Genomic DNA, 288358 nt, shown 5'->3' with positions numbered 1-288358 from the left:
TAAACCTGAGGTACCACTTTAGCTAATGGGGCCTCCCGCTGCCACCGCACGATTTCTGTTCTCATCCTGTAGCAAAGTTCTTAACTTGAGGTACTATTTCTGGGTTAGTGAAGTCTGTAACCTGAAGCGTATGTAACCTGAGGTACAACTGTATAGTGCAACGAAAGAAGGACAAAAACAAACCAGAACATTTGTGGTATAAGAGGCTAATGAGATTTCACCACAGAGCTATGGAAAATGCACGGATTAGAAATGAACCGGCGTGATCGCCCCAAAACTTTTGCAGGCACAAATGGTATTGAAAACAGGATCATGTTGTTGGGATACTGCCAGGGAGATAAAGTCCATCTGAGCCCCAAGCTCGGTGCCGGACGATCCATCGACCTCCCGTAGTCAGGCAATATCAGCAATCAGCGGCACGAAGCCTCAAGAAAAGATAGCCACGTTCTTGGACTTGTGCACACTCTATCAGCAGAATTCACACAGCAAAAGATGCACAGCAGGACAGCATATTTACAGTTTATTCAGCGTTGGTCAGAACAAAAGGAAGACATGACCGTCTGCTTCGGCTGCTCAGGCAACAAGAAGAAAAACGAAAGCTACTGAAAACATAAACATCCTGTGAACAGGAAATACGCAGGCTGTGACACAAACATCCTGCTCCCTTTTTAAGGTGGAACGGAAATATCCTAACACATGTGTTCCTGCCCCAATAGCATAATGAGCACAAGCCATCATGAACTCACGATAAAAAGGATCTCTGGAGGGACCAATGAGGCTGCTGCCCATCAACTACAGCAAATGAAGCTGTTTATCTTAAGAGATCTAAGGCCAATTCACACATTACATTATTTAGGTTTATCCTTAAGATCTTTTTTCTTTTAGTTGAACATCGAAATTTATAATGTATGAGACGATCATGCATTTGAAAAGTGTATTATACAGACACACTGATCAGGGAGTCAGGGTGAGGTGCAACTCCCTGTGTGGACTCGGTTACAAATCCCAGTTTGCTGCCATGTCATGTGCTGGATGTGAAAATGCGGTGGGTGGCCCTTGGTCCGAAAAGTGTGGTAAAAATTAAGGGTCCAGACCAAATTTCATAAAATGATACACAGACTTTACTAAAACGAAACTCAACAAGGAAGGAAAACTCCAGATAATTACACAGATTAAAATAGCTCAGATGGTAAGAAAACAACAAACACTAACTTCTCCAGCTAATTAACATAAACGCTTACATAAACACTGAACTGCTTTTAATTTTAATTTTCTCTTTTTAAATTTATCCAAGGTAAATATTTGCTAGCAGTCTGAGGATACAAGACACTCTTCCTTATGAGAGATGGGGGGGGGTGTTTCTCATCAGTTTCCCCTGATCAGGAATCAAGCTAAGTGGCCTGCAATTTCCTAAATCCCTTTTTTTTAAATGCAGCATTGGCCAGTTCTCAGGCACAGAAGGCAATTATGACAAGTTACATATTTCGGTTAGAAGATAAGCCATCTAATATTTTACTCTTGGCTGGATACCATCTGGCTCCAATGATTTGTTGATTTTTAATTTGTCAACAAGGCCAAGAACTTTTTTTTTGGGTCACCCCCTATTTGCCTCAGTTCCTCAGGCTACTTTCCTGTGAAAGTTAGTTCAGGAGCAGAAATCTGCCCTAGGTCTTCTACTGTGAAGACGGATGCAAATAACTCTTTCAGCTTCTCTGCAATCTCCTGGTCCTCCTTTAGCACATCTTTGAATCCCTTGTCATCCAAAGGTCCAAGTGCCTCCCTCTCTGATCTTTGGCTACTAATGTACAGGTGACAACCATATTGCACAGGGGTTCAATACCTGGGCCCCGCGCATATTGGCAGAGCCCTGTTACGTCCCATTCTGGCCTGCCTTGCCCCTGTCCCATCCCCCATTCCACCCATTCTGACCTTTTCTGGGTCCAAAAGGATTTGCGCGTCAGTGATCATGCATGAATTGGACATGCCTAAAATGGTTGTCACCTGTACTTAAAACTTTTTTTACTGCTGATTTAAATGTTTCCAGCAGTCTCCTCCTCAAATTCTTCTTCTTTGCATCCATTATCGTCTACTTGCATATATTTTTTGCCAGTGGTTGCATTCCACTTCTTTTTGTTCTCATTTGGTTTAAAACTTATACTTCTTGAAAACAGGCTTTTCGTCTCTAATAGCTTTCTTGACTCTACTCATTAACCATGCTGGCATCTTCTGGGACTTGGTACTCTGTGACATACATTCTATCTGTTATGATGGTTTTGAATAACCCCTTCCAACCAGTATTCTGGAGAGATATTTGTTTAACAGCACAGTCATTTAGGGTTTCTAGAAATTTTTACCTTGTGACCAAGACATGCATTTACTCACGCTACATGAATATAACTGCAGTCACCCAGTGCTACAACACTTTTGCTTGGGAAGCCTCCCTGATTTCATTCTCCATCTCAAGATCACATCCCAGCTGGTAGGCCAAAGGTAGACTAAAGAAAGCAGTTTGGCAGTTCAAATCTGTCCAGCGAAAGCAGCACAAATTCTAAAGGGGGATGACAAGAATAAATCATAGGGTCCTGCAAGAGGATACTGCTGCATTTGAGGACCTCAAGCTGTTTATTACAAAAGGCACCATAAGCCTCAAACATTCTGTCCACACAAGGAAATCAACCTACAAATTGCAAAAATGAGGAGCATGGCAGACTATTTCTCCAGAAGAGAACCGAGGGTGACCGTGGTAGCATCTGTAATATCAATATATAATGCTTTAGCAACAAACCCAGATGTATTATGCATTAAGACATCTATGTTGTGCACCTGTTACTTGTTGTGCACCTATGCTTTTAACAGCACCCTGGCCCAGAAGTAAATTGATGGAAAACAGCTTCACCTAAGAATGGCCAGCAAAAAGATAGCAAAACCCTCCCCCTCCCCACTAATGCTTAGCTTTGAGGTTGGGACAGAAGTGGGCAAAAGTTGTGGGTGAACACAAGCACTTAATACTTCCACAAGCTGGTTCCCTCCAGATGTTTTGGACAATAGTTCCCATCATCCCTGATCGTTGGCCATGCTCAGGGCTAACACCCCACCATTGGACACACAGAGGAGGTCGGCTCAGGGATGGGCAGGGGGCAACAGCAAGTTGTGGGGATGCCAGAGCTGCCCTGCAGCCCCTAAGCCTACCTGCTGCGTGTGGGGTTTGCTGTCCCATTGGCAGTGTGGTTTTGACTGCCAGTCTGGAATGTGGTGCCATCTTGTATTTTGCCTTAGGAAGCAAAATGTCTTGGGCCTTCCCTAAGCCATACTGGGGAAGTGAGAGCTGGACCATAAAGAAGGCTGATCGCCGATACAAAAAAGGGAGGTGTGAGGAGGTCAGGGAAACAAGCAAATGAAAGATAAGACATGAAAAGATTGATTTGTTTTTAATTGTTCTTATTTTTACTCTATTTTGTATTTTCTCTTTTCTTTTCTTTTTTCTCTTTTTCTTATTTTTGTAACCTTTTTTGAAACGTTAATAAATATCATTAAAAAAAAGAAAAAAAGGGGAAAAAGAAAAGGGGGAAAAAAGAAGGCTGATCGCCGAAGAATTGATGCTTTTGAATTATGGTGCTGGAGGAGACTCTTGAGAGTCCCATGGACTGCAAGAAGATCAAACCTATTAATTCTGAAGGAAATCAGCCCTGAGTGCTCACTGGAAAGACAGATCCTGAAGGTGAGGCTCCAATACTTTGGCCACCTCATGAGAAGAGAAGACCCCCTGGAAAAGACCCTGATGTTGGGAAAGGTGGAGGGCACAAGGAGAAGGGGACGACAGAGGACAAGATGGTTGGACAGTGTTCTCGAAGCTACCAGCATGAGTGGAAGACAGGAGTGCCTGGCGTGCTCTGGTCCATGGGGTCACAAAGAGTCAGACACCACTAAACTACTAAACATACTGGCTTAAGACTGTAGTCCAAAACACCTGAAGAGTACAAGGCTGGGGGAGGCTGTTCTAGACCAATCTACCCAGATCCAGGATAGTTTAAGATTGTACCATACCCTCAGTAATGATGCTTTTCTTGTTGCTTAGCTGGAAATGCGGTTATCTTCCTATAAATTCCACAGCTGCCCTTACTGCTCTTGCAAAGAAACTCTTCACAATTCCTTAGTTTCTGTTTTAATGACAATTGTGCTGTGCAGCTTTAAAGGACCAGAAAACACTTCATTTTCTGCATATCTAAATTGCCCATTATTAGCATGATCCAAAACCTTTTAAGCAGCTAATTATAGAGGAAAGAAGTAGGGCAGAACCAAAGAAATGTGGTGGGAGGATTTACTGTGTGGGAGGCTGAGATAAAATTAGATTTCTTTAAGCTGTGTCATACAATTTATTAGGAAGTTGGAATCTAATGCTTCATGTCGCTGTCACGTAAAAGCTCGCTCGTCTTATTATTCAGCCTGTGGGTATTTGATGCTAAAATACTTCTCCCTCTTGGCCATCCTTGCTCCTGGTGATAAAAGCAGCCGGCTCATCTGTTGTTTGTATTCTCAAATACTGGAGTGTTTCATTGTGACAAAGTGGTTAGTGAAAGGTAATAAAAGGCAATATTTAAGAAAATCAGTGATGGCTTGGAGATTGTTTTGCTTGATCTCATTTAACGCCTTTCCTTTGGTTTTGATTGTTTCCCTTTGTCTGTTTGCCTTTCCCCTTCATCTGTGAAATAATTCTCTCCCCTTAGATGTTTTCTTATTCTACGCGGAGTGGCATGATAACTTTTCCATTTGCAAGGATGGGTATTGGCTGCACATTTTGGAAAACCTCAGAGTCAAAGCTGTTTCTACCAAGTGATGCTCCAGAGAAATGAGGGCCCTTTAAGCTAGCAAAGAAGCGAGCGATCAGAAAGCACCACCTCCCCGGTTCCTCCCATATAGACCCCAGGGTCTCTTCTAGTGTGTGCTGAATTAAAGAAATGCATTTTCTTCCTTCTGGCCTCTGCTACTATTCATTCCCTGCAGAAGAGAAGCGTTGGTTTAAAATGAGGAATATTTCTCAGGAAACAACAAGCAAATAGCAGCCTAGTTTAGCCACTGGCAAGATAGCTTTTCATTCTGGTATCTGTGTAGGGACTGAGAATCAGGCATTGTTACACGTAAGATTATCAGAACAAGAATTGTAAGTCTGGAAGGTAGCACTCTTTCTCTTGAACACACACACACACACACACACACACACACACACTTCTCAGGTAACACCAGACAAGTCATGTTTATTATTTATTCAGTATTTGAATTACTTGCAGATCATCCCAAGTGTCTATTTTCCAAGAACAGTCCTGGATTTACAGAAGTCGTCCCGGTTTCTGAATTGATCCCAGAATATCCTGCTTTCCCTTAGGACGTCCCTATTTTCATCGGAGAAATGTTGGAGGTATGGAGTTATGTGACCCCCAAGCCAAGGAGATACAACCTTTAGAAGACATCTGAAAGCAGCCCTGTAAAGTTTTTTATGTAAAAAATGCTTAATGTTTTATTAAGTTTTTATATATGTTGGAAGCCGCCCAGAGTGGCTGGGGCAAACCAGTCAGATGGATGGGGTATAAATAATAAAGTTGTTGTTGTTGTTGAATAGGACATCCCTATTTTCACCACAGAAATTTTGGAGGGTATGCACTTGCTCCCAGAGTCTAATATGCAAATGAAAGCATAGTATTAAATCAGTGAGTTGGGGTCCCTCACTTGTGCTGTCAAAATGCAACAAACTGGGAATATTTCAATAAATACTGGTCCCTCAGGTGGCAGCTTTGACCATTTCTCCCCAAACTGGATGTGTTGTAATACCTGATCCAGCCTAGTGATTGCAAAAACCCACTCCCAATGGTTCCAAGCCATATTTTATTTTTAAAAAGTGGATTAAACTGGGCAACTGGAAAGAAAATAAATGCATTTTTGTTTCCCAGCAGGAGTCCAGAATCCTAGAAACTCTAAATGGTATATGAGTTCTGCATTTATAATCCTCCTCTGAACTTTCTTAAAAAAACAACACTGCACCCAGAACGTCAAAATTCCATGTCCAGAAAGGGAGAATTCTGTGAACCGTATTATGAACTGAACTGATTGGCATAACTTCTCTTCTTATTATTTTTATAATACCATTGGCAGTTGCTATTATTTTTTCATAAAGTACATCTTGCAGTAATCTTGAATCCATTTCTCTGGTTTCTGCAGCAATTTGCAATAAAAAATAAAACCCTCATGAAAATTATTCATCATTTTAGTATGAGTTTCTCCCAATAAGCACATTTTTGTCTATTGTTTTGACTAATGTACCTATTTTTGCAGCTTCTAATATAATGCATTTTTGTATGCTATTTTCCCATGGACTGCAAGAAGATCAAATGTATCCATTCTTAAGGAAATCAGCCCTGAGTGCTCACTGGAAGGACAGATCGTGAAGCTGAGGCTCCAATACTTTGGCCACCTCATGAGAAGAGAAGACTCCCTGGAAAAGACCCTGATGTTGGGGAAGATGGAGGGCACAAGGAGAAGGGGACGACAGAGGATGAGATGGTTGGATGGTGTTCTTGAAGCTACCAGCATGAGTTTGATCAAACTGCGGGAGACAGTGGAGGACAGAAGTGCCTGGCGTGCTCTGGTCCATGGGGTCACGAAGAGTCGGACACGACTAAACGACTAAACAACAACAACAACAAATTTTCACTAATATATACATTTTTACACATTTCCCCCTAATATGTGCATTTCTCTAAACTTGGTTGGTTGGAGAACTGTATTGCAAAAGTTGGGTCTGCAAATTTCAAAGGATGGATGTGTTTCAGTTCTCATGTTGTTTCAAAAACTGTGAATTTTGGGGGGGGGGAATGCTTTAAATGCAAACTGAATCACATTCCTCTCCCATCCCTAATGTTAATTGGATGGGGGGGTTTCCCCAATGTGCATTGCTTTATACTTGCTTGCGTTGAATTGCTTTTGCCATTTTACTGCTCATTCACTCAGTTTGGGAAGAAGAAGAAGAGTTTGGATTTGATATCCCGCTTTATCACTACCCTAAGGAGTCTCAAAGCGGCTAACAATCTCCTTTCCCTTCCTCCCCCACAACAAACACTCTGTGAGGTGAGTGGGGCTCAGAGACTTCAAAGAAGTGTGACTGGCCCAAGGTCACCCAGCAGCTGCATGTGGAGGAGCGGAGATGCGAACCTGGTTCACCAGATTACGAGTCCACCACTCTTAACCACTACACCACACTTTTTGGGAGAACTTTTTGGACTTCTTCATGATGCCTTTTCGTTTTAACCACCCTGAACTATTTCATGTCATCAGCAAATGGTGTTGCCTCGCTGCTCATTCTAGATCATTTATGAACAAATTCAAAACACACACACCATCTGTCATGGATGCTTTTTGTTGAGATTCCTGCATTGCAAGGAATCTTTGAACTAGATGACTGTTCCAACTCTATGATTTTATGATTCTAGCTCACCCAGTTCTGATCCTTGAGGGGTCCTTGACTTCCTGCATCCCTCCATTCCATTATGAAATATGTCCATTTATTTCTGCTGCTTTCTGTTTCTGAAAGGGCTACTGATCCACAAGCAGCACTCTCCCATGACTGCTGAGATTACTCAGTAGCTTTTAGTGAGGCACATTATTTCCTTGCCCCTTCCTATCAGATCAGATGTATAACATGCTTAATGTTCCTTATTTGAGTCCCAAAGAACAGGCAACAACTGGTGTGCAGCAGTGAAACAGAAAAACAAAAACTAGCAAGTGAGAACAGTGTGAAATTGATAGTGTTCTGGGATTCTGCCTCTCCAGCGGCCTGGAGGATCTACGGGGTAGATAAACGTTAATGTTTTTGTGACTTAAAAATGATGAACCTGAAGGAAAACAATAGGCTGCTGCTTTGGTAGTGGGAAATGCAGTTGACGCATGATAAAAGAGAGAAAAGTGGATCCATTTGTCTTCCTTTATTATTTAAAATGTGTGCTTTCTTTTTTTCAGGCTGGTACTTGGGCTCAATGCTGGAGCAAAGGGACAGAAATACGGTAGCTTTTCTCCTTTAAGCTCAAATATTTTGCTCACATTTCCTCATCTATGTTACTAATTTTTAGCATCGTCTTTCTTAGCATGCTGTTTCATTGCCGTGATGTGCACATTCTACCTTAACTAAACATCATATTTATTTGTTAGCATGGTTTGTATTCTCCACTTGGAAGCTCAGGGCGATGTGCCTGAGGTTATTCTTTTTTTCTTTTTCTTTTTTTGGGGGGGAAAATTTAAATAATCTTTATTAATTTAAATTACACACTTATGCAAAGAATTTACAATCTCATACTACAAAAAGAAAATTAAAGAAAAAAAATTAAGAAGAAAGAAAAGAAAAAAATACAGAAAAAAGCAAAAGCAAATTTATGTTCATAGGTTATTCTAATATACATTCATAGCATTGCAGCAATCCTGAGAAGCAGGCTGGCCTAAGATAGGCTTGCCATACGTCAGGAAAATTCCTGAAATGTCCTGGTTTTCAGGTGTAAAAGGGGGCAATTTTGCCAAATCGGCAAAATGTCAGGGAAAACCCAGATGTATGGCAACGTGCTGGAAAGAGCAGCAGAAACCCTAAAAGCCTGAATAAATTTCATTCTAGACTGCAAAATTTTTGTGCCAACGCTGCAGCGCTGTAAGGCTTTCTCGGGGGATCTTCCTGTTTAACCATCTCTAATGGTAAAAAAAGGTAAAGGCAAAGGACCCCTGACAGTTAAGTCCAGGCGCAGACAACTCTGGGGTTGCGGTGCTCATTTCGCTTTACAGGCCGAGGGAGCCGACGTTTGTCCACAGACAGTTTTTCCGGGTCATGTGGCCGGCATGACTAAGCCGCTTCTAGCAAAACCAGAGCAGCACACGGAAATGCCGTTTACCTTCCAGCCGGAGTGGTACCTATTTATCTACTCACACTGGCGTGCTTTCAAACTGCTAGGTTGGCAGGAGCTGGCACCGAGCAACAGGAGCTCAACCCATCACACGGATTCGAACCGCCAACCTTCTGATTGGCAAGCCCAAGAGGCTCAGTGGTTTAGACCACAGCACCACCCGCGTCCCTTATCTCTAATGGTAGCAAACGGTAAACAAGCCAAGTCTCTTTGATGAGAAAATTTGGTTTGAGTGAATAGCACAAACCAACATCCCATCCGTTTTTTCTTAAACTAATGTTAGCACAGTGCTCTCTTTTTCTGAAAAAGAAAAAAGCTAGATTGATACTGCTTTGTGACAATAGAAATAGATTCCACTTCAGGCGCTAAATGAAAGCATAATCCTGATGCATATCATTTAAAAAATATTCTTACAGGAATAGTTTCTTCCTGGATTCACATTCCATGTGGCAAAGTATTCTCTGGATTTACACCATTGTTACACTGCTGCTTCTTGTAGCAAGTATGTGAAACAGGGGTGGGAATCTCTGTCCTTATAGATGTTGTTGGACTCCGTCAAAGCCAGCTGGCATGGACAATGATCAGGAACAATGGAAGCTGGAACCCAGCAACTTCTTATATCCGGTCCATAATGGTTTTTGCTCGAGTTACTTAGCGAGATCTGGTAGGTGCTGCCACATTCTCAATTGTTCTTGCTACCGCATGCTAAAGCATACCTTCCGCCACAGATGCTGGAATGGCCTTTAATCACTGCAGCACCTTTTCCAGAATAATAGTTTTTCAATTTTGTTTGCTGCTTTCCCTACCAAGTCTTCCCGTTCAAACTGGTGCAAGCTACTTGTGCTTCAGGCATTTTAAAAGTACAGTGGTACCTCGGGTTACAGACGCTTCAGGTTACATACGCCTCAGGTTACAGACTCCGCTAACCCAGAAATAGTACCTCGGGTTAAGAACTTTGCTTCAGGATGAGAACAGAAATTGCATGGCAGCAGCGGGAGGCCCCATTAGCTAAAGTGGTGCTTCAGGTTAAGAACAGTTTCAGGTTAAGAACGGACCTCCAGAACGAATTAAGTTCTTAACCCAAGGTACCACTGTATTCCCAAGTGGCGGGTGGAGAGCTGGGCAGGCCTAAGGGGTGTGACACAGACCTCCCTTCTGCATTGCACTGTTTGTTTGCATTCTGGGGAGGGGCACAATGTTATAGGAATCCTAACAGATGCTGCAGTTGTGGCAGTGATGTGCCAAACTACGTTTTGGCTAAAAGTTAAATATGAATGCTCTGGGGAATATGTAGGCTGGTGAAATTATCCAAAGAGGGGTGACACATATTTCTAGGCAAATCTGGAATTTGGAAGTTCCTGCAAGAGCGAAAGATGTTTTGAAAGGAGAGGAAATAAAGTTTCAATAACTCTAGCCACATTTATGTTACATTTCACACCCCTAATCTCAGCATATACAAAAACATAATAAAACATCAAACATTAAAAACTTCTCCATACTTGAGGTGTCTTCTAATACAGTGGTACCTCTGGTTGCAAACAGGATCCGTTCTCGAGCCCCATTCGCAAGATGAGCAGAACGCAACCCGCGTCTGCACGTGCTTGGGTCACGATTTGCCGCTTCTGCACATGCGCATGATGTCATTTTGAGCGTCTGCGCATGCGCGAGCGGCGAAACCCGGAAGCAACCCATTCCGTTACTTCCAGGTCGCCACAGGACGTATCCTGAAAGAACGTAACCTGACCTGAACGTAAGAAGAGGTATGACTGTACTTGTATAGTTACTTCTCTTCTTGAGAAGTGGAAGGATGGGAGAGTGTTCCACAGGGCAGGCGCCACCCCTGAGAAGGCCCTCTGCGTGGTTCCCTGTAACCTCACCTCTTGCAGTGAGGTAACCGCCAGAAGGCCTTCGGAGCTGGACCTCAGTGTCCGGGCTGAACGATGGGGGTGGAGATGCTCTTTCAGGTATACAGGGTTGAGTTTCAAGGGGGAATCAGCAGGTTTGCTGCTGCCTTGACTTCAACTACATTAAATCCTCTACATAACATGTAGTAACTCTTGTGGCATTTGAAGTATTTTAAATTTTATATTCAGAGGTCCACCCTTTCAGACTTCCTTTTGCTCCCTTGATAAATCACAGTTCTCCTCCTCTTTTTGTTTTAAAAAAATAACTAATTAACTAGAGACCTGGAGGGTAATCTTCTGCCTGGAGTCCTGCCACTTCAGGGCTCCCTCCCCCTCCCCCAATCCAACTGGAAAGAGAAAAAATCTAGTAAGGGCCTGTTCATCATGAACATCGCACTGGCAAACTCAGATTGTCCCAGCTGGAGATATTTGTCAGAGAGAACAATGTTTTTATGTGATGTTTGGTATTGCCTTTTTGAAGCTACCATCTGCAAGAAGTTATATTTACCTCTTAGGAGTACATAAAATGGAGAGATGGAGTGTTTGATCTCCCCTTTTGCTTGCCAACTTCTCCACGGGCACATTGGCACTTTCACCCCCAGCTTCATGATTCCTCTTATCTACACAACAAACAGTGGGGGTGTGAGAATCAATCCAAGATCAACGCCGAGAAGAAATCAGTAGAAAGTTCATTTCAGAACATTCTGGGTGATGGCCTGAGCTAGCATTGGCTATAACAGGGGAATGACAGGTTGGGAACGCTACCTTTTCTTTCCAAGATTTCTTCCATCCCAGATGCTGCTCAATAAACATATTGCTATATGTGGCATTTCTTTGTGAGTGTCTGGAGGCGGTTGGAGGATGGATGGCAGCTAACAGATTGAGGTTGAATCCTGACAAGACAGAAGTACTGTTTTGGGGAGACAGGAGGTGGTTGGGTCTGGGGGACTCCCTGGTCCTGAATGGGGCAACTCTGCCCCTGAAGGACCAGGTGCACAGCCTGGGAGTCATTTTGGACTCACAGCTGTCCATGGTGGCACAGGTAAATTCTGTGTCCAGGGCAGCTGTCTACCAGCTCCACCTGGTATGCAGACTGAGACCCTACCTGCCTGCAGAATGTCTCTCCAGAGTGGTGCATGCTCTAGTTATCTCCCGCTTGGACTACTGCAATGCGCTCTACGTGAGGCTACCTTTGAAGGTGACCCGGAAACTACAACTAATCCAGAATGTGGCAGCTAGACTGGTGACTGGGAGCGGCCGCCAAAACCACATAACACCAGTCTTGAAAGACCTACATTGGCTCCCAGTACATTTCCAAGCACAATTCAAAGTGCCGGTGCTGACCTTTAAAGCCCTAAATGGCCTTGGCCCAGTATACCTGAAGGAGCATCTCCACCCCCATCATCCATCGTCCAGCTGGACTGAGGTCCACGTCTGAGGATCTTCTGGCGGTTAACCTCACTGCAAGAAGTGAGGTTACAGGGAACCAGGCAGAGGACCTTCTCAGTAGTGGCACCCACCTTGTGGAATGCCCTCCCATCAGATGTCAAGGAAATAAGCAACTATCTGACCTTTAGAAGACATCTGAAGGCAGCCCTGTTTAGGGAAGTTTTTTATGACTGATGTTTTAAGGTACCGTATTTTTTGCTCTATAAGACTCACTTTTTCCCTCCTAAAAAGTAAGGGGAAATGTGTGTGCATCTTATGGAGTGAATGCAGGCTGCACAGTTATCCCAGAAGCCAGAACAGCAAGAGGGATTGCTGTGCAGTGATCCCTCTTGTTGTTCTGGCTTCTGAGATTCAGAATATTTTTTTTCTTGTTTTCCTCCTCCAAAAACTAGGTGCGTCTTATGGTCTGGTGCGTCTTATAGAGCGAAAAATACAGTATTTTTAATCTTTTGCTGGAAGTCGCCCAGAGTGGCTGGGGAAACCCAGCCAGATGGGCAGGGTATAAATAAATTATTATTATTATTATTATTATTATTATTATTATTATTATTATCATCATCATTATCATCATCATCATCATCATCATTGATAGATAAGTGTTCTTTCCCCTCGCCCTTGTCAGTCTTGCTTCCTGAGAGGAGTGAGCTCAGGGGCAGTGGCCTCTTTTTTTGTCGCTCAGTCACTTTCCCTGGGCAGTGAGGGCATGGAGCCTCTGAGGTTCCTCAGGTGAGGTGGGCAATCCTGCTGGGTTTATGAAGGAGGGGGGTGGATGAGAGGGGAGGGGTGGTAAGGAATGAAGGAGGAGCCATGAATCCTGACAGGATGGTACTTGTCAGTCTTGTCAAGACTGACCTATCAGGTAACAGAGAGAATGGTGTCTTGGTTCCATTGGTTGCCATGGGGAAGGAGCATGCAAGATGGTCTGCTTGCCCTTTGAGTGGGCCAGGGACTGGTTCATGCAGTGTTCCTGCTGGCTGGCTCAGTTGTGGTTGAGGGCAGGCTCTGCTCTTTCCTAGCATGGTGTTTTGCCTTGGATTCAAACCCAGAACCGCCAGCATGTAAAATTAAAAGTTGTCCCTCCAAACTAGGGCTCCTTTTACACCCCCAGTGTTCCTGGAAGTCAGGTGCCCCCAGATTTCTTTCCTGTTTGCTGCTATGGCCAAGCTCAAGACAAAATGTGAATACTGAGTGTCTCACAAAATTGCAGAATTGTAGCAAAGACAAATAAAATTGGAGATAGCCCTCCATGATTATCTAAACATCCTGATATTCTGAATTTCTTGTGCATGTCCCTGCAGGCCTCATGTCTAGCCTAGATAAATAACAATCCCAATTTATGAGTGTCTGATTATGCAGACATTATGGATTATCCTTGGTCAATTCACATGCATACTGCACACACAGAAGTTGTTAAAAACATCAATATCATCATATAAAGTTTTCTGAGTTATAGGCTTGCAATTAAAATGACAGTTTTAAGCATCACAAAAGTTTGGTTTTTTTGGGGGGGAAAGAATGAAGAGGCAAGTTAGCAGAATTATTTATGCTGACTACAGTTATGGATCCTGGGGTACACTATTAAACGAGTTCTTTAAATTAGGAACTGTGTGTGCTGTAGCCATTTAATGGCACACAGTAGTTGCATTCCCCTTCTCTGTGTGAAATGGGAGGTGTAATCCTAAGAGTCATCATTGTGGAAGCACATTTTAAAAATAATTGTCTACTTGAACAGCACTAGGGACTCACCTACAGCCAGATCAATGGCTAAACGCCACTTGAAAAATCAGTCACACTCTGGAGGGTCTCCTGAGAAGGACAAAACCTATGTGCTGAACTTGTGCCTGACAAAATCTCCATAAGAGCCCAGGGTGTGCCTTTGCTCATTATAGGGAAACCCTGGGAAACAGGGGTTGTGGTGCTAGATGGCAAACAAAGGGCCTCTGAGTTCAGCTTCTTAGCTGCATTACTTCCATGTGCAGGGTCACTCTCTGTTACACGCCACCCCAATCGCCACAGCAGTGTGAGATTCCTGGGGTCCCGGCGCTTTCCCAAGGTTCGTGTTTCCTTTGGAAACGAGGCACAGCAGAGACGGTGGTGTCTTTATGATATACGGCTTATTTTCATACATACAACCTGGAAGGGACGTGGGTGGCGCTGTGGTCTAAACCACTGAGCCTCTTGGGCTTGCCAATCAGAAGGCTGGCAGTTCGAATCCCCGTGATGGTGTGAGCTCTCGTTGTTCGGTCCCTGCTCCTGCCAACCTAGCAGTTTGAAAGCACGTCAAAGTGCAAGTAGATAAATAGGTACCACTCCGGCGGGAAGGTAAATGGTGTTTCTGTGCACTCCTCTGGTTCACCAGAAACGGCTTAGTCATGATGGCCACAAGACCCAGAAGCTCTCTGTGGACAAACGCCGGCTGCCTCGGCCTATAGAGCGAGATGAGGGCGCAACCCCAGAGTCGTCCGCGACTGGACTTACCGGTAACTGTCGGGGGTCCCTTTACCTTTTTCTACAACCTGGATCTAGGATGGAGGGGGTTTCCAGCATTTACACTCCAAGAGGGTCCCATGTCTTCCATGGCTAGCTCCTTGGATTCAAAACTGCCAATTCACATTGTGCTGTGATCCTCTTTTCTCCAGCTTGCAAAACTTCTTGCCTCTTGTTGGACCACTAAACATGGTTGGTGGACTGTGTTAACCTTGGTGGGTCATGCTAGAGAGGCCGGCTCTATCAGGACCAGTGACTGGCAGAGATCTATAGCTGGGCAAAGACAGGCTGAAGCAATGTGTACCAGTTCCATCCTTTGCAGAAGAAGACCGTTGCTAGTTGTTCTTCTTCTACCCCGCTTTCAGAAAGATCCCTACCAGCGGTTAGTCTAAAAACTGTTAGTGGTAAAATAAAGCTTCCCCTGCTTCTTTGGAATAGGCATTTCAAGGATCCATATTTATAGCAGAAATAATGCAAACTAAAATACTTCCAGGTTTCTGTCTTCCCTATGTCCTGAATGAATTGCAACCACTCAGTTAGTGGGGAGAGTGTAAACAAGTATGCACTGGGGTGAAGGGTACATTTGCTTCCAGTGGCGGAGGAACCCTCTCCGGCACCCAGGGTGGGACGTCAAGGGGTGGGGCGAACTGCCTGGCGACGTGCGTGTGACATCCATACAGAGTGTGCATGTGCTGCATCCCATACGGCCTCCCCCCAGCTGTCAAGGGCGCACACAGTCAGTATGGGCGCCACTTGTGCAGCATCTGTACAGGCTGTCGCTCTCACACAGCAACCGTACGGGATGCTGCGCGCGTGTGGCATCTGTACGGGCTGCTGCTTGCAAGGAGAGCAGCATCCTGTACAGACTGCTCATGTGCAGCATCCTGTATGGACTGCGCATGTGTGGCTTCCTGTACAGACTGCGCATGCGTGGCAGCCCGTACGGTTGCTGTGTGAGAGCAGCAGCCCGTATGGATGACGTGCGGGAGTGGCAGCCCATACGGACGCCGCACGAGCGATGCCCATACTGACTGCGCATGCCCTTGGCCACTCTACAGCTGGGGGGAGGCAGGGGCCATCTTGCCACCACCCCAGAGTGGCACCCAGGACGGCCCGCCCCCTCTGCCTCCCACTTCATACACCCCTGTTTGCTTCCTGCCCATGGTCACCCTCACCCAGGAGCCTAAAACCGGCTCCTCCTCTTTACATCCCATAGTTCCTTCCACTCATCTGCATAGCCCAATCTGAGTTCTCTCTGTTGGTCACATTAAAGCAAGCCAGATGTTTGTGACCTAGCATGTGTGGCCACAGGGGAATAGTTGGTGGTTAAAAAGCGCAGCATGGATTTTAGATCCTGTCAAACCCTAAGAAATATAAAGCTGATAAAAGTAAACATGTCGCAAAGGGGAACGTTATTTAATTCCCGAAGATGAAAAAGATTGACTGACCAATGAAAACCCTGCACTGTTTAGTCATGCATAATAGTTCTCTTAAGTGTTTGGGGCTTTTTTCTGGCTAACTGAAGCAACTGCTTTAACTTTCGCGGCCCAAATTAAATTTGATTTAATCGAAATTCTGCTCGTGTGATAAAGGACTTGAGTGCAGTGAAACTGCAGGGAGAGAGCCCATTATCTGGCACTAAACAAATGCCGCTAATGCTGCAAAGAGTGCAGGATAATTTGTTTTTCATGTGAAATTTCTCCTCAATAAAGCTTTAATCAAACTGAAGTATTATATGGAGAAAAGAAATCACGCAGTGCTTTATCTCAAAAGAACTCCATAAAACTGAAAGCAATTACATTTTAACACACACACCCCTTTGTCATTTTTCAGCAACGAGGGCAATTAAAAGAGAGAGAGAAAGTTTTGGTCAAGTTTGTACTACAAACCTTATCAAATAAAACCTGAGCACAAAATATGAATGACCAAGAGTGTAGTAAATGTTTTGTCCAACCCACCCACATAAAATAAGAGATTTTCTTCCTGCTGTGCTTGTCCCAATGGCCAGCAGCACAGTAGGACATGCAGGAAGAGCCCTCACCCCAAGACTTGGATTGGGGAGATCTGAGTACATAAGTTAAATCTTCCTTCAGCCATGAATCTCCCTGGATGTCCTCAGGCACTAGGCCTAAGGTTGTTTGGGAGATACCTGCCAGGTACACTAATGCAGGAGACCCAAAAGCCAAGTCACTGAGAGCAAGGTGGTCTCATCACCGCCCATTCAAATCTTCGTCCAGCCTTGCAAGGCCATCTCTGCATGAGAAAGCAAAGCACGCTCCAGCCCAGCTCACTCTCCAGCCCATCTCTCCAAGAGTATCCTAGCATTTGGAACATGTCTGCCGTGGGGCAGCTTGGCTGTTGCTGTGAGCTGCACCGTAATAGCTGACACACGGTCAAGGGGCTGCCCCATGGTGGACATGATTCAGGGCAGAAATGTGCAGCCCCAGTCTTCTGCCTCGTGTAATTCCAATCCTTACCACCAAAATAGGGCTCGTGCCAGCAGCAGAAAACGTCACTGGCAGGGTTCTAGAGGCACTTTCAGGAGGGTGGGAACAGATGCAAGAAGAGGCATTAGATCATGGGTAGGCAACTAAGGCCCGGGGCCGGATGCGGCCCAATCGCCTTCTAAATCTGGCCCACAGATGGTCTGGGAATCAGCGTGTTTTTACATGAGTCAAATGCGTGCTTTTATTTAAAATGCACCTCTGGATTATTTGTGGGGCATAGGAATTCGTTCATTTCCCCCCAAAAAATATAGTCCGGCCCCCTACAAGGTCTGAGGGACAGCAGACCAGCCCCCTGCTGAAAAAGTTTGCTGACCCCTGTATTAGATCATTAATCAGGGCCGGCCCACCTATGAGACAGGCTAATGCAGCTGCCTTGTGCAGTGGGACACCAGGAGTCAGCACCTTCACAGGTTCCCCTCTGGCCCCGCTCTCTCTGCTACTGGTGGAATCTCTGGCACGCCACAAGATATCCATCAGATCTTGCCAGAACCCACCACCAGGACCCAAGTAAGGAAGACTTCAGCAAGGTGGCAGCTTCTTACTTTGTCTCAGCCAGTAAAATGGGACACTCTGCCCCTGTCATTAATATACAAATTTGCAGGACGGGTGCCAGCCTGCAGGCCTGTTTTATTCCCTGAGAAAGTCTAACTGGGGGACTGTGCCGTCAGTGGTGGACTTTGGTAATCTTTTGTAATATGGTGCCCTGGGGGGGTAGTGCCCACATCATGCTAAATCTGGCACTGGTGCCATTTTGGAGCCATTGTTGTTTCATTAAAAGGAAACTTTTGCCCATGGCAATAACTGCTGATTTCTTCCACAGTCTGGCAGATTTTGAGCCAATCCATGCTTTAAGCACTTGGCCTCTAAGTCTTCCAGTACATTTCTTAACTGAGATGATAAAAAAGAATGATCTAAGATTGGTTGGTCTTGCCTAAACCGAGGCTCATTCTTTTCTACTCAGGCTATTGATTTATCATGTAGAAGTTTAGCATATAATTTACTGATTATGCTGAAGAGACTTATTGGCCTATAGCTAGCCAGATCATTCGTAACTTCTGGCACTACAACTGCCCTGCCGCACTTGGTTGGAACGCAGCCTGTTTTAGCCTGCAGTCATTCTTTGTCCCAAGAAACTTTTCCATTCCCTCTTGACCAGCCCTCAGGAGAGAAGAGTCACATGCCAGCCATGGGTGTTGCCCAGACAAAAGTTGGCATGACTACGCATCCACAGGCCTCTTTTTATGTTTACACATCCAATAGCTATTTCCCTGAGCTAGTGAAGTATTAGCTCCTGGAATTAGCACCTTGACTTGGGAGTGGAGTCAATTGCAATATTGGAGCGAAGTTGGTGTGCCCCATTATGCTCACATAAATGTTTTGAGTGATGGATTGGAGTGTGACAGAAACTTTTGGGATGGTTTAGACCATGGGTAGGCAAACTAAGGCCAGGGGTCCGTATCCGCCCAATCGCCTTCTAAATCCAGCCTGCGGACAGTCCAGGAATCAGTGTGTTTTTACATGAGTAGAATGTGTCCTTTTATTTAAAATGCATATCTGGGTTATTTGTGGGGCATAGGAATTCGTTCATTCCCCCCAAAAAATATAGTCCAGCCCCCCACAAGGTCTGAGGGACAGTGGACTGGCCCCCTGCTTGAAAGGTTTGCTGACCCCTGGTTTATACTCTTCTATAATATAATTATGTACCATCAGTACTTTTCTTCTAGGAAAAAAAGGTGCCGGGACTCCATACCCTTGAGTACCCCCAGAAAAAAAGCACTTACTGGTCTCCAAAGTTGTGTGATCATTTGGGGTCTATAGTGAGTTCAAATTCATGGCCAAATTGAATTTTAATAATCTGTCTGTCTGTCTTTCTAGGGTGGGTAGGTCCCCACTGATAAGGAAAAAATCCTGGGTTTCTCTGGTCAGCAAAAGAAGGAGTCTCCAGCCAAGTTGCTGAAGCAAAACAGCGGTCAGTAGACCTGACCTTTATTTGTTGCAACTAGGGTCAAGCACAGAAAGAGTGGCAACCCTGAGCATGGGGTTGCGTGAACTTTCAAGACCTCATTTCCCACAATACATTGTTCAACAGCATCATCGATACATCACAACTATGTCACAAAGCAGGAGTGTTTGGCATGTAGAAACATGAGAAACTGTGAGGGGAAGTTTGTCTTAAGAGTTTTATGTGCTAGGTTTTCGCTTTACTCCAGAACAGAATGCTGTGAACAGTTTGTGCCTTGGCTTGATGGTGGTTGTGCTGCCATCTTCTTCACACTTAAACATAGGAACATAAGAGCAGGGTGCTGGATCAGGCCAATGACCCATCTTGTCCAGTATCCTGTTCTCACAGTGGCCAACCAGAAGCCTGGAGGAGCACAAGATCACATCTCTCACATCTCGAGGTCTCCAGCAAGTGGTTTTCGGAAGCAGTGCTGGCTTCAGCTGTGTGTGTGTGTGCAGCCATCACGGCTAGAAGGCCTTGGAAGCCCCTCTGCCATGAAAGTGTATGTGGCGATCACACACAGGGCCCCCAGACATTTGACGGTCTATTGACCCTGTGCCGCCACTGCAATTGCTTTTTCTGCTGCCACCACCCCGTATCTCACGGGGACACATGGAGTCCAGTCAGTTGTTAACATAAACAAATACAGTGGTACCTCGCAAGACGAAATTAATTCGTTCCGCGAGTTTTTTCTTCTTGCGAGTTTTTTGTCTTGCGAAGCACGGTTTCCCATAGGAATGCATTGAAAATCAATTAATGCGTTCCTATGGAAACCGCTTGCCGGGCTGGCGGCGCGGAGAAGGGCTTTTCTCCCCACCGCAAGTCTTCAGGACAGGTCCGGGAACAGAGGGGAAGGCGTGCAGCGCTTCTCCTCTGTTCCCGGAGCTTGCGAGGCTTGCGGTGAGTAGAAGGGCTTTCCTCCCCACCGCCAACATTCAGAACAGCATTCTGAATGTTGGCGGTGGGAAGGAAAACCCTCCTCCCACCGCAAGTCTTCAGGACAGGTCCGGGAACAGAGGGGAAGGCGTGCAGCGCTTCTCCTCTGTTCCCGGGGCTTGCGGTGGGAGGAGGGTTTTTCCTCCCCACCGCCAACATTCAGAACAGCATTCTGAATGTTGGCGGTGGGAAGGAAAACCCTCCTCCCACCGCAAGTCTTCAGGACAGGTCCGGGAACAGAGGGGAAGGCGCGTTGTGCTTCTCCTCTGTTCCCGGACCTGTTCTGAAGGCTGGTGGTCCACCGCCAGCCTTCAGAACAGCCATCCGAAGGCTGGCGGCGGGAGGAGGTCTCTCCGCCCCACCGCCAGCCTTCGGAGGAGCCTTCTGAAGCCTGGCGGCGGGAGGAGGTCTCTCCGCCCCACCGCCAGCCTTCGGAGCAGCCTTCCGAAGGCTGGCGGGGGGGAGAAGGTCTCTCTGCCCCACCGCCAGCCTTCGGAGGAGGTCCGAGGACAGTGGGGAAGACGCGCTGCGCTTCCCCGCTGTCCCCGGAGATTTCCCTATGGGCTTTCGTCTTGCGAAGGAAGCCCATAGGGAAATTTGTTTTGCGAAGCGCCTCCAAAACGGAAAACCCTTTCTTCTTGCGAGTTTTCTGTCTTGCGAGGCATTCGTCTTGCGAGGTACCACTGTAATCAAGTTTATTTTTAAATGCAGGAACAAGCTTATGGTTACAGTTAATTTTACTTGGCAGTTTCTTATTCTTAGTTCCTAACAACTCGAAACTGATTATTCCAACTATCTATCTGACGCCACCTCACAATTCCTCTCACTCTCTCACAATACAACTCTACCAACCCACACCTAATCCTCCCTCTTCCTTCTTCAGCTCCCAAACCTCAACTCTCCTCAACTGACTTTCAAAACCTCCCACTCTACCTTTTATTCCCCCCTTGCATTCTCACTGGCCAATCACATCACACCTATTTTAACCCTTTCCTTATGACCCATCCTAGGAGGCAAACGCCACAGTGTACAATCCTTTTTAAAAGCCACTCATGTTGGTGGCCTCCTGGGGGTGTGAGTTTCAAAGTTTGACTTATGTGCTGCATGAAGAAGCACTTTCTTTCATCTCTTCTAAACTTCTAACAAAAGTAGATTGAACTCAATGGGGTTGGCTGTTGGTCCAGGTTGCCATTTCTGAGACACTCTGTGTAATACTCAAATTTTATTCCTTCCACTATCAACAATGAACATAATATATGGAATTGCAGGACTGATAGACTTCAAAGTTGATATGCTTTCACAGGGGCAAAAGTAATTCCTTTATTTTATTTTATTTTTATTTTATCCTATATTGTGTTTTTAATTAATCCTGTATTGTGTTTCTAATATTTGATTGGGAGCCGCCCAAAGTGGCTGGGGAAACCCAGTCAGATGGGCGGGGTATAAATAATAAATTCTTCTTCTTCTTCTTCTTCTTCTTCTTCTTCTTCTTCTTCTTCTTCTTCTTCTTCTTCTTCATGAGGTTTGCCCTGGGCTGTGCCCATCTGAGACCTTCAGAAATTTCCCCCAGAATTTTGAGGTAAGCTATTTTCTCCTCATTCTGCTAAAGGCAGCAAAACTGTGGGTATCTCCAATCTGTATTTTTACACATACCACAGAGCTTTTGAAAAAAAGATCAATGAAATATAAGAAGGACAAGTGCAATCTGCTTATCATCCTGTTTGAATTGTACCAAACAGGCAGCAACAACAGTTCTAATAGTTCTAATGAGCAGGAAATTGTTCCTGGCAAAAAGGAGATTTTAGTGCTGAAATGCATGATATTGAATGGAGGACACTCAGTTCATAATCAAACTTTTATGACCGTGGATTTATTTTTTGATATTGAATTTATATCCTTGCCCTTCCTCCCTAGGGAACCCGGGGTGGCAAGCAGATCCATAATTAAAAAACAAAGCGAATTGTTCTAACACAGTGAAAACTTTCCAAAAACAGAAACAGTTAAAACCTTCTAAAAGCATTTACAGTTAAGAGCAGGCGTAGGCAACCTAAGGCCCGTGGGCCAGATCCGGCCCAATCGCCTTCTCAATCCAGCCCATGGATGCTCTGGGAATCAGCATGTTTTTACATGAGTAGAATGTATCCTTTTATTTAAAATGCATCTCTAGGTTATTTGTGGGGCATAGGAATTCGTTCATTTTCCCCAAAAAAATATAGTCCGGCCCCCCACAAGGTCTGAGGGACAGTGGACCAGCCCACGGCTGAAAAAGGTTGCTGACCCCTGGTTAAGAGCATAATTCCATCCAGTGATGGAGGAACATTATTCTTCAGCTACCAAATACCTGGGTCAACAGGAATGGTTTCAGGTTCACCCTGAAAGTTCATAATGATGGAGACAGACATGGCTCACTAAGGAGAGCATTCCACAACTGGGGAACCAGTACTGAAAAGGCAGCTCACAGTGGTGTTGCCACTGCCCATTGTGCGGTCCAAAATGCTTGGTGATGGGAAAGGAGATTTTAGGTCAAACAGCTCTTAGCATCAGAAAGTTATTCCTGGTGTTTAGTCAGAATCTCCTTTCTTGTAACTTGAATCACTTGGTTCAGATCCTAGCAGGAGAAAACCTTCCTCCACCTTCCATGTGAAAACCCTTTATATATTTGAAGATGGCGATCATACCTCTTCTCAGTCTCCTCTGTTCCAAGCTAAGCATGCCCACCTCCTTCAACCATTCCTCATAAGGCTTGGTTTCCAGACCCTTTATCACTTTGGTCATCTTCCTCTGCACATCTTCCAGCTTGACAATATCCATCTTAAATTGTGGTGCCCAGAACTGGACTTGGGACTCCAGGTGTGGTCTGGCCAAGGCTAAATAGAGTGGGACTGTTACTTCCCTTGATCAGTACACTAGACTTCTGTTGATGCAGGACTAATAATAATAATAATATTAATAATTTATACCCTGCCCATCTGGGCGCTCCCAACAGAATATTAAAAACACAATAAAACATTGAAAATTAAAAAACTTCCCTATACAGGGATGCCTCCAGACGTCTTCTAAAAGTCTGATAGTTGTTTATTTCCTTGACATCTGATGGGAGGGCATTCCACAGGGTGGCGCCACCACCAAGAAGGCCCTCTGCCTGGTTCCCTGTAACCTCATCTCTTGCAGTGAGGGAACCACCAGAAGGCCCCCTCGGAGCTGGACCTCAGTGTCCAGGCTGAACGATGGGGGTGGAGACGCTCCTTCAGGTAGGACAGGTTAATCTGGGCATAAACAGAAGACACATGAGACATCAGTGACAAGGTGGAATCCAGGAGTACTCCCAAACTATGAACCTGATCCTTCACGTAACAGCACATATAACATACATCTAATTCCCAGACAAGGGAATCACACACTCTCAGAACTTCCATCATATCAGGATTCAGTCTCAGTTTATTGGCCCCCATCCAGTTCACCACTGTCTCCAGATACCTGTGAAATTGAAATTGAAATACTTTATTGTCACTTGTACAACTTGTATACAGTGAGATTACACAAGTACCCCCCACTCAGCTCTCTTAGTCTTAATTCCCCTCGTTTACTGACGCACACCCGCCAAACCCAAAAGTCAGTTGCCCTGTTGTTATCTTTTCATTCAGCAGCCTAACAGCCCACAGATAGAAGCTGTTCTTTACCCTGTTGGTGCGACTAATCATGCTTCTATGTCTTCTGCCTGAGGGCAGGAGATCAAGAAAGTGCTGGCCAGGGTGTGAATCATCCCTGAGAATTTTCCTCACTCTCCTGAGGCAACGTTCTTCCGCTATTTCATCCAGCAGCTTCATGGGACAGCCCATAATATCTTGTGCTGTATTCACCACCCTCTGTAGGCACTTCCTATCAGTTGATGTCAAACCAGCATACCACACCTTGACGCAGTGTGAAAGGACACTTACTATTGATGACCGGTAGAAGGAGATCATCAAATGTTGATTGACATCGTTCTTTCGCAATACTCTGAGGAGATGGAGTCTCTGTTGGGCTTTCTTAACCACCTGGGTTGTATTGATTTTCCAAGTAAGGTCTTGTTACGGCTAAAATCTGGGTGCGGGGCTACTCTGCCACCCAGCTCGTCGGACTAAGTCCGCGGGTCCCTGCGGAAGAAAATGAGCTCAGCCGGGCACAGGAGCAAACTGCAGAAGATCCAAGTTTATTGCGCAACAGGTTCAAGACGAGATTGAACAGCGAGAAAGGGGTGACATGAACTTTTGAAACTCCCTCCATGTCCCAGAATACAGTGCAAAATACATCCCAGTTACATCATGAATACATTAAGGAGAGGTTGGGTTACACCGGATTAACATATGGAGGAGGGAGGGGGGAATATGCAGAGCTGGAGATATGCACAGATAAGCGCTTCCTGAGTGCCGGTGATGGGAAGACAATGGTCCATGTATGCATAGTCTGCCACCTGGCATTGCCCAGAGGGAAGGCTTGGCAGAGCACCTTACTTGAGGGATTATGGAGGACAGGGGAGGTGTCATAGAGTCCTAGAGAAATTGAGCAAATTGGCACGTTGATTTTCTATGGATTTTATAGATTTTAGTCCCTTTTGACATTGACAATTGGGAATAAATGGATATATTGTAGCGAAGAAGAAGGTGAAGAAGACATGCCCCCCCCTTCCGTAACAGTCTTCACTGAGGTAAACTCCTAGGAATTTAAAGGAAGAGACTCTCTCCACATCCTTCCCTGATGTACAGCAGGGCTAGTTCTCTCTTCCTCCAAAAGTCCAACACCATCTCCTTTGTCTTGCTGATATTAGTTGTTCCCTAGGCACCATGTAGATAGCGACACCTTCATCGCCTCTCCTGATTCCAGTGAAGCTGTGTGCCATCAACATACTGATAAATTGCAGTCACTCCATTAACGCTGGCGGCTCTGTGTTTAGTAGTCAGATGCCACATTTAAATTTGGGTTGGGTTTTTTTGTTTGTTTTTTGTTTCTTTGCACTCCTCACATCTATAATTTAAATGTAAAACGGAGGGCGGCTAGAATGTGCTTTTGATTCCTCAATGGCGCTCTTCCACTTTCCAAACTAAATTACATTCTTTTTAAACATATTCCAAGTCATAAGTGGAGGGGGGGATGACAAGGAGTTTCCAACGTGAAACGTGTCATCAGGAACAGAAAATGGGAGAGAGCCATTGAGAAATCAAATGTACATTCAAGCCAACATCAGTTTTGCATTTAAATTATAGATGTAAGAAGTGCAGAAACAAGACAGGATTGAATTTAAGTGTGGCATCTGACTATTGCCTTCAAGTGTAATAAATAATTTTTCAGAGCTGTCAAACAAATTGCATTTACAACAATCTGAACAAACCACTGAACGAATGAAAAGCACAATCAAGATGTATTGAACCAGTAAATGGGGAGCAGCCGCTTCCATCACCTTAAAACAACAGTCTGCTACATTTAAACATGGCAAATGTTAAAAATTTGGCTGGAATTTTTTTAAAAAACTGTCAACATTTTAAATGGAGGTTGTTGATGGTATTTTTCATGGGAATCTGGGTAGCCACTGTGGGCATGGGAAGCTGGGCTTTTAGTCAGATCCAACAAGTAGGGGGGGACGCCGGAATGCGGGTAGCGCTGTGGGTTAAACCACAGAGCCTAGGACTTGCTGATCAGAAGGTCGGCGGTTCGAATCCCCGCGATGGAGTGAGCTCCTGTTGCTCGGTCCCTGCTCCTGCCAACCTAGCAGTTCAAAAGCATGTCAAAGTGCAAGTAGATAAATAGGTACTGCTCCGGTGGGAAGGTAAATGGCGTTTCCGTGCGCTGCTCTGGTTTGCCAGAAGCGGCTTAGTCATGCTAGCCACATGACCCAGAAGCTGTACGCCGGCTCCCTCGGCCAATAAAGCGAGATGAGCGCTGCAACCCCAGAGTCGGCCATGACTGGACCTAATGGTCAGGGGTCCCTTTACCTTTACTTTAACAAGTAGGGATACCAAGAAAAGTCTCCAGTATTGTGCATGTGGTTTGCACCCTCCAACCCATTTGCAAATGGAGATACCAATTTGCATAAATTTGCATATGATTTGTATCATATGCAAAATTTATCATTATTTTTTAAGTGGTATGGGGGGGGCTCAAAATAAATCAGTGGCCACACATGTAATAAAATGTCTAACAGACAGAATGAGAACCAATGAAGTTTCCCCCCTCAGTGCTTTTCTATACAATCCTGCATTTTCCATAGCAGAGGTCAGGTGGGGCGGGGCTCTTTAATGTGCACCTGCACTTGTTGTGTAGAAAATAACTGCAGAAAATAATTTACCAGAGTACCTGATCTCAGGGAAATCCACCACAGGAAAGATGTATCATGAATGCCAGGAAAAAAAGGAAGGGCAAATTTTGGAGATTCCAAGGACTAGAAAATGAGACAGAAGCAGGGGGAAACAGCAGCTCTTTAGGATTCATGTCACCTGCTGTCTAAATGGCACACTTGTCAACTTTGACTTCACTCATGAGATAAAAAAAACCCACAAATGGGAGCAGCCAGACTGGCTCATCTCACAGAAATTGCTTAGGAAGGGTTCCTGCACATTTTGCTTCATAACTTTTTTTCTAGCAGGCCAACCTACCTTTTCTAAATAAATTAATAATAATAATAATAATAATAATAATAATAATAATAATAATAATAATAAAGTTAAAAGCCCAGCATCTGGGGACTCCCAATGGCTGTGCACCCAGTACATCTTGCACCAACCTCTCGGCAGCCCTGCCAGCGGAGGTTTTCTTATGCATTTTTCTCTCACCCCAACTGTTCAGTTATATTTTGGCATGCTTCTTATTAATTCCATAAAAAAACCTTTACTTTTATCGTAATACCACACAGCATCTGTTGACCAGCAAGATGTTTTTATATGATACCAGAATTAAGGTTGCCATAAGTCTGGGAAATCCCGGACATGTCCTCTTTTGGGGGGGAAGGAACCTGGCCATCCAGGGTATATGTAATGGTTCTAGGGGTTGCTCGTGCGTAAGCAGGTGTCTATCTCCCCGGCTGGGTGCAAACACCTGGGTGGGTTGCCAAAGTGAACCTTTTCTGTCCGGACAGCCACTCACCCATGGCTGACTCAATCGCTGGCAGAATCCGTCAGTGGGCGTTTCTTAAACTTCTTCCAGCAAAGGAGCTCTTTGACGCCTAGTCTCCTCCTACTCTCTCTGCGCAAAAGCCTTCTGCGCAAGGAGGGCGTGGGCCACGGAGGACCCCTATTCTCCCCACTGGTCCCAGGCAAGGAGTCATGAGACCGCCTCGCCGCTTCCCCCATCTGCCCCCCTTCTCCACTGGTGCTACGCTGATTCTCTTCCCCAGAAGATGGGCTGCTTCTCCCAATCCCTGGACGCTCTCTGGAATCCCTCTGGCTTTTGCTCTCTCCCTCTGGCACTGATGGCAGTTCCCTGACAGTATATATATATATATATATATATATATATATATATACCGTATTTTTCGCTCTATAACACGCACCCGACCATAACACGCACATAGTTTTTAGAGGAGGAAAACAAGAAAAAAAATATTCTAAACGAAACAGTGGATGTATGATTTTTGTGGTTCATGCTGTGGCCACAGACATGTGATCTGATGGTGAGTTTGGGGTAGCCCAATGCAAAAATCCTGAGGATCCATGTGGATCCATGCTTTGTAACCACGTTTTTGCACCACTGCGGCCCCAAGCAACAGTGGGTGCGTGATTTTTTTGGTGCAAGCTGTAGCCATGGACATGCTATGTGATCTGATGGTGAATTTGGGGTGACCCAGTGCAAAAATCCTGAGGATCCATGTGGATCCGTGCTTTGTAACCACGTTTTAAGTGGGGAGGGAAGGAAAAGCACTCAAGGGACAAGGAGCACGTGTGGGGTGTGTGGAGAAGGATGCTGCTAATAATGCAGGAGAGGGGTTTAAGGGGAGAAGGAGCACGCATGGGGTGCGTGGAGAAGGATGCTGCTAATAATGCAGGAGAGGGGTTTAAGGGGAGAAGCACGCGTGGGGTGGGTGGAGAAGGATGCTGTTAATAATGCAGAAGAGGGGTATAAGAGGAGAAGGCTCCTCTCCTCTCCCGCTTTGCTCCTTTAAAGCAAGCAGGCTCTCTGTCCCTCTCTCCTCCCCACTCAGCGGCTCTTCTCCCGCTTTGCTGTTTCAAAGCGAGCCACGGAGGAGGGAAGGAAGGGGAACCATGGATCCTCTGCTCACGACTGCAGCAGATCCCCCCGCCATCCGTAGGCATTCCCTCCATAACATGCACAGACATTTCCCCTTACTTTCTAGGAGGAAAAAAGTGAGTGTTATGGTGCAAAAAATACGGTATATATGTGTGTGTGTATATATATATATATATATATATATATATATATATATATATATATGGGCATGGGTAGCTCAGATTCAGGCTCTGGCTCTCTATCACGCTCAGGTGCAGGTGGCTCTGTTTTTTTGTGCCAGCAACTCATGTTCAGGCAAAAAAAAGCTCAGCAAGTTTGTGGGTCAACAACAATCTGGATTTTTACTTCTTGAAATATGACAGCCCTAAATAGCCTTACTGTCATGCTTCTTTGAATCTAAATTGCTGCTCAGCAGCTAGATGGTTCCAAAACATTCTCTCTCTCTCTCTCTCTCTCTCTCTCTCTCTCTCTCTCTCTTAAGCATTCTGCCTTTTTTCAATACATGCCAGGCCAATACATGCCATTCCTTTTTCCTTTTATGTGTGTCCATCACTTGCAGCGTCATTCCCTGCTCCTTTAATATGATGTGAAGCACACCAGGCTTTATTGAATCCCTGCTGAAGGTTTGATTTGCACATACCTAAGCTGTGAGGAAAAATGAGCCAAAATGACTGGCAGCACATCCTGGCAAAGGCTGGGCATTTTGCCCGGCCATTGATACTGGCCAAGGGTCCCATCATGTAAATGCTGTCACTTGTACTTTGTGGTCGACGGTGAGAAAGATCAAGAGGAGACAGTGTGAGTCCTCCCATGCTGTGTCTGACAGTCCCAGCAGCCTTGGTCAAAAAAGGTAAACGACCCTGTTTCACATACTCCATATATGCCAATGGAAGATGCCTCACAGTTTGCCAAGGCCTCTCCTCCTTCTGGAGGGGAGGGGTTGTGAGTGGGAGACGATTCCCGCGTCACGCAGGGGGCGTCCTGCCCCCTGCTCCATTTACATGGCTGGCGCGCCACGCCCCCAGTTGAGCACCCAACCGGGGGGCTTGGTGGAGGCGTGGTTTCGCTGCTCAAATGCAGCCGCGCCAGCCATTCAGCCCATTCGCTCACCTTTCGCCTCGAGTGGCGGTTAGGCATTGGAATGTGTTGTTGGTGTGTGGAAGGGCAAGGTGTGGTCATCGCCCACCCCTTCAATTTTGGATATTCCGTTAAAGGAATCAGCGGTCGTGGATCCTGTCCGATGCCTGTGTGGCGGGAGGCCATGGCACGACCCTCGGTGACATCAGGGGAGAGCTTATAGTTGGATTAGCATCAACAGGCTCCCCCGACTGGTGGTTAACCGCTCTTCAGACTCACCCCTCTCCGAGTGGATGGAGTCAAATTTTCCGTGGTCCAATGCCTAAGCCAATACCTTCTCACATGGTGTAATCAATAAAGTTGTGGCCTTTTCTTGCCCATTAACCTTATACACTGTGTCCACGTGTTTTTATTCCTCCAAGCGGGGATCGGGTCCTCAAATCATAAATGAATTGTCAGTTCTCTGTGCAGTCAGAGGGTGTGTTCACATCACCAGCAAAGTTGTTGTTTTTCTGGTGTGTTTTGCAGCTCTTACCCACGTCCCATGGCTTCAATTCAATTCATCCCACATACACCAGTCAGGAAGATATTGGGCATCACATGGCTAGACAGAATCTCAAACAAAGATGTGCTCTCTCCCAAGCCAACATTCCCACTCCTGTCTCAGTGACTTCTACGCTGGCTTGGTCATGTCCACAGGATGAAAGATGTCAGCATCCCCAAGGGTATGCGCTACAGGCTTCAGGCTCTGCATTACAAAGATATCTGTAAACATGATGGCTGCCAACATCAACCCCTCTGTTTGGAAATCCCTTGCAAGATGACCGCAGTGGCTGGAGAAAGTCAGGTCATGTATCCATCACAAGGACCAGAGGAAGAATGACAGCAGCACAATAGAATGCCTTCATCCGACCCAGGGGCAACACAACACATCTCTCCTGTATCAACACAACATGTCTCTCCCGTATCAGTCTTAACAGCCACAGCAGGCGCTGCAACTCTCCGACGGTTTGACTTCACCTCTAAAGCCACACTCTTCCATTGTCTCCCAAGAGAGATGAGTGCCCGTCATCACACACCAGGAGGCATTGACAGGCAGGGGTGTCTTTCCCCAATGCAAAGGTGTTCACACCTTGGCTAGAGACAAATTAGGAATGGTTTTTGACTCCAGTGGATGCGAAGCTTGTTTGAGGAGCAACACATCAAACAGTGGTAACAAAGCACAGGGTACATATGCATTTTGGATAACATCATGTGAAACAGTGTGAATGCACATTAAATGGGAATGTGAACACAGCTTGAGTCTCTCGCATTGCTCCCTATCTTCCCAATGTCTGCTACCAAGTGACAGTTAAAAACATCCCCCTCAAAATCTGCACTCGCATTGTCTCTAGGAGAATCTACCCCAGAAATTCTCTCTCTCTCTCTCTCTCTCTCTCTCTGTGTGTGTGTGTGTGTGTGTGTAATTAATTGGGGCTGCGAACTTATGCTTTGGAGTATGTCTAGCTAAACTCAGTGGGACGTAGTTCTGAACAAACACACATAAGGCTTGCAGTGTCCATTTCACAGCACAATATTTAGAAAGTTCATGTTGTGCTTGCAACACGCTATTTGCTCTGCCTTTTATAGCAGAACAGCCGCACCATGGATTATGGAATACAATGTCCTATGTTATTAAAGTTATGAACAGACTCAAATCCATGATACTGGTTGATCTTTTTCTACATGGTCTCATAACCCCAGAGCTATCTCACTTGGCTCCTTGCAATATATTCTATATTAACTGTGTGCAACAGCTAATACTCAGATTCTTAGAAATCTCAGCGAGTACAACAGTGTGAGCATGTGGAAGGGAGGGAGGAAGCGAGAAGAAAGCCAAGGGCCCGGGAGTAAGTCTCAATATAGGCAGCTGGTGATGATTTAATTTAGACTGTCTATACATACTGTACATTTATGTGACTGAATTAAGTCCTTTGCTATATAAACAACGTGCATGGGAATTCATCTGTGTATACGGCAGATCAATGGTAGAGGAATATCCTCCGCAAGAAAATATCTCCTCTCAATGCAGCTCTGCCATGCTGTAACATATAGCTTAGATATAAATGGGAGCTGGTGATACAAAAGATGGAGCACAGTGACCTACCTCAAAAGAGGTGTATATCACTTTAAAAAATAATTGTGTCAGGAAACTAAAATCTAGCTGCTTCAGCCATTTGCTATCTGAAGCTTTTCTGCTCATTCCATGGCAGTCACCCAGTGAGCCTTGAGTGCTGAGCCAATTTTAAATGGACCTAGCTGAGACGTTTTAGTCATCACCGGATAAAATATTGAATGCAGAAAAGGAACAGAGCCGCTTGCACTACTATCGCCCAACTCCAAAAAAAACCCACAACACAGCAAAATAAAGACAGTTGCTGTGATAGGTTGTTTCTGTAAAATGCAGGGGAGAAATGTGAGGGGCGGGGGCGGGATTAAAACAATACTGACAGAAGAGCAACCCTATAGTAAGTTCTGGGGGTGTGGCAGGGGCAGGATCAGACAGTGGAGAGTTGGGGACTTAGCTTGGATTCTAAACTGGTTCACCTCAATCACCTGCCATGTGAAGCCAGCATAAGTTAAACACAACTGACACTAAAAACTGCTAGAGGCAGCTTGCACAGTAAGAAACTGAGAACCAGTGTGGTGTAGTGGTTAAGAGTGGTAGACTCGTAATCTGGTGAACTGGGTTCGCGTCTCCGCTCCTCCACATGCAGCTGCTGGGTGACCTTGGGCCAGTCACACTTCTCTGAAGTCTCTCAGCCCCACTCACCTCACAAGTGTTAGTTGTGGGGGAGGAAGGGAAAGGAGAATGTTAGCCACTTTGAGACTCCTGAAGGGGAGTGATAAAGCGGGATATCAAATCCAAACCAGTTGAAACAACTCTCTCTCTCTCTTTCTATATATATATATTGCAAGCTGCTGTGAGAACCTCTTGCATATATTATTATTATTATTATTATTATTATTATTATTATTATTAAAATTTGCATCTGCCCTTCATCTCATCACAATTAAACAGAGAGACTATCAGATAAATACACAAATAATAAGCCAGGGAGATTAAAATAAACAGCTCAGCAAGTCAATGGTCTACTAAATGGTCTACTAAAGAAAGAAAAAAGAGGTATTGTTTAATGGCAGTCAGAGGCCCTCAGAGATTGGTCAAGCTGGGCTTGTCTGGGCAGGAAGTTCCAGAGTCTCAGCACAGCTACAGTAAAGTCCAATACAATTCAGATTCATGCAAGTTCATGCAGGAGAAGTCCCAAGCTGGATATGGCTTTAAAGGTCAAAGAGGAAACTGCCTTAGAAGCCCTGTTTAGGGAGAGAGACAATGGGAATGTGATTGATTCTCTTTGATTTCCCAGCACCTTTTGATACCGTCAATTGTGGTATCTTTCTAGATAAGCCATCTGAGGTGGGGGGGGACACCACTTTGTAGTGGTTCCAGTCAGGGGTGTAGCGTGGGGGGGGTCTGCCGGGGCGACTGCTCCGGGTGCATTTTTCTGGGGGGCACACTGCTCACGCTACCCTCCCTGAGCCAGCCCTGTGCCACTTTGCGAGGTGGGGATCTGATTATTCCAGCCTCACAAAGCGTCTCAGGGCTGGTGTTGCTGTGGCAGCAATGGCAGGTAGGGCTGGGCCGGCATGTGGGAGTCTTTGTTCACCCTCCACCCCCTGCCCACCCCAGCGTACACCCGTGCCCCGGGCACCATGAGCACACATTGGTTCCAGTCCTACTTGGATGACTGTGTCAAGGGCGGTCAGAGCAGGGGACCTGCTTAGCCCCCTGGAGTCTCCAATATGGGGTTCTGCAGGGGTCAGTTTTATCTCCCATGCTGTTTAACATGTACATGAGGCCACTGAGTGGGCTCATCTGACGAATTTGGGGTCTGCTGCCTTCAATATGCTGGTGATAACACAGCTCTCTTTCATAATGATTGTAAGATAGTCTCAAAAATGTATAAAATTTTACTGGAATGGCACACGATGGATGAGGAAGTTAAAGCGGTAATGATTCACTGGGCCAGAGATTTAGGGTATAGTATAGATATGGAAGATTGGCAAAAAATATGGAATGAAAATCTGAAGTTTACAGCATGTACTACGTTAAAAGAAAATGTTATGAAAATGGTATACAGATGGTATATGACACCAGTTAAATTGGCAAAAATGTACAAAACCTGTAACAAATGTTGGAAATGTAAAGAGAAAGAGGGTACATTTATTCATATGTGTTGGGAGTGTAAGAAGGTGAAGGGGTTCTGGGAAATGATATATAATGAGTTAATGAAAATGCTGAAATATAGCTTTGTAAAGAAACCAGAAACCTTCTTACTGGGAATAACTAAAAATGAAATAAATAAGAGGGACTGTAAACTCTTTCAGTACGCAATAACAGCAGCGAGAATATTGATGGCCCAAAAATGGAAACAAGAAGAACTACCGACTTTGGAAGAATGGAGAACAAAACTAACAGACTATGCAGAACTGGACAAATTAACTGGAAAAATCAGACTTCAAAGAGACCATAAGTTCCTAGAGGACTGGGGAAAATTCAGAGAATATTTGAAAACTGTATGTGAGGAACAAACAACGCTAGTGTGTTTTAAAGAAGCTTTGTGAAAAAAATAAGGAATATTGCAAGAATGTAAATGAGGACAGAAAAATTTTACTTAAAGGCGATATTATAATTAAGGAATGTGAAGATAGAAATTTAACTACGGATGATTGTCAGAGGAGTTGAGGGAGGTTCAATAAGTCAAAATATGTGATTTGGAAAATTGTATGATTGGAGACATTATGGAAAAATTTAATAAAAAATCTATTTTAAAAAAACACAGCTCTCTTTCACTTTTGCATCTCAAGTAGGTGCAGTGATTGATGTGCTGAACTGATGTCTGGTAGACAGCCAATAAACTGGAGCTTAATCCAGAGAAGACTGTGGCACTGTTACAGCCTTGTGCGATTTAATTGAAACAAACAATGAATTTAGTAGTTTGTTGTACAAAATTCACATGTACATGTACAAAACTCACATACACGTACATTAGTAACAGATAAAGGTAAAGGTAAAGGTACCCCTGCCCGTACGGGCCAGTCTTGACAGACTCTGGGGTTGTGCGCCCATCTCACTCAAGAGGCCGGGGGCCAGCGCTGTCCGGAGACACTTCCGGGTCACGTGGCCAGCGTGACAAAGCTGCATCTGGCGAGCCAGCGCAGCACACGTAAACGCCGTTTACCTTCCCGCCAGTAAGCGGTCCCTATTTATCTACTTGCACCTGGGGGTGCTTTCGAACTGCTAGGTTGGCAGGCGCTGGGACAGAGCAACGGGAGCGCACCCCGCCGCGGGGATTCGAACCGCCGACCTTTTGATCGGCAAGCCCTAGGCGCTGAGGCTTTTACCCACAGCGCCACCCGCGTCCCAAGTAACAGATATGACCTCCGCTATTTTTAAGCAGCACTTGAACACGGTTTGGCATGGAGTCTACTAGTTTTGAAGAGTTACTGTTGATTTTTCGATCCCTGTACCACACATGAATTAGCGCCTGAATGAGCTTTTCCATAGTCGCACAGTCTATAGCACGTAGGCAACTTTTGCATATAGCCCACAAATTCTTTTCTCCACTGGTCTTTGTACTTTTTTGCCCATTTATACCACTTTTCTTTCATTGTTTTCGTTAAAAGCTGTCCTCTGTCGTCCCCTTCTTCTTGTGCCCTCCATCTTTCCCAACATCAGGGTCTTTTCCAGGGAGTCTTCTCTTCTCATGAGGTGGCCAAAGTATTGGAGCCTCAGCTTCAGGATCTGTCCTTCCAGTGAGCACTCAGGGCTGATTTCCTTCAGAATGGATAGGTTTGATCTTCTTGTAGTCCATGGGACTCTCAAGAGTCTCCTCCAGCACCATAATTCAAAAGCATCAATTCTTCGGCGATCAGCCTTCTTTATGGTCCAGCTCTCACTTCCATACATCACTACTGGGAAAACCATTGCCTTTAACTATACGGACCTTTGTTGGTAAGGTGATGTCTCTGCTTTTTAAGATGCTGTCTAGGTTTGCCATTGCCTTTCTCCCAAGGAGCAGGCGTCTTTTAATTTCATGACTGCTGTCACCATCTGCAGTGATCATGGAGCCGAAGAAAGTAAAATGTCTCACTGCCTCCATTTCTTCCCCTTCTATTTGCCAGGAGGTGATGGGACCAGTGGCCATGATCTTCGTTTTTTTGATGTTGAGCTTCAGACCATATTTTGCGCTCTCCTCTTTCACCCTCATTAAAAGGTTCTTTAATTCCTCCTCACTTTCTGCCATCAAGGTTGTGTCATCTGCATATCTGAGGTTGTTGATATTTCTTCCGGCAATCTTAATTCCGTCTTGGGATTCATCCAGCCCAGCCTTTCGCATGATGAATTCTGCATATAAGTTAAATAAGCAGGGAGACAATATACAGCCTTGCCGTACTCCTTTCTTTTTATATATATATGACCTTAAAATTCTTATATCGCTTTGGAGCCTTCATTGTCATTTTATTTCTATGTCAATTAAGCATGCACCTCTGCATTACTGCTTAGTTGATAAGAGATCTCCTTACATTTAGTAGTTAACATCAGCAGATTGAAATAAATAGAACAAGAAACCACAGGATCTAGCTATCAAGTGGGGCGCTGCAGGAAACCTATTAATTGAGGCAACCAGCAGGGTGAAGGCTTGGGTCTCACTGATTTCTCATATTGGTCTTAATGACACAACAGACAGCCTAGAGCTCTTTACCTGCTGAACAATGTGTTTAAGCCTTTGTTCCCTGGGGTGCATAATCTAAACTCCCAGAGAAAACACTTAACTGAGGAGAAACCAGCTGGTGCTTAAGAGCTATAATTGTAAAATACAGCACCCATGCAAAGCTTCAGGACGACTTTTTAAATTACAAAGGCTCATAAATGTAGCAATCAGGGTAGGGGGGTGGAATGGGGTGAGAGTGCAAGAGGAAGTGGTGTGGGGGGGTACATAATGTTTATAATTATAACTTCTTCTTTTTTAAGTGACACTTTCAGCCTGCTAGTTTCTCTTTCAAATAACTGCTTTCCGCAGGGATCCTGGCAATTCGTTTACCATTTTATAACCAACTGATAAAAGGTTGTGCCCATGACGGCTTCTGCAGTAGACAAGACCAGGCGACAATCTGAGCCATGATAGAAGGTGAGGAGCAACTGGATGCCGGCTAATTTCTTTCTTTCTTTTTTAATTTTTTTTATTCAAAATTAAAACAAAACATATTATCCAGAAACATATCAGCCTTATTCCCCCCCCCCATTTTTCCTTCCTCCCCCCACCCTCCCACACAAAACCTGTTTACCTTCCCGCTGGAGCGGTACCTATTTATCTACTTGCACTTTGACGTGCTTTCGAACTGCTAGGTTGGCAGGAGCTGGGACAGAGCAACGGGAGCTCACCCCTTTGCGGGGATTCGAACCGCTGACTTTCCGATCGGCAAGCCCTAGGCTCAGTGGTTTAACCCACAGCGCCACCTGTGTCCCTTAGAATAGAGGGTTTTAAATTTAAATGAAACAGTTTGTTCAGATTCCTAGGAATGTGAACCCTTAAATATCACAAGGAGCTGGAACAGGTCTTAATGCCCTCAGACTATCTAATAGCTCGTTGAGTCTGGGGGTTCACATTCCAAAATAAGGACTCTGATTTGTCACAGTTTAAGTGGAAACCCGATATTGCCACAAAAGAATTTATAGTTTTAATTACATCTGGAAGAACAGCTTTTATTATCTCTATTCTTGTTTGTTATCTCTATTCTTGAATAATTACAGCTTTATCAAGGCTTCATAGATGAATAAGAGAGTCTCTCAGGGAAGATATTCTGTCAGTTATTGTATCTTGTGGCTGATCAGGTAAAGCCAAGAAAGAATTTAGAAATCTCGTATCCTCCACAGCAAGAGAGTTTCTAGAATCATTTTCTATATAGGGTGGGTGTTGCTTTCTGCAATGCTGATTTGAATTTCTGTGATAATCATAAATTTATGATTACCCCATACTAATAAGATCACAATTTTCATTGGTTTTTTTTTGCTTAGGTCTCAAATCATTGTAGAATAGGGATATACAAATGATGCTTTCAAAATAATCTTATCACTCCCAGACCCACATTCAGGAATTCAGTCTTTTTACCATATACTGTACTTATTTTGTGATCTGCCAATTCTGAAAAGTCATCTGCTTATTATGCCATCAATATTAAGAATCCCTAGAATCTACTAAATGTAGAAAGGGAGTTTTATGTTGCAACCAGGGGAGCGTGCCTTTTGGTTTGGGGAAATTTACAAAAACTATTCCCCAATTTTGAGGTGCTAATTTAATTTAATCCTCCTTGTTCTAAATTTTGCTTCCTAACCAATAGGCCAAATCCCTCACCATTAAGAACATGATGCCATGGATATTGTATTGCAATAGCCATCAATTCATTCTGCTCTTTTAAAGGCGCAAATTGTTCTGAGCAGGGGCATAGCGGGGGGGGGGGGGAGCTGCCGGGGCAATTGTTCTGGGCGTATTTTCCAGGCTGTGGGGGGCACACTTTTCACACCATTCTCCCTGAGCCAACCCGTGCCACTTTGCGAGGTTAGGATCTGATCAGATCCCAGCCTTGCAAAGCAGGGTGGCGTGAGAAGGATGCAACAGCCTTGCACTAAGTCACTTTGTGAAGGCTGGGATCATTCCAGCGTTGCCGAGTGGGTCAGGGCTGTTAGGATTCCTTCCCCGTGTTGCAGTCACGGGATTGTTTATATCACATGACTGTGTGTTTTCATTCCACATTGTGGGAAGTGACGGAGACAGGGTGTTTATATTACGGTGTTTCCGTGATGTAGGACATTTGTCCTCTTTGCTGTCTGATGCTGAATAGGAAGGAGCTGAGTTACGATGCTCCAAGTGTGAATATGTAAATAAACGTCGTTTAGCCAAATTGCTGCGCTACTGAGTCTGTACGCTGACTGCCTTTACTCTGCTGATCCTGAAGTGTGCTGATGCCTCTGAGGTATCAATCGCTGTGATGTTCGGGCTGGAGAAAGATTTTGAATCTCCCAAACGAACGACCAGGAGGGAGAGAACGTGCCAGTCGGACATGTGTCTCTGCTGGACTCCTACTCATGTGTAGGACCTCCTGACAAGGGCTAGTGTCACTCTGGTGGAGACGGAAAGGCTGCTTTCGTTCCCCAGGCATGGTTAAAGCACATTCCGCCACTGGTTCTGAGTCATTTTGAACAACAGGCTTCACTTCACTAAACTCCAGCTCCTCACATTTCTTACATTTCTGCTGAGTTGATTTGATGGTCACCCAACACTTTAATAGGTTTGTGAAAATTCATTTTCTTATAGAATTGGATCGTCGTCTTCTTCTTTAGTTTTCCTGGTGTTTTTGATGTTCTTACTCTTTTTCTGCAAAGCTTTTTTAAAAAATTACTTTCCTTTTCCATATGAGACGTTTTACAAGTCAATTCCTTTCTGTGATCAGTGTTTGCATATTTCTCACCTCTCGTATCTTCAATTGCACTAGCGCACACTGCCCCCCTCAAAAAATCTTACATATTTCTGCCATGCTGGTTAACAACTCATAACATTCTGACAAAAACTGCCTAATTACCTCCAGTTCCTTGAATATGAGGTCAGTATTCTACACTAACATTGCTTCATTAGATCCCAAATATCCCTGGACAGGAGTTCTATCGTGTCTTTTTACAATGTGGGAAAATAGGAAGGAGTTGTACGCTCAAGAATTTTGTCGTCCTCTTGAGCCTTTGAGTCATTCCATGTACTCTGATTCTTCTCAGAGGCTATTTCTTCCAGAATTTCAGCATTTTCTTTTCTTTTGCCTTTTAATCCCAGCCTTCTTCAAATAAGCTTTCAGCTTACCCCCACTCCCATTTTCTCAACTCTTTCCCTCCTGTTCCATGCATGCAGCATATTTCTGATCAAAGGAGTTCAGCTTTCTGTAAATAACTGGACTACACTGCAAGTTTTCTCTGGGTAGCCAAAGGCTTTTGTGTTTAGATATTGTTTAGTCGTTTAGTTGTGTCCGACTCTTCGTGACCCCATGGACCAGAGCACGCCAGGCACTCCTGTCTTCCACTGCCTCCCGCAGTTTGGTCAGACTCATGTTTGTAGCTTCGAGAACACTGTCCAACCATCTCGTCCTCTGTCATCCCCTTCTCCTTATGCCCTCCATCTTTCCCAACATCAGGGTCTTTTCCAGGGAGTCTTCTCTTCTCATGAGGTGGCCAAAGTATTGGAGCCTCAGCTTCAGGATCTGTCCTTCCAGTGAGCACTCAGAGCTAATTTCCTTAAGAATGGATGCGTTTGATCTTCTTGCAGTCCATGGGACTCTCAAGAGTCTCCTCCAGCACCATAATTCAGGAGCATCCATTCTTCGGCGATCAGCCTTCTTTATGGTCCAGCTCTCACTTCCATACATCACTACTGGGAAAACCATGGCTTTAACTATACGGACCTTTGTTGGCAAGGTGATGTGTTTAGATATACTATTATTTAACAACTTTAGCTGTCTCCCTCCACCACACACAAACACCAGTGGCATGCAGTCAGTAGACTAGGGGAACCAGGCTAAACCCTACATGTGCCTGGTAAATTAGAGTATTAAAGTATATACTTCTACGGACTTTCTAAGATTGACAGACATGTGTTCATTTGATTTCAAATATATTAGAGAATTTACAAGTGTACACATTTTGTTTTTGTTTTTGTTGTACTAAATTATGTATATTATGCAATATGAATTGCAGTGCTATCTAATATACTGTCTTCGTGTTGCTTGTGTTGTTTGTTGTGTTAAGTTTGCAACACAGGGGTTTGTTGTTCTGTATTAAAGTATTAAAGCCTGACACCTCCTTCCCAAAGCCCAAGAAGCTTCTGCCCGGCTTAGGGAGGGAGACCTGATGCTCACATGCATGACATCTGGACGTCACTCTCCTCAAATCGCACACTCTTTTTATTTATTTATTTATTTATTTATTTATTTATTTATTTATTTATGTGCAGACAAACAAACATAACACACAGACGTACATTATATAACAAATAAAAATGAAAAAAGAGATAGAAAAAAAGGAAAAACAGAAAAGAAATAACAATATTAACAAAAAGAACCATACCCAAAATAAAAGTGTACCTAAAAAATACTCTAATGGACAGTATATTTTAACCAAATTACGGATCCATTTTCTTTTATTACTTCCTTCATCCTCTACGTGAGTCTGTTACCAACCATAATAATCTGCTTCCTTTTATCTTCTTATTAACTCTCTTTATATTTCTATTTAAATATTTTATTCTAACCATAAATCCATTTCCAAAAGTTAATAAAAGCAAGTCCAAGTAGTAATTTGTGGGCATTGCTTTTTCTAGTAATTACTATATTTCTTCCAATCTTTTTGAAATTTTTGTTTGGTATAACCTCTGATTGCATCTGTCGATCTTACCAATTCAACATAACTAAAAAATTTATCTTGCCATTCTTGTTTGGTTGGAATTATTTCTTTTTTCCAATTTTTCACCAAATCACCCTCTCAAGCTGGTGTCTCTGGCCCTAACTGTTCCCCTCCGAAAAATTTCACTGCACATCACTGATACACAAACACACACACACGGCTACAAACAGTGACCTTCAGGAAATACAGTAGCTAGTCTGAAACAGAAGTGTACTATTGGAATGGCATTTGAAAGATGAGGAAGTTAAATGGGTTATGATTCATTGGGCCAAAGATATTGGTCATAATTTAGAAATAGAGGATTGGGAAAAATTATGGAAAGAGGGAATAGAATTTACTGTTTGCTGTGCATTGAAAGAAAACATTATGAAAATGATGTACAGGTGGTATAACACCAGTGAAGTTAGTTAAAATGTACAAAACAGGTAACAAATGCTGGAAATGTAAAGAAAAGGAGGGTACTTTTTACCACATGTGGTGGAAATGTAAGAAAGTGAAGGACTTCTGCAAAATGGTTTATAATGAATTGGAAAAAATGTTGAAATATACATTTGTTAAAAAACCTGAAGCCCTTCTACTGGGTATTATGGGTACAGAAATTCATATGAATGATAAAAAATTGTTTTTATATGCGATAACTGCAGCAAGGATATTGTTAGCCCAAAGATGGAATCAAGAAGAAATGCCAACGAAAGAAGAGTGGCAAGAGAAATTGATGAACTATGCTGAGATGGCGAGATTAACCAGGAAAATTCAGAACTAGCAGGTGAGATTAACCGGGAAAATTCGGAATTAGCAGGATAAAACTTTCCTAAAGGAAAAGAAAAGGCTTTTGATGTATTTGGAAAGCAACTTTAACCAATTGACATCGCTTGTAGGGTTAAAATATGTTTTGTAAGGAGTAATATATAAATTATTGTGAAAAGAATTAAGAATAGGTATTAAGATTTGAATTTATAGCAATAAGTGTAGTAACAAAATGCATAATTAGAAAGGATTTTAGAAAATCATCAGTTGAGGTTGAAGGAAGTCTTAGGCTGTGATAGCCAAAGATTTTGAAAGGATGTTTAAAAGGATGAGATGCTGGAAAATATGTGTAAAAACCAATAAAAAATTATTTATAAAAAAAGAAACAGAAGTACAGTGTAGGCTGCAATCTATTTATCTCATGGTTGTTTCATTTTGACTTGGACTTCTGGGGGAGGAATGGAGAGAGGAACTCTCTTGGAAGGACAACTTGCTCTGGCAAGTGGTGAGAAGTCCTACCAACAGGGGAAATATTGATAAGCTTGGGATTCTTCTCCTTGCAGGAGATTAGCCACTTGCAGCAAACTATGTTGTTGTTTAGTCATTTAGTTGTGTCTGACTCTTCATGACCCCATGGACCAGAGCACGCCAGGCACTCCTGTCTTCCACTGCCTCCCGCAGTTTGGCCAAACTCATGCTGGTAGCTTCGAGAACACTATCCAAACATCTCGTCCTCTGTCGTCCCCTTCTCCTTGTGCCCTCCATCTTTCCCAACATCAGGGTCTTTTCCAGGGCTCTTCTCATGAGGTGGCCAAAGTACTGGAGCCTCAGCTTCACGATCTGTCCTTCCAGTGAGCACTCAGAGCTAATTTCCTTAAGAATGGATGTGTTTGATCTTCTTGCAGTCCATGGAACTCTCAAGAGTCTCCTCCAGCACCATAATTCAAAGGCATAAATTCTTCGGCGATCAGCCTTCTTTATGGTCCAGCTCTCACTTCCATACATCACTACTGGGAAAACCATGGCTTTAACTATACGGACCTTTGTTGGCAAGGTGATGTCTCTGCTTTTTAAGATGCAGCGAACTACTTCACTTAAAAATGCGGAGAAGATTTTTTATAAGCTTCTGTTTATTTATAGGACCATTTTATTGTACAGCACTGTGTTGACCCTGCAAATTGGTAACGGAATACGACAAAGTAAATTGCACTACTGACAATTATAGTGGCACTCTTTTGCTGTGTATTGACAATGGAAAAGGCACTAAACAGCAAGCCAATATTGTGACACAGTATTTGACAGGTGTTGCATTTGAATAAGCAGAGAAGAGACGAATAAAAATAAGATTTTGATCAACAACACACAATTGTTTGTTAATAGTCCGTGATGTGGTTCATGAAGTAGTGTGTGTGTGTCTGAAAGTGGGAGAAGTCTTTGGCACTACCTTAAGAGACAAAGGCCCCAAACAGATGACCAACTCATTCCAGCCGTCATCACAAAACCTTGAGCAGCTTCACTCTGATAACACTTGGCATGCCAGTTTGCCCAGAGCCTAGGGCTTGCTGATCAGAAGGTCGGCGGTTCGAATCCCCACGACAGGGTGAGCTCCCGTTGCTCAGTCCCTGCTCCTGCCAACCTAGCAGTTCGAAAGCACGTCAAAGTGCAAGTAGATAAATAGGTACCGCTGTGGCGGGAAGGTAAACGGCATTTCCGTGCGCTGCTCTGGCTCACCAGAAGCGGCTTAGTCATGCTGGCCACATGACCCGGAAAAACTGTCTGCGGACAAACACTGGCTCCCTCAGCCAGTAAAGCAAGATGAGTGCCACAACCCCAGAGTCATCTGCGACTGGACTTAACGGTCAGGGGGCCCTTTACCTGCATCTACGCATTCTGTTCAATTATGCAGAACCATAGCTGTCAACTTTTCCCTTTTCTTGCGAGGAATCCTATTCGGAATAAGGGAATTTCCCTTTAAAAAAGGGAAACATTGACAGCTATGTGCAGAACGGCAAAGTCTTCAGGTGTACAGTTTTAAACCCAAAGGACTCCACATAATCAGACAGCAACTTGTGCAATTTTGGGACCCCATGACCCCTGCCATGAGCCTGGATCATGCTTGCTGGGGCGGATGGGAGTTGGAGTATCTGGAGGGCGCCACGTTGGCTACCTCTGCAATGGATGAACCTCCTCCCTCCCAGAACAATAGCCAGGAAGTGCCATATTGGGGGTGGGGAGCAGAGAATAGGTCCTGACTCCATAGCAACAGAATAAATGAGTGACTAGGAGTGGAGCAACAGCAAGTTGCACGTACATGGCGCACACACAAACCTTCAGATCCAGTTTGAGTAAGGAGGACAACACAGGAAAGGCTAGAAAGCCACAGTGTGGAAATGGCATCGTACAGATTCTCCATAGAAACTGAGAAAACAAATTGTGTCCTTTACAGAGAAGACAACTAACGTGGATATGACTACAGAAGCTCTCCTGGCTGAAGCAAATATTAGTATCCCATGGCCACATGGCTTGATCACAAAACAGCCATTCTGCCTGATGTTGTTTCGCAGTTCTCGCCACAGATTCTGGCACCTGCTTCTACCACGTTATTTAATTCTCACACTGACTGTTTGCTAAGCTAGGCAGCCTAGCATGTGACAAACAAATATAGCAATGTAATCTTAGGTTATATACGAGTCACAGACAAACACACCCTCACATTGCACATTTTGGAAAGCTCCTCTATGCTTGCAAAACACTGATACCCTCCAACATTTCTCTGATGAAAATAGGGACGTCCCATTCCATAATGATAATTTTACTGTTGACATCCCACACATCTTACTGCATTGCCCCAGCCACTCTGGGCAGCTTCCAACACATATAAAACATAATAAAAAAATAAACATTAAATAAACTTCCCAATACAGGATTGCCTTCAGACGGCTCAGGGGTCGGATAGCTCCATACCCTCCAACATTTCTCCAAATAGGGACATCTCTGGGGAAAGTGGGATATTCTGGGATCAAATCAGAAACAGGAACAGCTTCTCTAAATCAGGGATGTCCCTGGAAAATAGGGACACTTGGATGCTGTACGCTGTATTCTATCTTGTACTGGCATTTGAAGCAAGCCTATTAGGCCTCTTCCTTTTTTTAAAAAAAGTGTAATTTCACAGCAGATCTGATAGCATTAGAATATCTGCAACTCAAAAACCAGTCATTTGTATTCAAGGATCTAGGTTGTATCTAGGTAATATCTTGTTGCTTAGAAGATTATAGTTTAAGTTTCCCTTGAAGATTGATTCATACTCCTTGTTACTTCACATCTTCCTTGTTGTATTACTGTACTAATTTTGTTCACCTAGAGATTCATCTTCTTTTTTTTTTAAATGATATTTATTAAGAATTTTCAAGATTACAAAAAAGAGAAGAAAAAGAAAAAAAGAAAAGAAAAGAGAAAAGAAAAGAGAGGAAAAAAGATACATAAAAACCAATACAACAACACAACATCAAAAAAGAAAAATACAAATCCCATATTACATATCTTATCTTTCATTTGCTTATTTCCTTGACCTCCTCACACCTCCCTTTTTGTATTCTAGCTTAATTAATTATTTCAGCAAATTCTTTCCCTCTTTTTCAATTATTATTGAATAATTTATCTTGACAGTCTAACCTATTAATTAACTCAGCAAATCCTTTCCATCTTTCACCATATTCTGTTATTCAATTTGCCTTACTTTATTTAACCTTATCTTACCGTAAAATACCTTAAAACTTAAAACTTAATGCTTATTTATACATAACTCCTTATATCATTTCTACTAAAGCCAGACAGTTTCATCCCAACATTTTCCCTAATATTCATTAATTTTACACTAATTCCCAAAATAAAAATTTTTCTTTATAGACTTTCTTCCAATTTTCATCCAACGTCCCTTCTTCCTGGTCTCGGGTTATGTCAGTCCTTACTGTCCATTCCATCTAGTCCATCAACCTGGTAGTCTTATGTCCGAGGCTCTTAAATCTCTTCCATGCCCCTTCTGCAGATCTTCTTCTTCTTGTTTATACTTGCACTTTTCCTTGTCTTTTGTTGGTCTCTTTCTTGATTTCTTTCCTTTCTCAAAGAGGAGTAGGTCTCTGGGGGATTCCAGCCCATAATTGTCTCCATCTCCCCTAGTCAGACCAGCCCATTTCCCACAGTCCCACTCCCCACAGTCATCAATATAATCCAAAAAATATTTAACAGCATATTTCAAAGTCCCTCCAAAGTTAAGAGCCTCCTCAGCTCCAGGCTCCCCCTGGCCCACTCCAAATTCAATCTTCCAAAACAGCGGCTTATGCTCCTGCAGGGCTTCAGATCTCTCCATTTGTACTGCTTGAGGTGCAACCGCAACCTCCTCCATTATCATCTGCCCTTGCACTTGCCCAGTCAAACCAGTTTCCTGAGTTAGTCCCTGTATGATTTCTGTGTCAGTATTCCCTATTTGTCCACATTCACTAACTGCAGCAGTCATCAAATCCAGCTTCTCATTCATCAAATCCATCTTCTCATGCAACTGCTCCAGCAAAGCATTTGTCTTGCAAAAAGCAAGCACCAAAACTTCCTCCCAACACGTTTTTATTCAAGGTCAAAAGACTAGTCCCACGATCTTAATCTCGCAGCTGTAAAGTCGCCAAGTAAACTGCAGCAACAATTTGACAAACTCCCTCTAGAGGAGACAATTTCTGTTTGTATCCATCTTTTTAAAGCATGTCCAACAAAAGAAAGTTACTTTCAGTTTTCAAATATTTTGTTTCCTTAGAATGCAGAAGGCAACATTGGAATCAGTTTGTTTCTCTTTTTTAGCTATCTGTCAAAATGTTCCATTCACAGTCAATGGACGTCTCCAACAATTTCTGTCTCTGACACCCCGTTCCCAGGTTTGAGACGGTGGAAACTTATTTTTCTTTACTCCCTCTCCTGCAGGCTTAAACAGTCAAATCCCCCCCCCTTTTCTCCTGCTTCCAAGGGGGTTTTAGTGGTTAGAAATGAAGGAAATTTCGACCTTTACAAACAACTTTCCAGGCTATTAGCTTACAAGGTTTTTGCTTCAGTCTATTTACAAAAAGCGGAAGGCATACTTCCTGTTTTGAACCTTCCCGTTTCAGTGCTAAATTAGGATGTTTCTTGATCCAATTTTCCGTTTTTACTCACGGGTACTTGTTTAGAGTCCAATTGTCGACAGGAAAAAGTCAGCGCTCTCGGGCAATGGCTATGCGGCTTCCCTCCGTGAAAGTAGCAATCAGTTCGCAGCACCGCGCCGCTCACCCCACTTCGCTCCGGAGCCCCAAAATGGGGTTCCCCGCGAGTAGGGGAGGCGCTCCTGGTGCCCTGCCGAACCCCACGTTCTCAGGCTTCCTCCGCCTGGGATTTCTAGCGGGTCCCCACCTTCGCCGCGGCGGGAAGACCCAGTTTCCATGGAGCCCGTTCCTCCAGTCGGAGGAACTCTGCCATTCGCCGATGGCGCTAACCCGGAAGTCTAGAGATTCATCTTCTAGTTATTTTGACTTAAGTACCTGAAGCTAAGTAAACAAAATTAAAGATGTCCACCCATATTTCTATCTCCCTAGTAGATTTGAGAAAATGATGTTTTCATAAGGACAGAATCTATGGAAGAGCCAGTTACTGACAATTTTCAGGAACGAGAAAGTACGGTAATATTTTGCAGTTCAGAGAAATTAATTATTAATTTTGGCAGAGACCACCAAGGATCAAAAGGAAGCAAATTTAAACATGGTCTAAGGTCAAAAGTTTTGCTTTGAAACCATAAGCCATTGTTGGGAACTGCTATTTGGGATTTCTTTCAAGTGAATGTTTCTCGCTGACTCATGAGATATTAGGATGTAATTTGAGACTGTGTTTCCATAGAAGTTAGTAAGCTAAGATCTGCTCCTCATCCTGACATGCAGTAATCCTAACATGCAGTAGTTAACACCAACTGTGTTAAGATCCTGGATTAAAAGCATGCTCCTTTAAAGTGGTTTGTAACACTTAGCTGACAGCCCTGCTGGATTCCTTGTACAAATAAGTGCTCACACAACCACTATTTCCCCTGGAGCTGCGTAGCATCGATTCAGAGTACTCATGGAAGGCACAGACAATCCTATGAGCTTCAGGGCACGATACCAGCTCTGCAGAAGACTTTTATTGCCAGCTTCAGCAAAGCCCTAAAATACATTGCTTAAATATATGGTTGTGCAGTTGCAGCCCAGACATCATCTTTGTTTTTTCAGGAATGCAGCTGTGGTTCCTCCTCTCCTTGTCCTGTTGTCCTGTTGGCTACCCGATTCTCCTATCTGCTGGAGCAAAGAGAACTCTCACTTTGGCAAAAAGAGGCTGAGAGGAGCTCGGGTGAAACAGCGGTGTGCAAAGCCACAGCTGTCTCTTCTCTTGCAGCTTTGCAGTCTGTGACAGAAGAAATACAGTAGCACCAGGCTTACGCTACCCTGGGGTAACATAAACTTAGGGTTGCGAAAGCCCCACCCCCGGAAGTGTTTCACCACACTCTCCTGCTGCAGAAACCTTGGGATCCGACCGGAGCTCCAGAACAGATCCCGTCTGCAACTGGAGGTACCACTGTAATGGGTTATAAAACCAGGCAGCTATACTTTTTTAGCAAGGTATTTGGAAGGCTTTGTTTCAAGTTTTACAATTCTGTTTTATATATATATAAAGCGTGTTCTCCTGCATGGAGAGCACGTGTTACGGTGGGGTCTGACAGGCCACCCCTCTGTTGCTGGGCAATATCATATAGATGGCCACGACAGTGATTGGGCTATTTTGGGTCGCTGGGGAAATTTTGATATTGCCAATTTGTGGGCTGGACCAAGGTTTTTTATACTGAGCATGCAGCATTGAGCGTTCTCTTTCACTGCGGGCATTGGATCGCCCGCCCACCCTCCCTAATTTAGGGCTGTTGCGTTTGACCTTGCTATGCCTGTCATGGGGTCACCTACTTTTGGGGCAGGGGCCTGGTAGGAATTTTGTCCATTTGGCTGATTGGCTGGTGCCATTTGGTTTTTGCCTACTGTGTAGCAAATCGTCACAACTTGTAAGGTTGCAGTTAGGCATTGGTTAAAAAACTGGTTGGTGGAGGGATGTGGTTGGCTGTGCCTGCCCCTTCAATGCTGCTGCGGAAAGGGAATTCTGTTAAAGGAATCCATGGGTTTGCCATACATTTGTTCGTATCCCCGGCAAGGGGCTAGGGCCGTGCAAGCCCCTGGGAGCATGCAGGGATAGGTGAGGGTCTGGTGCCCAGCTCCATTTTCTCCCCAAAATGTTTTCCCTTACTGACTTCGCAGGCTTGCAGAAGTCAGTTTTGTCCCTGGGCAAGGACAGATAGTCGTAACCAATGCCTAAGCAACCACTCACATTTATGTATTTTAATAAAGTTGTGGCCAAAATTATGCCAAAAATCTTAAACAAAAACTCTGTGTGAATTGTGATTTATTTGGGGGGGGTGGCTTGGGGGACCTCAACACACAACTCTGTTCAACTCAAGCACAGTCACAAGTGATTTCTTGATTGTAATCAAGTCAACATTTTTGTTCCGTGTCTCAAAACTGGAATAATATATTGACCTTGCACTATTCCACACTGACCTGATTACGCATTGGCACTGGCGGAGGAAGGGGGGTACGGTGAGTGCAGCCCGGGTGTCATCCGGAGGGGTGACATTGCCGCACCGCACCCCACCCCTGGGACGCTCGCTGTGGGCAGCACCCCAGCCCAGGACGCTTGCGCTCGCCGTGGGCGGCACACCCCCGGGACGCTCACCACGGGCAGCTAGCCCCACCTCTGGGTGCACAACATGTGTGCCACTCCGGGTGCCAGAGCAGCTAGCTCTGTGGGTTGGAATGCGCCCTTCTTCTTCTTCTTCTTCTTCTTCTTCTTCTTCTTCTTCTTCTTCTTCTTCTAGGGCAATAGATCTTACTATGGGACTACATTTCCCTTAGGCACAGTCAGAGCAGTTATCCTGCTGTACTTAGTTGTCAGAGCCTTGTTTGTGTAAACATGGTTGTGGCGATCACACAGGGTCCCGGGACGTTTAACAGTCTATTGATCCTTGTGCCGCGCTGTGCTCGCTTCCCCTGTGCCACCAACCCGTTACTCTCGGGTAAAACACTGAGTCCAGACAGTTGTTAAAATTAAATCAAATAAGCAAGTTTATTTTGTAAGCATTAACAAGTTTGTGGTTTCTCAGATAATATTACTGTCAATATCTTAACTTTAGTTACTTTACTGGCCTATGCCTTCCTAATACCTTCTGACTGATTATCTCAACTGTTTGACTGACTCCTCTTAACAGATTCTCTCACTCTCTCACCTCAAACTAGCCCAACCCACAGACTTATCCTCTCTGTCTCTTCTAATTCCAGACTGACTTCTTAACAACTCTAACTCTAACTCCTCCCCTTGGGTTCCCATTGGTTAGTCATTTTACAATTAGTTAACCCTTTCCTTATGAACCCAGTATGATGTCACACACCTAGGAGGGCAAACGCCACAAGGGTATACCGAGTTAAATGTGGACAGTTGATGAGGTTGCCATTTGAGTAAGAGAGGCTATATATTGCACTTCATCGCCCCATTAATACCCTCATTATTCAAAGTGAAATGCCTCATAAGTCTGGGATATGTACCACGCTGCTTCAGGAGTGGTCTCTCGTTCAATAGAGCACAAGGACGTTATCAGCTCCTTGCAAACATCAGGCAGGCTATTCCCGTTCAGAAACATCCACAGCTGTCCTACCAGGTGTAGCTGGTAAAAGCCACTCCTAGCCACTGAGCCTCTAGTGACTGATGGGGTGGATCTACATACAGGGGGGGAAACGCTATAAATAAGTCAGAAATTAAATTGTTATAAGTAAAGAAGAAAAAACCCTATGTAAAACTCACATAGAAAATTTCTTTGCTCTCTGGCACCATCTGGTGTTGCATGTTTATAATACATTCAAAGCGGCGTTGTTTTTTACTAATGTAGCTGAGTATGGACATAGGAGCACCCGCAGACTATGAACCTACACATTCAGTGGGAGTATGACCTGCACAAATAAGTTAATTGACCAATTATCCAGACTTGTAACTGCTCACCCACAACACCTCTGACTTGCCAGGATTCAGACTCAGTTAATGCACTGTAACAATTACATATAGTATATTGTAGTGTGTGCAGTTCAATCATCTGCTGCAGCTCTTATTGACCTCTATCTCTTCAGACTGCTGCCGGGGAACTGCACGTTTAAATGTTTCCCCATAAAAAAGAGCTGTATACACTATAGATTAGCACTACAGATTATTAGCGTGTCAAAGAGAAGGCTGGGCTAGAATCCATCTCCTTGACATGCTCATTTTAGTGTAAAGGATTTCTTCTTTTAAAAATACAGCACATTCAATAATGCAATTTCTCCCCTTTGTTAGAAGTGGTACAATCTAGCAAGAACTGTAGCACATGGATTCTACTGATTGTGGACTCAAGAAAGGCAGCAATTTAAAGGTATGCTCCAAGTAATTAATTTTTGTAGTATACCTTCCTAATTTGGAGTAAGTTTTCATTTTCTGTTGCTTCTTCAAATTATATTTTCACAGTTTGATCACCATTTGTTGAATAGATGAAGCAATTGTATACTTTACACTCAGACCTTGAAGATATAAATTGAATACTGCTGTTTTCCCACTAACATAATAAATAAGCAGGATAATGAATCTCAAATGCAGAATTGTCTGGCAAGCTCAGCGACATTTACCAAAATTTAGTATTGACAGAAGCATCAAGGGAGAAGTAATAACAATCAACATAGATCAACAAATGGGAAAATTGCAATTTTAAAAATGTTGATGCAGAAAAGGGCCTGTGGTTATAACAGAAAATAAAATGTGCATATAAGGTCACTTGGCAAAATAGAGAATGATACCAAAATTATATTATAGACACTACACATACCAGAGAGAGAATGAGATTTTGTATGATTCTGAGTTTAGAACACCACATGCATTTATAAGTACCTAATTCAAAGCAAAAAGACAACCCCATGACCAAGCGGTGTCTAATACATGCATGTTTGTCACGTGATGACTCATCAAGTGTTGATTTGTTCAGGGAATTAATGGGTGACAACAAAAGTGACACCACAGAGATAAATTGATAGCTGAGTCCGTGGAGCATGAGATGCTTAATCTCAGGGCTGTGAGTTTGAAACCCATATTGGACAAAATATTTCTGCATTGCAGGGGTTTGGACTAAATTACCCCATGCAGCTCTATGATTCTATGAAACTTTTGCATCATCTCAAACACCACTGCAAATGAGCAGCTGCTATTCACGTTTATGTATGTTTGCTAAATGCTTCTTCTAGGTAGCTGTCTGCTCCCAGACTTTGGAACTCCTTCCCTAGCTTTAGACATACCCAAAGGCTTTGGCCTGCCCTAATTGGAATTTGGTTTTTATGGTTTTCCCAGTAATGATGTATGGAGGTGAGAGCTGGACCATAAAGACGGCTGATCGCCGAAGAATTGATGCTTTTGAATTCTGGTGCTGGAGGAGACTCTTGAGAGTCCCATGGACTGCAAGAAGATCAAACCTATCCATTCTTAAGGAAATCAGCCCTGAGTGCTCACTGGAAGGACAGATCCTGAAGCTGAGGCTCCAATACTTTGGCCACCTCATGAGAAGAGAAGACTCCCTGGAAAAGACCCTGATGTTGGGAAAGATGGAGGGCACAAGGAGAAGGGGACGACAGAGGATGAGATGGTGGGACAGTGTTCTTGAAGCTACCAGCATGAGTTTGACCAAACTGTGTGAGGCAGTGGAAGACAGGAGTGCTGGTGTGCTCTGGTCCATGGGGTCTCAAAGAGTCGGACACGACTAAACGACTAAACAACAACAACAACAATTGGAATTTTTAGTTTTGGGACTGTGCTGGCAGAAATCAGCACAATGATGCCTCTTAGAGCAACAGGACTCCCTCTCCTCTAGACATGCACCCCCAGCTGCTCCAGGGGGTTGGGAGAACCCCCATAACAGTGCGGGGGAAAGAAGAAAGCAGTGCCTTCTGTCAGGCAAGCAGAAAGCCTTGCACTGCAGAACTATCTCTTCAGCAGGGAAACCAAAATGCTTGTTTACAAAGCTATTGTACTACCAACCTTACTATATGCTTGTGAAACATGGACCACTTATAAACGCCATCTCCAACTCCTCGAAAGATTCCATCAATGGTGTCTCCGAAAATTTTTACACTTCACTTGGGAAGACAGGTGAACTATTATCAGTGTACTGGAAGAAGCAAAGATCACCAGTGTCGAAGCAATGATTCTTCAACATCAACTTTGTTGGACTGGCCATGTTGTGTGGATGCCTGATGATCGTCTTCCAAAGCAACTACTCTATTCTGAACTTAAAAATGGAAAGTGTAATGCTGGTGGTCAACAAAAGAGGTCTAAAGACTGTCTCAAGGCACATTTTAAAAAATGTAGTATAAACACCAACAATTGGGAAACACTTGCCTGTGTGTGCTCCAATTGGAGAATAGCCTTTACCAAAGGTGTCATGGGCTTTGAAGAGACTCGAACTCAGGACGCAAGGGAGAAATGTGCTAAGAGGAAGGCATGCTTGGCAAACCCACACCGTGATCAACTCCTGCCCGGAAACCAATGTCCCCACTGCGGAAGGACGTATGGATCCAGAATTAGCCTCCACAGTCACTTACGGACTCATTGTTAAAACCGTGTTTGTGGAAGACAATTTTACTCGGCTACGAGTGGTCGCCAAAGAAAAGAAGAATAAAATAGCAGTAGCTCATCCCCACACCACATCCCAAACTGCTTTTGGCAATAATCTTGATTTCAAAAGAGGTGTGTCACATGGGATGGAGGGTTGTGATTCAGGACACACAAGCTCAGAAACCCCTTTGCAAAGGAGTCCGTTGACACTTTCAGCTGTGAGCAATCAAACCCTTTCTAGGCGTCTCAGAATGGGGAAATGAGATGGCAACTGGGATGAGGCAGCCAGCACCTCCAATCTATGTGCATTAGGACATCTGGAGAAAGCCTGCTGTCCTCCTCTCATTATGCTCAGTTTTTGAACACCTGAAAAACTGAAAAACCAGCTGATGACAAACACAGGTGCCTGCGTAAACCAAATACAAGAAGTCAAGCGAAAGTGCACCACAGGTTTCTCATCACGACACATATTGAAACCATTACAGGAATGGTGGCAGGCAAAATTGCAGTGAAAATATGCTATGGATTATGCTAATACAGACCGATGGTATCCCAAATATGCCCTGAAGTGTAAAGGACTATTGAGAGGTAAGTGCACCTGGGAAAAAACTTCAAGGTTACCTCAAGTCTGCTGGTACTTCCTTCCTGTCCATGGGTGGCACAGTTTGGGCTACATTTGCACGAGTATGAGAAGATGAATTGTAAACAGAGGGTGAAGTATAGGTGGGTTCCTACGAGGCACAACTCAGTGATAGCAGCAGGAACCTTTACTGAACAAGTAACTGGGTAACAGGGGCAAAGCAACTGCTTATATACATTTCTGAAAACCTGGGCCACACCCACTCCCAATGTGATTGGCTGTCTAAACTTCCAAGCTGTGAATCACGACACAGAGTTCAAGGGCCAATGGCAGAGGCCCAAATCCTGAAATGTTCTGTGATTGGACATCAGAACATAGGAACTCAGATTCCTTAGTCCGGACTCAAGCTCAGGCAAACACCGAACACTGAATACATAACAGAGGGAATGGCAGTAGCATTGAATGGTGACTTAACTACTCTAAGAGTTTCTGAAGGTGTGCCACTTTCACAAAAGGATGCAGTTTCCTCATTACTCTTCAACAAGTTAGATGTTTAAAAACCCCAAGATTGATGGGGAGAGAAAAGACTGTTGGTGTTAGTCACACTATCCATGTCTGAGTCTGATAAGTTTTAAGATGTGGGAGGAGCTAGCAGGCATTCCGTAACTTGCAGGTTTTACATTGCACTGTAGCCTCTTGAGTAGGAAAAAAACCCCTCTTATTCATGGGTAGGCAAACTAAGGCCCGGAGGCTGAATCCGACCCAATCGTCTTCTCAATCCGGCCTGTGGACGGTCCAGGAATCAGCGTGTTTTTACATGAGTAGAATGTGTGCTTTTATTTAAAATGCATCTCTGGATTATTTGTGGGGCATAGAATTCGTTCATTTCCGCCCCGCCCCACCCCATATAGACCCCACAAGGTCTGAGGGACAGTGGACCACCCCCTGCTGAAAAAGTTTGCTGACCCCTGCTCTTATTGGTTGAGCTTCCATCTCTGCAAAAACAATAACCAGCTGTTATGCAGTTCTGCCTGTATCCTTGAAAAAGCCAGTCTTGAAATTTATAGTGTACTTAACAATTAAATGTTTAAACTGTTGAATACATTATTTTTTGCACTTTTGCAGTCAAGGAAATGCAAATTTGGCGTAGCTCCTAGATTTCAAAGAAGTGTATAGCTATAGAAAAGTTAAGGAAGGGGACTTAGCACCACACACACAAAATCCAGGCAGGAGTATTGATCATGTCAGCAGCGGGAGGAAAAAGATAGTGATCAACAAAATGGCATTCTCATTCTTTTTGAAATAATGGATTTCAGCAGATAAACCGGATGAAGCCAAGGACAAAGGGTACTTTCAGATGGGTACACATTGTAGGATCAGTGATGTTCTTGCACACACATTTTTCACAGTATTCACAGAACATCATTGACATCAAAAGGCAAGATAGTATTCGCCATCCCATTTAATACAGATTCACTTGGGGGGCTGGGCGGGAATGTGATGTTAAAGAACCCGGTTGCCAGTGACCTGTTTGCAATATCTAAATGATCCATTTGCAATATTAAGCAATATTAATTAACCATCTGAAAAGGTATATAATCTATGACATCACGCTCAAACATGATCCAGCACCATCACACTGTCCCATAGCTTTGGTTTGATACCATTAAGTTTTCACAATTTCTAGGACTATTAGTTATTTAAGTTATCTCATTAATTCAAATTGGTATGAAAAGGTTACACATCAAATTTGGAACCTATTGTTAAAGAGGACTATCCATCAATTACAGCAAAGCAAAGGTGTTGTTTGCCAGAAAGCGTAATCAGCGCAACTAGACTATGGATGGACATAATATAGAACAATGCCAATCATACAAATTTTTAGGTTTTATTTTTTCTGAAAATGCCCCATGGCACACCCACTTAGAAGCAATAACACTTTCAGCTACACACTTTTGGGGGCCCATAAAGAAATTGTATCACACCCTTACCAGGTTCAGCTGGCCAATCGAAATTGTTTCTTGGGGTGTGGCCACTGTCCCATGCAGACAGCTTTTAGAAGCCACAGGTAAGAGCTGAGTGCAGGGAGGGGACCAAAGGCCAAAGGGGACCAGAAGGAGCACAACGTTTCCCCCTCCAGAGGTACTAATCCTGCCCTAACACCCCATACACCCTGTGTTTTGGTAACGCAAGGTATATTCAGTGGTTTAGAAATACTTCTGTAAAAGGCCTGATGATTGCTCCCTTTCCTCCAAGATCCGCTTCTCTTCAGTCACTTCATCGTGCCATTCAGGATCAATTTTGGTTCCAATTTTTTTCAAGTGGGATTTTAGTTATTAGGAGAGTGTCACTGGGCCCTGCTTTGAAAATAGACATCTCTGTTCTCTTGCTGTGTTTGCTGACTTCTATTTCTGGGTGATAGTAAGACATTATCCTGTGAAAATCTTCTGCTCAACTGACATTACCTCTTAATTATATCTCCATTAAAACTAAATTAGAAAGCAGTCAGGAATGTTAAGCCAATTGAATTGCTCATTTGTCTGAATATTCCAATACCTCTTTTTTTTGGGGGGGGGGAATGTTGGCTGATGTAATATAATGGTTAAAGACTTACTTCATTGCTGGGAAGTGTCAGTCATAATTTTTAACTCATATAAACTGCTCTTACATGGTTAAACCCTGTTATGAGTCTGTAGTTGACCTTTCTGTTTTCATTTTTAATTCAACAAGGAGATTTTAATATTAAGTAATGCTTGTGGTGGTTGTTTCTTCCCTCATTAAAAGGAGCAGCAGCAAATCATTCTATAGATAAGCCCTAGTATGACCAAGGAAGGCAAAGTAGGCCATAGAATTTTTAAGGCCCTTTGGCAACAAGTCCTGTTCCTCAATTCATGCTGAGCAGAGTCACAGCCAATGAGGGGAAGAGAAGAGTAGGAATTGCATAAAACCCCCTATGATCCCATGCCACTGAAGGGGACTCCTGGGCAGCCCTCACTTCTTGCAGGTCCTCCCCATCAGAAGTAAATGACAGTATCACTGGCTTGGGCAGATTTACACCAAGAGGAGAGCAAAATGATCTCACCGCTCTTCAATAAATGCTCCCCTGAGCAAATCTAGATCCTGGTGTCAGGATGCTGTCAACGGCTCCCAGCTGGTTGCCCAGGAAAGTATAAAGACAAGGGAAAGTTTCTTACAGTCCTTTTTTATTTCAGTCTTTACAGAAGGAGACTATAGATCCCAGCCTCTTGGATAATGGTGTTGTCCCAAGTGAATCTCCACCCCCGTCTCTCCGACTTCCTCATTCATCATTCTCATCACCTCCTCTGTGGGTGCCGCTAATTGCCCTATGTCTTTGAGCTCTTTGCTCTTCTACTTTTAAGTCCCGCCGGGTTCTGGTAGGTGGAGAGTCTGGGATGCTTTCTAATGACAACATGTCAGCCAGTTGTTGCTCTGGCTGTCCCATTATTCCCCAACTTTCCCCCTCATCTGCCTCTGAGCCGTGACCTCCCTCATTTTTAAAAAAATAATATTTATTACTTTTAAAGCTTACAAAAAAGGAAAAGAAGAGAAAAAGACAGAAGAAAAAAAACAAAAAAGAGAGAACAATACAATACAATATATAAACAATACAAACCACAGCACATTAAACTAAACACATTAAACTAAACAAAACCCTAACCCTAACCCTAAACAAAACAAAACAATTTAAAAACACACATCACACCTTTCCCATACTCTATCTTTCATTCCCTTGTTTCATCGACCTCCTCTCACCTCCCTTTTTGTATTCCACTTCTATTAATTGTTTCAGCAAATCCTTTCCATCTTTCTCTATTTTCTGTCATATTATAAATCTTAACATATTTTTAACCTTATTTTCCATTAAAACTAAAATACTTATATATGCTAAACTCCTTATAACATTTCTACTAAGGCCATAAAATTTCATTCCAACATTTTTCTATCACTCATTAATTTTACAGTATTTCTATATATAAACTTTAAATTTTCCAATCTTCTTCCACCATCTCTTCTCCCTGGTCTCGGATTCTGCCAGTCCTTTCCGTCAATTCCATATAAGATCAACCTGGAGATCTTATGTCCGAGGCTCTTAACTCTCTTCCAAGTCCCTTCTGCAGGTCTTCTTCATATTCTTTAATGCTAAAGAGCAGATCTCGGGAAGACTCCAACCTAACAATGCTTTTATTCCTTCTCGACAGGTCAGCCAAATTTCCATAGTTAAAGCTAAGATCCATAAAGTGTTTCAGGACATGTTTCAAGATTCCTCCAAATCCAAAGGCCCCCAGAACTTCAATCTCCTCCTGACCCAAGTCCATGTCCCAAAAGTCAGTTAATCCTTCATAGGGGGATCTTTCCAACTTTCCTTCTCCAGTCCAAGACGGGCTCCGATCCTCAAAATCTGACTTTTTCTAGATTCGATCATAAAAGGCCCCAACTTATAGTTCTCAATTTGCTTCTGTAAGGCTAAGGATCCCGCTTGTATTACTTTTGGTTCAACAACCTCCCTCAAGCCCCTGTTGTAAATCTATACTGTCTTCCTCTTTCTCCTCCCTGGGTCAGGATGGGGAGGCAATCTCCTCTGCCCAGTCCCTGACACCTCATAATCAACCAACCCTGACAACCTCTAGGGACAGCAATAGAGAAAAAGTGTCCTCTTGTGATATGAGTGCTGACACACCATCATGCACAACAACAGCAACCCCATCGTCTAAATTTGTTTCTTTTCCCTTCTTTTGTCAATAAATGTGGGGAATAGCCAGTTAATGGGAAAAGGTCAAGGACAAATTAAAAGGTAAAGGGACCCCTGACAGTTAAGTCCAGTCGCAAACGACTCTGGGGTTGTGGCTCTCATCTCGCTTTACAGGCCGAGGGAGCTGGCATTTGTCCACTCCGCAGACAGTTTTTCCGGGTCATGTGGCCAGCATGACTAAGCCGCTTCTGGTGCAACAGAACACCAAAACCAGAGCAGCGCATGGAAACACCATTTACCTTATCTCCAGAGCAGTACCTATTTATCTACTTGCACTTTTGGGGGTACTTTTGAACTGCTAGGTTGGCAGGATCTGGGACAGAGCAACGGGAGCTCACTCCATCACAGGGATTCGAACCGCTGACCTTCTGATTGGCAAGCCCAAGAGGCTCAGTGGTTTAGACCACAGCACCACCCACGTCCCTATACAGTATAAGGGCAAATTAGCTGGGCTCAGTACATTGTAACCTGGCCTTTCAAGTCAAATTTATGGAAACTTGTCCTATCAGTGGCTTTAAGTTATGAAAGCTAAATGGACTCTGCAGAGTGGGCAACCCAGTCATTAGAAACAGACAGATGAGTTAGTGACAGTGTGTAGAACGACAAGGTGAACTGTCAGCCTGGTGCCTAGATGCAGATGTGACATTTTGGACAATGCTGAGGATGAGTTGATGGCCATGGGACACATGGCTACCAGTTACACTGGAAATTGTGGTTGTGTGGTGCTGGGGGGAAATTGTGGTTGCTAGGTAGGAAGTTGAAATCCAGGAGAGCTTAGAAATGTTACCTGTACCAAGTGTTGTACCTGTGAGACAGGTGGAGCAAGGAAGTTTCAATGTGTGGATGAGATGGTGGTATCAAGAGCAAAGATTTGGCATTAGGGAATATTTTGGGATAAGCCCTGCCTATACAAGAGAATCAGCTCTACAATGTAGGTAGTGTTGCTGATGATATAAAAAGTGGCACTGCAGCTTTTAAACTGGCGTCTGAGAAAACAGAGACAGGAACTGTTGGGTATCCACTTCAGTAGGAATCATAAAAAAAGGTTTCTGATCATCCAAACTGGGGTGAGGTAGAATGGGAGCGCAGAGTAGGACGTGAGACTCAAAGGACCATAGAGGAAAATACACAACAGAGATACTTGTTTATAAACTAATGCTTATAAACTCCAAGCCAAGATGGAGGGGACTGGAGTGCTTGGGATACATGGATATAATGGGAATAATAGAAAACTGGTGAAATGGAGAGAACCATGTTACTCTGTACAGCAAAGAGAAGAGGAAATGAAACAAGCAAGAGATCTCAAAAGGGGCTAATTTAGTCCTGGGTCATACTATCACCCCCTAACCAAAATGCTCAGGGAGATCTGGAATGGAAGATGAAATAAAGCAATCACCTAGTGTTATAAGGATGAGTAACTTCAATTACCCTAATATAAAATAAATAGATTTTCTGGCCACAACAAAGAATTAAAATGCTTAGGTATTCAAAAAAGTGTGCGCTAGAGCAGCTGGCCATGGAAACTGACCAGAGGGAAGCTGAATACATCCCTGAAAACCTAGAGAGCATAAAAGATTTTTTGTGGAATGGGGTTGCAATAAATGTGAGTTGCGAGAGCTTGAGACTCTTAATCTCAGGATTGTGGGTTCAAACCCCATGTTGGGCAAAATATTCCTGTGTTGCAAGGGGTTGGACTAGATGACTGCTGTTGCCCCTTCCAACTCTACAATTCTATGATTCTGTGACGCACAGCTCTACTTCTCCTTTAGATCTGCCAGTGTGGTAGTGGATCTTTAGGCACCAGGCAAAAACATTCCTCTTCTCCCAGCCTTTGGCTAATCAAACCATCTCTGACCTTTTGTTTGTTACTATATTATGTATTTTTGTGTTTTTATATTGCAAACCACCCTGTGGTCCTCGGATGAAGGGTGGTATAGAAATTTTATAAATAACAATAAAAAATAATATGTGAACAATTGCCAAGAGAGCCCAACACAATCGGATCTGATTTCAAAAAACCCCAATCTTATTTTTTTTAAAACAAATTGAGGGGTTTGATGAAAAGGAATTTGAAAGGGAAATTCAAAAGAGTCAAATCTCCCCCAGAATACTCAAAAGTTACTCAATAATAGAAACTACACTCACAAAATGAAGGCCTCCCAGCATGAAATGTGGTCACACCTCACAAGGACTGGGGAACTGTGTTTAGCAAGAGCCTCACAAACCTGATCAAGAGGCCTTTAAACTAAACCCTGCGGGGTGAGGTGGCCGAAGGCCGGAGCAAAGTACTGAGCGAAGTCAAGGAGGAGGCAGCTAAAGAAGCTTCTTCTTCTCAATAGTCCCCATTTTCTCTATGCAGATTCACAGTACAAACCAGGTGAACTTGAAATTCTGATAAAGCGTGTTCTCCTTCATGGGGAGCACGTGTTGCGGTGGGGTCTAACAGAACACCCCCTCTTGGTTACTGGGCGGGACCGTTTGGATGGCCATGACTGTGATGGGGCCACTTTGGGTTGTTTGGGAGATTTTGATGTTACCATTTAGAGGGTTGGCCCGAAGGTTATATATTCTTGGCACACAGCTTTTTTCAGTCTCTTTTGCTGCGTGCATCGGATCACCCACCCTCCCTAATTTAGGGCTGTTGCGTTTGACCTTGCTATGCCTGTCATGGGGTCGCCTGCTTTTGGGGCAGGGGCCTGGTAGGAATTTTGTCCATTTGGCTGATTGGCTGGGGCCATTTGGTTTTTGCCTACTGCGTAGCAAATCGTCACAACTTGTAAGGTTGCGGTTAGGCATTGGTTATAAAAAATGGTGGTGGAGGGGTATGGCTTGGCTGTGCCTGCCCCTCCAATGCTGCTGCTGCAAGGGAATTCCGTTAAAGGAATCCAGGGGTTTGCCTTACATTTGTCCATATCCCCGGCAAGGGGCTAGGGCCGCACGAGCCCCTGGGAGCATGCGGGGAGGGGTGATGGTATGGTGCCCAGCTCCATTCTCTCCCCGATATTGTTTTCCCTTACTGGCTTTCGCTGGAATCCGGAAGTCAGTTCTGTCCCTGGGCGGGGACAGATAGTCGTAACCAATGCCTAAGCAACCACTCACATTATGTATTTTAATAAAGTTGTGGCCAAAATTATGCCAAAAACCTTAAACAAAAATTCTGTGTGAATTGTGATTTATTTAGGGGGTGGCTTGGGGACCTCGACACGCAAGGGAGATGAACTGCACTGATTGGTATCTAGGGCTGGATTGAAAGAGCGAGCCCCACTAACAGAAGCCACAGCAAGGACTTCTGCAAGCAAAATGGGTGACTTCCTCCCTTCTCCTGCCCCCTCCTCCCCCCTGTGTGCCTTCTGCTCCCCCAATTTGGTTCAAATGGGAGTGGGGGGTGGGAGAACTCCCAGAACAGCCTGTTGGGGGAGGAGGGGATGATCACCTTTGTCTGGCAATCTTGCGTTGCCTGTGCCGACAGAAGCGTTCCATCTCATGTTCTTCATTTCTTCCACTCCAGCTATTATGATTCTTTGAACTGTATCCTTCCTTTCTTCTTTTAAGCACAACCTGTAAGCTTTTCCTGCTCATTTTCTCATGTGCGATACCTGATGTTACAGCCAACCAAGCCGCTCTTTCGGTTAGGTTGGTGGATAATCATTCTTGGTGCTCAGCCAGTGTCTTTCTACAGAGGCTAATTGGTGGGAGGGGATTGCTTAAGGCAGGGTGCTCACACTAGGAAGGCCAGCAGGACATGGAAAAGGTGAGGCGTCCCAGCCCCTGTGGCTGGAGGAAGAGAGCGGGTGTCTGCGTGTAATTAGAGAGAGCTGGTAAGCTGGCTGAAGGCACATTTTAGATCTGCTGCCTTGCAAGACTGCACTGCTGTTTTCCTTCAACTGCATTCTACTTGTAGATGCGTGAATCAAGGGAATGTCACCAAAAGTGCTATACGTCTCACAGTGTTCTCTCTGCCACAGGAAACGTGGGCCTGGATAACGCTGCCCCCGGGGCCTTTCTTGTGCAAGAACAGCCAGAGGTGGCCTAGGCTCCTTTGCATCCATGGCAAGGAGCTGTATCAGTGCCCCCAAACCCTTGTGTGGGAATGTTCAGGGATGCAGGAGAGGATATATTGTTTGATTATATCCTTTCCAACTTGTGTTAACAAGTTCTACAATGTAGCAGAGTAACATCCCCCTTTTTAAACTTGCACAGCGGATGCATTTGCATTTGCGGATGCATTTGCTCAGGCTCGCTAAAGCCTCTAAAATACGTTTTGTTGGTAATTCCCCATTTAAGGTAAAGGGACCCCTGACCATTAGGTCCACTTGTGACCGGCTCTGGGGTTGCGGCGCTCATCTCGCTTTATTGGCTGAGGGAGCTGGCGTACGGCTTCCAGGTCAGGTGGCCAGCATGACTAAGCCGCTTCTGGCAAACCAAGCAGCACACAGAAACGCCATTTACCTTCCCACTGGAGTGGTACCTATTTATCTACTTGCACTTTGACATGCTTTCGAACTGCTAGGTTGGCAGGAGCTGGGACAGAGCAACGGGAGCTCACCCCGTCGCAGGGATTTGAACCGCCGACCTTCTGATCGGCAAGTCCTAGGCTCTGTGGTTTAACCCACAGTGCCACCCGTGTCCTTAATTCCCCATTTAGTCCCTCATAAAAAGATAGAAACGACGCAGTCTTCTATAAAAGTATAAAAAGAGTTTACTCACACATTCTGTTCACAATTGGATCCCAGTAGGCTTAAGTTACAAAAGTAATATACACCTGGATACTATCCCATAAGGAGACAGCTCCTTTGTCCTCTCTTGGCTGGAAGCCAAGAGAGCATCTTAGGCTAAGCAGATGTTACTCCTTTGACAAATGTGGTCAGAGAGAGAGAGATGGCTGACCAGTCCTGCTCTTTTGTTACCTGGGCAGGTGAGGTCACGCCCACCTCTAGTCACATGCAGAGGAAGTCTGTCCCAGCCTAGGAGAAACAGGAAGTTCTGCCTGGCTAGTCCAGACATCCCCTTTTATGTCCACTCTAGGGATGTTGTACTTGACTGCTCTTGTGCTTCACATGCCACACCTTACACCCTTGGCAACAAGATGTTTTGTCCCCCATCCCTTGTGTCCTCGCCAGAGGAGCCTGTGCTCCTTTTCCAGCCACCCAGAGCAATGGGGAGTATGTGGACCGGTGGGCGAGTTCCAAGCCAGAGTGGAGAGGCGGGGGCCAACCTGACCAAACCCTAGGTACACCCCTGACTACAGCATCCCTGACAGAGGCCAGCCAATCTCTGCTTCAAGCCACCCAGTGACAACAGAGCCCGACACCTCCCAAGGCAGTCTGCTCCACCGTCAAACAGCTCTTACTGTTATGATGTTTCTCCTAATGTTTTAGCTGAAATCTTCTTTCTGGGATTAAAGGACATCGAGGCCATTAAGTTTACAGATAAAACAGTTTGATTTTAAGGTGGAGACTGATGGTGAAGACAGTATAAATGTAAGAAACTGCAGAAAGGGGGGGGAGTAGATGTATGATATGGAATAATTCAAATTTATGTTTTGTGTTTGCTGTAAAATGAAAAGCATAAATAATTTTTTGAAAAGAGAGACTGAAGGCGAAGAAGCATAAATGGAACAATACCCAAAGTGTTTAATTGCAAAGGAGATATGCCTTGGGACAAAATAAACCCTAACCACTTTTGCTTTGGTAGTGTCCACAATGACCACCATCTTGCTCTTCAGGCGGAGGGAGCCAACGTTTGTCCACAGACAGCTTTCCAGGTCATGTGGCCAGCATGACTAAACTGCATCTGGTGCAATGGGACACCATGACGGAAGCCAGAGCGCACGGAAATGCCTATATTATATATTATATATTATATATTTCTCACTCCCCCATCTGACTGGGTTGCCCCAGCTACTCTGGGCAGCTTCCAACATATATAACAACATAATAAAACATTAAACATTAAAAACTTCCCTATACAGGGCTGCCTTCAGATGTCTTCTAAAGATTGTATAGTTACTTATCTACTTGGCTTGGTGGTCACATAACCCCATACCCTCCAACATTTCTCTGCTGAAAATAGGGACATCCTAAGGGAAAGTGGGACATTCCGGGATCAAATCAGAAATCAGGACAGCATCTGTAAGTCTGGCACTGTCCCTGGAAAATAGGGACACTTGGAGGGTCTGTCATCAGTTGGCAACACAGTGGAAGCACGAGCGCTAAGGCCCAAGCAAAGGGTAAAGGTAAAGGGACCCCTGACCATTAGGTCCAGTAGTGGCCGACTCTGGGGTTGTGGCGCTCATCTCGCTTTACTGGCCGAGGGAGCTGGCGTACAGCTTCCGGGTCATGTGGCCAGCATGACTAAGCTGCTTCTGGAGAACCAGAGCAGCACACGGAAACGCCGTTTACCTTCCCACCGGAGTGGTACCTATTTATCTACTTGCACTTTGACATGCTTTCGAACTACTAGGTGGGCAGGAGCTGGGACAGAGCAACAGGAGCTCACCCCGTTGCAGGGATTCGAACAGCCGACCTTCTGATCGGCAAGTCCTAGGCTCTGTGGTTTAACCCACAGCGCCACCCGTGTCCCTAGGCCCAAGCAAAATGTGATGCTAAAAATCAGGCTGCTTCAAAGTTCTGTGATTCTTTTTATCGGCTTCAAGTAGAATCCGACTTTATTCTGCAATCTTGACTTCATACGAAACATTCTGGCAATTGTCCCAGATAACAAAACAAGCCCCCAGCAAGGCCACCCCACCCCACAACCTGTGCAAGCCTAACTAAAAATGCACCCTAATGTTTCCAGCAATTCTTACTCACTCTCTCAAATGCTGTTTTGAAGCACTACTAATCTGCAAAGAGGGGGCATAAATCTGGCCAGCCAGTTGCACTTCAGGGACTCAGTTGTATATTAAAAGATTAAAGCCCCGGACCAGATTTCTTCTTCTTTTAGATTTAACTTCATATGGTGTGATTGATATATATCAGCAAAAAAAAAAAAAAAAAGCCTTTTCTGTCTAATGGCTCCCCTCACCCACCCCCCGAATGGTAGATTTGGTTCTGTTCTCTCTGTGAGAATTCCTTGAGATTCTAGAGATTGAGATAAAAACTATTAGTACATTAGAGCTGCGGTTTTGATAAATGTCTACATTATCAGCTCTCATGAGGCAGCAGCTGAAACCATGAATTTTTCATAGCACAGCCAGTACAGTCACCCATAGATTACATTACTCTGTTCACAAGGAAAAAAATAAATTGGGCACGAGCTATTTATAGATTTCAAACATATATGTTCTTTTCCAAAGTTGAAGTTTTTGAAATGGACTGTCATATACAATTCTTGGTATACTGGATTACGCTTGTCCCACCGCCAAGTCTTCATTTATTTGGTTTATATCAGCCGTTTCATCTCCAAGAGAACTGCATTCAAGATGGCCATTCTCTGAATGGGGATTAGCAAGACTTTGTGGATGTAGTCCAGGGAATGAATGGATGTCTTTGCTTTTCTGGAATCCTCCAGAAGGTTTGCCAGGTTTGACCTCTGCAGTTTTGAAAGGGCAGGAGGGGAATGAAACCACAAGCCTTTGTTTTCCAAGGGATCATTTGAAGCAGACATTATGGGGACTATGCCGTTGTCTAGGGCAGTGGAGGAACACTTTTGTTATAAATGCAAAGTATGTTCTCCACATGTAAAAGGTGCCAGTCAACAAACAGGCTGGGATGCCATGAAGATTGAGCCCTCCACGCCAACCAAAATTTTAATAAGTCCCCATGGGCGCTCTCTCTCTCTCTCTCTCTCTCTCTCTCTCTCTCTCTCTCTCTCTGTTGCTCCATTCATTCCGCCATCTGCCCACTCTTTCCTTCTTATTTTATATTTTTTTATTTAATTTTCAAAAATATAAACAAACAACAAAACCAATTCCAAATCCAAATGTCGAGATTGCCCTGAATATCCTGGCTTCCCTCCCATCCCTCCATGGGCCCTATTAATCCTATTTTCAACTGCATATCTCTATTGCTCCAATTTGTTTAAATCTTTCTAAGTTATCCATGCACAGTGTTACATTACAAGTATGTTTAAAATCCTGCCAATGTTTTAACATGCTTAAAATAGTCTTGTATGGTACATTATAAACCTTTCCCATTCATTTTAAAAAATCTTGTCTTCTTGATTCTTGAGCTTCTCAGTTAATTTTGCCAACTCCTTCCTTCTTAAGGCTGCATAAAAGGTAAAGGGACCCCTGACCATTAAGTCCAGTCGCAGACAACTCTGGGGTTGCGGCGCTCATCTCGCTTTAGTGGCCGAGGGAGCCGGCGTTTGTCCACACACAACTTCCAGGTCATGTGGCCAGCACGACTAAGGTGCTTCTGGTGAACCAGAGCAGTGCACGGAAATGCCGTTTACCTTCCCGCCGGAGCGGTACCTATTTATCAACTTGCAATTTGACGTGCTTTTGAACTGCTAGGTTGGCAGGAGCAGGGACCGAGCAACAGGAGCTCACCCCGTCGTGGGGATTCGAACCACCGACCTTCTGATCGGCAAGCCCAAGAGGCTCAGTGGTTTAGAAGAGCTTGGATTTGATATCCCGCTTTATCACTACCTGAAGGAGTCTCAAAGCAGCTAACAATCTCCTTTCCCTTCCTCCCCCACAACAAGCCTTCAGGGATCTAACGGTGAACTGAATGAATGTAATTACTTTTATATTCACTTTAATAAGATTGTTGTGTATATTCTTTTTAAGAGGGACAAGAAGGGATCTTACCAGGAATCTTATATAGAGAGGTTCAGACAAACCTGCAACAAGCAAACCGCTGTGCATTTAAAGGGGAATGTTTAAACTCTGCTAAGACATAGAACTTGCTAACGTAAGTTAGGAAGGATATCATTAAACAATATATCCTCTCCTGCCTCCCATAACATTCCCACAGCTTTAACCCACAGGGCTTCCCTTAATTTCTGATCAGTTGACTGGCACTTACAGTAAACTGCAATATGGACAGAGATTGGCAGCACTAGGGAGGTGGTAGATATGCTGTATTACAAAGTCTTCAGCAGACACTGACGGAAGCAGATACATTTCTTTCCGGAACAGGTGAATCCTTTCAAATAAGGGTTTCTAGCACTACAGATGCAGAAGATGAAAATGCCCAAGTGCTGGCACTGGGAATTTCATATCAACTGTATATGCCAGTGCATTTCATAATCAGACATCTAAATGCTGGCATCCACACTCAAAGTGTACTCCAGTTTAAACCTCCCAACATTTTAGGCTATTAAGAGGCCCTAGAGCAGAAAATTGATTCCTGTGCAACAAAGGTGCTGAATAATTAGAACGAAGAAAATGTTGCAGCGTGACACGGTTCCGTTTGGGGTGCCAGCCAGCCATGCCCCTTTCCAAAATACTCCATTGCACGTGTCTCCATTTTTCCACCCTGCCCTTCCCATTCAGCGTTCTGTCACCTGCTAGTGCTTAGCGGCTGAGTTCACCAAGAAGGAAATATATGGCACTGAAATGCATTTGTGAACAAATGGTAAAGTCAAATGGGATGTTATCTGCAGAAGCCCCAGGGAAATTAGAGGAAGCTGGGCCAGGTTGCAAGTCTCATTAAAATAAAGCAATGGAAAATAGCCATGACTGGCTTTGCCAGACTGGTCTAAGTTTGCAATTCCTACATGGGGGTAAATCCTATTCAAGATGCATGAGCATACTTCTGTGTTGTATATTGCAGAAAACGGCAACTCAAGCCCACTTGTTCTTGCTATTCTTTTTCGGTGACAGGCTGTGTACTGACTACAGTTTAGTCTGCATTTGGTGTGCTCCATGTGCTGTTCTTTTTCTAGTGTTGTACACACAACACCAGCCCCAATCCAGACACCCATTTATTCCATTGAGTTAATGTGTTTTTTCACAAACCAGTTTTGATGCAGAAAGAGATTTTAATTTTTTTAAAAAATAATATTTATTAAAGTTTTAAGGGGTACAAAAAGAAAAGGTAAAAAACATCATTTTAAATAAAAAAACAATACAACACATCACAATAGGTAAAGAAAAGAGATTTTAAAGCTGGATAAATTTGCATCACAGCCCGCTTGTATACATGTGAATTGTGTCTTTCTAGCTGGGGTGGTTCCCTACCATGGTGAGATCTCAGTGGGTATACCACAGTGGAGAATCCCATTTCCGTTCTGCCCTTTGGGACCATCGCTTAGCTTCTGATTGTTCATTCACCTGTTTTACTGATGACCTGCAGGTGACACATTTTTAAAATCCACATTTTGAGACTGCCTGATAAATAAAAAACCTTGTATCACAGAAAAAAATGGTGTACGCACAAAGGTAAACCTAAACAAATACCTGCCCACAATATTGGGCTAGATGGACCAATGTTCAGGACTCAGCAGATGGCCATTTCCTACGTTCCAGACAGAGGGTATTCTCAGTAGTGGCTTCTGCCCTGTGGAAGGAAACAAACAACTATCAGACTTGTAGAAGACATCTGAAGGCAGCCCTGTATAGGGAAGTTTTTAATGTATGAGGTCTTACTGTGTTTTCATTTTGTTGGAAGCCACCCAGAGTGGCTGGGGAAACCCATCCTATAAATGGGTGGCAAACAAACAGAATGGACAATGTGACATTTTGTGCCACCTCTCTGTAAAAGGGCTTGAAAACCATGGGAGCACTTCCACGAGAGTCCTTCACCTCTTTGGTCTTGAGAGGAAAATTCTGTTTCCTTTGTAACTTTGAAATAGCCACGAGGTTTGAGATTCAGTTCCGGATCCCAGGGGACAACATGTTTGTGCGGCGTAGTAATATTATGAGTCCTGTGTCTGTAGCAGGGGTCAGCAAACTTTTTCAGCAGGGGCCACTGTCCCTCAGACCTTGTGGGGGGGGCAGACTATATTTGGGGGGGAATGAACGAATTCCTATGCCCCACAAATAACCCAGAGATGCATTTTAAATAAAAGGACAAATTCCACTCATGTAAAAACACGCTGATTCCCGGACTGTCCGAGGGCCAGATTTAGAAGGCGCGTGGGCCAGATCTGGCCCCCGGGCCTTAGTTTGCCTACCCATGGTCTATAGAAATCCATCTATTAGAAAAGCATAGACGTAGTCAAGGGGGAGCAGGAAAGGGCAGCTGCCCCACTAAATCAATAAAAATACATAAAAATATATAGCTAACTGAGGTTCTGCCGAATGATTGACCGCTCCCCACATAAAATGGGGGGGTGCCTTTTGCGTGGTCACGCACAGCCCCCCCCCGATCCCAGTGTGGCTCCCAGTAGGTCGAGCTGGCTTCATCCCCCCCAGGCTGGATACCTGGAGGTCTCCACCCACCTCCGCCAATCGCCCAATCCCACCTGGGGAGGCATTGCCAGGGGATTGGCCAGGTAGGGGGCGGGACCGCCCTGCCCACACAACAGAAGGTGAATCTTACCTGCGAAGCGTCAGTTGGCTCCAGAGCTTCTCCCACCCTCCCCTCCCTCAGTTAAGTCTTCTTTTGCAGGTTAACCTCTTCTCCACAGGTACGCAGGCACTGCTATGTCAGGTTTGCTGTTGAAGGGCTGGAAAGGAATTTTCCTGCATTGGCAGGTTTTGCCTTTGCCATAGCAAAATGTCACAACTTGGGTGGTTTCAGGCCTTGGGCGGAATCCTATGTTCCTAAAAGGGGGGCGTGAAGCGGTGACCCACGCACCCCATTGCTCTCCCCTCTGATGGCGGTGAAATGGGGGGCAGGCTCTCTGCTTGAACATATGTTCTCCAGAGCCAGACCAGTCCCCACACATTCTGGATAACCCTGATGTCTCCCAGATCCCCGGCTGGGGACAGGGAAGGATAAACACCCAACGCCTGAGCCAAGGTCTCCCTACACCTGAAACGTAATAAAGTTGTGGCCAATTTTAATCCCATAGCACGTTGTCTTGAGTCATTATTCTGCTCAGGGGTCACCTGGGGTTGGGAGGACTCCACCTGTCCACACAAATGTCAATGAGCAGCATCTTAGGCAATGTATTTGGATTATAGGGTGTGTTGCGTTGGGCTGGGGCCTTATTCCATTTCTAACTCCTCTAATCAAATCGCCCAACAGAAGTAATTGTTGACCAGAGTTGTATGTTAAAAAACAACAACAAGCACCATTTATTGCATTTTTAAATAAGTGTGAGACAGTTCAGACCTCTGAGTTTTGCAGGCAGATTTTTCACCTTGTTACTTATTTATACAACACATGTTGCTTTAAAAAAAGTGGGGGGGTTGTATTTAGCTTTGCATTTTTCAACTCCTCAGCCTACATATTTAGTCCTTCGTCAGCTTGTGGGGGTGGGGTGGGGATACATTATGGGACCGTAAATCACTGCAAAAACCATCTCTTGTAACTGTCAAACTATATAATGGGAAAAGTCATAACTCTAAGATGTTTCCCAACATCCCTCTGCTGCCTTAAATGAAGATATAATTAACCAGTGATGTATTTTGAGTCAATTTGCTGTTTAGGAACTTCTCTGTCAAGAGCCCAGTGATTCTTATGCATGTCTTGAAGTTGCCCGTTAAATCATCCCAAAATGAAATGCAAATGCTTCTCTAGTGTATGTTGTAAGCTAATTGCTATATTAACAAAGCCATTAGTAGGGAATCCAACCAAATTTCTGAGCGATTTCAGTCATAGGCCTTATTAAAGAATAGTGCTTACTCCCTTGATTGGAAATAAATGATCAGTCACTTTCACTGAATAACTGTTTCCTTATACTAATGAAAAGTCAGTAGAATTAGGATCATTTTCCCTGAGTAGAGTCCTACTTCAGAGGGACTTGAGATGCTGTCTTAATTAGAGGAAACTATGGCTAAGGGGACACGGGTGGCGCTGTGGGTAAAAGCCTCAGCGCCTAGGGCTTGCCGATCGAAAGGTCGGTGGTTCGAATCCCCGCGGCGGGGTGCGCTCCCGCTGCTCGGTCCCAGCGCCTGCCAACCTAGCAGTTCGAAAGCACCTCCGGGTGCAAGTAGATAAATAGGGACCGCTTACTGGCGGGAAGGTAAACAGCGTTTCTGTGTGCTGCGCTGGCTCGCCAGATGCAGCTTGTCACGCTGGCCACGTGACCCGGAAGTGTCTCCGGACAGCGCTGGCCCCTGGCCTCTTGAGTGAGATGGGCGCACAACCCGAGAGTCTGTCAAGACTGGCCCGTACGGGCAGGGGTACCTTTACCTTTACCTTATGGCCAAGTCTGAGTCCTGCCCACAAGAAGAAGGGGTAGTGGGGAAGAGGCACAAGGAATGGCAGCCAGGAACTACAGAGATGTCCTCTAATCCTTCATCCCAGGAACTGGAGCTGGAGCCTGATCCCGGATCTGAGACCAGGGTTTGATGCAAATGCAGCATGTCGCATTTTGGGACGTTTTTGGAGCACCACCACCTGGCAGGCACATTAGGATTTTGAAACAGCCCGCCTTGCTGTTACATATCTTAAATAAAAAAGACAAATTTCTAGTCCCCACGAGAAAATATGGTATATTTGGAGCTGCAGCTGATCATAGAATCATAGAATCATAGAGTTGGAAGAGACCACAAGGGCCATCGAGTCCAACCCCCTGCCAAGCAGGAAACACCATCAGAGCACTCCTGACATATGGTTGTCAAGCCTCTGCTTAAAGACCTCCAAAGAAGGAGACTCCACCACACTCCTTGGCAGCAAATTCCACTGTCAAACAGCTCTTACTGTCAGGAAGTTCTGCCTAATGTTTAGGTGGAATCTTCTTTCTTGTAGTTTGGAACCATTGCTCCGTGTCCGCTTCTCTGGAGCAGCAGAAATCATGGGTCAAGGCAAAGTGGACTGTGTTTCCTGCACTGCAAGATTGCAGAGTTCCCTCCCCACAAGAGACAGTCTCTGCCCCTCTCTCTGTGTGTCATCTCTGAGATGCATGGAATCAGATTGTGGGCCTTGGGTTCCTCATCCCAGCTATCAACTTCCTGGCCATGGTTCTCCAAAGGGTAGCAGGTAGCAGTTGCTCACAGCCTGGCCTAGATATACCAAGGATGGACCCACCCAGGGGCCTTTTTAGGCCATAGCTCAGCACCTGGGGAAGGCCACAGGGTCAGTCCTCAGCATCTCCAGGTGAGGCTTGGGAAACTCTGATCCGAACCCCTGGTGAGCTGCTGCCAGCCAGGCCGGAGGAAGACAGTCTGGCGCTCCCAGGACCCCGGATCTGGCTCCTGAGGCAGCTGTCTATGCAGCCCAGTGGGTGAGGTCTTCTGCCAGGCAAAGGGCCAGGTGCTTTCCTGCATATTCACCTCTGGTGACTGAACATTTCGTGGCCGAGCTTCAATCTGTCTCTCTGTGTTGGGTTAGCACAGCGGGAGTGCAAGTGCTTCTTGCATCCTTAGGATCAAAGAATTGTGGAGTTGGAAGGGACCTTGAGGATCATCTAGTCCAACCCCCTGCAATGCAGGAAGATGCAGCTGTGCCAGATGGGGATCGAACCTGCAAGCTGGGCCTTCTCATCCCCACAGCTGAAGCCAAGCAGGGAGTTGAATTAAGGCCCTTCTGGGTGCCCAGAAGATGCTCTGCCACTGAGCTATAGCCCCTCCCAAACAGAAACACAGGAAGGGGATTTAGACCCTGGATTGCTCCATCTACCTCAAAGTAGAAGACAGCCTCCAGATTAGGAGACCACCCTTTTCCCCCAGATGTTGCCCAATTGATTTTTTTTGTTTCTATTATATTATATTATTATATTATATTATATTATATTATATTATATTATATTATATTATTATATTGTATTGTATTGTATTGTATTACACATTGAATTCCCTAAAACGATGCTCATCTTAAGTCTGCATTATACCTCCTGCAGTCCTGCATCAATTTTGAGCTTTTCCATCATGCCCACTTTCCCTCCCCACTGCATCCCACCCTGTTACTGTGCTTCTCCAGGTTACTCAGAGTAATATTCCTGGGTATTCCCAAATCTTATTCACCACGTTGTGACATTGTATGTGGTGCTGATAAAGATATCCCCGAATGGCAGCTTTATTTCTTTCCCAAAAATGGACCAGGGCTCCTGCCCACCCATTCCTGCATCCACACAGCCGCAAGACGTCCAGAAATCAGCATCCCAGAAGCTGACCGCTTCTTCTTGCACTGCTTCCCAATCAGCATCCCTCTCTTTACACACGAGGTGTCCACTGCAGTGGGCAAGGGTGGCCCTTCCCTGGGCACACAGCAGCAAGACATCTTAGCTGCTTTGACCGGGGGGGGGGGCACTTTTCCCAGCCAGAAGGGGAAAAGCATGGGGAAGTTGGGCAAAAAACAAACAAACAAAAAAACAACAACAAAAAACTTAAATTTTTAAAGGTGCTGGAACGGAACTCCAGAAGAAGAAAAGCACTGCTGCTCCCTGCAATCATCCTGTTTGAAGAAGCACTTCAGCTTCCCATTCTGGGTTCCAAGGAAATGGGTGTGAGGAAGCTGCAGGTTCCTCATCCCTGTTCTAAAAAGCAGATGTCTTCCCCCCCATGATCCTGGGAACTGTAGTTTGTTAGGCGCTCTGGGAACAGCTCCCATTAGCAGGGATCCGTGGAGTCCTAGGAACTCAGTCATGAGGAGGAACCAGGAAGATGGAGGAGCTCAGATGCCAGGTTCTTGAGTTGGGGAGGGACCCTGTGAACTGGAAATGGAAAACCATTGGGTGTTGAGTGTCCCAGGACTGTGCCTTGCCTTCAAGGGGGACGCCTGGGAGATGGGGTTTGGTCCTGCTCAAGCTCTAACAGATGACCATTTACTGGAGGACAGGAAGGGATTCCCCTCAGATCAGATTGGCTCAGGCATATCTGAGAAGAGCCAGCAGATGTAGCAACAGTTAGACTGGGAGCAGCTGGCAGGACCACAGAACACCGGTCCTAAAGGATCTACAGTGGCTCCCAGTACGTTTGCTAGAACAATTCAAAGTGTGGATTCTGTATACCTGAAGAAGGGTTGCCAGCTGCTCCTTAAAAAACAGAATTTTAAAATCCCATCCTTGACAGAAACTTAAAAGGATAGGGATCAGGCTGCAAAACCTTGTTTTGAGCAAGTCCAGCCATGAAGCTAGCTGCCTTCCCTCCCTTTTCCCCACTTAAGAAAGAATCAGGCATCAACATGGGAACTTTAAAAATAAGCTTTATTTACTTTATAAATCATGCACCAGTTCACATCAATAGTGGCATTAAAAACTGTGCAGGCAAAATAGTGTTATACATTTGCAGGAGACCCCCCCAAACACCAGAAATACACAAAAGGTAGATTTTTGATTAATTGGGATATCAATGAAAGTACAGGCTGCACAAGTGTGCCAGACAAGGAATTCCTGGGCTGACTTTTGCAAACTTGGCTGGCCCGTCTAGCAAAGGGCAAATTTGTTAACACACCTGAGCTTGCTGGGCACACGACCCAAGGGGAAGTGGGAATGAGCCCCAAAGGTATGGTGGGTACACAGCCTATGGTTTTAAGATTGCTAGAGGGCTTTAGCTCACACAGGGCAGAATCGTAGTGAGATTTATTTTGTATTATTTCTTTCCACCATCACTGCGTGTGACCCTTTGAAAAGAGGTTCCTTAAACTCTTTAATTTGAGACAAGGAGGCAACAGCGAAAGGCTGAGGGTCAAGGGTGGTCCCTGAGTCCTGCTGAAAGACAGAAGCCAGGATCTGTCAGTTTAGACCTCTGGCTTCCCTGGCATTTCCCATATGTATCCTCTGGGACAACACTGGGCCTCCAACACCACTGGATATTCCTGGTCTCAGCTCTCGTGTGACGCTACAGTTCCCAGATGGACGCAGAGTACAACTGCGAGCATTAAAACCTCAGGAGCCACCAGCAATTTCATGCTCTGCGAGTTTGCCCAGCAGCATGGTGTGGCGATGCAATAATTGGGGAATCTGCAGACAGTGAGAGCCCATTCACATGAGAGCCCATACTGTATCCTGCTTCCTCCACAAGGCCAGGCCTCCAGGGATGAGGCTCCAGATCCGGCACCCGGGATGAAGAACCGAACAACATCCCGGCGGTTCCCGGCTGACGTCCCTCGCACCTCTTCCCCACTGCCCCTTCTCCATGTGGGCATGGCTCCTTCCCGGCCCTGTTTGGTGCAGAAGCAGCAGCCAAGGTTTCCACCCATCAAAAACACTTATTCGGGAGCCGGGGGAGAATTTGGCTGCTGCTTCTGTGCCAGGCCAGTCGGGACGGAGCCCAGACACCCGAACGGAGGAGTTCAGGGTGGGGCAGCTTATAAGATCAGGTAGGAGGAAATGCCCCTTCCCAGGTCCCCCACCCTCCTGCCCCAGACTGGGCTAGCGTGGCTGGGAGCCAGGCGCCTGCTGATGTCTCCGTTTTCTTTGCAGGGGGGAGCCTTTCCCCAACATATACTTTGTTCTGGTCAAATCCCTGGAGAGATGTGACGACCCTCAGGAACTGGGGCAGAGGGAAGAAAGGGGTCCTTCCATAGTTTTTGGCCCACCAGAGGCCCATTCACATGTGATGTCCTGCCCCAGGGGATGAGGCTCCAGTGCCTGCTCCCGGGATGAAGAACGAGAGACCATCGTGGCGGTTCCCGGCCCCTGATCCTCGCCTGCCTCCCCCTCCGTCCGTTCTCCGTGGGGGCATGGCTCCTTCCCGGTCCTACTTGGCGCAGAAGCAGCAGCCAAGGTTTCCGCCCATCAAGAACACCTCAAGAGTTATTCTGGAGCCGGGGGAGACTTTTGCTGCTGCCTCTGTGCCAGGCCGGCCGGGACGGAGCCCAGACGCCCGTACGGAGGCCAAGTGGGGAGAGCTGCAAAGATCAGGTAAGTGGAAATGCCCCCTTCCCAGGTCCCCCACCCTCCTGCCCCAGACTGGGCTTGCGTGGCTGGGAGCTAGGAGCCTACTGATGTCTCCGTTCTCTTTGCAGGGGGGAGCCTTTCCCCAACATATACTTTGTTCTGGTCCAATCCCTGGAGAGATGTGATGACCCTCAGGTACTGGGGCAGAGGGAACAAAGGGGCCCTTCCGTAGTTTTTGGCCCACCAGAGGCCCATTCTCATGTGATGTCCTGCTTCCTCCACAGGGCCACACCTCCAGGGATGAGGCTCCAGCGACAGGATTATTAACAAGAGACCATCGTGGCGGTTCCCGGCCCCTGATCCTCGCCTGCCTCACCCTCCATCCGTTCCCCGTGCGGGCATGGCTCCTTCCCGGTCCTACTTGGCGCAGAAGCAGCAGCCAAGGTTTCCACCCATCTAAAGCACCTCCAGAGTTATTCCGGAGCCGGGGGAGACTTTCGCTGCTGCCTCTGTGCCAAGCCGGCCGGGACGGAGCCCAGACGCCCGTACGGAGCAGGTCAGGTGGGGGCAGCTGATAAGATCAGGTAGGAGGAAATGCCCCTTTCCCAGGTCCCCCCCCCCGCCCCAGACTGGGCTATCATGCCTGGGAGCCAGGCGCCTGCTGATGTCTCCGTTTGTTTTGCAGGGAGGAGAAGGTTCAGCCTGGGAGCCACTGCATCACGGGAGGGACTGGAGCCCAGACAAAGGCCTCTCACCCCAGAGGTACTGGGACAGGGGGAAGGACAAAGACCCCCATAGGGAGGGAAGGTGTAGACAGGCTCAGAGTTCAGGTAGGGGGAAATGCCAATTGAGTGCTGGAGTGGGGGGGGGGAGCAGGCCTGTCTCTCCCCAGCCCCTCGCCCCCCTCCTTCCAAGCCAGGGGTCTGGCCATTATGTGCCCAGGCAGGAGCAGCGATCGTTGGCAGCCAGTGGTGACGTGGGCATGGGCAGCCTGGCAGGGGTGCTTGTTCTGTCCCCCTCCTTCCCTGGGTCAGCTGGCCAGACACCCTCGCCAGTGCTCAGGCTGTCCCTACAGAAGTTTGGGGGCTGCTCCCCCCGGGGGCCCTATGTCTCCACCGCAGGAGGGCCCTGCCTCCGCTGGCTTGCCTGCCCATGGGCTGCTGCTGGGCTGCTCTGTGCCAAACAGGAGAAGGAGGGATGTGGAAGAGTGAGGGAGAGAGCGAGCTGGGAAGGCAGACAGGAGGAGGAGGGATAGAAAATATTGAGGGGGCTGTGGCCCAGAAGAACATTATTGGGGACGGCCCATGGGACCCCTGTCCCCTGGTGTGCCGGCTATCCTAAAGAGTATAACATCCTTCTTCCTTCCCACATCTCAGCCATCTTTGACGCAGAAGCACCAGCCAAAGTTTCCTCCCATTAAAACAGCATCTCAACTGATTTCAGAGAGCGAGGAGACTTTGGCTGCTGCGTCTGAGCTAGGCTTGCTGGCATGGAACTGAGACGCCCATACGGAGGCCAAGTGGGGAGAGCTTATAAGATCAGATAGGAGGAAATGCCCCTTCCCAGGTTCCCCCCCCTCCTGCCCCAGACTGGTGCTAGTGTGACTGGGAGCCAGGCACCTGCTGGTGTCTCAGTTTTCTTTGCAGGGAGGGAGCCTTTTCCCAACATTTACCTTGTCCTGGCCAAATCCCTGAAGAGAAGTGACCACCCTCAGGTACTGGGAGGGAGGGAAGGAAGGAAGGGGCCCTTCTGAAACAGGTTTGGGGACTTGTAGGAACACTGTCCCCTGTGGCTGTTGCCAAAGCCACCCTTATAAAAAGAACTGGTAAGAGGAAGGAAAGATTTACATGGGGCTGGGAGAACACCCTACAAGTTGAACGTGCGTGTTCATGCTGTGGCTGCGTTTCTGAAAAAGGCTTACGCTAATAAGACGGGTTTGGGAACTAGAAGCCCTCTTACAGGTATTTCTCGACTACAGCTCCCTTTGTCCTTAACCGCTGTCCTTTTTCTCCTGCTTTTCAGAGAAACACCCAGGTGGCCACACTGCAAGTTCCACACCTTCCAAACCAAGGCTTAGTCCCAGAACCATTTTCATTTGTTGGTTTGAAATATTTTTCATTAAAGATTTTCTTGGTTTACGAAAGTACGTGAATTATCTCTTTTTTCAAGTTGAGTTTGGTCTGTGATAGCCCATTCACAAGTTCAGGGATTCTTCCCTCGAAGCAGCCCTTAGCCTAGAGTTCTGCCTTGCTTCAAGGATATATTCTTTCTTCCAGGATCTCCTTTCTCCTGCAGAAGCACTCTGTGTAAAAAGAACAGATAAGAGGAAGGAAAAATTTGCATGGAGTTGGGAGAACACCCTACAAGTTGAGTGTCAACAGAGAATGGGAGAAGAACCTTCTTGCATGAGAGCAGAAAGGAGATGCTCTCGTCCGGAAGTAGGTGGGCCAAGCTTTCTTTGGGAATAATGTCAGGGCAGGGGCATTGGGCATCCATTCCCCACGTCTGCCAGGAGGATACCAAGTCCTTCTGCCTCCACAGGGCCACGCTTCCAGAGAATGGTCTCCGTAGCCAGCACACAAGCTGATGGACACAGAGCGAAACTCCGTCTTCCGTGGCGTTCCAGTTTTGACTTTCTGGATTGTATTGTCCTTCCAAGTTGCTGGAGGAATCCATGCTATTCAGTGCCTTGCATGTCTTCTGGGATGCCACGCATGCTGTCTGAATGTGCCAGTCCCTGACGAGAGGAGAAGGGCATCACTGGCATAGGTTAAAGCTCAATAAAGAAATTGGAGGAACTGGTCGCCTTTGATATGCCAATGATTAAATAATATAATGTAATAAAGATTGTTAAAGAGTAAAACTAACAAGCTGTTTTCTTTCCTTCTCTGCCTTTTCTGACTGCTACTGGGAGCTCTGCTTAAGAAGGCTGGAACCAGCTGGTTTTCATCAGCACTTTCTTCTTGGAGTCCTTGAAGCTGCAGGTGAAGTCACTCCCCCTTCTCCCCCTTCAGGCTGCTGTTCAGCAGGTGAAGCTGATTCCTGCCCCATGACAATATCCCACTCCCCAAGGTGCACCTCCACCTGCTGGGTGGGTGCCGGCTTTTGGGGAGCACAATGGTGGAAGTGATGGTCCAACGGGGGGGAGGGGGAGCATCTTCCCAGAAGGATTTTCCATGAAGTCCTTGAAATTGGCCATAGACCCCAAATCTATCATCATCTTCTCTGGCGATCACTCGTAGCCGAGTAAGATTGTCTTCCATGAACACGGTCTTAACAGTAAGTCCATAATGGACTGTGGAGGCCAATTCTGGATCCACACATCCTTCCCAGTGGGGACATAGGTTTCTGGTGTGAGTTGATCACAGTGAGGGTTTGCCAAGCATGCCTTCCTCTTAGCTTGTTTCTCCCTTTTGTCCTGAGTTCGAGTGTCTTCAAAGTCCATGACACCGTTGGTAAAGGCTGTTCTCTAATTGGAGCGTTCACAGGCCAGTGTTTCCCGATTGTTTACACAACATTTCTTTTAGATCTGCCTTGAGAGAGTCTTTAAACTACTTTCGCTGACCACCAGCATTACATTTCTAAGTTGCTTGGGAAGATGATATCAGGCAAACCCCAGACCTGTAAAGCTGCTTTCCAAGTAACTGGAGAGGGTGGTGTGAGGCATCTGGGCATTAGGAAAACAAGCCAAGCCTGGCTCCGTGGCCCTCCTAAATTGAGGTTATTCTGTTCCTGGGCAGCTGGCAGAGCCCCTCTTCACTGGGCATGGGACTGCCACATTTCCCGGCCTCCATGGGAGACTCACAGTCCCTCTCTGTGCCTCTGTTCCTTTTTGGCCACCATCAAAGGACTCTCATACTGATCCTAAGCTGAAGAGCAGCCCAGCCCAGCTGACCTCCCCCTCCAGAACCCACCGCTCTCAACTGACTCTCAACTGCCTCCCCTCCAACATTCAAACTCCCTTTCCAAGCCTCCTCCAATCGTCACTCTCCCCCAGAATTCTTCTCTCTCTCTTCCCCCCTCCCTCCCTGCTTGACATTCCCTTGGGAATCCCAGTAGAATGACCTTAGTTACAATATTACGCACAATATTGTTATAGATTGAGGGGGGACATCCCAAACCCTAGAAATTGATAAGTGGTACGAATTGGGGATTATTTGGGATGTGAAGGGAGAAATGCAAGCTGCGGGGGAAATCCTGGGCTAGCCTGTGCAAAAGGACCTGACCCAGAGGTGTGGACAAAGACAGTGGATTTGGAAGGGGGCCAGTATACAGTGGTACCTCAGGTTAAGAACTTAATTCGTTCTGGAGGTCTGTTCTTAACATGAAACTGTTCTTAACCTGAGGTACCACTTTAGCTAATGGGGCCTCCCACTGCTGCTGCGCCACCAGAGCATGATTTCTGTTCTCATCCTGAAGCAAAGTTCTTAACCAGAGGTACTATTTCTGGGTTAGCGGAGTCTGTAACCTGAAGCGTCTGTAACCCGAGGTACCACTGTACCTGGGTGTGAGGTGACAGGAAAACTGAGGCTTGTCTGGAATCCAACTATGGAAGACTGGCTGCCCTGCTGTGGGGGACAAGTCCCTCTTGAAAGGACTTTGCTGTAAGATCTGGTCTCCCTCCATGCAAACTGAAGGTGTAAACAGGTGAATAAACTCTATTTCTTAAAGGTATGACAGTCTCCGCCATGTCTCAGTTCTCCACAGGTGAGAGCCGGAAACCCCATGGACTCTTGCCATCGCTCAGTATAGAGAGGGGCGGCACCTTTTGGAACAAAATTTATAAGCCTGCTTTGACAAGTCATCCTGTTAGAAGCACTTGAGCTTCCCATTCCTGGTTCCTAGGAAATTGGGGAAAGTGTGCAGCAGGTTCTCCCTGTTCTAAAAAGCAGGTTTCTTCCCCCAAACGATTCTGGGAATTGTAGTTTGCAGGGGTTCTGGGAATTGTAGTTCTGCGAGAGGAAAGCTGCAATGCCCAGGATCATTGGGGGGACGTCATGTGCTTTAAATGCTCATTGGATGCACTTTTAATCATAGGATCATAGAACTGTAGAGTTGGGAGGGACCCCGAGGGTCATCTAGACCAACCCCCTGCAATGCAGGAATCTCAGCTAAAGCATCCATGGCAGATGGCCATCCCGCCTCTGCTCAAAAACCTCCAAGGAAGGAGAGTCTACCACCTTCTGAAGGATTTCTTCCCACTGTCAAACAGCTCTTCCTGTCAGAAAGTTCCTCCTGAAGTTGAGTCGGAATCTCCTTTCTTGTAACTTGAACCCATGGCTTCAGGTCTTGAGGGCCTCTGGAGCAGGAGAATACAAGCTTCCTCCCTGTGACGGCCCTTGAGATATTGAGAGGGCTGCATGGCGTGGCTCTCATATCCATGTCCTGAGGGACAGAGGGAAAAACATTTCTCTCTCCCCTTTCTCCAGCCCAGGCAGAATTGCAAGGGGTCAGTGCATCTGGCTGGTAAGAAGATGGTCAGAGTTTGGAGCTCAGCCAGGGCTGGCTGTGGGCAGGATCCTGGCATTGTCTGGGGTTGGACTAGATGACCCCTGGGGTCCCTTCCAAATCTACCACACTATGATTCCATCAAGCAGCTAAAGGAACGGGCAGAGGAGCAAGATGCAGAACAAGGGGAGGCACAACCACACACCCCAGCAGCACCCTCTGGCCTGACCCACGGGGGCCTCATCCCAGCACACTTTGAAACCCCCCTCCCATTTTATTTTTATTAATTCAGCTGCCTGGCCCCTGTTTGCCAGATGATGTCACAAAGTGCTGATTTGCATGCAAGCCTTACAGTGACCTGCAGGATGGATGCCTGTCAGATGATGGTGAGAGACTTGCTGAGACAAGTGATAATGAGAAGGAACTCTGAAAGTAGGAGGAGCTCCGCGGCCCAGAGGAGATGAGTGGCATATAAATATTATTGTTATTGTTATTAGTGTCACCTGTCACTGGTGCATGGCGACTTGGCTCCCTGGCTTGACTTGTCCACAGCTGTTGAAAGCTCCGCAGGACTTCTTCAGCTGTGGTCCGTTCTCCCAGGGAACACGGACTCTGGGTGAGTGCCTGAACCCCCCTGGCATCTTGCAGAGTATGGGGGTGGCACCCGACTTTTGTAACAATTCTGATATTTACTTGATAACCAATGCCAGGCACATGTGGAAGAGACATGTCTGCATCCAACACAGGTCAAAGGAAGAGAGAGGGGAGCAATTTGCTCCTTTTTTCTCCAGGAGAGCAGGGAAAGGGCCTCTCTGCCAATTGTATTTCTAAGGTCTGAGTCCCTGCCTCAGCAATGCAGCTCTGCAGACTTAGCTCCTTTTCATGCTGCAGGAGCCCCAAATGGATGGTTTGTGCACAGCCTTTGGTTTTAAGGGAAAGGTGTCTAGCAGGCTTCATAGAATCATAGAATCATAGAATCATAGAGTTGGAAGAGACCACAAGGGCCATTGAGTCCAACCCCCTGCCAAGCAGGAAACACCATCAGAGCACTCCTGACATATGGTTGTCAAGCCTCTGCTTAAAGACCTCCAAAGAAGGAGACTCCACCACACTCCTTGGCAGCAAATTCCACTGTCGAACAGCTCTTACTGTCAGGAAGTTCTTCCTAATGTTTAGGTGGAATCTTCTTTCCTGCAGTTTGGATCCATTGCTCCGTGTCCGCTTCTCTGGAGCAGCAGAAAACAACCTTTCTCCCTCCTCTATGTGACATCCTTTTATATATTTGAACATGGCTATCATATCACCCCTTAACCTCCTCTTCTCCAGGCTAAACATGCCCAGCTCCCTTAGCCGTTCCTCATAAGGCATCGTTTCCAGGCCTTTGACCATTTTGGTTGCCCTCCTCTGGACACGTTCCAGTTTGTCAGTGTCCTTCTTGAACTGTGGCGCCCAGAACTGGCCACAGTACTCCAGGTGAGGTCTGACCAGAGCAGAATACAGTGGCACTATTACTTCCCTTGATCTAGATGCTATACTCCTATTGATGCAGCCCAGAATTGCATTGGCTTTTTTAGCTGCCGCGTCACACTGTTGGCTCATGTCAAGTTTGTGGTCAACCAAGACTCCTAGATCCTTTTCACATGTACTGCTCTCAAGCCAGGTGTCACCCATCTTGTATTTGTGCCTCTCATTTTCAGCTCAGGGCAGGAGCGTAGTGAGATTTATTTTATATTATATCTTTGAATCATCACTGCGTGTGACCCTTGAGAAAGAGGTTCCTGCCCCAAGGAGCTTACAATTTTTAATTTGACATAGGGAGGGAACAGGGAAGGGCTGAGGTCTAAGGTGGATCCTGAGTCCTCCTGCGAGACATAAGGCAGGGTCTGTAACCTCTGGATTCCATCTGAACCCTCTTCCTCTTTTTTTTTGCAATATGGTAATTGAGGTGATGCTATGAGAATTCCAAAGGGAATGTCAAGCAGGGAGGGAGGGGGGAGAGAGAGGGGGGAATTCTGGTGGAGAGAGAAGATTGGAGGAGGATTTGAAAGGGAGTTTGAATGTTGGAGGGAGGCAGTTGAGAGTCGGTTGAGAGCGGTGGGTTCCAGAAGGGGGCACTTGGCGGGGGACCTGAAGCTGGGCTGGGCTTAGGATAAGTAGGACAGTCGACATTACTGGGGGCATATGGTGAAGAGGGGCTCTGCCAGCTGCCCGGGAACAGAATTCCCTTAATTCAGGTGAGCCACGGAGGCCAGGCTTGGCTTGTACTGCGAATGCCCAGATTCCTCCCACCACCCCCTCCAAACACCTGGAAAATGGCTTGACAGACCCAAGCTATGCCTGATTATCGTCTCCCAAAGCAACTACTCTGTTCCGAACTTATATACTTTATCATGCATTGGCAAAATACTGTTATGGATTTGTAGGGGACACCTCTAAACCCTAGAAATAAATAAATGGTAGGACTGTGGTGATTTGGAAATTTAAGGAAAGGGTGTCTAGTGGGCTTCAATTTGGATGGGGCAGGAGCCTAGAGAGATTCATTTTGTATTCTTTCTTTGCACCATTGTTGCGTGTGACTCTTGAAAAAGAGGTTCCTGCCCTGAGGGTCTTGCAATCTTTAATTTGACACAGGGAGGGAACTGTTTAAGTCTGAGTTCCTGGGTGGATCCTAAGTCCTGCTGAGAAACATAAGCCAGGGTCTCTGAATTTATGTACCTGACATTTCCCATCGATAACCTCTTTCTCTGTTTTTATTTTCCTTTCTGTCTCCTAGGTCCTAAGAGGCTTCTGTGGCTCCGGGAACAGATGGAGGAAGGGGAGGTGGCCACACTTAAAAATGGCATTTTGGAAGTCGTGGTATGTTTATTCCATGAGGAATCCATTCTCCACATGTGCCAGGAGGTTGTGGTGCCAACCTGAGCAAACATTCTGGTGAAATCCCTGGACAGACGTGACGACGCTCAGGTAGTGGGGCAGAGGGAAGGAAGGGGTCCTTCTGAAACATGTTTGGGGAGTTGTGGGAACACTCTCCCCACCTGTGGCTTCCAGCAGGTGCTTTTCAGAAGCATTGCTACCTCCAACTAGGTTGCCTTGCATAACCATGTAACTGTCTCACCCTCTTTGAAGGCCACCTCATCCAAGATGCTCTTGTGGGGCATCTGATTCTCCTGGGCTTCCTTGTTCCTGCAAGATTGGCAGTGTGATCTTGTTCACTCATCTAAAGAATGGAAAAGGGAGCAGAAAGCAGGCGGGTATCCGGGAAAAGGATACCCCATGTGTTTTGACCCTGTGAGATTCTGGTTTGAGCTGCAATCCCCAGAACATAACCCCCATGTCAGTGGCAGGCTTCCTGTTGAGAGCATCCACCACACCGGACATTCAAAGGCCTCTTCTACCACTTTCACGGTCTTGGCTTCCACCAAGGAATCCTGGGAACTGTCCTTTGTCAAGGACCTACCATTCCCGACAGTTCCCATTCCCAGCACCCGGAACACACTACAGGATTTCCAGGATTCTCCATGATAGTGAAAGTGGAGAGAGAAGCCTTTCAATATTTGGTGTGGCTGAGACAGCTGAATGTGCGTCTGAGCTGCCGTTCTGTCTGTAGTTTTGGGCCAGTCACAGCCCTTTCCCATACTGTATCCTGCTTCCTCCACAGGGCCAGGCCTCCAGCTCCAGCTCCCAGGATGAAGGACTAGAGGACATCCCTGCAATTCCTGGCTGCCATCCCTCGCGCCTCTTCCCCACTGCCCCTACTCTGTGTGGGCATGGGTCAGCCTTGGCCTTCTTTGGCGCAGAAGTAGCAGCCATAGTTTCCTCTAATTAAGGCAGCATCTCAAGTTATTTCAGAGAAAGAGGAGACTTTGGCTGCTGCTTCTGAGCTAGGCCAGCTGGGACAGAGCCGAGATGCCCGTATGGAGGAGTTCAGGGTGGGGCAGCTGATAAGATCAGGTAGGAGGAAATGCCCCTTCTCAGGCCCCCCCTCCTGCCCCAGACTGGGCTAGCGTGGCTGGGAGCTAGGAGCCTGCTGATGTCTCCGTTTTCTTTGCAGGGAGGGAGCCTTTCCCCAACATATACTTTGTTCTGGTCCAATCCCTGGAGAGATGTGACGACCCTCAGGTACTGGGGCAGAGGGAAGAAAGGGGTCCTTCCATAGTTTTTGGCCTATCAGAGGCCCATTCTCATGTGATGTCCTGCTTCCTCCACAGGGCCACACCTCCAGGGATGAGGCTCCAGCGCCTGCTCCAGGGATGAAGAATGAGAGAACATCATGGCGCTTCCCAGCCCCTGACCCTCGCCTGCCTCCCCCTCCTTCCATTCTCCGTGGGGGCATGGCTCCTTCCCAGCCCTACTTGGCGCAGAAGCAGCAGCCAAGGTTTCCACCCATCTAAAGCACCTCCAGAGTTATTCCGGAGCCGGGGGAGACTTTCGCTGCTGCCTCTGTGCCAGGCCGGCCGGGACGAATCCCAGACGCCCGTACGGAGGAGTTCAGGGTGGGGCAGCTTATAAGATCAGGTAGGAGGAAATGCCCCCTTCCCAGGTCTCCCACCCTCCTGCCCCAGACTGGGCTTGCGTGGCTGGGAGCCAGGCACCTGCTGATGTCTCCGTTTTCTTTGCAGGGGGGAGCCTTTCCCCAACATATACTTTGTTCTGGTCAAATCCCTGGAGAGACGTGACGATCCTCAGGTACTGGGGCAGGGGGAACAAAGGGGTTCTTCCATACTTTTTGGCCCACCAGAGGCCCATTCTCATGTGATGTCCTGCTTCCTCCACAGGGCCACACCTCCAGGGATGAGGCTCCAGCGCTTGCTCCCAGGATGAAGAATGAGAGACCATCATGACGGTTCCCAGCCCCTGACCCTCGCCTGCCTCCCCCTCCATCCATTCTCCGTGGGGGCATGGCTCCTTCCCGGCCCTACTTGGCGCAGAAGGACGAGCCAAGGTTTCCACCCATCAAGAACACCTCCAGAGTTATTCCGGAGCCGGGGGAGACTTTGGCTGCTCCTTCTGTGCCAGGCCAGCCAGGCCAGAGCCCAGACGCCCGTATGGAGGAGTTCAGGGTGGGGCAGCTTATAAGATCAGGTAGGAGGAAATGCCCCCTTCCCAGGTCCCCCCTCCTGCCCCAGACTAGTGTGGCTGGGAGCCAGGCGCCTGCTGATGTCTCTGTTTCCTTTGCAGGGAGGGAAAGACTCAGCCTGGGAGCCTCCGCATCCCGGGAGGGACTGGAGCCCAGACGAAGTCTTCTTGTCTCAGAGGTAATGGGACAGGGGGAAGGAGGGGGGGCTTAGGAAATGCACAAGAAGGGCCTGCAGGATCAGGCCAAGGGCCCCTCTGGTCCAGCCTCTTCTTCTCCCAGGGGCCACCCAGATACCACAAGCAGGATTCGAGCGCAAAAGCCCTCTGCCCACCTGGGAATTCCTGCAACGGCTTTTCTGAAGCATTGTTGTCTCCATCAGGACTAGCAGCCTTTGACTGCCCTCTCTTCCGTTAAGTCGTCTAACCCTCATTTCAAGCCCTGCAGTCAGAGATGCTCTTCTGCTGCATCTCCTGGTCACCTGACTGTTTCTGCAAAAAGGCTGCTCTTGTGAGCTCCGCAGTAGGATCTGCTTTAAGTCCCTGGGGTGGGTGTGACAGCTGAATGGGCATCTGAGGGGACATTCTGTCCCTGGCATTCAGCCTGTGGTAGCCCATTCACATCTTTAGGGATTCTTCCCTCGAAGCAGCCCTTAGCATCAAGTTCTCTCCTGCTTCAAAGATTCCTTATTTCTTGCAGGAACTCCTGTCTTCACTGCTGTGGCTGCTGCCAAAGCCTCCCTTCTGAAAACAACAGGCAAGAGGAAAGAAAGATTTACATGGGGTGGGGAGAACACACTACAACACCGGTTCTGAGAGATCTGCATTGGTTCCCAGTACGTTTCCAAGCACAATTCAAAGTGTTGGTGCTGACCTTGAAAGCCCTAAACGGCCCCAAAGGCCCAGTATACCTGAAGGAGCGTCTCCACCCCCATCATTCAGCCCAGACGCTGAGGTCCAGCTCTGAGGGCCTTCTGGCGGTTCCCTCCCTGCGAGAAGTGAGGTTACAGGGAACCAGGCAGAGGGCCTTCTCGGTAGTGGCGCCCACCCTGTGGAACGCCCTCCCTTCAGATGTGAAGGAAATAAGCAGCTATCCTATCTTTAAAAGACATCTGAAGGCAGCCCTGTTCAGGGAAGTTTTTAATATTTAATGCTGTACTGTTTTTAACACTTGATTGGGAGCCATCCAAAGTGGCTGGGAAAACTCAGCCAGATGGGCGGGGTATAAATACATTATTATTATTATTATTATTATTATTATTATTATTATTATTATTATTGGCATTTCTTAAAAAAGGCTTACACTAGTAAGATGGGTTTGGAAACTGGAGGCCTTCCTACAGGGGTTGCTTGACTACAACTCCCATTGTCCTTGACCAATGTCCTCCCCCCCCCTGCTTTTCAGCCAAACACCCAGGTGGCCACGCTGCAGGCGGAAGTTCTGCACCTTCTGAGGTCCATCTTTCAGCCTGCAGGGGAGATGTGAAGGGCCTTGCCTGGATGAGGACATGGTGCAACTCTTTCATCTCAGAACCTCTTTCGTCAGTTTGTTTGTTTTACCTAACTTTTCTTAAAGATATTCTTGATTTCCAAAGTATGTGTATTTCTCTTTTTTCAAGTTGTGTTTTCTACAGTTCAGTTTCATTTGTTGTGAAACATTCGTGTTGTGTATAGTATAAGACTGGGGAAGAAAAGTGGGGTGAGAGGAGATGGGGTGGGAAAACATATATTCTTTTACTTGGTTATGTGTGGGGTTTTGTGTCAGCATCAACTGGGTAGCTTCTCTTTTTATTTGCTTATTATATTTCCTTGGTAGTGGGGGGGTTAGGGCATGGTTGGTTGTCTTTTAGTTAACTGCAGTGAGATTTCCTTGCCTATGGGGGGATTGTTGGGTCAAGATATTGGTTCGTATGCTGTCGATAGATTCTTCTTGTTTTCTTGCCCCAGAACCTCTCTTGAAATTCTGTCATCAGAATTTTAGAAATGCTTAGGTGGGGCATGGCCAAAAAAGGTTGGGGACCACTGCTAGAGAGCTTTCTGACTAAGCTCAGAGACTCTGTAGCTGTAGCTGTTTTCCTCAGAGTGGATGCTAAACACAGATCAGAACCAACTCTCTACACCTCTCTCTCTTCAACCATCTCCCTATTTATCTGCTCACTCCCTCAGAAACAGCTCCTTTTATTCTCCTTCCCAAAGTGCTGGCTCCACCCTCCTCTGGTCGGCTGCCTTGGTAGCCAATCAAAAAGAGGTTCCAGCCCTCTGAAGCACTGCATCCCCATCACACCTGGCAAGTGACTCAGTGAATCAGTCAACCATTCTGGGCTATTAACCAGCAAGCTGCCTAACAAAGGTTGGATAAGTGACAATATAACCTCATTTAAATAAATAAAACAAGTTTAAAGCACATACTTATGGAAGAGTTACACATATATGTAACACTGTGCTGCTTTTACGTCTTCAAAGGCTATGTGGTCCTCGTTCATAAACCGGCGGTGTTTTTAAATGTCAGCTCAGAGGGTCAGAGCCGTCTTGTGTGAATGTGTTGATACCTACCAGGCTCTGTTGCACATTGTGATATCAGTGACATCTTGCCTCACCCTTGGGGTTATATATCTTTGGTCATATATCAAAGCTGTCATTATATAGCCTGTGCCTCTCCCAGAGACTCTTGAACCATATCTGTTAAATGCATTAAGAGTCTAAACAAATTCTCAAGCTTTTGGATAAGCACACAGTAAGTAGGTGAGGCAAATAGACTTATGTCACTCCAGCCACGATTCGCGTTTCAAAAACGGCACCAGAAAATCATTTGGACGTTTCTGTTTGAAGTGATTCCTGGACCACGTGCCTTGTCTGCATCCCTCTCTTGGATCGCTGGAGAGGAATAAAGCAAGCATGGCAGTCCTGGTCTGTGGTGCTTCTAAGTTATGCAGTTTGTAGACAAGAGAATTGTGCGGGGGGGGGGCGGAGGGGCAGATAATAGCTTGGGACACGACTAGCACTGGATGGAAGATGAATGACCTTCAAGGAAGACAACAGCACAGAAGCACAATAAATAAATAGAGGGCAGGCATAGCAAGTGAACCTCTGGAGATTGCAACCCACCAGGCTGGTGGCTCAACAAAACTGCCCACCCCAAGGGTGTTATCAAGCAGTGCGCAGACCACAGTACATGGTTGGTGGGCCACACTCAGCTTGGTGGGTCACAAGTTGTGCTTTTTGTAAACCTTTTTTTAAAAAAAAAACAATCATTTTATAATGTATATAAACTAGATAGAGCAATTATAACAACAGCTGGAAATTAAAGGATGAAAAGGTGTTATATACTGAGTTGAACAGGATCCAAAATGCAGCAGTCTGATTGGTCCTAGAACAATAGGATTCAGAATGCAGCAGTCTGATTGGTCCCAGAACAATAGGATTCAGAATGCAGCAGTCTGATTGGTCCCAGAACAATGCAGCAGTATGATTGGTCTGCAGGAGCCACCCAATCCAGCTCCAGATGGAAGTGAATCCACAACCTGATTGGCCTACAGGAGAATTCCGGAATTAGCCAATCACGTGCTTCCCATTGTGTAAATAATGTATATAAAGCAGATATTTTGAGGGGACTTTCATTCCTCCTCACCACTATGAGCTGAATAAAAAGCATGAAATCCACTCTCGACTCTGAGTATATTTCAAAAGCAAAACGATAAAATAGGCATGTAGAACGAGTACACTCGCACATGGGTTAAAATAGCAAAGTCCAAGTAAAGACTATCAACGTTATCAGATTATAAAGTATAGTTCTGGATTTGCCGGGTTTGTGAGGAGAATTGTCTTGAAAATGATAGTTCCACTGTATATGTCCTAAAGTAATGCAAGATTATATAAAAAGTAAGTTGTGCAAGATGTTTGACACCAGTGTGTGTGTGTGTGTGTGTGTGTGTGAGAGAGAGAGAGAGAGAGAGAGAGAGAGAGAGAGAGAGAGAGAGAGAGAGAAGAGAGAGAGAGAAGAGAGAGAGAGAGAGAGAGAGATCCCATCTGAATATTTGGAGTTAATTGCAATGACCCGCCATCCCAAACATGCCATTTCTGGATGCACCAGGCCACCTGACCAGTATTGGCGATTTCATTATCTCCAAAGTGTCAGACAGCAATGACAGGCTGCAGACAGGCAATTTTAATTTTGAAATTCGCTTACTGATGATAAATTCTGCATGTTCAAAGGTTACGCAGAGTTTCGTTTAATATTCATGAGCCCAACAGCAAGATGAACCTGGTATTTCAAAGGTGATTGTCAATGTGAGCCCGTGAACCTAAACGTACTGGGTCCCACCCATTCGAGGTGAACGCCGTAACCTTGAATTCCTAATGCATAATCTCACTGGGAGGAAGGTGGCAGAGGCTTGCCCCCTTAAATTAAATCTACTTTCTCAATCCCATGGTTCTAGAAGTGACACTGACATTCCCAGGACACCATCCGCTGGTGAGAAACCCCCGCTTGAAACTTGGCCATTACTTTGGATTTTATTATTCTGTGCAAAGTCAGAATTATCATTAATGTGGCTATTATTAATCTAACCAATAATTTATTTAATAGCATCAGACTGCATGCCTCATTCATGCTGTATGTAACCACAGGGATTATAAAAGTTGTAGTTAATTTAGCTTTAAATAGCTGATCTGGAGTCTCATTCCTCTTTTACCTTTATAATAAATTACAGCATTGCTCATCAGAATGCCCCATCGCCTGGGTGACCATGGGTCCTATTTTAAAAAAGACAGTCTTCTGTTTGATCAGCTGTCACTCCTCTGAATAGCTGTTCTGTCCAAGTCCAGTTTAAAAGTGAAGGACCCTAAGGAGGGAAAGCAACAGGAACGACTGGCCTGTCTGCTTAATAATAATAATAATAATAATAATAATAATAATAATAATAATTTATTTATACCCCGCCCATCTGGCTGGGTTTCCCCAGCCACTCTGGGCAGCTTCCAACAAAATATTAAAATACAATAGTCCGTCAGACATTAAAAGCTTCCCTAAACAGGGCTGCCTTCAGATGCCTTCTAAAACTCTGGTAGTTGTTTATCTCTTTGACATCTGGTGGGAGGGCGTTCCACAGGGCGGGTGCCACTACCAAGAAGGCCCTCTTCCTGGTTCCCTGTAACTTCGCTTCTCACAGTGAGGGAACCGCCAGAAAGCCCTCGGTGCTGGACCTCAGTGTCTGGGCAGAACGATGGGGGTGGAGACGCTCCTTCAGGTATACTGGACCTAGGCCTTTTAGGGCTTTGAAGGTCAGCACCAACACTTTGAATTGTGCTCAGAAACATACTGGGAGCCAATGTAGGTCTTTGAAGACCGGTGTTATGTGGTCTCGGTGGCTGCTCCCAGTCACAAGTCTAGCTGCCGCATTCTGGATTAGTTATAGTTTCTGGGTCACCTTCAAAGCTAGCCCCACATAGAGTGCATTGCAGTAGTCCAAGCGGGAGATAACCAGAGCAGCACCACTCTGGCGAGACAGTTTGCGGGCAGGTAGGGTCTCAGCCTGCGTACCAGATGGAGCTGGTAAATCGGGTCCTCCCTTAAAGAGGGCACATATTGTGGTGAGACCTGGACAACCGACACCCTGTGTTGTGGGTGGGTACAATTTGTCAGCCACAACACCCGATTGGCAAGTCCCTCGAAGCTGGGTGCAATCTGGTCAATGGGACGCAGTCCAAACAGTTCAAGGGACCTATGTAAGCCCTTGCACAAGACCCAGAGCTTCCTCTTTCGGCGTGTGCATTTGGAACACCCGCCCACTTCTCCCTACTTTTAGGGCTTTGCACTTGACCTTGCTATGCCGTCGTGTGTCGTCTCTCATTGGGACAGGGGCACAGCAGCAATTTTCCCCACTTGGCTGATTGGCTGGTGCCATTTGGGTTTCGCCTGCCGCGTAGCAAATCGTCACAACTTGTAAGGTTGCGGATAGGCTCTGGTTCAGGTGATAGGGATGGGAGAACGCTCTTGCCATCCCTATGTGAAGGGTATTCCGTTAAAGGAATCCAGGGACTTGATGGTTTGGTCAACCCCTGAGAGGGGGTTGTGCCTGTGCCTGAGTCCAGGGGGACATTTGGGTGGTGGAGTTAGCACGTTCCCGGCTTTCCACTTATCCAGGTGTTCACCCTTGGCTGACTTAGGCTGGTGCCCTGGGTCAGCGCTACCTTCAAGGGTGCAGGGAGCTAATCGAACCAGAGCCTATGCAACCAGTCACTTTCTGTAATCAATAAAGTTGTGGCCTAAATTCTGCCAAAAACCAAACCTAAAAGTTGAGTCAAGTGTGAATTTATTTAGGGGGGAGGCTTCTGGGTCTGAACATGCAAACAGCTGCCCTGGACACAGAATTGACTATGGTGAGATGTATGGTGTTTCATTTAAATACTTTTGCATTTATACATATAGATTAACATATGCAAATTTAATCCAAATCTGTGTTCTCCTTTGTTTTGCGATACATTTTCCTTTTGGGGGGTGATGCACAAATGGTTGCCCAAATACCTGTTTTATACCTTGAATGGTACCTTGAATACCTTGAATGGTAGGCTGTCTCCAGTAATAAGACATTCTTCTGGCCTATTGTTAAGAGTTGGACCATCAAGAAGGCTGATCGCTGAAGAATTGATGCTTTTGAATTATGGTGCTGGAGGAGACTCTTGAGAGTCCCATGGACTGCAAGAAGATCAAACCTATCCATTCTTAAGGAAATCAGCCCTGAGTGCTCACTGGAAGGACAGATCGTGAAGTTGAGGCTCCAATACTTTGGCCACCTCATGAGAAGAGAAGACTCCCTGGAAAAGACCCTGATGTTGGGAAAGATGGAGGGCACAAGGAGAAGGGGAACTCAGAGGACGAGATGGTTGGACAGTGTTCTCAAAGCTGCCAGCATGAGTTTGACCAAACTGCGGGAGGCAGTAGAAGACAGGAGTGCCTGGCGTGATCTGGTCCATGGGGTCACAAAGAGTCAGACACGACTAAACGACTAAACAACAACAACTGCTCATCTAGCCAGTAACATGCTGGCAGCAGTGGCAGACCTTGGGGTCTCAAATTTCAGCAGTGCCCTGTGCCACGCCTAAATGTGGTGTGTCCCCCTCACCTTCCATTCCACATCATAGACGCAGCGCCTCCAGAGGAATATCTGGGGCTCTGCGCTGAGTGCAACTGAACTGCTCAGAAGTCCCCTAAATTTGCCTCTGCTGGTAGCGACCACAGCAGTGGGTTATTTCCAATACACAACCATGTGCGCTACATATCCATGCCATAAACTGTAATAACAGAAGCAGAAGATATACCTATTACCAAAACCACAAACAATTCCTAATCAGGTTGCTTCAAGCATGAAAACATCTGTCAGTCCGTGACTAATCTCCAAGACAGTAGCGTGTGTTGAATTTTTCAACTTTCGAATTCCAGAAATGAGGGGTGCTAAAAAGTTGTAACATGACTTGGGAATCCAAAAGATATTTTGGTTAAATTAATATAATATTACTTTTGCCTGACAAGTAAAATGTGCATAAAATTGCATAGATATCATAAGTACTTTTTTTTCCTAAAAAAATGTTTAAGGGTACTCTCATTTTGACTCAAGAAAATCACCATTTTATAGTTCATATTGGGGAAAATAAATACAGTAAATGGACCAAAGTAAAAGATTCACAAAATGTTTAGGGGTATGCATACCCCTGTGCCCCTCCAGAAAAAAATACTGGATGTCATTAAAAATTATTGCTAAGTACTTTAAGTTATATTAGATAAACATATCATTTTTATTTATGTATTTTTTGTTATTATTTAGCATCGCTTGACATTTTCAGAAGGTAAAATTAATATTTTTTGTTTTCCAAAAGCAGTTTATGTGCTTCTTCATCAAACATAGACTTAGCAAGCTAAATTTTGTCCAATCACAAAAATAAAGGCAGATTTGAATTCCTGCCACTCAAGACCCCTCACTGAAGGAATTTGCAGAAAAATTCACCCCCTAAAATGACAAGCCCTCAGCTAGGGAATCTGTTCTGGTGCAAGCAAATGAGGATCAAAAGGGCCAGAGGCAGATAATGACATCAAAGACACGCTGGAGTTTGTGATGGTCCGGTTCCAGAGCAGACAGTAGGTTGGGAAAGAAGCTGCAAAGCTTGGACCTCTGACTTTCATGTAAAGTCTTTAAAACTGCAAGGTGCATTGAAATGGGCTTGTGAAACCAGCTGACTATTTTCAGGCTGGAATTTCAATTGCTGAGAGACTTAAATGCTGGTAGCACAGGTGATAAGTTACTAGGGAATGAATTGCTACTGAAGGCGCTGGTTCGAGTCTCTCTCTCTGTTAAGTTGTGGGTGAACATATCAGACGACACAGCGATTCTTCAGACAGCTCTTGTTTATTCACAGAACAGAACAGAACTGAACTGAAGGGTTCAGCCAACCTGCATATATAGAGCTCAACCACAAAGCAACAGTAACAACTTTCTGTAACTATCCAATCACTGAACGTCACTTTCAATTCCTTATTTGCATACGCGGACCTGAGTGAAAACTATCTACGGTATCCCCCTGCTGGCCCAACCACACACTTACTTGGCCATATCTAAGGCCGATATGATGTCAAGTCATCATTTGACAGAAAGACTGCTGAATTCATATAGCAGAAAAGTGGCACAACGTAGAATACCCATAGTGCCTTTGGTCCCATGGATCGATTTAAACTGATGGAATTTAAACTGCCAAGAAAGAAAAAAAAGACCAATTTTAATAATTGATTTAAATTAAGTTTGCCATTTTGTAAGGCATATGCTTCTGAAAAATATGCATAGCATTTTGTTTTTATTACAAAAACATATTGGTTTGCAACTAAACAGAGTCTGTATACTTCCTAGGGATGAATTACAAACACTCTGATCAGGCAGACCTCATGTTTTTGCACTACAGGTTGGCATCTGCTCAGAGACAAGGGAGGCTGGTGTGAAATTAATGAATTTCAGTTTAGTTTCTTCATATGCCTGCAAGGATAAGTAAGAACACTTCCAATTTCTGCACGCATATTACTTCCTGCATTAGGGATAACCACAGATGGAAATCAGATACACATACAGATGGCTGTGTATTTGAATGTGGATGCTGCATTGCTTTAGAATTCACTTTTGAACACAGATTCAAATATGCATCTCCTTCTACATTCTGCCACAGCTTGTTGTTGTTTAGTCGTTTAGTCATGTCCGACTCTTTATGACCCCATGGACCAGAGCACACCAGCACTCCTGTCTTCCACTGCCTCCCGCAGTTTGGTCAAACTCATGTTGGTAGCTTCGAGAATACTGTCCACCCATCTGGTCCTCTGTGGTCCCCTTCTCCTTGTGCCCTCCATCTTTCCCAACAGCAGGGTCTTTTCCAGGGAGTCTTCTCTTCTCATGAGGTGGCCAAGTATTGGAGCCTCAGCTTCACAATCTGTCCTTCCAGGGAGCACTCAGGGCTGATTTCCTTCAGAATGGATAGGTTTGATCTTCTTGCAGTCCATGGGACTCTCCAGAGTCTCCTCCAGCACCATAATTCAAAAGCATCAATTCTTCAGCGATCAGCCTTCTTTATGGTCCAGCTTTCACTTCCATACATCACTACTGGGAAAATCACTACGTTCTGCCACAGCTAGTAGTGCATAAATACCTAGAGTGGGAACTGGGAGTAAATGCCCACTTCCAGAAGCAAAGTAGGTACAGTAGTTACCAGAACCAGACCAAAACATTTTGGCACCTGAGGCTAATTGCAAAATGACACCCCTTGCCACCAGCAAAGAAGGGGGGAGTGAAGATCTAAGTTGGGAATGGAGGCAGGAATCAAAACAACCTTACCCAATGGTTGAAGTGGGGATCAAAGGCCATCATGGTCTAGGAAGGGGGGAAGGGCCCGTTCTGAATCATTCCGGGTGGATGCAGAGCGCAAGAGACCCCAGAGGGTCTCCCATCATTTCCTTCCTTAGAGGTGGAAGACTGACAACACCTCCTATTCGCAAAGAGGCCACTTTAGAGGCAGGGCTGCCAAGACGGGGACAGCTCTGGCCTCCAAGGAGCATGCTGTAGCCACCTCTGGATGCTGATTGGGAAAAGACTCTCCTCCCTGGAAGAGAGGGGAGTGGTTGTGGGCGGGAGCCCGAGCTCCGCCCCTCCTCACCTGGCTGGCGCCCACGCCCACCGGAGGCAGCCAACCAGGTGTCTCCGGGGGGCGTGTTTAGTAGCTTAATGCTGCAGCTCCAGCTCCGCCTCCTCCTCAGTCGTCATCGTCCCGCAGCGAGTCATCAGCTAGGAGAGTCATCACAGAGAAGAGCCATGAGGTTTGGAGTCGGGGGGGGGGGTCTGGTTCCTTGGATGCCTTTTAACTTTAAGAGGCTTGCGTGCGCTCATTGCTTTACTGCTTTTAAAAACCCAGGCATCCAGGTTTGCCTTGCTGTGTCCTCTTTTCCGTGTAAAAACCTACATTTAACCTTCTATTTCCCCCCCACTCCTGGTGCTTGATTTGTTTGTGCCCAGCACGTGCCCCCAGCGAGGTCTGAGTGTGAGTGTGGCTCCATCTTTCTTTCTCCCTCATCTCCTTGCTTTCCTTCCCCTGCCTCTGCCTTGGTGGCTGTGCGTTTTATTTTAATTTTTGGCCAATAAAGTTGTGGCCTTTTCTTGCCCATTAACCTTATATCACGTGTCCTTGTGTGTTTATTTCACATAGCGGGGGTCGGGCCCTCGATCCACAACAGCAAATTCTTACTACCTTCATCAAGCTGCCAATATTTTTAAGTAAAAACCATGACCACTGTACTGGCACAAAACTGATACAGGTTTGTAGTGCTGATCTGTTATACCCCAAAGTTGGCTTGTATTGTACAGTAGTACCTCTGGTTGTGTGGGACACAGGTGGCGCTGTGGTCTAAACCACTGCGCCTAGGGCTTGCCGATTGGAAGGCCGGCGGTTCAAATCCCCGCGACAGGGTGAGCTCCCGTTGCTCGGTCCCTGCTCCTGCCCACCTAGCAGTTCGAAAGCACGTCAAAGTGCAAGTAGATAAATAGGTACCGCTCCGGCGGGAAGGTAAACGGCGTTTCCGTGCGCTGCTCTGGTTCGCCAGAAGCAGCTTACTCATGCTGGCCCCATGACCTGGAAGCTGTCTGCGGACAAACGCCGGCTCCCTTGGCTAGTAAAGCGAGATGAGTGCTGCAACCCCAGAGTCGTTTGCGACTGGACTTAACTGTCAGGGGTCCTTTATCTTTACCTTTTTACCTCTGGTTGTGAACGCTTCTGCTTGTGCACCCTTTGGGTTACAAGCTCCGGTAACCCAGAAGTAGCTGCTCCCGGTTGTGAACTTTGCCCCAGGATGAGAGCAGAAATCGCACTCCAGAAGCACGCTTTTGCTAATGGCGCCTCAGGATAAGAACACTTTCAGGATAAGAACGGACCTCCGGAATGAATTACGTTCAGAACCAGAGGTGCCACTGTATTTCCCATAGCTTTCAGAACTTGCAGCGTCTGTTGATGTTCTTACTATGCTGTCTCCTTTTCTTTGGTTCTGGTCCTTGTTAAGCAGTGCTATTTTTCTAGAAAAAGGTGCCAGAACTCACCATGAAAGCCTCCCTTGTTCTCTTATAATGGCAATGGCACCCACTTGAGAGGTGCCGGAACTGAGTTCCAGCTGAAGAAAAGCCCTGTTAAATATATTTGGTTTAATTTACACTGAAATGAGAATGTCTGTGTGTGTTGGTGAGACGGTTTAACTGGAAGATTCCATTGAAACTAAGTTAAGAGCAAAAGGGGCTCTCTGACATGCCTTGATGGGTAGATAATTAACTGTTATCATTCTCAGGTATCTCTGACATGGTGTTTTAAACGTAGGTCACATTAGAGGTATTGAATTGCAAATTCGCCATCTAGGTGGCTGGAGTCCTTTGTTCTCAGACTCTTTAAGGTTGTGAGGATGAAAATGAAGCTCTCCAGGAGCACATTACCACACACAACCTAGAGCAGGCATAGGCAAACTCGGCCCTCCAGATGTTTTGGGACCACAACTCCCATCATCCATAGCTAACAGAACCAGTGGTCAGGGATGATGGGAGTTGTAGTCCCAAAACATCTGGAGGGCCGAGTTTGCCTATGCCTCTCCTAGAGCCTCTGCTTCTAGGTCTGTTTGGAGTATTTAATATTTTCTAAGGTACTGAGCATCTTAGAAACACAAGACAGCACAACATGTCTTATGAAATTATTTGGATGTATCTTTGATGTTTTTGTTTTGTTTTGAAGAAACTTCTGCAAGTAAAGATTTACTTAAGGGCCTTGACAATGTTTTATTTCCAAGTGGAGTCAGCTTCTACGCATCCAGTCACTTCAAACTGCGCTATATTAACACCTGGAATAGTCCTGTGCCCTGGAGAACAGCCCTACATATATAAATGCAGAAAATGTTTTTTTCCTTACCCAGTACTTATTTTGATCCAAGAAAAGTTGTATATCTGGTGGCCTATAGCATTCTGCTCCGTGTTTATGTGTTATACCGTGTTTATTTGTTATATATTGAAAATCAATAAAATCTGTTACAAAGAAAACCCAAACTGCTGAAATGCTGTCATTTTTTATAGCAGCAATGTTCTGATTTATTTTTGTCCCTCCAGACAGCAATAATGTGGTTGCATGAGGGAAGCATCACTGAATAAATACACCTCTTATGTACCATTATTGAATCAAGAACATGCAGCAGAATATAAGGGGTTGGCAGAGCAAATTTTGTGAATTTATAAATATGGCAAAATTGACCGCAACTATAAGAGGAAAATCAAACCAAAAAATTTAAAAAAGAATGGAGTTGCATAAAGGAATATATGGAAAAACATTGTTTTGGTATTGAAATATTGATATGAAGTCAAAAATATCGCAAGGAGAAGTGACAGAGTAATAACAGGCATAACAGAAGCAGTGGTACAGTGGTACCTCGGGTTACATATGCTTCAGGTTACATGCGCTTCAGGTTACAGACTCCACTAACCCAGAAATAGTACCTCGGATTAAGAACTTTGCTTCAGGATGAGAACAGAAATCGTGCTCCGGCGGCAGCAGGAGGCCCCATTAGCTAAAGTGATGCTTCAGGTTAAGAACCGTTTCAGGTTAAGAATGGACCTCCAGAACAAATTAAGTACTTAACCCGAGGTACCACTGTATAAGATAGTATAAGAACACAACGAGACAAGTAAAATTTAAAAGGAAAAGTCACATATGGGTAGAGGGAAATCATTTTTATTTTTTATATGTCATTTTGATTTGTGTTGATTATTCTACCTGATATGTTGATATGTTGATATTTGTTTTTGTTTTATTTCTGCAAAATAAAAAAATAGAAAAGAACATGCAGCAGAATACACTCCCAATAAAGCAGCAGTCTGGAGGGATCCACATACTCAGCAATTTGTGATTCCAACAGTCCACTGGATACATATACAGAAAACCCAACCATTTGCTTCTGGGCATGGCAGTCGGGCATACTTTGTGTGTTGTACTCCACTGGGGAGGACGAGCTACGGTCAGAACATATGAACAGGATTCCAGGTTCAATCACCAATTAAAATAATGTTGGGTAGCAAGAATGGAGGACCTCTTTGCATAAGACCACAAAGAGTCACTCTCGATCCAAGTAAGCAATATTGGGCTAGATGGTTCAGCAATCCAGTTTAGAAGAAGGCAGAAGGTTATCATCTACTTACTGCACCACACCACCTACCCAACCTGCCTGTGAACTCAGCAGTTTTGAAATGCTGAGCCAAGCTGTGCCACTTGAGATGCAAGTAGAAAAGATGCAACAACACCTCTGTGTACAGTGATGCTGCTTGCATTTTGTAAGCAATTGTGACACCTGTGCTGTCATTTTCATTTTTTACCTATTAAAGTTGAAAGTAGAATTTTGAGTTGGGACCAGATGTCTCTGCAGCATCCCATAAACACCAAGGATCAATTCCAAAGGGCAAGTTTAATCCAGGAATATTAGATCAATCATTTTTAGTGGGGAGATGGTGGGGATCAGGTAGAAATGATAACTGTGAACAAGGCATCCAAATACAGTGGTACCTTGGTTCTCAAACTTAACCCGTTCCGGAAGTCTGTTCCAAAACCAAAGCGTTCCAAAACCAAGGTACGCTTTCCCATAGAAAGTAATGAAAAATGGATTAATCCGTTCCAGACTTTTAAAAACAACCCCTGAAACAGCAATTTAACATGAATTTTATTATCTAACGAGACAATTGATCCTTAAAATGAAAGCAATAATCAATGTACTGCACTATAAAATAAATAAAACAGTATTGCAAATGATTAAAATTAAAATTAAAAAAAATTCTTACCTACACTGATGATAGTCATTGTTTGGAAATGGGGGGCTTTTATCCATTTCCGCAGTCACACAATCAATCAATCAATCAATAGCTGAACTGGGATCCACACAGTCACAAAAACAAATTGACTGAAAAAGCCTCAAAACAAAAAATGCAAAATAAATAGCAAAAACAAAAGCACCAAATATAAGCTCCAAATATCACCTCAGAACACTGCAATTAGAAAATGAAGGCTTGAATTACAATGGGGGAAATGCAAATTAGCAGCGCAACAGGAAACACAGGGGGACTCAAAATGGAGCATGTTCAGCTTCTGAAAAAAAGTTCAAAAACCTGAAAACCTACTTCTGATTTTGCAGTGTTCGGGTTCCAAGTTGTTTGTGAACTAAGCTGTTCGAAAACCGAGGTACCACTGTAATTGAGGAGGGTTAAAACCTCTCAGACAAATCAAGCAACTCTTCACCTCTTCTAGAAATCAAAAACATCAAACCTCCATTCTGGATTCTACTCAGGAAGCATATTTTTTTAACAGAACCCCAGTAATGGCTGGAGAATGGGGTCTTCAACTTACAGCAGTACATTTGGTGATAGGTCAGAAAGTGTCTAAAGTTCTCTGTGGTTATTGTTCTTCTGAGTTGGCCATCAGTTTCTGAGATTGAAATTAAAGACTTGATATCATTTCTATTGGTAGGGAAGACCCCAGGAGAAGATATGATTCCCCTTAGTTTTTCCAATTAGACCTAACTGGTGAAATTATTCCCATCTATAATCTCAACTGATGCTATCCTCTAAGGATAGTCATTGAACTATCAGTTTTTTTAAAAGGCAATCCAGGCAATTGTAATACAGGCAATTGTAGACCCATTCATCTCTGGAATGTGGCTTCTAAATTATATACATGGTTCTTCTTCAAAACTGCAATCCTGGGATTAGGAAAATGCCATTATTAATGAAGAGAAGTCTAGATTTTGAAAGAACTGCAGCACAATTGATCACCATTTAATTTCCAAGTATCTCAGGGGCCCAAATAAACATTTAATTGCAAAGCTCAATTATTTTACTTCTGTCTTTTATCCGATAAACAGAGAGATCAGTTATGGTGTACACTGGCTGCAACTAATATTGACAAATGATTGTTTTGGCTCACACAGGTATCACATCATAATACTACCATTAAAGTAAGGACTGGCCCTACTGATGTTTTAACACAAGTAATTCAGCTAACAACAGGGTTTAAACAGAATTGTATATTGTAAAACGCAGTTATATGTCCTATTTCCTACACTCACACCCTCCCTGGCATTGAAGGAATGAAAGATATAAGTCTTATTTAATGACACCCTCGTATTGTTATCCTTAAACAAACTGGATTTTAAAAGGCTGTGGCTTAAATCTGGTTTCCTATGCAGAAAGGCAAAGTCGGCTATGCATTATTCTATGACAGAGATTATGTTTTTTAATAACCAATCCCAGAAATGAAAATAGCTGCATGATGGTCAGGTAATTTGAGTAAGTTGAATCGTTTAGATATTTGGGACACAGATTTTAGGAAAGGTTGTCTTGGAAACAACAACTACCAGCTATTAACACATCAGCTTCTAGGACAGTTTGTCATCCTAACCCTAAACCCTTAACAACTTACGTTGGTTGGAACAATTGTGGATTGGGAGTTGGGCAGAGAGATGTCAAAACAAATGGCAAAATATGATTTAATTATTGAGGGACTTGAGGGGTTAGGGCATCATTGCACCTTGGGGGAATGAGGTTTTTGACTATGATGTGTAGAAAGATGGTAAAGCTTTCGTTGTGGTGGCATAATATTAATAAACATCATGTCATTATCCTGACTCACCAACTTATTGTGCATTATGTGTGGCCTTTACAGAACTTAAATCACACATAATTCCATCTGTGTAGCTTGAAAGAGGAAAAATGTGTTTGGATGTAGCCAAATTGAAGATGTAACTTAGGGCTTATCCTCACTTTCCTGTCCTTTGCTCTTTCTAGGAATGGTTCTCATTTTAAGGTACCCTGTCCCCCTTTTTTTGTGTTCCATAATTTGGGACAGAGCGCAGCAAAAGGTTAGCATGGATAAGCCTGATGCATTACTTATCATTTTGCACATTATGTGGGGAGCCAAGAAAAAATTGGGGAGGGGTGTGAATGGAGGTTGAGGTTGACGCAATGAAGAGCAATGGATAACATGACTCTCATCACATTAATTCAGAAGTAATTTGCAGCCCATGGGGGGTGAAACTTCATCTTTGCAAATTTATTCAGTGAGGGGTCTTTAAAATATGTTTTCAGTTGTGAGAAATTCCAATTTGCTATCATTTTTGTGATTGGACAACATTTAGCTTGCTGTCTACATTTGATGAAGAAGCACATAAAATGCTTTCGGAAAATCAAAGAATTTTAATTTTACCTTCCGAAAATGTCAGGTAATGCTAAATAATAACCAAAAATACATAAATAAAAATAATATTTATATATAATGTAACTTCAAGTACTTGGCAATCATTTTTAATGATATCTATGCAATTTTACACACATTTTACTTGCCAAGCAAAACTAAAATTATACTAATTTAACCAAAATATTTTTTGAATTCCCAAGTCACGTTACAACTTTTTAGCACCCCTCCCTTTTGGAATTTGAAAGTTGAAAAATTCAACACGCCCTGTCATGAAGGGAAAGCGAGTGCTGGGTGCTTTCCTAGTTCATGAGATTCAAATGCAAATTCTGATAGGGCTCCCCAGAGGTTCTCCAAATAAATTCATTCTGAAAGACACCTCAGAGTTCTGTGGCAGACTTGTAGGGATTGCTTTGCAGACAAATCAATTGAGGTTCCCTGAAAGGAAGAGATCTGAAATCCCCAGTCGTAAGCTTTTCAACAGCGACACATGATATTATCTTACAAAATGTTCAGCTGTGTTGCAAAACTATAAGCCAGTGGTTTTTCAAGATGAGTTCCAGGGAGCCTCAGAGCTCTAGGAAACTCATCGAGAGCTCAGGACTGAGAAGATCAGTAATGAGAGACAATCTTCCCCGAAAGACATAGGATCTAGGTCAGAATTATCTACTCCGACTGGCAGTGATTCTCGGAGGTGCTAAGACAAAATCTCCTCCAATTTCTCAAAAGTTTTCTTCTCCTAAGAAAGAAGCTTCTATTTTGGCTCCTTACCCTTTGGGCACGTTAGACTTCTTTCAGATCTATGGTATGTGCAGGGTTTTGAGCTTAGATTATTGTTTGTGAATGCAAATTCTTTTATTGTTAATTGATGAATGGGGAGAACTGTTTGACGCAGGACTTGTCCTCAGATAAACCTCTTTCGAAACACCTGCTACCCAATTATTTTTCACTGGGAACACCCAGGATGGAACCTGGAACTTTCTGCATGCAAAGTATGTGCGTCCTTCACTTGCTGTCAGTTACCACAAAATTGCCACAGCCACAGGATCACAAGCAAAAGGAAAATGCCCCAGTTGAGCTTCTCTGCCTGCATCCCTCCCTCCCCAAATACCCTCTGTAGACACATCAGGTGGTCTCAGGGGCCATGTGAGAGTATACTGATGGCCTTGGAGACTGTGGTCATAATCTGCATTGTTTTGCATAGTGCCCAAACAAAGGGTCTTCTCAAGATTCAACCAGGTGGAATTGCAGGGTTGTGGGTGGGGTGGGATGCATGTTGTGTCAGGGGCTCGTCCTACACTCGAGTAGGACCCTGGCAGAGACACATGCCCGACTGGCATGTTCCCTCCCTCCTGGTCGATTGTTCAGGAGCTTCAAAAGCTTTCTTCAGCCCGAACATCACAGCAACCGATGCCAACAGACACTGGCACACTTAGGGATCCGCAGAGTCTTCGCAACTTGCGTAACAGACCTCAGCAACTCAGCATTTTGGCTAATCTACTTTATTTACATATAAACACACATGGAGCATTGCAACATGGCTCCCTCTCTCTCTAGCATCAGACAGCAAAGAAAGAGAACAAAGGACAATAGTCCCACTTCACGGAACACAGTAACACAAACATCCTGTCTCTGTCATTTCCCACTCTGTGGAGTCAAAACATACACCGTCATGTGATAGACAACAATCCCATGACTGCAATCACGGAGCAGGAATTCTAACATGTTGATCAGAATGTTTTGCTCTTTTATTTAAGCTTTGGGAGGATTCATTTTAAAACCTTGTGCTTTATCCTGCAGTAAAGGTGCTTCAATGTTATTTCATGTTGTGCCTCACATCATTTTCATCTTCCCTAAGGTTGGAAGATTAGCAAATTAACCATAGACAGGCAGAGTAAGAGGCATCAGAGAGAGTTGCTGAGTCTAGCCTGTGGCTTCATTTTGGGAATGCTGTTTCCTGGTGACTCAGTGACTTTTTGGTGGCTCCTGTCCCTGAACCAAAGTTCAGAAGAGATCCAGGTTTAGGCCTCATGCTAAGTCATGGGTAGGCAAACTAAGGCCCGGGGACCGGATCCAGCCCAATCGCCTTCTAAATCCGGCTCACGGATGGTCCAGGAATCAGCATGTTTTTACATGAGTAGAATGTGGTCTTTTATTTAAAATGCATCTCTGGGTTATTTGTTGGGCCTGTCTGGTGTTTTTACATGAGTAGAATGTGTGCTTTTATTTAAAATGCATCTCTGGGTTATTTGTAGGGCATAGGAATTCGTTCATTTCCCCCCAAAAAATATAGTCTGGCCCCCCACAAGGTCTGAGGGACAGTAGAGCGGCCCCCTGCTGAAAAAGTTTGCTGACCCCTGTGCTAAGCTATGGTTAATGTAAACCAAGGCTTATAAAGCAACTACAAACCTTGTTTAACTAGAACCTACTCAACATAGTTAATAAACCACAGTTAAGCAGTGAGACTGGACTTTGATTATCAGTTTTAAGTATGTTTGACTAAACCATACTTTCTAAATCATGGCTTAGCATGACATTGGGCTATGGCGCATGGTAGAATGATGTGCTGTGCGCAGGGATTGCTTGGCTGACAAGCAAAAGTAGAAAACAGCATGTGAAGATAACTGAGAGAAACCCTATAAACTGAAGAATTGAAATAAACTGTCACAGGCCTAAAAGACAGAGGTCAAAGAGACAATCTTCTCTCTATGAGTAGAAAATTATTCAAATGAAGAGTCATGATTGCATTCAAAATGGTTTCCTATTTAGGCAGACTGGCCTGCCTGGAACCATTTAGATCATTGGTTTGCTACTGCGTCTTGTTCTGTTGTGTCAGTGCGTGTCTGTGGTATCCAATGTTTTCAGGCAGGTACATCAGTATTCATTATATACAATTAATTATTTTCCTGATTAAATGCTTCAGGCATCCAGTCAAGGAACAGGAACACTATAAATGAGACTTAACACTGACCACAAGTAACAAATAATTAATAGCAAGAATTGAACAATTTGTGGAAAGCCTCAGGCCTGGAATTTGCTTAGACATTTAACAATTACAACGTAATGAATGGATTCATAATCATCAAAGTCTATTGGCTTACGTTTTAGGAACACAACAAATAAAAAGCTTAATTTAAAATATAGTGGAAGCAGACACCAGTAGCCAGCCCCTTGGAGGACAGAAAGAGGGGTACTGTGTTTGTTGACTTCACAGCTGAGATATGGGAAATGAAAAAGTACACCTAAAAAAATCCCAAAAATTTGGTTTTCAGAACATTTTTTAAAACTTGATTTTCATCTTTGTACACAAACTTTTCAGTCTTCATTTTGTGCTTTGAAAAAAAGTAGCCCTTCAACATGTCTTCTTAGAATAGAGCCCTTTAAATAAAAAGAGAATATACTCATAAATATGAATTGGGAAGCCCAGGACCCAGGGGCCTTTTTGTTTTTGAGAGAGAGAGAGAGAGAGAGAGAGAGAGAGAGAGAGAGAGAGAGAGAGAGAGAGAGAGATCCTTTTATACACTTCACTTGGAGTACTAAGTTTAATGTCATGAACTGAATATATATTGACTTCATGAAAGCTTCTCCTCCTCCTCCAAGTTCAGTGTGTGAAAGAAGACGTGAAAACCACACGTGTCTCTCTTTTGAGGAGCATCATTAAAAACCGGCAAAGATTCCATCATATGCATAGTTGCCGGTGGAGACGGAAAGCTGCCTCTATGAACCAAGGCAAAGACCTTAGAAGTGGCTGTGGGAAGGTATTCCCTCCATGGAGAAGATTTGCCCTGTTATCTCCTAACTTCAGTGTAAGAGTAAACAGACTGTTTCTTACCAAGCCCTGACGTAATTTGTAGCACCCTTGCTTCGGGCCAAAGACTGGGACTCCTGAAGCTTCTGACACCTGGGCGAAAGTGAGGAATAAAAAGGAAAAAATGGCACCAATGGACCACGTTGAGAGAATTGCAGAAGCAGTGCAAGCTGTGCGTAGCCCCCACCTTTCCCTCCCCTGCCTTCCCCTCAGCTGTAGGGCAGGTGGGTAAGGGAGAGGCAGGGGCCAGACGCAAGCCCCACACTGCCATTTCAGGGAGCACAGAGCCTGCAGGCACATGAGCCACCGTGGTACTCCCAAGAAAAGCGCATGGCTCAAGCGCACTGCAGGCCAGACCCCATGGTAAGTGCTGCCCCCCATGATGTGGCACCCAGTGCACTCTGCCCCTCTGCCCCCCCCAGCTACGCCTCTGTGCAGAAGCAAAAAAACCTGGTTGAGGTGGAAGAGGTTTGACAACATAAATGTGCCAGGCTCGGGGATGCAATTAACAGCTGGAGCCAAAACTGTTTCCTTGGTGAAATAGAAGAGCTTTATCATTGCAACATAAACCAACTATGCAATTGCTCTGTAATGTTCCTGAAGGAAATGGAAGCATAAGATATGGTCTTGCTCCTATCAAGCTCAAACGCAATAGTATTTCGTTAACCTTGTTAGAATCATTTTTTAAAAGCTCATGGTGAATGATGATAAATATGTGAGCAATGATAAATTAAGTTAAAGGGAATTAAAAATACACCGGAAAGCAACCGAATTCAATAACAGTTGTTTCAGCTTTCTTCAATTCAGTATTAGTGCCTATGTCTACAAGGACTGTTGCCCTTTTATTGTTCATATTGCTAGTGTTTTCTGTCAAAGGCTTTAGGGCTGTGGGAATCAAAGAAACTGAATCAGCTAAGCTACCCTACATGGGTTTTTTTTTTCTTATTTACTTATTACATCTTGTGGAATAAGCAAAACGAAAGGAAAACAAGAAGCTTTGCATCTAAATTTTAAATTAAACTTGGATTGTTTTAAAGCAGGGCTAGCGAACCTTATATCTGCAGGCAGTGTTAGAAACTGAGATATGAGCTAAATGGCACCTTAAACCTAGGTTATGGGCGCAACAACAGAATGAACAGCAATACAAAATTGAAAATGTATGAACTGCAGCTAAAATATTGTGTTCATTTTTCCCCTGCCCTTCCCACTAATAGTCTTAAGGCTTTAGAGAGTAGCTGGAACTCTGCAGTTTTCATCTGAAATCTTAGGAGCAGTACTGCGCCTTGAGCTCAGAAACTGCTTGTGCTAATGAAATTCCCTGTTGCAAATGTGTCTAGAACAATGGGAGTTTAGAACACTGCCTGCAGGTCTCTGGGCAGTTCACAAGATAAAATCACAATATAAAAACACAAAATACATAATCAAAATGAAAACGAAAACAGTACAAGAACCCGACCCCAACACATTTTAAAAGGGCATCGGATGTCAATCAGTCAAAGGCCTGGCTAAAGAAGAACGTTTTTGCCTGGTGCCTAAATGTGTATAATGAAGGCACCAGGCAAACTTCCCTGGGGAGTGCATTCCACAAACAGGGAGCCACTGCAGAAAAGCCCCCGTTCTCATGTTCCTACCTTCCAGACCTCAAGTGGAAGAGACACACAAAGAAGGACCTCAGGTGATGAATGCAGAGTCCAGGACAGCTTATATGGGGAGAGGCGGTCCTTGAGGAATTGCAGTCCTGAGACATTTAAGGCTTTATGGGTCAAAGTCAGCACTTTGAATTGGGACCCGGAAACTAACTGGTAGCCAGTGCAGTCTGACCAGGATCAGTGTAATATGCTCAAACCGTCTTGCCCTGCTGAGCAACCCGGCTGCTGAATTCTGCTGTAGCTGAAATTTCTGAAGCATCTTCAGAGGCAGCCCTATGTATAACACATCATGGTAATCTAACCTTGAGGTTACCAGAGCATAGATGACAGTAGTTAGGCTATCCCTGTCCAGATAAGGATGCAGCTGGGCCACCAGCCAAAGCTGAGCCACCTGAGCCTCAAGTAACAGCAAAGGATCCAGGAGTACCCGCAAGCTACGAACCTGCTCCTTCAGAGGAAGTGCAACCCCATCTTGAGCAAGCAGCATCCCAGCCATCCAATCTAGGGAACCACCCACTAACAGTGCCTCAGCCTTATCTAGGTTGAGTTTCAGTTTGTTGGCTCTCATCCAGTCCATTATCAAGTCTAGTGGGGAAGTGTGATAGAAACAGCAGCTTGAGAACCCCGGGTTCCCCAGCCCTGGTTTAAAGAGCAACACATCTATGCATTTTCCTTGAGTGCAACTGAGGAAGAGAGTCCACTCTTTGTTGCTTAAGGTCACATTCCTGAAATGGGGTCTCTGTAGCCACTCCTGTGTCCTTGGCATCTAGTATGCTCCCACCGCTGGTCTGGGATGCAGTGTACACACAAGGTTAGCCACAACTCATCTCTATTCTGCTGTTTCTTGAGAAATACTGTGTTTCAATGTGCTTTCCCCCCAAACCAGCTTCGATCCAAATTGAGAATAGGAACCATCTTGCTACATTTTAAATTAGTGCATAATGTGTACTTCTGGTCCATGGGGTCACGAAAAGTCGGACACCACTAAATGACTAAACGACAACAACCACATAATGTGTACACAGCCTTAGAATGCTATGCAGTGCGGGATGAAATTAGGAATGGAAGGATCTGTCAATTTCGTTTCTCTCGGCTTCTCAGTTTTCCAATCTTAAATGCAATTCTCCACATTTATGCAGAAATCTGTGAGGGTTTAAAAAAAAATCAGAGAGAAAAAATTGTGCTTTGTTTCTTTGTGCTGGACAGACTAATCTTGCAACTGCAATTATGGGGGCAGGGACACCCCAAGCCAAGGCTGGGGGCAGGGATTGAACTACTCAGAAAAGTTGTTTGTGCTATGACACCAGCAGACTTTCACTTTCAATGTTCATGCTGCAATTGTTTGCTAAAGCTCCCCTTCTTTCCACACAAAACCAACAGGAATGCTTGAATCGACATCAACAGGAAGTATGTGGAAGTGGCTACTTTCATTCGGCAGCCCTCCCCCCCAATAAAAACCAGAACATTTGAAGTTTGAAAATTTACAGGATTTCCATAGGAAGTTACGGGCCAGGCACAGATGATTAATGATGTCATGGGACACCCCAAAGTTTTAAGGTTGCAAATCATCTTGAATGTGGGAGTGTGTATGACATCGCTGATAGCATCAAGATTACAAATCACCTTGAATGCACATTAAAAGATCCATTTATAGGCAGCCCAAATAGTTATCAGGAAGCAATCATACATAGCTAATCAGGCGATGTGATGATGATCTGTTCAAATGTGAAGGAAGGTAAAGCAAATTATTTTTTTAAACATTCCTGCAGAGGAAGCAGGGAGGTCTGAAAAACTGCCCAGTGGGTTGCAACTAAGCTAGAAGGGGAAAGTAAACATAGATATCGAGCATATAGACATCACCGCCTGGAAAGACATGCTAGGTCACATCATTAGCTCTCATGGTGCATCAACTTTTGCTTTGCTTCACAGAGCAATCCAAGTCAGCAACTGCAGATGACAGAATGTGGCCCGGCCTTTCCCTAGTGAGGGACTGTTGTTCTTGCACCCAGGGGTAAAGAAAACCAGTTCTGATTAGTTGTCAAGGTGCTTTGCTGGAATCTCTGACACATCTCCTCCCTGTCCCATAAGGCTCTTCTCAGTGAGAATGCCAGTTTAATAAAAGGTAAGAATTCAGCTCTTGGGTTAAGGGAAGAAGCCTGATGATTGATTGAATCCTTGCAGGGCAGCTGCAGTCTAGTTATTTGTAGCTACGGGTCACTGCCGAATATGTGAGGCTGTTTCAGGCAGGAATAAAAAACAAACATAAGCAAACAGTGTGAAATAGATAGGGAAGAACAAAGAAAAGGGAAATGCAAGCACTGCGAGAAATGAAAACGGATTCATGTAATCTCAATGGGGAAGAATATAAAGCTTCAAGGGCGCATCAGCCTGGAAATCCTTAGCGGAAATAATGAAGTAACAAGCTGTGACAAAGCAGTGCCCCCCCTCCAAACATGCAGCAAAGGAAAGTGTTGAAATATAGGTTGTTAGACCTTTAAAATACTGTATGCCCAAAACTTCTTACTTCCGCATAGGAAAAGAACAAACATTTGGGAAGTTTTAAAATGGTTTACTTACAAACTCTTCAAAGGTAGGGTTGCCATATTTCAAAAAGTGACAATCTTTTTTCTTTTCTTTTTTGCAAAGTTGAATTTTTTATTTTTTTATTTTTGGCCACAGTTATTGAGTTTCTGTTTTGTTTTGTTTTGGAAAATCTATTTTTTAGCCATATTTTAGGAAATTCGACAAAAAATATCACACTTCTGATATGGGCTGCTATACTCCCTGATTTTCCCAGACGTTTTAAATGATATACAAAAATTTCACCTGGACACCATTTTTGATGGACAAATTCCAGCTTTGTCTGGGCAATTTCAGATATATGGCAGCCCTATTCAAGGGTCAGGTTCATGTGATTTTCCATACATCAATCAGAAAATTTGCACAGGCAGTAAGACTTAGCTTAGCTCCAAAGTGGACCAGCTCAACCTCTTCACAGGCTGAACTTCTCAGGTAGACTGCAGAACAAAGTCAAGTCTTGCCCTATGTGAGCTAATCCTGGCAGGACAGCTTACTCTATGGTTTTAACCATTAAATAGACTTATGAATGTTGTTTATATGAGGCTGGTTATCATGTCCGTGGTAAGCAAGAAGTTTAAGGACATGAACTTGGATGCCAGGGTAGAAATTATGATAGGGATATTATGCTAAGTTTGGTAGACCCTTGACTATTTCTACAGCAAATAAGAATGGCGTGCAGATGCCAGATGAAGTGTCAGGATAATAATAGAAAAGTGAATTAATTGGATTCCATTTAAAGCAGCATGCCCCAAAATAATGCCCTCTGGATCATATTATAGCATTGCTAAGTTTTTAAAGGAGTTTAGTTAAGAGCAGCAGCTCGAATTATTTTACCAGGAATTAATGGGCACTAGAATTCCCCCAATATTGGGGGAAACTGAGACACCATCAATTATGAGTTAAGAAATTAAATGTTAGTCAATGATTAAAACTTACCTTTCACAGTTCAGAAAGAGCAACATTTAAGTTCACAGAAAAGGTAAAATGAGAAAGTGAGAAGCCACAGAAGAAGCCACATCTCCTGGCCAGATGTTTGGCCTTGTACCAGATTTTGTTCCTTGAGCAAGGGGGATGCAGGCAGAGGCTCCTAAGGCCTTGGTCCATCTCTAAACTTTGTCAGATTAAGTTTATTTTATATTTAATAGCCCATCTCTCCTCCCAAGAGAGCAGTGCTGCAATCACCAGCCTTGTTGTGGTTTGGCTGTTATTGTTATGTATATTTGTGTTTTTATACTGTAAACTGTGGCTATATATTTAATAAATTTTAAAAAGTAAAATAAAAATATTTGCCAGGACCAGGACAGGGCAATTTTTTTGGGGGGGGGGAGTTGAATTAGGTTATGATTTTGAATCAACCAATATGTACAACAAACTACTGGATGGGATATTGTAAAATTAAGTATCATCTTGGTAGGAGTTGTGGTTGATAATTTCATAACCTTTTAAACTCTCATATATATTTTAAAGGATTTCACACATTTTATGTGCTTTTAATATATTACCATGGCTATCTAATTTATTTTTTTTAAGCCACAAAATTCCATCAATGTGTAGAATTAGTTGGGGGGGATTACAGTATAGGTTTGATTTGAATTAAAAACAATTTCCCATGAGATACCTCCCCCCACACACAGACATTGGGGCACCCCTCCATCCCACCACCCCTGCTGCTTGCCCCCTCCTTTGCTCACCACCACACCCCCTCCCTCCCTTGCTTGCTCACCCACCGCCCCCCTTGCTCCTTCCCTCCCCCCTCTTGCCCCCCCATACCTGGTAACTACACACCCAAACGCTGACCTGCATCTCACTATGCTACCACTCAGTGGATTTGTAACTGGCTGACTGACCGAACCCAAAGGGTGCGATGTTACGAAAAAGGAGCAATGCAGAAGCGAGCTCCAGGTGGCTGGAATGATAAACAGGAAACTGATGTTATTGGAATGTACCGTGGGAACAAGAGACAGTGTACTGAGCACCGGATGTTAGCTCAGAGTGTCACATGACCCTGTACTGGAAGTACATGGGTGGAGTTTTTCACTCTCTGCAGTTGAGATGTGAGGGTACAGACGTGTTTTCTCTGTACTGCTGGAAAGACAGGAATAAAGCATGTAGATATATTTCTGTCTGTCTCTTTCCCCCCCCCTGGATATGGGAGGGGGAGGAATGGTGTGTTCTTCTTCACGTTGAGAAGAATCGCCGATTGGAGACCTCCCTTGATCTTGCCGGGAGTCGCAGACAGGAGGTCACAAGGATTCAAGCCGGGCACCTGGAGGGTGGCCAAATTCCTCAGAGCTAAGCTGGCTCTGCTGGCTTGAAATCAACATGCTCATCAATGGTTCCTCTTCATCCTGGAGAAGAGTGACTAGTGGGGTGCCACAGGGTTCTGTCTTGGGCCCAGTCTTATTCAACATCTTTATCAACGACTTGGATGATGGACTCAAGGGCATCCTGATCAAATTTGCAGATGACACCAAACTGGGAGGGGTGGCTAACACCCCAGAGGACAGGATCACACTTCAAAACGACCTTGACAGATTGGAGAACTGGGCCAAAACAAACAAGATGAATTTTAACAGGGAGAAATGTAAAGTATTGCACTTGGGCAAAAAAAAATGAGAGGCACAAATACAAGATGGGTGACACCTGGCTTGAGAGCAGTACATGTGAAAAGGATCTAGGAGTCTTGGTTGACCACAAACTTGACATGAGCCAACAGTGTGACACGGCAGCTAAAAAAGCCAATGCAATTCTGGGCTGCATCAATAGGAGTATAGCATCTAGATCAAGGGAAGTAATAGTGCCACTGTATTCTGCTCTGGTCAGACCTCACCTGGAGTACTGTGTCCAGTTCTGGGCACCACAGTTCAAGAAGGACACTGACAAACTGGAACGTGTCCAGAGGAGGGCAACCAAAATGGTCAAAGGTCTGGAAATGATGCCTTATGAGGAACGGCTAAGGGAGCTGGGCATGTTTAGCCTGGAGAAGAGGAGGTTAAGGGGTGATATGATAGCCATGTTCAAATATATAAAAGGATGTCACATAGAGGAGGGAGAAAGGTTGTTTTCTGCTGCTCCAGGGAAGCGGACACGGAGCAATGGATCCAAACTGCAGGAAAGAAGATTCCACCTAAACATTAGGAAGAACTTCCTGACAGTAAGAGCTGTTCGACAGTGGAATTTGCTGCCAAGGAGTGTGGTGGAGTCTCCTTCTTTGGAGGTCTTTAAGCAGAGGCTTGACAACCATATGTCAGGAGTGCTCTGATGGTGTTTCCTGCTTGGCAGGGGGTTGGACTCGATGGCCCTTGTGGTCTCTTCCAACTCTATGATTCTATGATCTCACCCAGCTCTGACACCACAGCACAGGAACCATAACGGGACATCTGGGACCGGGATAAGAAGCTGGGGCAGCTTCTGTCTATCTGGGATGTTCCTCCCAAAAGGACAGTTGGGTGGCATGTCATCATTGAATTATAAGAAGGTAAATGTAAAGGACCCCTGACAGTTAAGTCCAGTCGCGAACGACTCTGGGGTTGTGGCGCTCATCTCGCTTTACCAGCCGAAGGAGCTGGCGTTTGTCCACAGACAGTTTTTCTGGGTCATGTGGCCAGCATGACTGAGCCACTTCTGGTGAAACGCCGTTTACCTTCCCCGCCGGAGAGGTACCTATTTATCTTACTTGCACTTAATGTGCTTTCAAACTGCTAGGTGGGCAGGAGTAGAGACCGAACAATGGGAGCTCACCCCGTCGCGGGGATTCGAACCGCCGACCTTCTGATCGGCAAGCCCTAGGCTCAGTGTTTTAGACCACAGCGCCACCCGCATTCTATATCCACCCACGTCCCATATCCATAGAATTATAGAGCTTTGTAAAAAGAGAATGTATTTATGTGAGGTTTCAGGAAGGAGAGAGAAAAGAAAAGAAATAGTTGCTCCATGTCCTGATTTTTTTAAAAAGGATAAAACAAACAGTATCCTAAAATACCCTTCTCAAAACGAAAGGGGGGTTTTATCTGTGAACTTCTCCTCTGTATAGCTCCTCAGTCATTGCTGGCATTAAATAACAGCTAAACTGACACCTCTCCAGAGCAGATGGTGAGAGATTGCTGGGGCAGCAGCCCACCTTTTGGAGGCCAGCAACACCATTTCAGAGCCGGCCGAGGGAAATGGCTTTTGACTGGCTCATTTGTGAGGGCTGGAATGTTTTCTGCTGTTCATTAAAGTGGTGCTTGGGTTGCTAGTAAAGAACCATTTAACAGCTGTTCCTCCTGTGCATCAAATAAGTGAACCTACTGCTGACCCATTTGCCTTTGCTGTCATAATTTCCGGTTTTCTTTCAGGTAGCAATTGCGACCAATGCCATTATTTAAAAAAAGGGCTTGATTTTGAAAAAGAAGTGATGACAAATAAGGGGAGGTCTGGGGAATTATCTTGTAGAAATTGAAGTATTCCTTTCCTTTTTCTTTTAAAAGAACTACTGTATTCTTGACTTTACTATTGTCTGTGACACTTTCCTCATTACCTCTCATTACATAAAAATTGTATTTTGTGTCTATTTATAATTCTGGCATTATGCTTAGAAAAGCAAGCATTCAGTTCACGACAGCGAAGGGATGGGGGTTTGGATTTTTGCATGATGCTCAGCGGCACTAAGCTTCATAAAAAACAGAAATGGCTGAGGCAGCAGCACCCGTCCTGTTTCTAAAAATGCTTCCAGGAAGATTCAGAGCAGCTTGATTTCACCAAAAGAGGCAGCGATTCTGCTCAGCTCTTGCCTGCAGTATTGTACATTCAAGACAGTCAAATCCAAAGGGATCTCGCCCTGTTTGCTGTGATAAGGCACATTTTTTAGAGGTGTAGGTTATTGCCGACTGTTAGGATGACAATAATGACTGCTATTCCCCATGACTAACTGCTATTACAGGCACAATAACCTTACAAAGCTGGAAGGTAGCAAAGAAAACCTTGTTTGGGGGCCAGTATATCAGGGATAAGCAACATGGTGCCCTCTAGATAGCACTGGGCTCCAACTCCCATCCTCCCTGACTACACTGGCTGGGGATTCATATCCTTCAAGTCTCACCCTCATTTTAACTAAGGCTGCAATCAAGGCCACTCTCCGCCCTCCAAATAGATACACCTTTTGCCATATATTCTTTCTTCTTTGGCGATAACTCACAGCTGAGTAAGATTGTCTTCCATGAACCTGGTCTTAACAGTGAGTCTGTGACTGTGGAGGCCAATTCTGGATCCACACATCCTTCCACAGTGGGGACATAGATTCTCAGGTGGGAGTTGATCACGGTGAGGGTTTGCCAAACGTGCCTTCCTCTTAAAATGTTTCTCCCTGTCATCCTGATTTTGAGTGTCTTCAAAGTCCATGACACTGTTGGTAAAGGCTGTTCACCAACTGGAGCATTCGCAGGCCAGCGTTTCCTGATTGTTTATACTACATTTCTTTTAGATTTGCCTTGAGAGAATCTTTAAACCCCTTTTGTTGACCACCAGCATTATGCTTTCCATTTTTAAGTTCAGAATATAGTTGCTTTGGAAGACAATGATCAGGTATCCAAACAACATGACCAGTCCAACGAAGTTGATGTTGAAGAATCATTGCTTCCACACTGGTGATCTTTGATTTTTCCAGTACACTGGCATTAGTTAACCTGTCTTCCCAAGCGATGTGTAAAAAATTTTGAAGACACCGTTGATGGAATCTTTCAAGGAGCTGGAGATGGTGTTTATAAGTGGTCCATGTTTCACAAGCATACAGTAAAGTTGGTAGTACAATAGTTTTGTAAACAAGCATTTTGGTTTCCATGCAGATATCCTGGTCCTCAAACACTCTGCACTTTAGTCAGGAGAAAGCTGCACTCGCAGAGCTCAGGCAATGCTGGATTTCAGCATCAATGTCAGCCCTTGTGGGAAAGATAACTGCCCAGGTAGGAGAAGTGATCCACACTTTCCAACGTTGCACCATTGAGTTGGATTTGTAGTGCTGCAGAGGGGTGGTTTTGTGCTTTTTGGTGCAGCACTTTGGTTTTTTGAATGCTGAGCAATAGGCCAAGCTTTTTGTAAGCTTCAGTGAAGATATTTAGGATGGTTTGGAGGTCATCCTCTGAGTGAGCACACACTATATTGTCATCTGCATACTGAAGCTCTGTGTCCGAAATTATAGTAACCTTACTCTTTGCTTTCAAAGTGTAAACTGGTTGTAGAAAGGAGAGAATTCTGGCCTACACAGCTTTTCATGCAAATCAATCATCTTTAGCAGGTTGTGGAAATGGTTTGTCATTAATTCAGCAAAGCATTTGCCAAACTCTCCCATAGCAATTTAGAGAGCAGACTGGTTCAATGTGGGTTAGATGAAAACATCTACAAGCATATTCACAGCTGGATGGAAAACTCTCCGTATCAAACCAGGATGGGTAGCCAATACTTCAGAAGGCAGGAAAAAAAATCAGAATGACCTTGATGAAATGGAGAACTGAGTTGAAATTTAGAAAATGCATTTAGGCAAACCAAAAATACCAATAATTTTTTTATTCATAGGTATAGGATAGGAGACATCTAGCCTGGTAGTAGTACATGTGAAAAGGATCTTGGAATTGTAGCAGTCATTAAGCTGAACAAAAATCAGCAATATGATGCAGGTGCAAAAATGCTCATGTGATTTTAGGCTGCATTAATAAAACCATAGTTTCCAAGTCATAAGAAATTATAGTTCCATTTTATTCTTTATTATTCAAACCTCAGCTGGACTATGTCCAGTTGTAGGTGTCGAAGGATGCAAGCAAACTAGAGCATGTATTGGGGGGTGGCAATGAAGATGGTCAAGCCCAATGAGGAAAGGTTGAAAAAAAACTGGCCATGCTTTGCCTGGAGAAGAGAAAATTGGTTGTGGGGTGGGGAGAGGACATGGTTGTTGTTGTTGTTTAGTCATTTAGTCGTGTCCGACTCTTCATGACCCCATGGACCAGAGCACATCAGGCACTCCTGTCTTCCACTGCCTCCCGCAGTTTGGTCAAACTCATGCTGGTAGCTGTCCAATCATCTCATCCTCTGTCGTCCCCTTCTTGTGCCCTCAATCTTTTTCAGCATCAGGGTCTTTTCCAGGGAGTCTTCTCTTCTCATGAGGTGGTCAAAGTCTTGGAGCCTCAGCTTCAGGATCTGTCCTTCCAGTGAGCACTCAGGGCTGATTTCCTTCAGAATGAATAGGTTTGATCTTCTTGCAGTCCATGGGACTCTCAAGAGTCTCCTGCAGCACCACAATTCAAAAGCATCAATTCTTTGGCGATCAGCCTTCTTTATGGCCCAGCTCTCATTTCCATACATCACTATTAGGAAAACCATGGCTTTAACTATACGGACCTTTGTCTGCAAGGTGATGTCTCTGCTTCTTAAGATGCTTTCTAGGTTTGTCATTGTTTTTCTCCCAAGAAGCAGGCGTCTTTTAATTTCATGACTGCTGTCACCATCTGCAGTGATCATGGAGCCCAAGAAAGTAAAATCTCTCACTGCCTCCATTTCTTCCCCTTCTATTTGCCAGGAGGTGATGGGACCAGATGACGACATGGTAGCACTCTTCAAATACATAAAGGATTGCCACATAGAAAGCAGCAAAGATTTATCCTCTGCTTCCCCAAACCGCAGGACCAGATCTAATAATGGGCTCGGGTTACAGGAGCACTGATTTCAGTTTAACTTTCTAACAGTACAAGCAGTTCAATAATGGGACAAATTACCTCACTAGAGGTCCTCAAGAAGAGGCTCTTCAGGGTCCTCTGGCTTTGAACTACCTCCATCCCACAGGGTTGGGATGGATTAGTTGACCAACAAGAGGTCTTCGGACTCTGTGACTCTTTTGTTAACCGAAAAGCTACTGCAATGTTTCAGTTGTGTGGGGTTAATCAAAATCACTCCTGTTCAGTATATGTTCATACTGATTGGTAAGAAAGCAGCTGGAGGGCCAATTTTCATTAGAAAAACATCCCTTGGTGCCCCCTCCTCCACCCACCGCCATACCTGTTAAATCCTACCTGTTCCCAGTTCTCACCCCCACCAGTTCCCCTCAGAGCAGCGAGAATAGGTTTCTTCATAGCTTTCTTCACCAATATTCAGGTGGAATAAGAACAAAGTATGCCTACTTTTTCTTCTGAAGGAAATTGTCCAAACCCAGCTGAAAATGTGAGGCTTACCACAAATGTTATAAGATAGTCTTTTAAGAAGTCTTCGAACTCAATTTCCAAACTAAAGACAGTCAGATAAGGGGATGCCCAACCTTCTGATTCTTTTGAAGTTGTTCCGCTATTATCACTTCGCTCGTGAACTGATGGTTGCTGTTACACTGCATTACCTCTGGAAGAACCCAGCTGTCTGATAAATAAGTGGCAAGAAAATGGTAGGGAATTTAAATGAAAAAAGAGAGGAAATGATGGTAATAACATCAAAAATTACAGGATGATGGATGAAGAAATGGCTCCATAATATTCAAGTGCTGCCCTGCCATACCTAGGGGTATTTAGTAAATATGACAATGGCTGTCATTAAATTGTCCAAAATTACAGGGGTGTCACACGTTAATGTTAAAATGAATTGTTACTATTTTGCAGCCTGCGTTTCACAAAACTGTTAGCAAAAAAAGTATTTTATTTCCATGATGAAAGAATGACGTTTTAGGTGAAGTTCAGGGCTAGAAAGGTCCTGCTGCAACCCTGTTCCATGGCAGATCTTATAGGATCGATATATAAAAACTGGTGTGTATGCATAGAAATGTTACCTGCAAAATCTTATATATATAATTCTCTATTTGACATCTTTCCGCAGGGCCTGCAAGACGGAGCTGTTCCACCAGGCTTTTGGGCAGGATGCAGTTTGACTTACTTTCCTTTGTATAAAACGAGCCCAGAGGAGGCCCCCAACCCGCTCATATGACCTTTTATGATCAGTGGAAACAGTTGGTCCTGGCAAGTATCATCCACTCTCAGTTCCAACCTGATAATTGCCACCTGCCCAGATTTTAACTTGTCTGAATTTATTTTAAGATGTATTATTATTATTATTATTATTATTATTATTATTATTTATTTGTGCCACTCTGGGCGGCTTCCAACAAAGATTAAAAATACATTAAAATATCACACATTAAAAATTTCCCTTAACAGGGCTGCCTTCAGATGTCTTCTAAATGTCAGGTAGTTGTTTATCTCTTTGACATCTGCTGGGAGGGCGTTCCACAGGGCGGGCGCCACTACCGAGAAGGCCCTCTGCCTGGTTCCCTGTAGCTTTGCTTCTCGCAATGAGGGAACTGCCAGAAGGCCCTCAGAGCTGTACCTCAGTGTCCAGGCAGAACAATGGAGGTGGAGACGCTCCTTCAGGTATACTTAATTAATTAATTAATTAATGTCTGTTTTTATGCATATTGTGTTATTTAATTATTAAATAATGATTTTTTTATTAATAACAAACTTAATAATGCAAACACACTGGCATTTGGCAACAACAAAAGTTCCTTTAGAAACACAATTTACAAAGACTCATCATTTTTGGGGGGGCCCCAAGAGAGTGGGGCCCTAAGCTATAGCTTGTTTAGCTTATACGTAAATCCGGCACTGCCCGAGAGTTCTTCCTTTAGGAACCACAAATGATTGGGGAATTAATCTGACACGGTATCCGTTCCTACTGGAGGACAGACCTCTATCCATCTGGCAGAGCCCTGCTGGCTTAGAGCAAAGGCCTGTCTTCTCCAGCCGTCTGTGGCCAACCAGATGCCTATAGGAAGCGCACCAACCAAGGGCATGAGCACAATATATCCCTCCATTCCAGAGGAATGTGCTTGGAGGCTGGAGGAAGAGAGATCAGATACCTTATGGCAGACATTTAGGATTTCAGCATGCATCTGAAAAGTGAGCCTGTGCCCACACAAGCTGAAATACAATTTATAATGGTTTTCTTTTCCCCGTGGCCCTGGCCTGAGCTTCGGCACGCAGCAGTTTGAAACCTCAAATGCATTCCTAGCAACCTTCTAAATATTGTATCACAAACTGTGTCCCTCACATAGCATCTCAAAGATTGGCAGCGCCAGACGATTCCTTCCGCAGCTGCTCTTGACGGCCACTATGTAGGTTTTACAGACTCTTCGTGCAACATTTGGGTGTTTTACGGTAGAGCAATGAAACTGAATGGCTGCTAGAGGGGGAAAACCCATGAAAAAAAAAGCCAAGTTACCGAGATGTAAAACCCAGCTGGGTGGCGAGTGAGGGGTCTATAAAAATGGAAATAGCTTTGAAGGGCCCACCGGACTGAATGCAGCTCATGAATCATTGTAGGGACCCTTCCATCAGTGACAGCCATGCTTGCTTTTCCCAGTAAAAAGAGGCCCATCTTCCCAGAAAATTCTGCAGAAGCCCATTGCTGTAAATTGCAACTTGATGGCCTGTCACCAAATGTGACACCGAGGGCGCAAATACTATTACTTCAATGCAATCGCAGTGTGGCAAAAGTTAATAAAATGTATGTCACCCCCAAAAAGCAATTGCACCTGCAAGGTAACAAAGGGCTAACACATGAATGCACAAAGTGGAGCGCATAGCATAAATTCCTGCCCGAAATCCACTTCAGTCACATATACGGGCAGGTTGAAAGTAAACAAGGCAGCGCTGAAGAAAAAGGTTGCTGTTTTTTAATTAATAAACTTTGGCTAAGTTCTTGTTCATTCTTATTCTGCTGGCATCGGTTCCAGCAGCCTGGCTGGTTTTTCAGACAGACTGGCTTTTTGCTTTGCTAGGCTGTGAATTAAAAGTGTTCTCTTTTTCTGTTAGTAGCCACATGGCTGTCCTGTTTTGCCACTTGAGGCGAAATGGGAAGTGCTGCCTCAGGGCCTCCCGCCACCCGAAGCAGCTTTTTCACCTCGCCTCCTGGGTGGGCCGGACCTGAGCAGATGTTCATCTGACCACATCACAGGGCTGGAAGAAGTCCTCAAGCTTTTCTTTAAATATTTGGTTCCATACAATAATGTTTACAGTGGTACCTCAGGTTAAGAACTTAATTCGTTCTGGCGGTCCGTTCTTAACCTGAGGTACCGCTTTAGCTAATGGGGCCTCCCGCTGCCGCTGTGCCGCCGGAGCACGATTTCTGTTCTCATCCTGAAGCAAAGTTCTTAACCCAAGGTACTATTTCTGGGTTAGCGGAGTCTGTAACCTGAAGCGTCTGTAACCTGAAGCGTCTGTAACCCGAGATATCACTGTATTCTCATTTCTGAGAAATTGACTTACAGTCATCCCTTGGGTTGAAGTAGCTGCAGGTTAAGTATTTTCAGGTTGCGCTCCGCGGCGAACCGGAAGTAACGGAGCACGTTACTTCCGGGCTTTGCTACTCGCACATGTGCAGACGCTCAAAATGACGTCACATGCATGTGTGGAAGTGGCGAATTGTGATCTGCAGATGCACAGTCACAGGTTACGCTCTACTCAGGATGCAAACGGGGCTCCGGAACGGATCCCATTCATATCCACTGTATAAATTAAGGGTATCCAAGGCCATCTTTAGCATATGCGGCGCTGGGGTGAAAAAATTGCCCAGCACCCCCAATTGGGGGGGCAGCCATAGTTGTTGAGCTTTTTTAGGGGGGCAGCTCAGAGTTGTTGAGCTTTGCGGGGGGCACACAACTCTCTCCCATGCCATTGCGGATGGAGGAAGGAGAGCAATCCCCACAGAGACTTGGGAGGGAAGCTGAGCAGTGTGCATGCACCGGGCAGGCTTCACGACAGCCCGCCAATCCCAGGTGCGCAGGAGAGCGGAGCTGGCCGGTTGCCTCAGCACCTGCAGCAGAAAAGCCTGTGGCGCTGTGACGGGCTCGGCTCGGCAGCAGCTGTTGCCTGGCCTGGCTCTTCAGTCCCCGGACTCCAAATCTCGGCCCCGGACTCTCGGCCTGGTGCCCTTGAGAGCCTGGCGCCTGGGTGCCCCGCAACCCTAGTGCCTATGGATAAGACGGCCCTGAGGGTATCTCAGACTGCAGTTAAACCTATGGATTTTGCCTCCATTTGGCAGCCATTTGTTACTTACCTGATAGGCCAAGCACAGGGATGGCAAGTCCCAGTGAGATATGGCATTATTTGGTATTCATAGTATTTGTTTTGTACTCTTTCTGTATCAGGTCGTATTTTGCTGTAACATCTAATTCAATGTTGTTTCTTGAGCATGTACCTTATGGTTTGTTTGTTTTTGCTTTGGGCTTTCTGGTACCACTGTTCACTTGTTTCAGGTTTTTTTTGCTTTTTGCTTTATTTTATTTCATATATTCTACTGGATCATTTCAACTTCATAATACAGTCTTGGATTATTTTTAAAGTGTTCTCTTTTACACCTTTTTACCTTTTTAAAAGATGCAAGTAATAAAGAAGAGTAGTTTCCTAATTGTGAAATCTGAGAAGAATTTGACTCCCCATCTCTCCTATTTTTTAAAAAACAAACATTGCTTTAAAAAACGATCTTAATTGTATTTTCAAGAGAAGAATAATAAGCAAAAATTATTTTTCCTCATCCGACCACTTCCTACCTAATGTCTTCCTTGCTAGAACCCAAAAGCTTGCCATCAAAAATTTGTCAGAAAAGAGATATAAAAATACTGTGAGATCTCATTTCCAGGCGGGTAAGAAAAGAAGATGAATATATTGCTATCCAGTACTGCTCAGGGAGGGTATCTTTTCTGAGCAACTTAAATGAGAGCTGGTGTGCCGTTGTGTAGTGGCTGAACTGTGTGAACGAGGAGGTCTCAGTTCACGTTTTGCCCTTGCCATGAAACTAGGTGGCCCCAGGCTCAGCTTTTCCTCTGCAAGATGGAGATAATAATGTTCAGCAAGAAACTGAATCTGAATCCTCACAAGATGGAGGCACTTGGGGTGAGAGGTTCTGTGGCACAAATTCCTTTGCAGCATGCTGAGGCTCCATGGGACATGCCAAGGTGGGAAGGATTCCCCGAAGGTGGGCAATTTGAAACCAGAGTCATATGCTAAAATAATGCAGTATAGCAAAAATCTTCTCTCATTTCATCCCTCTCTCTGTTTTTCTTAGTTTTCTGTTTTCTGAAATATTATATTCTAGATGCCCTTGGGTTTTTGTTTTGTTTTTATTTGTAAGCCCTTCTGCTTTTACTGTTACCGCTGCTGCTAAGGAGAGTCACCTGTTGTAGCAGTTGCTACCAGAATTGTTGCTGCTATTACAATTATTACCTGAGCAATTTTTTGAAGAGAGCAGGAAGAGAGAGGATAAATATGGCAGCAAAGAAAGGGAATGGTTTTATAGTAATGGGCCTCTCAAAAACTTAAGAGCCCTGGATCACAAACCATTTTAATGTGAATAAAAGGGGGGGCATAGAATTTATATATTTCCTAGATAGCATACAGAAATGAAACCAATAAGGTTTTATAACACTTTTAGAGGCTTCTGCGGAGATTCCTCTGAAGTCTTCATTAACAGGTTATTTCCTTTTTTGTAGATACTCATGAATTGTCCTGCAAAAAATTAATCAAATAATGCAGTATTTCAAAGTGCCAAAAGATTATCACTTTACACTTTTACATTCACCCCAGATCCTTTCCAGCTGCAGTAATTCATTGAAATGATTCAGCTATTCGTCACAAGGCAATAATTTACTTGCGATCTCTTAGTGAGGCTGGACGTGTCAGAAGAGGAAGAGGAGGAAAATTAATGCCATATATTATTTCCTGAGCTACTCGCTCAAGCTATAATTTCAGTAAGTTGCTAATTTTGGCAAAGTTTGTATTTTTACCTTTAGGGTAGTCATGCATAAAACGTGCAGTGCAGATTTATTAGCCCTGATTCGGAAGCAGTGATCAACAGATAGTTTAACTGTAGCGGAGAGACGGCAGGCTGGCGAACAGAGAAAACCTCCATATCCAATAACCTGCCTATCAAATTGGCATTATTTTCTGGGGGAATAACTCACAGTATCAGTCAGCTGTTTGGCAAGGTAGAAGAGGCACCATTCTCTCCCAGCCTGTCATCATACGACATTTGATTTGAAGATTTGATATTGGCAGTATTTAATAGCTGACATGTAATTATATTTGCTATCTGACAGATAATGGTATTTATTTAGTATTTGGTTGTTGACATGTACTGACAGCACTATACAGTGGCTGTGTGTGTGTGTGTGTGTGTGTGTGTGTATTCCTGAATCCAAAAGGATTCAAGTACTAGAATAACCAGACAAGTTTCTTGGTAATGGTCTAAGTATGAGTCATTAAGGTAACAAAGGAAGTGGCTCTGTGCCAGATGACAAATGGATGCCCCCCCCAGAGGCGGAGCTAGCTGCTCCGGCACCCGGAGATGCGCACATGCTGTGCACCTGGGGGCGGGGCTAGCTGCCCGTGGGGTGGGGCGAGTGTCCCAAGTGGGCAATGCGGCAATGACACTCAGGGCAGACAGCGCACATCACACACCCCTTCCTCCACCAGTGCTCGCCCCAACGAGTCTAGCAGTTAGAAAGACAAAGAGCACAGTTGAGATGTGATTCAGGTAGGTAGCCGTGTTGGTCTGATGCAGTCGAAATATATAAAATATACAGTCATACCTCGGGTTAAATATGCTTCAGGTTGAGCGTTTTCAGGTTACGCTCCGCGGCGATCTGAAAGTAACAGAACGCGTTACGTCCAGGTTTCGCCGCTCGTGCATGCACAGACGCTCAAAATGACGTCACGTGCATGTGCGGAAGTGGCGAATCACAACCCGCGCAGATGCGGGTTGCGTTCGCTTCAGGATGTGAACGGGGCTCCAGAACGGATCCCGTTCGCATCCAGAGGTACCACTGTATATATAAAATTGTCCAGTAGCACCTCAGAGACCAACTAAGTTTGTTCTTGGTATGAGCTTTCTTTTGCATGCACACTTCTTCAGAGGCCCAGTGTTTCCCAACCAGGGGCCATATTCCAAGGGGGCCACAGGTGAACATCTCGTAAATGGGGGGCCACAACACAAGGCTAGAGGGCCACAGAGGGAAGTGAGAAGTGAAGGGCAAAAACTTTTTAAAGAAAATCTGATTGGCTGCCTATCTGCTTGGCCAATCACAAGTGGGCGGCCCACCAGGCTCTAGCGCTCCTTTTTGCCATGTGCATTTTCTTGGAGCAGTCTTGGTTTATTTCTGGCGGGAGAGGGCAATCGCTGAGGCTCCCAGTTTGACCAGTAGATCCCGCGATCCAGAACCGTCAGGTCAGGTAAATGGTGGTGTGGGGAGGCAATGGGTAGGGCTGGCCGAGCCGGAACTGCTTGTTCTTGCTGCCAGTGCTGGGCCCAGTGGCAGTCTGGGCCTGACTCTGCAAGGTGCAGGGTGCAATTCACCCCAGCGCCTAGTGGATCAGGGCCTTTGGATGTTGCCAAGGGGCGCAGGGCCCATTGGCAACATCAAGCCAGCTCTGCAAAGCATGGGGTGGAATCCACCCCAACGCCTAGCCGAGGGAGGGGGATTGTCTGGTGCAGTTGACTTGCATCTAGTATATAGTTATTTACTACTCAGAAGAAAGCCCATTGAGTTCAGTGGGCCTTACTCCCAGGTAAGGGTGTGTGGGGCTATAGTGTTTTATCTAGGCAGCCAGAGCTCCTTCAGATGACAAGATCTTTTTGCACCATTTGCTTTTTAAAATTCTCCCATATTACAGAACTCCCTGTGCAGCTTTTGGACTGTATCTGTAGGTTTCCCCCTCCATGTGAAATAATTGGGGGTCAAATAAGTGTTGTTTGTGGGGACAGAGCCTAGGGCATGGGTAGGCAAACTAAGGCCCGGGGGCCAGATCCGGCCCAATCGCCTTCTAAATCCGGCCCACGGACGGTCCGGGAATCAGCCTGTTTTTACATGAATAGAATGTGTCCTTTTATTTAAAATGCATCTCTGGCTTATTTGTGGGGCATAGGAATTCGTTCATTTCCCCCCATAAAATATAGCCTGGCCTCCCATAAGGTCTGAGTGACAGTGGACCAGCCCGCTGCTGAAAAAGTTTGCTGACCCCTGGTATAGGACTTGCCGATCAGAAGGTTGGCAGTTTGAATCTCCGCGATGGGGTGAGCTCCCGTTGCTCAGTCCCTGCTCCTGCCAACCTAGCAGTTCCAAAGCACGTCAAAGTAGATAAATAGGTACCGCTCCGGCGGGAAGGTAAACGGCTTTTCCGTGCGCTGCTCTGGTTTGTCAGAAGTGGCTTAGTCATGCTGGCCACATGACCCGGAAAAACTGTCTGCGGACAAACGCTGGCTCCCTCGGCCAGTAAAGCGAGATGAGCACCGCAAGAGTTGTCCTCGACTGGACCTAACGGTCAGGGGTCCCTTTACCTTTTAAGTGTTGTTTACTTGTTATAATATATGGAAGATGGGTCTCCCTCGGGAGGTTCTGGGCTCTCCTTCCTTGGAGTTTTCTAAGCAGAGGTTGGATGGCCATCTGTCATGGATGCTTTAGCTGAGATTCCTGCATTGATAGAGGTTGCACTAAAAAAATGACAATTTGAGTCCCTTCCAGCTCCAGGATTCTATGTTTTTCTGCTTCAACAATAGTTCATTATATTCCTATCATTTTATGGAATTGTATTTTGTATACAGTTGTACCTCGGGTTAAGTACTTAATTCGTTCCAGAGATCCGTTCTTAACCTGAAACTGTTCTTAACCTGAAGCACCACTTTAGCTAATGGGGCCTGCCACTGCGCCGCTGCTGCATGATTTCTGTTCTCATCCTGAAGCGAAGTTCTTAACCTGAAGCACTATTTCTGGGTTAGCGGAGTCTGTAACCTGAAGCGTATGTAACCTGAAGCGTATGTAACCCAAGGTACCACTGTACATTATAAAAATAGAAATAAAACATGTTCTATTTACAAAGAAAACATTTCAATAGCTACCTTCCTACCGGTAGGAATGGGGAAATGGGCGTAGCCATGATTTTTGTTAGGGGGCAGGCTTTTGTTGGGGGGGCAGAACCTCAGATTTGTATTGATTATTACTTATTGGAGGCAGCTGCCCCCTGCCCCCCCCGACTACGCCCAGGAAGGAAACAAGGTCGGAAGGGGGCCACAATCAGAAAAAGGTTGGGAAACACAGATCTAGAAGCTAGAAGCGGGAAGGAGTAAGCTGGGAAACCATAGAGATAGAACCATGCCTGACCTGTGTTTGAATCCAAAGCTGTGGCTTTGGGAGAAACAAGACCTCCTTGGGGTGTTAATGCTGTGAGCCTGTCCATCAGGTTGTATATATGTGTAAATAAACCAAATATCACAAAGTCTCACCTTTGGTGGACGTGCCCCAGGATTAAGGCTTTCTGGGAAATGATATATAACGAATTGAAAAAGGTATTTAAATATACCTTCTTGAAGAAACCAGAGGCCTTTCTCTTGGGCATGGCCGGCCAAGTGGTGCCAAAGAAGGACAGAACGTTTTTTATGTATGCTACAACAGCAGCAAGAATACTCATTGCAAAGTATTGGAAGACGCAAGATCTACCCACTCTGGAAGAATGGCAGATGAAACTGATTGACTGTATGGGATTGGCAGAAATGACGAGCAGAATCCGTGACCAGGGAGAAGAGTCGGCAGAAGAAGATTGGAAAAAATTTAAGGACTATTTACAGAAATATTGTAAAATTAAGGAAAGTTGAATGGTGTTGGATTGAAATTGAGTGGTTTCTAGCTGTAATGATATGGGAAAAAAGGGTTTGGAAAATAAGGTGATATTATAAGCTGTAATGCTTTAAGTTAAGGATTTGCTGAACAAATAATTTTAAATGGAATACAAGAAGTGGAGGTATGAGGAGGTCAGAGAAATTTATTATTGAAAAGTATGCTTTATGAACTATATGTGTTTTTTTTAATCTCTTTGTTTGTTTGTTTTTTGTTTGTATAAAAAATTGGAAAATTTAATAAATATCTTTTTAAAAAAAACAAATATCACAAAGTCACCACAGTCTTCAAAGTCTCCCATTCCAAGGAAACAAAACCTTGGAACAAACCCCTGGAACCCCTGAACTCTTGCACCACTGAAGAGATTGGGGTGGCGTGCAGTGATATTGTTGACTATGACTGGCACAACAGTTTTCCTATTTGACTCTACGTGTAAGTTGACAAGTATATAGTGTCTGAGAATGCTCTGCATCTGGTGATATGCAAAGTATTTAGCATTTGACAGGAGGTGACGCTGACAGCTTATGAAGGCTCATATTTGATGCCCACCATGACTATCAAGAGAAACCAACACATCTAAAATAACTGAATTTAGCAGTAAAATTTCATGTTCAGAGTATGAATGTTGAAATTTAAATTTCTGAATATTTATTTCCATTCCAGAAGCGAGCAGGGAGCAGGAGCCTGTTGTGTTGATAACCCTGCTTCCCTAGCCTATGGGTTCCTGCACTGGAGCGATTTGCAGCATGGGCGAAGGGCAGTTAGGGTTGTACGCAAAGCCCTGTTCCTCCAAAAGCTAAGTTCCTGCCAATCAGCTGTTTGGTGGGGAAAGGGGAGCATGTCCCACCCCCTTTCTGGAATAACTGAAAAGGGTTTCCATGAATAATAATAATAATAATAATAATAATAATAATAATAATAATAATATCTTTATTGTCATTGCCCCCTCTCGGGGACAACGAAATTACTTGACTGCTCCATAAAAACAGCTAGGAATGCAAATGCAAAAGCCTGCTTCCATGCACCACATGTACAGTACTGCATCTGGCAGGTACTTTGACATCCCACCAGATGTAAAAAAAAGAAAAACAACTACCAGACTTTTAGAAGACATCTGAAGGCAGCCCTGTTTAGGGAAGCTTTTAATGTTTGACAGACTATTGTATCTTAATATTTTGGCAATTGAAATACAAGTCCAAGGAGAAAAATTATTGATAATTGGGATTTATGCTCCGAATGAAGGGAAGTCAGAGTTTTTTAAGAAACTACATGGGACATTAATGGACTATTTGGATTACAATGTAATTATGATGGGAGATATGAATGGAGTGGTCTCTACAAATATGGACAAAGCACTAAGACAGGTGGTTTCCAAGGATGGGAGACTACCTAAGACTTTCTTCGAAATGACAGACAATATGGACTTGATTGACATTTGGAGAACAAGAAACCCTCTGGAGAGAGAGGGAACTTTCTTTTCAGAAGCAAAAATGACCTGGACTAGAATCGACCAAATTTGGGTAACTAGTGGGATGGCACCTAAGATAAAAAAAGTGGAAATCTGCCCAAAGACTTGCTCCGACCATAATGCTGTAAAGATGGAAATGAACATAACAACAGCTGGTTCTTTTAGATGGAGGATGAATGACTCCTTATTTAGAGATGAAGAAGTGTACAGAAAGGCCCAGAAAACTATGAAGGACTATTTTGAGATAAATCTGAAAACAGAGGTGGAGAAAAGAACAATTTGGGACGCAAGTAAAGCCGTTATGCGAGGATTCTTGATACAGCAGAATACTTTAAAAAAGAAGAGACAGAACGAAAAGAAAGATAAGATTTTGGAAAGAATAAAAGAAGGTGAAAAAAAATTGAGATCAAAGCCAAAGTCTCACGAAATTTTAAGAGAAATAAAGTTCTACCAGAGACAGTACATGGAACTGATGAACCAGGAGATAGAATGGAAAATAAAGCAAATGAGACAAAAGACATTTGAATCGGCAGATAAATGTGGGAAACTTCTGGCATGGCAATTGAAGAAAAGACAAAAACTGAATATGGTTACAAGCTTAGAGGTTGAAGGAAAGAACATTTTTAGGCCAAATGAGATTAGAAACTGCTTTCAGAGTTATTTCAGAAGACTTTATGCACAAGGGCCGGTGGATGAAAAAGAGATAGAAGAATTTCTTTAAAAATATGGATTACAAAAAATATCTGAACAAAGTAAAGTGATTTTAAACCAGAAAATAACTGAGCAAGAAATAGAGGGAGCCATTCAAAACATGAAATTGGGAAAATCTCCAGGACCAGATGGCCTGACTTCCAGATACTACAAAGCTCTGAAAGATTGGCTGATTCAACCGTTTAAGGAAGTCTGTAATGAAATTTTAGAGGGGAAGAAGGCACCTGAATCGTGGAAAGAAGCATATATTACACTTATACCAAAATCTGAGACTGAAAAGAACCAGATTAAGAACTACCGACCTATATCATTGCTTAATGTGGATTACAAAATTTTTGCAGACATTTTGGCAAAAAGACTGAAGAGGGTTTTGGTGGGTGAGATTCATAAAGACCAGACTGGCTTTCTCCCAGGAAGACATTTATCTGACAATGTGAGAAATATAATAGACATTATGGAATTACTCGAAAACAATATTAATACTAAGGCAGTATTAATATTTGTGGACGCTGAGAAAGCCTTTGACAATATCTCTTGGAGTTTTATGAAAAAGAATCTTAAAGGAATGGGGGTAGGCCAAGGTTTTGAGAATGGTATAGGTGCAATCTATTCTGAACAAAAAGCAAAACTAATTGTAAATAATGTGGTTACTGAAGAAATTGCTATTGAAAAAGGGACACGACAGGGGTGCCCAATATCCCCATTACTTTTTATATCTGTTCTGGAGGTGTTATTAAATATGATTAGAGGGGACCAGCTGGTTAAAGGGATTCAGGTCGGAGCTAAACAATACAAATTGAGAGCGTTCGCAGATGATCTAGTATTAACTTTGCAAGAGCCAGACACTAGTACAAAAAGAGTTTTGGAGATAATACAAGTTTTTGGTCGAGTAGCAGGTTTTAAGCTGAACAAACAAAAAACAAAGGTATTGGGGGGAAATCTAACAGTTGTGGAAAGAGAGAAGTTTCAGAGTGAAACTGGATTAATGGTAGCAAATAAAGTGAAATATCTGGGGGTTAATTTAACACCTAAGAATGTGAACTTATTTAAAGATAATTATGAGAAATGTTGGACAGAAATTAAGAAAGATTTAGAAATATGGTCAAATCTGAGACTTTCCTTGTTAGGCCGAATTGCGGTTATTAAGATGAATGTTTTGCCAAGAATGCTGTTTTTGTTTCAAACATTGCAGATTGTGGACAAGATGGACTGTTTCAAGAAGTGGCAGAAAGATATATCTAGATTTGTCTGGCAGGGCAAAAAGCCCAGAATAAAATTTAAGATATTAACTGATGCAAAAGAAAGAGGGGGGTTTGCCCTGCCGGACTTAAAATTGTACTATGAAGCAGCGGCTTTCTGCTGGCTGAAAGACTGGCTACTTCTTGAGAACACAGACATTTTGGACTTGGAAGGGTTCAATAATAGGTTTGGTTGGCATGCATATATATGGTATGACAAGGTAAAAATTCACAAAGGTTTCAAAAACCATATTGTTAGGAAAGCATTATACAATGTTTGGATTCGGTATAAAGATCTGTTGGAAAATAAAACCCCTAGGTGGTTGTCACCAATGGAGGCTAAGGAAGTGAAAAAACTTAATATGGAATCTAAATGGCCAAAATATTGGGAAATTATAGAACAAGAAGGTGGAAATGTGAAATTACAGAGCTATGAGAAATTGAAGTTTAAAGTAAGGGACTGGCTTCATTATTACCAGATAAATGAAGTATTTAAACAGGACAGGAAAATTGGCTTCCAGGTGGAAAAGTCAAAGTTAGAAACAGAATTGTTAGAACCCAATACTAAGAATCTGTCAAGAATGTACAACTTGCTGTTGAAATGGAATACACAGGATGAAACGGTTAAATCAGCTATGATTAAATGGGCACAGGATATCGGACATGACATTATGTTTGCTGACTGGGAACAGTTATGGACCACCGGTATAAAGTTCACGGCATGTAATGCCTTAAGAGAGAATATTATGAAAATGATTTATAGGTGGTACATGACCCCAGTCAAGCTTGCAAAAATCTACCATTTGCCCAATAATAAATGTTGGAAATGTAATGAAACTGAAGGTACTTTCTATCACCTTTGGTGGACGTGCCCAAGGATTAAGGTCTTCTGGGAAATGATTTATAATGAAATTAAGAAGGTGCTTAAGTGTACCTTTCATAAGAAACCAGAGGCTTTTCTCCTGGGCATGGTGGGCCAATTGGTGACAAAGAAAGATAGGACGTTTTTTATGTATGCTACAACAGCAGCAAGAGTTTTACTAGCAAAGTATTGGAAGACACAAGAACTACCCACGCTGGAAGAGTGGCAGACTGGCGGAGATGACGGGCAGAATCCGGGACCAAGGGAAAGAGACGGTGGAAGAAGATTGGAAGAAATTTAAATTTTATCTTAAAAATTGTTGTAAAATTAGTGAGTGTTAAAATGTCATGGGTAAAGCATAGCAGATTTGCAGCGATAAATGATTGGCTAAGAGGAAAGAAAAGGGTTAAAGAAAGGGATTTATAAGTAATTTAGATCAGGGGTTGCTGAAAAAGTTTAAAACAGGAATGCAGAAAAGGGAGGCATGGGGAAGTCGTTGAAATTGGGTATAAGAAAAAAAGATTATGAAATTATACATGTTTATATGTTTGTTTGTTTGTGTATTGTTGTTTGTAATGTCTTATAATATATGTTGAAAAACTAATAAAAATTTTATAAAAAAAAAAATTAATATTTTGTTGGAAGCTGCCCAGAGTGACTGGGGAAACCCGGCCAGATGGGCGGGGTGTAAATAAATTATTATTATTGTTGTTGTTGTTGTTCCTGTAGCGCACACAGACAACATGTAAACATGTTTGACCTTTAGCACATTCAGACTGGTATAGCTTCACTGGGTTTTTCTTTTAGTGAGGGTTGGGAAATGTGTGCACATGAATTAATGAGGTTTGGTGCAAAGTGAGAACAGTGACTGGGGAATGCAATCAAATAGGACAGGAAGGAGAAGAGGAAAAAACCCTTCATTAAAGGCAGCAGTAAGACTCAATGACCTGTGCATACATCAGTCAATACGCTGACGGAGGAAGCACTTGGCCTGAAAAGCATGAGAAATAACCTCAGCTACATCAGTACTAAACAAAGACGGTGTGGTGCCATCTGGAGAATCTTCAGAAAACTGCCAGCAATATTTCCCTTCATATTTCAGCCATTCTGAAAAGTTACACTGTCTATTTGGGACATTCATCTACAAAAACCTGACAGTTACTTTTTCCAAGGGGGGAATTTTCCAAATGGCTAGTTTGCACTCTGGTTTACAGTCTAGAAAAAAAATTCTCACCATTTTGAGTCCAGAGCAGATTGCTATTACTTAACATTTTTCTCATCGAAGTGCTGACCAGCTTGCTAGTACACAAAACTTTTTTTTTTAATGAGACCAGATGATTATGACCTTCCGCAGTCCTGTGAAATTGGCTTAATGTGCCGCCATATGTGCAAAAAGCCGCTGGCTCTTCCTTTTTTCCTGTGTATTTGCAATAAACTGTTACTTTATTCAGGACACTCGTCCGTAGCTGTGAATATGGAAAGCTTGCTTTAGAAATCTGATCTACAAATATTCATTATATCTTTAGCTTTGAGTTCTTTCAAGTTTACACTGCAGATACCTCTTCTGCAGAAGCAAACTGCTTTCAAAAGTTCATAGTTTTTAAAATGGGGTTAGATCTCATTCTAAACCTCTAAGAGATGGCTTATAAAATGTGTTGCTGCTTTCCAGACAAGTGGATGGGTGGGGGGTAGAATTTAGCACAGGCTTCCTCAAATTCGGCCCTCCAGATGTTTTTGGCCTACAATTCCCATGACCCCTAGCTAGCAGGACCAGTGGTCAGGGATGATGGGAATTGTAGTCTCAAAATATCTGGAGGGCCGAGTTTGAGGAGGCTTGGTTTAGCACAGCGGTTCTCAACCTGTGGGTCCCCAGATGTTGTTGGACTACAACTCCCATCATCCCTGAGCTCTGGCCTTGCTAGCTAGGGGTGATGGGAGTTGTAGTTCAACAACATCTGGGGACCCACAGGTTAAGAAAGGCTAGCTTAGCATATCCTTTTGGCCTCTCTGGGGGTAGCCTAAGTCCACTGAAATGTCTTGGCTTTTTGTTGAGGGTGCTGCATAGTGGAAGAAAGAAGGAAAGTTTTCTCTTTAATATTTTAGCTTATGATCTTCTGCCTCAAAATTTCCAGGAGGAGTTGTGTGTCTGGTGCTCTTTGGGGAGGGGGAGTTATTGATTAGTTATTGATTAGCCTAGTTTTTGTTTTCGTATTTTTATGTTGTTAACCGCCCTGTGATCTTTGGCTGAAGGGTGGTATGCAAATTTATTATTTATTATTTGTGTGTTATTGAAAGACATTAAAAATGGAGTTGTCCAGTGCAGCCCAGAGCTGAGAGTCAGAACTCAGGAACAATATCTGGATTAGAGGGAAAGCTCAGAGGGGAGACCAAAGACAAAGAGGAGTCAGGATGGAAGAGTAAGGCTGGGAAATGTAAGCCCCCTTTTGAAGAAGTCAAAAGGGGGGGGGCGGATTCCTCAACAAAGTCAGCCACATTATTGGAAAGTGTGAAATTATGTAGGTGATTCCCAACAGCCACAGCTTGTTTCATCCATGTAACTTACAATATAATGATTGGCCCTTGGGGTTGGGGGTACTGCTCCTACACATGAGCAATAAGATGAGGGAGATGTAGATATATAGATATATAGATATATAAATATACGGAGAGCTGCAAGAAATCTTTTGGCATTACTGTGTCATAACAGGGAACCCATCAGAGCAGTAGGTTTGCAAAAATTGCTATGGATCCTGTGTAGGAGCTCTGTGTGATCACTACACTTGCGCAGCAGAGTTCCCCAATACAAGGGCAGCTGGTTTTGCATTGGAACTTCTCTGTAGGCAACTGGACGCAATATTCGGTTCTTGCAGCAAAAGGTTGTGCTGTCTGGTGCTGGACTAAAAGCGTTGCCCTGCTCCACTTGCAACATAACTGCTGTGCATGGACTACAGTCTGCCTCACTTCTGGTTCCTTTGAATGCCTTCCTCCCTCTCTGTGGATTCAGCTGCTATCAGCATTGTGGAAGCCCATAGGTTTCTGTCAGGCAGTTTGGGAGTTTTCTAAAAAATGTCGTTTTCTTTCCATTTGTGAACCATTGTGCTTCTTTGTACCCAGGGGCACCCTCTCAATTATGGATAAGCCACTATCTTGTTTTTGGTTGGCCTTCTTTCCTTTCCCAGTGCAGGACTTCCTGGCCACTAGAAAATAATGGTGGTGGGCTGTTATTTATTTTGGGGGCTTCTCCCTGCTTCTCCTACTTCTCCTTTTTCCTTCCCGCTACCTCCATATATTTTACTCAGTGTTTTCTACAAACCGTTTTTAATCCTTTGTGCCGCTGAGTGTTCTCTTTCTTTGCCTGCCTTTCTCAAGCAACTCCCCAAATCCCACAACAGTTGAGTTCATGTTGCTCATTGGAGGCCGCTGTGCTTGTCTCTTTCCTCTGAACATATTCCGTCCTCTTCTGTGCCCAGATTTCCAATAGCTATTTGCCTAATGAGGAGATTGGCTGGAAGTCTCTTCCTTTTGGGACTGCTGTGAAAGCATGCCTGGTTGGGTAGAGTCCCCGAGACAGGAATTACTCTGATACAGTCCCCAAGTTTCTCCAGCCAGATACAGTTAAGCCCGGGGAACAAAAGCCGATCTATACAAGCCTCTTGGCGTCAGCACTGGCAGGTTTAAGACAATTAGACCAAATTCTGGGTTAAATCAAATGTTGTTACTAATCCCTCTTCCCAAGTAGGCAATATAATATCTTCTTTGGTGCAGAGGATGACAAACGATCCATCAACCTCTCATGCTGATTCCCAAGGATCAGTAACCATCGGCGTTCTGCTACCAGATGTAGGAATCAAGCCTAGTCAGAGGAATTGGCCACTCTCCAGGCACCCGGCTTGAGTTCCTTGTTGACCTCCCCGTCTGCGACTCCCGGCAAGATCAGGCGAGATCTCAATCGGCGATCCTCCTCTAACGTGAGAAGAACACACCACTCCTCCCCTCTTCCCTGCCATCCCCAGGGAGGGGAAAGAGACAGACAGAAATGTATTTACATGCCTTTATTTCTGTCTTTCCAGCAGTACAGAGAAACGTGTCTGCACTCTCTTAACACCAACAGCAGAGAGAGAGAAAACTCCTCCCCTGTACTTCCAGTACAGGTCAGATGACACTCTGAGCTAACATCCGGTGCTCAGTACAGTGAATAGACTGTTCCTTTGTTCCCACGGAACAGTCCCAAGCAACAACATCCTGTTTGGCTTTCCAGCCATCTGGAGCTCGCTGCTGCATTGCTCCTTTTTCGTAACAACAACAACAATTATTATTATTATTATTATTATTTATTTATTTATTTATACCCCACCCATCTGGCTGAGTTTCCCCAGCCACTCTTTTATTGCGTGTTAAAAACAATACAGCATTAAATATTAAAAACCTCCCTAAACAGGGCTGCCTTCAGATGTCTTTTAAAGATAAGATAGCTACTGATTTCCTTCACATCCGAAGGGAGGGCTTTCCACAGGGTTGGCGCTACTACCAAGAAGGCCCTCATAAAAACTAAAGTGTAAAATATGTAGAGGGGGTGGTGCTGTTGACCAATGAGGAAGGGGGAGAGAAAGGTAGGGGAGATTTGCTCAGGACAATGCCATTATTCCAAGAGGCTGCATTCTCAAACCTCTCTCTATGAATATTGAATAAAAAGCAGGTGGTAAGAGCCTGTCGTGGGGGTCAGTTTCTCTACTGCCTGAAAGATTGTCCCCAGTAAATCTCCACCCCCCCCTTCTCTCCCACTTCTTCATTCGTCAATAGCACCACCCCCTCTATGGTTGCCGCTTAGGGCCCTCGGTCTCTGAGCAATTTAAGACTTGCCGGGTTCTGGAAGATGGTGGGTCTGGAATGCTCTCTAGTGATGACGTGTCAGCCAGGTGTTGTTCTGGCTCTCCTATGAATTCCCAGCTTTCCCCCTCATCTGCCTCTGAGCAGATGACCTCCTTGAAACCCCTGTTGAAATTCTGAACTGTCGTCTTCTTCTCTGGAAGGGGAGGTGGTCTCCACCGTTCCTCCTTTGCCCTGTCCCTGACACTCCTCCTCCTCTCTTTTTTCTTTTTTGCGGAGTTTAAGCTTTCATTCGTTTAAAAAAAACAACCCACCACAATATTAGCATACTCTACTGAGTCAGCAAACCTTATGCAAAGATTCCGACCTCTCCTCTGTTGAAGCGGGAAATAGTCTGTCAAGTTATGAGTCCCTTTGCTACCCAGTGTTAGTGTACTTTTGGCAGTTTGAGGGAGACAATATGTGAAATTAGAAATTAAAAGCAGGCGAGGTAAGCCTGCCTGAAGGAGAGAGGTCTGTGAAGCATGAAAGTTGGTGCTCCAGCCAGCATTGTTTTCTCATTTTCTCCTATGTTGTGTATCCCGTTCAAAATCTGATCTTTCCGATTCTCCTCCAAGCTCCTGCTTTGCAAAACGCAAACCAATTTCCTTACTTTATCCACACATGTGGCTTTGCCCTTTCCAATTTCAGTTTTCTCAAATGTCTTAAAAAAAACAACAAAAAACCAGGCATAAAGCATTTTGAGAGAAAGTGATTTTTCCCTTGCAGATGCTGCCCTTGAATTATTGTATGGTGTGTTAGGAATGGGGATGGATGGAACTAACCAGTTTTGCTTCGCAGAATTTTGGTAGAAGGAGTGGAATGAAACCAGTATGTACCGCCTACTCCTTCAAAGGCACCAGTCCAGGACATTGGAGTGGTGATGAGGACATGGAGTGTGGAGAGCAAGTGAGGAGAGGTCAACTCATAGCTGTCAACTTACAGATTTGAAAATAAGGGACCAGCAGCCAAAAGAAGGGACCTGCAGCCTCACCTTTTCCAGGCACTCCAGTCTTCCTGTCAAACTCATGCTGGTAGCTTCGAGAACACTGTCCAACCAACTTTGTAACCAGAGGTTCAACTGAAAAGAATCTGAATCACATGCACCACAAGGCCTATGCAGCCTCAACTTAAGATGGCTCCCCGGCCTGGCTTTGCACTGCAAAGTTTGCAGCAGCACGTGCAACAAAATGGCGTCCAAAAACCCCTTCAGCTTGCATTAACTAGCCACACACAAGGCATGCAAGCTCCACCCCCCAGTCGTTCTTAGACTTCTTATTGGGTGAGCAACACAGCCAAGCAACACAGTTGGAGCCTCCCTCCTCCCTGGCCGGAAGGGAGGGAGGGAGAGGAGCTGCTTCCTTTGAAATTTAAGGGACATCCATCAATAAGGGACAGCAGCGGGACATGGCGCTGGAATAAGGGACTGTCCCTTCAAATAAGGGACACTTGACAGCTATGGGTCAACTGGGGTGACAGTTGATGGGTCTGGAGAGCAGGACAAGGAGTGAAGAAGAGAAGCTGAGGAGAAAGCCAAGTAGAAGAGGAGAGACTAGCCCTCAGCCATTGAGGAACAGTGAACTTCACCAAGTGTACATCAACAAGTTGAAGGCAACATGGCCATGGGCACCTGCAAGGCTGGTTTTCCTGATGTTGTGGCAGAGTACATGCTTACATAACTGGCATCAGAGAACAGGTCTGCTTAATCTGGTAAGAGTTGGTTTACTCAGTTCAGTTAGACTTGGCCCTCAAGAAATTTGCACACCTTTTGCAAAAGTTTAAAAGGCGCAAGGAGATAGGATAATAATATATTAAGGATGGAATAACAAATAAAGTGAATAACACAACAATATCAAAAATAATAGGTAAAGAAGATTGCACACGGGTGGAGGGAAGTACTGGGCCATGGGGGAGCGAGGTGAAGGGATTAATTGAAATTGTTAAAGATTGGTATAGGATTTAAGAGTCCTCTAATCCAACCCCCTGCAATGCAGGAATCCTTTGGCCAAGGTGCGGGTTCGACCCCCCGACCCTGAGATTAAGAGTCTCATGCTCTACTGACAGCTGTTCCAAGGTCATCTCCCATGGTTTCCAGCAACAGTGAAGGGCAGCTAAGGCAGCTGGGGAAAGAAGGAAGGGAGTAGCATTCAAAGAGAGGTAAAAGGGAGACTGGTGCTCAAGTTCTTGCAGTGGCTGCGGTAAAGACTGAATAGGACAGTGACGTGGGACAGAAATGCTGTTAGGACTAGAGGATCCAGCTACACCAGGGAGAGGTGTGGGAGCGTCACCTCAAAACACAGCTCCATAGCATCAAAAGGGACTGGACAAGGGCTGGTTCATCTCCTCAGAAAAGGATTTGCCTGAACACACCTTTAGTGTTATCTGAATAGCAAGGACATGCTGCTCTCTGTGTGTGACATTGAGAGAGAAGAGTAAGTGGTAGACCTAATTTGCAAATTTCTTTTTCTTTTCTTTTTTTGTATTTTGTATAGCAAATGGAGAGTTTTTATTTTAGTTTACAAAAATTTATAGGCCGTTTGGTTGTAACAAAAATGTTTTTTTTTAAAAATATATATATATTTTAAGTTTGTAAATCCTTTATTATTTCATTCACATAATATACATTCTTTACAACTCCAAAATAAACAGATAACTCCAAAATAAAATCATATGTAACAAAACCATAAGTCTCATGTTTTCATTTACACTGATCTCCTCTCCGATACCTTTACTTAATATTTCTTGTTGCTTTCTGGTTTCCTTATAGAATCTTTATGGAAATTTAAATCTGGTAGCAACAATTCTATAATTCCCTGAGTCAATGCTCTTGTGTTCATGTTCTGCTCCCTGGTTTCCCACAGGCTGGCCACAGTGAGGACAGGATACTAGACTAGTTGGAGCATTGGCCTGGTCCAGGAGATGACATACTTATGACTCTCCCAGTGTTCCAGTTCCCTTGGCAACAGTCTTTTTGCAAAGGAGGAGAATGGAGAGACACTCAGAATAGATGGAAGCTACACAACCTTTCTCCAAGCAGTGAAGAAACTGACAACAGGGACCCCTTCTGAACCAAGGTAAGACACGTTTCAGTTTAGCTAGCTGTTAGCTTAGTACAACTTCAGTGCTTATTGTCTCTCGCTTATTGTTGCAAGAGAACACCAGAAAAACTTGGCCACACCTCCCTGACCCCCTTGGGCACTAAGCAGCCCCACCAGGTCCAGTGTCCGTGAGCCACCATTGAGGAGACCTAAATGTTTGGTTTCCTGAATCCATCGTGAAGCACCCGCATCCGGAAATTGTTTGCATCAAGCCCTGCTTTGTAATTTCTGGTGAAGCAACAGGGATGTGATTGTCACTGGAGGGCCTGGGAGCTGTTAGAAAAATACCCGTTGTATTTCTCCATCCATTTTCATTATGCAGCAAGTAGTAAGGGATGTTTCACAGGCTGTGACTAATGTGCTGAATCAAAGAGGTACCTGGACAGGTAAAGAGGCAAAGTTCAATCTTATGAGTGACACTAATTGCACAACACACATTTCAGCAATGAGCTTCAGATCAGATCAGTAACTGTAAAAACTGCAGAGGCAAAAGAGGCATGAATCATAGAGGCATTGTGTCTCCACTGGGAGCCCAGTCAGCGCAGCCAGGATACATATATATATAGAATACATAAATGCATACATTCATACATAATTTTATTTGTATGCTGCCTTTCCATACTTCAAACCGTTCTCAAGGTGGCTTACAACATGAAAAAATTACAGTTACAAACATAACAAAAGTAGCTGTAAACCATAAATAAAACATTAAAAGTACAAAAGCAAATTGAACAATTTCCACATAAATTATAAGTTCTGAGAAAAAAAATACAAAAAATAATATCAGTAACAGCAACAATGCCCCCTCAACAGAAATCCCCAAACAATACCCCACCCCAAGTGGCTGTTCAGCAGCCTCAGCTTTTATAGCTGGAGTCAGTCCAGGTCCCGCCCTCCCAAACCAGATAGGAAAAGGCCTGCAAGACAGCAACGGCGTAGCTAGCCGCTCAGGTGCCTGGGGCGGCGCATGTGCCCTGCACCTGGGGGCGGGTTGAGCCAGGGTAGGGCGCACTGCACAAAGTCTCTCCACCGCCTCCCCCTCAACTGTAAAGCAGCTGAGGGAGAGGCAGTGGGCAGACGCAAGCCCCACGCTGCCATTTCAGGCAGCGCTGAGCCTGCAGGCACCCAAGCCACCACTGACCCCCAGGAGAGATGCATGGCTTGGGCACACTGCAGACCCCGCGGTAAGTGCCAGCCCCTGCGGTGTGGCGCCCAGTGCCAGCCGCTTTTCATTGTGTTTGTTGACTGAACTAAAAAGTTTCGTGAGCCCCCCCATTCTTTTATTAACTCATATTTTTGCCATTTTGTCACCCCCTCAGCGATGACACCCAGGGCGGCCCACACCCACCACTCACCCCTTCCTACGCCACTGCAAGCCAGGGAGTAGGTCTTCTAGGACTCAAAGGCAAGATGATCTCTGGCCACCTCCGCAGCCTCCGCTTTTGTAGGTGGAGTCAGTCAGGGCCGGGGAGCAGCTCTTCCAGGACTCGCAGGCAAGGCTAGTGGAGACAGGAGAAAGTCAGGTCACCAAAGACAGACCCGATTAAGATCCTAACAAAATGCACTAACCATTCTGCTGCCCAACTTCACTAGCTGATGTCTGCAAGACAATCAACAGCACCATCTTGCAGACCCTGATTAGGTTTGCCAGGTCTCCTGAGAGTCAATGTCAGGCTTCCTCAACCTCGGCCCTCCAGATGTTTTTGGCTTACAACTCCCATCATCCCTAGCTAGCAGGACCAGTGGTCAGGGATGATGGGAATTGTAGTCTCAAAACATCTGGAGGGCCAAGGTTGAGGAAGCCTGGTCTATGTCATGGGCCAGGAATTGGCTTTACCTGCTGAGCAGCAGCCTGAAGGAGCAGAAGGCAGGGTGACTCCACTTGCTGATGATAACCAGCTGACTTCAGCTTTCTTAAGCAGGGTTTCCAGCCTCAGTCAGTTGCTGGAAACAACATTTGTCATTCCTGGCTAGACCTGGCTGCTTTTTGCTTCTCCTGACCTTGGACTCCCGGCTTTCTCGACTCTCAGACCATCTGACTGCGTAAACTGAGATACTCCTGACTTTAGGACTGGACTGAACCTTGCATATGGACTCTGCCTGCAGGCAAGTAGCCCCCTGAGACTTGACTTGACCTTCTGCCCCTGAGCTCTGCCACGCGACTCCTACAGCAGTCTACTCCTGAGTCACGGGTGACATTGCTTGAGATAACAAGGGCAGTGCAGAGGAGGAACTTACGGTCTTCAAATTAAAACATGCTGAAGGTCCCAGGCCACAGAGGGGTTAGGCTGGCCTCAACTAGAGCCAGGGCTTTTTCGGCTGTGGCCCCAATCTGGTGGAACGCTCTGCCACAAGAGACTAGGGCCCTGCGGGACCTGACATCTTTCCGCAGGGCCTGCAAGACAGAACTGTTCCACCAGGCCTTTGGTCAGGGCGCAGCCTGACTCCCTCCTTTGGCAATCTTCACAGAATTTTAGCCTAATGGTTGCCATCAATTTGATTTGAATTAATTAATTTTTATAATGAAATGTTTTTAGAATGTTGTACTATTTTATTGTTGTTAGCCGCCCTGAGCCCGGCTTCGGCTGGGGATGGCAGGATATAAATAAAAATTATTATTATTATTATTATTATTATTATTATTATTATTATTATTATTATTGAAGCAGGAAATTGACCCTAGTTTCTTTTTTTAAAACAGAGGTAATGTAAGATGCCCTCTCTCTAAGTTCTTAAAGGTTTTCAAAATGTCTTTTATAATGCTTACATCAATGTCCACTTGCTATTCTCTCACTCCCACAGAAAAAGAGGTGTTTGCAGTGGGGAGAAAATGCAATATGCAAATCATGGTGAGCTGTGCCTCTCTATGCAATGCCCGCTCCATCTCCAGCTCCCTGATACTTAGACTTGATTTACACTGTGATGTCCAATTCCCGATGTTCTATGTAACTTCGGCTCGTCCGTATGCTGCCTCCCTCTCCATACGTGCCCAGACCCATACTGTGCAGACTGAATGGGGCAGCGAGTTCTCTCTTTCTCTGTAAAGCGATAAAGTATACTGGTAGCCCTGTATAAAATAGGGGAGGAGAACCTGGTCCTCTCCAGATGTTGTAGGGCTTCAGGGATGATGGGAGATGTAGTCCAAGCACATCTAGGGAGGGCCACAGGCTCCCCCCCATCCCTGATACAAAATAATGATTATTATATACCACTGGAAACCAGCTCTTTTTGCATTATATATTCCTTGATGTATATCTTCTTCATCATACTCGTTTCTCCATCTTTTAGATTTGACTCTTAAGCTACAGATCTTACTATGAACTGGCTTTGAACAGCTCTAAGGAGAGCAATAATTTTGCTTGAAAATGAAGACTCGCTATGAAGGGTGCTTTGCTAGTGGCAATTCAAGGAAGCAAAATAAAAAGGTAAAGGTAAAGGGACCCCTGACCGTTAGGTCCAGTCCCGAATGACTCTGGGGTTGCGGCGCTCATCTCGCTCTATAGGATGAGGGAGCCGGCGTTTGTCCGCATACAGCTTCTGGGTCATGTGACCAGCATGACTAAGCCACCATTGGCAAACCAGAGCAGTGCATGCAAACACCGTTTACCTTCCCACAAGAGTGGTACCTATTTATCTACTTGCACTTTGACGTGCTTTCGAACTGCTAGGTTGGCAGGAGCAGGGATCGAGCAACGGGAGCTCACCCCGTCACAGGGATTCAAACCACCGACCTTCTGATTGGCATGCCCTAGGCTCTGTGGTTTAGACCACAGCGCCACCCTGAGAGGAAGCAAAATAGTCACACACAAAGCCCCACCCCCAAAAAAACCCAAACCCTTGTCTGAGAATGTGGCAGACTAGAGAAGTTGAAAAAAGGGTCAACCTTTAGCAAAAATCTATTTTATGTCTTCTGTCATGCTTCAAAGGTACACTGGCTATTCCTGTCTGCTGTTCTCAGCAGTCCTGGAAGATTCCTGCACTTAAAACCAATTCCTTTGTCAGAAATGGGTGGTTGTTGTTTGAAAGGCATGTTTTCTCCAGTTGTGAAGCACCCATAACATTCTAAGTACTTCTGATTTGCACTCAGAGAATCACTCAGTCCAGCAGAGCAGACACTTTGGCTCCATCTCAAAGGATTCATGCAAGGAATTAGCAGCCACTCATCTCCCAAGTTGAGCTTCAGAGGGAGAACTCTCTCCCTGTGTGATTATTAGCAGTGATGGGCCACATTCACCTAGAATCTCCAGGCAGGGGTTCAGCAAAGTTGCCCCCCTTTTTTCCAGAGCAAGTGCAATTGTGTCATTGATGTGACAAGACACCTTTCAGGTTTTATTACAATAGCTTCTCAGAGAATGTGAAAAAGAATCAAACAGAGGCTACATATTTCTTTCCTTTGGTGGGGTTCCTACTTCACGGCAGTAGTTTAAATGGTAACAATCCTTTACAAGAATTGTCTGCATTTCTGATTGAAAGCTAAAGAGTGTTCTCCAGTTGATTGAAGATCTTTGGTTAAAACCTGGTATGTTTTACACACTGAATCTACGCAGTCTGAAGTAATCACCTACAATGGTTAGAATTGGTTGTAGGGTTGTTTTTTATAAGAAAGATTCAGCATTTGCATGTTCAGACCCAGAAACCTCCCCCTAAATAAATTCACACCTGCCTCAAATTTTAGGTTTGGTTTTTGGCAGAATTTAGGCCACAACTTTATTGATTACAGAAAGTGACTGGTTGCATAGGCTCTGGTTCAACTAGCTCCCTGCCATGCAGGTAGCGCTGACCCAGGGCTCCAGTATAGGTCAGTCAAGGGTGAACACCTGGATAAGAGGAAAGCCGGGAACAGGCTATCTCTGCCACCCAAATGCCCCCCTGGACTCTGGCACGGGCACAACTCCCTCACAGGAGTTGACCAAACCATCGAGTCCCTGCCTTGTTCCGTTTTCTTCTCTTTCGGTGACCCTGTTGGTTTCCTCCCTCCCTCTGCCCGATGCACACATCCTTACATGTTGAGACTCTCAAGGTGATCTCCTGGGCTTCAGGAATCACCACTGCACCGCTGCCTCCCAGGCTCTGGTATATTGCCACTTCTAAATTAATAAGCTCTAACCACGCATAGCTTTCCCAGTGGATATATTGGCCTGAACAGGCAAGATAAATGCATGGAGAAATGCTGAACTGCAGAGAAAAGCAGGTCTGGTTTTTATTTATTTTTTTGCTATGCATATTGAATACCTCACTTGGAAATCAATTATTTCCATTTCTTTCCTTGCCTGAGTTCCACTTGCTTGTTTGGCTCGTAAAGATATTGCAGGAGGGTTGGGGGGGCAGGATTTGTAAGGGGAGAACAGGACATTCCCCCTGTTCACTTACACTTTTCTGAAAATGCCCCCACCCTGATCATATTAACCCACTTTTCCTTCCAATAACTGGAAGAAAGCCAGTTATTGGCAAACTGTTGTTGTTGAGTCGTTTAGTCGTGTCCGCCTCTTCGTGACCCCCTGAACCAGAGCACGCTAGGCACTCCTGTCTTCCACTGCCTCCCGCAGTTTGGTCAAACTCATGCTGGTAGCTTCGAGAACATTGTCCAACCATCTCGTCCTCTGTCGTCCCCTTCTCCTTGTGCCCTCCATCTTTCCCAACATCAGGGTCTTTTCCAGGGATTCTTCTCTTCTCATGAGATGGCCAAAGTCTTGGAGCCTCAGCTTCACGATCTGTCCTTACAGTGAGCACTCATGTCCTTACAATGAGCACTCATATTGGCAAACAGATTTTGCCATATGTGTGGCTCCAGTCAGGTAGCTTCAGCGACATGTATCTTCCTGCAATGCATGTTTTTCGCCATACCTGGCTGGCCTGTTTGTTTCCTTTGCCAATATTGCAGGGGCAGAGGTGGAGGGACATCAACAAACATACATTGCTAGTTATCACTCCATGAAACTTACATTGGCATCCTACAGTCTCTGGAGATAATGGAGAAGTGCACCTTTGGAGGTGAAGTCAAGGTTGCAGTGCGCTCCCAGCACTAGTTTTTGAAACTTGATTTCAAACTTCATGTTCGCCACAATCCATACTGACTCTGTAGTTTCTTGACAAATAACATTGTTGGATGTGTTCTTCCTTCGAACCAGTTTCGGTCCAACTAGAAAGCTGGGTGCCGAGCAAGCGGTAATGCGAACATTTGAGGCAGCCGCCGTGCATGCGCAGATAAGTGTGCATGTTCAGACGACAGCTTGAAATGCAGCAGGGGGAAATGGCCTTGTGTTTTAAGCAGTGGCGGAGGAGCAGCGAGCGTCAGCAGCCAGTGGTGATGTGGGCATAGGCAGCGTGGCAGGGGTGCGTGTTCTGCCTCCCTCCTTCCCTGGGTCACCCTCGCCAGCAGTCAGGCTGTCCCTGCAGAAGTTTTGGGGTCAGTCCCCCATGAGGCCCTATGTCCCCACCACAGGAGGGCCCTGCCTCCGCTGGCTCACCTTTCCCTGCGCTGCTGCCGGTCTGCTCTGTGCCACACAGGAGAAGGCGGGATGTGGAAGAGTGAGGAAGGGAGGGAGCTGGGAAGGTAGACAGGAGGGGGAGTGAGAGAAAATATTGAGGGTGATTGTTATGTACTGAGTTGAATAGGATCCAAACTGCAGCAATCTGATTGGTCCTAGAACAATAGGATCCAAAAGGCAGCAGTCTGATTGGTCCTAGAACAATAGGATTCAGAATGCAGCAGTCTGATTGGTCCTAGAACAATGCAGCAGTATGATTGGTTGGCAGGAACTACCCAATCATGCTCCAGATAGAAGTGAATCCACAACCTGATTGGCTTACAGTAGAATTCCGGAATTAGCCAATCATGTGCAGCCCATTGTGTAAATAATGTATATAAAGCAGATACTTTGAGGGGACTTTCATTCATTCCTCCTCACCACTATGAGCTGAATAAAGAGCATGAAATCACTTTGCGACTCTGAGTATATTTCAGTGATGTACCCCAGAAGAACATTATTGGGGAGGGCCCACAGGACCCCTGTGCCCTAGAGTGGATTCCTATGCCACAGGATAATACAATGTCCTCCTTCCTTCATAGGGCCATGGTTTGGGAAAGGCTCCAGCCCAGCAGCAGCCCAGCAGCGCCATGGGGAAACCCCAAATGTGCAGGTGTGCTGGGACCTTCTGTGGCAGAGGAAGTGTTTCACGGTCACCTTGCCAGCTGGAGGAAGAAGGCCTGATTTAGGTATTCCTATAGTTTTACTCTGTTTATAAGTGTTTCTCTGTGGTCCACCTGGGCAGGACAAGGGGCGTGATTCTCTCCCATGCCAACCCCACATCCCAAGGCTGGGCCAGGGCAGTTTTAGGACGGCAGGACCGGTGTGCTCACACTCAGCACCGCGCTGCAGAGAGTGCCAAAACAATGCTGAAGAACAAGAGGGAGGGGTGCCAAATTGTAGGGTCATTCAGGCAGGGTCGTAGCTAGGCGGCTCACCCCGCCCCCGGCCGCAGGACATGCCCCCACACCTGGCACCCGAGTGGCTAGCTACGCCGCTGGTTTTAAGCTGCTAATGTGAACATGCGCCATGCTTCCTGCATTGCAAACTCATGACTGAAGCAAATGTCAACATGCTCTAGATCTCGTCTTACTGTTGTGAGCTTATTTTTGTGCCACCTATCCTAGTTACTGATTTCTTTTTCAAAGTCTAGCAAAGGCCACATTTTTCTGCTACATACAAATAGGTAGATGCTGGACAAATGGTTTTCTTAGATGTTCTTCCTTCATCCCTGTTTGTCTATGTATGTGGCAGTGTTTGTGTCACTAATGTAGCTTTCATCTATCTGTCAAGTGTGCACCAAAAGCCATTCTTGCAGGTATCAGCTCCCTAGTTTAATGGCATGAGATCATGGATTAATTCAGAGTACTTAGATCCTGTATTTCTTTTGTAAACTCAGGAGATAAAGCTAGACTGAATGAAAAGTTAGTTGTGGAACATTCTGAGGTGAAAATCCAGCAGTTTACCTGGGAGAACCAATGGGAGCAAATACCTTGCGATATTTTTGAGGAGGAAATCTAGTAACATGTAGGAGCGGAGAGTAAGGTCTCATCCACACTTGCCATTTGCCATGAGCTTTCTAGGTACAGGTCTGTACTTTCCCGGGCCATCACTTTTTCTTTCTTTCTGTTTTGCCCCCTTGCTTTTGCCAGGAAAACCCAGAATTGGAACAAGAGTTTTCATGAGGAACGGGGGGGGGGGCACTTGGACACGGACCAGAAAACCACAGAGGAAAACTAGTGTGGATGAGCCCTAAGAAACCTGAAGGGATTTTGATGGTTATGCTAATTTTGGTTTTAAATCTTGGGCTGGCAAAGGAGAAATGAAATTCTGTGCTTTGATTTCACTCATTCTCACTAATCAGGTGGATTGGGCCCTAGGCAAGTGTCCTCATTCTCAGTACTATGGACCTATATCCTTTGCTGCTTAGCCACATCAATTGGGGGAAGGAAAAGCTTTAGCAGTATCTTTCCATGGCCATCTGAATGTGAAATGACTTTTCCTTACAGTAAGGGTTGGGGTTGGGGATGCTAACTCAATAAAGTAAATCGGTTATCCCCACATTTTATACCTGTTCGTAGTAGACTTTAAGTACTGGAAAAGCCACATTTCAGTCAGCCAAGCATTACGCTAATTTTCCTGCATCTAATGGAGGTGCTCAATTAACCTCCCTAAGACAGACTTTGCTTTTGCTGTCACACTGTAATTGAATGAGCCAATGTGTGCTTGAAAATGAACAATCCCTTTTCTTGTGAATCTGCCAGGTTTCGACATTTAATGCATCAGGTGTTCAACATCCCTACCTCTCCAGTAAATGCACTTTCCACTAGTTCATCAATAAGGCTCTGGTTCATGGTACAAAATGACTGTGAAGTTCTTATTCTTCTGCTCAGTGACAAACTGTTGCCTAAGGAAGCCCTGCCAGAGAGCTGAAAATAATTTTTTCCTGAGCGATTGCACTCCTTCATCCTTAGCACTATAATAATGGAATATTACCAAGCTGCCTACATGCTTCTGTAATCACAGGTGTTTTGAAACCTGGAGCTCAGTGAAGTAACCAAGATGTACTCATTTGCTTATTGGTGTAGCAGTATTGTCATGACTGCAGACACGCCCTGGGAGACTGCTTCAAATGGCCGATTAAGCCAGGTGAGGGTAGCCAATAGGTCTCAAACCCTCGATGAGTTAGGGACTTTCCCTGCATGCAGACACAGGCTCCAGCAGATTGAGCAGATGAGACCAATAGTGGGTCCAATGGTCGAGAAGGCAGTTTCTGCACATGCTGTAGAGCAGGCATGTCCAACAGGTAGATCGTGATCTACCGGTAAATCACTGGACGTCTGTGGTAGATCACTGGTAGATCATTGGTTCCCCCCAAAGAAGCTGAACAACTGTGGCTCCCCTAAAAAAAGCTCAACATTTTACCTCCTCCCTGAAAAAACTCAACAACTTTGACCTGAACCCCCCAAAAAGGGGTAGATCACTGCCAGTTTTTAACTCTGAGTAGATCGCAGACTCTTGGGAGTTGGCCACCTCTGCTGTACAGCATGGGTAGGCAAACTAAGGCCCGGGGGCTGGATCCGGCCCAATCGCCTTCTAAATCTGGCCTGCGGACCATCCAGGAATCAGTGTGTTTTTACAAGAATAGAATGTGTCCTTTTATTTAAAATGCATCTCTGGGTTATTTGTGGGGCATAGGAATTTGTTCACCCCCCCCAAAAAAAAAAATTGGCATCCACCTGTCTCAAAAGGCAATGGAAAAGTGTGCCTTTGAGGCTGACGTCAAAGCGTTGAGAGTTACAGCACCTGCTGTGGCTGTAGAGACATGTTTTGTTGCACCTGGGGCAGAGGAGGGTGTCTGGCACCAGGGTGTTTCTTCTCTCTGCCCTCCTCCCAGCTGTTATTTCTCCTCTGGTCACTGGCTGTGGATCCTCAGCCTGACTATCTGTTGCCAGGCACTGCAGTTGTCTGCAAGGGATTCACACATGATGGAGCTGATGTTCCCAGTCGTCATGTCATGTTTGCAGACATCTTTGTAACTCGGAGTTACAAAGTGCCTGAAGCCAGCTCCCCTTGGGGAATCCTGCCATCTTCCATTCTGTATACATGACCAAGCCATGTTCCTGAAAAGCTTTAGAATGGAAGGTTGTTGTTGTTTTTATTTTAAAAAAGAGCGCCAAAAAGCCATTTTTTGCTTATTTTTTTTAATCTCTTGCAAATCAAAGTTCCTTAAGAGCAGAGAATTTCCAAAATGGGAGCAATAGATAGCAGTCAGGATGGCTGCACAAGGACATGCACAGGAAATAGGGGGGACAAATGTCCAAGGGTGAAGATTGGTTTACAAGAGCTGTTAAAATTACAAAAAGGGTGGGGGCATTTTTTAGGGTGGAAGGAAAAGGAAATATTAGGTCTGCTGTGTGAGAAGATAGAGAAGTCTTAGTGGGTGACAGAAGAATACTGTGCCTCAGGCTTCTCCCACAAGAGAAATTACCCTCAAAGTGACAAAATAGTCTAAAGGATAAAGAGAGGAAGTCACAGCTCCAGGATAGGCGAAGAGGTTCATCTCCTGTCACCTCCTTAGGTGATAGTCTTGGCCTACAGCCACTATTTTAGCAATGCTGCTAGCCTGCCTCAGTTACTCACTTACAGGGGATTCCCTGGTCCTGAATGGGGTAACTGTGCCCCTGAAGGACCAGGTGCGCAGACTGGGAGTCATTTTGGACTCACAGCTGTCCATGGAGGCGCAGGTTAACTCTGTGTCCAGGGCAGCTGTTTATTAGCTCCATCTGGTACGCAGGCTGAGACCCTACCTGCCCGCGGACTGTCTCGCCAGAGTGGTGCATGCTCTGGTTATCTCCCGCTTGGACTACTGCAATGCGCTCTACGTGGGGCTACCTTTGAAGGTGACCCGGAAACTGCAATTAATCCAGAATGCGGCAGCTAGATTGGTGACTGGGAGTGGCCGCCGGGACCACATAACACCAGTTCTGAGAGATCTGCATTGGCTCCCAGTACGTTTCCGAGCACAATTCAAAGTGTTGGTGCTGACCTTTAAAGCCCTAAACGGCCTTGGTCCAGTATATCTGAAGGAGCGTCTCCACCCCCATCGTTCTGCCCGGACACTGAGGTCTAGCTCTGAGGGCCTTCTGCCCATTCCCTCATTGCGAGAAGTAAGGTTACAGGGAACCAGGCAGAGGGCCTTCTCAGTAGTGGCGCCCGTCCTGTGGAACGCCCTCCCAGCAGATGTCAAGGCAATAAACAACTATTTTACTTTTAAAAGACAACTGAAGGCAGCCCTGTTTAGGGAAGTTTTTAATGTCTAATGCTGTATTGTTTTTAATATTCAGTTGGAAGCCGCCCAGAGTGGCTGGGGAAACCCAGCCAGATGGGCGGGGTATAAATAATAAATTATTATTATTATTACTTTCAAATCTCTGGTGGCTCCAATATGATCAAGCTTTGCTCACATCATATCACTCTTTGCACCGAGTGCACGTTCATCTGAGCCACTTGTGCGTTTGCACATTGTTGTTTTGAAAGCCACACCAATTATACACAAAATTATGCACACACACCCACACAAATCATATGCATGTATAATACATCTGTGTCAAACCCAATGCTGTACTATGTTTTTGCAGCATAATTTAGTTAACATGCTAGTATTTTTATACAGTTATATGCACTGTTGTTGTATGTATCCGTTTAGGGAACATGGAGTAAATAACATGTACATAATATGTCTGTGATAATGCATATAATATGTAGGAATTGTCTGTATTTTTAGCAGATATGGTGGGAGGAAATAACCTTTGTGCAGTTCAAGAAGCAAGACGGGAATTGGGAATACCGTATTTTTCGCTCTATAAGACACACTTTTCCCCTCCTCAAAAGTAAGGTGAAATGTATGTGCGTCTTATGGAGCGAATGCAGGCTGCGCAGCTTTCGCAGAAGCCAGGAGAGCAAGAGGGATTATGGGGTTATGGGTTCAAGCCCCACCTTGGGCAAAATATTCCTGCATTGCAGGGGGCTGGACTAAATGACCCTTGTGGCCCCTTCCAGCTCTACAACTCTGTGATTCTACTAGGGACACTCTTTTGTGCCTTCCAGATATATCAGATTGCTTACAAAGAACAAAGAACAGTATGTTGTTGATTTTCTGCACTCCGGCCTCTCCAGTTTTGATTAACATGAGTGTTGCTATTTTTTCATTTTATGGATTTAACCTAATGACACACAGTTATTGACCAAAAATTGTTGTTGTTTCTAGCTGCTGAATTTTTGGGAGGTCAGGATAATAATTATTTTAATAATATGATTTTTGCTCCTTCAGCAGCAGCAGTATTTATGAAACCATATTTCTTGTTGCTGCCGTGATTTCCTTACAGCTCATCTCCTTTTTGCTCTCCTAAGCATATTTAAGTTGAAGGTGAATAGATTATTCCTTTGTCAAAACGGATCATTCTTTTTCAGTTGTCTTTCGCAGCACATTGCTACAAAACGGGAAGAAAACTTCTTCCAACTCAGGTGACAGGTAGAAATTGGATATAGGCAACGGTTTGTGGTTGAAGTCAATCATAGGTGTGATTCTCGCATTAGAGATGCCAAGTTTCTTAGAAGAGGTATAATTCAGCAGTTGACTTTTCCACTGTAAACAGTCTTATATTATAGCTCCGTGGGAGAGCACATGCTTTGTATATTCGAGCATGCAAAATAAAAGAACATGATTGAGAATGAAGGCAATTTTAGAAAGTCAAAACACAAGTTGCTACCATTATTTTAAGTGTATGAGATTACTTTAAGGCAGGCATACAAATTCAGCTCAAAGGCTTAACAGAATAAAAATGTGCTGTGTGTAATGGGGGTTGCCAACCTAGCACTCGCTGGTACCATTGGTGCTACTGGCCAGGGGCCCTAATGTCTGAGCTTTCATTTATAATAATAATAATAATAATAATAATAATAATAATAATAATAATAATAATTTATTATTTATACCCCGCCCATCTGGCTGGGCCTCCCCAGCCACTCTGGGCGGCTTCCATAAAAACCAAAAATACAGTAAAATATCACACGTTAAAAACTTCCCTGAACAGGGCTGCCTTAAGATGTCTTCTGAATGTCAGGTAGTTGTTTATCTCTTTGACATCAGCTGGAAGGGCGTTCCACAGGGCGGGCGCCACTACCGAGAAGGCCCTCTGCCTGGTTCCCTGTAGCTTTGCTTCTCGCAATGAGGGAACCGCCAGAAGGCCCTCGGCGCTGGACCTCAGCGTCCGGGCAGAATGATGGGGGTGGAGACGCTCCTTCAGGTATTGGGGTATTGGGGTCGTCTTATATATGGGTAGTTCAGAGCACAGACGGGTGATTGGTTGCTGCCACGAGTAGGTGATTGTCAGCAGTGATTGTTCGGGTGACTGGCGGCTGCGGCAAGGGCTGCTGTCGATTGGCTGTTGTTGCGGAAATTGGACAGGCGATTGGCAGCTGCTGGTGGTGAGCAGGCAGACGACTGTTGGGTTCTGTGACATGTGTTATTGGCAGCAGTGGGGGCAGGCGGGTGAGTGATCCCCACCCAAAAAAAAAGCTCAACTCTAGGCAATTCCCACCCCCATTTTCTTAATTTTGAGTCCCCAAAAATAGGGGGCGTCTTATACATGGGGCGTGTTATACACAGAAAAGTACGGTACTTTCTGCAAACACTACTGCACAAAAAATATAGGTGACAGTGGGGCCAACTTGAATAAAATATTGGGGGCTAGCAGGTAAGCTATGCCCAGCATAATTGATCACGGGACACGGCACGGGCACATCATTTGAATGGCAATGCCTCTCAGCTTTGTCAGGGGGCGGCCCCCTCAAATATATTATGGGGGGCTGAAGACCTCAGTCCCTAGGAGTTGGCTCCTATAATGGGTGTCAAAAACAGTCCCCCTCCCACAAAAGGCAAATGTGAAAACTTTGCAAAGAGGTTTAGCATGTCTCCTCCTGATCAAGCACTCAGTTAAGCATTTACTGTACAATTGTAACTTTCAGTACAGTGGTATACATTTCTACTTAGGAGTAAGTCTCTTTGTGTTTAATAGGGCAGCCTAGGCTTTGGTTTAGGGTTGGCATTTCAGGAAAATGGGGATCTTGTGCCTTTAACAGCTGTACGGCATGCAGAAACTCAACAGTTTGTCATGACGGTATGCTTTTATGTTGTGCCAAACCCCCATGGCAGCCATTTTGTGAAGTGAACCCAGAATATCTCTCCTGTTGGTTGTTGCTGTTTCTAACTAGCTGTTGATTTGGTTTAATTTTATGTTCTAGCAATGCGTTTGCAATTACATGGCTTACTTGTAGTAGGAACGTAGGAAGCTACCTTGTACTGAGTCAGATCACTGGTCCATCCATTGTCCTCATGGATGGGTGTTGGCTTTCCAGGGTTTGAGGCCAGGGACAGTCACATCCCAACCAAGAGATGGCAAGGAACGAACCTGGCATGCTTGACCACTGAGCTGTTGCACTGCATGTAACTCAGCCTGGAACTCCCTGGTGAAGGGCAGGCTATAAGTGTCTATTAATCAGATAAGAAGTGAGCTCCAGCCTTCTTCATTTGCTCTACTGTATGTTAACCTTTTAGGAGTATTTATGAATGATTCTGACTCAGAATCTACTCCAGTTCTCTTGCAGGTCTGTACTGGTAATATTTAGTCTATGATGAATGAGGAGGGAGGAATGGCTAGGGTGGAGATACTAATATACTCTTTTCAGATACTTCAAGTACTGTATAGTACTCTACAACATATTGGCCTTACATGTCCTTTCCAGTTACTCATAAGCTCAGGTTGAGCCACCAGCAGATCCTTTGGGATCTGATACTTTTCTCTCCGGTTTAATTTCATTTGGCAAAGCTGGGGGGTTGCAGCACTTCACAGATTACAGTTGCTCCCAGCAGGAAGTAGAGATTTATTGCTCCCTAACTGTTGCCCAAGAAGAGAATGGCTGGGGTTTGCCATGCTGAAGAGGTTCGTAAAATGTGGTTCATTAAGTATTTGGCAGCCTTGACATGATGGATGTCTCACTTCCATGGCAAAACTATAATGAGCAGAAACAACAAAAAACGCAAGAGCATAAATCACTCCAAGTTGGTGGCCGCCAGAATTGCTGTAATACATGTATCTGCTGAAAAAATAGTAACAACGGGAATTCGATAGCAAATATTTTATTAAAATACAACAGGACCAGTCTGAAATAACTGGCCAAGATTAAAGTATTAAGGGACTATTTGGAAATAGTCATAGAATTGTAAAGTTAGAAGGAACTAGAGTGTCACCTAGTTCATAATTTGCTGAGATCTTGTTGTGCTTGCCTGCCTTCTTCCTCTGTGTATGCGAGAGTGTGGGTTGGCCAAGGTAGGGCCAAAAAAGTTAGTCATCCCCCCCCCCCAATGTAAACGCTTAATATGATAAAAGTGTGTAGAGATGTCACCATGGGTTCGCAACACAGTATTTTTTCCCCTTATTACATTCCAGTGTATGTGCTTGCTTGCTTGATATTAATTATACGCCACTTTTTGGGAGTGAGTGGTGCCCAAAGCAGCCTACAGAAAATATTCCATTATTATCAAAATAGAAAGCATTGGGTTTCACACCCTACCCACTTCTCCCTGAAATGACCCATCCAGTCTCCACTCCAGTTAAAATGAAACTAAATACTGAACACCTCTTGCATCGACCCCTTGATTCCATTTCTATGTCATTGTACTGGAAGAAGCAAATATCACCAGCGTTGAAGCAATGATTCTTCAACATCAAGTTCGTTGGACTGGTCATGCTATTTGGATGCCTGGTGATCGTCTTCCAAAGCAACTACTCTATTCTGAACTTAAAAATGGAAAGCGTAATGCTGGTGGTCAACAAGAGGTTTAAAGACTGTCTCAAGGCAAATCTGAAAAAATATAGTATAAACACTGACAACTGGGAAACACTGGCCTACAGTGGGAGAAGAGCCTTTACCAAAGGTGTCATGGACTTTGAAGACGCTCAAACTCAGGACGCAAGGGAGAAACGTTCTAAGAGGAAGGCACGCTTGGCAAGCCCTCACCGTGATCAACTCCCGCACGGAAACCAATGTCTCCCCTGTGGAAGGAAGTGTGGATCCAGAATTGGCCTCCACAGTCACTTACGGACTCATTGTTAAAACCATGGTTATGGAAGACAATCTTACTTGGCTAAGAGTGATCGCTGAAGAAGATGACTAGGGGGCTACCCTTCACTCTCCTTGGAACCTGGAATCAATGCCTGCCTTCCAGGCATCTGCCTGGCCATCCTTTCCCAGATGCTGTTTCACTGTGGCAAATTTTGGATGCTTGATCTGTTCCTCCCAACCCCAGATACATTGTCAACCAGAACCTGAGTTTGTGTGAGCCTAGCAAACACAGTGGTACCTCGGGTTAAGAACTTAATTCATTCTGGAGGTCTGTTCTTAACCTGAAACTGTTCTTAACCTGAAGCACCACTTTAGCTAATGAGGCCTCCTGCTGCACGATTTCTGTTCTCATCCTGAAGCAAAGTTCTTAACCCGAGGTACTATTTCTGCGTTAGCGGAGTCTGTACCCTGAAGCATCTGTAACCTGAAGCGTATGTAACCCGAGGTACCACTGTATTCATATTTTGACTGGCTTCTAACAGTGGAGGTTGTCTTATCACATCAGAAAAGTGGAACTAGCCCAAGGGCTATATGCTTCCATACTGATGGCTGCCACTCCAAAGCCACAATCTATAATTAATAATATTATTTAATTAAAATTGTATACTGCGCTATACCCACAGGTCTCGATGTTTGATCACCTTAATCGAAGGTACTATATAAACAACTTCTGCTAAATAAGGAGAATCTATGCTTTTGTGTATGCTGACATCAGTGGTCAGGTCAGAAGCAGGTTTGTGGTTTCCACAATACAGATCGGGATAATTCTTCCCATATTTGGTTTAATTACCCACAATGCTTTCCATTCAAAAGCAAAGAAAACTCTGTAAACAGTATCATTCAGGACTCAATCATTATTGTGAACCCAGGAAATATTGCTATTTGCAAAAGCAGCATTCAGATACTGCTTTTTTGTCTGTGGACTCAATAACAGTCTCAAACCCACTGCCTATTGGGGCAAATATGGAGGTTTTGCATTCAGAGCAGAAAATTACGCATATTCACAATATCCCTACTATCAGAAGCCAACTCTCCCATGAAATCGCTGCCGACACCTCAAACTTTAATAAAGCTTAAGTATGTTTTACTGCATTTGCCAATACTCAGTTTATGCAGTCTTTGCCATCCACTCCTTCCCTTTTATTATTATTTTTGGTAGCGTTGGAAGGGATTCCAAGGGTCATCTAGTCCAACCCTCTGCAATGCAGGAATCTCAGCTAAAGCATCACTAACAGATGGCCATCCAACCTCTACATAAAAACCTCCAAGGAAGGAGAGTCCATCAATTCCTGAGGTGCCATTCCACTGTCAAACAGAACTTACCATCAGAAAACTCTTCCCAATGGTTTAGTTGGAATCTCCTTTCTTGTAACTTGAAGCCACTGGTTCCGGTCCAGAGCAGGAGGAAACAAGCGTGCTGGTTTCAGATGGAAATTGTGGGTGACTGTCCATCTGAAGTGGCCAGATAGGGAGTCTGGCCATTTTCTAATTGCTAGTGAAACTGGCCATGGAGCAACCTCTCCTGTTTTATGCCTTCCCCAATTGTTCTGGGATTCTCAGAAGCATGAGAATTGGCTTTAAGTGGTTAGGACTTGTTAGGCTGGATGAATTTCCCATCAGGAAAAGCAAGTCTACCGTTGGGCAGATTTTCAACTGTATCATAAGACACATACAAAACGGAAGGCTAAAATAACTCATTGAGTGCAGATGTGTCTCGTGTTGTGAAGCCAGAGACTTTACAGGATGTTTGCTTCAATAAATACCCACTTTTAGATTCAAAAGTCTACATTGGCACCAAGAGGAATTGGAAGAGCAGTTCCAAACTGGCATGGTAAGGCAAAGCTGAGGATATATTCAGAAATACCCTTTTCTTTTCGTTTTTTGCACGCCATAGTTTTCATGCTACAGAGTAAAAAAAAACACTGCTTAAACGAAAGCTTATTAAGATGAACTGGGTGGAGAGTAAGGGAACTTTGGCTGCCAGGGAGAGAAAAAAATGATGTTAATTGGAAATTGGAATGGAGCAGCGACGTTTTGTGCTTAGTGAGTTAGTTCACACTTTGATTAAAGTCCAGAGCCAGGGAAGATACGTTGAAAGCCAAATGCTGCAGTGCAAGACACAAACAAGAAGATCAGCTGTGTTCTTTATGGCTTTATTATTTCTGCAAAAAGCCAGAAACGAGGATTGCACAAGATGCTGGAACTGGTATTTGGAGAAGGAAACCTTTCAAATAGATCTGTGTACTGGATTCATTTGAAACCCGAACTGAATCGAGCTGATTCAAGGGGATCTGGGATAACACATAAAGGGAACACGCAGGTGCAGTCAAAGTGAGCAGGATTGTATCCTCCATTCAGTGGAGGGTTTAATCCTGCTGTCTGCAGGGTGCTGCCTTGCAAGCATGTTCCCCAGTGGGAATGAGCCGATGAAGCAGCAACGAGCAGGATTGAACCCTCCTGCTCTCTGCATACGGTCAGAGGGGAAAGACACGTCCTAATGAAACATTATCCATGTCCCCAAATTGATACAGGACCAGATCTGGGTGAGGTGCTCCCTGGGTTAGCTTGAGGTGGCCCCGATTCGAAGCTCCGGAACAGGAGCCCAGGTCAAGTCAAGGGTAACATTATGCCCAGCTCTACTTTTAAATATTAAAATAATCATTTATGTATAAAAATCTAAAAGATATTGATAGTGATTCACAAAACACACAAGAAGTACAAAGGAAGCTTTGAAATATAATGGTTGCTGTAATAACTTTGTACTAATCATTACATCAGTTAAACTTGTTGATTTGCTCCAGGCTGATAGTAGATGGACTGATGGACGTTTGTTGGGGATTGAAACCAGGAAAGGGGGGGGGTGGAGTCTGGGAATCCAAAGGGTGTATAATTTAACCTGTTCTGTTTTTATTTTGTTTGGATATTTGTATGAAAATTGGGGAAATCGTGGAAGGGAACTTAGGCCGACTTTAGAAAAAGGTTTAAAGAATGAGCAATGATGTATAAATATGAAGTCTATAAGGCAAAATTGGTTTTTTTAAAAGAACTAAATATAAAAAGGTTTAAAAATAGGGAGAAGAACTTGTTGAACCAACAATCTGAACTGGAATACAAGAGGGAGAGGTGTGGGGAAGTCAGGGAAATATGTTATAGAAAATAAGGATTGTGAACTTTATGTGTTTTTAAACTTCTTTTGTTTTTTCTCTTTTTTGATTTTTTATTGTATTATGGTGGAAAATCTTAATAAATATCTTTTTTAAAAAACTTGTTGATTTGGTTTTTTGATTTTAGTAGAGCTAAAACAGATTTGCTCCTACATATTATCTCAAAAAACTGCCTCTGCAAGTGCTCCAGATATGTCTCAAATATTCAGTTAAACATTTGACACTAGTGGGTTACAAATGTTTCATACATGCACTTTAAATCCTCTGTTTGATTTCATAATTTGATAGTGTTTGATGGCAGACATGAAATTGTACCTTTTATTTGATAGATGACATGCAATAGTATTAAGCATCTGCCTGCTAATAACTTTTTGTATTTACATTTTACATAGTTGCCAACACAATTGAGAGAAAGTCACGACTTGAATTTTGCATACACTTACTCATCCAAAATGCAAAGAAATATATACACCCAGCTTCTATAAAGATTATAGGTGCACTTTAAACTCAAAGCCTTCATTTCACAAGCTGTTTCTATAGAATGAAAATAAACTACAGCATATGGCAAGAAAACTGAAGATACAGAAATTCTGCAATTGCATTATAACCTAAGAGTCGCAGGATTTTTTCATAGGAAGACTTTAAGACAAGGTGCTGAAATTGTGGCCACCTAGTGGTTAATTTGGTGGTATTAGTTTTCTCTTTTGCTTTGGTTTTTTAAGGGAAAAACTTTGGAGTACCATAAAAATGAGGGGGGAAATGGATAGTCAGAAATATTGAATTATTAATACAAATGGATAGAAAGGATGACGACAACATTCGGCCTGTAGACGGAAGGTTCACTACCCTGATCAAAAGAGGATACAGTTATCTCTGATATGCAGAGAAAATAAAATATTTCCTAAAGATGTAAACAACAACGGAAACTCTGCCGACAGGAAAATTATTAGAAGAGTCCAGTTGACTTTTGGACTCAAGTTTAAGAAAGAAAGGAACAGAAGGCAAAGTCTGTTAGGGTGCAGTCCTATATGCGCTTATTTGAAAGTAATTCCCATTAAACTTAAGATGACTGACTTCTGTGTAAACTTGCCAGGGATTCTGATATATAATTGTGGCAGACCTACTGCCGTTTACCTGGGAGCAAGCACCGTTGAACTTAGTGAAGCTTTCTCTTAGATTTGATGCAGAAGATTGCACTGTGAATTAACCAATTTAATTTCTGCCGCAAGAAGCACATCTGCTTTGTCCTAGCATAAATCCAAGAGAAAGGAGAACGCTACTTTTAAGACGGTGCTTGACATCTACAATAATTGGGGGCACTTTTGTAGTTGAATTTCAAAATTGGTTAATCTGTTTAATTAACTAACTTTGTGCTGTATATTGATTAGGGCCGCAGTTTGAGTGGTGTGAGTTGAAGAGGAAAGATTACATTCCAGTGATATGTCTTCGGGTTGTGTTACAAACGAAAAGAATTATCATAGCTGAAAATTGCTCTATTGAAATAAGTGCTTTGGTCTAACTGATTAGTATGTTTCATGTCGGGGCAGATTCTTCCCACCAGGTATATCGTTTGATTTGATTTTCCCCACCTTCCTCCGTAGATATTCAGATGTGCTTACTGAGCAGATTCCTTATTCTGCACCTATGGCTTGGTTTCTTCTTGTTGTGGAGTAAGACTGGCACACAGTGGCCGAAAATCCCACGCCTGCCCTTTTCCAACAAAAATGCAGTCACACAGGAAAATGGTGTGTGTGTGTGATTGACTGACGTTTATAAGTCATTTTGTACAAAGGAAAAAAGGTAAAGGGACCCCTGACCATTAGGTCCAGTAGTGGCCGACTCTGGGGTTGTGGCTTTACTGGCCGAGGGAGCCGGCGTACAGCTTCCGGGTCATGTGGCTAGCATGACTAAGCTGCATCTGATGAACCAGAGCAACGCTATTTATCTACTTGCACTTTGACGTGCTTTCGAACTGCTAGGTTGGCAGGAGCAGGGACCAAGCAACGGGAGCTCACCCCGTCGCGGGGATTTAACCCACAGAGCCACCCGCGTCACTGTACAAAGGAATATAAGGCAGGAATTAGGCCAACCTCTCGGACCTTGTGCTCTCCAGGTATTTTGGACCACAGCATAGTAGGGGAAGGCTGAGCTACGTGCTATGGATAGCTTGTGGCTGCAAACCAGAGCTGCACATCTCTGCCTTCTCCCATTTTCCCCATACTGTTTAGTAAGGAAAACATACCAGCTGCTGTGTTGCAAGTTTCCCACCCCTTTCTGCATTGGTTGCCCCCACTGAGGACAGGGAACACAAAGCATCATGGGAGTATGCAAAGATGGGTTTCTTTTGGTGTTCAGTGCCGGATTTATGTATAAGCTAAACAAGCTATAGCTTAGGGCCCCGCTCTCTTGGGGCCCCCAAAAAATTGAAAGGGAAAAAGACCTGGATGTACATTTCCAAAATATAAGATAAAAAATAAAATAAAACCTACATCCAGCGTTTTGTGTTGTGTAGGCTGCTATGATGTAAGTCATGGGCCCCACCTGCTAGCCTGCTCCCTAAAATATCACTGGTTTGCTCATTTCTATATATACAGTTGTACTTCACTATTAATGTACTACTTCTTAATTGTATTTCAGTTCAACAAGTACTTTGATAAATACATAGAGTGGTACCTCGGGTTACATACGCTTCAGGTTACAGACTCCGCTAACCCAGAAATATTACCTTGGGTTAAGAACTTTGCTTCAGGATGAGAACAGAAATTGGCGGTGGCTGCGTAGCGGAGGCAGGAGGTCATATTAGCTAAAGTGGTACCTCAGGTTAAGAACAATTTCAGGTTAAGAACGGACCTCCAGAACGAATTAAGTTCTTAATCCGAGGTACCGCTGTATTTTGTTATGTGCAAATGGCTTTAGCTACCTATTAGGTCCATAAATTACCATGTAGCATATATTCAACACAAAAAGCAGCGACAATTTGTTGTTGGCAAAGGACAGCTGGACATATAAAGGGCCCCATTACCTTCAATAGCTTAGGGTCTCATCAAGCCTAAATCCAGCCCTGGTGGTGTGGCTGGAATACTTGCGCCAGGGCCATGCCTGGTGTAAGGGAGCAATGGTTGTGACCCTAGATGGGCTTTTGAACACAGGCAGAGGGACAAAATGACAGCAAAGGTGTAAGCAAGGACATGCAGTAAGGAAAGGCGAGGGTGGCGGCAGCAAGGGGGCAGTGGGCTGGTGGGGGTAAGCCCCCAATTTGCCCTCCCAAAATGTTGGGGGGGGGGTATGCAGTAACACAGTGTAGAGTGGGATGGCAATGTTCATTTGGATGTGTATCTGAATGTACATGCCACTGGAAGTGATGAAATGAAGATGGATCGTGGCTGCAGATTTTTTTTTATCTGATTATGTATACTGATAAAAAAAAAGTCATTCTGACATTTCACTCTCCGTATTTGTGCTGCGAACAGAATGCAAAGCATGCTGGTCAGCTGTGAAAAGCACATTGCAGAGTTCTCCAATTTCTTTTAAAAAATGCATTTTAGAAGACCTACAGAAAGAGACCCATCCAGGAGAAGGACATCCTTCAAGATTAGACAAAGACACAGAACCACCGACAAAGGACGAACAACAATTGGGAGCTGTAGGAGGAATTAAATAACCCCATCATGGCTTTGCAACTTCTAACTTGGAATTGTAATGGTCTAAACAACCCCCGAAAAAGAAAAAATATATTTCATGCTTTAAAGAAAGATCATTTGGACTTGATTTGTTTACAAGAGACCCATGTGACAAGAGCACATAGAAAATTGTTAATAAATAAGAGACTGGGACAAGAATTTATATCTTCAGATAAAGTAAAAAAGAGAGGAGTGGTGATCTACGTAAAGGAAAATCTGCAGCCGAAACAAATCTTTAAAGATGACCAAGGAAGATATTTGGCAATTGAAATTCAATTTCAAGGAGAAAAATTTCTGATAGTGGGGGTATATGCACCAAATGAAGGGAAAGCAGAATTTTTTAAGAAGTTGCATGAGACTCTAACGGACTATATGGATTACAAATTGATTATGATGGGAGACATGAATGGAGTAGTTTCAACAAATATGGATAAAGCACAAAGACAGGTAGTCACAAAAGATGGAAGACTACCAAAAACTTTTTTTGAAATGACTGACAATATGGATTTGATTGACATTTGGAGAACAAAACACCCATTAGAGAGAGAGGGAACCTTCTTTTCTGAAGCCAAAATGACATGGACTCGGATCGACCAAATTTGGGTGACTAGCAGTATGGCGTCGAACATAAAGAAAGTGGAAATCTGCCCAAAAACTCTCTCCGACCATAACGCAGTAAAGATGGTGATGAAGCAAACAACAACTGGCTCCTTCAGATGGAGAATGAATGACACCTTATTTAGAGACGAGGAGATCTGTAAAAAGGCCCAAAAAACTCTGAAAGATTATTTCGAAATTAATCTAAGGACTAAAGTAGAAAAAAGAATAGTATGGGACGCAAGTAAAGCCGTGATGAGAGGGTTTTTGATACAACAAAATACATTAAAGAGAAGAAAGCAAAATGAGAGGAAGGAGAAAATTTTGGATAAGATAAAAGAAGGGGAAAGGAAATTAAGATTGAAGCCAAAATCGCAAGAGATTCTAAGAGAAATTAAATTGTACCAAACACAATATATGGAACTGATGAATCAAGAAATAGAATGGAAAATTAAACAAATGAGACAAAAGACTTTTGAATCTGCAGATAAATGTGGCAAGTTATTGGCTTGGCAAATAAAGAAGAGACAAAAACTCAACACGGTAACAAACTTAGAAGTGGAGGGAAAGAACATATGTAACCCAGGGGAAATTAGGAACTGTTTTCAGAGCTACTTTAGACAACTGTATACACAAGGGCCGCAGAAAGAAACAGATATACAACAATTCCTCGAGAAAAATGGGCTGAAAAAGATTTCGCAGGAAAGTAAGACAATTTTGAACCAGGAGATATCAGCACAGGAAATAGAAGATGCCATTCAAAACATGACGTTGGGCAAATCACCTGGACCAGATGGACTGACTTCCAAATATTACAAAGTTTTGAAGGAAGGGCTTATACAACCTTTGAAGGAAGTCTGTAACGAGATTATGAAGGGGAAAAGGGCACCCGATACGTGGAGAGAGGCCTACATTACACTTATACCAAAGACAGAGACTGAAAAGACCCAACTTAAGAACTACCGACCCATCTCCTTACTAAATGTGGATTACAAAATCTTTGCTGATGTTTTAGCAAAGAGATTGAAAAGAGTTTTGATGGAGGAGATTCATGGGGACCAAGCGGGCTTTCTCCCGAAAAGGCATTTGTCGGACAATGTAAGGAATATAATTGACATTTTGGAGAAGTTGGAAGTGAATATAAACACTAAGGCTGTTTTGATATTTGTGGATGCCGAGAAAGCCTTTGACAACATTTCTTGGAGTTTTATGTTGAAGAACCTCCGGGGGATGGGGGTAGGCCAAGGGTTTGAAAATGGTATAGGTGCAATATATTCTGAACAGAAAGCAAAATTAATTGTAAATAATGTTGTAACAGAAGAGTTTAAGATTGAAAAAGGGACACGACAGGGGTGCCCTATCTCCCCATTACTTTTTATATCGGTCCTTGAGGTTTTGCTTAATATGATTAGGAGGGACCAGTTGGTTAAAGGGATTCAGGTCGGAGTCAAACAATACAAATTGAGAGCATTTGCAGATGATCTGGTACTTACATTACAGGAGCCAGAAGCTAGCACGAAAAGAGTTTTGGAAATAATCCAAGAGTTTGGTCAATTGGCAGGATTTAAATTGAATAAGTTAAAGACTAAGGTATTGGAGAAAAATCTAACACAGATTGAAAAAGAAAGGTTTCAGAATGAGACGGGGTTGACTGTGGCTAAAAAAGTGAAATATTTGGGTGTGAATATGACAGTTAAGAATGTGAATTTATTTAAAGACAATTATGAAAAAACTTGGACAGAAGTGAAAAAAGATCTAGAGATATGGTCAAACTTGAAGCTTTCCTTGTTAGGTCGAATTGCAGTTATAAAAATGAATGTATTGCCAAGAATGTTGTTTTTGTTTCAAACATTACAAATAATGGATAAAATGGACTGTTTCAAGAAGTGGCAGAAAGATATATCTAAATTTGTCTGGCAGGGCAAGAAGCCCAGAATAAAATTTAAGATATTAACGGATTCAAAGGAAAGAGGGGGGTTTGCCCTGCCAGACTTTAAATTGTACTATGAAGCGGCAGCTTTCTGCTGGCTAAAAGAATGGCTGCTTCTTGAAAACACAGACATTTTGGACTTGGAAGGATTTAACAATATTTTCGGGTGCCATGCATATTTGTGGTATGACAAGGTTAAAGCGCATAAAAGTTTCAAAAATCATATTGTCAGAAAAGCACTGCTGAATGTCTGGGTTAGATATAAGGACTTGCTGGAAAATAAGACTCCAAGATGGTTATCACCAATGGAAGCTAAGGCAGTTAAAAAGCTAAATATGGAGTCGAAATGGCCAAGATATTGGGAAATCTTGGAAAAGGAAGGGGATAAACTGAGATTGCAGAGTTTTGAAAAATTAAAAGGGAAGGTGAGAGATTGGTTACATTATCACCAAATAAATGAAGTGTTTAAACTAGACAGAAAAATAGGCTTCCAGGTGGAAAAGTCAAAATTAGAGACTGAACTGTTAGAATCCAGTACTAAGAATTTGTCAAAAATGTATATAATCTGCTGCTGAAATGGAACACACAAGATGAAACGGTTAAATCAACTATGATTACATGGGCTCAGGACATTGGTCATAACATCATGTTTGCTGACTGGGAAAAGTTGTGGACCACCGGGTTGAAGTTTACGGCGTGTAACGCCTTAAGAGAAAATATAATGAAAATGATTTATAGGTGGTACATAACCCCAGTCAAGCTCGCAAAGATCTACCATTTGCCTGATAATAAATGTTGGAAATGTAAGGAAAAGGAAGGCACATTTTTTCACCTCTGGTGGACATGCCCGAAGATTAAGGCATTCTGGGAAATGATTTATAATGAACTGAAAAAGGTATTTAAATATACTTTCCCCAAGAAACCAGAGGCCTTTCTCTTGGGTATTGTCGGCCAGAGGGTGCTAAAGACAGACACAACCTTCTTTATGTATGCTACAACAGCAGCCAGAATACTCATTGCAAAGTACTGGAAGACACAGGATCTACCCACACTGGAAGAATGGCAGATGAAGGTGATGGACTATATGAGCTTGGCAGAGATGACGAGCAGAATCCGAGACCAGGGGAGAGAAGCGGCGGAAGAAGAATGGAAAAAGTTCAAGGACTACTTAAAGAAATATCATAAAATTGGAGACAGTTAGAATGATGTTGGATTAAAATAAATGGTTACTATCAGTAATGGTTATGACAAAGAGAATAAGGCTGATTAGCATAAATTTATAATAAAATAAGGCAAGATTTCGCTGAATAACTGTAAGAATTTGGAATACAGAAACGGGAAGTACGAGGAGGTCGAGGAAGTAAGGTTTAGAAATTGGGTCATGAAATGCTACTTGTTTTATGTTTTATTATTGTTGAATGTTTGTTCATGTATGTTTTGTTTCTGTTATATAAAAAAATTGTTCAATAAAAATATTATAAAATAAAAAATAAAAAATGCATTTTATGCTCAATTTACATTTTCATTATCGATAGTCTTTTTCGGTAATCCCTCCCGCTAGGAAGAAGATGGCCATTGTACTGTAGTTGCTTTACCTGTGCTTCTGGCTCAGAAAACAAAAAAGATGGATTTATTCTGCTCCAGTGAGAACATGATTTTGAAAAATAGCAGCACAATCCTCTGGCAACGTGACTGTGCCCTATTCCATGGAAAGTGTAATTTCTTTTCTCTTTCTACTTCAATTTTGACTTCAGCTTATTTTACACAATTAGACAAGGTATGTGCAAATAGGACTAGCAAATTTTGAGTTCATGGGAGGTTGCTGGGCTAAGGAGTGGAGGAAGGATAGGCTGGGGAAGATCCTGGCAAAGTCTTTCTCCAGATGGCTTTTCAGCTCTGAGGTTACCCGCCAGAATGTGGTTTTACTGGTCAGAGCAATAAAATTATGACCATCTGTTGGCTGAAACTCAGATAAAAGTAAGACATCAGGGATCTTATTCCTCATGAGTAAATGAGAGGGCAACTGTTGGAGAAAGAGCTTTGGGAGGGAGATCTCTTACTCTCTTGTATCAGAGTTAGCACAATGGTGACTGTTCACATTAAAACTTGGTTAGATTTACATCTGCCTTCATACAAATGTTCCCCATGAAAATACAGTGGTACCTTGGTTCCTGAATGGCTTTGTTGTCGAACAAATCGGCTCCCAAATGCCACAAATCCAGAAGTGTTCCAGTTTGTGAACGTTTTTTGGAACCCGAACGTCAGATGTGGCTTCCGCGGCTTCCGCTTGAGTGAAGAAAGCTCCTGCAGCCAATCCAATCGGAAGCCGCGCCTTGGTTTTCAAACAGTTTCAGGAGTTGAACAGACTCCTGGAACGGATTAAGTTTGAGAACGAAGGTACCACTGTACATTGGCTAGAATAAATCACATACACTTCAGCTGTCCATGAAGCTTTTCATGAACAGAGTTTTCAGAAATTACAGCAAACAAGTCTCTGTCTTGTTCATCAAAGATGAAAGAAGTTTCCAGATGTCTTTAAAAAAAAAAACTCTGGTTCCTCACAAAAAGGATCGTGCAATCTTTGAGTTAGCAATAAAATCTCATTTTAGAGAGATTCAGTTCACTTGTAGGAAACCACGGTCGCATGGAAGTAGCTTAAGTTTGCTGGTGGTGTACGGGTCAAAAGGCCTTGGTTTTCATCTGTGTTCTAAGGAACTTTGTGGTTCCTTGAAATCTTAGGAGAGTTTTTCTCTATGAGAACTTCCAGAGCAGGAGTCATGTTGTGTTTTACTGCAACAGACTAACTAATTTATGATGACATAGGTTTCTAGGTCTAGCAGTCTGCTAAAGCTTTTTTGCTCTTTAAGGTTCCTCAGTGGGTTCAGGAACTGTCTACAATCTTTCTTGAAGGACAGATCTTTCCTTGTCATGTGCAGTTTCTGAGTGTACATTGTGTATGGCTTCAATGTATGACCAAAGGCCTTTGGGACCTTTCACTGCATATGTTTTACATACATAAACTTTTAAATACATTCTGCTCATGTAAAAACACCAGGCAGGCCCAAAAATAACCCAGAGATTCATTTTAAATAAAAGGACACATTCTACTCATGTAAAAACACACTGATTCCCGGACCATCCGTGGGCCGGATTTAGAAGGTGATTGGGCCCACGGGCCTTAGGTTGCCTACTAAGTGGGGATGGGTGTTAATGGCATGCAACTCCTGTAATCGTAGCTCCTAGCCTCTCTCTGAGCCCAGTCCAAATCGCCAATTTTAACCTTTAAAACGCTTCACAGGACCATGGCCTCTGAGAGGCAGCAGCAGTAGTTAAACTGGAAATGCTAAAGAATAGCCCCACTTATCAAACACTGAAGGATGTGGTTTCAGACCCTCTTGAGTGTCCCTGTTTTCCAGGGACTGTCCTGGATTTACAGAAGCCATCCCGGTTTCCAATTTGATCCCACGGCGTCCTGCTTTTCCTTAAAGGGTAAAGGGACCCCTGACCATTAGGTCCAGTCGTGGCCGACTCTGGGGTTGCGGCGCTCATCTCGCTTTACTGGCCGAGAGAGCCGGCATACAGCTTTCGGGTCATGTGGCCAGCATGACTAAGCCGCTTCTGGCAACCAGAGCAGCACACGGAAATGCCGTTTACCTTCCCGCCGGAGCAGTACCTATTTATCTACTTGAACTTGGAGGTGCTTTCAAACTGCTAGGTTGGCAGGAGCAGGGACCGAGCAACCGGAGCTCACCCCGTCGTGGGGATTCGAACCGCCAACCTTCTGATCGGCAAGCACTAGACTCTGTGGTTTAACCCACAGCGCCACCTGCGTCCCATGCTTTTCCTTAGGACATCCCTATTTTCATCGGAGCAACGTTGGAGGGGTTGTTGTTTCGCAAGCAAGCATAGGAGCCAACACCTAGGGGCCCAGGTCTCTTCACAAACACCCCAATAAAATATTTGAGGGTGACAGCCTCCCCCCCCCAGTTGATGGGGGTCGCTATTCAAATGGTGTGCATGCAATGCATCTTGTGTTCAGTTATGTGGGGCAGGGCTTGCCCCTTATTTTATTCAAGTTGGCACCCCTGCAAGAAAGCATCGTTTACGACTGTGGCTCCTCAGCCAAAACTGCAAAGCCTGACTCCCAGTCATGTCTGTGATGATGATCACATAATAATTGGTGGTTTTAAAAAAATAAGGAAATGGAAGTTAAACAGATTCAAAGCTAAGGCTGCAAGGAATAGCAATTACTAACTCTTGAAAAGACTTTTTGCCAATTAATTGCAATCTTTACTGAAACCACTAGATGGTAGTCAAGCATAGTGGCTAAAAAACAAAACAGCAAATGGTTGTTGGAGGGAGAAAAAATGATGTGATACATAATTTTTTTTGTTCCATCCTACCAACTCAAATCTACCTTCTGAGACATTAGAGGATGCAGTTAAAGTGTAGCATCACTTCACTGTTACCACAATAATTAAATACTGGACTTATATTCTCTTCCCAGGGATCAAAGTTCTACATTAGGGCTTAAGAAGTGGTACTTGGGCTCTGCATTTTAAACGGGAGTTTGGAATCAGTATTTGGGGAAGTTGTATGGATGGCTTTGGTATATTTGAACTTGCAAATGCAGCCGGTTTGCTAAGTGTTGAGATTGTGTGTGCATGTGCACTTAAGCCTCTACTTTTCTTAAAAGGTTTTCTAGCCTTCTGCCCTGACCTTGTTAAGAGCAGCAAACACAGCAACAGAATTTCCTCTACCGTTCCCCAGCTGCCGCTTCACAGATCCCAGAATTAACTTACATATGACATACAGGTTGTGGTGCTTGCTACTGATTTACACATCCTTATGAGCTTGGCCAATATATGTAGGACATAGGATGATCTATCAGCTGCTGAGAAGGGACGCAGGTGGCGCTGTGGGTTAAACCACAGAGCCTAGGACTTGCCAATCAGAAGGTCGGAGGTTTGACTCCCCGTGACGGGGTGAGCTCCTGTTGCTTGGTCCCAGCTCCTGCCAACCTAGCAGTTCGAAAGCACGTCAAAGTGCAAGTAGATAAATAGGTACCGCTCCAGCGGGAAGGTAAATGGCGTTTCTGTGCGCTGCTCTGGTTCACCAGAAGCGGCTTAGTCATGCTGGCCACATGATCCGGAAGCTGTCTGCGGACAAACGCCGGCTCCCTCGGCCTCCACCCTTTAGAGATTTGAAGGTGGGCTATTGTATGGCCTCAGTGTGTCGTTTCCAGGCCAAACATACCCAACAGCCTGATCCCTTTCTCATCAGGCTTGGTTTCAAGACCCTTGATCATCTTGGTTTCCCTGGACTCGGATAGCCTGGTGTCAGTTGTAATAAGATGGGGAGCAGGTATTCCATGAAGGCGACCCACAGGCTCCAGCCAATGTAGACTGTAGCTGCTAGGCTGGTAAGTGGAGAAGCCTGATGGGACCATCATGGTGCCACTGGCTGTGAATGCACTGCACTGGCTACCAGGAAGCTACTAATTCAAGGTGTTGGTGCAAGCATAAAAAGGTAAAGGACCCCTGACAGTTAATTCCAGTCGCAAACGACTCTGGGGTTGCAGCGCTCATTTCGCTTTACTGATTGAGGGAGCTGGCGTTTGTCCACAGACAGTTTTGCCAGGTCATGTGGCCAGCATGACTAAGCCGCTTCTGATGAACCAGAGCAGCGCACGGAAACGCCGTTGACCTTCCCGCCGGAGCGGTACCTATTTATCTACTTGCACTTTGACATGCTTTCGAGCATACAAAGTACTAAAACAGCTTTTGCGACCCAGTACTTAAATGTACTAGCAGTTTTATTCCTGCATCTTGAGGATTAGCAATTTTTCTAAATTACAAAATGCCGCTTGAGAAGGAACCTGTTTGGTTAAATATTGGGCTGGCAGAAGCACCCAAGGTTGTCAGGCGATAATGCTGTTGTTTTCCGCAGTATTTGTACCTGAAAAGAAAGTTCAAGCTGCCTGCTACGTGCAGTTGGATGGGTAAATGACTGTGCATTGTGCCCTGGATGGAAAACAGGACACAGGTAAATAAAGAAACCAGAGAGGAGCAAACCTGATGCACAGGGAAGTGTGTTGTTCTATTGTTGAATTGGGTTTATTCAGTGCCTGCAGCGGACAGGAAAACACTGGCTGACAACTCAGGTTTGTCTACTTTTAACACTGCTCTAGTCTGCTCTAAGTAGCCAGCTTCATTTCAACATATCCTGACGTGTTGGCATAAAAGTTGACAAATCCAGCCTTCAGAAGACAGGGGGCTTAACAGTGTAACTTTATTATGAGGTGTCTCAATTTACAGAAATTGTTGGTACTGCTATCGGCTTCCCCACTTGCCCGCTCAGCCCAGTGGACTGATCTCTCTTAGAGCTTTGGGATGGGCTCTACCTCGGCGATGGCAGCCAAAACAAAGGAGACCACCTTCAGTTGAGGAAAGAGATGAGAAAATAAGTTAACTGTGTCATTCAAATAGTAATAATATAATAATTTATTATTTATACCCCGCCCATCTGGCTGGGCTTCCCCAGCCACTCTGGGTGGCTTCCAACAGAACACTAAAATACAATAACCTATTAAACATTAAAAGCTTCCCTAAACAGGGCTGCCTTCAGATGTCTTCTAAAAGTCTGGTAATTGTTGTTCTCTTTGACATCTGGTGGGAGGGCGTTCCACAGGGCGGGCGCCACTACTGAGAAGGCCCTCTGCCTGGTTCCCTGTAACTTGGCTTCTCACAGCCAGAAGACCCTCGGCGCTGGACCTCGGTGTCCGGGCAGAACAATGAAGGTGGAGACACTCCTTCAGGTATACTGGACCAAGGCCATTTAGGGCTTTAGTGGGCTGAAAGCGAGGTAATTTTCTCAGCCAGATTTTTAAAAAGTTATTGTTGCTAACAAGCACGTAGAAAAGGAATTGATTGCTCATGCCTCATTATTTTATCATGTTCATGGTATGTGTACAAGTGACTTACATTAGTGACAATTGGGGATTCTTTCTCGCACTCACCACACTGGGAACTAAACCTGAACCTATATGGTACTCTAAAGGTGGTTTACAAAATTGTACAGACCAGCTATTAAGAGTCATAAAATAAATCGGTATATTCTCTAAAAGGTAGATTTCTAATAGACCATATTGAAAACTGTGACCTAATTTCAAGCTGTTTCAGTCTGAATGTTAATGTATCATTAGCTGCTGCAAAAATAGATGTGGTTCACATATCTAGGTAGGGAAAAGGGCCTGAAGGGGGAAAGGTTTGTGGGTGAGACAGAAGCTTCAAATCCCTCTTTTCTTGGATGGGCAAGAGTGCATGAACAGGCCTGTTATCTCTGGCAGGTGTCTTCATGGCCAGGCTGCCAGCTCAGCTCCTATCCAGCTGCACAAAGAGCAAGGAAGAATGGTCAGGCGAAGCTCAGAGACTCTTTCTCCCACCTGCCTTGAAAGGTGCTATGAGAGGTCTCACCTCCTGCTATTTTTTGAGGGAGGAGAGGGAAAGCAGCAGGAAATTTGGTGGGTAGCAGCTGAAGCTCAAATAAACCAGGAGGTTTCTCTCCTTTTCTGAGTCCTGCAAAAAAGCCATTTTTAGATTGTGCTTCTTTCTGTTCTTCAGGGTTTCAGGGAAAGCAAAGAACTGATAGTTTTAAATGCACTTTAATTAAATGGATCTTGCCCTCAATGACGAGACCAAGAGGAAGAGAAGTATTTCAAGATTACATTGCAACCTTTCGAGTTCTCAGACTTTGGGACATCTGAAGTGGCAGCTATGAGATACACTTTAATAAGTGGCAGGGCCCTGGTGAACAGTTAGCTTCTGCTAGCCTAGAGGGTAGATGTTGAACTGAGTTCTCTGGCAAAGCCCCTCAAAATAGAGGTACCAAAGAAGGTCAAAGTGGCATACATTCCTTAAAATGGACACACTTTCTGTGACTATTTTGGCTTGTGCGCAGAAAGCTGCCACTTCATTAGCACTGAACTAGTTTATAGACATTTTGGCTTTAAAACCTATTTAATGTAATTAAAACCTCCAATCACACAGCCGTGGTATTTTGATATTTTACAGCTCAGAGCCAAGTGCAATAGCAATGAAATAGAGCCTGGAGCAAACACCAAAATAGTACCGAGTACTCATTTAGAGAGAAGAGAATGAACTTTTAACCAACGGTATGATGTTGCAGGTTGCTCGAAGAGCTCGTTGAGAAACCAATAAAAAATAGCTTAAACCATCTGCATTAATTAGGGGGGAAACCAAACAGCTGATCAAACACCACCAGTTTCACTGGACGGCAGTATAAACAGCTTGCTGTGGCTGGTGTTTGTAGCCAGTATTAACTCCAGGACAAGCCATCCCTGTGCTCAATTCATAATGATGTAATGTACTTACTACTTTGTAGTACTTTGTAAGTCGCCTTCCCTTTGTGCAAAGTTCAATTGGGATTTTTCGTTTAGTAGGAGGCAGACAATTCCAGAACTCCAGTTTTTGTTATATAATTCGCCTTCGTTATATCAAAATCTATTCATTTTCAGTCTTGCTAAGGAACAGAGCTTATGCAGATTGATGGCTGCTGAAAACCAAGCTATCCCCCTTCGTCCTATAGGTTAAACAGTTCCAGATCAATAAAACAAAACGGTAAAACCTGTTCCCTCTCTTAAGAAGTTAGGATCCTAATGACTTATTTGGTTACAAAAATTGTATACCACTGTTCATTGATAAGCAGTAAAAACATTAGAATTTAAAATCGGTCATCAGGCTGCGTTAGCTGGAACTGATCCCACAACACTGGAGTCAATGTTGCATTGGACAACTCATCTGGTGCTGCCGTGGCAGCAGCATCTCAATCACTGCAGATGTTGAGAGAATGTGTTCTCTACCGTCCGTTGTGGAAGCGAATGGATAACACTAGTGAGAAAAGCAAAATGCATTTGGGGCCCTGTGTGCTGGGTTACTTATCCTTTACGGAGGAGTTGCAGCATGTGCCCTTAATGGGTGAATCCATCCAACACCAAATGATTAATTGGCAAAGTGGTCTTTCATCAAATAAACGCCCTACTTCTGCACAAAACATAGTAAGCACTGACTTCCTTCTGCTTAATTGAAGGCCCTGCTGTCAACTGCTTTATGGCTTGTGTTACTTGGATCACATTCTTCTCAAGGCAGCTACTCTTCTTACAGGTTCAGCCAAATCCATAACCTGCAGCCATACCTAAACCTGAAGAGTAAGTTCACACTTTATGGAGTACATGCAACTTCACAGTATTGACAGCATGGCTTACAGTAAACACATACATGTGCCTATTGGCTGTTTGCAGGTATGGATTTCCCTTTCATACATGAATGGTGCTTAGTATGTTATTGTGGGATCTTTGTTTCTCACCCCCCCCTTTCCCTAGGGGTACGGCTCTAAGTCTTTATTTGCCTCATCTCTTGGGCACCCTTTCTTTTTAAAATGCTATGCCCCAAACTGCTGGATGCAGGACTCCTTCTCCACCTCCAGCTATTACTTGCACCCATGCAGCGACAGACCAGTGTTGCTGAATTGGGCAGTTAAAGCAGGGGTTATGCAGACAGGCCAGTTATTTCTGAAACATGCATCATAGAATGAAGTGAAACTTTCCATTCTTTGTAATGGCAAGTGCTCTCTTGCCTTAATTATAGAGCATGGTAGATGCCACCCATAAAAAAGGGTCATAGAAACGAAACCAAAAAATGACAGGCATTTATTCCCTGTGCATTCTGCCCTGCCCTGAAGCAACTGAGTGCAGTTTTAACCTCACAAGAACACAACAAAGTAGGTTAGGCTCTTTATGTGGCCCAAGGCCACCCACAGTGAACTTTACAACTTGGTGGCCCTTTGAACCTGGGGTTTTCCTAAGGAAACATCAACTCATACTGTATACACCATCTACCATGGAGGAACATGCCTTGCCCATTAGCCCATCCAATCTTAGGTCAGTCTTGAGGAAACGTGACCTTTTAAAAATAGTAGTAGTTCTACTAATAAAGAATTAATAATCAATATGAGCAGTGGTGCTCACGGCACTGCCCCTTGGATTCTGCCATTTTTCATGGGTACCTGCCCATATAATCTGAGATGGGACCATTGGTCCAATTCAGTGAGCTGGTTTTTTCGGTGGAGGGAAAATGCTTATTGCTCTCCTGCTGATCCCTGAGCCTTGGCAGCATGTTTTCAGTCAGCTTGGAAAAAATATTTGACTGTGAAGCTGCAGCGTTATGGGTTTTCCATGGTTTACCTAGTAGCATAGCTAGGGGAGGTGGGGAGACTGGGCACCCCCAGCAGCACTTACCTTTGCAGGCGCACAAGTCTTGGCACACCAGAGCCCAGTGCACCACTCCCAAGAGCAGTGCGGCCTGGGGCTGGGCTCATAGTGTGCCTATCTACAGCGTCCGTCGTCGTCCCCCGCTACCAGAGGATGGCCAACATGGACACAACCAGCATGTGCTGGCCTCCAGGTGGAGGCAGCTGAGGAGGATGCGGTGGGTCACCTGTCACCTCCCCCTTACCCACCCTCCACCTGGAGGGCACCTGAGAGACGCTGTGGCTTGGGTGCTGGCCCTGTGTTGCTTTTGCAGGGAGTGCAGGGCCAGCGCATGCATGCCCTGTTCCCCTCAGCTGCCCTCCAGGTGGAGGGATGCTGCTCCGATATCTGCTGCACCATGGGAATGGGGCGGGGCACGCTAACACCAGGGCTCCCTACACCACTGGGTTTACCTTATCCCTATGAGGTATGAATCTCCCAGAGCAATACCCACAGAGCATATTGCTAGCGTTGAATGCCAATAGGCTATAGGCTTAACCTCAAATAGCATGCTAACTAACTTCAGTCCTATAAACCAGGGAACTACCTTTATGTGCTCTCTGCTCAAAAACATTGCTAAGCCTTTACATTTGAATGTTCTTCCATCAGCAGTTCTGCAGGGGAGGTTCCAAAAAACCCCGTCAACATAAATGCTCATTTTAATCTGGAGGGGCGGAATCAATAACTCAGGTTCCTATGCATCACTTTTTTTATTGCATCTTTTTTACACAATTTCTCAGTACGATCAGATGCATTTTATGCTTCTGCACTGCTTTTACATCGGAATGCATCCATCTCTGGTTAGATATTTGCTGCCGTGTGAAAAAAACTCAACAGCAATTAATTTTAGAAGACTTACAACTTTGTTTTCTGTGCCTGGGTTCTATAGTATGGTATGGTTATTAGTAATTTTATTTATATGGTTTTCTATTTTGTTTGGCTTGTAAAAATATATAAAATACCACCAAAGTTTCAGAACATTGGTCATTGTCCATAATAAAGAGGGTGAAAGGATCCAATCGTGGTGTTTCAGACTCATCTCAAAAGGAACACGGGTACTAACAATGAAGTCCCATTTTTCTAATGGCCAAGGCTTATGTCCCCATTTACTGGGCCTCACTTAATGTGAGCTATTCAGTGCCTCTGCTACACATTTCAAAATCAGGAAGTGACCAGCTTGAGGCAATACACAAACTTTAAGGAAAACACTTATCAGAATGGAGGAAGGTATATAGGATCCAAGATTAGTTGGCTTAGTTTGTTCATAACTCATATTCCAGTCCTCTGCTCTGTATGTTACATGGAGCTGGGAGAAAGCTAAAACCCATCAGGAGTAACAGAAGGGAAGCCAGGAATAAACAGACAAGGAAGAACAAATGAAAAATCTCTTCGCAAATGGCATGCCTGCCTCTTCTCTTTTGCTGTGCCTGGAGCAGCCGGCAGGAAGTAGAACTGAAGGGGGATGTCTCAGCCCCCAAGTTGTATTCTCTATAACATTTAACTTCCTGCCAGTGGAGAGATGGATGGAGACATCCCTACAGGAGAAAGGGTTTTATTTTGTTCTCACTCAAGGACATTCCTCGACTAGCCACTGTCCCCAGTTGCAGTTAACTGCTTTAGCAACATTAAGACTGCTATCAAGTATATGTCATCAAATTGAGTTATGAGTAAACATTGGATTAGGACGAGCAGTATCTGGCAGTAGCTAAAACATTGCCGAGATGCAAACCTCTTTCAAACTTACTGGGTTCCTAGAAGGACAGGATGCAGAAATAAGAAAACAAGCAACATTCTAGAGCAACTACAGATTATTCCTGGCCTAATAGCCCCCCGGCTTGCTTTTTATGTGCACGTCTTAATGTGGAACACATGCAGTTCTTACTGCTAGAAGTATGCTTTAGTTTAGAAGAATTTTTTCTTGTCTCTGTGGTATTACTAAACAAATTACACATCTGAAAGGCACATAGTAGATATGAACAACTCAGGCAAATATCATGGAAAAGCTCTGCAGCATATATCAAGGTTCCTTAGTTCCGACTACTTAGCCAACATTTAACTGAAGAGAGCATTACTAGGGCGGTTGATTCACATTTATATAAAACACTTAGCGCTCAAACTGCATATAACAGCGATATGATGGAGAGAACTGTGAGGGGACAGCTTCCCCATTTTGTGTTAAAAAGCATTCTGGTTCTGTTTTATAGATGTGTCACATAATGGGTTCAAAATGAGTGAATGGCTGATCAAAGCAGCATATAACCAACTGGAATGGAAACAGGACTCCACATTCTTTTCAAAATTATCCTAGTCATTTCCATGTTTCTTTCTTTAAAAGACAGCTCAATTTGAATGTTAGGAACCATAATATTACCCACTCCCCACTGCTCTGATTTTCAGAGATTGCTGAAAGAAGCTATTCAAATTCAGAATGCTGGACTAATGTAGCAGCAAATCATAGGGCCTTCAGTTACATCAATTTTTAAAAGGCCATTTCTACAGGTTTCTTTAGATTTTATTAGGAAAAAAAAGCAGATCAACATTACAATTCAAAAAATGCAATCTAAATATGAATGCAATCAAAGTATGGAGTGGAAAAATGTTTTCAAGAAACATTCAGTTGTCAACTACTTATTACCTGAATAAGCAATATTTGTAGGTTCTGACTGGAGTCAAAAAATGAAAGATTTATTGCTGTGAAAACAAAACCTGTAGTACAGTAGTAAGAGAGTTGGCCATTAAGCATTATCAGTCAAGTTAACAGATTTTACTAACAAATTCTTAAGTTGGTGATGGAAGGTCAAAAGCTGATTGACCCAAGTACAACTGAAATAGCAAGTCACATCAAAGGATGCATCTCCAGTTTTCAGATCATTTAAAAAAAGATGTATTAACAGTTCCAACAGCCTGCAAGCCAAAATGAAAGTTTAAAAATGTTGAACTGACATTCAAAGAGCCAATTTTATTTATACTCAATTTTACTTTTGCTCCTAATAAGCTCAAGACCCATCAGGGGAGGAAGAAAGGATATTAATGGACTACCACACAATTGAACAGAAATTGTGTCTCACTTGGTTATTTCCCCCCCACCGAAGTAAAAAATCTACATATAAATCTGATATTTAGTATTACAAATTGTACTTCTTATATAGTTCTGATTTGTTTTTTTGCCTCTGAACCCTGATTCTTGCTTCAGTGATTTCCCCCCCCCCTCTTGTGATATTAAAACTTCTCCATTTATATTTGCATTTATGTTTGATACCTTGGTTAACATTAAACCTTGTAAAAGAATCTTTGTAACAGCACCTTTGGTCAAGGCTGCTGATGTACAAGAGAACTCGGTTGTGCCACTCTCCAGAGTGCATATTTCCTTGATTGTTTCCACGGTCCAAATGTTCTATTAAATGATTCTTTGATGAACTATTTTCAATCTTGTAAACATCAGTGTGCGCAGGTTCACAAGTACTCATGTAGTCCCACTCCCTTAACACCAGGATGGCTGGCTCTTCAAGATTTAGAAATCTGCTCCAGTGGCCAATAAACCTTGCAGCCTTTGCTTGCTACATAAAAACGTAGCCCACGTACTTGCTGAGGTAGTCCAGTCAATCCTCCTCTTTGACTCCTTTCAGAATATTTCTGGAAGGGTGACATTACGAAGAAGCCACTGCTGAGAGCGGCCACCACTGCAGTCTTTGATGCTGGGTACCTGGCTGTCTTCTTCAGTGGCTTTATCCAGGCACTGGTTACTGTTCACATGCAAAAGGGTTAATTTCTTTTTGGGCGGAAGAGAGAGGAAAGGGAAGGGAAAAAGAGAGTATATTTTAATTAGAAGAGGAAGAGATAATCCACACCAGCCAGTAGGTTCATTTAGGACCACTGCTAGGAAAAGGATAGTTGTGTTTTCCTCTCTGCACATCCTTTGAGAGCATATATGGAACTCAGTACCTCTTAGGTATCTTGGAAATGCCACTAAAGATTCTTAAGGGCATGTGGGAGGGTGCCTAGGATTTTTTTTTTTACGTATTTCCTTTCACGAGCAGCCTCCCTTGCAGTGCACACTGATTTTGAAACTCTAAAGTTTCAAACTGCAATGTAGTGCAGGGGGGCTTTGGTTTTAAAGTAATGACTTAGCATAGACTTAAATCATGATTTAAATCAACAAGAAAAAGGGCCAATTTAAAACACTAGGTAATATCTAACAAAAATCATACTCAGAGCAGGTGTACTGTAATAAATGGACCAGGGGCCCACAGATTTAAAAACGTACTACTAGAAATTGACTATCAAATCTTTTATACAAATTGACATTTTAATCCAACCCGTAACCATGTTCTAACAGCAATTTCTAGCTTTGCCTTGATGCTGCTGTAACAGAAATTTAAATGCACCACTGCAGAATGAGAAATGGGGAAGAGTTGGAAAGGGTTTGCATTCAAGTGGCCAGCAAAAAGGTCATTGGTACCTTTTGTTCGGGCCCTTTGGAAAACAAAACAGGATGTGACTGCAAGCTCCAAGGCCGCCAGCGCTTCCTTTAATCATGCAAGGAATTACTGTAGTTTGAGAAAAGCAGGTAAAACTAGCATTGCAGTTTGTGGGAAAAATAGGGAGTGTTATTTGTTAGGGTACAGCTGTAATTTGTGTGTGTGTCTTTTGTAATCCATGGAACACAGGAATGAATTATCTCCTAAGATGAGTTCCCTCCCATTGCTTACAAAACTGCAATACTAAAAAAGAAACTTTAATTGCAACACAGTTTAAAAATTGCAACACATCATGTTGTTGTTGTTTAGTCATTTAGTCGTGTCCGACTCTTCGTGACCCCATGGACCAGAGCACGCCAGGCACTCCTGTCTTCCACTGCCTCCCACAGTTTGGTCAAACCCATGCTACACATCATGTTACTTATCTTAAATCATTATTCCCATCTCCTAGTTCCAACCAGCATTCTCCACAATAACTAATCACTTGAGCTTCAGTCATAAGACAACTTACCACTGGATCATATTCCCAAAGTTGATTGCCTTTTAAGTGGTGGCACTTGAGCATTGTGACAGGACCATTAAGTTTGGAGACATCTAAGCACAAATCATCTGTTCGAATTTCTTTGTTGGCTGTATATGAGAAAACCTTGGTGGAAAGCAATAGCCTGTTATTACCATGATATATACCACTTTATATGTTTTTCTGAACATTAGACCTGTCCTCGATGTACACATATGGAAAACAGCTTTTGAATAATTAATCTCTTTGCATAAAAGCGTTTCTTAAACTAGTGTAGATATAGTCACTTGGTGCTTGGATAGAGGGCAGGGCCGCTGCAGAACTTTCGTTCCAGGGCAATAGTTTTTTGAGGGGGAATCACAACTTTCCCCGCCATGTTGCCCAACAGCACCCATCCATGTCCTAAAACAAACAGGTCTACAGCATGAAACAGGATGATCTCCCTTTAGCTGCACAAGCTTGCAACCTCACAACAGTCAAATTAATATTATTCCAAGCAAGACCTACAGGAATCAAAGCATACTATAAAAAAGTTGTACAGTGCAATCCTATTTCCATTTAGAAGTAGGTCCCACTGAATTTAACAAGGCTTACTTCCCAGTAACTGTGGAACCATTTTTTGAGGTCAAGGGGCACATTGTCTTTGGGAGATGGTGACTGGAGCCACATACCACTGGCAGAAGGAGTGGCCAAATAAGTGGGGACACTCCTCTTTCTCCTCCATTCTCTCATTCCCCCACATATCTCACCCCTACCCCATCTCACACTCACAGATCTGTGTGCACACATATATGCACAAATACAATCACACATGTACACAGTCCTACAGATGCATACATTCTTGCATGACACTGTACACTCAAACATGCACGCACACACGCAAGCAAGCATACTGTCATGCAGACATATGCATGCACACTCCCCAAAACATTAATTTCCTCCGCACTCTGTGGCACATATGTGCACATATGTACACACAGTGCTCATGCATGCACACAGAGACATATGCACTCTCACATTCACATACACAATGACTTGTCAAATTATATACAGTTTAAAAATCTAAAATTTTAGTTATCAGAATTTTATATTGTTACCTGATTGCCACCCATCCCGTGACAATTAAAAATGCCAACTTTTTCATTTTCTTTCCTTGCCATGTTATCCAGACACTGATTTGTTTCCATGTTTCTTATCTGAAGACAAGAACAAAAATTCAGCACACTCCATTTGCTATACGTATTTACATTAGAAAGACAATCTGCATGCGAGCCTTGGAAATCACAAGCAAGAAAGCCTTTGCATATGTGCCCTGTTCAGTTACCCTGTCCATCCTATAAATACAAGACCGTATTTCTCCATATGAGACCTGTGGGTATAGGGCGGTATATAAATTGAAGAAATAATAATAATAATTATGAGCCGACCTGAGGCCATTCTTTGCAGGCCTCCTCCAGAAGAGGTCAAGAGGGTGGCAACACAAGAACAGGCCTTTTCTGCAGTGGCTTCCCATTTGTGGAATGCTCTCCCCAGGAGGCTTGCCTGACACCTTCATTATACATCTTTAGGCCAGGTGAAAACATTCCTCTTCAACCAGGCCTTGGCTGATAACATTTTATGTCATGTTAAATGTGCTTCCAAGAGGGTGGTGGTTATTGGTTTGTTTTCTTTTTTCTTGTTTTTATTATGCATTTTGCGTTTTTAATTTGTATTTTTATGCTGTGAACTGGCCTGAGATCTTTGGGTAAAGGGTGGTATACGAATTCAACAAACAAGCAAATAAATAATAGAGAGATCAGAAGCAGTCTTGAGGCTCTTTCCACACACCTTCTTTATGCCCTTCACTGTACACAACAAAGAACCAGAATGGAAGAGCAGAGAAATAGTGAATAAGCTGTGGCATGGGGGCCAAGTGCGGATGCAGCAGTATGCTTCCAAATCAAATTATCAAGGCAGCACACAGAGTTTTAAAAACCACCAATAAAACGAAAGGCATAAAATAGCAGCATGCTGTTCAAGAGCTATTTAGATCCTTAGACTCCTAAAAGTCCATAAAGAGCAATTAATCAGTGATGGCCCCTTGAAACATAATAGTCTTCAGTGTCTTATTATAGCTCACTTTTCCCCACTGCTTGAACTTTGGACCACTTGCCTCTCTCTCCATTTCTCTAGTCCACTGCTTTCTCTTATCTTTCTCTTCGGCTGCTCTACTCTACTACTTCTCCCCAACTGTCACCTAACTGACTTTTCCCTCCCCACATTCCAATGCTCTCCTTTTCAGTAAACCAGTATTCTAACAGTGTTTGTAGTGTTGCATAGTGGAAGCCGTGTTCTGAATCAGTTGAATTTTCCAGTCTTCCAAGGGAACCCCACATGGAATGCGTTACAGTACTGTAAACTTAACTTTAGTTAGGACATGGATAATATGGCCAGATTCTACACTTTCCCCAAGAATGGTTATAGCTTGTAGACCAGCTAAGTGACCCATGCCTGTCCAACATCTGAGATTTTAATAACACTAAGACTTATATCTTAAACTCATTGAACCCCTTATAAAAGCAAGGATATTCTTCTTTAGTCCAACAGATGTTTCAGAGTCAATGTGATTTTTAAAATGTGGAAACTTATCTAAAGCTTAGTGAAAATCAGTACAATTATTTAGACAACAACATGTGATCCTGAGAATCACGGAGTGGCAACTACGGCATTCATTCTAAATTATCAAATTAGTTTACCCTTAAGATGGGCGAGAGAGAGGAAGGGTAGGAGTCAAGATTACCTGTCCAACCTGAAATGGGATAGGATGATTAATCAGATCAAGCTAAACATTATAATAGCATTACTTAGCTTTGTTAATCCAAGATCAGATTCTAATCATCATTTTGGGTGTGACTCTAATGCCCTGTCTATATTCTTCCTTGGCTTCATTTTAGAGGCAAGCAACAGTCCTTTTATTCCACAAGGCAGTTGGGCTTGATTGACCAGAGAGTGTGTATCTTTACTGTTGGTTCTGCCTTTTAAATTAGTTAATTATAATATAGCATATAATGTAGGGCTGCTATTTTTAAGGAAAATCGCCAGTAACGACAATGCCAACATGGGTTGCCATAAGTCCAGATTTTCCCGGACATTTTAGCAATTTCTGCCCAGACACTGCTTCTGACTACAGTATTCAGGATATATCTGGGAAATTCTGGACATATAATGCATATAAAATTAATAAAATTCATCCCCAGGGAAATGCTTTTGATGTCCATTGGGAGGATCATTTTTATTGTTTCTTATTTTAATAATTGGGAATTCTAATGTTTATTATATATGTTGCAAACTGCCTTGTGAGGGTAGATACTCTGTATGGTAAGTTAAAGATTTATTAAATAAAATACAGGAGTTTTAAGTTGTTGTATGTTAACCACTTTGGGAATATTTGTATTAAGAGGCAGGTTTCTCCCTACCAGATTTAAAGATTTATTATGAAGCATCCTGTATCTGTTGGATTCGGGACTGGATTAAATTAGAAAACACAGATCTTTTAGATTTAGAAGGACATGAAAGTAGATTTGGTTGGCATGCGTATTTATGGTATAATAAAGGATTTTTTGCACAAAGGATTCCAGAACCACATACCGTATTTTTTGCTCTATAAGACTCACTTTTTCCCTCCTAAAAAGTAAGGGGAAATGTGTGTACGCCTTATGGAGCTAATGCAGGCTGCGCAGCTATCCAAGAAGCCAGAATAGCAAGAGGGATTGCTGCTTTTGCTGCGCAGCGATCCCTCTTGTTGTTCTGGCTTCTGAGAGTCAGAATATTTTTTTCTTGTTTTCCTCCTCCAAAAACTAGGTGCGTCTCATGGTCTGGTGTGTCTTATAGAGCGAAAAATACGGTAATAAGAAATGCAATTTTAAAAGTATGGGAGAGATGTAAGGATTTACAGTGGTACCTCTGGTTAAGTACTTAATTCGTTCTGGAGGCCCGTTCTTAACCTGAAACTGTTCTTAACCTGAAGCACCACTTTAGCTAATGGGGCCTCCTGCTGCCGCCGCACCGCCGGAGCACGATTTCTGTTCTCATCCTGAAGCAAAATTCTTAACCCGAGGTACTATTTCTGGGTTAGCAGAGTCTGTAACCTGAAGCGTATGTAAACCGAGGTACCACTGTATTAGAACAAAAGACACCATGGTGGATCTCACCGACAGAAGTAATATCAGTAAAAAAGGTTAGCATAAGGACTAAATGGCCAACGTACAGAGAGCTGTTAGCAGACGTGGATAATCAATTAAAGTTGAAAGATTTGAGGAAATTGGTGAGAAAGTAATAGATTGGTTACAACACTTTCAACTAAATGAAACTTTTAAAAATGACAAAAAGGATTTAGTTACACCATATCAAGATTTCAAAGAGAAATGGTGGAGGATAATATAAAATTACTGTCGAAAATTTGCTGTTGGAATGGAAAAATAAAGACGAAGAGGTTAAGTGTGTAATGAAGTGGGCAAAGGATCTGGGACATAATATACAAGTGAATGATTGGGGGGAAACTGTGGATCTCAAATTTACTGAATGTATCACACTTAAAGAGAACTATATGAAAATGATGTATCGGTGGTATATAACACCGATTAAACTTGCTAAAATGTATAAAACAAGCTCTAATAAGTGCTGGAAATGCAGAGAAAAAGAGGGTACATTCTATCATATGTGATGGGAATGTAAGCTTATTAAAAGCTACTGGGAAATGATATATAATGAATTGAAGAGAATGTTTAAACTTTAAAAACAAAAAAACAAAAAAACCAGAAGCATTTTTATTAGGTGTAACAGGAACAGAATTTCCCAAAGAACAGAAGAAATTATTTATGTATGCCACAACAGCAGCCCAGATCCTGTTAGCCCAAAGATGGAAAGAAGAACAGTCGCCAACAACAGAAGAATGGCAAATAAAATATGGAATATGCAGAAATGGCAAAACTGACGGCAAAACTCAGAGACTTTGACAATGAGAAGTTTTTTAAAAAATGGGGAAAAACTTATTGTATATGTGCAGAAATATTGTAAACAAGTTGGTACATTGGCAGGGTTCGATTAAGCACTTGTAAGCAGTAAGGAACTAGAAAATGTTAAGGAGTAAAAACTGGATAAAAATGATAACAAAATGCAGAGAATGATGTAAGATGTAAAGAATCAGTAGAAGGGGTGGAAGGAAGTCTTGAGGTTTAAAGGCTTGTAAATAGTAGGATTCCTTATTAGAAGTTCAAATGTTAGATTGTGGTTTGATTTTTGTATCCTTATTTTGTTGTTTACTATCTGTGAAAATTAATAAAAATTTATTTACGAAAAAGGCAGTACAGAAACATGCTGAACATAATAACAGAAAAAGAACTTGTTCTGATAAAACAAGCTTTTCCTCTTTAGAATCCCTGCTACACCACTAGCCTGTGGTTACTTAAGTTTAGAAGCTGTTAGCACAGTGCACATTAACAGCAGCATGTAAATTCCCTGTTTCTGGAAAAGAATTTCCTTCCAAGTATTAATTTAGATTTTATATGACCTAAGGATTTGAATTCTTATATTACAGCATTACAGAAAGACTTACACACGGGAGAAATAAATCTGCTTTAATCTTATTACCCAAACTTTAAAGCTTTGCACATTAGAAAAAAGCACAGGTGTGCCGTTCACACACATTTTTTTGCTTCAACGCTTGAGGCATATTAAAGAATTCTACAGTTAATTAAGAGTTCGCAAAACTGTATGGGTCTTAAAATTGTTACCTCTCCCAAAGAGAAATAGAGTCGTGGTATTTGGGAATCAGGATAAACAGTCTCCAGGTACCAGGAAAAAGGTTTGCACTGCAGCTTGTGTCTAAGTCCAAGTCGTGATGATATGTCTCCATAATCTACCTTTGTAACCCCTGCAGAGAGTTGCATCTCAGTTAGTTACAGTTTTAATTGAATAAATACAGTAATAGATTACCTGCACAAAAATTAGACTGGCTGAGAAGAGTAATCTTTACACAGATCTTTGAGGACAGGTTCTAGGTATCTTACTATCACAAGGAAGTCTTACAACCAGTTTTATCTGAAACTGTGAGGCCGCATCAATTTCTTATCTACAGACCAATTTCCATGAAAATTGCTTACAGAGCTAAAGTAAAGGTAAAGGTACCCCTGCCCGTACGAGCCAGTCTTGACAGACTCTGGGGTTGTGCGCCCATCTCACTCAAGAGGCCGGGGGCCAGCGCTGTCCGGAGACACTTCCGGGTCACGTGGCCAGCGTGACAAAGCTGCATCTGGCGAGCCAGCGCAGCACACGGAAATGCCGTTTACCTTCCCGCCAGTAAGCGGTCCCTATTTATCTACTTGCACCCAGGGGTGCTTTCGAACTGCTAGGTTGGCAGGCGCTGGGACTGAGCAGCGGGAGCGCACCCCGCCACGGGGATTCGAACCGCCGACCTTTCGATCGGCAAGCCCTAGGCGCTGAGGCTTTTACCCACAGCGCCACCCGCGTCCCACAGCGCCACCCGTGTTACAAATGAACATTTAATATAAGGTAGCAGGAGTCTGAATATTCCAAGGAAATTGCAACCAAACAGGGTAGTTTTGGTACAGTCTTTGAATTATACCTAAAGATGCTACTTTATTTGAGCCCCGTAACAGCACAAGTATCTTGAAGAGTACAGCACAGAAATGTTTATAGAATCTAGTTCAACCTTCTGCTTAATGTAGGAAATCTAGAGCTATAGCATCTGCAATACATGGCTGTCTAGCTTCAACCTGGAGTCTTCCAGTGAGAGAGCCCGCCATCCCTAGGTACATGGCTCTATTGTTGGATTACTCTTACTGAAGTTTCTCCTAATGTTCAACTGAAATCTCTACTTCTGCAGATCTATTCCTGCTGCTTGGGAGTAGCAGAGATTCCTTTCTATTGTGTGACAGCCCTTCGGTCCCTTCAAACCTTCTGCTCTCATGGCTAAACATACACAGTTCATATAACCATTTCTCATATGATGTCTCATCAATCCCACAGACCACCTTGGTTGCCCTCTAATTTTTCTACATCCTATTCACAGTCCTCCTCCATAATTGGACACAATACTCCAAAGATGAGGTCTTAGTATAAAATGAATTGTAACTATTATTTCTCATGAGATGGAAACTATGGTTTCTATTAATGCAGCCTAAAACTGCATTAGCATCACATTTCAGAGCCAGGTGAATCAATAGTCGGAGCAGAAGATGGCTTTATACATTCACCGTATCAGTTTAAGACACTATATTATGCTGAAGATTCCTTGCTTACCTGGGGAAATTATGTAGAAGAAATTCTTGAATCCATCCATCCAAACTTCTGCAAGTCGTCTATTATTTTTATTAATAATCTGTCCTGTGCCTCCTGGGAAAGTGTAAGGAGTGGCTTTTCGAAAAACGTGTCCAACATGCGAACATGTCACAATTTCCAAAGTTCCCCCACACTGCCAAATCTGAAAAAGTCAAGAGTTCACCATAAACATATTTCTATTGTCTTTTAGAAAAAAGGTTCTGATTACTATGCAAACAATAACTGCATAAGTAATAATTATGCATTATAATTTTACTAATTATATTTAAATTATATTTGCACATCACTCTTGACCAGTGGATATCACCCTTCACCATTTCATGGAGAACTCATCACAGATGTCCCACTTCCAGCCCATGTGAAATCATATCCAGATTACGTAGCAAGACCATTCTGTTGCAGCAAGGACATTGGGCACCTACCAGTATTACTGAAACATCATAATGGTAGCATGGCAGCTCTACCCAAGTTTAACTATTCTTCAGTCAACTGCACATGCAGATACTGGGATGTCCTGGAGCTTTTGATCAGAGCTGTGAACCATGTGCTTTGCAGTACTGCACCAGAGCACTCTGGCAAAGCAGCTGTTATCTCTCTTCCCTGAATTTGTTTTTAATTTTAAAAAATATTCTATCGTTGAAAGATAGCATTTGCATCTTTTCTCTGGTAACATGTCTACCATAAGCTAAGCTGCAGTACCTGGGAATAAAAATGAAGTTTACTTACTCTGAATGAAATTTCTAGATTTTCTCCTCCCCATATATCCATTCCTGCGTCGTATGTCCCAATTTCTTGAAAATAGTCCCTATCTATAGAAAAAAGGCCTCCTGCCATTGTAGGCGTCCTAAAGGAATATGAAAATGTTTGAAATCCAACTCTGACATTTATTATTACATTTATTACTCTTAGCAGTGAACACTATCCCAACCAAAATATAGCTAAAATTGGGCCAGAGGGTGAAAAAGAGGGAGGCATTTGCCAGTCTGGGAGTACAGGAAGGCAGCACAGATTTGAAGGATAAGGTATGTTGCAGCATCCTGAACTGCATCTAATGCCAGTCCAACTCAGAACATAATATCAATAAAATTAATACATTAACTTAGGTCCATTAATTTCCATAGGCAGTATCCAGTTAAGCAATTATGTTTGCATGAGCACTTCCTCTCCTTGTGCACCCCATAACCATGCTATGGAGGGTTGGGGAAAACCCCCAGATCATGTTTAAGGAAGACGTTCTCTTATGCCAAAACAGTGTTGTTTCACTGCCGCAGGTTTAGGAAAGGTGGCATACTAATCACTAACTTGAAATGGACCTCCCTGTCCAAACTACAGTGGTAACTCGGGTTACAGATGCTTCAGGTTACAGATACTTCAGGTTACAGACTCCGCTAACCCAGAAATAGTACCTCGGGTTAAGAACTTTGCTTCAGGATGAGAACAGAAATCGCACAGCAGCAGCGCAGCGGCAGTGGGAGGCCCCATTAGCTAAAGTGGTGCTTCAGGTTAAGAACAGTTTTAGGTTAAGAATGGACCTCTGGAACGAATTAAGTTCTTAACCCGAGGTACCACTGTAGATGCTCACAGTTAAGGGAGAACACACTTCCTAGTGTTCAACCTGCAATTACTTATTACTAAGAGTTGTATGATCTACCTGTTTCAGAAGGCTTTCTAAGATGTGTCTTAATTTGCTGGTTTTTTAAAAAATCAAGTTAATGGTTGCTGATTACATATCATATTTCCCTCACAGTTCCTTGCACCTTCAGAGTTCTTTTTAATGTAGAAATGGACTTAGGAACTGAGTAAACCTGGATTGTATTATTAGACACATGCATGAAGGGATATCCCAATAATGCTCATCGGCTCCCTTTACCTGACTGGAAGGGTTCTGTCACCTTTCCTTCGGTCCATTTCTCTCTGCGGAACAGGATACCACCGGAAATTCAACTTCCAGTTGAATCCACCATAAGTCATATCAGAACCTGCCATATATTCAAATGTATCATCGCTGATTACATCAATAATTGGACAAACTACTGTTCTCCTAAAGAAAGAAAAGGCATAGACCATTAGAAAAGGCAAGAATACAGGAACAAAATACAGCCCTCGTTACATACAATATCAGCCCTATACCACAAATTGAGCATCTCATTTCCTGTTCATCTCTGAAAAAGTTTCAGTTTTAGTACATGGTAGGCATGATCCAGCTCATGTTAAGTATCTACAAGTGTCTTTGAACTAGCTTCAGATATTTCAATGGGGCTTAAAAGGTTCGCTTTTGTCCGGCTCATGCTCACTTTATACCACAGCAACATAGAATACAAGAAACTATGCTATGTTATTAAACAAAGTAATGATCAAACACTTGAAATAGTCCTTTATCTGCAAGAGCTGTCACTTCTATTCTACATGGGGTGAAGGGTAGATAAGAAATCTTATAAATAATAGATGGAAAGGAGATGCATTTCCAGCCAAGGATGAATGGCAGGCAAAATTAATGGGCTACGCAGAAATGGCTAAGCTTACTGGACCAATAAGGAACCAAGATGAGGGAAGTTTTAAAAAAGAATGGGGAAATTATCTGGTGTATTTTAAAAATCATTGCAAACAGTTAACTGCATTAGCAGGATTAACTGAAGATGAGCAGTTAAACTATTAACCTTTTCAAAGTTGAGAGTAACAATTATAAGGAGTTATAGGGGAGATGCATAAATCAAAAGTGAAAATAGAAGAAATCACAGAAAGGGGGGGAGGGATCCAGGTTTCAACAGGAAATATTAAACAATGAAGTGAAAATTTTATCTAAAATGTATAAATTATTATTAGAGTGGTATACAAAGGATGAAGAGGTTAAATCGGTTATGATTCAGTGGGCCAAAGATTTTGGATATAATATTCAATTTGACGATTGGATAAAATTGTGGAAGGAAGGAATGAAGTTTACTGCATGTACTACAATAAAGGAAAATGTTATGAAAATGATATATAGATGGTATATAACACCAGTAAAGTTAGGTAAGATGTATAAGGTGAGCAATAAATGTCGGAAATGTCAGGAAAAAGAAGGAACATTTTATCATATGTGGTGGGAGTGTAAAAAAGTGAAATGTTTTTGGGAAATGATCTATAATGAGATAAAGAAAATGTTGAAATATACGTTTGTTAAGAAACCAGAAACATTTATTTTAGGAATATTAGGTTATGAGATGAAAAAGAAGGATGCGAAGGTATTTTTATATGCAGTAACAGCAGCTAGAATTTTATTGGCCCAGAAGTGGAAACAAGAAGAAACGCCTACGATGGAAGAATGGAGAATGAAACTGATGGAATACGCAGAACTGGATAAGTTAACAGGGAGGATTCGGAACCAACGAAACCAGAGATTTACTGAGGACTGGAATAAATTTACAGAATATATTAAAAATATATGTGACAAACAGTTAACGTTTGTAAGTTTTCAAGAAGCTTTGTGAGAATTAATGGTAGAAATATTGCTTTAAAAATATGATAAGGTAAATAATGATATAGTGCAATATTAAATTGAGAAATGTAGAAAAAAGTGAAAATACGGAGAATTGTCAGACATGCTGATGGAAGTCCAAAAAGAAGCAGTTGGTGATAATTAGATGTTAAATTTTGCATAAATTTATGTTGGAAAATTAATAAAAATTATTTTAAAAAGAAAGGGGGGAGGGAAGTCAAACTATGATGTATGTATGTGTGATGAGGTATTGGTTATTGTAAAACTGGAAATTGGGAAAAAATTAAAAGAAGAAAGAAGAAATCTTAGAAATTAAATAATGAAGGATAGTAGATTGAAGCTCAAATTAACCACATTCAAAAGTGTTCTCTCTCTAAACAAAGTATTTGTATTCAGAGCCAGATGGGGTCATAGCCCCTAGCAGTTAGGGCAGGAAAATCCTTAAATGAAACAAAGGTTTAACTTGGTAGAAGTTTGCTTGATTTCCGGAGAAACATGCTGAAAGGCATGAGCATAACACAGAAAACAACAATAGTAACAGGCTATGGCAGGATATCTGAGGTATCACAGTTATTAATTATACATATAGTTGTACAGTGGTACCTCTGTTTAAGAACAGTCCAGTTTAAGAACAATTTGGTTTACAAACTCCGCAAAACCAGAAACAGTGTCTTGGTTCGATAACTTTACCTCGGTCTAAGAACGGAATCCGAACAGTGGAAGGGCACCGCCGGTGGGAGGCCTCATTAGGGAAAGTGTGCCTCAGTTTAAGAACAGTTTTGGTTTAAGAACGGACTTCCGGAATGGATTACGTTCGTAAACTGAGGTACCACTGTATCTGCAATACATCCATACTGCATTTGAAGACTACCAAGGTCTGCCACTGCTCTTTAATTAATCCTTTGTGCAAATATTCTTCTACTAAAAATTTCTCACATTCTAAGGATTAATAAAGTTTACCCACTATGCCCATGGATGAGTTGCGCTTAAAAAAACAGATTAGCTGCATTAGTCAGTATTAACCTTTAACATGTTTTATAAAATAACCACCTGTCTAATTTTATCCGTGCTAGCAGTGGCTCCAGCCATCCTACTGTACATTCACAATGAGCATCTAAAAAGGTGATGACTTGGCCTTTAGAAGCAGCAGCTCCTTTCAATCTGGCTCTGATCAGTCCAGAACGCTGCTCCATTCGAATCACATAAACTGGTACTCGTAATTTCTTCACATAGTTCTCCAAGGGTCTCTTCAAGAACTCTAAAAAGTATGGCAAGCGAAAGATAAAATAAATGTAGCATTCAAGCTACATATACACTCATAATTTTAGTAAGAACTCTTAAAATGGCTTATGTCTAAATGAACTCTCAACAAGAATAGTCAAAAGGGGGCAGAACAATCCAGATATCAACACTAAATTTAAGACTGAATATACTATGAATACTCTGCAATAACAGAACCAGGACACACACATTATGCTCCAAATTGCAGATTTTAATGGAAGATTAAAACTCTCTTTTTCTGATTCAGGATGGTGACTTTTTCCACATGTAAGCAAAACAACTAATCGGTATTTATCCACTATTTTTCTTCTAAATGAAAAATTAGCACTTTTAAATTATGTGAGGAGTAAGTATTGTATTCTTGATGTTTCTTTTTCCAGTGCAAAAGTGAAATATTATGCAAATCTACTGGGAATATGGCAGCAGCAGATACAAAGGTAAAGCTGAATGTTTGCTTTATTCAGTTCAACCAACTGATGCTAAAATTTGAAACCCAGATTAGGAAATCTTTGTAGAAGCCTAATTTCCTACTTACAGAGTATTTAACCAGCATGTAAACAGAGGTTGCATTTTCTGCCTGCATCCTTCAGTTTGATAAACTTCAAACCCAATTTCTTTTAAACAAAGTTCCATGTGAGTCACAGAAGCACCATCAAGGAAAACATTAATATAGTACTATGCAGCTATGTACAACTTGAAGAGTCAGGTATACATGGTTTCAGAGTACTATACTATACACAGTACTATACACAGTTTACTTAAGTACTCTAAAACTCTTAGGGACACGGGTGGCACTGTGGTCTAAACCATTGAGCTGATCAGAAGGTCGGCGGTTCTAATCCCCATGACGGGGTGAGCTCCTGTTGCTCAGTCCCAGCTCCTGCCAACCTAGCAGTTCAAAAGCACGTCAAAGTGCAAGTAGATAAATAAGTACCCCTCTGGCGGGAAGGTAAACGGCGTTTCCGTGCACTGCTCTGGTTTCACCAGAAACAGCTTAGTCATGCTGGCCACATGACCCAGAAAAACTGTCTGCGGACAAACGTCGGCTCCCTCGGCCAGTAAAGTGAGATGAGCGCCGCAACCCCACAATCGTTCGCGACTGGACTTAACTGTCAGGGGTGCATTACCAGGTTTTACCTTTATAAAACTCTTAAAAGTAAAGCTCACATAACAGCTTTTTATTCCAACACTGCTTCAATGAAGAAATCCATAATAATACTAATTCTACATAAAGGCAAAAGAATTCTCTTAAGAAGCAGGTTCAGCACCATTCCAAAGGAAAAACAGAATGTTGGATGCACTGTACTTATCAATATGGCAAAATCCAACTAAAAAGTGATTTAGAGATTAAACAAGCACTATTTAATGAATATTCATTTCATGCATGTTTGAGCATTAAGGGCACCCTAGGTTATTTGAAGAGTGTGATTTACTTTACCCTGGCATAGAGTAATCTCTATTTCAACATATGCAGTCTGTGAAGTGTTCAAAGGACTGCTTCCAGTGGGTAGCTTTAATGAATTCATTAAATTCAAAAGAGTGAATGTTATGTACCTGTATGGATAATGCTTTTAGCACAGAGAAGCATGGATTATATATTATCTTATATACTTGCTATACAAGTTTATATAAGGGCTATGGTAAGTAAAAAATTGATGATTACAAACAGGGTTCAAAAATTTTGTGCCTAAAAATTCTCCATTTGTCAGCACCTCAAAAAGTCTAGGTGCCACTTTTTGTGCCTGGCTGACTCTCAAGGATTACTGAAATGTATGTGCTTTGAAGCTTCAAAGTATATGTTAAGGATAGACAATATGTTAAGGAGTTTACCAATAAAGAGTAGAGTGTTTTGAAAAATGAAGTATGGTACCAATATTTTTATGGTAAACACCAAATTAAACATGTATTAACAATTTCTGTTACAAATGTGATATTAACAATATCTCACTTATGAGAATTGTGTATTAGTTCATGCTTATTAAAATAATAAATAGAAAGTGTTGCTGCCCCACCCCAAAATGGCAACTAGACATTCTTGTTTTGGCGCCCACAACCCAAGTTCCAGGAGCCATTTCGCTCCTAGCTTTTCTATCCCAGTTTTTAATACCGATTACAAAACCACCTAAAAGAATCAGGTTGCTTTTTAAAATTGATTTTTTTAAAGTGTGAATACTGCATTTCTCTTAACTAATAATGAATTCCATATTAAACAACCTGTATACAAGCACATTAGTGCTATGATTACTCAAAAACAGGTGCGGGGAACCAATGATCTATGGATCTATTTAGATCTTCCAGGCCGCTTTGGTCAAGCACTGTGGACCTGCCATCATATATGATGTCAGATTTAGGGAAAGTAAAAAAGACCTGGCCCAGCCAAAATGGGGTTTGCAGACCTGCAAAAGTTATGCACAAAGTGTTTTACAACACCGCACTTCCCCACTACTATCTATAACTTGAATCAATTCCTCTACCAGATGCATCTGACTTAAAGAAGGCTTTCTCAAATATAAATATTTACACTCTACCTATCAAAACAGGCATTTCATTTTCACCTGATGAAAACTGCTCTAATCTGTCCAGTAACTACAGTCATATCAGCAACCGGCATTTAATTTTTGTTTGCTACTCAGTTTTTTGAATTCATGCAATATGCCCAAACTGCACCTTATGCAATCTTACCTCTTTCACTAGCATCATCTACCAGAATAATTTCTTCCAGCATGTGTCGCGGTGACCGGTTGATGACACTATGTACAGTTCGCAAGAGAGTACTCCAAGCTTCATTGTGAAAGACAATTACAACACTTGTTGCAGGAAGGTTATCTGGATATACTTTTGTCTTACACCTAAGACAAAACACAAATAAAGCAAAGCAGTAATAAGTGAACCATTTATTATTACATTTGAATAAAAAAAATATTCTCTAATATTCTCTTTATATTAAAAAATATAAGGTAGGGACAAGGAGAACTTCCCTGGGGACGGAGTTTCATCAATGGATTGTCATCCCTGAAAAGGCCCTTTCCCCAAGCATTTAGCAATAGACCCTTGTTCACTGATGCATTCAGAACTCACCTGTAAAAATGCCCTTTGGCCCATGCTACACTAGCCATTTCAATTGACTACTTCAACTGAAACACTGAAGCAAGAAGGCTGTAATAGCATTAACTTGCATAGGTCATCAATGAATGCACAAGAAAATTATGGGCACAATTAACTGTGTGAAACATGCTTCATGCAGAATAGAATGTCCGGATGCAGAATGAATTTCCTGACAAGTCTACTGCTCAATTAAAATAGTTCTTACACATGAAGAGGATTTCCAGGTTATGGCTAAAGATTGCAAAGAGTAATCCTTTATAATTAATCAAAGAGTAGCTGAAGATGCCATTGGTGACCTCACCACCATCAACGCTCCAAGCACTGAGTGAACCACCGTATCAGAAACTCTGGCCCAATAACAGCTAATCAGAACAGCACTACAACTTGCAAAGTACTGGATCAAGCTCTACATACACAAGAGGCAGAAACAGTCTTGAAGGAGGCAGACCAGTATCTCAAATGTTATTCTAACAATGGGGTTTCGCAATATCTGTAATGCTACCCATCCTAGAGAAGTGCTTTCAGGATGCTGGTATTTCTAAAGAACTATATTCGTCTGCCACACTAAGTACGTTCTTAGTGCCTTGATCCAAAAGGTTCTCCATTTTGCCTATGAAGATATATTAAGCTGAGTTTTAGATACCCCGCACAAGAAAGCAGCAAATGCACCTCAGGTCTCCTCCATTAGCATGGAATATAGCCGCTCCTATTACACCCATGAAAACGGTGTAAGACCCCAAGAATATGCAAACAGCTTCCTTCCTGTCCAGTTTCAAATGTACTACTTATCCTAGAAACCTATTCTCCCAGTCTCATGAGACAACAGTTCCCCCTGGTAGAGAAGTGCACCTCAAAAACCCCAGTATCCATCAAATGCAAAAGAGGATCACAATTTGTTTGCTAACAAAAAGTCTTTTTGTTAGTGAGCCTGGAAGCTCCTTACAAGGAAAATTAAACTGTTTGGCTTTTAACCAGTTAAACTAACTTACATGCCACAAAACATCAAGTAGCTTTGACAACTCTGAAAGGAGAGGACGTTCTCATTCAAGTGGAAAAGAACTTACAATCTAATAAAGAGAAGCTATCGCCGACAGTTAGAATGTACGGTAATCTTTTCAGTATATTTAAGAATATAGAATATTCTGTTAAAGCAGCATCCCAGTAACAAAATGGTTTAAAATTAAAGGAATTGAGTACTGCACTAGTTGCCCTGGTTTAAGACATACTGACACATATTTCAAAGTTCTGTTACTTACAGTTATTATTAAAAAGAAAGCCACAATAATTTCAGTAGGAAAGGCAAGCAGCCTTCAAATCTGGATAGGAACTCAAAGGACAGGGTATTTTCAAACTCCCCACAAGAAAAGGAAATTGGTGAACCTGTGCATCAAGCAGAGAGCTGTGTTTTTTTCTGTTTTTTTCTGCTAGAAGTGAAGAACTGATTGAGTCAGGATTGAGAACTGGTGAAGCAGAATAGATTACAATATGTCAAGGCATGAAAGGCAGTCCTTGATATTTTGATACTTTGACTATTGTTTCTATTGACTGAGGTAAATGTGGGGATGCATCCTATTAGCCAAAAAATATTGAATAGATTAAAATATACAATGCATGGTAGCTACACACACAGTAGTTGAAATCCCCTCCCCACAGCAAGACAAGACAAATGAAGCTGCTGCCTGGCTGACCAAGACAGACCTTTACAAAAACAGATTTGATAGGATGATCATGAGAACCATTTAAATTCCAAGTCACAATATAGTAATGTGGAGACGTGGAAAAGGGCTTCCATACAGCAGGCTCTTCTGGCTGTATGAGAAAACTTCTGAAGCTCCTTTAGTGCCTGCAGCAACACTAACCTGCTTTATTATTCTAGTTATAACATATATTTAAAGCCACCTAGCTGTGAAGCAGAGGTATGGTCAAACCTTCATTCCTGAACGGCTTAGTTGCTGAACAAATCGGCTCCCGAACACCGCAAACCCGGAAGTAAGTGTTCTGGTTTGCGAATGTTTTTTGGAAGTTGAACGTCCAACGCAGCTTCCGCTTGAGTGCAGGAAGCTCCTGCAGCCAATCGGAAGCCGCGCCTTGGTTTTCAAATGGTTCCAGGAGTCGAACGGACTTCCGGAATGGATTCAGTTTGAGAACCAAGGTACCACTGTATAAGATTCTTAATCTAGGAGGAAATGTCTATGTAGATCACCTAAAACGCAATAAAATATTCTACAGCAGTCTTCAAAGACCCAGTGTCTTGAGCTGGCTCTCTGTTAACAGCAGAATAAGGTTAACAAAGGACCACTGGCATCCAATTAGACAGTCCAATAAGACATTTCAAGTCTAAAGATACCCTAGTGGCTAATCAACCAATACTCAACTGATTACATTCTATGTACCCACAAACAGGTAAAGTTCCTCAATTGTGATTACCATGGATTATCGGAAGCAGAACTTGTCAAAACTGCTAATAATTCCAGGCAACCCTTAGACGAGGCCAAGCATGTCACTGGTTCAAAATAGTTCAAAAATGCCACAAATGGAAAAAGTACTGCAGGAAATACGTAACACACACACACACACACACACACACACACACACACACTCCCCAAGGTATATTTTATAGATGTACAGCACAATCTTATATACATCATAGGAGCCAACTCCTAGGGGCCAAGGGGGCTTTGGCCCACCAATAAAATATTTGAAGGGGCCAGGGGCCGCCCAAGGTTGATGGGCATTGCTATTCAAATATTGTGAGTGTGTTATGTCATTTATCGATTGTGGGGTGGGGCTAACCTGGGCCCCCACAATATTTCATTCAAGTTGGCACCCTTGTTAATACATATCTACTCAAAATAAGTCACAATGAAGTAAGTGGGACATTATCCCATATAAATGGGCACAGGACTGCATCTAAAAGACATGAAGCGTTCACTGAAATTTTGTTCCATACAGGATATATCAAACTTGAACGCCTGTTTTGTAATCCAACCCAACAGGCAACATGATAACAATGAACTTAATTGCCAATAGTTCAGAAAACAGGCACAAGACAAATGCATAGTGGAACATTTCCTGAAGAAACAGCAGGGCTAAACAGCAATACTTTTAAGAAAATTGATAGGAATTTGTATGTTAAGTCTCCAAGAGACACTACTCCATCTAGTAGCCTATGTATACTAAATCTTTTCAGCATCCACACACTGGTTTGTAGTCAAGTTCAAGTCTGACCTTAACAGTTATTTCATAATTTACCTGACATCAAGAGAATGAAATTTTCCTCTCTTCTGATATAAGAAAGTTGCAATAGCTCATGATTCAAGTAGAAATCTTCTTTAGACCCTAGAAACAAAATCCAAAATGGTCCTTAAAACCATTGTGGTTAGAGATTCAAGCAGAATGCATATAAAGAAAGTTCTGAAGATTTTCTGGTGCTTATGGCATAAGCCAGCTGCCCCCCAAGAGAGCTTTCTGGTGAAAAACTTAAAAATCTGTTCTTTGCCGTATAAAATTATTTTACATGTTAACTAGATGAAGGCTGAAATACCAGACTGTATGTATTAGTAAAAGATGTTACAAATCTAGGATATGTAAAGTTAGTTACTTTTGAGAAGAAAAATAAAAAAGATTTAGACTTCTGGCTTTTTTCTAGGAAAATCCACTTTTAAAATGTAGGTGCCTAAAGAAAATCCTAGGTCAATTCCGTCATGGGCTCCAAACATGGAGTATTGCTGTGTATTTAAGAGAAGCAACTTTTAAGAATCTCCACTTCTCCTCTAGGACGGAAGTTCCTAGAAAGAACAAGAAGCACAGTGGACTGATGTATTAGCATCTCCTTTGCTTGCGATCAACTAGGAATGTTGGAGGCTGCTATCATCAGTTTACTTTATTGTCAGGGCTTTTTTTTCAGCCAGAACTCACTGAAACTCAGTTCCAACACCTCTCAGGTAGGCGCCATTGTCATTGTAAGAAAACAAGGCAGGCATTCATGGTGAGTTCCGGCACCTCTTTTTCTAGAAAAATAGCACTCCTTATTGTGAAACCTACTTAAAATCTACTTCAAAGCCAAACCTTGTGTGGGTCTTGAGCAACCATAACTCTAAACATTGGAGGTGATGTTCCTATCATCCTTCTTACTAATACATTACCTCCACAGAGGTTATCGAAGTACACACTTTAAGACATTTTGGTTGGTCTCGTAAAGCTATTGCCCTAATGAGGATTTTTGAATTTTTATTGTGGGCCAAAATGGATACTTTTGGTGTTATAGCTGCTTTACCTTTCCCAGAATCACCTGAAATATTATCTAAAAGCATACGGAAAAGAGAGCACACAAGAGAAATAAGCATGAATTTTTGAATGAATGCACATCAAGACTGGGGAGAGGATAACACCCTACCAATGGAATAAACCTCAAGCCACAGATGCATTCAACTTTGGGGTTGTGGACAAGACAAAATCTGGCATCCAAAGATCAAAATCATCCATCAAAACCTTTTCCACTGGAGACTTCAGAAAACGTCCAAAAGATCACTCAATTCATACAACTGAAAATATATTACATAATCACTAGTGGGATAATATTCTTCATTTTTTACATGGAATTCCAAATTAAATTAAATGGCTCTGAATGCAAAAAATCAAGATTTAAAGTTAAGGATTAGATGTGCACATTAGACCAGACAAAAAAGACTTCATCAAAGTATTTTCAAAACATTACTTTTACTAGATCAGATCAACGTGCTTAATAATTATGCTAATTACAAAAAAATAGTTCATTCCATTGTTTCACAATAGTAATTAACTTTTTAAAGGCACATATGCTCAGTAGGTAGACCGCCTTAGAAACATAATGGGTATTAACCAAGATGCAAGACCTTGTTCATACAACTAAATAAAAACACAATCCATACATAACTAATTTAATGTATGCGAAAAGTCCAAAATAGAGTTGTATATCCACGCACAAGTTAAAAACAAGATGTGTCTCCAAGCGAGTTTTACATACCCTGATCTAAGAGTATGGGCAGCACTCAAGTGACAGTGTTGCTGAGCAGGTGATTTTGATAACTTTTTGTACTGCTTTTCAACTTTAAAATGAAAATATAAACCAAAGAACAAAAAAACCTATCAGATATGAACAGCAGAATCAAACAATTCAACTACCAAAGGAGGAACAGAAAAGAAAAGCTTTTAACCTGCCTCAAGAAAGAAAGGATAGTCATACAAATCTAAGGGTGGATATAAAAACATACCAGGTCTGCAACAGAGAAGGCACCATTTCTTGCAAAGACTAATCAAGCCTTCACATGTGATCTTTAGCATAGCTTTGTTAGTAGATGATGGTGATTTATTTTGTACCCTGCCCATCTGACTAGGTCACCGCAGCTACTCTAGGTGGCTTCCAACAGAATTTACAAATACAAACACACATCAGATATTAAAAACTTCCTGATACAGGGCTGCCTTCAGATGCCTCCAGAAGGTGCTCCTTCAGGTATGAAGGGCCAAAGCCATTTAGGGCTTTAAAGGTCAGCATCAACACTTTAAATAGTGCTCGGAAACATACTGGGAGCCAGTGTAGATCTTTTATGACCGGTGTTACATGGTCCCAGCAGCCACTCCCAGTCACCTGTCTGGCAGCAGCATTCTGGATTAGTTGTAGATTCCGATTCACTTTCAAAGGTAGAGCACATTGCAGTAGTTCAAGGGGGAGATAACTCGAGCATATACCACTCTGGTCTCAGCCAACATGCCAGATGGGGCCGGTAAATAGCTGCCCTGGACACAGAATTGACCTGTGCCTCCATGGGCAGCTGTGAGTCCAAAATGACTCCCAGGCTGCGCACCTGGTCCTACAATGCCACAGTTACTCCATTCAGGACCATGGAGTCCCCCACACCACCCACTGAACATAGGGGGAGATAGTTAGAACTTTTGTATCTTTTAAAAAGATGCCTGAATCTCTCCCTTCACCTGAATCATCTTTCATCTATTGGTAGATTCTGCCCCTTTTGTAGGTGAGATGTTCCTTTTTACCTAGATTCAGTCTGAGCTGAGATTGGAAAGACTTGCAGATCAGAGAAAAACTTCATGCAGAACAAAGCTGCCCACCCCCTGTCCCTCGGAAACAGTACTTCTGTCTTGTCGAGATCTACTGACTGCCATCCATCCTACAACTACCTCCAGACACTCACACAGGATGTTCACTGCCTTCACTTATGAGAGGTAGAGCTGGGTATCATTCACATACTGGTGAACACCCAGCTCAAATCCCCTGGTGATCTCTCCCAGTAGTTTCATACAGATGTTGAAAAGCATGGGGAGGTGAGTGCCCAGGGGTCCGAACACTCATCTCCCAACATCACTTTCTGGATACGGCCCAGAAGGAGCAGTACCACTAGACCTATATGGTCCAGAAGGATACCATGGCCAATGGTGTCAATAGTTGCTGAGAGATCCAGCAGAACCAGGAAAGTTTTCACCTCTTTCCCTGGCCTGCAAGAGATCATCAACCAGTGTGACCAGGGCAATTTCAGACCCAGGTTGGGGTCCAAATGGTCTTCATCCTCCAGACATGCTTGGAATTATTCCACAACCACTCGCTCAATCACCTTGCCAAGGAATGGAAGATTTGAGACTGGGTGATGACTGGCTATAGTGGCCAGGTCCATAAATGGCTTTTTAAAAGAAGCGTTTTAATAACCGTCTCTTTAAGGGGTTCTGGGAAGACTCTCTTATAGAGGGAGGAATTCACACACACACCCCACACCCCATTGCCCAGCCCTGTCTTGCTCACTATTATGAACCAGGACAGGCAAGTGTCACGAAGACAAGTGGCATGTTTCACTGGTTACACTGGCAAGCAGCCTGTCCACATCTTTGGGGGCAACAGGTCAGAAGGAGCAGTTATTCTGAGATAATCAAGACCCAAACAATTAGGAGTTTATAAAAGATGAAAACCAGCTCTAGAATTGGGCTCAGAAATACCTTGCTTGCCATGATTTGTGAGAAGAGGGAGTGGAGGGTTGCCTCCTGCAATAGTTGATTTCATTGACTGCCACTTATTTGAAAAGCCTATGCACTTATAGCCCCAGCTGTTAAATTAAGCTGACAAAATTCCATTCACAGTGCTTTGTATGCACCTGATCCAGCAATACTAGAATCGGAAATTTGAACTTACCATGAAGTTCCTTACTGTTTGTGTTTATAGACCAGGCAGCATTCATCCTGCCTTTCTAATTGGTTCCTATTACTCACATAAGCTTACATCAAATAAACTCCTGCAATTCATAATACAAAATATGTAACACCCAAACATTACAAAAATACTTTAAAAGGCAGAGTCAAAGACTTTGTGACCTATCTAGAAGGAACACTCTCAGAGTCAAGGCTTACTTCAGTATCCTCCAGCAACATGAGGCACAAAACATTGCCATTTTTCTAGAAAAGAGGTGCTGGAAGTCACCATAAACACATCCCTTGTTCTTATAACGGCAATGGCGCCCACTGGAGAGGTGCCAGAGTTAAGTTATGGTGATGTTCCAGCTGAAAAAAAGCCCTGGACACAAAGGACAATTCCTAAAGCAGGGGCAAATAGCCAATCAGGGAATTAGGAGATGGGATAAAGGAAGGTGTCAGAAGGCAGAACAGAGGGGTTTCTTATGGAAACCTTGATCTACTCTGGCTATGAACCTTGTACTCACTGGAACTGAACTCAAGGGTGGTCTGCCTGCCCTCCTACAATAGGGGTTGCCAGTTTTTTTGAGCCAAGCCTATATGGAATGTTGAGCAACTGCCATGAGTGCTGCTTATAAAGATGTCTGACATGCCTTTTAAGACTTGGGTCAGAGCCCTTGATGTAAGACACCCTAGATAAAAGCCATCTATGATAGAAGCAAAGGAGGGAATAACTGGTTGACATTTGTGCCAGTGTTGGAGAACCTTACTAGTGGATGCACCAAGTAAGGCCAACATATCTGTATCACTGCAGAGGAGCAAACCTCTTTCCAGCTCTGCAAGATCTGAACACCATGGTCTCTGTGGCTATCGTGAAGCCAACAGAACCACCTCCATCCCCAGTGTTCTCACCTTAAGGAGGACACTTGGAAAAACAGGGGGAAAGAAAACAAGCAGCCCTTTTGACCTCAGAACCAATAAAGAATCAGGCACTTCTGGATCTTAGAACCTGGTTGTTTACTCAAGCACCCCATCTGTTCATGATCACCCTGAAAACCTCTTGGTGGAGTCCATTCTTCCAATCTTTCTTCTGGCAGTTGAGCCAGTCTGTCTGAGTATTAAATATATTCTCATTCTCCACTGCAGTAGACAGCTGATTTTTAAAAAACTGTGTAGTAGTCAAAACATGCAGCAGTGAATTTTTTTACTTGATGAGGAAACCATGGCAGACTAGACAATTGAAAGCAGTGTCCTAGATTCCCTTGCCCTTCACTGGAGCTCTAACCAGAAAAATGCCCAACTATGAATATGCATGGAGCCTCTTGATTCCTAGGCACGCAACTAGGGCTGCAGTCAGCTCTGTAAAAGCCCCAGAAGCAGAGGGCAAGGCAAAGAGATGAAGCCTTGGAATTGGTTTATATCACACACAAAATGGGGAAAGCAGCTGAAACTGAAGCATAGAAATGTGCAAATTGGCTTCTGCCTGGTCTACAAATGGCATGAAGTCCCTTGGGCAGATTTCTGTGAGAAACTGAGGCTGAATCATGACAGGATGGTGTTGCTGTGGGTGAGAAATTTGGGGTGTAAGAATTGGGTAGACAGCCAGTTTTGGAAAGTGTCACAATCTCCTTGAAGGAACATGTACATAACTTGGGTATAATGGTACCTCGGGTTACATACGCTTCAGGTTAAATACGCTTCAGGTTACAGACTCCGCTAACCCAGAAATATTACCTCAGGTTAAGAACTTTGCTTCAGGATGAGAACAGAAATCGTGCAGTGGCGGCGCAGGAGGTCCCATTAGCTAAAGTGGTGCTTCAGGTTAAGAACAGTTTCAGGTTAAGAACAGACCTCCAGAACGAATTAAGTTCTTAACCTGAGGTACCACTGTACTTGATTCAGTATTGTCACTGGTTCCCCAAGTAGTATTAGTGACATATTTCCAACTTTGGCTAGTTTGCTAGTACCTGGACAAGGGTAGCAATGCCACAGTAATCCATGAAGGTAAGGGGGGGGGGAATACAAGTTTTTAAAAACAAATCTTACCTTTCTTGCTGTACCCTTTACTTCAAAGATACACCAAGAATATCACACACATAGTGTAAAAGCAAAGATAAAAATAGAATATGCATAAAAATACACCATCATAGATATACAATTTTTAGTCTTGTTGAAACTGGCTCATAGCATGCCCAATCATCTAAGTGGATTTGCATTCTCTTGTACCTTCTTATACTACTAACCAATAAAAACACTCAATTTTTCCACAAAGAGATCAGATTGTCTTCCTTCTCTGACTCTTCCAATATTTATCAATTTAACCATATTCACAATATCCCATACTTTTCCCTCCAGTGCTCACTTTTTCCCAAATACAACAGATGATCAGTCTGGCAGCTGTCAATAAACTTTGAATTCCCTACTTCCAATAAGATTTGATGCTTTGTTAGCCCAAATAATTAAAGGATCCGTTGGCAGACACCATTATCACTTCAATAACTTTTACTATGCCAGCCGAAGATTTCACAATCTTAGGGCAAGTCCAAAATATTTGTCCGTGTATAAGACGATGCTTTTTGCTTAAAAAAATAGGCAAACGTTGGGTTTCGTCTTATACACGGATAGTGAATGCAGAGGGGGGATGTGTGATTAATGACAGCAGCAACTGGGCGGGTGATTAGCGGCTGCAACAAGTCCTGCTGGCGATTAGCTGTGGCTGTGGTAATTGGGCAGGTGACTGGCGGCTGTGGCGAGGTGGGCAGGCAATTGGTGGCTGTGGCAAGTGGGTGGGTGGGCTGTTGGTGGCAGTGAGTGGGCAGGCAATTGGCGGCTGTGACGAGATGTGCGATCGGCAGTGGCTGTGGCAAGCGATCAGCAGCGGCGGGCAAGTGAGTGAGCGATTGGCAGAAGTGACCTCCCCCACCCCCAAAAAAGCTAAACAACTTAATTCCTTAATTTTGAGGTTTTTTAAAAAAACAGGGGTCATCTTATACATGGGGACATCTTATACACGGAAAAATACAATACTTAACCCAGCATCAGCTGCCTTACATCTCCAATATAAATTACTTGTATCATAGATATGACTGAGTCATAATGGTATTAAATAAACAAAAGACGAATGTATAAAAATTTGCTTTAGGTCTTGAGCTGATTGTATAAGGGACATTTTGCCAAATCCAACTCCACTGACCCAGTAACATCTCATGTCCCACGTCTCCCCACCATTTACTTTGAGAAGTACAGGTAGAGACCATTTAGCGTGAGTTCAGTTGACACATGGCAGACAACACATAGGTCATTTTGGACCCAGAAAAGGACAGAACAAAGTGGGTTTATGCACGCTCTCCCAATGCACAGGGAGTGCCAGGAACGCAACACCCAGGCAAATTGGGGGTTGCCTGTATTAAGTGTTATATAAATAATCTTAATGGTTTTGTATAATTTGCTTAGTAAATGAGTTTCCTCTCATCAAATTTACAAATTCTATCCTTTCTCTAAACTGCCCATGTCTTACCAATAAGGTATTGGCTATATTTCTAAACTGCAAGTATTGATAAAATATCATTAACAATCTGATTGCAAGTTTTAACAGTACCCTCTTTAAATAACTTTCTATGTTCAAAATGTCCATGAATCTTTCATAAATTAATATTATAACCCCCCCCCCAAAATCTCTTCCTATATTTCTTCATTATGTTAAAGTTCTGTGAGAGGTGATAGTTCTGGACTTGATTTATGTTTATATATACTTCAAAGATCTCATAAAGATTTGGTACATGGATTTGATTTAATTTAATACCCTTATCAAATTTTGTGTGGTGTCAGTCTTTTTTAAAAATTCTGCTGAAACAATGAATTGTTCTAATATGATAGATCTCTCTGGGTGGCCCCACTGCGGTAAATTTGTAAGCACAACTGCATCATATTATTTACTTAAAGAAGGGAAAGCTAGTCTACCATTCTTAAAATTTGATCATTTTTGCAACAACTTTTGAGCTTTTTCTTAACCCAAACATAATACTGCCAGCTAGTAATTATTTTATAATTTATTCCTAATGGAAGATTTAAAAGAAAGCATCTCTGGAAGCACCAACATTTTAAGAGCCACTATTTTGCCATCCATGAAATTTCCATTTGGGTCCAATGGACTATTTCTTTCTTACCTCCGCCACTAATCTGTCATGAATATACTTTGCACGCCCAGGAAGTAAAGCAATCCAGAAGTGGGGCAGGGCCTATGACTTACATCAAATAGGAATGCCCCCCTCCCCACGGGATTGGAGTGCTATAGCACTAGCCCCCACCTGGGAATCTGGACCAAAGCAGCTCCATCCAGCTTCCTTTAACAGGGTATCCCTTTCCTTCAGAGGGGCATGCAAAGGCTACAACCTCCCCTCTGACCAAGACTTACCCAATGTCTAAACTGCCAAAGTTGTAAAGATTGCTATGAGGGGGGCAAAACCACAAGGAGAGAGCCAATTTGCTGGGTGGGAAATTCCTGCCCGGCCTCAAATACAATGACCAATGATGTCCATAGCAAGGTCAAGCACAGAGCAGAATACAAGGAGAGGAGGGGTGGGAGATCTGGCAACAAGTGGACAAGGGGCAGGGGCAACCCTTCTTATATACCCCAGGAACAGATCCAAGCAAAGCCTGCAGGCTCAGCTGGGCCTCTCCCTTGGTCTCAGACAGCTCCCTAGCCTGCCTGCGATAGGCCAATTTGCGGGCAGCCTTGTATCCACAGCCAAGGCTGTCAAGATGGGCTGCAAGCCTCCAAAGGCCAGTGGCTGCTGCCAAAAGGCACCCTGTCACTGGATTGTGTTGGGAGGGTGGCAATGGCCCCCAACACTGCTGCACCTGGAAAGGGCAAGATTACTTACTACATCTCCTAAACTTTGCATTTTTAATATATTCCCAGATATTTAATTAGTAAGTTTCTCTATGGAAACTTAGTGTGTTATTCTAACCTGTTTATTCATATTCAAGCCCTCACTAATTCAATGTTCAGATTTTGTTGAATTAGTCTTATATCCGTATGCCATGCTAAATTCATTAATTAACATAAGTACAATCTCAAATGGTTTTTTCTGGATCTCTTGCAATCAATCACTGCTACATTATTTGCATAAAGATTAATGTTGATTCTTCTCTCCCTATTGTTACTCTCTTAATTGTTCTATCTGGTCTAAAAGCTTCCGCTAATGAGTCTACAGACAATGCAAAAACTAATCATGACAAAGTGCATCCTTATTGGGTTCCTGCATTCATTTGGAATGGGTCAAAACTTGTTCCATTCATAAAGATGCAAGCATTTGGGTCAGCATATATTAGCTCAATCCAGGCAGTAAAATCTCCATTCAATCTGATATGATCTTACAACTTGATAAAGAAACTCCCACTGCAAACAGCTGAAGACTGGATTTGTTGATTATACGTCGGAATGAGGTACAACTTTTGGCATCTTGCAAAGGTAGATCTCTACAAATTAGCTATATGGTCTACCACTGTCTTCCTTTTCTTTTTCTAGTGCTTATTGTTTAGTAGATATTAAAAATGCTTTGCTTGTCTTTTTCCTAAACGGATGAGGATGCTACAGTTTTACTACAGGGTTTTCCCCCATGCAAACAAGTTGCAGAGACATCACTTTTATACAACTGTTTTGTTTTCCACAATACAGAAAACAGAGGAACTCCATGTTCTTGAGGACTAAGCTGAAGTGATTACCTTGCAATGTGCCCAATGGAACTTGCTCTTCCTCTCAAGCTTCCCAAACACCCTCAGAATCAGTTTCAGGATTGGAGGATGCTCTGGAGCAAATTCTGATTTCCTCTCCTTCTCTGTGCCCCCAAAGTCACATTGCATTAACACAACCCACTGGCACAGCACTGGATATAATCCCTTACTTTTTTGTTAAAAGCATCATGGAAAGTATAAAAATAATTTAGCTATGAAACTAATGAGAAATTGGTACCTAAAAACAAAACCTTGAAAACTTATTTACTGAAATAAAAGATTGAGGTACGACAGCTATTGTGGAAAATAATTAAAGATCTAGAACTCTTGTGAATACGCAACGTGATACGTTCTCTGCTACTACTAAAACAAACTCAGGAACAAACACACTAGATATCATTTCACTAACATTAACTCTCATGCAGTATCAAAGTTTTTAATATAAGATTTATTATGACCAAAGCTTTGGCAAGTGCATAATTATTATTTGTGGAGTTCTAGATCAGTGGTTCCCAAACTTTCCCCCACAGATTTAAAAATTGTTCATGGACTTAGCAGAGCACTTTATTATTTCTCTGCCTGCTGCAGCAATTATAGTATGCTGTGCTATATCCTGCATGGTATTTCAAACATCCCAAATGCAGTTTGTGGACCACAGGTGGTTCAAGGACCACAATTTGGGAACCCATGTACTTGATTGCAATTTTCAAGTTACTATAAAATATGCATATGCTATTAAGCTAACAGCAAGTAATTCTACTCGTCTAGTTTCTAAGGTCTAAAAATTTCCATCATAAATTACACTCAACATATGTAAGCAAGTTCCATGTGTTGGATTCCTGAAAAAGGAAGCAAGGACTGTCTACCATCTGTTCTAATGAGCAAGGAGGGCTGGACAGTTCCTGCTTGTTCTCGCCTCTTCCCTGGTTTCAGGGTATTGCTGAGGCACACTGACTCTTAGCAACACTGGCAACAGATCAAGATCATTCCCTCCAGAGATGATGAAGTCACAAATACACATATTTTATAAACTGTATTTATGTAGGAAAACAGTTTTTGTTTAGCCATCCTTAACCCGCATGGCTAAATAGCTGAAAATATTTGTTGTATCACCAGCATGGCAGAGATCGTGGCAGTGTGATTCAATACCACACATTAACTAGCAGCAGGACCAATACTTCTTAGGCTATCAATATAGTTCTCTCCATGAGTAGACACAACTGATGAAGTCTCAGCACATGTGAGTTCTCTTTCCTACTACAAATAGTCCTTCAAACACAAACTGTGGTACTTGCAACATTCATGGACAAGGCAGGAACACATCACAAGATACTTTTCTAGACTTCTAGAATTATAAACAAAACAACCTGGGATTCTGCTCAGGCTTGACTCCACCTAATTTCATGAGTTAAAACACTCTTGGCATAAAAGTTCATAGAAGCTTCCAACAGGGTTGGGCTGTGCCACACAATAGCGTTGATGTGGAAATTCATTCAGTTTGAATTTTAATGCAAACCAACCAAATTTGCACTTCTCAAAACAATCCACAAAATGAAACATACTTTGGAATCTGTACTTTTCAATTTTGCAATGCAAAAAATGTAATGTAAAAATGTGTAAAAAAACACAGAGGAAAATGCACAAAAATACAGAGATTAGGGAAAACAATGTATAAAATTGCATTAGCAAAAACTGCTTGCAAAAATGTGTATTGGGGAAAATGCACATAAAAAGGTGTACAGGTTTTCAATAGAAATGTTTGTAAAAAGTTTGCAAACTGATATAGAAATAAACTGAAGTTTGGGAAAATGAGAAACAGAAACAAAAATTGCAATTTGATCACCTGTAGTTCCTTCCACCTATGATTCTTCAATACAGGAAGAGATGTAGGACATGCTTATGGGTAAGATGTTTTAAAAAAGTAAGTTACTGGAACCTTATTCCACTAAATAAGATTTAAATCAAGAAGTGAGTAAGTCTCAATTCTGCAGGAAAATTAGAAAGCATTATCTGAATAGCACTTGGGAGATAGAGGAAATGAATATTTGAACTTAAGTGGTATGCTAGCATGCTTGCGGTTAGCTTTCAGTAACTCATGATTCCTATATAGTAAGAAATTAGTATGACACTGAAAATAATGGTTAATTTCTGGATGTCAACTCTTGATTTCAGATGTCAGAGTAAGTAGATGAAGTTCTATTATTTTAGATAAAGGAGATACATACATTCTAGAGAAAGGAGATACATTTGTCTTGAAAATGTGTATATATAACCCTAAATTATGCCAGCCCCTGTGGGAAACTTTCTGTTTAATGGGGACAGAGTTTCAACTTGTGGGGGGTTGTTTTAAAGTGTTCTAACCTGGGAATTAACTGTTTTAACTTGCTTTTTTTCAGTTTTGGACCATATAGGGGGGCTGGGAATTGGGAGCACTGTTATGCAGTGGTACTGCTCCTTCTGGGCATATCCAGAAAGTGATGTTGAGAGATAAGTGTTTGTAACCCCTGGGCACTCACCTCCCCATGCTTTTCAACATCTGTATGAAACCACTGGGAGAGATCATGAGGGGATTTGGGCTGGGTGTTCACCAGTATGTGAATGATACCCAGCTCTACCTCTCATATAAATTGGAACCAGTGAACATCCTGTGTGAGTATCTGGAGATAGTTGTAGGATGGATGGCAGTCAGTGTATTGAGGCTGCATCTCAACAAGACAGAAGTACTGTTTTTGGGAGGCAGGGGGCGGGCAGGTGTGGGGGACCCCCTGGTCCTGAATGAGGTAACTGTGCCCCTAAAGGACCAGGTACGTAGCCTTGGGGTCATCTTGGACTCACAGTTGTCCATGCAGACGCATGTTAATTCTTTGTCCAGGTTTAATTCTATCTACCAGCTCCTTCTGGTATGTTGATTGAGACCCTATCTGTCTGCGCCCTGTCTCGCCAGAGTGGTATATGCTCTAGTTATCTCCCACTTGGACTAATGTAATGTGCTCTACCTTTAAAGGTGACTCAGAAACTACAATTAATCCAGAATGCTGCTGCCAGACAGGTGACTGGGAGTGGCTGCTGGGACCATGTAACGCCAATCATAAAAGATCTATACTGGCTCCCAGTATGTTTTCACGCACTTTTCAAAGTGTTGGTGCTGACCTTAAAAGCCCTAAATCACTTTGGCCCAGATACTTAGGTACAGCCTTGAGGGCCTTCTGGTGGTTCCCTCAATGCGAGAAGTTACAGGGAACCAGACAGAGGGCCTTCTCAGCAGTGGTGCCCTACCTGTGGAACGTGCTCCCATCAGATGTCAATGAAATAAAGAATTACACATCTTTTAGAAGCTATCTGAAGGCAGCCCTGTATCAGGAATTTATTAACATTTGATGTTTTATTATGTTTTTATATGTGCTGGAAGTTACTCACAGTAGTTGGGGTATTGTTGCTGTTATTATTATTAAACCATGCTCTAGTGGCATAAGCAGGAAGGTACAAAGTGCACTTCAGGCTCTTCTCTTTCTCCTATTCCATTCACATATCCAGGACTATGACTTGTGTGAAGTTTAGTTTCACTTACCAAAAAACATACTATGTTGCTACATGCAAATCTGAGATAGTTTAAATCTCAAACTCTCATCAGCTTCACAAACCAGCTTCATAAACTTTAATCTAACTTTTTAGAAACTAACCTGTTTTTGTTTTCAAACATGATCTCTGGTCTGCCTGCAAAAACAAGTCAGTTTTGTGGAAAGCTAATCTAAATTCTTCTAGTCCTCCTCCTGTCTGACTGAGAGAAGGAAAAGTGTTTATTTTCCCTCAAAAATTTCATATTTGGAAAATATTCCAGTGTTAAGATACTTCATATACTGATTTGGTGTAAAGTGTCATTCACACTGAAGAATACAGAAAGTGCAATATATAAACAAATTCTAAGACTCTTTTTCAACGCTGCTCTTTCCAACACTAATGATTATATAAGATAATTCAAAAAGAGTCCATTTTAAACTAAATATACCTTTACAGCACTGTAAATGCACTTACCCTTCTAATCTGACATCAGGTAAAGATCTATTGAGTGCAATCCTTTCACTTGCCATTAAATTAAACTGGTTAATTTTAAACATTTCCTTCATTTTTTCTTGGTCCTCTTTGGGAATGACAACAGGTTTCCCCATTTCTCCAGGGCCTTCATGAGGTTTTTGTACAAGTTCTGGAACTAAAAAAAAGTTTGTATTAAAAAAAGAATTTAAAAGATGTTAAACTTAACATCTGTACTTACACTGGTATAACCCGTTATAACATACTGATTATGACACGTGTATGACTGGAGAAGATGAAAAGATGAAAACGAAATGCCAAAGCAAATTAAAAAAAATGGAAACATAATAGATACTCAAGTAGTTTGGCTGCCAATATATAAATGTTAAGAAGCTCCTCTTCTTTGGCGATCACTTGTAACCAAATAAGATTGTCTTCCATGAAAATGGTTTTAACACTGTATGTCCGTAGGTGACTGTGGAGGCCAACTCTGGATCCATACGTGCTTCCACAGTGGGGACATAGGTTTCCAGGAGGGAGTTGATCATGGTGAGGGTTTGCCAAATGTGCCTTCCTCATAGCACGTTTCTCCCTTTCATCCTGAGTTTGAGCGTCTTCAAAGTCCACAACACCTTTGGTAAAGGTTGTTCTCCATCGAGCGCTTGCAGACCTATGTTTCCCAACTGTCAGTGTTTATACTATAATTTTAAAGATGTGCCTTGAGAGAGCCTTTAAACCTCTTTTGTTGACCATCAGCATTATGCTTTCCATTTTTAAGTTCAGAATAAAATAGTTGCTTTGGAAGACGATAATCAGGCATCCAAACAACATGACCAGTCCAACAAAGTTTATGTTGAAGAATCATTGCTTTGACACTGGTGATCTTTGCTTCTTCTGGTACACTGGCATTTGTTCATCTGTTTTCCCAAGTGATATGTAAACATTTTCAGAGACACTTTTGATGGAATCTTTCAAGGAGTTGGAGATAGCATTTATAAGTGGTCCATATTTCACAAGCATACAGTAAGGTTGGTAGTAGAATAGCTTTGTAAACAAGCATATTGGTTTCCCTTCGAATATCCCCGTCTGCACTTCAATCGGGAGAAAGCTGCACTCACAGAGCTCAGGTGATGCTGGATTTCAGCATAATAACTGTCCAGGTAGGAGAAGTGATCTACACTTTCCAACACTGCACAACTGAGTTGGATTTGTGGCACTGCAGAGGGGTTGTTTTGTGTTTGTTGGTGCAGCACTTTGGTTTTTGGGATGCTGAACGATAGGCCAAGCTTTTCATAAGCTTCTGCGAATATATTTAGGATAGTTTGGAGGTCATCCTCGGAGTGTGCACGCACTACATTGTCATCAGCATACTGAAGTTGTACTGTCGTACCTTGCAAGTCGAACCAAAGCATGGAAACCAAAGCACAGCTTCTGATTTCTGATTGGCTGCAGGAAGCTCAGGAAGCGGCGGAAGCCCCATCAGAGTTCGGCTTCCAAAAATAGCTCGCAAACCGAAAGTCACTTCCGGGTTGGCGGTGTTCAGGAGCCAAAACATTTGAGAACTAAGCTGTTTAAAAACAAAGGTACGACTGTATGACGGAATTTACAGTAACCTTACTCTTTGTTTTCAGCCTACTCAGATTAAAGAGCTTTCCCTCTGTTCAATATATGATTTCTACTCCGGTGGGGAGTTTCCCTTCGACAAAGTGTAGGATCATAGCAATGAAAATAATGAATAGCGTTGGGGCGATAACACAACCCTGTTTAACACCTGATCCCACTGTGAATGGTTCACTTTGAGAGCCAGTGTTATCTGCGATTGTTGCCATTATATTATCATGGAGGAGCTGGAGGATGTTCACAAATTTATCTGGGCAGCTGATTTTCAGGACAGTCTACAGGGCATTATGGTTTACAGTGTCAAAGGCCTTAGCCAGGTCAATAAACAACATATTTAGAGGTTGGTTTTGCTCTCTGCATTTTTCTTGAAGCTGTTGAGCGATGAAAATCATGTCCACTGTCCCCCTAGAAGGTTGAAAACCATTTTTTGATTCAGGACGGGCAGCCTCAGATATAGTTTGCTAAGAGACTTACAAGAATTTTGCTGGCCACAGCTAATAAAGAGATGCCTTAATAGTTTCTGCAATCCATTCTATCACCCTTTTTAAAAAGGTTGAGAATTTTGGCATCCATAAAGTCTGCTGAGATCTCCTCTCTCTCCCAGATATTTTTGATGAGCTTGTGAAGTTGTTGTGCAAGTTCAGTTCTGCCCACTTTGAAGACTTCAGCAGGTATCCCATCAGGTCTGCTGGTTTTGTTGTTTTTCATTTGGTTAATAGATGTGCACAGCTCTCCCAGATTTGGAGATACTGCAAGCTCATCTCTAATTTGTTTTTGCAGAATTTGTATGGGGACCTCAGCAGCTACTGGGGAGTTGCAGTTAAAGAGATGCTGGTAATGTTCTTTCCAGCGGAGTGCAATAGCTTCTCTATCTTTTAGAAGTGTACCATCTGTTGAGTGTAGGAGGCATATGCCATGATTTATTGGCCCATAGATGGTCTTTGTGGCTTTAAAGAAGCTCTGCATCATGAGTGTCAGCTAAGTGCTAGATCTCTTTAGCTTTTTTAAATCCACCAGATGTTCTTTAGTTCTCTGGTTCTTCTTTGAACCTCAGCCTTAGTGTTGGCATAGGTTTTTTTCTTAGTGGCGCAGTTTCTATCTCTTTGCCAGATCTGAAAGGGCTTCCTTTTCTTGTCAATAACGTGTTCAATCTCACTATCATTCTCATCAAATCAGTCTTGGTGTTTCTTAGTTTGGTATCCAATAGTTTGTTTACAGGCTGCAATAATGGATGTTTTTAGCTTGGTTCAGTGTTCCTCAATGTTATCAGGGAATTCTGAAAACAGATGGTCTTTGAGTGTTCATTTAGCACCTTGGTTTCCTTCCTTGAAGCCTGCGTTGAGGCTTAGCCATTGTGGAACGTATTAATCAGTGATCTGTCTAGCAGTCGTCAGCACTCGTCATAGCTCTGGTAAGGAACACATCACAGCAATCTTCAGCTCAGACAATTACATAGTCTAAAGAGGTGTCAGTGGTTCGACCAAGGATGCCTCCATGATGTTTTAAATTTATTTTTTTGTCGAAACAACAATATAGCACATATAGTCAAAAGTAAAAGTAAAATTCTGTTTTGGTTACTGTTGCCAATTCCTGCTTTCCCAATAGTCCCAGGCCACAGATCGAAATCTCGCCCAACTCTTGAATTAAAATCACCCAGGATAATTTTATCCTCCTTAGGCATCTCTGATAGGATGGTATCCAGCTGAGAATAATTTTTTTCTTTAATGTCTTCATCGGCATCCAGTGTTGGTGCATACGTGCTTAAAATAGTAGCCTGATGGTTTTTGGCAAGTTTTATTCGAAGGGTTGAAAGTCGCTCATTACTGCCCGTAGGGGCTTCTGACAAGAGCTTCACAAGATCCTTTTTGATAGCAAAGCCTATTCCATGTATTTGACGTTCTTGTTCAGGTAGACCTTTCCAAAAGACTGTGTAGCCTCCTTTTTCTTCCTTGTCCCTCTCCTGCTCTTCAAGTTTCTTGAAGCACTGCACTATCCATGTTAAAACGTCGCAAATCTCTTGCAATGATGGCAATATGATGGCAGTACTGCATTCAAGACACTCATTATCTGTTATCCAACAAAGTCCGTATATTCCATGATCAAATTTCGATTGTCTTTTACGACTGCTGGGTGGTGACCCCACTGGGCATGTAATCCAGTCAGGGGAAAATGGGAGGCAGACTATGTTTAGGGCACATTTTCTAGTCCCTCCCCCTTTTCAGGTGAGCAGAGTGGATCCTAAATAGGACTGTTCAGTCATGAATACAGCTGCTGAGCTACTCAACTTGAGTCAGAGCGACTGAATCTGTATCCACCGCCCATGAGCTGGTTCATGATTAGGGGCTTCCAGATTTCACAGTCCTGCCCCTGTTACCATTTGCCAATCACAATGGGACTTTTTTGGGGTTGGGTTGGGTTTTTGGAAGACGCCTGTGCCTGAGTTTGTTTTATGTTTGTAAATCAGTGCACGGTGACCAACACACAGCCTTCGCAGTAAGGCTCTATTCCGATGGCATGAGAATCACGACGAGCGGTAGATTCTTATCTGCTGCAGCCTTCATCTATCTTCACAGCTGTTGTAACATACTGCTTGTTATCTTCCGCCTGTTCTACCGCTGAGGACTTCTTGGATCATTCTTTGTCTAGCTCCTCCCCTTTGACCTTACCACCTTGGGTGACCCTGCTGGGAGTAGAGACTCCTGAAGGCTTCGCTCACAAGGGTCATAGGAACGTTAAGCCCACTCACCACAACAAGATAGATAGATAAAACTTTATTCGGCTATAAGCCCACAAGGTAAAACCAATCAATAAATAAAATAGCATTTTACATTCTAAAATATCAACTAAAATATTTCAACGCATAATCTCCTTCACGTTACATACAATCTCTAGATGTACCATATTGTGGCCTTGAATATAAAGATGGTGGATAGAGTTTACTAGATTTTTAATAGTCATGCAGCATTCCATGAAGTCTTTTATATGAAAGAACTGAATTCAGGAATCTGGCAACCTGTAATGTTCTATAAGATTCAATGTCCTGGAGTAGATAGGCTAGATGTAATTCAGGTGGTTTAGCAACAGTTTCCAAAATGATTGAACTCAGAATCCTTGATCGGGGAACAATATATAAAGGATAATTAAACAAGATATGATAAAGGGATTCTATTGATTTGTTGTCACATGCGCATAAAACAGACGTTTTACCGTTAGAAAATCTATTGCTCAGCACATTTGAGGGGAACACATTAAATCTGGCTCTAACAAAAGCGAATCTATGCGACGCAACCGATAAGGTAGACAGATATCGAGGTATCTGGGACATAAATGTAATGCCCTGATTTATCGGGGAACATGTACCTCCACCTGTAGTAAGATTTTGTTGCAAATCAACCTCCTCCAATCTTTGTTTGATGACCTTTTTTGCTGTAATTAGATCTAAATTTAGTATATCGGAAGGCGAGATTCCATAAGACAACAGTTTGGAATGGATTTTTGTTGCCCATGGGCTGGTAAATTCATCTCTCCAAAGGCACTGAATAAGATGGTAATTGGGCAATTTATGCCAAAGGGACAGCCAGTAATTAAAGGCATGTCTCCACATCAGGATCTCTAAGGAGGGGGTCCACCACAACAAGGTGATAATCCAGCTGCGTTGATCAGTGTGCACTGATCTACAGACCTAAAACAAATTCCCACACAGGCGTCTTCCAAAAACCCATCCCGTTAAGAAGGAATTGTCTATTGGCCTGAAGGGTCTGATTCTGTGTTCAGATTACTCTCAAAGCTATTAATCTCCAGTCATCTCAATTAGCATCAAGCCATTGTGCAATGACACTGCTGTGTGACACACCTTTGTCATGTTTCAGGTTTTTCTTACCAACCTATTAATTTCCAGTCATCTCATTAGTGTCTGCAACACTTGTCTAGTTCAGACAGTAACCATGCTGGTGAACTGGGCCAGTGTCTTAACCATGAAAGCTGCTTTTTTACAATCAGTAAGTGAGGGTTTACACCTGAAGTTTAGTGTCTAGAAGAGAGCAAAGCAGTTTAGATGAAATGTAGGAAACACAAGGGAGGGCAGAAGATGGAGTGGGAGGGCGGTGGTGCCATAGGGGAAAGAATGAGATGATGGCGTTTACTGGGGAAGAAAGAGCCATATGGGGCCAAAGTACAGTTGAACAGGCCCCAAGGTTCTGCACCACCTACATAAAATTATAGGGCTGGATGGGACCATAGCTTATTCTGCCCTCCTCTCCCTCCCACTATTATTCCACAGAAGAAATCATTTTTTGAGAGCCAGCAATCAAATGTTAGTTCAGTGTATCCAAGCAAATTCTGTGCATGCATTTCTCAACCAGCTGTTAAAATGCTTTTGAAATGAAAGAAATGCAAACAGTCCCTGATACCACATAAAACGTCTACTGTTCAGTGGGCGGGGGGAACCACACTAATTCTGGTCCAGATAATTTAAGAAGAAAACAAACACACATTCCTCCTATCTGTTGTAGTCTTAAACTGGCCATTGCTTCACTTATTTTATGTGGTATTTGAAAACTTAATCTCTGGTCACTAAATACTATTAATACTTACCATCTCCAGGCGGTAGGCCTCTCTCTTTTTTCTCATCACATTTGTTGCATTCGCTGAAGTAAAGTAACAAAAACATATCCAGAAGGACCCAAACCAGTGAGGTGGCAAGGACCACCTTACAATACGCAAATTTTCTCATGGCACTTTAAGTCAAAAACAAAAATGAAGTGTATATTGAAGTCAGTGGCGCTGCTTTAATCCCATTTCAGAGATCATGTTCCACATCTATGGAGAAAAAGAAGAAGAGAGTTACAAAGGATCTGAGGAATAAAGTATCCTTCTCAAAATATAACAGACAACTTTAATGCACTCAAGTATGATTATTAAATAGATGCTTAGGCAATGTGAAGTGCCTCAAGCATAGGCACACTAGTGAGCCAGATTTTACCGAAGATGACAATTCCATTCTCTGTAGAACTCCTCCCCAAAGCAAAATGGGCTGTAATTGAAATCTGGTGTCTCATTATCCTAATACTATCCAGAGTATGGTAGCTCCAAATAAAAATGTAGGGGGAAAATACTTGATCTTATGTACTCCAAGATGGGCATCCAATAGCATTGTTTTCATTGCTGCATGAGCCAGCTCTTCCATTTCCCAACACCTAAGAGAATGCTTTAAAAATGCCTTCTCTGCATCACACTTACAAAAATGTGGGAGAACGGCCTAACTTCCACATCAATTTCTGAAGCTCAGAAAAACTATTAAAGACATTCTGAAGCAAACTACTTCTCCAAGCAAACTATTCTAATTAAGTAATTTACCCAGCAAGCCTGTGTGCAAGCAATACACACAAATCCATCCTGAAAGCAGTGATCTCTACCAAACAGAGAACTGGTTTGAACAAATAACCCCTGGAACTAACAAAATATATAGTGGTACCTCGGGTTAAGAACTTAATTCGTTCTGGAGGTCCGTTCTTAACCTGAAACTGTTCTTAACCTGAAGCACCACTTTAGCTAATGGGGCCTCCTGCAGCAGCCACACCGACGGAGCACGATTTCTGTTCTCATCCTGAAGTAAAGTTCTTAACCCGAGGTACTATTTCTGGGTTAGCAGAGTCTGTAACCTGAAGCATCTGTAACCTGAAGCATCTGTAACCCAAGGTACCACTGTATCTGTTTTCATATTTAAAGCATTTTGTAAGGTTGTTCCATCATATGATGTTCAGTTAGCATTTAAAACAAAGTGTTAAGACATATGTAGGCTGGGGGAAATGCCTGTATGGAAGATTAAGGTGAGATCCCAGATTATATAAAGACAGGGTCTGAAACTTTTCTGGAACTCTTGGCAGTTTTGGAATTTTCAGCATGTGTTGTGGGCACTGTCACAAAATAACTGCCAGGTGGTATGCCTGTTTATATAATGACAACTACAGTGCATATGGCAAATCACAAAACACCCATTTCATACAAGGCAAACTGGTTACAAGGGAAGAAAAGTAGGGTTTAAACCCCAAAACAGAAAACCACTCATTTTAATCTAGAGTACTCTGCTCCATCACATCACCAAATTCCACAAAGGCAACTCAACTCCACCAACCTCTTTATCCAAGGACACCTAGACACGTACCCAGAGAGAAGTGGGGGAGGCACAAACTCCCTTCCTTGGTTACCTTTTCCAAGGATGACAACTGCCTTAATGTAGCTGTGTGACCCTGTGTCACCAACAAAAGATACCTTATCTGGAAATATTGAAACCATGAGGGTGGCCATTATTCTGCTTTGAGAGTTCATACTGAGACATGAGTAGTAAACATTAACTACTGTTTAATATGATATACAAACATAACTACTACAAATAAGTTTGAATTTTTGGTTCTGAATCATCACCAACCCTTCAGAATAGAAAGCTACTAATCACTGTATTAAAAGTGACAGCAACATAAGTCTCAACTCTGTGTCCACAGTAATTCCCGAAACTGAATAGTTATAAGAACTGAGGTGTCACAAGAATTGACTTTTGCAAGATTATTAACATATAATTCATAAAACAGAAATTAAGGGGAAGTATGACTAAGCATAACTGAACAATATGTACCATGACAAAATAAATGAGTTTCATTAATTTTAAAAGATATTTATTGAGTTTTTCCACCTTTATTATAATGAGTTTCATTAATTTTCCCCCCTTGACATTTTCATATTCTCTTAATGATCAGTTCCTTCTGTCACTTATGGTCAAACATCAGTTGCTTCAAAGAGCTGAAGCTTTAGTGTTTAGTGTATTGTTCAAAATTACTGCAAGCAGTATTAACTTTTTTAATAACCTTAGGAAGTTTACATAAATTTGTAGAACAGTTTTAGAAAATCCTTAAATTTAAAATCCTTAGTAAAAAATCCATCAAGTACAGCTGGAGTTGCCACCATTGTGGACCAATGAGCACATTTTGAACTTTGAGTGTGCGCTGTGGGGGGCATCGCATAACACAAAATCGAGACTATGGTCCTTGTTGTTTTTCTCCACCATTCCCCACCCTGCAACAACCTCATACTTCCCAAGAGAAGTCCTGCTGGTCTTAACTGTGGAGATCATAGATTTTAAAGGCACAAGAACCCCCCTTTCCCCAGTGCCAACCCTAAACCAAAGCCTAGGCCACCATCATATACCCACTTTTTCTTTAAGATCAACTGTGTAGTAGCTCTTGTGTTGCCACTCTCCGGACCTCTCGTGGAGGAAGTAAGATGATAATCGCAGAGTCCCAGATGGTTTATGTGGTCCTGAGACGTTTAAGGCTTTGTTTATTCTGTTAAATACTATTGTATATTGATAATGCAAAGCAGTGCAAACCTGATTTCAAATACATGTGTTTGCATCTTATTTCAAGGCAAGGCTGAGATAAGTCTAGTCAAATTACAAGCTCATTTTGAGTAGCATTAACATGAAAGATTATGTCCTTCTGTGAGACACAATATGGAACAGCAAAGAGGTACTGACATGGGCTGTGGTGATAAGAGATCAAAACTCCACTCAGCAATGAAGCTCACTGTGAGACCTTGAGTCTGTTCCTCTCACATGCTTACGATGACAGGACAGAGTAGGGAGAACTATGTACACTTTCCACAGCCATTTGAGGAAGGGTAAGAAAAATAAGACATTTTAAAGTGCCCCAATTAATATTTTTCAAAACTAGTAACTATGAAATTAGCTGCTGCAGTGGCCAATTAAAATTTATTGAGGCACCATATTATTAAAACAAGCCTGGAGTGGCATAGTTGCTAGCGTTACTATGGGAGAGATTGTTGGTACCATCAAGGGGCAAGCTTCTTCAACTGCCTGGGACCCTTATCAGAAAGAGCTGTTGCCTAAGTATTTACACTTGCTCTCCGACATTTTGGGGGGACTGCCCAAAATGAGGGCTTTACGTCAATGCCAATCAATGGTGACTTCAAGCCCTGCTTGGATCAACTGTACTCATCTTTTGCAATGTGACTTGAGTTCAAGGTATGTTAAAAAAATAAATTGTCATCTGCCCATCTGTCAAAGTGATCTGCTGGGAGTGAGGGTAGGGAGAATGCAGGATCTGGTCCTCCAACTGGATCCTGTTCCCCACTGCTGTACTATGAGATATATATCATCCACCACAATTCAAGACCTTTTTTTGTGAGCTTCTAAAAATTCAGCTCTCTGAAATGCATTTTCTTTGATTAAGATAGTGGGCAACTTCTCTACTACACCTTGAATAAAACTAGGCAGGACTGCCAAAAGCCAAATAAAATTACTCCAGTGTACAGATTCTGGTTGGAATCCGCTATGTAGCTATTAGCAATAAATCATTGTTCATGTCGTATTTAACAAAGCCACTAGTCTTTTACCTAAATCCAAATTATAGACAATTGAAGTAGTTTTGTTACACATAATTCCATGCTCAAAGTTGTTTACAGTACAGTAACCTAGATTTTCTGGTCTTTATGTACTATAGTGCAAACAAAAGTGCATTGAACTGAGTTTACAGTTTACTGAAGCAGCTTCAATTACTTTTAAGTTCCTCAGAACTGTTTCAGGTTTTCTATTGATGACTAACTGGAAGGAAAGGGTCTTGGTAAAAGATCAGATATTACAAGAAAAATTAACCCAAACTGCATGTCAGTCAAATACAGTGGCAATAAAGGGTTTAAAACTACGACAGTATAGTATAAACAAATAGAATAGAATACCAGAACATCACTTTTCAATATTCTTTCTCCAAAATATCAGAGACAGCAGAAAACAGTTAAGTAGCCCCTTTCACTTACTGAAGTCTTCAAGCATTTTATTGCATTCAAAAAGCATTCCTGACACAAAACTGGCAGTCTAGAACAAATAGGCACAGCACCCTCATATTAGCTTGCAATCCTCCTTATAGGAAAAATTCTGCCAGGGGAAAACTATTCAGACAGTTTTTCTGGATATGAATCCTGATGCACATTGAACTCAAACTATGCATGCAAAGGTATTGACTGGAAAGCCAAAAAATTGTCTATGGGCAACAAAACATGTTTCCTTTAACCACACCAGCACAAGGGGAATAGGAAAGCTTAACCTGTCCTTAAGAATCAATCATGTAGCAAAATCTAACAGAATATTGAACCTTAACACTGTATCTTTAACATCATCTTCACTACAGAGCATGAAAATAAATATTCTAAAAATGCAAATGAAACATCAGCCCATCAACCCATAAATGGCCATATAGGTAATGAACACATGAACCTGTCTTATGTAAAGTCAAATCACTTATCTACCCTCATGGCCAGCCTTCTAGAGATCGCATGCCAGCAATGGGCAGAGCAACAGATGCAATTCTTACGAATGAATAATAAGCTATGCTCAGCCAGAGGCTTCAATAAGTACTTAAACACCTATTCATCCAGGCATGCCAGAAGTATCATCACAGTTCAAGAACATGCAAGTGCACTCAAGGAGGGTGTGAAGCAGGCGTGGTTAAAAAGACCTGGAAAATCGCATTTTGCCCCTGGGTTTAAGGTTCCTTATCCCTGGTCTGCCCTGTTTTACTGTTTCAGACATGGATCTATTGACCAAGGGATAGCTCAGTGAGTATGAGACTCTTAATCTCAGTGTTGTGGGTTTGAGTCCCACATTAGGCAAATGTTTCCTGCATTACAGAGAGTTGGACTAAATTACCTTCACCGTGTCCCTTCCAACTCTGCAATTCTGATTCCTGTCTCTACCTGACCAAATAGCAAATAATGTATTACCTTTCATCACAAAAACTGTGACTGCAGAAGGATTGATTTGTGCTTCAAAGAGGGCAAGAAGTCAATCAAAATAGGCATCTCAGAATGGGTAGACACATCCACAAAATCACTGCAGATGGCAATACAAGGCCCCACAGATAACCTCAAAATAAGAAACACTTCAAAAACTAATGTGACTGGTAAGAAGAAAGTTGAAAGAGAAAGTGAAGAGGGTCAGAGCTCTTCAGAACCCTTGGGGGTTATTCAAAATCATTTCTACAGTAAAAGATGTCAAAAACAAACTTGGGGAAAATATCTATAAGAATAAAAGAACTCCTTAAAAATTGGAATTAAAAATCAGCACAAAGAAATCAGCTAGGATTTAGGGGGCTGGAGCAACTCCCATATGAACAAACGCCACGCTTAGGTTTTGTTAGTACAGTACAGAGAGAAAATACAAGGAGGGGAGGAATGACCAGCGTATAAAATATGCACGTGCAGGGGGTTAGACTAGATGATCCTTAGGATCCCTTCTAACATAGAGTTGGATTCTACGTGGCAAAAGTGAAAGAAAAAGTTTTTTTCTTCTCTGAAACCAGAACCTGGGATCATCCAATGAAACTGATCAATGAGTATATCAGGAAAGAGAAACTGATTTTTTTTCTTCACACAGCAATATTAAAATTGTTACAAGAAATAGTGATGGTCACCAGCTTGGATGGTATTAGACAAATTCATAGAAGATATGACCACTAGCCATAATATTACAAGTCATAGGTATTATGGTGCAGGGATCGGCAAGGCTTACCGGGCATGGATCGGATCACTCCTGTGGAGATCCTCCATGGGCCAGACTGGTGCAGCACAACACCGGAAGTCACGTCTGCACATGTCCACGGCACTGGAAATCGCTTCTGTGCATGCCCAGACGCTGAAAATCCTGCCTGCACAGAAGCAATGTTCAGCTTCTGGGCATGTGCAGAAGCGATTTCTGGTGCTGCAGACATGCGCAGACGCGACTTTGGGCGTCTGGGCATGCACAGAAGCTATTTCCGGTGCCGCGGAAGAGAGTCCCTGCGCCGTGCTGCGCCAGTTCAGGGGCAGCTCATGGGCCGGTTAAATGGACTCTGTGAGCCGCTTCCGGCCCATGGACCTTAGGTTGCCGACCTCTGGCTCAAAGTAACATTGTTATGGATGGCAAACAATTGAGTGCTAGGTTGGCCAGTGGGAGAACAGAATGCAGGACTCTTAAGATCCAGCAGGGGTGTTTTTATATTAATTCAGAAGAGCACTGCTAGCAGATGCAAGAAGACAGAGCTGTATGAATTTATGTATGGTGCAGAGAAAATGTATAGGAATGAATTCTCTCTTCTCTCACAATACTCGAATCTGGATTCTTTCCAAGAAATTGAATGGGGGGAAATTCAGGACAGAAAAAAAGAAAACTTTTCCACAGAGAACACAGTTAAAACTAAGCAATTCATTATCACAAGATAGGGTGATGACCAGTAACTAACACAGGCTTAGAATGTGGGACGGAATAAATTTATGAAGGATAAGCCTTTCAATGGCTACGAGTCATGATAACCATAGACAACCCCCAGGATCAGATGTATCATGTCTTTTATGGTTGCTGAGGAATAAGTGAGAGAAGGCTGTTGCATTGATATCTTGATTGTTCACTTCTGGGATGCATCCACTTAGCCACTATAAAAACAGAGTACTCAACTAAATATAACTTAACTGATCCAGGAGGTTTGAGTTTATATTCCTACGGTACAGTGACAAAAGAAGAGGATTCTCTTCTAACTTTTAATCACAAATGACCTATGAAATGTTCTGATTTCAGACACAAAAACCTCTCATGGAGACAGGGCAACTTTGTACCATGCAAACTTACAGAAGTTAAAGCCAGAAGGCTTGAAGCTGTTATGTATTCCATTTGATACTGATGTGAGAGAGACAGCTGACAGTTCTGCACTAATATGAGTTGCAATAAATGCAAAGCGATTCAGACAAGGGAGAGGTAAGGGCACCAGAGAGATGCTGCCTTTTATAGTGCCACAGTACTAAATACTATGCATTCAGAGATACCTTCTGCTGGTTTGCTCCCACCCTGTCAACTATCCCATTATCTATAATAGTATAAATGAACTCTAATTCATTAGGAAAAAGTTCAAAGCTAGCATACTTTATTAGAAAGAAGCATAACCCTTATTATAAAATCTGTTCTATTTGTCTAGGGAAAGAGAGTATCAAGCCTCTCCATCAGCAATGCTGTACTGAAAGACCAGCAACTTTTGGCTCCTCCTCTTCAAATTATTCTATTCCAGTTACAGGTAGGTAGCCGTGTTGGTCTGCCGTAGTAGAAACAAAATAAAAAAAAATCCTTCCAGTAGCACCTTAAAAAGGTAAAGGGACCCCTGACCATTTGATCCAATCACAGACGACTCTGGGGTTGCGGCGCTCATCTCGCTTTACTGGCCGAGGGTGCCGTCGTACAGCTCCCGGGTGATGTGGCCAGCATGACTAAGCCGCTTCTGGCGAACCAGAGCAGCGCACAGAAACGCCATTTACCTTCCCACCTATTTATCTACTTGCAGTTGACATGCTTTTGAACTGCTGGGTTGGCAGGAGCAAGGACCGAGCAATGGGAGCTCACCCTGTCACGGGGATTCGAACCGCCCACCTTCTGATCGGCAAGCCCTAGGCTCTGTGGTTTAGACCACAGTGCCACCCGCATCTCTAAGGTTAGTCTCCAAGGTGCTACTGGAAGGAATTTTTTTATTTTGTTTATTCTATTAGTTGACATTACAAGAACCTTATAACTAAGAAGGCTGTCTGATTTCCTTCTCCGTTCCAAACCCTTTGTACTGTGTCTTTTAGACTGTATGTGTTAGAACAAGGCTGCCTTATTTTCATTTGTAAGCTGCCTGGGAGCATATTTTTGGCTAAAGAGCAGGATAAAAAATTCTTTAAATTCATATATAACAGCTGAGAACAGTCTTCGGCCTCTGCTAAATTATTGAAAATCCGGCCTGTAACTTACAATCAGATAAGAAACAAAACTGAAGATAAACTGAGGGAAAGGGGTGGAGGATGGAATTGAGAGTCATTATACTCTGGACCAAAACCAGAGTATAAAAGCTCTATTTCATTGCAAACTGTTAACTGTTTTAGCAACCAATTAATATGACTATATGAGTTATAACAGAGATGGACAAGCTGTGGCTCTCCACAAGTTGTGAGTTCTAGTTCAACAACATCAGAAAGTTGACAGGCTTTCCATCTCCAAGTCAGACATTTGCAAACTCCATTTTTCATCAGTGATTGAATGCTAGAGCTCTTTAAAGTATAATGAATTTTAAATCATGAATGTAAGTGCAGAATGTGGACATGCAAACCATGTGCACTCTCATCCTGCTCCTACAACCAACTGAAACAGGAAAAAAAAGTCTTGCTGTGCAGGGAAGGAATGGCTCAGTTGCCTGGGTATAAGGATGCATTTTCTCCTTTAGAGTGAAGGGTTCGTTTGCCCTCTGCGACATTGACACAATTGCCTGGGATCTTGGATTGAAAAACATTTTCAACTTTAAAAAAGCACTGAAGCAGTAGCAGCAGAATGGGGGGGGGTGGCGACAGCTGAAAATAGATGTGAAAATGCGGAGTGGAAGATGGGAGCTTTTTTATAGAACTTCTTTGTCCCTACCTGCTGCATCAAAACCCAAACCTTGAGAAAATCTAGAAAAGCAATATGCTGTGAGAATGAGCCCCTTCTGCATGAGAAAAGCGAGAGGCCAAACAGTGGTTCAAGCCCAATATAAATTTTGGAGTCACCTGGGGATTTTTTGAGGACTGGTGGCAGACAAGCTGGAGTTTTTTAAAAATGGGAAACTGAAAGTTAATGCAATGACAGGTAGTGTATATATATCTCAGAAAACCTTCATCTAATCAACAGCCACTTAATTTAATTTTAATCTCTAGGAAGTGGGAGTGGCATTTATGTTAGGAATCGGGATTCTGTAATTAATGATACTAAGCAAAGTAGAACTTAAACAAAACATTTAAAAATTCCTAAAATTATGGCTAAAGATATCAATTCCATGATCCCAGATTAGAAAAAAACTTACTGACTTTATCTCATAAAGATCATATTATTGATTTTAACGTTTTAACATTACCACTATCAAATCTGATGTGATTAATTCTAATGATTATGAAGGGGCTTGGTCTAGGCAAATTTAAATCAAATCCAAAAACCTGAGTACTAGCTAGCCTTCTAATAATAATTTAATGGCTGAGCAGCATTCTGTACAGCTCCTCATTTAGCAATATCAATGCAACTACAGTCGTACCTTGGATCCCAAACACCTTGCGAATTGAACATTTTGGCTCCCGAACGCCGCAAACCCAGAAGTGAGTGTTCCGGTTTGTGAATGTTCTTTGGAACCTGAACATCCAATGTGGCTTCTGATAGGCTGTAGGACCTTCCTGCAACCAACTGGAAGCCACGCCTTGGTTCCCAAACATTTTGAAAGTTGAACAGACTTCCGGAACAGATTCTGCTCAATTTCCAGGGTACGACTATACAAATTCTTGTCAAACTGGATACATTGTAACTTCAGTCTAGATCAATTAAGCAGTTTCTTCAGGAAACTATGCCTCTTTTCCCTTTATCTACTGATGCAGATCCCCACAGAGTCAACTAAAACCCTAATAGTATTTAAAGTAAAAGGGTAAAAAAAGGTTCGAATCCATGCAATGGGCTGAATTCCTGCTGCTTTGTCCCAGCTCCTGCCAACCTAGTAGTTCAAAAGCATACCAGCATGCGTAGATACGCTACTGCAGATATACCTGTGGCAGGCAGGTAAACGGCACTTCGATGCGCTCTGGCACTCGTCACAGTGTTCCATGCCCCAGAAGTGGTTTAGTCATGCTGGCCACATGACCCGGAAAAACTGTCTGCAGACAAATGCCGGCTCCCTCAGCTTGAAAGCAAAGATGAATGCCACACCCCATAATCGAATTTGACCAGACTTAACTATCCAGGGGTTCTTTACCTTTAGTAAGTATTTACAATCTAAGGTTTCAGTCCTAATCCATAATTTTAACAATTTTCTCTTAAAGATGTTATCTCCACAGCCATCCATCATTTGAAAGTCCTTTTAGGATGTCAAATTAAGTATATAAATATATTAACAAGGACCTCAGTTCCTAAAAGACTTCTTCTAACATAACATGCAAGATTTCTTCTTGAGTAATGACCCTTAAGATTATAGAGGAATGGGAGTTATCCCTAGAGAGTTCTTTGAATACTTGATAGTCAGCCTCCCACCCCTCCTTAAGAACCTTCTGCCTTAAACTGGGAATACACAGCATTTTAAAAATTTGTTCAGAAAACCTTCTGAGTAACTGGGATGATCCACTGGCTATGACTTCCAAATTTCCAACATCAAGCACTCTTATTCAACTAACACCTCCCTTCCCTGTCATTCATCACTTTGCTAGTCTAATTTCTGGCATTTGGAAGCCAGGAGCATGTGAGAGTCTGGCATCTTTACATTTGTACCGGTGGAGCTGTGAAACATTGCTGAGAGATGACAAAAGATACGCTGAAACATCTAAGTTTCCCTGCAGGCTAACTTCTTTAAATCTGCTGAGGCAGCTTTGCCTCATCTATCATGCCTAAAAGTTCTCTGCCTTATATGCAAAATTAAGAAATCTGAATATAATGGGGGGTGTTTAACACTACTAACTCTCCAGAACCTATTGTTTTTTCACTGGCTTTTAACTTTGTCAAAGTGACAGATGCTTCATGCTGCAAGGACTAGTCAAGTTCTGGTTCCTCGTGAATTAGGTTCCCATGGCCCTACTTTTAAAACTTGCTAACCAACAAACGCTGCCAGAAACAATTCTGCTGTGCAAAAGCAGGGATCCAATTTGGCCAGCAATGCCATTTCTCCTAAACCATGCCAACCTAGTCAAACAGCTGGTGTCACTTGTTACATCAGCTGCTACATTAGAGGCTGGGCTTCAATTCTACATTGGTTGTGGGTGCCTGTTCCCAGTAGGGAAATATGCCTGCTCTACCACTTCACAGCAAGGACACTGATTGGCACCAGCATTAGAAATCAGCCAGGCATCAGTTGCAAAATGCAATTGGCCTTTCGTGACTGGAAATGTCCGGGCACCACCCTTGGCATCTAGCATCTCCACCTGCCTGGCTGCATTCAGCTGGTTTGCCAGGCACAGCAGCAGTAAAAAAGATCAGTATGTTTCCAAGCACAATTCAGAGTGACACTTAAAGCCCTAAATGGCCTTGACCCTGTATACCTGAAGGTATACCCCCATCATTCAGCCCAGACACTGAGTCCACTTCCCAAGGGATTTCTGATGGCTCCCTCACGGTGAGAAGTGAAGTTACAGGGAACCAGGTAGAGGGCCTTCTCAGCAGCAACGCCCTCCCATCAGATGATAAAGAACTACACAATTTTTAAAAGACATCTGAAGGCAGTCTTGTATCAGGAAGTTTTTATCGTTTGATGTTTTATTATGCTTTTATGTAAGGCACCAAGAGTGGCTGGGGAAACCCAGCCAGATGGGCGGGGTATAAATAATTAAATTATTATTACTATAACTAATTTCATTAACACAGTAATCATTAACAATCTATTCAGAGACTCTCTCAAAAGATAGATCACAATAAATGAATAGTCAAAATGTAATCTGAACAAACAAGACTTTTATTGGGGAGGGAGAAGGTAATGTGTGCCTAATTTATACCATATGGAACAAGCATGCATTATACTATATGCAACATGCATCAAGAATTCACTTTCTTTATGAAAGTACAAACAACTACTATTGAGTCACCTATTGTAGTAAAGTGCTTGGATGGAAATTCCTAGTCCACATCTTTATTATAACCTTGGTAACAAGAACACTTAAGTACATACACTGTTCTACTTCTCAAATATATATAAGCTCAGATATGGCATTTGACAAAATTAACACATGGCATTTGAGCTTAGCAGACATTGTTAACAAACTAATTTTATAAAGGTTAACCTGCAGTATGTTATCATTCACATGTTTGTTGCCAGGTGCAGCAGACATATGTCTGCCAATGTCACACAATTTAATAATAATCTTTCCAGGATTCTTGGGGATATGCTCCCACCATTTTGCAAAATGGGAATGATTTATTAAAATACTGCAAAAGTTGCTTCCACACAAGCCTTTTTCCAGTTATTTATTCATTTAATTTTACATGGCACAAAGGGAACAAAGGACTAAACAAACCTTTCAGTATACAGCTACTGTACTGCTACTAGTACACACAGACGCAAACACACACCGAGCAAAGCATACTCTTGTACACAAAACTGAATAAAGGTATCCCAAGGCTGTACTTCTGAGATCACTATTAAGGAGAAACCATACTCCTTCAGGAAATGACTGAAGTACAGTACTCAACACTTAATGTATTAATATCCTTAAAATACCAAACATAACAGCATAACTATGAAAAGCACCCGTTTTTTTGAAAGTCAATACTCATGGGTACCCAATGGGCAGAGATGATGGGAGTTGTAGTCCAACAACATATGGAGGTACAATGCTACCTACCACTAACCTGAAGCAAAACAGAGTTCTCCATCTTTCTCTTCTCCCCCACTAAAAAATGGGCACACAAGCATCAAACTTTGGCAGGGAACCTAATTTCATGAGCACCTGGCATCTCCCCTGAGCTAGCCATCTAGCTCCCACCCTTCCAACTTGACCAAAGAAAACAAGCTCTGTCACATTCACTGTTTAGTACCTGCATGAAGAGACACCCAGGTCCTAGAAAGGGATGCACATCACTTACCAAAAAAAAGACCAGAAATCCACTCTCTATATCCTCTGTACAGTTTTATCTATGATGTACCAATTAAAGACACATGTGCCTTCAATTATCAAAACACACTTAAAGCAGCACTGAAAGACTGACTAAACCAGCACTGGTGAATGAAAGTATTCTCTCCCCCAAATAAGGCACATTTTATGAAAATAACACTTTAATATTAGAAGAACAAACCATTTCCTAAGTTTACATGTATATATAGACAGAAAAATTATTAAGGTCTGTCAAGTCTGTTACCAAGATTGCAATGTTGTACAAAAATTCTCAAAAACTAGTTGCAAACATAATGCCAGCAGCATGATGGTATTGTTTCCCCAAACGTGTCCATTTCCCCATCCCTCCCTAAAAAAAAAAGAAAATCCTTCTACTTGCTGTAAACAAAGGGCATTATACTCTTTGGTCATGGAAACATTTATAATTACCTGAAGTTCATTAGATACATAGTAAAATACACTATCTTACTATCCCCAGCACAGCCTAGAGAAGCTTTTCTGGGTCACCTTTTTCCTACCTCAAAAGAGTTTTGAAGAGGGCTTGCTGTTTAGGCAGCTGCCTTTATGTGCTTCACTCAAACTTTAGCATGTTTGAAATGGAGGGGGTAATCAAGACGGCAAGAAGAAATTGAGCATATTTAGTAGTCAATCTTGCAGTGAAAGAGAAACTTGTTTCTTTTTAAAGAGAACAGGAACACACCATTTTAAAATAGCCAGCGGCACAGCCTGCTTCAGGATCATTAATTTCCTCCACAGCTATGTAAAACAAGCAAACTTTGATACAGCAGTGCCAAGCGGTACAATTATAGGATGAATAGTACCAATTATTATGCCATTTTTTGTATCAAACTGTCCACGCGAAGATAGTCAAATTCACTTGCTTCAAACACTTACACAGAGGACTGCACAGCACAGGACAGCTAAAACGTATAACGTTTAGTAAAGGAAAGAAGAAAAGGGCATCTGGGTGGCTCACACAGGGCCAGTCCTGCAGCAGTGGGACCATTATGGGGTGATGGATAGACAGCAGATAAAGGCAGGAACTGGTGCCTGAATGCTGAAGCAAGAATTTTTAAAGTGTTTGTGGGGTTACAATTTTGACTCAGTTTCAGGCAACAAAATAACCCTTGGGAAAAGGGCAGAAGGAAAATTATGCAAAAAAAAAATTAATAATAATTAAGGGGGCTGGCTGGGGGTTGGAGTCCAGCAACAGCCAGAAAGCCAAACACCCATTTTGTGGGAAGGAGAGAGATCCTATTGCTGGAGGAGAGTAAGGCCGTGACCCTACACATGCTTTCTTCTAAGTAAGCACCGCTGCATGCTGCCATACTCGTTTCAGGTGCACGGGATTGGACCAACTTGGGGAAATCCACCCATTCGCAGTCAATGCTGTAAAGGGCGATGCCCCAACACTGACTTGGCAGGGCGGGGGTTGGGTTAGGATCTCACCCTAGCCAATGTCGATTGTCCAGCCACCTCTCGCCCTGCCCGGTTAAACTCGCTCCTCAGTGATAAGAGATCTAAGCGCCGGCGACAAATGAGAGGGTAATCCATTAAAAATGAAATGAAACAAACGCGTTAGGAGCCGCAACTACTCGAGCCATTCGGGAGAGGCGAAAAGTTTCCGCCAGGCCGTGTTAAGACGACGCGTGCAGACGACGCGTTTGGAACTCCTACGAAGCCCGCAAGCGACGCGGGCACGCCGTACGTGTGAACCTGCCCTTTCCCAGGCTGGGTTTGGGTTCTCTCTCCCTATTTTCTACGGAGGGAGGGAGGGAAAGAGAGCGAGCAGCCCTACGGAAGAGACCCACCTCCATCGAGCTGGCCTCGGAGGGGGAGGGGGAAGCAGCGAACGCCCCCCGTCTTCGAGGAGCCCTTGGCGGCCGCCGGCCGTTGCCGCCAGCGTCTTCGGGAAGCGGGCTGAGGAGGAGGAGACGCCGCCGCCGCCGCTCTCCCGCCAACGGAGCCCCCCTGGCGGCGGAGGGGAAGGCGCCGCCGCCAGCTCGGCACGGGCCGAGTCCGTCCCCTCAGGAAACGCGAGCAGCCCCCTTCGCCGCCGAGACGATGACGGCGCCGCCGCGACGGCGGGAGGCGGCCGCTGGGACTCCGCGCCTCGCCGGAGATGGAGGTCGCTCGCTCGCTCGCTCCGCCGGCCACCGCCTGCCGGCCACCGCCGACGCCCTCAGCCGCGCAGCCCGCTCGGCATCTCCCTCAGCCGCGCTGAGTCTTCACGGCCGGCGGCGGCAGCGGCGACTTCCTCCTCCTCGTCGTCGTCCTCCCCTCGAGCGGGCTGAGGCGTTAAACGGTCCCACCTCAAAGCGCAAGCGCGCGCGCGCGCGGCCGGGCGTGCACCCCGACTTCTCAGAACGCAGTCGCGGTCGGCGCGCGCGCGCACGTCAGGCTCGCTCGCCGGCCCCACCCAGTAACACCTGACTCCTCCCACTCCCTCGTCAAGGAAAAGGAGAAGGAAGCAACGGTTGGCTATGGGTGGTCTTGTTTCCGCCTGCAGGTGACCCGGATGTCGGCGTCACGTGCCGCCGCCCTCTCTCGCTTCGGAGTGAAGGGAGGCGAGGAGAGGGGATTGGGCGGTGGGGAGCGAGGGGGCGGGGCGCGCCACGCCAATCATTCCATCCATCCATCCATCCATCAAAGAGACTGCACAGGAACCTGAAATTGCAGAGCTCGAAGTTCATTCTGCGCTGTGGGTCGGGTCGGGGAGACAGATGCTGTTGCAAAATGGATGGGACTTGCCTATCTCCTTCCCCCGTGCTTCTCCTGATTTGTGTTTTTTCCCCGTTGTTCGCTGCACTTCGAAAACGTGCATAATGTGGGTACTGGGCGTGATCTGCCAGGACTGAAGTCGTCTTTCCATCTGGAAGAAGAGGGAGCTGAGGAGCCCCTTGCCCGCATTTGGCCAGCTCTCAGCAAACAGCCCTCGCTATGTCCGCAGCATCCACTACTTAAAAAAGATGGGGAAATGACAAAGCACACATACACACCGGCGCAGCTCCAAGTTACACACCGCAAGCATCAATGCCTGTGTGCCACGTGGAGATAGGAAGCAGCCGATGATGTTACGGGCGATCCAGGCAGGCACTCTGCCAGCGTTGGACGGCACGCAGCCACGCCATAGGGCATGGCTCTGGGAAGCTGCAAAGAGGAGTTCCGGTCCTTCTGTAATAAGAATTTTAAGGTTTTACATATATAATAAATGTTCATAAATGTACCAATCAAACATGTACATAAACCACATATCTGAAGCAGCATGGGAAGACAGTCATGAAACCATTTTGACTCTCAAACTGACCAAATGTTTCTCTGCAAGGAGGAAGGGGGTGAGGGAACCTTCCCATTGTCTCAGGAATTGAGTAATTACCATCTCAAAGGAATGGCCAGACTACCAGGAAAGGCAATCAGATAAGGCATTATCAGATAACCTGGCAAACAGGAAAAACAACAACATTCGCATTTCTGTTGTAGACCGCCTTTTCTGTGATGTAGTTATGATGTTTGTGGGGGGTGGTCTTGGGCTACACCCCTTCTGTGATGTATGTATGATGTATGGAGCTCCAGGGCAGCATTTCAAAATGTCTATATAAGGGCAGGCACACATGGTTCGTGGTCCTCCTCTCTCCTGTGTGTGGGGGGGGGGGAAGCACCCTGTTGCAACAACTTTAATAAAGATCAGGCTTACTAGCTGCTTTGCTTCTCAATATTCTCTGGTTGGCCTCTGTTATTTTCTCCTACCAATGGAGAACCTACAAAGGACTCTATGGACCAGCTGCATATTCCTGCATTGCAGGGGGTTGGACTAGATGATCCCCAGGGTCCCTTCCAACTCTACAGTGCTATGATTCTGCTATGACTCTATAAGGGTTCTTGTGTACCCCCTAAGTCACGGGTGTCAAACACAAGGCCCGCGGGCCGAATCCGGCCCGCCAGACCTCGTCATGTGGCCCGTGTAGCTGCCGCCGGCCGCCAGCCTTCACCTTTTATTCTCGCTTTTTTTTTTTTGACACAAGAAAGCGACCTCTTCAGCGCATGCGCGGCAGCCTACAAGCCAGAGAACGTCTGCCCTCTAGCGGTGCCTGCCGTTCTACACAGGAAACCTCCACTTTACATGCATTCAGGAAACCTCCACTTGTTTTTATATTGAGCGCATGCCATCCTACAGATACAACCGGCCCTTTGAGGGTGACCAAACTGCTGATGCGGCCCCCGATGAATTTGAGTTTGACACCCCTGCCCTAAGGGAATAAGGGCAGGTTTTGTTTACAACACTTCGCACCACATGAACACCTGCGGGAGCGGGGTGGGGCAATAAATAAACTCAAACTGGGGCAATAAGGGAAAGGGTTGTGCCAAAACTGGAAGCTACACTGCAAACTCCACCAGGCAACTCCCAGCTAAGCCAAAGTGGCTGGCATCAAGCACAATCAATGGTGGGTCATTTGTGACATAAGAAGAGCCTGCTGGATCAGGCCAGTGGACCCTCTAGTTCATCATCCTCTTCTCAGAGTGGCTAACTAGATGTTTGTTGCAAGTCCGCAAGAAGGATTCGAGCAAAAGAGCACTCCCTGCTCCTGTGGTTTACAGCAACTGGTAATAATAATAATAATAATAATAATAATAATAATAATAATAATAATAAAAAAAAATTTATTTATACCCCGCCCTCCCCAGCCAAGACCAGGCTCAGGGTGGCTAACACCAGATATAAAACAATTGATTAAGATACAACATTAAAATGAAGCCTCATTTCAACAGAAACTTTTGGGGGATGAAAACGTCAAATCTTCACCAAGGCCAACTATTCAGACTGGTCCTACATGGGCCAGAAAAAGCCAGGGAAGTCCCCAAATAGGAGTTCCATCACAGAAGGAAAAGGGAAAGAGGGGGAGGGGATCAAGTTGATTCCAAACAAATTGCTGCTTTCAACTGTGAAAACAGAGAATAGCTATCATGACTAGTAGCCACGGATAGCCCTCTCCTCAATGAATTGGTCTAATCCTCTTTTAAGGCCATCTAGCTTGGGGGCCATTTGGCTCCCTGCTCCCAGCCCCAACGCCCAATCATTGACACGAGACGAGCTATGGTCTGGTCGAACAGTGTGATTTCCACACCAGAGGTGTTATGTACTGAGTTGAATAGGATCCAAAAGGCAGCAGTCTGATTGGTCCTAGAACAATAGGATCCAAAAGGCAGCAGTCTGATTGGTCCTAGAACAAAAGGATTCAGAATGCAGCAGTCTGATTGGTCCTAGAACAATGCAGCAGTATGATTGGTTGGCAGGAACTACCCAATCATGCTCCAGATAGAAGTGAATCCACAACCTGATTGGCTTACAGTAGAATTCCGGAATTAGCCAATCATGTGCAGCCCATTGTGTAAATAATGTATATAAAGCAGATACTTTGAGGGGACATTCATTCATTCCTCCTCACCACTATGAGCTGAATAAAGAGCATGAAATCACTTTGCGACTCTGAGTATATTTCAAGAGGCCTCTCTCATCCCTACAGTGCGCAAACAGTCCTATCTTCCAATAAACAGCCCATGTCAAATCTTCTATTGAACAGTATCTGGAATAGAGATGTTGCCAAAGGAAACATATGAGGGCTCATGACTACTACAGAGCTCCTGTGCCTTGGACACTGACTTGTCAGGAAATAGTGCCACTTGTAGCATAAGCCCCCAACTGAGAAACATCTGGACCCATTGTGTAACTGCCTTTAACAGATATTGCCAAGTGTAGAGGAAACCGCCTGGAGTAAGCAGGTTAATAATCTCATGAAAGAACAGCCAGGATCATTGCTAGAGTGAGCCTTCTTCCTGATCTGTACTAAAACGGGTGTGAGAATATATATTCCTGGTATAAAGTCCTGCCTTTGCTGTGGGCATTTCATGGGAATAAAGGGGCTTTGGATGTGGTGTAACTATGCCACACCCACAACCCACCCAATTTTTACTCATACAGCCAATGCGCATGCTGGTGGCATTTTGGGAGAGGGATCCTGGAGTTTTGCCTATGTATCTGACATCCCAGATCAGATCATTTAATATAGCCAGAGCCATTACAACTTCCACTGTACATACCGTATTTTTCGTTCTATTGGGTGGGGGGGAAATGAATAAAAAAAAATTATTCCCCCCCCAGCCGCGGCTGCCGCCCCAAGCCTTGCGCACACCTGCCCGAAGCACGGGGCACCCTCCGGAGGGCTCCGCATGCTTCGGGCTGCAGGCTGCCGCCCCAAGCCTCACGCGCTCGGCGGGACCTCCCGCCGGGCGCGCAAGGCTTGCAGACACTCGCCCGAAGCACGGAGAGCCCTCCGGAGGGCTCCCCGTGCTTCGGGCGACAGGCTGCCGCGCCAAGCCTCACGCGCTCCCGCCGGGCGCGCAAGGCTTGCGGACACTCGCGGGGGCTGCAGGCTGCTGCCCGCAAGCCTTGTGAGCCCACGGGAACTCCCGCCGGGCTTGCAAGGCTTGCGGATAGCTTCCTGAAGCCTGGAGAGCGAGAGGGGTCGGTGCGCACCGATGCCTCTCGCTCTCCAGGCTTCAGCGAAAGCCTGCATTCGCACCATAGGACGCACACACATTTCCCCTTCATTTTTGGAGGGGAAAAAGTGCGTCCTATGGTGCGAAAAATACGGTAACCAATTCATTAGCACCATGCAGGCATTTGTTAATTGTGTCCACAGAGGGACAATGTGTGCCAGACCTGCCTGCTCCACTCCTAAACTTCCCACATTGACATCTGAAACGTCTGAAAGTGGGTTCAATTCTCCCCCAAAACAGGAAGCCTGTGTAAATTGGTTCCTGATCACAAGGTGGAAACTTTAGGAGGCAGTTCACCCTCCATGGATGCAATTACTGAATGACTGAATAGAGCTATAATTGGCATTGATATTGCTTCTCCAGAAATGTATTGGAAATATTAATGTAACTGGAGGAGAAGGGAACCATTATATTTTAGAGCAGCACAAAACTGGAAGCAGCAGCACAGAAAGCAGTCATGACTCAGCACTTCGTCTTTATCGTGACATTCTGAAAGCTTCAAAGACACCTCCACAAATAAGTCTAAGTGTAAACCATGTAATATAGACACAAAAGTTTCTGAACTTTCGTTTGAGTTCTTCACACATTTAATATATGGCTCATACCCAAAAGAAATGTTAGGAGGCTGAGATATTTTTTTCCAAGGTGTTGTGTGTGCTGTGATGGGCACGTGAAGTCATCAAAACTTTCCCAACTTGGTAATTTAGCAAATATATATCATAACTGTGACGATCTATGTTGGAAATGTAAAGAAAAGGAAGGAACCTTTTATCATATGTGGTGGACCTGTGCCAAGGTGAAAGACTTCTGGGAAAAGATTTATAATGAATTGAAAAAAATGTTGAAATATACATTTATAAAGAAACCAGAAGCCTTTCTTCTTGGAATAGCAGGTCTGGAATTCCCAAGAAAGATCTTAAATTATTTTTGTATGCCACAACTGCTGCGCGTATTCTGTTAGCTAAAAGTGGAAAACCCAAGAATTATCAACGATAGAAGAATGGCAGATGAAGATGATGGATTTTTCGGAGCTAGCCAACCTAACCGGAAGAGTCCGCGACCAGAAGGAAGAGGAGTATCAGGAAGAGTGGATTAAATTTAATGATTACTTAGTTAAATATGTTAAGTTAAATTAACTGAAAACAGCTTGCAGACATTTAATTGGCTTAGGATTTTATTTATGTTAAGTGTTGAATTAATATGTTTAATTTCATAATGTGAAGATCTAAGGATGTTAATGTTTAAGTTAAATTTTACAAGAACTGTGATTTGGAAAACCGTTAAAAGGATATGCAATGAAAATCAACCAAGGGGAAGCGAGGAAGTCACTTAACAATGTTAATAAGTGTAATTTTCAATAAGGCTATGATTTATGTTTGTTTGTCTTATGTGTTTGTTTGTTTATAAGGTTGTGAAAACCAATTAAAAAATTTTTGGGGGGAAAACCCAAAACTTTTCCAACTTGGTGTTGCCATGAAAATTATCATTGGCAATAGAAAGGTACTTAATAGCCATAATCCTGTCAGGCACTGTGTCAGCTACAACTGTGTTGAAGAAGTGGAGAAGGAATGAGAATACGTATCACTTGATGGACAGTGGGCAATCCCAGAAGTAATGAAATCACTACCAGTTAGTAATGGGAGTTGCCATAAATAATTATGACGCATGTGCTAAAAAGGGATTCGCCATACAGTTGCTATCTGCTTTCAAAATGTTGCATGGGAAGCCTTGCAGGAGGAAATGCTCAAGACTTTGCCAAGGCCTTCAATAGCAAAAAAAGAAAAGAACAGAACCATATGGGAAGACCATATGGAACATCAAGGAGTACATTTTCACCACATGATGACAGTAGAAGATCTGTGATTCTGGACAATTAAGAAGATTTAATTGTGCATAACACTGTGTGGATGATGTCACTGGTATTTATGAAAAAGGGAACTACAATGTCGGCAGACTGGAATTTCAAAGGGTTGTTAGATGAACTTCCCCAAAAGAAAGACAAATCAAGCAATCCCCAACATCACTACAAGTTGTGGCAGAAACTATTAAAAGATCCCCCAGAAAAGCAGAGTGCTAGCTGAAGAGCATGGCAAAACATAAATTTGACATATGGTTTGGCCAGGGGCATAATGCCAGTCGCCAGTGCCCAGGGCGGGTGCCCGCACATGCGTGCCAGGCAGGCAAGGAGTCAACTCTCCAGCTCGCGCACCAGGCAGGAGCAGGGCACTGAGGGTGAAGGGTGTACTCCACGCTGTCCAGGCCTTGCTACCGCTGGGCGGGTTATTGCACACCAGGCAGGGCGCAGAGGGGCTGGAGGTTATTGGTTTATTTTGTTTTTGTTTTGGTTGTGTATTTTTTTATCTTGTATTTTTATACTGTGAACCGCCCTGAGATCTACAGATGAAGGGCAGTATACCAATTTTATAATTTAAATAAATAAATCAATAAATAAATAAAGGCTACACTATCTTCTCACTGCAGCCACGGAAAACATATATTTCAATAAACTCTATAGCAATTGTGGCATCCCTTCTGATATAGTTAAGGAGCTTCAGGCATTCAACCTTCAAAAATGAAGATTTGACTGAGGAAATGAGGGACATAGGAGCATGGCAAACTATGCAGAATCATACCATTGATTCATCTAGCTCAGTACAGTGGTACCTCGGGTTACATACGCTTCAGGTTACAGACTCCGCTAACCCAGAAATAGTACCTCGGGTTAAGAACTTTGCTTCAGGATGATAACAGAAATCGTGCTCCGGCGGCGCTGCTGCAGCAGCAGGAGGCCCCATTAGCTAAAGTGGTGCTCCAGGTTAAGAACAGTTTCAGGTTAAGAACGGACCTCCAGAACGAATTAAGTTCTTAACCCAAGGTACCACTGCATAGTCTATTTTGAATGGCATCAGCCTTCCAAGATTTCAGACAGGGCTCTTTCCCTACCTGGGAAATCCCAGCAATTGAATCTGGGACATGCATGCAAAGCAGTTGTTTTACCACTGAGTTCCCCTATATAGTATCAATGCGTTTCTGGAATTTTTAAAGAAAACCGAATCAGGTGAGCTTGGGGAAATAGTGTTGGTTTACCTACATCCAGCTAATTTACCTGCTTAAAAGTTATCTCACTGTATACACCTTGGCAACCACAACTTGCAGACAGACAGACAGACGGACAGACAAATGATAGTCAGATGTCAAGCTTCTGTTTTGTCAGCTGAATTATGACCGATGGCTTTTCTGACTACAGCACAGTTCTGAAAATGAAGGAGACTCACCCTGGCATTACAATATATTTCATACAAGGGGCTCCTATCAAAGAACTTTCCTTATATTCCCAGGAAAATATTTTAAAATGAATTATAAGAGCAGTGGCAACTAAAAACGACCTAAACTCTATGTACACATCCACATGCGCCCCATTATATTTTAAACTTAGAGAGGCCCATGAACCTTATTTCAATGAACTGACTTTTGTACAACTTCGGAAAGCTTTTACAGAGTTACAATTAAATACAATAAACTCTGGTTATAGAGATAGGAGACGCAGAGGCATACCAACAAAGGAACGTGTTTGCATTAGGGGATGTGCTGAAGTAAAGGACCTTATGCATTATATCTTGCGCTGTCCCTTATATAATGAAGCAAGAGAACGATTTTTAGCACCTATAATGACAAGGTCCCCTGGCCAGAACGCCCCTGACATGATTTTATATCTCCTCACAGACATAGATAAGAATGTGACCTGGTGTGTAGAACTCTTTGCAACTGCCTCTAGGAAAATTAGAGCAAATTATATAGCCAAGATAGCCACGAACTGTAAAGGAGATGAATTTATTTGACCCTATCTACATCAAGCTATATTCTATCTTTATCACCAAACTCCGAATATAATTGCACATTGTATTAACATTTTTAAATATATTAGTGGCCATGTGGTGATTTTAGCCTATAAATTTTATTGCTTAATGTCTTAACCTGTATATTAAGGTACCTTTATAGCTCTGTTTAGAGTAGGTAATGTCTTGGTAATATAAATGTTTTAAGTTTTTTGTTTTAATCCAGGATATTTTCTTTTAATTGTTGAATGATTCTGTGTACATTGCGGCAGCCTTTGGCTATGTGTTATAAAACTGTTTGACAACCAAATGTCAAACAGAAAGGAATTTCTCAAGAGCTGCTGTTGACCTGACAGTCAACACTAATATTGCAAGTTGTCTAACAGGATTTTAACATTTACCAATTCAGTATCTGCCAGACAGAGCTGGGCATGAAGCCATTCCATGAGAACAAGCATTTTGAGCCAAGTGCAAAAAGCTTCCACAAACAGGAAGGTGTTACTGCTGAACTTTGATTTGCCAATGTTAAGAAAATATCATGCAGAATTGACCATCTTTGCAGAGACTGAAGAACGCTGTTAGCCATTCCAATAGCATCTAAACCACCCTTGTTTCACTATTGTGCTTGAGTTTACAATCTTCTATAAGGATGCTGTTGATATAATAGGGGGAGAAATACTCTCAGGCTGCAAACTTGTCCCCATTTACCTGGGAGCAAGTCCTACTGAACGCAGTGGGACTTACTTCTGAGTAGATATGCATGTAATTGCAGTCAAAGTTGTTTCTAAAGTGGTCTCAAGGCTTTTGGGGAATCCATTGCATCTGCCACAGAGGTCCTGATACGGGGGAAACTACAACTACTACTACTACTAATAATAATAATTTATTGTTTTACGTATGTTCAGAGGTGGTTATTATAAATTTACATATTCTAGGACTCAGTCCAGGTGCTAAAAACAGATTCTGGGGCTGAGTCTCCCCACTTGCTTACTTGAAATATCGTAACCAGAAATGTCCACCAAATCGTGTGTTTATTAAAAGAAAACAAGGCCATAAAAATGGTCTGCAATCCCACTCTTTCCTTCAGTCTGTTGCCACCTTTTGATTTGGTCGTATTAGAAGCTGGGCTATTATTAGCAGACATTGATAGGTGGCAAGGTGTATGTGTGTAGAAATGTTTGTCTGCTTATTTCTACGTATCAAGGCACAAGTCAGGTCAGGATTCCCCCCCTCCTCCGATCAGTTAGCAACCCTAGCTAGGACCCTCATTTAGACATGACCTGTAATACTGTTTTTAAATTTACTCACTCATGCACTGAAGCTTTGTTTATCTCATTCTGTTCACCATGATATAGTTGGAAGTCAGGTTATTGTGCAATTGTTTTTCTGTCCACTTGTTGGGTTGTTAACATGCAGTCTGGCCCTATGCATGTTTTCTCTGATTTCAATGGAATTTGCTCATAAGTAATTGTGCAGAGAAATTGCAACCTCAGTGGAATTTCAGTCATGAAACTTCTTTCTTCAGTTCATAGGTCTGTTGTGAAAAATAATTCCCTTCCCCCAAATCAGTCTTCTAGAACAATTTTTCATCATTTCAATAAATGAAGAAAAAAATTATATCAAAGATGATGAAACAAGTCTAAATAATATATTTTAAAAAAAGAAATCACCCCCTTGACTCTATTTCCAAAGAAAGCTGCAAACCACTTCATTTATTTTCTTTTTTGATTAAGCTGTGCATAGTATTTGCTGCGAGTCTGCCCAGCAAAAATCCTTACATAGCTCCTTTATCACGGAGTCTCTCAACAGTAATGCTGAAAAATGCTACTGTGGGATATCCACATTTGTAAAATCTGTTACAATTCAATATGATTTTATCATACTATAAATTGGCAATTGTTTATCCACAGCATGAATTCAATTGCTAGTTCCCTAGATTAGACGAGTACTTCAGCAGCAAAAGCAATTAAGCAGTAAATAGATTTTGAGCTTTGTGGGGGCAGGGGACATTACCTATTTTGTCTCTGTCAGCTCTGGAGGATTGCTTGGAAACTGCAGCTAGTGCAGAGCAGGCTGCCTTGCACACTTTCATCAGCAATCCAGTCTGTGCCCTAGCTTCCTACAACCGTAGTCTTTTACACACATGCGCACACATCCCACTTGAGAACTGTAGCCGTCTTGAGCACTCTCTGAAAGCAATTTAAAGAACTGTCTGCATCAGTATTTAGTGACTTGAATTCATGCCAGGAGGAAATAGAATTTTCACAATTCCCTGCATTTCCAACGTTCAGGCTATGTGTGCAATTTATAGCATTGTCCACAACACAAGAGGGAGGTATCAGTAGGAACGGGAGATTGCAGAAGAATTTTTGAGGGAAATCTACATACGATCTATCTAGAATCACATGTATTATCCATTATGGGCCCTGAGCTCCGGATGAATCGTAAGTCCACATTCACTTCAGAGGAAAGGGTATTCCAGCTGAGGATTTAGGACAAACGGTACTGGTGTTGCACTCAAAAGTCAAGCAGGAAGAAAGCCTTGAAACCTGTCTTTTCAACTTCTTCTTAAAGCTCTTCAGTGCCTGTACCTCAAGAGGCACCTTCCATGCCTCTGCCCTTGAATTACAGTGGTGCCCCACAAGACGAATGCCTCGCAAAACGAAAAACGCGCAAGACGAAAGGGTTTTTCGGTTTTTGCGTCACTTCGCAAGACGATTTTCCCTATGGGCTTGCTTCGCAAGACGAAAACGTCTTGCGAGTTCGTTCGCTTTTTTCCTAAAGCCGCTTGAAGAGGCGCAGTTGCGACGGACCGTGCTTCGCAAGACGAAAAACATCGCAAGACGAAAAGACTCGCGGAACGAATTAATTTCGTCTTGCGAAGCACCACTGTACTATAATGGATTTCAAAATTGCATAAAATCACATACAAATCACCCACCCTAACTCAGTGTGTAGCATGGGTTGCCAGTGTCTGGGGAGAGCACAGGCCTGTCTTACCCATAAAGGCTAGTGGCACGGGGCACCAGGGCACCAAATTCTGGAGGGCGCCAGGCAAGAGTCCAGGGAACACTGAACGAGCGCACTGAGTGAGCAAGGGTGCCTGCGAGCGCTGAATTCTGCGGGGCACCAGAAGGCTAAAACCGAGCCGACGCTCTGCGGGAGCGGCGCACGCACCCTCGCTCGCTTGGCGCAGGCCTGCTCACTCAGTGTGCTGCCTGCTGTGGCCACCGCGGCACAAAGCAGCCAGCTGAGCCGCGCTGCGTCCAGTCTCCGCCTCTTCCCCGCCAGAGGAGCCGCCCTCCAGCGCTGCCTGCCCCCTCCAGCCCTAAATAAAGGTTGACAACTCTGGGAAAGCAGTGTGCCAGAGGGATCTCTGCACCACGGCACCAGATGTGCTTAAGACGGCCCTGGGAGAGCAAATCACTGACACCGTCAAAGCACCCTGCCCCCCCCAAGCCAGGTGGGGTCGCACTGTGCTGCCTGCCTGCCAACGCAGGGGGGAGCTCAGCCAGCTGACATGGCCCTTGGTGGGCGAATCCCCCCGACATCCGTGAACATGCTGGGCCAGGATGTGCTGGGGTCACCCCTTGCCCACCTCCCTCCGTCTGTGCCCGCTCACTGTGGACCTGGGCTGCTCTGCCGTCTTCACCAGGTCAGTACAGGGATCCCTGCAGAAGCCAGCACCTGGTTGCGCCCCCTCAGAATTTTGCATCCAGGGCCACCACCACCCCTGTTCTCCTGTGCTACACCACTGCCCTAACCGCAGCATCAGAAAAACCTTGGAAAGGGATCTACACTACGTTCACACCAAATGTCTATTGAAGTGATTCTGTGAGCACTGCAAGATTTAATATTAAAATTCCTTCCTCAAATGTCCTTTTGGAGTCATAATTGTTCCTTAAATTACTGGTAGGAATGTTAAACTACTTTCCAACAACCTGACATGACTGCTGAGGCTGAATCCTTCTTGTTGCTAGTGGTCCTCACTACCTTCTGGAATCAGGCGAGGTCACAAGAAAGACCTTCCAGGATCTTGCACCCAGTCAGGAACCCTGTTTTGAACCCCATTAATTGGGAGAGACAGGATGTCACCACGGATTAACAGCGTTTCTTTTGCATAGAGCACCTAAATTAAACTACATGGAGCTGACTAAAATTCAGTCTGACAGTTGTAAAATTATTACATATTTTAATATGAACATGCTAGTTCCATTGTGCTCAGAGCATCTTCAAAAGCTTGCAAACTACTTCAGAACACCTGCAGTTGCTGATAGCAAACAAAAAGATCATTATCATTCAGAATTTGCTTTTATATAGCCAGTTGAACCCACAACACTGGTGAAAGTCACCAAAAGAATATGTTCACTGTAATTTGATACCTAATAAGGTGTATAGTCAAATGGTATGTAGTCCTGCTAGAATTTGTCCTTGTTTCAAATTGTTGTTTGAGGGACATTATTGTTCTTTTAAGGGATTTATTATTATTATTATTATTATTATTATTATTATTATTATTATTTATTGATTATACAGTAATTGTCCATGGAGTTGTGCCAAGTTTGTTGGATTCAGCTCAAATCCCTACATGGTGAATCTGTTGAGGGGAATGGGTTTAATCTCCCTAGTTGAAGGATTGGGAGAGGGTGGAAATGGAGAGGAAACAAAATGAAACTGTTTTGGGGTTTTTGGCCATCAACCTGTGGGATTTGTACATAACTGGATGTTGAATGCAGTGGTAGTTGTACTGAATGTGAAATTTGTATTTGTATATAACATATATTGATTTTTGTTGAGACAAACTGCTTTGAAATTTCCTGAAAAATAAAGCACAATAAAAGTTAAATTCATCCTATTTTCTCTTTCACAAATATCAACAATTTTAAGATGAGAAAATAAACATTAGAAAATCACATTTTGGGAAAATTTCTATCATAATCCTTTACTTCCACATGAAGGCAACCACAGGACAACTTATTCAAAGCAGAATTCTAGTAAGCAACGTCTAATAGCAGAGGTTGCTAATCACAGATGTATAATAACTTTTATCATAGTTGGCTCAAAATCATTGCTAGGCTTATTTCTTGCATACATGAGAAGTACAAATATAAAGACTGTGAACTTAAAAGTGCTATAAAAAGACAAATGATGTATTTTATTATATACGAGAAGCACTTCAGGCTCCATATGGGTTTTATTTGTACTCCAGCCTGACATTTACTGGGGCTTATTGTTCTTGGAGCTTTTAAAATCAGATGGTCACTTTTCAGATACTTCTAACAGCAAAAAAGCCATCTAAATGTTATTGGACAGTAAAAAAATAAAATCATTGTCAAATATTTATACAGTGGTACCTCAGGTTACATATGCTTCAGGTTACAGACTCCGCTAACCCAGAAATAGTACCTCAGGCTATAAGAACTTTGCTTCAGGATGAGAACAGAAATCTTGCTCCGGCGGCGCAGCAGCAGCAGGAGGCCCCATTAGCTAAAGTGGTGCTTCAGGTTAAGTACAGTTTCAGGTTAAGAACGGACCTCCGGAACGAATTATGTACTTAACCTGAGGTACCACTGTACAGCCTAAAAAACCAAAGGTGCAATCCTAACCCCATCACTTTTATGTCATATTGTATTTTATTGTACTGTCTTACTGTAAAATACAATAAATAAGGAAAGCAATAAAAACACAATTTAAAAACATACAGCATATAGCACAGCACATTACAATTGCTACAGTAGGCAGAAAAATCATTAAATGATCGAATAAGGCCCTCAGCAATTTTTGCGTAGTCCTGGGGGTGGGGTGGGATTTGGGAACAACGGGGTTGTGCCAATGGAAGTTAAGCCAGTGTAAACGACAAAAAGAAGCATGCCAAGGGCCGGGAATGGGCATATTGAGGTGGGGAATGAGGTGAACCAATCCTAACTCCTATCATTCACTTATCCCACCTACAGAGATTAGTGCAACTAACACCATCATAAATGCAAACATTACTAAATTAATTCCACAGAAGTCAAGAAAATGAAAGCTTACACTGCCTCACACAATCCTGCAGGAACAGTTAGGATGCTACTTAAACTACACAGGAGATAGGCCATAGGCCTGGTGTAAAAAGGTAAAGGACCCCTGACAGTTAAGTCCAGTCGTGAACAACTCTGGGGTTGCGGGGCTCATCTTGCTTTACTGGCAGAGGGAGCTGACGTTTGTTGGCACAGTTTTTCTGGGTCATGTGGCCAGCATGACTAAGCCACTTCTGGTGCAACAAAACACTGAAAACAGAGCAGCGCACGGAAATGCCGTTTACCTTCCCGCTGGAGCAGTCCCTATTTATCTACTTGCACTTTGATGTGCTTTCGAACTGCTAGGTGGGCAGGAACAGTGACCGAACAATGGGAGTTCATCCCGTCGCAGGAATTCTAACCATCGACCTTCCGATCCAAGGCTCAGTGGTTTAGACCACAGCGCCACCTGCATATAGGCCTGGTGTATCTGCCTTTTTAGGGGTTTCTGTCCATTCTCTTTATTTTAAAATTTTAATAGTGTTGGCAATGTTAAAAATACAGTCAAAATACAGCACAGTTTCTACTAGGTAATCCTTTTTTATTTTTTGATACCAACAGCCCAGAGGGTGGTACTTTGAAAGCTAACAGCTGAAAGACTGCATTTAATGAGAGATCGGATGTCAATTTTCTAGTAAGGCTAAAAAGCATTTTTATTAGTCTTCTGTAACTTACTCTGTAAAACCACTTCAAATACTTGTTTTTAAAGATACTGTCATATTTGAACCAAAGTACTTCAGTGCTTGCAGCAATATAGAGAATAAATGCAAATCACAGGAGTCTCTCTATGCGCTTTGCTAACCAATTGAAGTGTCTATGGCTGCAATCCTACACGCACTTACCTGGTAGTAAGACCATCTGCACTCTACTGCATAGGGCTTGCTCCTCAGTAGACACAGGATTGCACTGGTAGAATGCGTGTGGAGGGAGGATTAAGCCACGAAATGGCAGTACTCTAGGGAGTTGGCTTGATGACCCATAAAGCTGATAACTTAGTGTTTCTATTTTTGAAGTCCGCATGTAAAATATAGTAAGCATTTTATTATTTATTATTCAGTATGTAACCTGAGATACCACTGTATATATATTTCATGTTATAGCAAGTTTCTAGAGAGTACATTATGAGTCTTTGTAAATTGTGTATCTAAAGGAACTTTTGTTATTGCCAAACGCCAATGTGTTTGCATTATTAAGTTATGAATAAAAAAATCACTTTAAGTTAGAACTTAATAATTATTTCACTATTAATACTTCTTCTTACATATGCCTCAGGTTACAGACTCCGCTAACCCAGAAATAGTACCTCAGGTTAAGAACTTTGCTTCAGGATGAGAACAGAAATCATGCTCTGGCGGTGTGGCAGCAGCGGGAGGCCCCATTAGCTAAAGTGGTGCTTCAGGTTAAGAACAGTTTCAGGTTAAGAACGGACCTCCAGAACGAATTAAGCTCTTCACCCGAGCTACCACTGTATTAAGATAGATGCAGGTAGGTAGCAGTGTTGGTCTGCTGTAGTCGAAACAAAATTTAAAAATTCCTTCCAGTAGCACCTTGGTATCCGAAGAAGTGTGCATGCACATGAAAGCTCATACCAATAACAAACTTAGTCGGTCTCTAAGATGCTACTGGAAAGAATTTTTTTCTTTTGTTTCGACTATTAATATACTTCTTCTTAATTGTATTTCAGTTCAACAATTACTTTGATAAAATACATATTTTGTTATGTGCAAATGGCTTGAGATACCTATTAGGTCCATAAATTACCATATAGCACATATTCAACACAAAAAACAGTGACAATTTGTTGTGGACAAAGGACAGCTGGACATATAAAGGGCCCCATTACCTTCAGTAGCTTAGGGCCTCATCCAACCTAAATCTGGCCCTGTATATACACGTGTGTGTGTGTATAATATATATATATCTGTGTGTGTGTGTGTGTGTGTATGTATATATGTGTATATATATATATATACACATATATATATATATATACACACATATACATACATGTATATATATATATATACATACATGTATATATATATATATATATATATATATATATACATACATACATGTATATATATATATACATATATATACACATTATATATATATATATATATATATATATATATGCACACACACACACACATATACATATATATATATATATACACATATGTCTCTGTGTGTGTTTATGCTGCAAACCACCCTGCGATGCTCGGATGAAGATATGTAGTAAATAAATAAATAAAATAAGACCACTACTTTCGGAGGCAGAGCAGCCTCTCTGAATGCCGGCTCCTTTTCCCCGCCGATCCCGCCGCGCTTTCACGCGCCCGACGGCGAACCGACCAGGCGGCGCCCTCGGCCGCGGCGCGCATGCGCCAACGGCGAACAGCGGGGGGGGGGGAGGGGAGGGAGAGGAAGCTCATCCTTAGGAGGGAGGCGTTCGCCGCCATGGCGGCTCCGGCGCCCGCTGCCGCTTCCTCCCCGCCGGCCGCCCCGACGCCCCCTGCGCCCTCTCCGGCCGCCCCTCCTGGGCCAGGGGCAGGAGCCGCCGCCCCGCGCGGCAAGAAACGCCCCTCCAGCCCGGGGAACGGCAGCTCCGCTAAGAAGAAGCGACTGGCGACCGTTGGCGTCGGAGGAGGCGGGAGCTGCCCTCAGGTACTGACGAGCGCGGAAGTGCGCCTGCGCGGGTTTGCGCCCGAGAGGGAGGGGCGGAGGAGGAGAAGAAGACACGCCTCTTTCCCCGCCCCCCTCTTGGAACGATAGCATTAGAGCCGTGTGTGTGTGTGTGTGTGTGTGTGTGTGTGTGTGTGTGTGTATATATATATATATGTGTGTGTGTGTGTGTGTGTGTGTATATGTATATGTATGTATATATGCACACACATATACACACACACATATATTTATATATTTATATATTTATTTATTTATATATATACATATATATATATATATATATATATATATATATATATATATATACACACACATACATATATTATATATATATATATGTATGTATATTTCACAAATGATACAGTGCGCTTCCTCTCCGTTTATTTCCAAGCTTTTCATGTGTTCTGCAGTCCTCTTTGGTGGTAAAACACAGTTGAATTCAGTGGATCTTTCTTCCGGGCAAATACTGTATGCATAAAATTTGGGAGCGGAAGTTTTTTATTATTATTTCGTAAATTTATACACTGCTTGATTTTGTTTTTAAAAAATCAAAGCAGTTTAAAAAAAGGCAAAACAAGAAAATAGAGAAAAAAATAGTAGCAAGTTTTCCATGTGTGAGGAAGTGGAGATAAAGGCGCCTGAAAATTTCAACGAGAGTTTGATGGAAAGTACACAAAATCCTCCTTGTGTTGTATTCAACACATTGCTGCCATAGCTGGGCTGAAACAAATTGTTTTATTTCTTGTAAGAGGCATTATCATTCACTATTATTACAACACAGTTCTGAGTTTATTTATGAAGATACGTATCCAACTGTTTTAATCCTTCTTAAGTGGCATAATCACTATTATTATTGTACAGTTATGTGTATATTTATGCATATATATTTCCAACTTATGACACTGAACAGCAAATGGGAATGTTTGTAGTTCAAAAATTAGGGCAACAGTAGCAAGTGGGTTTTTGCGAGATTTGGGTTGAATTGTGTGTGTAAATATGTGTAAGATTTACTCAGTTTTGTTGGCTTTGGGTGTAAGCATTGAATATGCATCTATCAACCCCTGATGATAAGCAAGCATATCTGTGTTGCATGCAAGTACAGGCAACAACCAATTAACACGTGTCTGAATGATGCACAGTTGTGCATGTGCGTATGGCACTGAACCTGGAAGTGACCCGAAAACGTGCGAGGGCCAGAAACAGAACCCCCACGCAAAATGGTTTTTGACTGTACCTTGGGATTGAACAAATAAACCAGACACCCAATTAGGGAATACAGTAGAACCTCTACTTACATCCCACTCTACTTAGGCCCGTTCCAAGTCACGACCACGGCAAACCCAGAAGTAAACACCAGGTTTGCCGCGATTCACACACGTGCAGAAGCAGCTGCCGCCAAATGCACCAGTGCACAACGGCACTTCTACCAGTGACCCATTTCACCATAAGGACGGGCCTCTGGAACGGTTTGTGGTCGTGAGTAGAAGTTCCACTGTACTGAAGAGATCTGGTACAATTCTACTCTCATAGTGAGCTAGAAGCTTGTGGTCAAATAATCGCCTGGTTCCTATACTGCCTGGAAAGAAACTGTCTTAGTGGTTTTCTCTGCACTCTTCCCCAAATCTCCGTTTTTCAGCTACCTTTCTGTCATGTTTGTAAATAGTCCATTCTATTGCACCAGCTCAGTCAATCCATGAAAGTGACTAAAGCACATTGCGCAAAACATCAACAAAAACTTCTTTAAATACATTAGTGGCAGGAGATAATCTAATGAGGCAATGGGACCGTTAGATGACAACAGGGTGAAATGTGTGCTAAAGGAGGACAAGGAGATTGCAGAGATGCTAACAAATTATTTGCATCTTTCTTCACAATGGAATATGTAGGGCAGATCCCAGTGCCTGAACTAACTTTTGCAGGAAGGGAACCTGAGGAACCTGAGGTGATGATGGGACAAAATTCTAGGCCTAATATTAATCGAAAGAAAATCTGAAAAATCGCTGAGTTCAGATAGCATCCACCTGAGAGTTCTCAAAGAACTCAAATGTGAAATTGCTGCTCTTTGAACAAAAATATGTAAATTTCCCTCAGATCGGCCTCCGTACCTGAGGATGGAATAGCCATTGTAAATCCAATTTTAAAAAAGGGATCCGGGGGGATGCTGGAAATTACAGGTCGATTAGCTTAACATCTGTCCTAGAGAAGTGATGGAAAACTGTGTGAAATATAAAATAGCCAAGCATGTAGAAGAACAAGCAGCATGGCTTCTGCAAAGGCAAGTCTTGCCACCCAACCCTATAGAGTTCTCTGAGTTTGCCAACAAATATATACCGGTAATTAGAAGTAATCCAGTTGGCATAGTGGACTTGGGTGTTCAAAAAGCTTTCAACAAGGTACCTCACTAAAGACTCCTGAGTGAGCCTAGCAATCTTTAAATAAGAGAGGACATCTTGGGAATCAGGAATTAGTTAAGATGCAGGAAGCAGAGAGTAGGAATAAATGGACAGTTCTCTAAATGATCTAGAGTTAGGAGTGAGCAATGAGGTGGCCAAGTTTGCTCAGGACACTGAATTGCTCTGGGTCATTAAAATAAAAAGAGTTTGTGAAGAGCTCCAAAAGGACCTCTCCGAACTGAGGGAATGGGCACTAAAATAGCAAATATAGTTCAATGTAAACAAGTCTAATGTGATGGTGCACATTTGGGCCAAAAATCTTAATATCACATATCTGCTCACGAGGTCTGATCTGGTGGTGACTAACCAGGAGTGAGAACTTGAGGTCATAGTGGATACTTCAGTGAAGATGTCGACTGAGTGGGTGGCAGCTGTGAAAAAGGCAAATTCCATTCTAGGGATCATTAGGATAAGGATTGAAAATGAAACTGCTGGTGCCATTCTGCAGATATATGGTGCAACCACAGTGTAATAGTCTGTACCGTTCTGGTCATCTCTCCTCAAAAAGGATATTGTAGACTTGGGAAAGGTTCAGAAAGGGCACCCAAAATGATCAACTCCCATATGAGGAAAGGTTATTTATTTATTTACTTACTTATTTATACCTCCCCTTTTTTCCTGGCAGGTTTCAACGTTCAGGACTTTTTAGTTTCAATAAAACATAAGAGGTGACATGATAGAAGTTTATAAAATAGACTTTTAGAAGGCATCTGAAGGCAGCCCTGGTTAGGGAAGTTTTTTAACGTTTGAAGTTTTATTCTGTTTTTAATGTTCTGTTGAAAACCGCCCAGAGTGGCTAGGGAAACCCAGCCAGATGGGTGGGGTAGAAATAATAAATTGTTGTTGTTGTTGTTGTTATGAAAAGTTTTTCTATGATCACAGTTGCCCACTGTGAGAACAGAATGCTGGTCCTTGGCCTGATTCAACATGCTCTTCTTAAGCTCTTGTACTTTTTGAGAATTCTAAGGAAAAACCATCTTCCGCAGAAACTGCTGCTTGCCTTCTATCACTGTGCCATTGAGAGCGTGCTCACTTATGGCTTGTGTGTGTGGTACGGAAGCTGTACTACTCAGGACAGGATGGGGTTGTGCAGAGTTGTTAAGGCAGCAGAGAGCATTGTTGGCTGCCCACTCTCCACCTTAGAGCAGATTTATGCCACAAGGTGCCATAGGAAGGCACTGGACATAGTAAAAGATCCATCGCATCCTGGTCACTGTCTCTTCGAGCTCCTGCCGTCGGGACGGAGATACAGGACGATGAAGACAAGAACGAGCCGTCTTAAGAACAGCTTCTTCTCCAGAGCGATCTCAGCCCTGAATGGGAAGCCTGGACTTTGAAAGTCATCTAATCTTCCTTGCTGTATTATACTGTATTGTTTTAATTAGTGTTTTTATGGAGCAGTCAAGTAATTTCGTTGTCCCTGAGAGGGGGCAATGACAATAAAGATATTTCTATTTCTTCTATTTCTATGAAAGATTACTGATACAGTGGCCACATTCAGATGTTGCAGAAAGCTACGCCTTGGCAACTTTGGGGCCATACTCTCACTCTTTCAGGTCTGTGGTGAGATTTAAAGCTTCCAGGTTGCAGTGTGGAACAAAATGCCTTTTTCCATTTCATCTGAATATTTAGATGAAATAGGAAATTGTGATTTGTAGTTATGAAATAATGAAACTAATTAGCCATTTTTGGTTTTTGTTGCTCATTTTTAAATGACTGTTATCCTCCAGATTTTGCTGGACTCTAACTCCCATCATCCCTCACAGTTAGAGTATTATCAATGTGTGGCGAGCCTCCGGTTCCGTACCACCGGTCTTCCATATCCAGCTCTTCCACTAAGGATCTCAAGAATAATGCCATGTTATAATCACAATACCATGGATAGCATTGCTTATTGAACAGGGGAAAAGGGCTTGGCCCATTCCATGCAAGAGATTCTGAATCTGTAGAAATCAGCAGATGAAGCATGGAGCGAAGTATTATAGCACGGGTGTCAAACACAAGGTCCGCGGGCCGAATCCGGCCCGCCAGAACTCGTCATGTGGCCTGTGTAGCATTTCCAGGATTGTGGGACGAAACTGGCCAGGCAGCCGCGGCCCCGCTCCCCTGGGGAACATGCCCCGTCATCCTCCGCTTCTGCCTTGCTCCCTGTGACAGGAATTCCCCAAAGTGCATCAGCATCTGCCGCTTGCCCAGCAGCCCTGGCGCCGCCTTGCGCCCGGCGCCCCCGCCATCCTCGGCGCAGGGAGCGAGGGGCGCGCAGGCAGCGGCTGCCCGGCGGAGCGACGGCTCCTTCCGAGCGGCTGGCAGTGTCTGGGCATGACTGGCCTCCCGCCTGGTCTCGCGGCGGCTGCAGACGCGGCCGAAGCGGCGCAGGGAAGGAGACGCCCGGCCGCCCAGCCCAGCCCCGCACGCTCCCGCTCTCTCTCGGCGGCCGGGGAGCGGGGCCAAAGCGGGCCCCCACCCGAGTGGCGGCTGCGTGAGCCAATAGGCGAGCTGGGGGAGAGGGGGAGGCGGGGCTCCGGAGAACAAAGGAGGGAGGGGGCACCCGGGAGAAGGGGGCGGGGCGGGAGGAGCGGGGAGCACGGCGCCCGGGACGCCCCAGTTCCGCCGGGTTAGAAGCCGGCGGCCTACCTCTGCTGGCCGCGGAAGGCAGCCGGGTCTGGGTCGTGCCCCGAGAGCGGCGGGGTCCCGCGCACAGCCTGCCCTCCAGGCCGGGAAGCGGCTCCTGGGCTCCGCCTGAAGCCACGCAGAGCCCGCAAGGTGCCCTCGGCGCAACTTGGCCGGGGCAAAAGGGGAAGCTCTGGAGGGAAAGGCGGCCGGATTCCCCTCCTGGGCGGGTCCGGTGGTCTCCCGCCTCCTCTGAGGAAGGGTCTCTTCTTCAGCTTTTCTGATCCTTCGTGGCCCCGTTGGGAGAAGCCGAAATAAATAATGGCCGTGCCATTAAAGTTCTCTCTTTTATAAAAGGGATCCTAATAGAATCATAGAGTTGGAAGGGATCCCCAGGGCTATCCAGTACTGTACAACCCCTGCAGTGCAGGAATCTCAGCCATAGCATCCATGGCAGACAGACATCCCACCTCTGCTTAAAAACCTCCAAGAAGGGAAAAACCTCCCGAGGGAGACCATTCCCCTGTTGAACAGCCCTTACCAGCAGAAAGTTCTTTCCCATGTTTAGTCAAAATCTTTATTGTAACGTGAATCCACTGGTTCGAGTCCTACCTTCCCTAATGGAAGAATACAAGCTTGCTCCATTTCCCATGCGAAATGCCCCTTAGACATTTGAAGATGGCTATCATATCTCTTCTCAGTCTCCTGCCTTAGGTCGGTGGATGGGTGGAACTCCAATGGGAACGTAGTCCAGAGGGAGCATGCCTGGACTAGGAACCCTTGACTGAATGCTGAAATCCTCACCACAGGCAGGAAACTCACTGCCATCAACAGAGGAATAGCAGCGCTTACTCCCCATGACCCTACAGTAGCTGCTGCAATAGTATTTTGACAGGCATGTGACACCCATATCTTTATCCCAACAGAAGTGCATGCTTTTAGTACTTTCAGGTGGGATCTGTCTTGGTGGTGCATCCTGGAGGCTGCTCTTTAAAATGAAGGCTAGGGACCCTGTGAAGATTGAAGCACCCTGCCAGCTGACTATAAAAAAGCTGGCGGAACTGGGGATTATGACCTGGCCTAAGGTGGTGTGAGTGTGTATTCTGTGTCACTCCCCTCTACACTTGAGGTTCTGGAAGTGCAGTTGCGTTCCCAGGTGCCAGAAATGGTGGTACCTCCCTTCTTCGCACTAGAGCATGGGTGTCAAACACAAGGCCCGCGGGAAGTCACAGCTTGAAAAAGACAGTCAGACCTAACGCCAGACATCGATGGACTGACCTCAGGAAAACGATGTCAGCCATCTAGTCAGAAAGTTTTAAAAAAGTTAATGCCTTGTGTTTGCCATATGTGTAATAAAAAGTGTTTGGCAATATTTGTATGTTTTTTTAAAAAAATACTGTCTGTTACAAAAAATCATTTTTCAATAAATTGTACAATAATTGTACATTTGAATATCTACTTGCCATTATTCTGACTATGTTTCTGCTTTCAGAGCTAGTTATTACTTACATTATTACAAAAAACAGTAATAATTAAACGCAGTGACAATAATTTATGATAATAAAGAGCGGACACATAGTCCTACAGATACAACCGGCCCTTTGAGGGTGACCAAACTGCTGATGCGGCCCCCGATGAATTTGAGTTTGACACCCCTGTATTATAGCCTACTAATTTCTACAAAATAAGCTACTTTGTTGAAAGCATAGGAGCCAATGCTGGTAATAAAGTTAGCAGCTCTGCATGTTAGATATGTTCAGCTAAGAGATAGTGACTGACCCAAAGTGAGTTTCATGGCTGATGTGAGAATCTGAACCAAGAACTCTTCAGTCCAAAAAAATTAGTTTACCCATGACAAAACAACTGCTGTATTGTTCTTCCTTGGCCTTTGTTTTTAGTAGCCTATCAAGAAACAAATATTTCTTCATGAAATTGTGTGTTTGTGTGTGTGTTCAAGTGTCACAAAATAGGCTCCCTTATCCAGATGCCTCTGATCTTCTATACAGGGTATATTTTGTTCTTAAGATTACCAGGTGGAAAGGTTTCAGTACATTTAATAATTCTTCAAAAGAATGAACTTGCATGATATTTTATTTAAAAGATTTAAGACACTGTCCTCACAGGTAGTTTACAAAATGTTGCAAACAATAAAATAACCCATCAACCCAACTAATTGAAAACAGGAGCAATAATTTTTTAAAACAACAGTGTATTACAATTAGCTAAAGGAAGACTGAAATAAAATTGTCCATGGACCACTTGAAGGCTGGCAATGATGGGCCCATGTGTATTTGCCTAAGAAGGAAGTTTAAATAATTTAGTCTGGGTTTAATCAAACATATTTCACAAGTTTTCCTCAGATAGGCTAACTTGCCAGCTGCAACTGAATGGGTAAAAAGTGCTCCTGGCCACCTATATGGCCTGCACATCTATGGACAGGAAGCTTCCCAGATTGTGTACCCATCTCCTCAGGGAAAATACAATCCCACCGAGAATAGAGACAAATATCCATTCATACCAGCAGTTTTCCCAACCCAGAACACATCCAGTTTATCTGGATTAAGTTTCAGCTTGTTTGCCAACATCTAGCCCCAAACTGCCTCCAGACACCTGTTTCCAGATTTCATCGGATAAACTCCACCTGCTTCAATTCTTGTTTGTAGAAACTGTTAAAGATGTGTGTGTAGTTTCCCTATCAGCTCCTGGATTAAGTTGTTGCACCTTACAGATTTCTGAACAAAGAAGGCAGCAACAGCTTTATAAATAGGAATGTAATCTAAAAATGAACAGTCTTCTACCCCCCAAGAGGATTTGTGCTACCCCAAAGAGGATTTGTTGCATATTCAGCTTGAAAAAGGCTGTCCTGGCAAATTGCAAAGAACTGGTTCCTATTTACTTTGCCTTTGGATTACCCCTGCCTTGGAACCAATCAAGAACAGATTATAGAACTTTCCCCATTATGTTGCTTTAGGGATTTAAAAGGGGAGGAGGAGGGCTTTATTTTTATTTCCCGAAGTGTAAAAAGCCTCAGATTCTCAAGATTCTAGATTTGCTTCTTTCGGACAAACTAGAATAGGTTTCCTCAAACTCGGCCCTCCAGATGTTTTTGGCCTACAACTCCCATGATCCCTAGCTAGCAGGACCAGTGGTCAGGGATGATGGGAACTGTAGTCTCAAAACATTGAGGGCCAAGTTTGAGGAAGCCTGAACTAGATCAATGCCCTCCCTAAGGAAATATTGCTGTTGTTTTCGCAGCAGCAGCAGCACCTGGTCCTCTCTAGATGTTTTGGACTACAATTCCTATAAGCTCCAGCTAGCATAGCATTGTTTGGAGTAGGGCAAACACAATCAAGTATCTGACCACATTCTTGGGTTTCAATTGCAATGCCGCCAATACAAAAATGACTAGAAGAGCCTGAACACTTTTGCTGTTGACTCCTGAACAATGGTAGTGTCAGGGTTGAGTGCATAGCTAAAACTCCATAATTATGCAACCACTGTTTCTGCGCTGGAGGCTTGGGAATTTCCAGGTTGTGGATGTTAAAAAATTTGCTGTAATAAACATATTCTTCAGTATGCCTTTAACATGACCTAAGATAACCCTTCTAAAACCCTGAACATCACTTGTACGTATAAATAAATAAATAAAGTTCAGCCAAGTGTTGTGCTGTGAAACAAAAGTTTTCCAAAGTTCAGCTATATACTTAAGAGGAGGCCAAGAAGAGCCCTGCCAGTGCAGTGAAGCTTCCTGTGTCACAGATTGACACATCTGTTTCCTCCAGGAGTTTAATGGAAATGTTACCATCTTTGTTAGTACGCTTGAGCCTTTCAAAATGTTGCACCGCCACACACACACCGTTTATAGAGCTTGCTTGAGACAACTTTATTCCACAACTGATGTGGCTAAATCTACTAGTATTTCATATATTTCAGTATTTTGGCTCTCAAAGCACAAACTTAAAAAAGATAACCATTTGAAAGTAATTTAGTGATGCAACCTAAGAGGCAGTGATGTTAAATTCTTGAGAATAATCTTTTGGAGAATATTCTCAAGAATATTTTCGATTAATGAGGTGTCTGCATTTAAAGCAGCTGTGTAGACAATACAGAATTTACAGTTTGTGGAGAATATTCTCTGGAGAATTTTCTAGCACTACTAAGAGGCCGTTGCTTTTTAATCAAGACTCCATGAAGTTATTCTTTGCTGTCAGAATGCACTATAGAGAACATAGAAAAGCTACCCATCACTTCGTCAGAAGTGCTCCAGTTGGATGCATAAAATAGTAAACAGTCCTTCTTGGACCAGCTAGTTTCAAACTATTTTGAACTGCTGTTATTTCAAAGCATTATTTTGAATGTGCAAATCAACATCTACATACCAGAACTGGTCCTTGTCTGGGTTCTTGCGGGGGGTGCTCTTCTCCAGACAGCAGTCAAGGGATTGGAAATATACTTTGTCAAACAGTCCCCCTCGCAAGGGGTCAGGTTTAGGTGAAGTTTTTCTGATTATGGAGCACATGTGCTCAGGCACGACTTCACAGCACTAAGAGGGGGCTCCGAAACAGCCCAGAGTCTGGAAGAAAAGCCCGTAGCTCTAACAAATGAAGCATGTCCCCCCCCCCTGTGTTATTCAGATAAGATTATAAGTGCACTAAGATGTCACACTGAAGAAAAAGAAGTGTTTTGAGACGAAAGAGAATTCTGTGGCCCTCCAGATGTTTCACTGCAAGTACCATCTTCCCAGCTATGCTGACTGGGTCAGATGTGAGTTGGAGTCTGGAAGCTGGATGCAAATAAATTCAGACATCCAAAAGCTATAATCCAGAGATTTCTTGCTCATGCTTCCACCTTTGAAGATCAGAGTTGTTCTTGCTCGCTCACTTTTTAAAAATGTGGAAGACTGGGACCAAAGCTCACAATCTGAAAGAGAGCTATTGCTGAATAAGGAAAAACTGTTGTCTATTAGAATGGGAAACAAAAGACGAGCTGGTTAAAGCGTCAATAACCCACTGGGCAATGGATATAGGGTACAATATAGAACAAAACCTCTGGGAGAAACTTTGGAAGAATGATTTGAAATTTACTGCATACTACATACTGAAAGAGAACTATATGAAAATGATCCAGAGATGATATTAACTCCAAGTAGATTGGCTAAGATGTATAATGCAGAATCGGATTTTGTGTTGGAAATGTAAAGAAGGAGCCTTTCTTCATATGTGGTGGGCATGCAAAAAAGTTTTAAAATATTGGGAAATGATATCTAATGAGATTGAAAAAAATGTTCAGAACAACTTTCCCCAAATAACCAGAAGCATTTCTGTTAGGGATTGTTCAGACAGAGGTTCCCAGGAGTCAGAAAAAATTATGTATGCAACAACAGTGGCTCAGATTTTGCTAGCTCAAAAATGGAAAATGAGGGAGGTCCCAAGCAAGGAAAACTGGCAACTCAAGATGATAGAATATGTAGTTAGCAGGCCTAACAAGCAGAGTAAGAGAGCCAGAAGAGCAGGTATTTAAAGAGGAGTGGAATTATTTTTGTCAAGTATATTGAAAACAATTGTACACAGTTGAAAACGCTGGCAGTATTAAAGTTAAATTCAACAGTATAATAAACACTGAAGTAATGTAAGATAGGAAAATAGAATTAGATGGATATATCAAAATATGCAAGAATGGTGGATAATTAAATGAACCTTGAAAGGGGAAGGAGGGAAGTCAATGGATGTATGGTATAATAAAAGATGTTTAATTTGAAATGTAAAATTTGTAAATTTTATAAAAAATTATATATATGTAAAAAATGTAGAATACTGACCCCCAAAAGTCCTGGTTCGTGTCCTAATCTTGGATGTTGCTCTCAACAGCACCTTTGAACATGTTTACTTCTCTTTCTGATTGTGTGTGTGATACTGAATGGAGTTTTTACAACTTCTTGTTGTTTTCTTTATGAGTGAAAGTGGACAATCTTCTAATACTTTGATTAAAATTTAGTAGGGCTGCTGGGGGCGAAACTAAATAATCACAATGGCTGGGTATCGCCCACAGGCCTCTTATGTATAAAACCTTTCAGTACATTAAATGGCCTGTAAGCATTTTGAGTGAAACCATACAACACTCATGCTTTGTGATTTGCTAGATTGCCTGCCATTAAAAAGGGAAATGGTGATTGCTGGGCAAGGATACTTCTCCATTCTCCTGCAAGCCTGCTCCGAGTAAGTAATACTACAGAAGAAAAAAACAAAAACTTTTACAGATGATTTTAGCTTTGATCCTAAACATGCTTTCTTCAAGATACTATTGAGATCAATGGATTTATTTCCAAGTAAATTAATTCAGGATAAGGGTACTTGCTAAAACATTTTTTTGTAGCTGAAGTTCTCAAATGAAGCTTGTGGGTGCTGATTCAGAAAATGTGATCTAAAGGGTATAATTTGATTACTTAGGCCAGGGGTGTCTAACTCAAATTCATCGGGGGCCGCATCAGCAGTTTAGTCACCCTCAAAGGGCCGGTTGTATCTGTAGGACTTACAGTACAGGAGAGAAGGGTTCAGGCAGCCGTTGGATCTGTCACATCACAGGATGGCATGCGCTCAATATAAAAACAAGTGGAGGTTTCCTGAATGCATGTAAAGTGGAGGTTTCCTGTGTAGAACGGCCGGCGCCGCTAGAGGGCAGACGTTCTCTGGCTTGTAGGCTGCCGCGCATGCGCTGAAGAGGCGGCTTTCTTGTGTCAAAAAAAAAGCAAGAATAAAAGGTGAAGGCTGGCGGCCGGCGGCGGCTACACGGGCCACATGACGAGGTCTGGCGGGCCGGATTCGGCCCGCGGACCTTGTGTTTGACACCCGTGACTTAGGCTGTGTTCCTTGTGAACAGCTTTATACACATTTAATAAGTTGAGAGTAGGTCCCTTTGGACTCTGACATTATTTCTGAGTATATGCCAAGATTTTAGGAGAAGAAATGGAGGCAGTGAGAGATTTTACTTTCTTGGGCTCCATGATCACTGCAGATGGTGACAGCAGTGACGAAATTAAAAGACGCCTGCTCCTTGGGAGAAAGGCAATGGCAAAACCTAGACAGCATCTTAAAAAGCAGAGACATCACCTTGCCGACAAGGTCCGTATAGTTAAAACCATGGTTTTCCCAGTAGTGATGTATGGAAGTGAGAGCTGGACCATAAAGAAGGCTGATCGCCAAAGAATTGATGCTTTTGAATTATGGTGCTGGAGGAGACTCTGGAGAGTCCCATGGACTGCAAGAAGGTCAAATGTATCCATTCTGAAGGAAATCAGCCCTGAGTGCTCACTGGAAGGACAGATCGTGAAGCTGATGCTCCAAGACTTTGGCCACCTCATGAGAAGAGAAGACTTCCTCAAAAAGACCCTGATGTTGGGAAAGATGGAGGGCACAAGGAGAAGGGGACGACAGAGGACGAGATGGTGGGACAGTGTTCTTGAAGCTACAAACATGAGTCTGACCAAACTGCGGGAGGCAGTGGAAGACAGGAGTGCCTGGCATGCTCTGGTCCATGGGGTCACAAAGAGTCAGACACGACTAAACGACTAAACAACAACAACATATGCCAAGGTTTTGGTTATTGAGGCCTGAAACATAATAAAGACTGAGCAGGATTCTGCTTCATAATGTAACATGGCTGTAGAGATCCTAGTGTCTGTTAGGGTAACCAGAATTCAAATAGGTTTGTGTGACAGGACTTGCCTTTACAGAAGCCATACTGGCTCTGCTTCATCAAGGCTTGTTCTTCATGCTTGGTTATTTTATCTTTATACTTGCCACCAGTTTTCCTAGAACAGATGTTAAGCAAACCGGCCTGTAATTTTCAGGATCCTCCTCGGGATCCCTGTTAAAAAAATAGTGTTACATTGGCTATTTCCAGTCCTCAGACATGAAAGCTGATCTGAGGGACATATCTTTGTTAGAAGACCAGCAATTTCACATGTGCTGTGGCAGACTCGGAGAGAGAGAGAGAATTTAGGTTGCCAGTGTGTACTCTGGAGCCTAGAGCTGATAAATGGGCACTTCCTCATTTCCATGTTATATAATACAGCCCTAATTAAAACCAAGACTCAAAGAAGCTTTGTGAAGTCCGGAATTCTTAATTTTGGTTCCACTAACACAAGAATATACACAATGTGCTTTGTCGCTTTCCAGAATTCCAAATTCAAAGTGAAGCTAGACTGTTCTTGGCTCAGTTGTGGATTGTATAAATGGGTCCTGAAATGGCAGAGCCCTTTCAGCAACAGAGACTTAGATTGTTGTTCTTTGGAAAGCTTCTTCAAAAAACAATGTTAAACTGATTTTAATAAAACGTCTTTCTCAGTAACTAACGGTACTTGGACTTCACTAGGGTTGTCACCCGAAGACAGCAGGGTGGGGACTTAGCCCCCATAGAAATATTTCAAGCCCTTCTGTAACTTTTCAGGTTTCATTATGAAAAGGATGAGTAGCCATTTTACTTCCAGAGAAGTAAATTTTAAGGAAGCAACGTGCAGGTAGTATTCTGTCCAGCTGATTAATAAGGCGTAAGCCTGTTCCACTTTCCAGTGTTCTGGCAAAGGATAGCTGGCAAGCAGTTGGCATATCATTTAAAATGATTTACAAATTCATATATTTTGAACAAATTATAGAACTTTCATCTAGGTTTTAGTTGTTTTGCGCTGACTCATATTAAAAGCAGATGAAGATTTTCTCCATCACTTTATCTCTGTGCCAGGAAAAGCTTCGCCTGCTTAATTCTGTATATTGGGTGCATTAAAGACACAGGAGTGGGGCTGGAAGAGCGGGGCAGAGATAGAGACCATAGCAAGCGAATGCTATTGGGCATGTAAGGCTCAGAAAGGCTGCTGTTTTTTTTTATTCTGTACAGTTATTAAAGGTCTGTGAGAAAATCCATCTTCCTGTACATCCTAGCCCTCCTCAGGCATTCTTCTATGTCAGGCATGTCCAAAGTCTGTTTTGGGGGCCTAATCCTGTCCACTGGTCAGTTTAATCTGGCCCCTGTGGCAGTTTATTTCCTGGGGGGAAATCCTAAAAATACCTCAACAACTCCAATCCTAAAAAAAGCTCAACTAGCTCAACAACTTTGGGGTAAAATCATAAAAAAACTCAAAAACTTCAATCCTAAAAAAAGGTTCACAACTTGGGTTGGCCCTTTGGTCGGCTGTCATGGCCCTTCACTTCATCAAATCTTGCCCTCTTTGAAAAAACGTTGGACACCACTGTTCCATGTAAACCAGCCTCCAAAACTAACCTGGTTCCAAGTGCATTCCGCGCCTCAAAACCATCCAGTTGCGATCAAGCAAAGATTTATTGTTGCCTTGTTTGCGCCTGACTTCTCCAGCCAATCTGTGAGAAGCCGAGGACCAGGGAGCAAGGACGGCATGGCTGGCTGTCACATAGAAGACAGAGCAAGCTTGTTTTCTCCTGCTCTGTCGGGTACGACTCGAACCAGTGGCTTCAAGTTACAAGAAAGGAGATTACAACGAAACTTTCTGACATTAAGAGCTATTCAACGCTGGAACAGTCTCCCTCAGGAGGTTCTGGGCTCTCCTTCCTTGGAGGTTTTTAAGCAGAGGTTGGATGGTCATGTATCATGGATGCTTTAGCTGAGATTCCTGCATTGCAGGGGGTTGGACTAGATGGTCCTATGGGTCGCTTCCAACTCTACCCTTCTGTGGTTGTCCTTTAATCTTCCTGTCACACTTGCCATTGTCTCCTGTCACACCCTTTGAGAACCTCTACTGAAGCAGCAGGTAGTTTGCCCTCCCCACCTGCTTTCTTTCCAGTAGAATCTCCTGAATTTCTTAAGGCTTTTAATTTTTTAAAAAATTAACCGTGATTGTTTCTGCCTTAGCCTCAAGAACTCTGAAGCACAATTGGTAGAATTCAGTGCGGCCAATCTGTCTGTGGATTTATTTTTGCTCCAGCAGAGGCATCCACTAGGAGAAATGGATATGGATATGTCAATTCCCCTTTCCCATTGCAGTCACCCTCCCCAAATCTGTCCCAGAGGGTTGGGGGACCTTCGGGAATAGTGTGAGCTGCAGAGACAAGAGGGAGTAAGAGAAAATTGCCTCTCTTCCTCTTACATTGGTAGACATCTCCATTGCTCTAGAATGAAAGCACTGAATTTCACTCCATATTTCGAAACGCTCTAGCCGTGCTCACTTTCCCCCCAACACTTGACTTGCACTGTCTCTGTAAATTTGATGGTCCACAAATTATGTATTTCTGTATTTCTGCACATAAATTGGGTCAATATTAGTCACAACAAGCAGACCAGTGTAAGTGGCTTGTGAGCAGAACCTACAGCAGGTAAATGGGCGTTGTGGGCTGGGGAGCTGTGAAGTCACATTTTTGCTCACTTGTGTGTTTCCTCCTCAAACCTGACAAATCTTTCCCCCCCCAGAATACCAGTGCAGAGACAGTGACTGAAAACAAAACTGTGACCACAGATCCCAGTACAGGGCCAGTAGAAACATCTATAAAACCATTGCCTTTTAAGTCTCCAAGCTTCGTCGTAAGTATATAGTTATACACGCTTAATATTTTATCCACCATGACGCTAGTCTTGAAACTTTCCCGATATGAGGCATACTGTATATTTTGCCCAAACCTGCAACGTAGGGCCCACTTAAATGTATATGCCCAACGTCCTCCCCCCCCACCCTCCCCTTTGCCACACTACTTTTTCTTGTTCTCTCCTTTTTTGGTTGCTGTTTTTCTTCTTTCCTCCATTTATTTATTTATTTATTTATTTGTTTATTTTTAAAATTCAAGAGCTGGTCATAGCAAATAAATGCTGAAACAAGCTGCTCTTACCTGATACCTGAATGCCACCAGGGCTAGCTGGATCTCCAAGGCAGGGAGTTGAATAGGCTGGGTGCCACAACAGAGAAGGCCTTTTCTACCATACCCACCAACCTAGAGGTCGGCAGACTACGGTCTGCGGGCCGGATCAGGCCCAGTTGCCCTCAGGATCTGGCCTGTGGGAGAAGATCCCTCCACCGTGTGTGTGCACGTGTGCACAGTCCAGCCTGCCACAAGGTCTGGGGGATGGCGAACCAGCCCGCTCCAAAAAAAGTTTGCTGACCCCTGCACCAACCTAGCCTGAATGAGTTGGCAGAGTCATGTGGGAGTAGACTGTATCCAAGTTTCATCCATTTGGGGCTTCAAAAGTAATAACTAGCAGTTTGAATTGACCTCTCAAAGAGCAGAAGCCAGCAAAACCTGTCCAATTATGGACTCGTGGACTCTTGAAAACAGGCTTTTGCATCAGGTGAGAAAATTCCAAACACTTTTCAAAGGAGAGTTCACAAAGTGTTTGTTACAGTAATCCAGACTTGATATAGCTAAGGCATTTGTGAGCTCTGCTTGAACCACTTTCACCAGGAATAGGCAGAGTTGGTTACACCAACCCAAGTTATGGAAAAGTTGTCCTGGCCACCCAGGATCATACCCAGATCCAGGAGCACTCCAAACTGTGAACCTGATTCTTCAAGGAGAATGCAGCACTGCCCAAAAGAGCCTATATAAACCACTTGTTTCTTGTTTTTATTAACATATGGGGTTTTATTCAACTAACCTTTACTCAGAGTAGACCCACTGAAATTAACGGTCATGGCCAATTTAAGTCCATTGATTTCCTTGGGACTGCTCTGAAAGAAAGTTAGCTTGCTAGCCCATGTCCATTCCTGACCTTGAGTCATTGGCCTCCCTGGCATGTGGTGGAAATCAGGTTGCCCCGATGTCTACACTCTGCAATTTTTGCTAGTTACATTAATTAATTTTAGATGGACATGTATGGTAAAAAAAATTAAAAGGGGGGGAGGCAACGTTGTAGGTTGTGCCTAGGAATAGGTCCCAGGTCTAAAAACTGAAAATGCAAGACTGTTCTTACCAATAGCACACTGCTGCATTAACAACACTGGATAGTATTCAACTAAGTCCTTCTCAGATCCATTGAAATTACTGAACCTCAGTTAGTCATCATGTCTGTTAACTTCAATGGATCTAGTAGGACTAGCATTGAATACCACCCGCGGGATTTTACTCAGGCTTCCTTTATTTGAAGAAAAATAACGTTTCCATAAAACTTTTCTCATTAAAAGTCTATTTCTCCATTTTATTCATTTTTTTCCAAGCACACTAGTTTCGGTACAGGTCAAAATGTCCTCCTGTTGGTTGCTGCTAAACAAATGTTGTTCATTTTCTGCCTAACTTCAGATAAATGGATGGAATGATTTTAGTAGCAATTCAGTCCCGCAAGGAAATGCTACTTTGAATGTATTAATGGTGCATTTGTTTGTAAACCCACGTTTAACCATTCCAGCACTCTGGCATTGGTGGAGCTGCAGCTGGCAAGAAGAACAGAACCTGGAAGAACCTGAAACAAATCCTTGCATCAGAAAGGGCATTGCCATGGCAACTCAATGATCCAAGCTGTAAGCTGCTTAGATGCTTTCCATGTATTTATAAATAACAGCTTTCTTGAAAATACACCTAAATTGTTTTCTCTGCATGAGATAGATTGTGACCAAGTTTACCTATGCAATTAAAGATCAGGTGGGCATTTTTCACCATAAAAAGGAAAGGCACATGAATGAAATGACATGGGACTGGGGTATAAATGATCTGCAAAGGATGAGAAATGTGAATTCAAATAGCACTGGTTCACTTAGGACTATCCACTGCTTTCTCTGTGTGTGTTACAGTGCCATCCTGTGCATGTCTGCTCAGAAGTAAGTCCTACTGAGTTCCTGTGTGAATTCAGTCTGCATATAACACAATTTGCACCTTTAAAAAAAAACCAGTCTTTCATAGTTGTCAATAGATCCATTCTCTACTAGCTGTAATAGCAAAATACTAAGGACAGATAACAAGATAACATCATTGTCATGGCTATCTAGTTAACTTCCACAGGCAACTGGCTGGCTGCTGTAGGAAACAGAATATGGGAATTGTGTAACCTTGATATAATTTAAGAATGCATATTCTCAAGAAATTAAGTTTTGCAAACCATACACCTTGAGTTTTCAGCCTAACAACTTTGTGTGAAGAGATTCTTTAAATTAACAATGAAGTGGTGTGCACATTTCAGTTGCAGCATTTTGGCAAGCCTCTAGTGTGCTGATGCCCATACTTGTCAGCAGTACCTTGATAGTGCAAACTTTTAAAAAAAAATCAATGTAGGGCACTAGCTTTCAGGCTTCTTGCCATCATGGAACTCTTTCCACATTTATTTTTCCACCAAGGAACTCTGAAGAATCACAGAATATTCTGGTTTGTGTTCTAGGGTGCACACTCAATTCATAGGAGACCTGCCCAGGGATTATTGAGCCTATGGAATCTCAGAAGCACATTCTCATATTCCCTAGAGGCTGTGCATTTCATGGTGTGGCTGGTATTCTCAGAAAACTACATTTTACAAGACCGATGATGGCAGACAATCTTCTCTGGTCAAGAAATCCCTGATAAGCAGTCAGTGACCCCCAGACTTCCTAGAAACACCACTGAACTAGAGTGGTAACAGCCAACCCAACCCTAAGATTTCTTGCAAGACTTCCCAATTAACTTGGTGTAACCTAAAGCATATAGACATAAGAAAAGAAAAGAAAGAAAATGTGTGTTTCTCATAGTAGAGCCATTGCTCTATTGTAGACCATCTGACTTAGATGTAGAGGGTTCTGGGTTCAGTCTTTGGCACCTTCCAGTAGAGATAAGAAATATTTCCTGGCTGAAACCCCGGAGAAGTGCTGTAAGTAAGTGTGGACAGTTTTGAAGTAGCTGGATTTGGTATAAAGCACCTTCCCTTGATCTATGTTCAGAACATGGGCTAAGAAATGTGCTAAGAAAATGCAGTCAAAAAGGACTGTAGCTGGAAACCATGCAGTGCTGATACAACTTTGGTCAGGAGGTTATTTGAGCTAGCGTCTTTGGATGTAATGCTACGCCTCTGCATTACTATATTGATTTTATTTACAAATGTATAGCACCCTATTCTTTGTCAGATACACTCAGACATATAGCTGGACTGGATATTATGGCTGCAGAGTAACTCATAACATGATAATGGTCCCAACTCATGTGGTGAGTTACTCTAATGATGTGGCAGCGGAGAGGATTAGTCCTGCGGGAGTGGCTACTTCCCCACGGGGACAGTAACATCTCCATTAACTCCCAGTGTAAAACGTGGCCCCTTTAATATTTTTTGCAGCCACTTAACTAGGATTAAAGGAAAGTGGCAGTAGAAGGCTGACACTTTATTAGACTTTAATTCTTTGCGCAGAAATAAATGTGCCGCCAAGTGTTTTTCACATGCTGGCCTTAGCCTGGTGTGTTCCTAGTGCCTTGTAGCTGGCAACCTGCTGATGATGCTATTTCTACTGCATTCTCTGGTTTCAGAAATTAATTTGCATATATTAGAAAGGTGGTTAGAAAGCAAACAGTTGAAGGGTGTAAAAACATCTGCTCGAGAGTATTTTTCAGAAGATATTCATGCCATACATAAAAAGAAGCTGATCTGCTAACTTGGAAATGCTTCAGCCATAAAATCTGTACTGAAATCATCTGAGAGGAAGCGAGCTACAAAGACAGAAAATAGCTTTGTGGTGAATATATGCTGAAATTAAGGATATTTTAAAGCACTTTGCCTGTAGAAATGTTTGCTTGTGGCAGTGTTTGCTATTACTCCCCAAGCAGCTCCAGTGACTAGGAATTTCCAACTCCTCATTTAAGCATTCACACAATTTTCTAGGTCATTGACCAGGCTTAAAGTGGTACACGCTTAAAGATTTATCTGATTTAAAAGATTAGTGTATGCTCTCTCCACGCACCCTGGATTATATTAGTCTTGAGCAATGTTTGTGGTCTTATAATATGAGAGGCATATGCCAAAGGCTGTGTTTTTCATATATAATGCTGATGAACCTGCAAGCTACAGGGTGTTCAAAAAATAACTATACACCTTGGACAATGTAATATAGTAGGTGTATGGTTACTTTTTGAACACCCTGTATTTGCAATATATAACAGCAATTTCTCCCAGCCAGTTGCCTACATTTAGGTTCCACTTTCAGATCTGGAGACTAAACTGTTCCTCTGATCTATCACCAGAGATCTGCACCAATAGTTGGTACAAAGGCACATACATTTCTCTTCTGTGTCAAATGTCCTATTGAATGCATCTTTCAATGTGACTAGAGATGCATATCAACATCCGAGGTCACAGGTCATTGTGCATAACTAATTGCCCACATGGGTGGCGCTGTGGTCTAAACCACTGAGCCTCTTGGGCTTGCCGATCAGAAGGTAGGCAGTTCAAATCCCCACGATGGGTTGATCTCCCGTTGCTCGGTCCCAGCTCCTGCCAACCTAGCAGTTCAAAAGCATGGCAGTGCAAGGAGATAAATAGGGACCGCTCCGGCAGGAAGGTAAACGGTGTTTCCGTGCACTGCTCTGGTTTCGCCAGAAGCGGCTTAGTCATGCTGGCCACATGATCCGGAAAAACTGTCTGCGGACAAATGCCGGCTCCCTCGACCAGTAAAGCGAGATGAGCACCGCAACCCCAGAGTCGTTCGCAACTGGACTTAACTGTCAGGGGTCCTTTACCTTTACCTTTTTACTGCTGAATTGGGATCTTTGTTTTTATCTTTCTCCCTTGTTATTTATAACTAGCATTTTGTATTAGTCATTTAGCACCATAAATGTGCATACTAATCTTTTTTTTTAAAGTAACAACAAAAAGATTCCTGCTTCACAGGAGCTTACAATCTAAAATTTGCTGCAGGGGATGCAATGGTAAAAAGAAGGGTAAACAGTGAAAGAATATGTTTGGTTGAGTGACACACACTTAGGTAGATGAGAAGTAAGGGAATAAGCCAAAGTCTTAATGGAAAAGGTAGGGTTTATGGAGGTTTGAAGGAAGAAAAACAGATGACTATGTAATTGGGAGTTCCAGGCGCAAAGGAGAAAAGGTGGTCATTTGAGAGATTGAGTGATCAGTCCTATGTGTTTCTACTCAGAAGTCTCATAGAATGGAGTGAGGCTTATTTCCAGGTTAACGGGTATAAGATTGCATCCTAAGAACTTTGGATGACTGGGGATGGAGTTAAAGAGCAAAGGTTTGTGTGGGTGGAGAGATAAGGCAACACCATGAAGTATTTGAAGCTACAAATAAGTATGTGCTAAATCTGGGAGTGGACGAGAAAGTTTGTGTGGGGATTTAAAAAGAGGCGCCATGTAGTCTGTGATGCCACATCTTGAGCAAAATTGGTGAAACCACTATTTAAGACAATAATTTGAGTTATGTTAGCATTTAATTTAGGGACGCGGGTGGCGCTGTGGGTAAAAGCCTCAGCGCCTAGGGCTTGCCGATCAAAAGGTCGGCGGTTCGAATCCCTGCGGCGGGGTGCGCTCCCGTTGTTCGGTCCCAGTGCCTGCCAACCTAGCAGTTCGAAAGCACCTCCGGGTGCAAGTAGATAAATAGGGACTGCTTACTAGCGGGAAGGTAAACGGCGTTTCCGTGTGCGGCTCTGGCTTGCCAGAGCAGCGATGTCACGCTGGCCACGTGACCCGGAAGTGTCTCCGGACAGCGCTGGCCCCCGGCCTCTTGAGTGAGATGGGCGCACAACCCTAGAGTCTGTCAAGACTGGCCCGTACGGGCAGGGGTACCTTTACCTTTACCTTTAGCATTTAATTTGGTTTAGTACTTCTAGTGGTGTGCTTCACATTGTTTCGCTAGGCAATGCAACCTGACTCTTCCATGCTTAAAAAAAGGTAAAGGACCCCTGACAGTTAAGTCCAGTCGCGAACGACTCTGGGGTTGCGGCGCTCATCTCGCTTTACTGGCCGAGGGAGCCGGCGTTTTCCGCAGACAGTTTTTCCGGGTCATGTTGTCAGTTCTGGCGAACCAGAGCAGGGCACGGAAACGCCGTTTACCTTCCCGCTGGAGCAGTACCTATTTATCTACTTACACTTTTTGGTGTGCTTTCGAACTGCTAGGTTGGCAGGAGTTGGGACCGAGCAACGGGAGCTCACCCCGTCGCGGGGATTCGAACCGCCGACCTTCCGATCGGCAAGCCCAAGGCTTAGTAGGGATTAGTGCTTTCTGCAAATGCATTCAAGCTGACAAAGCTAGTGTGCTCTGCATGTGAACAATGTCCTGCCATCACTGCCACTAGCCTCTCTCTCGATTAAGGGTGTGGATTCTCAGGGACTGGAAACAGGACTCAAGTCAAATTGATGGAATGATTCTAGTCAGGCCTCAGGCCCAAGAATTTGTAAATTAAGAACTGCTTTCCAAAAAGAGGTTAAACGAAGAATTGAATGCTTCTTTCTCTCTTTCTGGCACACCTCCAGATTTCAGCATAGATGCTCCTCCTTCCTTTAAACCAGCCAAGAAATACTCTGATATTTCAGGACTTCCTGTAAGTATTTTTCTTTTCATATTTCTTTGATTGGCTTTGGTCTTACTCTGTCCTTATTCAAACTCCTGCACAGAGGGATGGTCCTAAATAGCAGTAACAAGTTCTCCCTGTTCTGGGGAACCCTGTAGTACTTTTGGACACTTATCCTCAATTGGGAGAATTGTAAAGGCAGACAAGCCTCTTGGAAAAACCAACCTGTCACTGCAAATCTTCTTCAAAGTATAACCAAAGGACAGCATTGGCTGGGCTGTATGGCACACACTGTCAGTTCACCCAGAACAATGGTGAGGTCCAGCCAGTCTGCTTAGTATTTTTAGGAACTGATTATTTACCCTAAAACATGCCCCAGTGCTCTCTACAACACACTTGCATTCTCTGCAGGTGGAAAGTTTAAAGAAAAAAACTACTCTGGCTGTACAATAAAACACACATTTAACAATTTGCCTCAAGACAGTAGGGCCTATGATCTGTTATTGAACTCCTATTTACTGTATTTTGTGCTCTATAAGACTCACTTTTTCCCTCCTAAAAAGTAAGGGGAAGTGTGTGTGCGTCTTATGGAGCTAATGCAGGCTGCGTAGCTATCCCAGAAGCCAGAACAGCAAGAGGGATCGCTGCTTTCGCTGTGCAGCGATCCCTCCTGTTGTTCTGGCTTCTGAGATTCAGAATATTTTTTTCCTTGTTTTCCTCCTCCAAAAACTAGGTGCGTCTTATGGTCTGGTGCGTCTTATAGAGCAAAAAATACGGTAGTTCCTTTCAGAGTAAAACCCTTCCCCCAGGTGGCTTACAGAAGATAATTAGTTTCATGTAAATGCGGGATAATTTAGTTTCATATTTATTTATTTTCAGCATTTAAATCCTGCCCTTTATGCTTTCATGATGGCTTACAAAAATCAGTTCTAAGACAGTTCCTGCCCTTAGACTCACAATTTTAAAAGATATGATGAAGAGAAAGGACTCAGGGGCGTCTTACCCATAGAGGCAACTGGTGTGGGGCACCAGGGCGCCAGGTTCTGGAGGGCGCCAGGGAAGAGGGCGCAGTGCCTCCCGGCATCAGCTCGCTGCCCTCGCCTGCCTCGTTGAAGCAGCGCCGCGGCCGGAGCCTCCGCCTCTTCCCCGCCAGAGGAGCCGCCCTCCAGCTGCTGCCAGCAGCGCCGTAAAAGGGTCGGCAACTCTGGGAAATTGGGGGGGGGCCACCGGAGGGACCTTTGCACCACAGCGCTGGATATACCTAAGACAGCCCTGAAAGGACTGCATAGGTGGAGAAAAAAGGAAGCTCAAGCAAGATTTCTTAGAGTTGCAGCCAATGTCAGTGGCGATTCTGGCAGGCTTGTCCTTGATAAAGATCAATCCCTCCCCCATTCATATCCAGGAGCAAAGCTGGTGACCACAGGCAGCAGGTTCTGCCCACTTTTGACGTCACACAGCGGGAAGGGGCCTCTGGTAGCCTTTTGAGACCTGCCTTTGTAGGTTCAGGCCAAAATTCCTACCTAGGAGAACAGCTCAGCCCCTCCCTTGAATTGGATGAGTCCTGTTTCACTAAGGAAACTGTCGCAGGTGTAAACACACCTTATGCCTTTTTTCTGGCTGTTTGGAAACTGGGAAATTCGAAAGGACAGTTGCCAGAAACGAACCAATATGGACTGGCTGAGATGACCGGCAGAATCCGAGACCAAGGGAAAGAGATGGTGGAAGAAGACTGGAAGAAATTTAAAGTTTACCTTAAGAACTGTTGTAAAATTAATGAGTGCTAAAATGTTCTGAGTAATGCAAAATAGAATTGCAGCGATAAACAATTGGATATGGGAAAAAGGATTCAAAGGAACTGCCATAAGTAAATAAAATTAGGGGTTGCTGGAAAAATTTAAAACAAGGATGCAGAAAAAGGAGGTATGGGGAAGTCGTTGAAAGAAGGTTTAAGGAAAAGAAGGTTAAGAAATTATACATGTTTATATGTTTGTTTGTTTTTGTATTGTTTTGTATGGTTATTTAATATGTATTGGAAAATTAATAAAAATTTATTTTTTAAAAAAAAAGAAACGAACCAATATGAGTTACTTTCATGGAGTGCTTTCTAAGGGTTAAAAAGGTAAAGGACCCTTGACAGTTAAGTCCAGTTGTGAACGACTCTGGGGCACTCATCTCACTTTATTGGCTGAGGGAACCGACGTTTGTCTGCAGACAGTTTTGCCGGGTCATGTGGCCAGCATGACTAAGCCGCTTCTGGTGAAACCAGAGCAGTGCACGGAAAAGCTGTTCACCTTCCCGCTGGAGCGGTACCTATTTATCTACTTGCACTTTGACGTGGTTTCGAACTGCTAGGTTGGCAGGAGCAGGGGCAGAGCAACGGGAGCTCACCCATTGTGGGGATTTGAACCACCGACCTTCTGATCAGCAAGCCCTAGGCTCTGTGGTTTAGACCACAGCACCACCCGGGTGCTAATTATGTGCACTTAGTAAAGTGCAGTTTCCTAGGACTCTTTAATTGTACATTTTTAGACATAGTCTGCAAGTCATTCTTTAAGAGGTTCAGTTTTCCAGTTCTTTTTGGGGGAAAGCTTAGGAAACGAGTATTCAGACACATACATAATTGTTTTGTAGCTATATGCTGTTGTGTACTTTATGGAAAATTGAGAGGACACACCCATACCTCAAGGAGCTTAAGAGCTAAAAGCAGACAGAAAAACAACAGAAGAAAGGTATGAAAACAGAGTTATGGGTAAATGAGGAAAAAATATGTGACCATAGGTAAAGCCATCTTGAATCTTTTTGGGGTATAAGGCAGGATAGACTTTTATTTAGTAAATGCAATAAAATAAAGGTATCAAGAAATACCTTTATTTTATTACATTTACTAAAAAAATGTCTACCTGTAATTCAAGCCTGTGGGGTAGACAGACTTCTGGTTTACCTTCAGAAAGCTCACACTGTCTGTCATTTTGTCTGAATGTCTGCCACACGAAGTAACACAGAGATTACCAAAAACACCCTACAGCAAAAGGAATGTTTGCTTTTTGTTTCATTTTGGCTCTCTTTAATTTTCTAGGGAGTTTTTCCTTTTACCTTCTAAGCCTACCTTGTAGCACTGCCTATATTTTTGTGGGTGGAAGAATCCTCTTGCCTCCAATAAGCGCTCTCAGCATCACCTGTTTCATTTAGATAACTGGATTAGTGGGTGCTGTTGTTGTTGTTTTAAAAAAACAGCTAGAGATCTTCAAAGGAAGCCCTAAATTCGACTTTGCAATTACTTCCTAATGTAAGGTGCAAAAGGGATAATGTAAAAATCTAAGATGCTCCTTGTCTTCACAGTGGCATCCTCACTTGTCCTGGTTGAAGCTGGGGTTGCATAATTCTGACAATGAACATTTTCATCCAGATGCTGTTTGTAATTTTTAAACCGGCATTTGGAAACGGTTGGGGTATGCAGAGGAGGGGATCCTGCACTGCCACATGATCTGCATGTGGGGATCTCTGGTTTGGTCCCTCCAGGAGCAGAACTGGGAAAGACTCTAGCCTGAGAAGTTGGTGAGCTGGCAGAGAAGACAGGGCTGGGCTAGAGGGACCAGTGGCCCATCTGACCAGGGCTATCTTAAGCATATGTCGACCTTTTTTTAGGGAGGGAACACCAGCAGCGGTGGAGGAAGCCTTTTGAAGCAGGGGCTGGATGCGGCCTAGCTGGCCGCTTCGTGCCACAATGGCCACGGCAGGCAGAGGCTCCGGGTGCGGCGCTTCTTCGGCGTGGCATGGCGGAGGTGGGCAAGGGCGGCGAGCGGGCCAGGGGAGCCGGCCCCGTGGAGATCCGTAGCGCCTGATGCCTGGCTCGAAAATGGCCAGCAGGAGGGGTGCCGCGCCTCAACCTGCTGGGTGAGCAAGCACACCGACCAAGCGGGTCTGCACCAAGTGAGCGAGGGTTACTACGCTGCTCCCGCCGAGTGTCGCCTCGGTTTTTAGCCTTTAGAATTCAGTGCCTACAGGCTAAAAGGGGGGAAACCGAGCCAGCGCTCAGCGGGAGCGGCACACGCACACTCAGCGAGCTCGTTCGGTGTTCCACGGACCCTCAGCTGGCGCCCTCCAGAACTTGGCGCCCCGCACCACTAGCATCTATGGGTAAGACGGCCCTGCATCTGACACAGTTTAAGGCAGCTTCGTTTGCAGCGTGTCCAGCTGTTACTTTTGCTCCTTGCATAAAGGTGTCCATCAGCTCTGCTACTTTCCAGAACTTCACTGCACAGGCAGTTCTCAACAAGGATGTTGAGTAGCCCTTCTGCCAGAGGCGTGTAGAGCAGCTGATGGGAGCCCCCATCTATAGTGTTCAAGGGCTACTCTAGAAAAGCAACGTCCATTGCAATGGGCCCACCCCTGAGTGGGCTTCCTAGATCGAAAGGGGTGGATCATGCAAAGTATTAGCTTTTGCCTCAGCATGTCATCATTTTTTAATATTGTCATTCTGCAGCCATCATATTAAAACAAGAGTTTCATTTAGGGGCTGCATTTGCACTTTTTAGATTTCTCTTGAAATTTAAAAGATGAGCCCCTGGTCATATTAATGCAACAGAAATTTCATTCAACGCTGGAGGTGGGGAGAATTAAGTGCTCAATCATCTGCCTCCTTCTGAAGACAAACCAGCCCTGTTGCTATAGCAACAAAGATAATTATATATAGCTCAGCTCTGTCTGTGGTCTTCACCCTAAGCTTACAGAAGTGTAAGACTTTTTCTCATCAAAGTACAGTGTTACTTTATCTAACTTATTGTATAATTTGGGAGTGAAATTTATATATTCCAGTGTAATTTATATAACCCCATTGCAGTTATTGCTGGTATGCAGCAATGTCTCAGTGTCTTATTTCCTAAGATGAAGAATATGAATTGAAGATAAGTTAAGGCCACACAGTTTTTGCATTGCAGTAGTAAATATATCTGGACAGATTGTTTTAAATAGAAAATATTGCTGCTGGAATATCTCTCTAGGCATCCATCAGTGTCTAAATGTTTCTCCAGGAAGAATCAGGAACTCCACCGGGCATAACACTCAAATCACAAAGTTATATTCTGGGTTGATTTGCCTCCTCTCACAGCACTGACTGAAAACTCAACATATAATAGCCATTGAGAGACCCATCTTCCTCCATGAATTTGTCCAGTCCCCTTTTAAAACTGCCTAAATTCCATTGTTAATTATATACTATCTGAGGAAGTACTTATTTTGTCTATCTGGAGCCTACAGCCAATCAATTTCATTGAATTTTATAGGCCACAACTAAGCTTAAAGTCTTGTGTCAGGTTTTCAGGCTGCTAAATGGAACCTCCATACCCAGAAGAAATAGACCTTCTGAATACCAGTTCTAGTATCTTTATTTTATTTCCTTACATTTATAATCCTACCTTTCTTCCGTCATGGAACCCAAGGCAGCCTACATGTGGTTCTCCAGTGCTTACCCACCCAGGGTAGCTTGCTGGCACTCGCTGAATGCTGCTGTTAGACCAGGGGTCAGCAACCTTTTTCAGCCATGGGCTGGTCCACCGTCCCTCAGACCTTGTGGGGGGCCGGACTATATATTGGGGGGGGGAGGAACGAATTCCTATGGCCCACAAATAACCCAGAGATGCATTTTAAAGAAAAGGACACATTCTACTCATGCAAAAACATGCTGATTCCCGGACCCTCCAGGCTGGATTGAGAAGGCGGTTGGGCCGCATCCGGCCCCCGGTTGCCTACCCCTGTGTTAGACAATCCGATGAAGTATGTTTATTCAGAAATCTAGCTCTGCAGGTTAGCTGTGAGAAAGAAATGCTGATGAGCATTCAGAAAGTAAGCTTGTAGGTGTACATTGTCAGACCTAGTTCTTCTAACTGCCCATCCATTTGTTGGTGTAACCTGCCTTACATAATACAATTAAATATCTTGCCCGTTTATATGTTATTTATTGACATGGTTCTCTAAAGTTCTCTTTCAGAGGAGATCACAGAAATGCAGTTATTTGGGTTCACTGTTAACAGTGTTTTGTTTCTTTAGCTTTTGGTGGAAATTAACATTTCACAACTAAACCACACAAAGAACTCTTTAACTGCTAGGAATCTGGATGAGCAACACCAGTCATTTCCTTTTGCTCTTTACATCGTGTTTTGTGTTCTTGAAATAATTATGATTTCAAAAGCTGTGCTAAAGTTGCAAAAATATATTCAAGAATATCGCCATCATTTTATTAAGGAGACAATATGCCTTTTTCGGGCAAACAACAGGGGAGAACCATGTCCATAGTGCCCCGATTGTATATTTCAGAGGGAGAAGTGGCTGGGGCTAGCATGCTAGTTTAGTTGGACCTTTGCTTTAATTCATTATGGTGCGACTAGCATGTTTTCACCTGTTTTAAAAATGTGTGTGTTTTCACAATTTTCAGCTCAGATGTTTGTGTGTGTTCTTCTTTTAGGCAAACTACACTGACCCACAGAGCAAACTGAGATTTAGTACCATTGAGGAGTTTGCCTACATTCGGATGCTTCCTTCTGATGTTGTTACGGGTTACCTCACTCTAAGGAAAGCATCAACTGTGGTTCCCTGAGAAGAGGAAACAAAAGCCAAAGCCTTGGGAATCACTGTGCATTTGTGTGTATATAATAGGTCAAAGTTCTTAGAAATAAAATATGAATTATAATTATTGATTTAACCTTGATGCTTATATTTCCTTTGTAAACAATTTGAGCAATGTATCATTGTATTGGAGCCACACTTACAATCCTCCACATTTTATACATTCAGTACTTTTCTTCCAGGGTTTTTATTTCTGGGTGTTAGTTTTGGCTTCTTACATTTTTCTCTTGAAGCGTCTTGACGTGACCTATATTTTTCATGAGATATGCTGCTGTCTCCGAAGGCACTGGCCAATAGGAAAACTACCTAAAGAAGTACTATGTACATACAATTGGTTGGGGGATGTTAAGGCAGCAATCTTACATGCAGTTACTTAGGAGTAAGCTGCATTGAACTTAATGGGGCTTACTTCTCAGTAGATGTGTATAGAATTGCAAAGTCTTTCTGCTAGTAAGCTGGTAAACGAAAGCAGATGTATAATTATGTTCTGCCAGCCTGGCTTGTGGTTGGAAAATTATACGGTTCCATACGAAGAGGGTACGTTAGCAATTTCTTTCACTTTCCCCCCCTGCATCAGAAAGAGTACTGCAGTACTCAAACAAAAAGTGACTTCCTTTCTTTGCTTTTGGACCAACCCTTTTTAACGCTTCAAATCTCTTGGAGAGTTAGCAACAACCTTGCATAAATCTGATTTAAAGGAGCAGACCCTTATTAGGGAGTTAACTTCCACTTTCTTTTACTTTTATTTGCTTTTATAAAAGCGCAAAATCAACCAGAGAACAAAATCATCACAGAAAGGAGGTATGAAATATCAAAGCAGAGACAAAGAGGGGGGCAGAGACATCCGTATTCCATTCCAGGCTTTTGATATAATCCAAATTATGACATGTCTATGAAAATAAAAACTTCACTTTCGAGTCAGAGGCTTTACAAGAGTTATGAGAGGATAGTGACATTTAAGAATCACACAGACAAAAACACACCCAGAGAAGATCTGGTTAAATAAAACTGCCATAAGCTTACATTTTTGCTGGACACTGAATACCAGCAAACGATAGAAGTTTAACAGCTCTTTCAGAAAATATGCAAGCTTGTGCAGTGCGACAGATTTCTAGAGGAAGAGAATTCAATAACTTTGGGTAAAAAGGTAAAGGTACCCCTGACCATTAGGTCCAGTTGCGGATGACTCTGGGGTTGCGGTGCTCATCTCGCTCTATAGGCCGAGGGAGCCGGCGTTTGTCCGCAGACAGCTTCCAGGTAGTTAACCACAAACTCATCTCTTTGGGCCCTTGCTGTTTGAATTTGGTGCCTCAGCAGTACATTCAGGAATATCTTTTCAGTTGTTCTTAATGACTGTGTAGTACAAAGGAAAGAAAACAAACTCTTGTGTTATGCTGGGCTTAGGCTGGTGTGGGCTTTATTGGTTAAAAAACAACACCTTGAATTGCACCTGTAAAACACTAGGGCATAATACAGATGATGAGACCTTCCTGAGCAAAGAGGTGGCAGAAGAGCAGAAACAGAATTCAGTATTTTCCAAGAGCAACTAATGCAATGCCTGAGGGAGGATGGATTCAGAATGAGCACTCGGATCAAGCAAATCTGATATTCATGATGTGCACCTGTTTAGTAATGATTCATCTTTTATTTACACATACTTTTCTATAATACAGTGGTGCCCCGCAAGATGAATGCCTTGCAAGACGAAAAACTCGCTAGACGAAAGGGTTTTCTGTTTTTTGAGTCGTTCCGCAAGACGAATTTCCCTATGGGCTTGCTTCGCAAGACAAAACGTCTTGCGAGTTCTTGCGAGTTTGTTTCCTTTTTCTTAAAGCCGCTAAGCCGTTAATAGCCGCTAAGCCGTTAATAGCCGCTAATAGCCGCTAAGTCGCTAATAGCCGTGCTTCGCAAGATGAAAAAACCGCAAGACGAAGAGACTCGCGGAACAGATTATTTTCGTCTTGCGAGGCACCACTGTATAACTAATAATAATAGTAAGCACTTTTAATTATTCTGTCAACATTTTCCTTTAAATGTGCCAGCTTTGGGCAGCTGGCACACTGTATGGAAGAATGGGCAGGGGCGCATTCTCAACTGTCTCTCAGATGTTTGGCTCTATGTGGACAGATAGCTAAGGGAAAAACTCATGCAGCGCCTGTGACAGGAAAGAGCCACTCAGAAAACCAGCACAGGGCTCGTCACGCAGGCAGGCTTGCCATGCCCCTTCCTTTTCACCATCTGGTTTCCCCTCCAAGTTCTGAGTCACATTCTTCCTCTTTTCCCAAACGGAGGGCTCCAGGAAGTAGGTTGTTTGGCTTGGAATTAGTCAGAAACAGGTGGCTCCACCTATTGGGAGTTAGTCTAGAGTCTACAACAAGCAGCTCTTTGTTTTGAACAGCTCTCCTGGACACAGAGGAAAGAGTAGCGGCAAGGCCACTACTGGCGTTCAGCAGCCTTCGAGACGTTTTGATCAGCCAGAACAAATGGTGCTTTTCTGAAAACCCACACCTTGGTAAACCTACACAATCTGAAGCAGGTGTTATCCATGCGGCCTGATGGTGGTGTAGCCTACTGGGAGCAGACCAGTTCAGCACTCACAGCTATCTAGGCCAGGCATAGGCAAACTCGGCCCTCCAGATGTTTTGGGACTACAACTCCCATCATCCCTGACCACTGGTCCTGTTAGCTAGGGATGATGGGAGTTGTAGTCCCAAAACATCTGGAGGGCCGAGTTTGCCTATGCCTGCATTATAATCTCCCAAGCAATTCTGATAGAGTGGAGGAAGAAAGGTCCTCTCCTCTCTCCAGGTGCCTGCAGGCCAGGTACCAGGACTACTAGGAAGTGTAGTTTTCCAGGTGCTGCAGAAATGCTTGCTGCTGGGATGTTACATCTCCCTGGACTCCTGGCATCCAGCCATAGCTGTGTATCAGGCATCAGATGGGAGTTGGAGACTTTCCTGCTTCCCTCCGGTTCATCACTGCTGAAACAGCAAAAAAGGGGGGTGGACGAAGGAGCACAGATATGGGCATGTGGGTGGATATGGGGGGCAGGCAAGAAGAAGGACTTGTTCTCCAGCTTGGATTAATATCTAGGATGAAGAAGAACATATGGGGTCCTGAAGATCACCTCATACAGTATGTAACCTTGGGTTACATACGCTTCAGGTTACAGACTCTGCTAACCCAGAAATAGTACCTCGGGTTAAGAACTTTGCTTCAGGATAAGAACAGAAATCGTGCTCCGGCAGCGCGGCGGCGGCAGGAGGCCCCATTAGCTAAAGTGGTGCTTCAGGTTAAGAACAGTTTCAGGTTAAGAACAGACCTCCGGAACGAATTAAGTACTTAACCCGAGGTAAAAGGTAAAGGTACCCCTGCCCGTACGGGCCAGTCTTGACAGACTAGGGTTGTGCGCTCATCTCACTCTATAGGCCGGGAGCCAGCGCTGTCCGCAGACACTTCCGGGTCACGTGGCCAGCGTGACAAAGCTGCATCTGGCGAGCCAGCGCAGCACACGGAACGCCGTTTACCTTCCCGCTGGTAAGCGGTCCCTATTTATCTACTTGCACCCGAAGGTGCTTTTCGAACTGCTAGGTTGGCAGGCGCTGGGACCGAGCAACGGGAGCTCACCCCATTGTGGGGATTCGAACCGCCGACCTTTTGATCGGCAAGTCCTAGGCGCTGAGGCTTTAACCCACAGCGCCACCCGTGTCCTTAACCCGAGGTACCACTGTATTAAAAATGAACTCTGTAAAGCTGACAAATTTTGTATCTTCAAGCCGGGGGTGGAGTGGAATGTGCATTTTGGTGACATGTTGCCATTTTATCCTTTTAAGGTAAGTTGGGTTTAGAGATGACTCGACTGAAAAGGAGTATGCCTCTTTTGGGAGACCACTGCGCAACATAGGGGCCACCACTGAGATAGTCTAGCATGGCTGCGTGTCTCCAAATGGAGCAGAGTACGAACCCAGGATTTAAGAGCCTGGGGAGGAAATGTATGGAGGGATGTCTTGATATTCTGGGCCTAATTTGAATACAGCTTTAAAGTAATGATCAGCGCTCTTAGTTGGGCTCAGAAGCCGAGATTTTGGCTTCACATTATGCTCTTTCCGTTAAAGTATCATGTGAAAAGTAGTGCTCTTTAGAGATATGCAGCAAAGGATGGAGAGAACTGGATTTGTTGGCAGACTTTTGCCATCCACTATGGCGCTGTGGGTTAAACCACAGAGCCTAGGACTTGCCGATCAGAAGGTCGGTGGTTCGAATCCCCTGTCCTATTGACCCTATTGGATGCATCTTTCAGTGTGACTAGAGATGCATATCAACATCTGAGGTCACAGGTCATTGTGCATAACTAATTGCCAACATGGGTGATGCTGTGGTCTAAACCATTGAGCCTCTTGGGCTGGCTGATCAGAAGGTAGGCGGTTCGAATCCCTGTGATGGGGTGATCTCCCATTGCTCGGTCCCAGCTCCTGCCAACCTAGCAGTTCGAAAGCACGTCAAAGTGCAAGTAGATCAATGGGTACTGCTCTGGCAGGAAGATAAACGGTGTTTCCGTGCACTGCTCTGGTTCGCCAGAAGTGGCTTTGTCATGCTGGCCACATGACCCGGAAGCCGTACGCCGGCTCCCTCGGCCAATAAAGTGAGATGAGCGCCACAACCCCAGAGTCGGTCACGACTGCACCTAATGGTCAGGGGTCCCTTTACCTTTACCTTTATTTATTATCACCTTCATCTCTCAATCAGCAGAGTCAGGCTATCTAATATTAACCAGTTTTCAATGTGGGAGGAGAAGGACTATTTAGCTGCTAAGGAGAGGCAAAGGAAAGACAGTGCAGAAAGAAATGTAGGCAGTGGGTCCAAGATCTCATTCAGCTTTCTCTGCCTGTTTCCAGGGGAGATTCAGAATTCTCAGTATTCAGAGCTTGGCTTACAAGTGGCTATTTTTCACATAATGTGCAGCTAGGTGTTAATTGGCAGGCAGGGCAGCTAAACCCACACTAAAGCGAAGTGATCTCTGCAGCTCTGTTTAATAGCCAGACCACAGAGTTTGTCTCCAGGCGTCCTATCCAGAGAGCATTGCAGTCGCCCAGGATCACCGGTGCATCCATCACTATGGAAAAGCTCCAGTCCTTGAGCCAGGCATGCCACTCATTCATCCACCAAAGCTGATAAAAAGCACCCCTGAGCTTCAAGGACCAGTCCCTGGGAGGGGCGCTGTTGAAATGTCTCCAAGATTTAACTCCCGCCCTCAGCCCCGCTCAGCCAGAAATTGAGTCCCAACAGCTGCTATTGTCACACAAGCAAAATGCACTGTAATCTGAATTAATACCAGCTTTGTCAATTTGTAATGAAATGCCAGTTAGCATAGAATGGCTTAATGGTATTCAAGGAGCAAGAAGACCTATACCTTTCCTTCACGGTTTTAGTTTGTATACTGTACTGGGGTCAATGAGCAATGATTCGTTGTACACAGAGTTATACTCACAACCACCTTTTCCTTATTCAAGTTTAATTTAAAGACGTCCTCATTAGTAGATCTTATACTTGCTTACCCATAACTGTTGCCTTGGCATCCGTAAATCCCTCAGGGTCCCTTTAGAAAACTGTTTGCTGGTTTCCTTTTCTTTGCCTTTTTAAGCTGAACAACATTTATCCTGGTAGCATTCACCATTGCCAGAAATAAGTAAAGGTAAAGGGACCCCTGACCGTTAGGTCCAGTCGCGGACGACTCTGGGGTTGCGGCGCTCATCTCACTTTACTGTTCTTTCACTGTTTACCCTTCTTTTTACCATTGCATCGCCTGCATCAAATTTTAGATTGTAAGCTTCTGTGAAGCAGG

The 288358-nt window shown here is 43.5% G+C and overlaps 2 protein-coding genes across 2 annotated transcripts; one reads left to right on the top strand and one right to left on the bottom strand.

Moving 5' to 3' along the window:
* Positions 1–180508: 180508 nt before the first annotated feature.
* GALNT1 (polypeptide N-acetylgalactosaminyltransferase 1) lies at positions 180509–236305 on the bottom strand. Its single transcript, XM_053360674.1, has 12 exons — positions 236084–236305; positions 221199–221423; positions 214989–215163; positions 197622–197788; positions 194709–194916; positions 192051–192221; positions 190907–191024; positions 190142–190322; positions 188614–188753; positions 183940–184038; positions 182834–182968; positions 180509–181613 (listed from the first exon to the last, which is right to left on the bottom strand). Exons 2-12 carry the CDS (start codon positions 221335–221337, stop codon positions 181467–181469), a joined length of 1680 nt encoding a protein of 559 aa, XP_053216649.1. The 5' UTR covers positions 221338–221423; positions 236084–236305; the 3' UTR covers positions 180509–181466.
* A 16848-nt stretch (positions 236306–253153) lies between these two features.
* On the top strand, positions 253154–282592 carry INO80C (INO80 complex subunit C). Its single transcript, XM_053361348.1, has 5 exons — positions 253154–253392; positions 268908–269018; positions 270831–270942; positions 275858–275925; positions 282356–282592. The coding sequence occupies exons 1-5, from the start codon at positions 253186–253188 to the stop codon at positions 282485–282487; spliced, it is 630 nt and encodes a 209-aa protein (XP_053217323.1). The 5' UTR covers positions 253154–253185; the 3' UTR covers positions 282488–282592.
* Positions 282593–288358: the final 5766 nt, after the last annotated feature.

The sequence above is a fragment of the Podarcis raffonei genome, chromosome 13, assembly GCF_027172205.1.
Source record: "Podarcis raffonei isolate rPodRaf1 chromosome 13, rPodRaf1.pri, whole genome shotgun sequence".
In the NCBI taxonomy this organism is placed as follows: Eukaryota; Metazoa; Chordata; class Lepidosauria; order Squamata; family Lacertidae; genus Podarcis; species Podarcis raffonei.
This window is presented reverse-complemented; position numbering and strand designations above follow the sequence as displayed.

Excerpts from the sequence above, each read along its gene's own strand:
- GALNT1 (XM_053360674.1), bottom strand. The coding sequence starts at position 221,337 with ATGAGAAAATTTGCGTATTGTAAGGTGGTCCTTGCCACCTCACTGGTT. Across the intron at positions 215,164-221,198 it reads AGGCCTACCGCCTGGAGATG|TTCCAGAACTTGTACAAAAA; the intron begins GTAAGTATTAAT and ends ACTTTTTTTTAG. Across the intron at positions 191,025-192,050 it reads GACAGAACCCTTCCAGTCAG|GACGCCTACAATGGCAGGAG; the intron begins GTAAAGGGAGCC and ends ATATTCCTTTAG.
- INO80C (XM_053361348.1), top strand. The coding sequence starts at position 253,186 with ATGGCGGCTCCGGCGCCCGCTGCCGCTTCCTCCCCGCCGGCCGCCCCG. Across the intron at positions 270,943-275,857 it reads GCAACTCAATGATCCAAGCT|ATTTCAGCATAGATGCTCCT; the intron begins GTAAGCTGCTTA and ends GCACACCTCCAG. Across the intron at positions 275,926-282,355 it reads CTGATATTTCAGGACTTCCT|GCAAACTACACTGACCCACA; the intron begins GTAAGTATTTTT and ends TTCTTCTTTTAG.